This window comes from Alligator mississippiensis, chromosome 13 (genome assembly GCF_030867095.1).
Source record: "Alligator mississippiensis isolate rAllMis1 chromosome 13, rAllMis1, whole genome shotgun sequence".
Taxonomy (NCBI): Eukaryota; Metazoa; Chordata; order Crocodylia; family Alligatoridae; genus Alligator; species Alligator mississippiensis.
This window is the reverse complement of record NC_081836.1, coordinates 23,349,173-23,604,066: the sequence shown is the minus strand read 5'-3', so window position 1 is coordinate 23,604,066 and position 254,894 is coordinate 23,349,173. Positions and strand designations below refer to the sequence as shown.

The 254,894-nt window shown below is 49.3% G+C and overlaps 4 protein-coding genes and 1 long non-coding RNA gene across 14 annotated transcripts; 3 read left to right on the top strand and 2 right to left on the bottom strand.

Annotated features, from left to right (window-relative positions):
- Nucleotides 1-17,509: 17,509 nt before the first annotated feature.
- UBALD1 (UBA like domain containing 1) lies at nucleotides 17,510-31,609 on the bottom strand. The gene is made up of 3 exons (XM_006259111.4): nucleotides 31,395-31,609; nucleotides 21,935-21,994; nucleotides 17,510-18,868 (listed from the first exon to the last, which is right to left on the bottom strand). Exons 1-3 carry the CDS (start codon nucleotides 31,512-31,514, stop codon nucleotides 18,542-18,544), a joined length of 507 nt encoding a protein of 168 aa, XP_006259173.1. The 5' UTR covers nucleotides 31,515-31,609; the 3' UTR covers nucleotides 17,510-18,541.
- Nucleotides 31,610-31,759: 150 nt separating this feature from the next.
- LOC132244689 (uncharacterized) lies at nucleotides 31,760-33,229 on the top strand. Its single transcript, XR_009456426.1, has 2 exons — nucleotides 31,760-32,122; nucleotides 32,333-33,229. It is a non-coding gene; the product is annotated as an uncharacterized LOC132244689 (long non-coding RNA).
- A 16,284-nt stretch (nucleotides 33,230-49,513) lies between these two features.
- Nucleotides 49,514-220,852, top strand: MGRN1 (mahogunin ring finger 1). Of its 6 annotated transcripts, XM_014602242.3 has the most exons (18): nucleotides 49,514-49,721; nucleotides 79,003-79,121; nucleotides 95,103-95,191; nucleotides 105,581-105,727; nucleotides 134,761-134,878; nucleotides 156,968-157,034; nucleotides 174,295-174,347; nucleotides 187,486-187,533; nucleotides 195,014-195,082; nucleotides 198,115-198,274; nucleotides 205,339-205,448; nucleotides 207,276-207,341; nucleotides 210,487-210,710; nucleotides 213,256-213,379; nucleotides 214,508-214,553; nucleotides 215,797-215,904; nucleotides 217,085-217,129; nucleotides 218,213-218,240. In XM_014602242.3, exons 1-17 carry the CDS (start codon nucleotides 49,634-49,636, stop codon nucleotides 217,123-217,125), a joined length of 1,677 nt encoding a protein of 558 aa, XP_014457728.1. In that variant the 5' UTR covers nucleotides 49,514-49,633; the 3' UTR covers nucleotides 217,126-217,129; nucleotides 218,213-218,240. The 6 variants fall into 6 exon arrangements, with proteins under 6 accessions (XP_014457728.1, XP_014457718.1, XP_059572907.1 ...); XM_014602232.3 differs by lacking the exons at nucleotides 217,085-217,129; nucleotides 218,213-218,240 and adding an exon at nucleotides 220,109-220,852; XM_014602228.3 differs by lacking the exon at nucleotides 217,085-217,129 and having other exon boundaries at nucleotides 49,515-49,721; nucleotides 218,213-218,803.
- Nucleotides 220,853-238,260: 17,408 nt separating this feature from the next.
- LOC102566463 (forkhead box protein J1-B) lies at nucleotides 238,261-250,198 on the bottom strand. Of its 3 annotated transcripts, XM_006268540.4 has the most exons (5): nucleotides 249,995-250,198; nucleotides 248,876-249,019; nucleotides 248,680-248,775; nucleotides 247,571-248,128; nucleotides 238,261-242,350 (listed from the first exon to the last, which is right to left on the bottom strand). In XM_006268540.4, exons 2-5 carry the CDS (start codon nucleotides 248,879-248,881, stop codon nucleotides 241,565-241,567), a joined length of 1,446 nt encoding a protein of 481 aa, XP_006268602.1. In that variant the 5' UTR covers nucleotides 248,882-249,019; nucleotides 249,995-250,198; the 3' UTR covers nucleotides 238,261-241,564. The 3 variants fall into 3 exon arrangements, with proteins under 3 accessions (XP_006268602.1, XP_019345531.1, XP_019345530.1); XM_019489986.2 differs by lacking the exon at nucleotides 248,876-249,019 and having other exon boundaries at nucleotides 249,995-250,182; XM_019489985.2 differs by lacking the exons at nucleotides 248,680-248,775; nucleotides 248,876-249,019 and having other exon boundaries at nucleotides 249,995-250,181.
- A 252-nt stretch (nucleotides 250,199-250,450) lies between these two features.
- NUDT16L1 (nudix hydrolase 16 like 1) lies at nucleotides 250,451-254,388 on the top strand. Of its 3 annotated transcripts, none has more exons than XM_059716926.1 (3): nucleotides 250,451-250,553; nucleotides 251,709-251,969; nucleotides 253,057-254,388. In XM_059716926.1, exons 2-3 carry the CDS (start codon nucleotides 251,709-251,711, stop codon nucleotides 253,675-253,677), a joined length of 882 nt encoding a protein of 293 aa, XP_059572909.1. In that variant the 5' UTR covers nucleotides 250,451-250,553; the 3' UTR covers nucleotides 253,678-254,388. The 3 variants fall into 3 exon arrangements, with proteins under 3 accessions (XP_059572909.1, XP_059572908.1, XP_006268601.3); XM_006268539.4 differs by lacking the exon at nucleotides 250,451-250,553 and adding an exon at nucleotides 250,749-250,985; XM_059716925.1 differs by lacking the exons at nucleotides 250,451-250,553; nucleotides 251,709-251,969 and adding an exon at nucleotides 250,745-250,985.
- The last annotated feature ends 506 nt before the right edge of the window (nucleotides 254,389-254,894 follow it).

Genomic DNA, 254,894 nt, shown 5'->3' with positions numbered 1-254,894 from the left:
AGAGTTTTATGATGTGCTTCAAAGCATAGGGAAACTGTCAAATGAGTATAAGATAGAATTAAGGGAACCAAAAACTTCCACCATACATGCTCCAAGAAATATTCCCCTTATACTATGGGACAAACTGAAAAAGGAATTAGATTAGTTAACGGGGACATAGTAGAAACAAAAAGATGGATCCTTGAGCTTGTGCCTGGAAATCAAAAGGTACATCAAAAGGGAACATTTTCTCATTCTCACCAGGGAAGATATTTTTGGCAACGTGGCAGAAGCTAAATATTTCTCCACTCTGGATGTGTCTTCTGGGTTTTGGCATGTTCCCCTAGAAAAGAATATCACTAGGTTATGTACCTTTGTTATGCCCTTCAGAAGGTATTGCTTTCATAGGCTTCCTTTTGGACTGTATTCTGCATCTGAAGTATTTCACAGAAATGTGCAACAATTTTTTGAATGTCTTGATGGAACTATGGTTTATATTGATGATGTATTAGTTTGGGGAAATACTATGGAAGAACATGACTTGAAGCTAAGAAATATACTAGAAAGAGCTTGCAGAGCGGGTCTGAAACAGAACAAACAAAAATGCAAATTCAGGGTCAAAGAAATAACATATCTGCGAGACAAACTTTCTGAGAAAGGGGTGCAAATAAATCCCGCAAGAGTTAAAGCCATTGCAAACATGACACCCCCTATAGATAAGGAAAGAGTGCAAATATTACTGGGAATGATCAATTTTGTAGGCAAATATGTACCTAACTTAGCAGAGCAGACCAAACACCTTAGATCAGTCCTACAAAAGAATGCTTAATAGATATGGGAACATGAAGATGAAGATGAATTTAAAAACTTGAAGGAAAAAAATAATTAAAGCTCTGATACTAAAATACTATGACCCTTAAAGACCCATTAAACTGCTAACAGATGCTTCTAAAGAAGGCATTGGAGCAGCTTTGCTTTAAAAACATGGGGATAGCTGGAGACCAGTAGCATATCCATCTAGGGCACTAAGTTAGAGTGTCTATATGCACAAATTGAGAAAGAAAGTTTTGATCTGGTATATGGCTGCAAGAAATTTCATATATTCATCTATGGGAAGCCTGTGATAGCTGAAACTGATCATAAATCTTTGGTAACTATAGCAAAGAAAGGGTTATCAGACACGCCACCCAGATTACAGAGACTTCTTTCAACTGCAAATATATGATCTAGACCAGGGCGGGCAATTATTTCGGGCAGAGGGCCGCTTACTGAGTTTTGGCAAGCCATTGAGGGCCACATGACAGGCAGCCAGGGGCAGATAAATATTAATTTTCTAAATTTTTTAGGGCCCCTGTGGACTGGATAGAATGGCCTGGTGGGCCACATCTGGCTTGCAGGCCACATTTTGCCCACCTCTGACCTAGATAGAAGGTACATGCCAGGAAACATCTACTTCTTACAGATATGTTGTCCAGAGCATATGACACAATGGAAAATGACAGAATTCCAGACACAGACATAGTTAGTACATGTTAATTTAATTAAAAGAGTGATTCCTGGCACAGATAAAATGTGGGCACTAATTGCAGAAGCTACTGCTCAGGAGATCACATTGCAAAAAGTGATAACAGCTATTTGTGATAATTGACCTGGAAAACCCCTACTCTCAAGGAACAGCTGTCAGTACTGGATGGCATTTTGTTCAAAGGCTCACAACTTGTTGCTCCAGCAGTGCTAAAGAAAGACATGTTAAATAGAATACATGAGGGACATCTAGCCATTGAAAAAATGCAAAAGGAGAGCAAGGGAACCCTGGCAGACCTATCATATCCAACCATGGGACCCTAACTGAGGAAATATCAAGCTTTGTTGAATCCATCCTAAAACCGCTTGTCACCCACAGAGCAAGTTTTGTCCAAGACACTACAGACTTGCTACGGAAACTTAAAAACATAGACCACCTTCCCAGCAACACACTCCTAGCCACCATGGACGTTACCAGCCTATATACCAACATCCCACACCAGGATGGCATCCATGCCTGCCTTACATATCTACAGGAACAAGATTACAACCCAGAATACAGACCCAAAGATATCACTGAGCTTATACACTTCATCCTCACACACAACAATTTCACTTTTAATAATCAACACTTCCTCCAGATGATGGGAACAGCTATGGGCACTAAAATGGCCCCACAGTATGCCAACCTTTTTATGAGCCACTTGGAAGAAGACTTCCTCAAGAACTGCACCATCAAACCCTTGCTGTACTTACGATATATATCGATGACATCATCATTTGGAGTGATAACCTGGAATCTCTAATTGAGTTCCACCAGAAATTCAATAGTCACCATCCCTCCATCCAACTTTCTTTAGAATACTCCAACACCAACATCCCCTTTTTAGACACAAGGATCAGTATCCAGAAGGGTAAAATACAGACCGCAGTATACGAGAAACCCACAGACCAACATACATATCTGCACAGAACCAGCAATCACCCGAAACACACCAAAAAAGCTGTGATATACAGCCAAGCCCTCAGATACCACTGCATCTGTACTGAAGAGAACACCCAGGATCACCACCTCACCAATCTTAAAAAGGCTTTCACCCAGCAAGGACACTCCTCCAGAGAGGTAGATCGCACGTTTGAAAGAGCCACCTGGATACCACGTGAAGAACTGCTGCAGTACAGAAGAAAAACACCCACAAATCGCACACCGCTGGTTATGACCTATCACCCATCCCTTGAACCTGTACGGAAAATCCTCAAAAAATTGCAACCCATATTAGAAAAAGACCCTATTCTTAAAAAGATCTTCCCAGAGCCACCCATCCTAGCCTTCAGACAAGCACCGAACCTCGCCAACCTCATCACCAGAAGCAAACTTCCTCAAGCCCAGAACACACCAAAAGGATCCAGACCGTGCCATGACAAGAGATGCAAAACCTGCCCCCACATCTCCACCACCCCCACTATTAATACACCCCACAACAGAGCCATCAGCATCCCAGGATCTTACAGCTGCACCTCCAGGAATGTAGTATACCTCATCCAATGCACCAAATGCCCTGATGGAAAATACGTAGGAGAGACCAAACAACAACTGCGCACCAGAATGAATGCACACCGGAAATCCATCAAAGACAGAAACACCCAATTACCGGTTGGGGCACATTTCTCACAGGAGGGCCACTCTCTCTCCAATCTCTCAGTCCTGATCCTCAAGGGAAATTTACACAACACTTCCCAGAGACGAGCCTATGAGCTCCATTTCATCAACCTGCTGGATACTAGAGATCATGGACTAAACATAGACATGGGATTTTTGATACATTACAATCTGCCTGGCAACTGACTCCCCAGCCCAGCCCAGCCCAGCCCAGCCCAGCCCAGCCCAGCCCAGCCCAGCCCAGCCCCTGGCTTCTTTACTTTTCATTCCATCCAGGAAGAGCACACACCAACTGCTGAAACTTCCTTAGCCTGACGAAGGGTTTTTGAACCTGAAAGCTTGCTTAATAACTGTTCTCCAACCATTTAGGTTGGTCTAATAAAGGATATCAAATTCACCCAAGGAACCTTGTCTGCCTAAAGGAGAGCAAGGGTTGCTCTATATTGGCCCAACATAAAAAATGACATAGAAGATGCTGTAAAGGCTTGTACAACATGCCTAAAGTGCAGAGCAGCACAAAAAAAAGAGCTCATGTTGGTCATGGAGGAGCCCGTAGCTCTGTGGTATCAAATGAGCATTGATTTATTCATACATGCAGGAAAAAAATTACATGTTAGTGCTGGATGTGTTAGTGCTGGATTATTATTCTTATAAATTGCATTGCTCAAAAGCATGACAGCAAACCATGTCATAACTCACATCAAATTTGATTTTTGCTAGACATGGGATTCCACAAATTGTGAGAACATACAATGGACCTCAATGCAACTGTCTTGAGTTTAAAGAGTTTACAAACAAATATGGATTCTGTCACAACACTTTAAGTCCTAAATACCCAATGGTCTGGTGGAAAATGGAGTACAAATAGTGAAAAAATTGTTGAAAACAAACTACAGATTCATACACCAGTGTTTGCCTGTCACTTAAATTACAGGGCAACACCCATGAAACATGGATTGTCCCCAGCAGAAATGCTGTTTAACACAAAACAATGCTGCCAAATCTTGTGGATGATGCTCATGAGAATGAAAAGCAAGACATGAAAACATTTAAAAACTCAAAAAAATAAAAAATGGTACTATGACAGGAGTTTCAGGTAGTTACCACAACTGCACAACAAAGATATGGTGCTTATTTCAGATGGACAAATGTGGAAACAAAAAGCACTAGTTTCCTGTCAAGTAGCTCCCAGATCTTATAAAGTAGTCACACTGGAAGGCAGGGCTGGATTAATTCATAGGCAAACTAGGCACATGCCTAGCGCCCTGAGCTTTGGGGGGCCCTGGTCCTTCCCTCTGCAGTGGCCACAAGAATGGCCCCATTTGCCTCCCATCCTTTCTCCTCCCCTCTGCCAGCCTTGCCACTGCAGTAGTTGCTTCCTAGTGGTGGCTCTGAGCCCTGCTCTCCATGGGTGGCAGTGCCGGGCTGGGAAAGGGGGCCTGGGACCAATTAATTTGTTTGCCTACGGCCCACTAGAGGGTTAATTCAGACCTGCTGGAAGGACAGGTGTTAAGAAGGAACAGGGGGCACTTGCAGCTCGTAAAGGGGAGAAAAGAAGCAGCATCATGAGATTCACCAAAGGAAACAGAGCAACAAGAAACGACAGAGGAGACTGAAAATGACACAGAAGTAGAGACATCTGAACAAGGAAACCAAACAAGAACTAGACCAATAAGGATTGAGAATGCAGAGAAACTGAAAAGATCATTTAGAGCTAAAAAGCCAACACAAAGACGAATAGAGACCTGTTAAAATGTGATTTAACTATGGGTTGAACTAAACTTCCAATGTTAGTATTATATGGGGATATGTTACATGTGTGGATACCTTTACAAGTGTTATGTATAAATTGGGTTGGTCTAATAAAAGATATCAAATTCACCCAAGGAACCTTGTCTGCCTCATGTATAAATTGTTACATTTGCCTGGGATTGCAGGAGGGAACAGCAGAACTGTAGGAAAGGTACTGCTCTCCGAATAGACAACCAAAAGGAAGGGGCCAGACACATATCCACCATCTGGATCCAGACAGAAGGGGCAGCTGGAGTCTCCCTACTACTGCAGCAAGGAAATGAGGCCTGGGGCAGGGCTGTGTTCCCTGGGCCTAGGTTTTGGAAGCTCCAGTCTCCAGGCAGCACACTGGGAGTCCAGGAGTTGTTCACAGCAGCATGCCACTGGCCTGGGAGGGTTGGGAGTCATGGGTTGGGGGACTGGTTCAGCAGTGACAGGAATGTGGGTCCCCCTCAGTTCTATTGCCAAAGGCAGCACTTGGGTCTTGCCTCAGGTGTTGGGTTCTTGCCTTCCTCCATGCTCTTTTCCCTTTGTTACCTTCCCTTATAGGAAGCCAGGCCCTTTCATACTGCCCCTCTGGCTTGGAGATCTTGAGGCCAATCCTGAGCACAAGAAGAGCAATAACTTGGGAACCTGTCAACAGCCTTTTGTAGTGCACCCTGGCCTGCTGCCAAGGAGTACCAGTCAGGAAGCCCTGCCCACCCTAACCCCATTGCAAGGCCCCTACCAGCTCCATCCCTAGGCTTAGCTCAGGCCCTATCAGCCCCAAGTTGCTTCTCCCAGGATCTCCTTTCAGCCCCAAGTCTGTCCTTAGGCCAGGGTCTTCTACCATCCCCAACCCTAACCTTTGTCCATCAAGCCCTTTAAACACCAAACCTAACTGTACCCTTGTGTCTGTCATCAGTCTCAATCCTAACAACCTGAGAAGGTCTACCTGTTTCAAACCTAGTCCTAGCCTTACCCCATCCCTATCCAGGAGATCCCTATTAATGCAAAACATAACCCTTGCCAAAGAACAGTCCAGTCCTAACCTTAGTCCAAGGAGACTTACTAACTGCAACCACCCCCAGGCCTAACACTAGCCCTGGCCTGGTGACCTGTACCAGCTCCAGCCCTAAACTTGTTCTTAGCCCAGGGTACCCTATTAGCCCCAAATCTAACCCTGCCTGGCTCATGAGTCCCAAACCCAACCTTATCTTACTGGCCTCTATCAGTCCCAACCCTACATTTACCTCAGGGGGCCCCACCCTGCCCCAGTCCTAACCCAAGCTCAAGGACCATCACCTACCCCAATGCTCCATGTAAGTGGAGCCCTACCAGCCTCAACCCTGCTCCCTGTGTGGTGAGTGCTGTAGCTCTAGCTGTAGGCCTGTCCTGAGGAGGGCACAGCCCTAGCTCAAGTGTATACATAACCTGTAGGGGTTTAGGTTGTAGCCGTGTTGGTCTAAGGACACAGGAAGACAAGGTTCCTTGGGTGAATTTGATATCTTTTATTAGACCAACCCAAATGGTTGAAGAATAGTTATTAAGCAAGCTTTCGGGTTAAAAAACCCTTCGTCAGGCTAAGGAAGTTTCAGCAGTTGGTGTGTGCTCTTCCTGGATGGAATGAAAAGTAAAGAAGCCAGGGACTGGGCTGGGCTGGGCTGGGGAGTCAGTTGCCAGGCAGATTGCCTACATAACCTGTAGGCCTGTGTGAATAGGGAAGTACTTGATTCGGATTCAGATGATTCAGAGGCCAGCAATTCAATTCAGAGATTTGGATTGTTTTTCCAAATCGATTTGGCTGAATCGGCTTCAGAAGATTCAGCACTGATTTGGAGAGTTTCGGCCATAGCATATAATGGGGAATCAATGAAATACCTATAACTTTGTCATTTTGTGGCTGATTCGGATGAAACATACAGCCCCTTCTGAAGGCATGAAGTCTGCCAAGTTTCAAGGAGATAGGTGCAGGGGTGTCTGGGAAACTGCACCTCAAACTGCTGACAAGCAAAACTCCTGTCACGTGTGTGTGTTAAGCCACAGCGGGGTGAAAACTGCAGGGATGATGGCCCCTGCTGAGGCCACAAAGCCTGCTAAGTTTCAAGGAGATAGGTGTAGGGGTTTCTGGGAAACTGCACCTCAAGCTCCTGACAAGCAAAACTTGTGGCATGGGTAACTTTGCGTATGTGTTAAGGCACAGCAGTGTGAAAACTGCAGGTATGCTAGCCCCTGCTGAGGCCCAGAAGCCTGCCAGCTTTCAAGGAGATTGGTGCAGGGGGGTTCTGGGACCCTGCATCTCAGGCTGCTGACAGGCAAAAGTCATGACATGGTTGACTGTGTGACTCTGTCTGTCTTGGGGCACAGGGGAGTGAAAACTGCAGGCCTGCTAGGCCTGCTGCAGCCATGAAGCCTGCCAGCTTTTAAGGAGATAGGTGCAGGGGGTTCTGGCTTCTGGGACCCTGCACCTCAGGCAGCTGACAGGCAAAACTCGCGACATGGGTGGGTGACGCTATGTGTGTGTTAAGGTGCGCCCTCGTTGGCACTAGGGCATCTACACAACATGGTAGTGTGCCCCAATGAAGGCTCCTCCTCCCCTACAGCCTCATCCCGGTCCACCACTTTAAATAACAACAGGTAAGACAATCTGGTATCTTTTAGTAGGCCAACTGAATAGTTAGAGAAATATATCTTAGCAAGCTGTCAGGTTAAAAAACCCTTTGTCAGGCTGAGGAAGCACCTGCAGTTGGTGTGAAGCCAACTGCAGTAAAGAAGCCAGAGGCTGGCATGCAATGCAGGCAAGAAAGCCAGTCAGTGAAAATGGAAATGGAGGCATCAGGGGGTGAGGGAGAGGTTGGGGTGAGGGGGGATGTAGCAGCACAGGTAAAAGTGCAGAGGTACCTGGGGAGTCAGATGTCTGGCAGGTCGCAGTGTGTCAGAATTCCACTGCCTCAGTTGAGTCCGTGAGTTTCTGTACCTACTACCTAGCTGATGAAGTGAAGTCCGTAGGCCTGGCTCTACGGTTTGTAAATTCAAACAAGCACCGAACCTTGCTAACCTAATCTCATCAGCATAACTGAAGCCAACTTCCTACAGCTCAAAACACAAAACCTGCCAACTATCTCCACTACTCCACAAACTGCACACCAGAATCTATCAAAGACAACAATACCCACCTACCTATGGGGGCACATACCTCACAAAAAAACACTCCGTCTCCAGTCTCTCAGGTCTTATCCTGAGAGGGAACAATTTACAAACCACTTTTCACAACCGGGCCTATGAACTTCATTTCATCAGCCTCCTAGGTACAGAAACTCATGGACAGTGGAATTCTGACATACTATAACCTGTCAGATATCTGACTCCCCAGGTACCTCTGCACTTTTACCTGCACTGCTACATCCCCCTTTCCCCCACCGCCCCCACCCCAGTTTATCCTTCACTCCCTGACGCCTCCATTTCCATTTTCACTGACTGGTTTTCTTGCCTGCATTGCATGCCAGGCCAGCCTCTGGCTTCTTTACTATTCCTTTCATCCAGGACCAGCACACACACCAACTGCAGGTGCTTACTCAGCCTGACAAAGGGTTTTTCAACCTGAAAGCTGGCATCCTAGGGAGCTAAGCTGAGCTCACCTGGAACCTCACAACTCCACTGCAACCAGCAAGCCTTAGGCCTGTCAAAGATGTGACAGGTCTGGGCTTTCCCCAGTCAGGACTGTGCACATGCTTGTCGTAGCTGGAGGTTATGGTGCTTCCTACCCACCTTTCCCCATGGGATCCTCAGTCCTGGCATTTAGGGGGCTGCCGCGCCACCAGCCATTCCACCAGGCCTCCCTGACCCTGGCAGAGTGCAATTTTGGTAGTCATGCCCAGGACCTGGGCCTCCTCCTTCCCCAGCCTATACCTCCAAGTTCATCCTGTCATGGGAGCTCATCAGGGACATGTTTTTCCACTGCTGGCTGGTGATGCAATGAGTGCCACCTCCAGCTCTGAGAACGGGGAAGTAACAGTAACTGGTGTAAAAACAATAAAATGGAAATAAGTGCGGACAGAGTGAGGAGGGTGGTACTCAGTCCGTCTACAAGTGGAGCTTGGGGAACCCCAGCAGCAGGAGATTCACCTTGAGGAACACCAGCTGCTCCACCAGCGTAGGATCCAAGCAGGTGTGGTGGGGTGTCACAACATCCCCAGCAATGCTGAACACCCTCTCGCTCAGAACACTGGTTGGTGGACAGGACAGTTGTGTCCAGGCAACCATGGCCAGATCCTGCCACATCTGTGGCTTGCCCAGTAGGCCAAGGGGCCGCAGTCCAGCAGCTCCACGTCCTCAGTGAGATAGGTAGCCACCAAAGCCTCGGCACTACCTCCCCGAGGCTGGGGTCTGGTGTGTCCGGACACCAGCATTGAAGCCATGACCATGGCCCACATTGGGAGCAGCTGATGTGAAGGACACTGACTGGTGCTGGTGCCAGGAGTGCTAGCATGGGAAACTGGATCCCTCTCTTTCACATCCCCTTGCCTCTGCCCTTCTGCCTCCCTGACTCTGTTGACCAGCACCTGCATCCAGTGATCGAGGGTTCTGGTGCTGCAAGTGCGCATGCTCCCCTTCACCCTCAGGTTGCACATGCCTGCCAGCATGTGGACCGTACTCGACCGCAAGGGATCCAGCCATCTCCTGATGCCCTCCTTCAGCCGCCTCACCAGTGCCTGCATGTCTAGTGACAGCGGCTTGCCCCAGCCAAGAACATTGATCCCCTGAAACTTCATCATTTTGTTCTCAAGTTCCCTTACTAAGGGGATCACCTGGCTAAGGAGGGCATTGGCAGTGCTGAGGGTCTCGGTAGCTTCGAGGAAGGGCTTGAGGACCACCAAGATATGGGAGACAGTATCCCACTCAGCTCTGTTAAGGGGACCGCTGATCCCAATCTCCCCAAGCAAGCTCATCTCATGGATGGCCTTCTGTTGCTCCACCAGCCTTTCCAGCATCAGGTATGTGGAGTTCTATCAAGTCTCCACATCCTGCATGATTTTGTGCTGTGGGATGCACAGCTCTGCCTGTTTCTCCTGCAGCATCTTACCCACCTTGATGCTGTGGTGGAAGTAGCCCACCACCTTTCTGCATTTGGAAATGAGCTGGGTGGTAGTGACAGCGCCATCACCAGCAACCCTGTGCCCTTCCAAGGCATCCCTGACTATGAGGTGCAGCCTGTGTGCCACACAGTGGATGCCAAGAAAGTTGGCATCATGGACAGCCTTGACCATATTGGCCCTGTTGTCGGTGACCATGAACCTGCAGGTGAGCTTGTTTTGCCCAATGAGCCACCCCTGTACCATGTGGTTCATGGCCACCATGATCTCCCTTGATGTGTGGGACTCATCCAGCACCTTGGCTTGAAGAAGAGCCCACTGCTGGTCTGACTGGTCACACCCGTGCCCTGTGAGGGAGAGGTAGACATGATCGCCACCAGGGCTGCTCCAGATGTCAGAGGTAAAGTGCAAGGCTACCTGCGACCCTGCCTTGTGCAGCTCCTCCCTCAAGTACTCCCTGCATGCCTCATACAGGGAGGGCACCACCATCCTGCTAAAGGTGGTGTGGGCAGGCACTTGGTAAGATGGGGCCATGAGTGCCATGAGCTGCCTGAACCCTGGCTGCACAACTAAGAAGGGCTGGCTATCCAGAGCAAGCATCTCCCCAATGCTCTGGGTGATCTCGCTCACCCTTGCAACATGCCCTCCTCTGTCTGCAGCTTTCCCCCACTGTTCCAGGGTGGCCTGCCTCTGCTTTGCAGGGATGGGGGCTTTGGAGCAACAGGGGGCCTTCCTTTTGGGCACACTTCCACTGGTGCCAGGCTGAGGAGGAAGAAGGGCAAGGGGGTGCTGCATCCTGAGATGTAGCAGCAATGCCATGGTGAAGTGTTTCACCTCTTTGCCCTGGCTGATCTGCCTTCGGCAGTGCTGGCAGGTAGCATACTTGGGATCATCTGCCACCTCAAAATGATCCCACACTACACTACTCCCCTGCTTCTGGGTTGCGGGTGGGGCTCCTGCCTTATCCCCCTCCTCAGCAGGCTGAAGCACAACAGCAGGAGGAGCTGACTCAGCTAAGCCACTTGCCTGAGCCTCCACAACCTCAGCCTCCTCCAAGGTGCTTTCCAAAGAAGGAGACCTGGGTCTAAGGGAACTTTGAGGGGTGCGGAGCACAAACTCAGATTCCCCCTCGGTCTGCAGAATATCTTTTGCTAGAGTGCTCAGGTCCCTTGGTTCCAGATCTAGCTCCTCCTCTGGCACTGGGAGGCTTATGCTGGAAGATGAAACTGAGGTAAACAAGACTGTTATTCTGCTGGTGGTGGCTGTTTCTGGTGTTAGGGGAGATGGTGCAGGGACAGGTACTGCTCCCACCTCCTTGTTCCCACTGGCAGCAGAAGCCTCATGGCTGCCAGGAAAGAGGATATGTCTATGTTTGGGGGGTGGAGGGGGAACTTGCAGCTCTAGCTCTCCCCCTACCCCCTCTAGTCCCTCTCCCTCCCCTGCCAGAAGACCTGGCACCTGCCTTTCTAGCACGCTTCATATAAACCTTTCCTGTGCTGGGAAATGTGTCTGTGTGTCTGACTTCTTCTGTGTTGTGTTTTTTTTATTCTGTGTTGTGTGTAGTGGACTGATATGATTATTGATTATTAATAACTATATATATATTGGTGTCTTCTGTGCTATGAATCTGAATGTGTGGCTTCTGTATGTAACTAACTATAACTAATAATATTAATATTGATAACAATAACACAATATTAATATTAATAACTAATAACTGTATCTAATCTCTTCTTCTATAAATATCTGACTTCCTCTTGTTCTATGATGTATGTGTCTGAGCATGTGTAATATGTGCTTCCCTGCACAGTGACGGATCACACTGCCAGGGAAAACACAGATTTCTTTTTTAAAGGTTTTGGGAAAAAACCCCAAGAATATAAATGGAAAGAAATGAATTGGATAAGTAAACTGGAAGGATTCTAGATAGTAAGGTAAGTTATATCCTACCCAATCCTTTCTAAAAACAAAAAGGAGCAGGTGACTGACTAGGAAGTCAAGCCAGTCCATTACCTTTCAGACGCTGTTGCTCACTCAGGCAGAAACAGCTCACAAAAGGCACAGAAAGCCTGCAGACAGAGGCTTTTATGTTGTTTCTATGTTCCTCCCCCAGACACTGTGATTGGAAGGGGACTCAGGGAGAGATGGCACTCACTGGCTAGCTAGAGATGTCAGTCCTTCCTCCTCTGCTCCCCCTCCCTCTTCTCAGTTTCTGTTTCCCCCTGAAAGACGACCTCCAAATCTCCAAATCTTTTCTGAATCAATTCGTAAAGTTTTAAGCTTCTCCCAATTCGATTTGGATTCAGAGATCCGGCCTCCGAATCGGGCCAAGTCTTCTCTGAATTGAAGCTTTGCACAGCCCTAATAACCTGTTATTTGCATTGTGTATGACCCTAGGTTACAGCTTCTGTCCCAAGGCTTCTGGGCCAGGTTTGCTTCAGCTGTTACTTTCTTTCCAACCAATACTTCAGCTCAGGGCTGTCTGGCTTCTAAGCAGCCAAGGACCACACTCTGTGTGGCTACATGCCCAGGGCTACTTTCAGTAAATGTACTTACTGTCATTAAAAATCAAGCTAAAATGGCTATCAGCAAAATCTATAAAAAAAACTTTAGCTGTCAGTAAAAACACAAAGTAGCTGCAGCTTAATTGTAGCTCCTACAGACCACATCAGTGACCCCTGGTGTCCAAATGGGAATGTAGCACCCTGCAGGGAGCATTCTCTCAGCCATATGTTGTTGCTGCTGCATGGCAGGCTACTTGTAATAACTGCTGGATAGGTTTCTTTGGGGGTCCATGCCAGGATGAGGGGAATGGGGACAACAGAGGTAAGGCTGGGAGGTGGGCTGGGGGGACAGCATGGTGCAGGTTGGAGTCAGGGGCATAAGGATACGGGGATAAGTAGGGGACCCCCGGCTTGGGGGCAGGGAGGGTGGGGGAACAGGACAGCAGAATGTAAAACCATCACTGCAATAAAGTGCAGTTATCAAACCCAAGAAAATTTTACTGGAAACTTTTTACTGACAACCAAACTATTTTATTTTACTATGGTTGATGTTAAACCCCTAAATTTGAATCCAGGCATTCTAGCTGGGGGATGGCAGAAGACTTACATTTACTGTATGTAAAACATATATCAGTAAAAGCATATCAGTAAAAACGTTTGGCTGTCAATAAAAAGCTTGCAGATTGTCAGTAAAAATATTTATCTTGGGTTGGCAACCCTGCACATGCTGCCTGTGTAATGGGCCCTGGGGCTGCTGCCCCAGGGGCAGCCTCCACTCTCATGCTGCACCCCGCACATGGGCAGTCCCCTCTCTCCACTGCATCATGTGCATGAGCGTCCCTCCCTGTGCTATACATGCAGGTTCTCCCCCCGCCCCATCAGCTTCCTGGTTGTGGGCTCCCACAACACCCTGGGCTCTGCCGCACCAACCCCTGGGGCAGGCACAGGTAATGAAGGTAGAGGGAAGGTCACTCGGGATGCTGACTGCTATTGCAGACCAAGCAGTGTGGTGAATGACAGTCAGCTGGGGGCCCAGGGGCCACAGATTAACCTACAGGTGGGCAAAATATGGCCTGCCAACTAATCCTATCTGGCCTGCCGGTCATCACCAGAAGCTTGAGGGAGGGCTGCGACCCACCCTACCCTGTGCTGACCTGCACTACCACAGCCAGGGCTAGTCTTAGCTGTGCAGTGTGCAGACTCCTTCACCCCACCCTCCTGCATCCATCCCTCCCTCCTGCCATCACCGTGGCTGCACAGTCCTGGCATCATGGCTGTCAACAGCTTGTCCCACACGGGATGTGCACAATGCAGCATGCTGAATAGATGTCTCGCCTGCCAACTGCAATGAGCCGCAGCTGCTGAGGTGCCACTAGAAGGTGAGTCTATGACAGCTGTGTGGGGAGACTTGGTTTGAAGCAGCCATCCCCGACTTCCCTGGTGCAGCACAGCAGCAATGGCTCATCGTGGCAGAACCCAGCACGCTGCATTGCACCCTGTCCTATGCAGGTCCGGCTGCCAGTGGGCACAGTACCAGGACTCTGCAGTGCCAACTGGAAGCCAGGTAGGGGAGCAGGATGAATACGGGGGGGGCGGGGTAGAGGAGTCCGTATGAGGCCTGGCCCAGCCCAACCCTGGCTGTGGCAGAGTGGAGTGGCACAGGGTGCAGCCCTCCCTTCTTAGGCTTCTGGTGGTGGATGGTGGGCCAGATAGGATCAATTGGCATCTCCCTGCCCCATCCCCACTTCCCCCAGCCCCTAATAGCTCACCCAAACTTGTTAAGTGGCCCTCTAACCCAAACAATTGCCCACCCCTGGATTAACCCTCAAAAGCTGCCAGTTGGACAGCCCTATTCCAGCTTATCAGATGCACTATGGCGGGGTTGGCAAACTCATCAGGTGGTGGACCAGGATATGGTGGGTGGGCACTAGGACCCAGATGCTGCCACCACTTTGCTTCAAAGCAGCACCAGAAGTGCTGGTAGAGTTTTTCTCTGCAGTAGCAAGGGGCTATGACAACTGTTGCTTTCCCCCATAGGCAATTGGTAGGGGGGGCATGTGTCCCTCCTGAGATTGGCCGCCACTGCTAGCTTTCATGGGTGGTTGCCACTCACCAAACTCCATCTCCCCCCCCACCCCACCCCGCTGCCCGTTTCTGCAAGCAGTTGCTGCTCGCCGCCCCACTGCCACCGCTGGCTTCTGTGGGTAGTCGCCACTCACCACCCTGCTGCCGATGCCGCCACTCACAAACTGTGCCCCACCCAGTCTCATGATGCACCAGTCCCCCCATGCTTTCCCCTGTCCCTGCAGGGATGAGCACTGGCCACACACTCCTTGTGCTGCCATTGCTCCTGAGAAAAGCAGCAGCAGTAGTACCTGATTCCTGCCAGACACATTCTGCGCACCTACCCTCCTGCCTCTGATCTGAATTGGGTCAATCCAGCTGCTGAAGCTCCATATCAGTGGGCTGGATCAAAGGGCTCTGCAGGCCAGATTCAGTAGGCTATAGGTTTCCAACCACTGCACTGCAGCTCTTGTGCCCCCACGTGCTTCTGTGTCCATGCACTAAAGCCAAGACCCCAAATCAGCAGGCTCCTTCCACAATAAAGAATGTCTCTGGGTCCTTCTGTCTCTGGCTGGCATAACTAAGTGGAGGCCGAAAGAGCTGGTTGCAGCAATGCATTCTGGGATAGAAGTCCTTGTTTCAAAGCCTAAATCTAAGCAGATGTTTGGGCAGCACTCTGGTATGAGGAGCTCGATCTTAGACCATCCCTGGCACAGAGTACCTATGCCACCAGCTACTACCCCAAGACCAGTCCGGCTCCTAACAAAACATGCTACTGCATGAAAAACTGAGCAGCCATAGGGGCTTCCTCACTCTGGCAAAAGACTTGTCTGGTGGGGGTTGCACCACAGCAGGATACACTGGATCATAGCACTGATATACTTGTTCTTCCACCTGACACATTGACTCTCTAGCTCTTTTGGGTGATGTTAGCTCTCTGATGCTGGAGCAGTCATGGCACCTGGGGGAACAATCCATAGGCTGCTGACACCATGACCAATCTTGAGCCTGCAGCTTCCACCTGACCCTGTACCAGTCCCTTTCACCTCAGGGTGCAGGCTATGAAATACCACATTCCTGCAGGTATCTCCATGCACCACACCTTCCAGAGTATTACTCAGATCAGGTATTTGCATATTACCCACAATCCCACAGGGTTCGTCTTCGGACAACTTTCAGCCTCCTCTGCATGAACAGTGTGTGCCCCTAGCAGTGGGAGGGGGCACGGCGGTGGCAGGAGTGCAGTGGCAGCAGGATGGTGTTCCCACAAACACCACTGGCACTGGCAGCAGTGGGAGTTGCGAGTGCTGACCAAGGGGTGGCAACTACCCACTGCCAGTGGGGATCACGGACCACCTGCAAACACCACCGGCAGTGTTGGTGGCAGGGCAGCGAGCGGAGACCATCTGCAGGTGCCACCGGCAATGTCAGCAGTGCCTTTTTGCAAGGGGTGCACTACCATGCTCAGGGAGTGCACGTGCACCCACATGCACCCCCTACGTGTCGTCCCTGCTCCTCTGGATACCAGACAGGCCCATCTCTGCTCCCCAGCTCCTCTTTTCCTTAGCCTTAGACAGGCACCTTGAGCTTTCTGGTGCCCATCTGACTAAGCCACTTCGTAAATTGGTCTGACCTCTGTTAGTTCCCCATTGGAAGAATGCAAAGTGCTTTTAAGCTGCTCAGCTCAGCTCAGCTCAGCAGTGCTTTATTATAGGAGGTTCTCATCCTTCAGTGTAACTTTGCAGAGAAGGTGCTGCCTTCACCCTGGCAAGTGTCTCTGCTGGAGCAAAAAGCAGGGTTGCCATGTCTAGCACCTGAACTGCCTCTGTCTTGGTGCTTGTCAACCTTTTAGGACTTGAGGCAGCCCTGGGTAAATGGCAGCTCCTACTTTTCATGAATGTTTTGACTATAGAAAAATAATCCAGCAATTCTTCTGTTGCAAAGAACTCAGAAAAACCATAAGTAGTCAGAATCATTTTAACACTATGAATTCCTATTTGAAATCTCTGGGTTTATCTTGTGAATTATGTTTACACACCTAACAGCGATAAATTCAGCAAGCTGTAGAACCCCTAAAAGGATCTCAAGGCAACCTGGCTGAGAACCACTGCTCTATCTAGTAGACTGGGCTGGGCTAGTGTTAGAGCCCCCATGCTGCCTCATTGTAGTTCTCTCTGTCAGAAACTCACAGCTAAAATTTCAGAAATAAGCCAGTTCAAAACTGGAGCCAGCACCAAGTCCCTTGGGAAAACCAGCCTTTGGCTGAAGGGCTTTGTTCCTTTGATTCTTCCTTGGTGCAGTTGCTCATACAGGGTCTCTCAACAGAAGCATTTCTTAGTCTACAAATACCATCAAGTGGCCACTTTTGGGGAAGTAAAACCCCAGTATAACCACAAAGCAACACTATGCAGGCAGCAAAGAGGTAAGTGTGCCCTAGGCTAAACTGCAGGGCTGCTTTATGGAACAGACTAAGTCACTTGCCCTAGCCCCACCCAGCCCCACTGGATTTCAATCTTGGAGTGGGGACATTCTTTTGCTGTACCACTGTAAGGAGTACAGCACACCCAACTTCCTGTGGGACCTTGATGCTTTGTGCCCTCCCCCTCCCCAGGCTCTCTCACTCAGACAGTGGACTCAGGCTGGGGTGCACACTGACCCTGGGGTTACTCTGGAATGGGTAAGGAAAGCCTCCTGCTGCTGCACTGTTAGCCAGGATCTCTTCTCTCTCAGAGTTCTGGCTTTGTGTGAGCACCTACCCCTGTCAGCTTGGCTTAGTCTGGAGGGCAAGACATGTTGCCCAATCCACCGGCAGCAGCTCATGGCAGCCTTGGGGACAGAGCCACCTAGGATCCCTGGTCCCAGAAACAGCTTCCTGCCTCCCTCAACTGCTGTGAACAAAAGCAAAGACACTAGGGTCAAAGCAGAAGAACGTGTATTGCAGGTGGCTGCTGCGAAGCACCCAGGCCTCGCACTGCCAGTGTGCCTGGCAGGACTCTCATCCACAAGGAGAAAAGAACAGAGGGTTTAAAAACAATTCCAGCCTCTGTGGGGCTTACACCACATCATGTAAATGTACCTTCTGCCCAACCCCTGCCCCAGGGGGCCTGAGGAAACATGGCATCAGCCAGACCAGGCCAGCTTACTGCCTGCCTACATCCAACCAACCCCATTTACAGATGCCTGGAGGAATCTGACCCCAGGGGCTCAGAGAGGGGGTGCATCCCTTTTGTAGAAAGTAGAGAGTTGGCTTAATTAAAAAAAAGATGCTAAATATCTTCAAAGGAGCCTGCATTCCCTTTCCCACTCACTCTGCACTCAGTTTGTATCAGAGAGGGTGAGGGTTCCAGCCCTACAGCTGAGCAGAAATGGGGCTTTTCCTTTTGAAAAAAAAAAAAAAAAAAAAAAAAAATCACTGGGCATCTTCTCTCCACTCCCTGCCCTACTCAGCAGGGTGGGTGGGGTCCTGAGAGGAGCAGAGAGGAGGGGAGACACACATGACTCTCAATCCCATTCTGCTTGACAGTGGGACCCTAGTCAGTGCTGGGAAGGGGTGGCTGGATCAGCAAGAAGGGACTCCTTCTTCAGTAATTGTCACTTGCATGCAAAACTCCAGCATCCCAAACAGGTGGGGAAGGACATCCCCATGTTGAGAGACTCCTATAAAATCAGGTTGCTGGACGCAGAGGCTACTGACAGCTCCCACATCTGGTGCAGATTCCGTGTGTCCCTGGGGAGCTCCATTCAGTTCTAGGACAAGTAAAAACTACTTCAAACCAAACCCATGCAAGGTGGCTATTTGTTTGTGTCTGCTTGTCTATAGTTGCCAGTCTCCAAGGCAGCCAAATTCCACTGCTCCTTGGGAAAGGACAAAAAAAGAAAAAAAGAAAAAAACGAACACAGGGATCATGGGGGCCTTCCCCTCACTGTGTTCTTACTTCTCCACAGCCTCATCTCTCAGCCTCCATGGTCACATTAGCCTTCTGTTCTGAAGTGGCCTGTTGGGAGACTGTGGCAGGCCAGCCTGAAGGCTGCGAGGGCAGGGCTGGAGTCCACATGCTCTGCTGAGGCTGCTGGCTGGGAGGTGAGGCTGCAGGCCAGGCAGAGTTGAAGCCTCCATGCTGGGGGAGTGGTGGGGGTGGGGGCGGAGGAGAAGTCGCCATCGATGCCACAGGGCTGCTGCTGTTGAAGCTTTCAGAGGCCTTAAGGCGGGAGAACATGGTGAGGGCATCTGGGAAGTTTGGGGGAGTGGCTGGCGTGTTGGCAGGAGTACACATCTGTAGAAAAACAGAGAGGCAGATGGTAGTCAGGGGCACAGCCTCTCCCACCCCATGCTAGAGAGCAGCAAGCAGCCAGCTCCAGGCAGAGTATGTCCACAGGGTATTCCGTCTCTCTTTCCTTCAGTCTCTTGTACTAGGAAGGGAGGAACACCAACAGCTGAGCCATTACAACAGAACCCTAAAGAACCACAGGTTTTTTTGGGTGGCCTCCTACCGCAACAGTAGCCAGGCTAAGGCGGGCAGGGCTGGGGGAAGCAGGCACAAGCCAGGGAGCAGGAAGGCAGGAGGGATGCTGACAAAGCTCCTCAGTTTTGCTCTGCAGCCCCTAAGCTGTTCCAGTCCTGGCCTCTCCCCCACAAGCACAAGCAGCTTTGCAGACGCCCCTTAGTCCTCCTGTGCCTCTACTGCTGCTGCAGGAGGAACCCTCTGCACTGCTCATTCTCCCTTTCCCAAGGCCCCCAACTGACAGCCTCTTGCTGAACCCCTACTGCACTTTGTGCAGTATAGCACCCACTTCTACTGCACTGGGGAACTGAGGGTAGTAACCAACTACGCCTCCTATTCAGTGGCACAAGAAGCTGAGTTGGCACCTGGGACAAACCATGTAGGAAAGCCAGAGGGACACTTGGTTCCAGGAGCTGGGAGGCAGTTCTGAGAGTGGCTGGGGGAAGTCCACAACACGGAAGCATTGCCATACAGGGACTCCCAAAACAGTCCCGATAGAGCTGCTCCCACATGCTCTGCTCACCCCAGCTGCTCCTAAAGCAATGACAGCTGGGAACTGTTTTGGAGTTCACAGCCTGGCAACACTGTTGGTCTGTGGTTTCTGCAGGGGGTGAGAGGCGATTCTGGCACCCCCCCTAATTTGGTGCCCAGGGTGTGTTCCACACTTGCCCACCCCTAATTATGCTATTGCTTCTACTGGACCCCCACCCTGCTCCCTGTGGTGCAGCACTGCCTAGTGCCAGTAGGGCCTATGCTAACTGAACACCTCAATATTGTGACTACAAAACCCACCATTCTGACACTTATCAGAGGGGTGGCAGGTGAGGTGTGCCAGGTGGCTGAAGTTCTGTTACAACCTGGAACAGGGCTGCTTCCAGCACAGTGATTACTTAAGGTTCCTGAGGATTAATCCTCCTTCAAGCACTCAAAGGTCCCCAACAGGACCAAGGGCAAACAGTGCCCTTGGGAGCCTGCTTTGCTTTGCCACCTCCCCAGCACCAGAGCCTTCAGATGTGAGACAGTGATCACAAGGAACATGGATGTGGAATACCATGTTCACAGGAGGGGAAAGGGGAACTCAAAGTCAGTGCTGGAAAAACTACTAGTGCTCTGATACAGCCCTGTGCACCACAACACAGACACCACAGTCCCTGGCGTATGCTCAGCTACCACTGCCCATCATCCTTGCTTGGTAGCTCCCCAGGGAAGAAATGTGATCTAGGATGGCTTGGGCTCCAAAGCCAGGGCTCCCCCGAACCAATTCTGAAGGCCTGACCCAGGGCAGTAACCTCGAGTCAGTCCGACAGGCTGCATACAGCCTGCCCTGCGCTGCACTGGAGGTCTGATTCTTCAAGGGTTCGAAAGCATCCAGTCCTGCAAAGCTCTGTATCCTGCTGGAGTGGAGAGCAACAAGGCGATCCTCACACCCTCAGCTGCCAGAACGCATCAGGCCTTGCTGGGTGCTTTACTCCAAACACTCACTGCATGCTGCAAATCCCTGCTGGTCCCAGAGAAATGCAGTAAAATGAGGCCACAGCAAGCAGCAAATCCCTGAGACATCTGACCTAGCAGATTACAGGCCACACTAGCAGGAGAGTTAAAGGGGCAAGGTATGGGCAGCCCAGGGACTGTTGTGGGGCTGAGACATAATGGGGGAAGGGCTGTTGCCTTGGGGAAGGGGAGGGAAGGGGCATTCACAGGAGGAGCCAACCAGGCCACATGGCTACAAGGAGATGGATCTCGACTCTGGAGTAGAAGACGGGCTGGGGTCAGTGCCCTGGCTCTGGCTGCATACAGATGCCGAGCAGAACTTGGTCCAGCCCCCTGGCCTCAGAGCAGGACTGAGGCGGCTGGTATATAGCAGAGTTTCGTGAACCGCATGAGGGCAAGCTGGGTCTGGCACTGCTGTGGCCAGTGCAAAGAGCAGAGCAACCTGGTATCCTTACACCTCACCCCTGGGTGACAAAGAAGGCTCTCAAGGCCAAGTGCCCTCAAGGCCTGTCGCAATGGATCCAGCAGCACCTTCCACCAGGGTAGGCTGCCTGCCATCACCAGTGCGAGCTGCCACATACCTAACACACAGCAGCTCTGGGAAGCCCTAGCGTGTGTGGAGTGGGCTGTGCTCGGGGCCCTCACAGAGTCTGAGCTTCCCCAGGCAGCTGTGTGAGAGACTCATGTGGCATGGATGGGAGCTGATCCAGGGTCCTGGGAAAGAGGTTACTATTCCTTACTACATTGCTGTTCTGTCCAGAAGCTGCAGCAAATCAGTTAATTGAATGTGCAGGAATGTGGCACCAGTGGACTGTGTTCATCCCCAACCACCTCCCTGCACACAGGCTTTCTGAAGAACTTCCTCCTGGGAAGGCCACAAGGCTGTGGACTGTCCCCACCCCTATGCCTGCCCAGTCCTCCTTTTCCAATGCCAGTTCCCACCCTGCCCCTCCCTTGTGTCGCACAGTCTCTGCTTCACATTAGCAAGCTTCAAAGTACAGCTTCCTCTTCCTGGTTTTTCCCCAGAAGAGCTGCCAACCCCCCCCTGCTGCTGTATGGGGCAAACTGCAAGCCACGCCAGCAGTGCTAGCTCTTGCTGGATAAGGTGACTGAACACACACTCTGGGACACAGGGATCTCCCCACAGGACACTCTCAGGATACAGCCCAGTCTCTGCTATTCTCCACAGGAAGCTTGCTTGGCAGGACATGCACCCCAGCCCCTCTCCACACATGGCTTTACTGTGTGTGCCTGTCCTCTGCACTCTGGCAATAGCAGCTCAGGTGTGCACAGCAGCCACTGCTCTTCTCCTGATTCAGCAAGGCAAAGGGCTGGGGAACCACTTACCATCTGATGGTGATGGCTGTAAGGGATGTTTGTTTCTTGGAAAAATGCACTGAGCGCGGTCTGCAAAGAAGAAGGAAGAGATTTGTCATTGGGGCTGTGAAGGAGGCATTTGCTTTGCTCAGCCCACTACAGCCCACACGCTGGGCCTCACACACCAAGACAGGCTACAAGACCAGGGCCTTAGGACACTGCTCTGCTCTTGGATCAGCACAGCTGGTTCTTGCCTACCAACACCCTGCTCACTGGAGCATGGGATTCCAGAAAGATCATGAAGAAACGCTAACCAGTGTGTCAAAATCCAGGAATCTCCATCAGCTTCAGCCCCTTGTGAGCCCCAATGCAAAGGACCCCGCTGAGTACTGGCTTCAACACCCTGCCAACACCCAGCATTGCCTCCTTGGGCAGTACAAGCTGCCTCACAATAGCTGTCTCACTCCTACTTCTCTGTGTGAAATATACAGATAGGTAAGCTATGGTGCATAGGCAGTTGCTCCTGAGTTTCTGAAGAGCAAAGTGTGTTTGCTGTCTGGTTTCATGTTAGACCAACAGATACCATTATGCACACAGGTACCACTACATCCACTGGGAAAAGGAGTCACTTCTCAGGTAGAGCCCAGCAGGTTTGTACCTGCTTACAGCAATGTCATGCAGTTGTTTAGCACAGAAGGCAAAGAATATCAAATCCAACTGGGGTGGCAGGGGGCATTTAGAGCAAGGGCTAGATCTGGACAAGAGAATCAGGGTTAGCATGCAAACTCTCATGGAAAGTGCTAGAGCAGGGGTTGGCAACCGACAGCCCCACAGGTCTAATCCAGGCCACAGAGTAATTCTATACAGCCCACAAAGTTGGGGTTCCTGTAGTGTTTTACTGGCAGGGGGCTTCATCCATGCATCAGGGAGAAGCAGTGGCAGTGGCTATGTCAGATAAGCCAGCCCACCTCAGACCGAGCTAGGTTATTTTGTCCCACTGATCCTGACACACTACTGACCTCTGTGCTAGAGGATCTAGAATAATCACAGTTAGCCAAGACCTTAGTGTTGTCTCATCCCAGCATATAACATCCCTAAAGCCATGCTGGGCTCTGGCATACTCTGTCAGACACACAGGGACAAGCCCTTCCCACCAGGTTGGCAAGAGCCCATGCCACACGGAGGAGGTCTCCCACCTAAGCTTCACTGCAGGATCTGAAGGCTCAGAGTGCACGAAAGGCACAAATGCATGGCCGTGTCTGTGCAGGTGCTAAGACTGAGCTTGTTGCCAGCCCAGCCTCATCCTTCTCCTCTGACATTTGAAGGAACATTTAAGTAAGTTGGATAAAAATGGGAGTGTGGGAGACTAAGGAGGATAATCACCCAAGTGGATTCAGATAAGAGTGTCTTGGACAGAAGGGTCTGGTCCTTCTCTCCCTTGATGTATATCAGGAGTAGCTTCAGCCAAGACATTGTTTTATACTGTTGAAGCAAAAAATAGATTCCAGCCCGCAGTGCTTTACTGTATGTTGTATGTGCGCGGGACTTCCATCAGAACACTTATCACCGAAATACTCTGGAAGCCATCAATTCAGCCACTACTAATAAAACAGCAGTAGTAGCATCCAGCTCTCAGATAAGTTTTTTCACCAAAATCCCTTACAGATCCTCAAAGGGTTCCCTGCCAGGTTTCACTGCAGCCACCACCAACAGGCTGTTACCTCTGGGGCAGGACCCAGCAGCTGTTAACCAGCAACTCAATAAAACAGTTTTAGAAAGACTGTGAAGAGAAGGACACTGCCATAGAACACAGGGTGCCCAGTTTGCAGCATTTAGGGCCCACAATGGCAACTTGTCAGGCTTGCAGCTAATTAGCATCTACACTAGGGGCGGGCAAAATCCGGTCCACCCAGGCCACTCTATACGGCCCGCTGGGCACCTAAAAAGTTTAGATAATTAATATTTATCTGCTCCTGGCTGCCTGTCAAAGATGACAAAACTCCGGAGCAAAGCAAGCCGGCCAGCCGGCCCCCTCCCCACCCTACCCCCAACTGGAAGCCTCTGCCAGAGGCCTCTTCCCTGCACACCAGCCTCCAGCACCATGTGGCTCCTGGCTGCATCACCGGACTGTGGGAGTACAGGGCTGCACCAGTACCTTGGGGCCAAGAGCAGGAAGGGGTGTATGTGTTCATATAGGGCAAGTCTCACACACATACCCCACCATACACATGCACCCAAACCCCGCTTTGCACTGCCATACATGCAGACCCCCACAGCCCCTCACACACCCCAGCCACTCTCCCCTCCACAAACCCCATACTCACCTACACCCCACATATCCACACTCACACGCTCCCTCACCCCACACCTACCCACCCCCCCACAAAACCCCCACACTCCATATACCCACAGCCCCTCACAAACCTATACCCACCCCCCATACCCCCCCACAGTATACAATAGCTTAAAGTGAAGTTTTACTCTTATGCTATCATCATCTCTGTGTATACTACACAAACACATGTTAATCAGGACAAAAATATTTTTTGAAATGAAATTAATGAATGCTGTAGACGTTTGATTTTTACAATATAAATTTGGTATTTTTCTGGTTCCAGGATGGCAAAGCCCCTTGCTGAAAGGAGTATTTCTTGGGGCAAGAGGAGGAACTTCTGGTAGCAAAGGCCAGGGGGAGTTAGGGGGTGGGACTTCTGATCCCAAGATGGCAGCCAGGGGGCAGGGCACCAGTCAAGGGGCAGGGCTACCCATGCAGCCCTTGACAGCTTGCCACAATGTGGTAAGCCACCCTCTGCCCGAAATAATTGCCTGCCCCTGATCTACACAGACATCTTGTACAGTGGTTCTAAGCACCAGCAGGCTAGCCTCTTGGGTAGGTCTGGGGAGGGAGCAGGGCTGCCAACAGTCTACGAGCTTAGCCCTAATCTTTTAAAATGTCTATAAGGTCCATAAAAAACTAACAAACCATAAAGATAAAAGATTTGTCATCAGACTGTGGTAGGATGCAAATGCTGACATGCGGACAGAGCAAAGCAGCACTGTCTTGAGTTTGAGGTATGCCACAGGGAACTCTCATCAGGGTTTTGTGTCCCACCGGAGCCCCCCCTTCCCCCAGCCATGTGTTGCTGCTGCATCCTGGCTGTTGCCTGACTGTTAACAGGGACCACGTGGCCCCAGGCAGTCTGAGGTATGGGACAGGACAGGGTGGGGCAGCCAGGATGGAGCTGCAGGGCTGGGAGCAGGGAGAGGCAGCAGGTAAGGATTCTGTGCCGTGTTGAGAGGATCAGGGCTGCGACTGGTGGGAAAGCTGGTGGGGGGTCAGCACAGTGCAAACTGCTGTTAGGGATGCCAGTGTGTGGAGTTGAGTATGGGACCTCTGGGGTGGGCATAGTATGGTGGAAAACTACTGCTGCAGTCAAGGAAAAACTTTAGTTGGCATTAAACCCTTAAATTTGACCCAATCCTTGTTACTACCATCCAGGGCCTGGCAGATGTTTTACATAATGTAGGTGTAACACTTATGTCAATAAAAAAAAAAGTTTGGTTGTCAGTAAAAACCTTTTTTGGGTTGGCAACCCTGGGAAGGAGAATAGGTATGGGGACAAAAACTCTTTGGTGCCCTCTAGAGGTGAAGGGGAAGAAGTCAGGGAGCATTCCTACTTACCAGGCGTGTCTACACATGCATAGTTACCGTCTACACAGACACGCCCGTATTGTGCAGAAACTATGGTGACTTACACCAACTTGGGCATAAATTTGCTACCTGCATGACTCCCGAGTAGTTATTGAGCAGTAAAGCACGTATAGATGCTTTACTATGAAGTAACCCTGTGTGTGCGGACTGACTTGGGACCAACTTTAGTCCCAAGTCAGTCTACACACAATGTTACTGTGCTGTAATGCCTGCATGTGTAGATGCCAGCATAAAAAACACTTACTGCGCTGTAAATGCAAGTGTAGACATGCCCACTGACAGGCTAATCTGAATATACCACTCTCTGACTTTCCCTATGAGCAAACAGGAGAACAGTGGGGGCTTTATTTTCAATTGCATTAACGTTTACAAGTCTGCCCAAACTGCCAGAAATTTGGACACTTTTCACACGTGAAAGAGTAGCAAAGCACACACCTGGAAGTTAACTGCTGGGGGAACTGGGTCTCCCTAACCACAGCATTACTGGGACAAGTATAGAGAACAAGAATGAAGGAAACTGCAGGAGCATAGGATGGTGGCAGTTTACCAACTGAAGAAGACACTTCTGCTTGTAAGAAGTGGGCTGGGTCAGGTCAAGTTGGGCAAGGACATGAGCTTGGATTGTAGCTGGCCTCTGTTAGCAGCCTACTCTACTCATCATGTTGCATTATGTAGCAGAACTTTTTGATACTAACAAAACTCTGGGAGGGGAAGCCAACTGCTGGAGAGCTTTTAGATGCCTCAGGCCCTGGATGAAGATGAGGCATTAGTCAAGGGCTGGAGCCAGTTGCTGGCTGTTTGTGTGGAATGCTGCAATCTGATCAAGTTGAAACATCAAGAAATATTCTAAGCATCAGTGGACTATTGATTTTGGTGAAAACTAGATGGGGTGATGGAGGCACACACTGCTCCTAGCTCCTGGTTAGCAGACCCATCAGCTCCAAGTGGCTCTGCAACTGCCTACAGATCAAAGAACTAAGCAATGGAGCCATCATCAACTCCTTCTGGCATCACTATGCACCCTAGCCATCTCAACTGTGTTTATAATGTTGACGTACTGCATGAACTACCTCCCTGAGACAGGAAAGAAATACTGTGATAAGGGGAAATCCAAGCTCCCTGGCAATGGGACAACACAGAGATTGCTTGATACCTGCTAAATAGTTCCATCACCTCTAGCACCGTATCCCATTTTACCTCTGACCTCCATGCCAAGTGAACCCACAATATGGATACAAATGACTTACCTAGCTACGCTTGCACTGTATCTGGTACTTTATGACATTATGGAATGAAGGAGAGACTGAGGGTGTTGCAGGGGATCCTGAAATGAGGGTGGTACCCAGGGAACATGAGGGATGGCAGCAGGCAGCACACCCCTGCTAAGTGCAGTGAGCTCAGCTTGCACAAGCAGCACAGTGTGTGACCCCCCGCTAGTCATAACTGGTTAAAATAGGACCTTTGCATTATTTGCTCCAGGCCCCAAAGTTCAATAATGGCACCTGGCCAGAAGTGACCCATAGGTCCATAAGTGTCATCCCCACAAGGTGCTTGTTGGCTATATTTGCAAGCAATAGATCAGAGGATGAAGCAGGGGGTATAAAGGGCAGCAAGCTTTTGCATGCAGGCAGCAATACAGAATTCAATAACCCATGTCAGAACTGAGCTGGGAACCTGAAGTTCTCACATATGCACGCATCTGATTCCCCTCTCACTCTGCTTCTACTGCAGTGTCATCCTCCTGAATTCAATGGAGACTCTAGTTCAGACAAACAAGAGAAACAGGACTCAAGCCCTGGACATGCTTGCAAATTTTCCCTTGTATTTCACAATTGGTCTCATGGACTCTCTTTAAATGTCTCACTGAAACCTTTCCTAGTTCCCTGCTGTTGGCTGGGTGGAGCTGTGGTCCTTTCTTGAACTGTCATAATTAACACCACCTGGTGCACACTGGAACTTGGGGACATGGTAACACTTAGACCAGTTCCTCAGCCACATCCTTCCAGAAGAAGAGGTGTGGCACACCCAATCTAGTTTGGGCACATAGCCAGGCTTATCCCCAAAACTGTAGCAACAAAGACAACATCCCTGCAGCAAACTGCAAACACACAGGGAGAAAAAAATGTTCCAGGTCCCTATCAAATGGGAGGGAACAGAGTACTAGTGATATTGCTGGAGATTGACTCTTCAAAGCACACAATTCTCAGAGCCTGCCAGATCCCATGACTGAGAAACAGCATAAATGGTTGCACTGCGAGGCTTGCCTGAATGTGTTACAGACTTTGATCATCTAACACTAAAACAATATCATCCTTGGAACTGCTTCCCCTCCCACATCCAACATGCAACTGCCCTTCTAAGTTACATTCCTCTTGGCCCCAGATATCAGATACCTAGTACCACTTCTGGAACTGCTGAGTCTGACAGGGTTGTCCCCTAGGTCTACAGGACACTCCAAGCACCATGAAATACAACTGGATCCAAGCACTGTAAGAACTCTTGGACAACAGCCTCTAAACAGGCTAACAAAACCACCAGAACAAATTAGCAACTCCCTGCTGCAGTCATGTGAGACTGCCCCACTCCATGTGGTGTTCGGCAGCCAGTCAGCACCTTTCTGTTGCTAAGTAGACATGTCCCAAGTGCTATGGAAGTGGCTTGGTGTTCATGGGCCTCATTCTAAGCCCATGGATCTGGAATCTAGACGAAGCTGTGGGAGACTGTATATGTAAGGGTTTGTGTAGACAGGGGCTAGCCAGCATAGCTATCCCAAAGTAACACTTCTCAAGGCACACACGTATAGCAGGAATGGTATAATTACATCATTATGGTTACATAGGGAAATACCACCTTCTCCCACAACAAGCCTAAAGATGCAGAGCCAAAAGCTCTGGCTGTTCTGGTCACTAGACATCCAGTCACTTCAAGGTTCACTACTTTCAGGTAATTTAGTTCTCAAATATCAGTTTAAATAGTAGGATGGAAGGGAAAACCATCTTGTATACAGGGGGATGAGAGCAGCGAAACAAAGTGAGGTCTGGGATGGGCTTTCTGTTTACCTGCACTGGAGCTTCTGAAATCTCATGGGTTCAGGGGCTATCAAACAGCATTAGTACCCAGCACACCTTGTGATTTTATTTAGAAAGAGATGGGATGCAACAAAACCAGGAGATCACAATTCTGTTATCCTTACTCTAGCTGAGGAATATCTTGCTCCAAGAGCAGTGTTTTGGAAACTAGCATTCAACAGACCAGACCCTCAGTGGGTATAAATCAGCACAGCTCCACTGAATTACACTCACTGAGGATCTGGGCCAGTGAGCATAACGGCAGTGGTCACAGAAGCTAAAATAACAATATCCTCAGAATGCCACAATATAATAAATACTCCAGTTCAGGGAAAGAGGCATGTCCAGCAGCCATTTTGCAAAGGGAATTATCTGACCGTTGTACTAAAAGTGAATGGTAACATGGTAACTGCTCGTCACACTGCCTTTGTTTACAGCTGAACTTCCTCTGAGTCATGCAAGTGCCAAACCAGCACTGGAGACCCTTGGCCAGGAGACTGCTATTTACACTTGTGCAACTCACCAAATGGTGGCAAATTTCTGCAACATTAACTGTGAAAATAGCTCTCTCAGACATGTTCCTGCTTCAAGTGCTCTGCATGTAATAGAAGGTAGGTTCTGACTTTTTCCTCATGTCGGTTTTCCCCATGATCGAGTAGGATTACTCGTGATTTATAATGGTAATCAGGATCAAGACCATGCTACATATGGGAATGTGGAGCATTCAGGTACATTGATCTGTTACTTGTGTCAGTGCAGCAATAACTGCCCCTGTGTACACTATCCTATGTGTCCTGCAGACAAAATGACACCCCCAAATCCTAGTCTGGCCCTTTCTACATTTCTAACCCTCTAGGGTTTTGCATCCAATATTCCCCAAATCAAGTACATTGATCTTTTTTAACAGCATCTGCAAATAAGCAAGTCCGTGAATATGGTACACACTTGATCCCAGTGAAGATGGAGGTTCTCATCTGTTTGAATTTGCACTCACCCACATGTGGACAACTTGATATAGTGCAGCTGCTTCTGATTTTGCATCTGGAAATCTTCTCACAGCAGGTGGACTGTACAGCATGAGTTACTGGACCTACTGGTTAATTTGGGGGGTGTTTTGCATTACAGGGGCTATTTTTCAGAAGCTGCACTGAGGCACGTTGACAGATCAGGGCTGCACTGTACATAGAACAAGGGGCAAATGCATACAATATAAACCTCTTACTCTCTGCACCGATTCATACCTCCTTTTGCATCCCAAACAGGCACACTAATTACGACAGTGCCATTAGTGTCAAAACCATCACCAAGACAAAGAGCTGCTGGGGCTGCATGAAGAAAATTGTATTAAGAGCCCTGTTTACTATTCCCCTAGCTCTCCCTCTTCAAGCACGCACGCTCTTTACCTCCAGGGACCCTCATAGAAGCAATACATTCAGAAAGTCTGTCTGCATGTTCCCTACCTGAAATCACAATCCTGTGTGTGCCATCAGTCACTTCCACAGCCATCAGTAGATGTACCAGAGGATCCTAACTTTGGGTAAAAGGAAAAAGCAGCTGGAGCTGATGAAGCTTTAACCTACAAAATCTCTTTTCCTGCTGTTACTTGGGAATCAAACCCTAGGGAAGGCAGGCACATAGGGAGGGACTCAGGGATGTCATTTTGTCTGCACGGCACATGGAATAGCACACAGAAGCAGTTACTGCTGCACTGACGCTATCACAGAGTATAAGTATGCAAAGAGATGTTGCACCAGAACTGCAAGAATGCACCCCAATACCCCACACAGGCAGGGGTATCTCCAAGTGGCACAGTCCAATGTTTACACTAAGCTGGGTTTCTGCTTCCCTTTGACAGCAAGTCTGTTCCCAATTGGGTGGCCTTTACCAATCAGCTACCCCCAGCGTGGGAACCTTACCACTGGAGCACAGCAAGCGTTCCATTTTGCTGGCACTGGGAAACACAGTCACAGCCACATGCTGCACAGGCACTTCATGCACAGTCCACCTCAGGTATACATGCATGCACATGCTTCGGCACACACACATGCACGCATCACAGAGCTGTAGATACACATCCCAGCACAGCATGCTCCAGCAGCATCTCCAGAGCCAGTAGGAATGGCCTCTCCTTTACACTGAGGAGTACAGAAGAGTAAATCCCATGCCAACCCACACATCCCTGGGCCTGGCCAGTGGTGGCAGCGTCAGATCAGTGCTCCTTGGTGTGAGGGGGGTGGGGGACTGCTAGTTGCCCCTGAACGCACCGTGACACAGGTGCCAGGCAGCACAGCCAGCAGCAACGTCAGGACTGGCTCGACCGAGGGCAGGCCCATCCAAGGGCTGAGCCACCTCGGCCTGTCTGACCCGGCCCCTCCCGGGCACAGCGCTCCACAAGGCTCGGCCGCCGCGAGGCGCGCCCTGGCCTTGGGGCTGCAGCGACGAGCTCCAAGGGACCATCCTCTTCCGAGCTGTCCCGGCGCCAGGGCCTGCCCCGCTGCCCCAGCCCCGACGGGCCCCGCACCCCGCCCCGCTGGCGGCGGACAAAGGAGGCGGAGGCTGCTGCTCTCCCCCGCAGCCCAGCGCGGCCGCCATGGCTCCGCACGCGGCGCGAGCACGGGGCAGCGGGGCCGCCTGCCGGGAGCCCCCGGCCGCCCACCGCGGCCCTCGGCCCCCGGCAGGGCGGGCACTGCACACGCGCCGCGCGGCTCACCTCGAACTGCCAGTGCGCCGCCTGCAGCAGCTGCTTGGCCTGGTCGGCGGCGCAGCCCGCGGTCAGCACGAACTGGTTGATCATGACCTGGTGCTTCAGCTCGTCCATGTTGCCGGACATGGCGCCGCGCCGCCGCCCCGCGCCGCTCACAGCCCAGCCATCGCGCCCGGCTCCGGCTCATACAAATATTTACTGTAGGAGACTGGCAGCGGAGCCTCGCCCCTACCGGCCGGGCAGGGCGGGGCAAAGCGGGGCTGCCGGGAGCTGTAGTGCTGCTGCGGCCCCCAGCCGGGCGCTCCGCGGGGTGGGGGTAAGGCTAGCCGAGGCCAGCTCCGCTCTCTACGGCTGGGGCCCGGCCCGGACAGGCTGATGGGCCGCTGCTCCCTGCGACAGGCGCGAGGCGGGACTCGCCCTATAGGGCACGAGCACGAGCAAGCGGCGGGGGAGCGCGAGCCGCCCCCGCCTGGGCCGGAACACATGCCCGGCGGCGCCCGCGCCTCCATTTCCCAGGGGCCCCCGCTTTGTTTGCAGATTTGTGTTGGGGCTGACGTAGCTGCATGGTTTATCGGGACAGCCAATCCCCAAGCACGCTGTGTTAGTACCTGGCCATATAAGGTAAACAAATCTGGTGCCCCAATGAGCGCGAGGGGGCGGTGCTGCGGGGCGCCGTCAGCGCGGCTGGTCCGGGGCTCGCGCTGTTTACAAGCGGCGCGTGCAGTTTCCTGTTGGTGAGCTGGGGGAGGCGGGGCTGCTGCGGGCGCCGGCTCGGGGAGAGCGGGGGACTCGGCGCCGCGGGCCGGGCTGCTCGAGCTCTGTTATGTCCGGCCTTGTCCGACGTGGTCGGAGCAGCGGTGCTGTGTCCGGATGCTGTCGGCCCCGCAGCACCGCTATTGTCCGTCCAAGCTCTGGCCCACCCGGCGCTGTTTCGTGGCTTGCAGCTCCCGTACAAATCTCGAGGGCAGCATTGACATGTCCCACGCGTTGGAGCAGGGAGCACCACGTCGCGCTGAGACTTGCGTCGAGTCGGATCTCCGTGTTGATAAGAAGCCTCACAAAGCCATCACCTAGGCGTGTGGTAGAAGGGTGCAGGACTGGGCTGTGCACGACGTGTTTTGGCCTTCCCTATGATTATACTGTCACATGAACATCCGCGGGGGCAATCAGTATATTGTTTTGGTTAAGCTCTGGGTGATGTTTAACCAGGAGGGTGCTAAAGCAACGCATGTGTTACTCTGAGCAGCTGTGTTATCCATTAAGAGGATGCTGACCTCTGTGTACATGGACCTTTACATGTAGGTACTGTACACATATGGCAATTGCCTATATTCTGTGATCACTCTGATTCAGGAATGCAGGCCCTCTTGTAAACAGATTTTCCCCTTTTCTCGAGGGGGTCCAAGACCCTCAGGCACCCGGGTACTTGGCACCTCTGGTTCATAGATTCACAGATGTCAGGGTCGGAAGAGACCTCAGTAGGTCATTGAGTCTGACCTCCTACCCCGGACAGGAAAGAGTGCTGGGGTCAGATGACCCCAGCTAGGTGTTTGTCCAGTCTCCTCTTGAAGACCCCCAAGGTAGGGGAGAGTACCACCGCACTTGGAAGCCCATTCCAGATTCTGGCAACCCTTACTATGAACAAGTTCTTTCTAATGGTTTGAACAGAACTAATCAAGAAGGAATTAATAGTGGATGATCAGGGTTGAACCAACCTCAGACTCTTCCTTCCAACTCCCAGACTTTGGCATGTTTGAGATTTAGATCCAGATTATAACCTTTGCTTCCATCTAAACCTGACAGGACTAAGACTGCTGCAGACTATTAAATTCTTACCTGGATTGCCAGTGCTATGGGCCTAGATTTTTTGTTCTGTGTCTATACGGCACCTAACACAATGGGGATTTGCTCTGTGCCTGGAACTAGCCTGTGCTGCAATACAAGTAATAATTAGCAAGAGGAGATACTATATCAAAAAGCATAGCTGCAAGCCTGTTCCCATGTCTCTAGATTAGCTGAACCATGTTTCTATTCCATCTACATAATTGACAAGATGTGAAACAAGATCCCATAGTGGGTGAATGTTCTGGAAGGTGCCAGGGGCTCCTGGTGACATGAAAAACTCCTTTGAGAACCCAGCATTACCATAGCAGAAGACAGCTTGCAGCCAGGCAGGCATCACTGGGCTACTTTGCAGTACCAGAGAGGGAGATAAGGAAATAATGCTGTGTTGTTAAGTACCAGGAAATGATAAGCAGGCATGGACATTTAGTACAAATGTCTGGGAGATAATAGAGCAAAGGAAAAATGGCAAGTAGAAGGAATATTCTCAACTCCACCAAGCTCCCTGTGCTTAGCAGAAAGTAGCATTCTGGTTCTAGCAGTTGCTGATCAGTTCTAGCATCTTTACCACATCTGGTTCTGGTACTGTGTATTTAGAGTAGGGATAGGCAATGATTTGAGCCCATGGGCCACACAGGGAGTTTTACTGAGCTCTCGTGGACTGGATCAGCACTTTCCACCCCCTACCCCACTTCCCTGAGCACCAGCTTACCAAAACTCTTTATGTGGGTAGGGAGCAGTGTTTGGAAGTGGGATGGGCAAGTAAGGCTGGGATCATGGGGCAGGGGCACAGGGTGGTGACAGCATGGGGATGGGGCCTGAGGCAGAGTTGTGACTTGCTGCCCGCTCGCCCCTGCAATGGGCGTGGTTCTGTGGGCAGGTGTGTGCAGGGAGCACATTGTGGCTCTGCCCTGGCCCCATGTTATCATTGCCCCGAGATCCCAACCTTGGCCCTGGACACAGCTCACCACCTGGTTGCATGCCTTGCCTGCATGGCTCCTGGCTGATCTCCATGCAGACCCTGGGATCTTGGGGTGGTGACAGGGTGGAACCAGGGAAGAGCCATGATGCCCTGCACTTCCATGCCCACAGAACCAGGGTTCTGCCCCACCCCAGCTCAGTACTGTCATGGTCCTGCAATCCCAGGGTCTCCATGGAGACTGGCTGGGAGTCACACAGATAGGGTGCACAGTCTGGCAGAGAGCTGCCTGGATTGTGGGGCAGTGACAGCATGGGGCCAGGGCTAGGACCAAGGGACCTGCTGCAAGCTAGACAAAATCCCTCTGTGGGCCATATCCAGATCGCAGGTTGTATTTTGCTCACCCCTGGTTTAGAGTATTAGTATAAGGAAATCCCTGGGCTGATTTTGTGGTACAGTATCTAATTCAGGTCACACATTTCACCTGAGTGATTTGCAGTTGCTTCTTTTGCTCTTATACAAATATGCCAGAGTACAGTCCAAAGCTGCCTGCAGTGTAAAGCAGTGCTACTATTCTGCCATTAGCCCTCCCGTAAGCTATAGTAATGATGCAAAGCACTTCAGCACTTACACCTCTAGGTTCATGATGAACAGTGGAGTTACTCTGGATTAACACCACCATCCTGGAGAGCAGAATGAGGTTATGATTGCACCAGAGTGGCAGTGCTGCCCATGGGGTAATTACCATCCAAGCCTATCCTGGGCTTTGTAGAAGACCAGAGCATTTCAAGGACATGACTGGTGTGTTTTATAAGGTCAAGGCAACCCCAGGAGAAAAGGCAGCTCAGAGGAGTTTCTAGTCAGCAAGGTGTAAATAATGCTGGAAAAACAAGTCTGAGATGCTGCTTAATTAAAGAAAATAGCCATTTTAGAACCTTCACGGTTTGTGTTGCTGTGGAGATGGTTTGGGACCCCAGAACAACATAGCAAGCAGGGAGAGCTCCAGGCCCTTTGCAGGAGGCTGGTGTTTATAGAAGCAAAGTTCATGGGCATCCCACTCCTAGGTCATTCTGACTTTGCCTTTAGTCTCTAGAGCTCCCAAGCTCTGTTGTTCTATGAGTACTTGGCAAATAATAGCCTTTACTGCCTGACCATGAGTTGCAGTGGGGAGGAGAAGGGATCTGGGAGGAAAGGCAAACCAAGTTGTTTCAGTGGGTAATAAACCAATTGGACTTTGGAAGAGCTGATCTGTTAAGTCTAGGATTTGAGGGAAAACACATGGGCTTGTTTATGTTGGCTACAAATGTCCAACTCGGGATCCTTAAAATTCTAGTTTATTAGGCGGATTGAAACACTGTAATCATAAACCTTAGGGCTGGTCCCCCCCCCCCCCCCCCACACACACACACATGCACACACACAGTAGCAGGCTACAGGTTCACGTATACCTATCCTACAAGTGCTGGAGTCTGCCGTTCATGGCCAGTCGAGGCTTCTTTCAGCGTGGTGTTATCCTCCAGAAGGGGGTCGCCGGCTGGTCCTTCTGGCTGGACAGGTCTGGTCAAGTTGGAGATCAAGAGGGCACCACTGAGGGTCACTTTTCACTGCCTTTTATCTGTCCCTGGCAGACTTTGGTGACTCCCCAGTTTTCAGGTTTGCCCAATCCAGGGGTCATTGACCCTCGTGGGACTTCCCCCTCCCCCCCCTCGGTGGCTACTGGACAGCATCTGTCAGCCCCAGGGGTCGTCCGCATGTACGTGCAGGTTTGGGAGTCCGTTGATTAATTTTGAATAGGGCTCTGGGAGCGGCCGATCTGGAGATATTCAGCCCAAAAGTTGGTTCCCTGCGTTGATTAACTCAGGCCAGGGCTTCTAGCCCTTGATCAGTGAGGTTTAGAGATTTCCCGGTTGTTACATTGTCTTCTATTGAGTTCTTCCCCTGGTTGATCTGCAGCTTCCAGGTGATAATTGCTGTCTGCTGCTACCGTGTTACACATTCAATCACTGATTCACTCTCTCTTTCAGGGGCCAGCCTGATACAGAGAAGGACGGTTTGATTCCTACCCTTGTTAACATTGTTACAATGTATAACTTACTTATGAAACTAAACACATTCATTTGAAAGTTGAAAGGTGAGGAGTATAAAATATAAGATACAAATGCCATGGCGCACAAATAGATAAAAATACCAAACTACAAGGGGAGATACAAAATGCACTCATACAAGTTTTAAAACACAATTCCTTATCTTAAAGTGAAAGAGAGAGGAAGGAAGAAAAGGTAGAAAAAGAGAAACATATCCAAAGAGGGGACAGCAAATGCAGGCAAGAGGAAAAGGGGGCTTTCTGCTACATTTACATGGCCATGCTTTTAACTGCCTTGGCCTGAATTTCCAAGGAGGCTTCTGAATGGCATTTCTGAGTTAGTTAGAGAAATGCTTTAACAGTGTTACTAAGAGGAGAGCCTGATCTCCATCTGGTAGATTTTCATTTCACTGTACCAAATAAAAATCCACATACTGCACAGGTGTCACTTGTTTTATGTCAGATGGCTCCTCAGACTTCACTGGAGTCAGTAGTTTCAATTGCAGAAAGTCAGAATTCCAAACACACTGGACTAAGTTCACAAGTCAAATATGATGTGCTCTGAGAATTAGTGTGAATGGGAAATAGTGCAGTTGGCATTATTTGGTGTCACCGTGTTTGCAAAACTACTGTAAAATGGGGGCAAGCAGGACAAGAGGCTGAGTTTCAAGAATCTCTCACCTTTCCTGCTGCATTCCACTGGCAGAGGCCTACTCTCTGCACATACCTTCCAAGTTGAATTCGATGACAGGGGTGGTACTTTCCCATTATCTGACCAGCTTGTACCCATTGGCATTTGTCATTCATCTGACCTGGGGAACTGGCCCACAAAAAAACAAATCCATCAGTCCAGGGCAGGATGACAGAAGTAGAAACCCTCAAGGGTGACCACTGCCTTCTCTTCTAGTTTGGCTGTCAGGGATGGTAGACTCATGGTTAGCAAGACTCTGTCAGGAGATGAGGGGAGAAATCACAGTGTCTATTGCAGAGTAAATGTACTTGGCTAGGGGTGCTCTCCTGTGCATATGGTGAACAGTCTTCTCTGACCTCTGTGTGACTGCTGATATCTTGAAGCATGAGACCTGATTGCTCTTCTTCTGCCATGCACAGCTGCTCGTGTGTTACTGTCACAGGCACTCTCCCCTCCCAAGATCAGGGTCCCACCTCCCCAGCATCATGTGGATATAAAGAGCCAGATAAATGGTCTTTGGGGTCATGTATTGCATTGCTGCTGTAGCCCCACATTGTCTCTGTTGTTTCTCACATGTTGCTCGCTGTGGCTCATGCATATGAATCAAGGCTTAACCATTCATTGCTGATGCCAGCTCTGTGGAGGAAACACAGCTTCATGTCTCCTCCAAGCCCTAGCCCAAAGCTTTGCAGAGCTGTCTCCCGGGAGGGCAGAGCTCTGATATAGGGCCTGACTCCAAGCCCCTGGCTTCTATAGGTTTTCACCTTTAATCTGAAACAAACCCTGGGAATTTATGAGAGCTCAGCTAAAGGCAACTGCGTAATCACCCTATCTTGTGTAGTTAAGGGAACAGCTCTGGAGTAGCCCCAAAACAGGAAGTGGCAGACTCTCTCTGGTCCTTCTAGGGGTGGGGAAAGAGCAAATGCAGACTAAGGGATGAGGCTGAGGTTGGTTGCTTATTCCCAGTTCTTTGTTCCCGCTTGCTGGTTCCTTTTTCAAAGCTAATCTAGACCCAATGAAAGCTTGCTATTAATGAATTACACATCCTAAAGAGAGAGAATTTCATTAGCTATGTATATGCACTCATTAATATGTAAAATAGTATCCCGCATCAAGTACAGTGCCCTAAATGAAGGTCAGATTAGGATGGGATTATGGGGCAAAATACTTCTTGGGCTACCTGAAACTTCCTGTTGATGCCACTGGGGGACTGTCCCAAAGAACCTTGACCACAGTCCTGCATGGACCAAATCATGGTTTGGCTGTGCTAGGCTGCCAACTGACAGCCCCCATGCCCACTGTGCTAAATATAATGGTTCGAAGGAACTGGTTTTTGGACTGGGATTATCGCTAGAAGTTCTGTTTGGGTTACCCCGTGGAATACCTCTGTGGCACCAGGGGACTCCCCCGGACTCATTGGACCAGTCTTGCCCTGTCCATAGCACAGTTTGTTTGTGCCATGCTGCTAACTGGCAGCCCCCCATGCCTAGTTTACTAAGTATAATGGTTTGAATAAGGAACTGCTTTTGGACTGAGATTATAATTGGAAATTCTTTTTGGGCCACCCCACACCATGCCTCTGTACCACCAGGGGACTCTCCTGGACATCTCTGGCCAGAGACTTACCTGGCCCAAACTGTGATTTGGCCATGCCAAGCTGCCAACTGACAGACCCCCAGCCACTGTCCTAAATATATGGACCTGAATAAGGAACTAGATTTTGGGCTGGGATTATAGCTAGAAATCCTTCTTGGGCCACCCCATGCCATGCCTGTTTGCCACCTATCCTGAACATCTGTGACAATAGACTAGCCCGGCCCAAAGCCCAGTGGTTTGACCATGCCAGGCAGTTTGGCTGTGCCAAGTTTGGCCTTGCCTGGCGGTTTTGGCTTTGCCCGGCAGTTTGGCTGTGCCAGGCTGCCATCTGACACGCCCCCCCACAACCACTCTACTAAATATATGGGCTTGAATTAGGAACTGGTTTCTGGAATGAGATTATAATTGGAAATCCTTTTTGAGTCACCCCACACCATGTCTCTGTGGCACCCGGGGACTCTCCTGGACATATCTGGACAGGGTCTTGGTGAGCCCAAAGAGCAGTTTGTTCATGCCAGGCTGCCAACTGGCAGCACCTCAGCCACTCTTCTAAGTATATGGACCTGAATAAGGAACTGGACTGTGGGCCACCCCACGCCATACCTCTGTGGCCTCAGAGGACTCTCCCAGACACCCCTGACCAGGGTCATGCCCGGCCCAGAGCGTGTTTTCTTTGTGCCAGGCTGCTAACTGGCAGCCCCCCATGCCCACTGCACTAAGTATACTGGCTCATATAAGGAATTTCTTTTGGATTGCAGGTGGTAGAGTCCCTGGATGGCAGCCATGGGTGAGATTCGCTTCTCCAGTGACTTGGCTAGGAAGGAGCTCCCCAGGTTAGTTTGCCACTGACTGTGACTATGATCCATTTTGAGCTAAAGGTTAAGGTTAAGGTTTTAATTTATTCAGGCCCATATACTTAGTACAGTGTCTGGGGAGACTGTCAGTTGGCAGCCTGGCACAGTCAAACTCTTTCCTGGACCGGGCAGGACTCTGGTCAGATATAACAAAGGGAAACCCCTAGTGCAACAGAGGCATGGTGTGGGGTGGCCCAAGAAGGATTTTGGGCCATAATCCCAGCCTAAAACCAGTTTTTTATTCAAGCCATTACACTTAGAACAGTGGCTGGAGAGCTGTCAGCTGTCAGCGCTGCTCGTCCTGGTGCTGGCTACTGGGGATGACCTAGTCGGCGACCTAGTGATCGATGGGAAGCTGGGTGACAGCGACCACGAGCTGATCACCTTCACCACCCGCCGAAAAGCTGGCAAGTCAGTCAGCAACACGCAAGTCCTTGACTTCAGGAAAGCCGACTTTGACAAGCTCAGGAGGCTTGTCAGTGAGGCCCTAAGGGACTGTGACCGCAGGGAGAGGGGAGTTCAAGAAGAGTGGTTGCTCCTCAAGGGAGCGATCCTCAATGCACAAACTAAGTCTATTCCATCTCAGAGGAAAGGCAGCAAGAGGGCACAGGAGCCCCCCTGGCTCTCCAGGGACCTAGCAGACCTCCTGAGGCTAAAAAGAAAGGCCTACAAAGGATGGAGGATGGGAGTCACCTCCAAGGAGGATTATTCTGCACTGGTCCGGTCCTGTAGGGAGCAGACCAGGAAAGCCAAGGCTGCAACTGAACTCCAGCTAGCTTTGAGCATCAAGGACAATAAAAAGTCCTTTTTCAGATAGGTGGGGAGCCGGAGGAAAAGCAGGGGCAACGTTGGACCCCTGCTGAACCAGATGGGGCAACTGACAACTGACGCCCAGGAAAAAGCCAACCTATTAAATAGGTACTTTGCGTCGGTCTTTCATCAGTCCCATGGGACGCCCATGCCCACTATGGGACAGGGAAGTCTGGGTGAGGGTGATCCCCTGCCCTCCATTGATGCTGACTTCGTGAAGGAACATCTTGAGAAGCTGGATACCTTCAAGTCAGCTGGCTCTGACAATCTTCACCCCAGGGTACTCAAGGAGCTGGCGAGCATCATAGCCCAGCCTCTAGCGCGGATCTTTGAAAACTCTTGGTGCTCCGGTGTAGTGCCCGAAGACTGGAAGAAGGCCAATGTGGTACCTATCTTCAAGAAAGGGAGGAAAGTGGATCCGGCTAACTATAGGCCCATCAGCTTAGAAAAGTTTATCAAAGAGGCCATCCTTAATGGACTGGCTGATGCCAACGTCTTAAGGGATAGCCAGCACGGGTTTGTTGCGGGTAGGTCTTGCTTGACCAATTTCATTTCCTTCTACGACCAGGTGACCTATCACCTGGACAAGGGAGAAGAGATTGATGTCATATATCTTGACTTCAAAAAAGCCTTTGACCTGGTTTCCCATAATCTCCTCTTAGAGAAACTGGCCAATTGTCGCCTTGGGTCCCCCACGATCCACTGGAAAACTGGCTCCATGGTCGGACCCAGAGGGTAGTAATTGATGGAAGTCACTCATCGTGGTGTCCTGTGACCAGTGGGGTCCCCCAAGGCTCTGTCCTTGGACCCATATTGTTCAACATCTTCATTAATGATGTGGACACTGGAGTCAGAAGTGGACTGGCCAAGTTCACTGATGACACCAAACTTTGGGGAAAAGCATCCACACCAGAAGACAGGCGGGTGATCCAGGCTGACCTGGACAGGCTCAGCAAGTGGGCGGACGAGAATCTGATGGTGTTCAACGCCGATAAATGCAAGGTTCTCCACCTTGGGAAGAAAAACCCGCAGCATCCTTATAGGCTCGGCAGTGCCATGTTGGCTAACACTATGCAAGAAAGAGACTTGGGGGTCATCATTGACCACAAGATGAACGTGAGCCTGCAGTGCAATGCTGCAGCTAGTAAAGCGACCAAAACGCTGGCTTGCATCCATAGATGCTTCTCAAGCAAATCCCGGGACGTCATTCTCCCCTTGCACTCGGCCTTAGTGAGGCTGCAGCTGGAGTACTGCGTCCAGTTTTGGGCTCCACAATTCAAAAAGGATGTGGAGAAGCTTGAGAGAGTCCAGAGAAGAGCCACGTGCATGATCAGAAGTCAGGGAAGCAGACCCTATGATGACAGGCTGAGAGCCCTGGGGTGGGCACAGGCTCAGGGGTGATCTGATGGCCACCTATAAGTTTATCAGGGGTGACCACCAGTATCTGGGGGAACGTTTGTTCACCAGAGCACCCCAAGGGATGACGACTAGGTTGAATGGTCATAAACTACTACAAGACCGTTTCAGGCTGGACATAAGGAAGAATTTCTTTACTGTCCAAGGCCCCAAGGTCTGGAACTGCCTGCCACCGGAGGTGGTTCAAGCGCCTACATTGAACACGTTCAAGAGCAAACTGGATGCTCATCTTGCTGGGATCCTATGATCCCGGCTGACTTCCTGGACTTTGGGCAGGGGGCTGGACTCGATGATCTTCCGAGGTCCCTTCCAGCCCTAATGTCTATGAAATCTATGAAATCTATGAACCTGGCACAGCCAAACCGTGCTTTGAGCCAGGCAAGACTCTGGTCAGAGATGTCCAAGAGAGTCCTCAAGTGGCAAAGAGGCATGGTGTGGGGTGGCCCAAGAAGGATTTCTAGCTATAATCCCAGGCCAAAAGGTAGTTCCTTATTCAGGTCCATATACTTAGTACAATAGGAATGGGGGGCTGTAAATTGGGAGCCTGGCATGGCCAAACCGCGTTTTCAGCCGGGCAAATTTCTGGTCAGATATCTTCAGGAGAGTCCTCCAGTTCTACATAGGCATGGTGTGGGGTGCCCCAAGAAGGATTTTTAGCTATAATCCCGGCCCAAAATCCAGTTCCTTATTCAGGTCCATATACTTAGCACAGTGGTTGGCATGCTGTTAGTTGGCACCCTGGCACGGCCAAACCACGTTTTGGACTGGGTGAGTCTCTGATCATAGGTGTCCAGGAGAGCCCCCCGGTGGCACAGAGGCATGGCACGGGGTGTCCCAAGAAGGATTTCTAGCTATAATCATAGCCCAAAATCCAGTTCCTTATTCAGTTCCATATACTTAGTACAATGGCAGTGGTGCTGTCATTTGGCAGCCTAGCATTGCCAAACCATGTATTGGGCCAGGCAAGTCTCTGGTCATAGGTGTCCAGGAGAGTCCCCCGATGGCAGAGAGGTTTGCTATGGGGTGGCCTAAAAGGGATTTCTAGCTATAATCCCAGCCCCAAATCCAGTTCCTTATTCGGTTCCATATACTTAGCATAATGGCTGGGCTGCTGTCAGTTGGCAGCCTGGCATGGACAAACTGCACTTCGGGCTGGGCAAGTCTCTGGTCAGAGATGTCCAAGAGCATCTCCCAGTAGCACAGAGACATGTTCTGGGGTGGCCCAAGAAGGATTTTTATCTATTATCTCAGCCCAAAATCCTGTTCTTTATTCGGGTCCGTGCATGAACAACACGTGCCCCTGGTGGCTGGGGGGGCACAGTGGTGGTGGGAGCGCAGCAGTGGTAAGCGGGAGCTCTCGCAGATGCCATTGGTGCTGTTGGCGGTGGAGGGGAGTGGGGTGGTGAGCGTTGACCAGGGGTTGGTGACCACCCGCAGACGCCGGCGGCAGTGGTGGCCAGCGACGATTGCGGACCGCCCGCAGATGGACACTGCCAGCAGCAGGGTGGCAAGTGGTGACCACCTACAGGTGCCACCAACAGTGTTGGTGGTGCCTTTTTGTAGGGGGTGCACTACCATGCATCGCACCTGGGTTTATGTACTTAGCACAGTGGCTGGGGTGCTGTCAGCTGGCACCCTCACATGGTCAAACCACGCTTTGGGCCGGGCAAGTCTTTGGTCACAGATGTTCAGGACAGTCCCCTGGTGCCACAGAGGCATGGCGGGTGGTGGCCTAAGAAGGATTTCTAGCTATTATCCCAGCCCTAATTCCAGTTCATTATTCAAGTCCATATATTTAGCACAGTGGCTGGGGTGCTGTCAGTTGGCAGTTTGGCATGACTAAACCGCGCTTTGTGCTGGGCAAGACTCCGGTCATACGCATCCAGAAGAGTCCCCCGGTGGTGCAGAGGTATTCTGATGGATGGCCCAAACAGAACTTCTAGCCATAATCCCAGCCCACATCCAGTTCCTTATTCAAACCATTATACTTAGTACAGTGGGCATGGGGGCTGTCAGTTGGCAGCCTGGCACAGCCAAACCGTGCTTTGGGCTGGGCAGGACTGTGGTCAGGCTTTTTTGGGATGGTCACCCAATGGCATTGACAGGAAGGTTGGAGTGGCCTAATAAGTATTTTTCCCCATTATCCCATTCTAATCTGACTTTCTTTTAGGGCTCTGTACTTGATGTGGGATATTATTTTACATATTAATTAGTATGTCTGCCTATCTAATGAAATCCTCTCTGTTTAGGATGTGTAATTCATTAATAACAAGCTTGTATTGGGACTAGATTAGCTTTTGAAAAAGGAACCGGGAACCGGGAATAAAGAACCAGGAATAAGGAATTGAGAATAAGCAACCAACTTCAGCCTCATGACTAAGGGCCAGTCAGGATTGCAACTCTTAGAGCTGCCCAGTTTCTTCCCCTCTGGGGACTTGTGATGCCCTGAAATGCATAAGGAAGTTCAGGGAGGAGGCCTGGCTGCAGGAGGACTGCCCCTCTCTCCTCCCCCAGTGTTGTTGGCACTGCATTGACTTTACTGCACCCCTGCTGGGGGTACTGGGTTCTGTTCTCATGGGAGTTTTCTTGTCAGGCTCCACTATTTGGTGCAAATACAGCAAAACTTCATCTCTCCACTCAGGCTCAAATTGTCACTTACTAGTAATCAAGCCCCTGTTTAAACCCCTGCAGACAAGGTGCCTCCCCCTTCCCAGGCTTTTCCCTGCTATTGAACCATGCTGTCTTTCCACTCCTTGCCATGCTGTGCCTTCTCCTGGGTTAGACTTCTCTGGGGTGAGACTTTGTTGCCAGCTGTGTGAATCACCCTAATTACCTTTCTGGTCACAGCATTGTGAGCTGTTTGGATCAGAGGTTCTATTGCCAAGGAGCGGGTTTGGTTCCTTGTTCTGCCCAACGTGCAACTTGTCTGCTTATTAAGTACACAACCAGGAAAGCAGTGCTGGGGAAATGCTGGGCACCCACTAATCACCAGAGTGTTAACAGATCCCCCTCTTCTCTCCTCCTCTTTCTGTTAGAAATGAGAAACTCTCGCCTGAAAGCTCCTTAGGCTAGAGAGCTTGTCACCTCCAAATACCTGTGTATGGGGTGCCCAACCAAGTCAGTAAGTACAACAGCAGTGCTTCCACTGAGCCTCCACTGAGCCACAGTGCTAGGTGCTGGACACATACACATGACAAAACAGCTCCTACCCCAAAGAACTTACAAGTTAAATGGAGACAGGGGAAGTGGCTTGTCCAGGCTCACCCAAGTCAGAGACAGAGCCTGGAATGGAACCCAATTTCAAGCCCATTGCTTTGCTTAGTAGACCACCTTGCCCTTCAACAGTCTGAGGCAGCTCAGACACCTAATTTAACATCAGGGGTCCCTAACAGCTCTCTTCAACCAGCTTGTGTTCTGTGTCAGAGTGCCTTGTGGCAATGCAGAAACCTACTGGTATATGGACACATGGAGCTCTAGGAAACAGACTGTGTCAAAATGTTTCTGAGTGAACTCTGGTCTTACTACTGGAAAGCAGTGGGAGAGGATGGAGAAGATGCAGCCAACTCCACTTGGCAAAGGCTATTCTAATCCAAGAGGTGGAGTGGTCAGCGATAATGAAGACTACAGCAACACAACCAGAACTCGAAACAGCAATGATGACAACAGCAGTGTCAGCAGCAGCAGAAGCAACGGTGAGAGTGACAGTGACGACAACAACAAAGACACACACACACACACACACACACACTATATATACTAGCCAATTGCTCGTCAAGAATGACAAGGAGAGGGGGAGTGGGCCCCATCTGGGCCTGCTCCCCCTTCCCTCCTGCTGCTTGGGGTCACAGCCCTCTCCCCTACTCCTTGCCGCAGTGGTGGGAAGAAAGGAGGACCGGGCCTAAGGGTGGGGAGAAGCCGGGCTGCCGGGGTGGGGTGGGGTGGAGTGGGGGGAGGAGAAGCAACCCTGAAAAAAAAAAAAGCTTGGAGCTCTGATGATGTCCAAGGCTGTTTCATCTTAAGAAGAGCCAGATGAAAGTGCATAAAGGAGGAGAAAGAAACAGCAAGAGACAGGAAAATAAAATCCCCTGGAACTGGATACTCCCAGTTCTGCTGCTGGATGGCCACAGGCTCATCATGCAGCCCAATGAGCCATGCCTGCACCTGGGTTTGTTCCTGACGCTGACCAGACAGCCCTCATTTCCTCTGAGCCAGTCTGCAAGCTGTAGTTTTTTGCTGCTGAGACCAAGCTGTTTTCAGCTTCTCGCACCAGGCTGTGATGGTCCCAACAGGGAATGTGCTCTGAGTGAGCTTGTCTTAGCTGGTTCAGGGGGCATAAGGCAGAGGCAGGAGGAAAACATCTGGGGGAACAGGGTAAGGAGGAAACTAGCTCTGCAGGGAATCCTCTCATACATAGACCTTTCCCCCACTCACACATACCTACACACTTACACATTTGCATGCACATTGAACACTCACATGCACCCCTCACAGATACATATTAGCATATTCATACCCACACCTGCATTTATGTATATACTCATACATACACTCACACCTTCTTGTACACATAGTCTTGAACACATTCCTATTCACATATCTCTCCTCCCATCTCTATACTCATTTACACAACTTTGCAAACATTTACACACATCAAACTACACATGCTCCCCCACACTCCCCCATTGGCACATCTGGCAGCACACATACGCACACATGAACACATACCCACACCCACCCACTTATTCACACTCATAGTAGGGTATACACATCCTGTTGTATACATGGATGCTCATTTCACTTGCACATATACTTATCCACTTCTGCACTCCTACTCCCCTTTATCTCAGTTGAACACAGAGGCACCTGCATCCACCAATACTCTTTCACACCCATTCTGACTGTCTCCCCCTTCCAGCAATCCCCCAGAACACTTGCCATTTGTCTACTGTTCACTTATGCAGCAGCCATTTGATGCAGGAAATTTCACTCCTCTGTGAGAAGTGAGGCAAGGCAGGCCAGACAGGGTCCCAGGCCTGTTGGGCAAGTGCCTGGGGAGCAAATTTGACCTCATCAGAGGGTGCAGAAACAACCAACCCTGCAGTGGAGAAGCCTTTTTTCCATGATGCAGGGGACAGATTGTGTCCTAGGAGGTCCATGCAGAGTAGCCAGAGAAGCCAACTGCCCTTCAGGACACATTTAATTGGTCCTGCAAGCCCAGCAACAGCTCTCCACATTCTTGAGCACCATCTACTGGTTTCTGAGCTGTTAAACTCTTTCTCCAGCCCTCCCATAACTCTAGGAGAGGAGAGGTCATTTCCAGCACACCCAAAGGAGGAGGGGAGAGGGGGGGGGGGGGTCTGGGAGGCTGGCTGGGAAGTGAGGGGCCAAAGGAACTATGTGAAAGTGGGGGCTATGCAAGGGGCAGCAGTGGTATCATTCTGCATGTAGCACACTGGCAGGTGCTGATCCTGCATTTTGCATAACAGCTTGTCCCTGAGGCAGGACAATGCAGCTAGAAGCAAAACCCACACCAGACCTTCCCTGAGAGAGACTTGCTTTGCCCTCCACTCCCTTCTGCAAATCAGGAAACATGGGAAGCCCAAAGTCCAGCCTTGCAGAGCCATGTGACATTGGGCCTGCCCACACAACCTTGGAGCTCTGCGATTGCAGGGCAGAGGGAGCTGAACCTTGGCTCTTGTTCCTCTCCAGGAGCTCCATTCTTAGGCCTTCTTTTCTTGACCAGACACGTGGCTTAGATCCTCCATCCTGTCTGGCCAAGCTGCTTTCCCAGGCATCTACTGCATTGCAAATCTCTCTGCACCCAGCTGATCCTCACCTCTCTTGCCTGCTTGGCTTGTGTGAAGTTTGAAGGGCAAAACTGACCTATTTCCAGCTTCATTCTCCCCCGTCATTCCCCACCACAGCTATAGCTTGCCCCCCCTGACTTTGACAGGTCCCCATTACTAGCCCCAGCCCTGAAGAAGTCTGAAGATGGTTTAATCGAGCCTGGAGAATCCCAGTACCTACAGCTTCCTCCTGGTTTTTACCTCATTCACTGATGGGCAAAGGCTGGATAAACCTGCCCAGCCCAGGGGCCACCATGTAAACAACATGACTTGTAGGATGTTGGCCTCTAAGAGTTGGTCACTGCTGTGGGCTGGTATAACTCACAGACTGGGGAAGATAGGCTCCTTCAGTAAAATGGACCCTTCCAGCCTGACCCAAAGCCAGTAGATATCAATAGAAATATTTCCCCTGATTTCCCTGGGCTTTGGATAAAACTCTTGAGGTGCATCTATTGCAGCTCAGAATAGATGTACTTGAGGTGGCTATATGCTAGCTTTGTAACAGTGGCACTAAGGGGTCAGCAAAGGCTAACATACACTCAAGGTGCTCCTCTCATTCAGCCTGGGAGTGAGTAACCCTGCAACCACTCAAGCATGACACTGGGGTATATCCTGTTCTTTTTAACATTATAGCAAGATGGGCTGTCTTGAATTCATTGCCAGCTTACTGTGAGAAAACCTGTTTTGTCATTCCTGGGCACATGAGAATTGTGGAAAAACAATGGAGGACTAGATTTTTGCTTAAGTGGTGCTTGCCTGCATCCACACAACATCATATTAGCAGCTGACAAGTTGTGTTCAGTAGGACTGAAACATACACCCCCCTTAGAGCCCAGAACAGCTTTATCAGGGCCAAAGGAAAGGGTGTCTAGGGCCAGGCTTCCCTTGGCTCTTCCACAACTTTTAAAGGGTATTATCTGACAGCATCTAGGAGTCTCAGCCATTCCCCAGGATCCTCTCCGGCTGGACTCTACAATTCCAGAAAGGAAAGATGGTCACTCCACCACAGAGCCACAAACCAAAGTACAAGGCAAGAGATAGCAGGCAGAGGAAGTGTAGGAAATCACAGAAGGAATTGGTCTCAGCACCCTAGATATCTAACTGCTAGCACAAGACCATGGGCGATGCCAGACCAGACCACACCTGTGCTATATACAGTCCATGTCTTGTCTTTAGTAGTAACCAATACTGGATGCTTCAAGGGCTGTTGGCAGAAAGCAGCTGTAGGATAATTAGCTTCTCACCAAAAGTCCCCTCCTAGCTCCTAATAGATAGAGATTGCCTTGGCTTTATTTAATTTTTGTCTTAGTATTTACTATAATTCTGGATACCTTATTATTCATAAAAATATCCAGTCCACCTTTGAATCCTGGCCTCACTGACTTCCTGTGGTACCAAGTTCATGTTACCAGGTTTGAATTTGCCACCTGTTGTTTTGGCTGTGTTTGTTAGCTCTTGTGTTAGGAGCCAGAGAAAATAAACTCATGATGGCCTTTCCCTGTGCCATTCATTAGTCTGCAGACTTTTGCCCAGTCTATGCCAATTTGACCCAGGGGAAAATACCAGTACCTTCCTGAGGCCAAGTCTGACCGTGTTGGATCCTGAGTGGCAGAGGTCCTGTAAGAGCCATGTCATGGCCATGGCAGCCCAAAAACGATGCAACTGGCAAGGATTTCTTAAGGCAATCTCTTTTATTGGACCAACCACGTAGTTGGGACAGTCAGACATGCTTTCCAATGCCAGGCCGCCTTCCCCAGGTCCAAATGCGTCTCCCACTCTCTTTCACGCTCCCCGAGGAGAAGAGGGAGAGACCCTCCAGCCAGGACCCTCTGCGTTTCCTAAGTCCCAGACTTGGCTGTGGCGTGTACCGCCGCGAGCCCCTCCAGGCGCCAGGGGATCAGCGGCACTCGCGAGGGGAATATGCTGCTACTACCCGGCTCCGACCCCGACCCCCTTGCACCGCCCCCGCCCCGGGACCGTACGCTGCTCAGTGCGCTGCGACGCAGGGCGGGGCCGAGAGCGCAACCAGCCGCGCGGCGCCTGCTGGGAGCTGTAGTCCCGGGGGCGGACTCGCTTTCCCGGCGGCCAGTGCTGGTGCCGTGCGGAGCGGAGTCGGGCCGGGTCGGGCCGTTCGGGACTGCTGTCGCCGCTGTCGCTGCCGTCGGTCCCTGACCGGGCCGGCGCCGTCATGGGCTCCTTGTTGAGCCGGCGGATCGCGGGCGTGGAGGATATCGACATCCAGGCCAACTCGGCCTATCGCTACCCTCCCAAGTCCGGTAAGGGCGGCGCGGCCCCGGCCCCGGCCCGCTGGAGTCGCCGCTCCTCAGGAGTCGCTCCCGCCGGCTCCTCCGCGGGTCCCGGCGGGTCCGTGCGGTGCGGGCGGCTCGGCTCGGCTGTGCGTCGCGTACTCGCTGCTACGCCAGGTCCCGCAGCCCGGGCAGCCCCGAGACCTCGGCAAGTGGGTGGCTAAAGCCCCAAGTGACGCAGCTGCGTGTGTGCGCGTGTGTGGGGGCGCGCATATGTGGGGGGGGTCGGGCTCGCGTGTGGGGGCGGGGGGTGCGGGCGGCTGTGTGGGGGGGGCGCGGACGTGTGTGGGGCGGGGGTGCGTGTGTGTGGAGGGTCAGAAGCAACCCTGCCGTTCATCCCTGTACCTGTGATGTGGACAATGAAGCGCCTGTCCGGTGCTGGCTGGGTCATGGGTCTGTGCGCACACTCAGGCGGGACGTGGTGCCTAGCTGCCGCCCGCCCTCTTGGGTCCTCAGGTCTTTTAGCTCACAGCTCTGGCCTTTGGGCTGCGTGTGCAGCAGGATGGAGTTTGCCTCCACAAGAGCATCTCACCAAGAACAAAAGAAAAATTGAGACCTGTTTTTCTGCCTGATGGGGTTTAATAAACCCTTAAGTGATAGGCCTGAAGCATCTGACAGGGCTCCTTGGCAGGAAAAGGGAGCTTCTGGAAATAAGAGTGGTTGTGAGTAGAAACCAACCATTAAGTCGAATCTCTAAAACTTGGAGCATTCGACTTTTTCACGCCAGGAAGGTTTCTCCTGTCTCTGCATTTAACTTCCTCTTAATGCTCTTTGACAATGTAAACAATACAAGGTGTGTGGTGTTCACAAACATTACAGAGGAGGGTAATGTCCTCTGGCAGGGAAATGATTCAGTTCAGCCAGAATCTGACTCCAGAGTTAAAGACAAGGAGTGTAATGCCTTGCAGTAAGAGGACACTATCTCTTTGGAGACACCAAGAGACTGCTGTCACCACCTGCAGTGGGGTCAATGTCACAAACCAGTAGAACTTACCAAAAAACTTGTGCCTCAGAGAGACCCTGTTTTTTTGTAATGAACCAATGAATCTGCAGTTTACTGGCTGGCAGGCCCCAAAATCTCCCCTGGCTCTGTGGTCACATTTTGCCTCACAGAAAAGATCCTTTTCTTGCCTGGTAGTGAAATGAACTGCTTCAATAAAAGGACTCTTTTGTCTGATTTCTGTTTAACTCTACTTCTGGGATTTATGTGGTGGTAGATGCTTCCTAGCTGATGCTTCTGTTTAGTTCCATCCATCATGTTCCCCTGTGTTTCTCCTACCAATAGGAGGCTTGTTCACTCTGATTAATACTTACAGAAGTGGGTTTTTTTCTGTAGCTCATAAGGTGACCTTAGTTGCTTTTGCTGATTGATATGATAAGTTCCTTCCCTTCCAGGGCCCGGCTGTGGAATATGGAATTCCAAAGACATGCAGGACGTTACTCTGAAGAACTAAAGTATACACCTCATGCAAATTGGAATGCTAATTGCAAAAGTTTCTCTTCAGTATCAGTTTGACAGGGAAAATAGGGAATGGGCTGATGCTGTGACAGTTGTCTCAAATTAATGTATTATCTATCAGGCCATCTAACTGGCATCTTATAAACATCTATATTGCCGAAGTCCCATGACTTGTTTTTATCCTTTGTGTTTTTTCCTTTAATTGACATGAAGCTGAATTAGGGTGGCAATCGTTGGCATGGGGCTGTGGAGGTATAGGTCAGACTAGACTTAAAATAATGCAAATGGGGCAAGAGTGCAGTGTTCTGCCATTTAAGAGCTGGCAGCCAGGAGGCCCTGTCCTTGTTCTCTGAGGACTTCAGAACATGTGCACCAGAAACTGTTGAGGAAGGGATGCTGTTTGTGATGGCCAAACCTGAGTGCACTGTTCATTAGTATGCATCAATAACAGGCAAGCAAAGATGCCAAAACAATCCCCATGGCTTTATGAAAGAAAAATAGAAGAGGATGCCAGCTTACTTTGAGGTTTACATGTAAAGCAGTGCCTATTTAATAGTGGGGAAAATTCAGGAAATTCATGATGTTGCTCTGTGAAATTCTAACATATGGTCATTGCAGTGGATTCTAGATATACGATTCTGAAGGCTGTAATTTATCAATCACTCTGGCATTTAGATTACCATGTCGTTTATTCAGAGAGGATGACAAACTAATTTATCTTAATTTAGGAGGAAGTGTAAGTATAGGCAGAAGACCTATTCTTGTTTGCAGTACAAAAATAACTCTTTCTCAGTCATGTTGGCAGTTTGATCATAGGGATGTTCAAAAACTTGGTTCCTTTGTGGTTCTTTATTACTCTCAATGATTACTCTAGTCTTGACCTAGAGTCTATGTCAAGTCTGGAACATAGCTCTGCTCTTCATTTTGTTAATAACAACCCAGAAAGTTTTGTCTCCAACTTGTTTCCTTGATTTCTTCTCTAGTGTTCCTCTGCAACTTCCTGGTCTTCTTGCAGGCTATGTTTACAAGCCTGGTGTCTGGACAGAGCTTCCTCATCTAGGGCTTGAGTGCTATTTGTACAGTTGTAAGAAAAAGAATGTGCCTAGCAGCACAGAGTTCAATCTCCTTCCAAAGGCAGAACAACTCCAACATGAGTCAGTGCATCAATCAGATTCCTAAAACCCAGAGGAACTTGCTAGATTGCTTAGTGAAGGGGTGTCAGACATGGCAAAGCCATCTGGTCCCCACTGCTACCCCTGGGCCTGAACAGACCCACACAGGGCATGGCACATGCTGGACCAACACCTTGGGCAGGGCCCAGGCTTCATGATGCATGTAGTGCCTGCCCAGGCTGCTCTGGTACTGTGCTGCACAGGTGGGCACTTGTGGCACAGATCTTAGACTGGCTGAAGTGGATTGACTTTTATTAGTAGATGTTTAGGATTGTACATCCAGAAAAAAGCTGACAAAGCCAATAGGGAAATACATAGCGCCCGGGCAAGGGACTAACAATAGAAGGATGGGGGTGAGGAGGGGAACGCAACTAGGTTACAGGCGATACAAAGTTAGCCAACTAACCCCGGGGGTAGGGGTAGGGGGGGGAAGGGGGAAGGGGAGGGAGGTGGTTCACGATGCTGAGAGAAAAAGAGGATAGATGCACACAAACCCGTTACAAATGGTCCGCAGTGGTGGAAGAAGTGGTCCGAAGAAAAAGTGTCTCAGTCCACGTACAGTCTCATTGCGGGGGTCCTCTTCGGGTGGAGCAGGGTCGTCTGTTGCTGAAGAATCCTCTCGAAGTGAAGGTCCGTCTGGTGCAGAGCGGGGGGGTTTAGGCGGTCCCCTCTGGGTCCGGTCCGGCGGCTGTTCTTCTGGTGGGGTCCATGTACTGGTGGTAGCCCAAGATGTGTTCGACGTAGATGTCACGGGACCAACGGATGGTGTCGGACACCATGAGGCAGCGCATGAGCTTGGCGTAACGGCGGGAGATGCGGCAGGCACGCAGAACGCTCTCGTTGCTGGGGTCCCAGGCTCCGAAGGTTCCCACGATGAGCGCGTCGACTGTCACGTCGTAGCCGTGGCCCCTCAGGGTGTCGGCCAGTGGGGCGTATTTCTCCCGCTTGCGAGCCTGGGCGTTGGTGAAGGCTTGGTGCTGGTTCTTAAACTGGATGGTGACGTCCACGATCACGATCTTCTTGGCCTCCTCATTGGTGATGACGATGTCGGGACACATCTGACTCTCGCAGCCCGGGACGGTGTGGTTCATGGAGACCTGCCCTGCTGTGGCTGGGATGGCCCTCACCAGGTGGTTCTGGACAGCGTTGTGGCGGAGTGCCAGGCCCTGGCGTGTGGTTTGCAGCTGCACAGCACGTGGGGGAGGGTCTCGGCCACGTAACCGCACCGTCGGCACCTCTTGTCCCGGCGGCCGAAGCAGACGGCCCCGTTGAGAGGCAGGCAGTTGAGGCGGGCGCGGTAGAGGAAGCGCCAGTCCACAAAGCGCATGAAGCTCCCGCTGGGCATGAAGTGGTTGCTGGAGTCCCACTTCAAGGTGACGTCAAAGACTTTGCCCTGGTCGTGTTTGGCTCTCAGGTCGCCGGCGTACTTGTTGCGGACGGCGTCCTTCAGGAACCTCTCCAGGAAGGTCCTCGTGCGAGGCGTCACGGTCACAGGGTCGACGTGCGGGGCTGGTTGCAAGGAGACTCCCAGCTCCCAGTGCTCCTCGGTCCAGGTCCAGGCGCAGCTGATGCACTTCCCAAGGTGGTGTGTGGCGTTGCGGGCTCGGCTCCACAGCAAGGCAAAGTCCCCGCCGTCTCGGCTGAACTTGCCCTCCAGCGAGCCGCTGAGGAAGGTGGCCAAGTCATGTCTGGTGGGCTGCCTCCCGATCCTCTTGTGGACAGTCTCCTCCAGGGCACTGGCGGTGATGATATTTACCATTGCGTCCGGGCAGGTCAGGAGGCAGAAGGCGTGGGTGACCACGCAGTGTCGCTGAGGTCTCCCATGCGGGGCACGTTGGCACCCCCCTGCCGGTAGGGAATGTGCAGGACCTCGTTGCTGGCCCTCAGCGGCAGGTGCAGCCACTTCTTGAGCAGCCGCCGGATCTCGGCGTCCGCCTTCTTGAGGGGGGTCTTGGGGACCGCCGAGCCTCTCAGGATGAACGCAACGCGGGGGATGAGGAAGGTGTTCACTGCGTCAATCTTCTGCCAGGGGGCCCGCAGGGACGAGTCCAGCTTGTGGGCATCCTGCATGATCCCGTTGATGGTCTCCTCTGGCGTCTGCCTGGCCCGGTGGCTGGTGGGCGTCCCCAGGTGGCAGTAGGTCTCGCCGTCGCGCAGGTGCCTCATCACGTGGCCCTGGATCATGAGGGTGGAGTCCAGGATGCGGCTCTTCTGCCTCCCGTTGATGTGCAGGGAGGCGCACTTGGCGACGTTGAAGCGGAGGCCCATCCACTTGGCCGCCTCGGACGTGACATCCAGCATCTGCTGCAGCTGGGTGGCGTCGGGGGCGAGGAGCACGAGGTCGTCAGTGTAGGCCAGGACACTCAACTTCTGGCCGTAGAGGTCGAGCCCGCTGGGGCTGCCTGCCACGGCTCGAAGGAGCGGTTCGATGGCCAGGTTGAATATGATGGGGCTGAGGGGGCAGCCCTGCCTCACCCCCGACTGGATGGGGATCTCCGCGGTCTCCCCGTCGGTGGCGCGGACAGTCATGGTGCAGTCGCGGTAGAGCTCTCGCACCAGGTTGATGACGCCGTCCGGCAGGCCCAGCTCGCGGAGGGTGCCAAAGATGCGGCGGTGGGGCACAGAACCGAAGGCGTTGGAAATGTCCAGCCACGCCACCGCACACTGCTTCCTTGTCCTCCGGGCGTTGTCCAGGGCCATCTGGAGGGTGAAATTGTGTTTGTAGCAGCCCTCCGTCGACATGAACCCCTCCTGGCTCCAGCTGACGACCCTGCCGGTCACCTCCCAGTCGGTGATGCGGCCTGCCAGGCAGCTGGCATAGAGCTTGGCGACGGTGGAGCACAGGGAGATGGGTATCCAGTTGCCCGGGTCAGTCGGGTCTCCCTTCTTGTGGATGGGGACCGTCATGGCCCTCTTCCAGGCGGCGGGCGTGCACCAGAACTCTCTGCATCTGTTGAAGAGAACAGAAAGAACGAGGCAGCCCGGGTCATGTTTTTTGAGGAGACTGTACCTGATCCCATCCCTGCCAGGGGCGGTGTCCCTAGTCCTCTTCAGGCGGGCTTCCACTTCCTGTGGCGTGAAGGCTTCCTTGAACCCCTCTGCCGGGGGGATGGGGGTCAGCGCTCCGACAGCTGCAGGGCATGGGGTGGCGGTTTCTGCCGGGGGGTTGAAGACCCTGCTAAAGTAATTGAAAAGAGCCTCCCGGGGGACTTGGCAGAAGGCCAAGCCCTCCAGGATCTCTCTCACCGCCTTGGGATGGCTGGCCTGGTACAGCTTCTGGATCCGGGAGGCTGCCGCAGGGTTGTAGCGCTGGCGCCTGGGTCGCCTCTGCGGCTGCGGCCTGTGGTCCCATCACATTGCTGGTCTATTGTTGTTCCCTCGGGGTTGGCCGGGCCGGGCAGCCGCCGAGAATTCCTCTGTGAGCCGGGCTACCGAGGCTTTGAAAGTCTTGAAGGTGGTGGCCCTGGAGAGCTCCTCCAGCCAGAGGGTCTGCCATGGGGTGGGCATTCTCTGCTGTGGGGAGGGCTCCGCACCGGGAGATCCTGGCACGCTCGGGGTCCGGAGGGCACCTGTCGGCTCGGTTCCTCCCAGCGGCTCCGGGATCCTTGGTGGGTTGGGGGCCTCAGGTGGCCCCGGGGGTCTGGGAGGAGGGCTGTCTGGTCGGGGCATCGTGTCCGGTTGGGGGTCCATGGGCGTAGGCCTGCACGGTGGCGTCATCGGGGCAGGTCTCTCCGTCGGGTGGTCCCCGGAGGTCTGGTCGGTGGGGTTGTCGGTGGGGTGGCCGGTCTGGCGGACCTTCGCACCGCGGCCTGGGTGCGACGGGCCGGGGCGGCGGACCTTACCAGCGTGCCGGGTCTCCTCTCGGCTCCGTGGCCTTGGCATACCTTGGTTTTTGAGGAGCTTCAAGGCCTCGTATTCAGTGCCTCAGAGGGCGCAGTAGAACGCTAGGTGCAGTTGGTGGAAGCGCCGTAGGTGCTTGTTCATATCGCCATGCGACCTGTACTGTACTACACTTGTACTACACTGTACTACGACCTGTACTGTACTACACCTGTACTACACTTGATCTGAACCTTCAAGAGGCCGAGAAGCAGCTACATTACACCTGGTACCTGTCCTGGCCATACTGTGCCCCACATGGTGCCTACTCCAGAATGCATTGCTGCACATGATGCCCATCCTGGCAGCTCTGGGATCCCCAGCACATCTAGTGCCTGCTTCAGCCACCCTGGGACCTGAACTGTGCTGCATGCATTGCTTATTCCAACTGCTTCAGAATCTGTGTGCAACACGGGTCCCAAACCAGCTGAAGCAGATCCTGGATCCAGTAGGCTGGAGAGGGGGTTAGGGGAGGGAAGAGAAGTCCATGGGCTTGATCTGATTTACAGGCCAGCCCCACACTACTCATCTGGTCTGTGGGGCCAGATGAGTTTGACACCCATGGCCTATTGTGACCATACCCGTATTAAAGGCCAGATAATTTCACTCCAGCACTCTATATTGAGCCCAGTAACTTCTGTGCTTGAAGACAGCATGACTCAGAAAATAGAACACTGGACAGGGACTTCCTCTTTCTGGCTCTACCTGTGGCCTGTTGGATGACTTTAGACAAGTCAGTTCACTGCTTTGTTCCTTGCTTTCTCCATCTTCAAAGGGGTCAATGTACTTTGGTTTCTGCTGATTAAATAGAGTTCTATAACAGCTTGGTATTAATAGTATTGTGTTTGACTAAAGTATAATTTGTTTGACTATGGCCAGGAAGTCTGTGTACTTTGAATCTGGTACTTAAATTATTATTCTATTCTCTCTGACTTGGTGCTGTTGCCTAGTTCAACAGCCGCTCTTTGGTGCTGGTGTGATGTGGTTAAAAAGAATGACTTCTGTTTTGCTCTCTGAAGACATGTGAATGTAGCTAATTATCTTGCTCACTGGTGGGCAGGGACAGCTCATGCTGGTAGAGAGAAGAGGAAGACTGAGTTTGAGGGCTTTGAAGTGCAACCAGATAAGGCAAAACATAGGGTGAAGGAAGATTACTGCATAAGCCAGTTTGCCTCTTGATCCAGTCTGTTGCACCGTACTTCCAACCTGTCAGCCTCCGGATTATCATGGTGGACCTGTATATTCATTAGGGGTGCACCGATAAAGATTTTTTTAGCCAATACTGATGGCCAATTGTTAACTGGCTGATTGTTAACCAGTACTGATTCGATTGCCAATATGCAACCCAGAAACTTGGAGAGCAGCATCTGGGGGGGGGGCAGATCAGGGCACCCACAGTGAGGGAGAGAATGGGGCTGGGACAGGAGTAGGCGTTGCCCAGCTGGGGCAATGCAGGGCATGGGATAGAGCTGTGGGAAGCTGATCTGGAGGGGGGTGGCTCCCACTGCTGTGTGCACCCCTGAGGGAAGCATGGGGGGCATGTGCCCCCTGGATTCGTGCGTGGAGCAAGGGTGGGCTGCCCACTGGAGGCTTGGGGTCAGGGGTTGTGCAAGCCTCTTCCTGGCAGGGGGGCTGAGCTGAAGCTGTGCTCAGGGTGGCCGGTGGTGGTGCTGGGATGGGGGGGCTGTAGGGTGGGCTTCAGGTGATTCCCCCAAAGCCCTGAGGCCTATGCAGGAGCTGGTGAGTTCTGGGGGTTTTTTCATTTTTTTTCTTAAAGAGCCAGTGCTGGGGTGGGTGGGGCAGCCATGGGGGGGCTGGGGGAGTGGGCAGGGGTCAGAGGGGGCTGGGGGAGCAGGCAGGAGATAGGGCCTGGCAGGGATCCCCCCATGGTCCTCCTGCCCCCCCTCCCCCGTCTACTACTTACCAGCTCCGAGTCCGGCTCCAGCTCCCTGCTGCAGCAGGCGGGGACTGCACAAATCATCAAAGCGCTCTGAATCGTTTCCGAAGATTTAGAGAGCTTTGAATCGATTCGGACCTTTTTATTGGTCCCCCGATTCAATTCAGATTTGAGATTCGTCCACCGAATCGGGCTGAATCTCCTCCGAATCGAATCAGAACCCAAAGAAGCTTCACACAGCCCTACTGGGCAGCCCCTGCCCCACTCTCTCCTTCACCGTGGGGGCCTCTATCTGCCCCCCACACTTCCCTTCCTCTCACAGACTTATTGGCCAGAAGCTTCCAGGCTGCATTCCTGGCCACATGCATGCTACGGCTGCTCACGTGCACGCAGCATTTATTGGTGACTGTCAGCTACATCAGCCAAAAAATAGCCGATAACGTCAACTTTTATAGGTGCCGATATGATATGGACCAATATATCAGTGCACCTCTAATATTCATTTTCCAGGATTAAATATCTGATAGCAGTGGCATTGCAAAATTATGATGAAGTTGTGACAGGTCCCTGCAGCCATTATTTGAGCTGGCTTTGGAAAATGGACTGATTTAACTTGTTTAAGGGCTTTTTTCTTCCCATCAGAAGCCTATGAAGGGGCTCAAATACTCTTTCTTTCTAAACCATTTAGCTTTTATGTGCAGGTGGTTATTATAAGAATTACTGATGCTCTTCGAAGCAGGCTGAAGAAATCTGCAAAACCTATTTCATTGCATTTCCACACTTTTGGGGGGATATGCAATATACTACATAAGTCACTGGGCCAAAAGACTGCTTTATCATCTGTATCAAAAGATGCACTAGCTGGGAACATCCTGCAGAAGTCTTCAGAGCCCTGTGATGTGGGTGGTCACATTCCTCCCTCTTGGGGGATATAGAAAAACGTTATCATTACATAATGTTCCTCTGCAAATTTGGTTACAGCAAATAAATAGAAAGAGGCTGGATGGGTGGAGCCTCCACAATAGAAATTCTTCAGATATGCTAAACATTGTCAAGAACAACAGCAAGAAAAAAAATCTTGGCTTGCCTTTGGGTAGAGACAGTGTTTTCTGCAGTCTTGGGAACTACTTAAATCACAGCCATAAACCCTAGAAATTGGATTTCATTGCAGGTGTACAGTCTAGTAGCTTGCTGAAACCTTGAAGGTTGTATCAGATTTTCCTTTAAACTTGCCCAGGTTTTTAAATGCTGACTAATGCATGCCTTGCTGCTTATTTACAATGCTCCAGTTTTACACTGGTTTATGAAACATACAGTTAAAATATATGGAGGGCTGACTGTCCAAAGGAGAAACTAGTATTGCTTCTTTGAAACAGACTTGCCCAGAGCCCAGATCTGAGATGTCATGGAAGAATTACTGAGACTCATCCAGCCCTCTGACTACTACCCCATGCTGCTCCATCCATGTAGGCATGAATGATGCTGCCAGGGTGACCCTGAGCAGATCAAAAGCGACTACAGGGCTCTGGATGCAAGAGTGAAGGGGATGGAGGCTCAAGTGGTGTTTTCCTCAATCCTTTTGGTACAAATGCTTTAATTTTTTTCCGTACAACAAAAGCTGTAATTTTAGTGAGACTTTTGTTGTGATCGGTTACAGATACAGAGGAGGAAGCATTTATGTATTCACTCCAGAATGATCTGCTTCTTTTATTTTTAACATGTGTAATTCCCCTGAACTTCTCTTTCAAAGAGGATAGTGTGTAGGAGCTTACCTAGGCAAGGAAAAAAGCGCACTTCAGAAAATGTTTAATAGTTAACTCTCCTGCCTTTTCCTCATCCTCTGTTACTAGGGGCATTTTTACATGTGCTTCCAATGTGGCGGTGGGCACTTCTACTTAGTGAGTTGTGCTAATTAAAAGCACCTGCATGTCACATGTATCAGCGATGCAGTGTGCCTCTGTGCCAACAAAATGGCAGTGTGCTTTGAACTAAAACACATCGAACATGTTTTAGTTCAAAGTGCACTGCTGCTATTTTCTCTGTGTGGAGGCATGCTGTGCCACTGATGCATGAGGCTGCCAGAGTGCGTCAGTTTACATGCTCCAGCAGACGCAATTAATCAAGTCTCCTCTGATGCACTGGATTTCCAATGCGTCGGAGAAGGCTTCCCACGTGTGTGTAAGTGCCCCAAGTTTCCTCCCCCATTCAGTTAGGGACCCACACTTTCCCTTTTCTTCTCTGGTTGCTGATATACTTGTAGAAACCCTTGTTACACTTCACATCCCTTGCTAGCTGTAACTCCAGTTGTGCTTTGGCCTTCCTGACTTCATCTCTGTATTCCTGAACAATACTCTTATACTACTCCCTGTTTGTCCAAGCTTCCACTTACAAGCTTTCTTTGTGTTTTAGCTCACAGAAGAGTTCCCTGCTAAGCCAAACTGGTCTTTGGCCATAGTTGCTAGTCTTCGTGCACACTGGAATGGTTCTTTCTTGCCTCCTCAGTAAGGTTTCTTTAAAGTACAGCTAGCTCTCCTGGGCTTCTCTCTCTCCCCCTCAGACTGGCCTCCCAAAGGATCCTGTCCATGAGTTACCTGAGCGAATCAAAGTCTGATGTCTTGAAGTCCAGGGTCTTTACTGTGCTGTTCTTCTTTCCTTTCCTCAGGATCCTGAACTCAATCATTTTTGGTCACTGCTGCCCAAGTTTCCATCCCCTACTACATTCCCCACCAAGTCTCCTGTGTTCATGAGCAGCGGGTCAAGAAAAGCATGGCTCATACTTGGTCTCATCAACAGTTGCACCAGGAAGTGGTCCCCAACACTTTTTAGAAACTTCCTGTATTGTGTGTGCAGTGCTGTACTGCCCTCCCAGCAGATGTCAGGGTGATTGAAGCCCCCCCATGAGAACCAGGGCCTGTGACCAGGAAACTTTTGCTGGCAGTTTGAAGAAAGGCTTATCCAGCCCATCCTCCTAGTTGGGTGGTCTATAGCAGACGCTTACCATGACATCGCCCTTGTTGCTCTACCCTCTGACCCTAACCCAGAGACTTCCAACAGGCCTATTTCCAGTTTCATACTGGAGCTCTGAGTAATCATACAGCTCTTTTTACATAAAATCCAACTCTTCCTCCTCTTTTCCCTGGCCTGTCCTCCTTGAACAGTCTGTGCCTATTTATGACAGTGCTCCAGTCATGTGAGCTTTCCCACAGAGTCTCTATTATTCCAATCATGTCATAGTTCTGGGACTGTGCAAGGACTTCTGATTCTTCCTGCTTGTTTTCCAGGCTCCTTGCATTCATGTACAGACACGTGAGGTAACTAGCCGATTGCCCTACTTTCTTAGGAAGAATGAGAAGGCCTCCCATGTTGCCCCTTCCTGCTTGCACTTCCTTCAGGTCACCCACTTCCCCATTTACCTCAGGGCTTTGGTCTCCATCTTCCCCAGTGAACCTAGTTTAAAGCCCTCCTTACTAGGTTAGTGAGCCTGTCTGTGAAGATGCTCTTCACTGTCTTTGTCAGGTGGAAGTTGTCTCTTCCTAGCAATCCTTTTTCTTGAAACAACATCCCATGGTCAAATACATCAACACCATCTGCGTAGCCATGCACTGATCTGTAGAATGTATCTGTTCCTGCCCTGGCCTGTGTCCTTGACCAAAAGGATTGAGGAAAACACCACTTGAGCCTCCATCCCCTTCACCCTTGCATCCAGAGCCCTGTAGTCGCTTTTGATCTGCTCAGGGTCACCCCGGCAGCATCATTCATGCCTACATGGATGGAGCAGCATGGGGTAGTAGTCAGAGGGCTGGATGAGTCTCAGTAATTCTTCCATGACATCCCAGATCTGGGCTCTGGGCAAGCAGCAGACTTCCCCAGACAACAGGTCAGGCTGGCAGATAGATGCCTCCTCACAGAAGGGAGTCTCTAACCACCTCCACCTGTCACTGCTTCTTGGTAGCAGTGGTCTCGATCCTTCCAACCTTGGAGAGGCCTGGCCTGTCCTCCTCCACCAATAGAACGTGCTGCTTCTCCTCTGGTGCTAGGGCTCATATCTCTTCTCCAGTCAAACTGCTGTAGGTGGAGATGAAGATTTCTGCTTGCTGCCAGAGATCACAAGCTTCTGGCTTCCACCTTCCTTGGAGTCTGTGTTCTCTTTGCTAGCACTGCCTTTTGGCTGGTTTTCGTCCACAGTGCTAGAGGTCTCCTCCAGCATTGAACTGATGAAGCCCTCATGGCGGAGGGCTCCTCCCTCCTGTAGCTCTCTTACCTGCTACTTGAGGGATACCACCAGGGGGAACCGCTCACACCATGGGCACTCCCCTACCTGGCTGTCAGTGGAAGGAACCTGCAAGCCACAGCCTTCACAACAACCAGGACCTGGGTGGAAGCCTCAGCAGTGAACAGTCCTGCCTGGACAGATACCTCAGGTACAAGCAGGAGGAAAAGCTGGCAGTGGCTCTGGCATTGTGACATCTTCCAGCCATTTTGGGGGGTTTTTAATCTGTCACCTCTCTTGCTGCCCCTCTTCCAAGCAAACCTTTCCTACCAAACTCACCTGCTCCGTGGTTGGCCTTGGAGCAGATGGTGGGGATAGGGCCTGAGGCAGCACAGCTCTCCCGCTGTCTGTTCTTAGGTGCACGTGCATTTTCCCCCAGCATGGAGCTGGTGCTGGGGCTGTGGAGCCCAGCGCAACTGTTTGCAGCCTGCCTGCTACTTGCTGAAGCTGCCCAGAGCCCAGGCTGGCTACAAACAGCTGTACTGGGCTCTGGAGCCCCACCATCAGCTCTGTGCCAGCAGCAGGGGAGAGGCCGGGGTTGCGCTGCCTTAGGCCCCTCCCTCGCCGTCTGCTTCGAGGCATGCGTGCGCCCACCAGTACGGAGCTAATGCCAGAGCAGATGTTTGCAGCCTCCTGGCTGCAACTGGCTCAGGCTCTGGGTAGCTGCTGCCAGCCATAGTGCCTGGGCTGCTTGCAGCAGTGCTTGCAGCTGCCCAGCTGCCTGCTGGGAGCAGCCCGGGTTTCATGGTTGGCAGCAGCTGCCTAGAGCCCAGGCCGGTGGTGGCATGTTGAGCAAAATGGCTTCACGTGCTGTGCTCGGCACATGTTCCTGGGATTGCTGACCCCTGTACCTAGTCAGTGAAATCAAAACTAATTAGTGAAAAAGAATCACAGTTTAATTTATGGTTTCCAATGCAGTGGTTAAAACACTTGGTTTTTAAAATTATTTTAACTTGGTTCATAGAGGTACCAATATGAACTTATTTGTTTAGTTTTGTGGGATGCATGTTTTCTATGTGCATTCATGAGCCCAAATTCCCTGACCAGCATCCTGAATGTATATACTGGGTTTCCAGCTGACCACTAGAAAATCTTAACTAAAATTTTTAAAATAAACTTTAACAAATCCAATTAATCAAATAACAATTGTAAAGTTTAAAGATGCCTGCAATCCCCACATCAGGTATACAGAAATATAGATACTTATCATCAATCAACGGTGTTCCCTTATCCCAAGTAGTTGTCCACAGTGGAGTTTTATGTTCTTTGCTTCTCCTCCTTTTAGTCTCTGACAGTTCCTTTACATTTTATAGTCCATGTCAAGCATTTGTGTTTCTTCACCTTTGTCTATAACCTGTTTAATGATTCATCTCACTCTTTTTTCCTTAGAATTTTGCATAGTACAAAGCTCACTGTCTTCTACCCAGCTCTTCTTTTAGATTTCAAATTAATTCCACAGTTGTTCCCAACTGTTAGCTCATAAAATTTGCACTCTCCTTCAAGGTTCCAAAAAGTTTTGCAAACTTTCTTGTTTGGAGGCAGATGAGTCTTTTTTTTCAGCAAATTCAAAGAACTTCCACTGGATTTCTAAGCAAGGATCTTTTTCCCTTTTTCCTGGTATGACTCTGACTTCATAGGACATCTTTTCTTTTCCACTGCTAAAACTTCCCAAACTTTTTGAAATTAGTCAGCAATTTTTATTTTAATTTTTTTTAAGGAATGTCACTTCCAGGTTTTTGCTGTACTAATGAGTGATCAATTCCCTATGACTCCTGCATATTGCAAAGTTCTCAGGAAAGTTTGATAACAATATTAACGGGTTATCTGATAGCTGGCATCCTGTTACTTCCTTTACCGTGTCTCCAGCCTTTTTTCAGATCAACTTGATTTTGGTACACCTACCACCATATGTAATATAATTTTTCCAACTGACCACACTCCCTCTAACACTTGCCTGTTCCTGTACCATAAATGCATTTCATTTTAACTGGGGTGAGATACCATCAGTATAGAATTAAAAAATAATTTTCTTTTATTTTTGTGCAGATGGATATGTTAATCAGCTAACAGTTTTGTTTGGGTGGTCTCTTGCTTGCTGTTGTTCTTGGTGTTTGAGTCTGTGCGCTCTGGGAGGCCTGTGGTAGCAAGCAATCCAGGGGTAAACCAGCCCACACACTATGCTACCCCCCACTGCTTCGGGTTGAGGGTGAGGATCCGGCCTTATCTCCCTTCTCAGTAGGCTAAGGCACAACAATAGGAGGAGCTGACTCAGCTGAGCCACTTGCCTTCACAACCTCAACCTCCTCTGAGGTGGCTTCCAGAGAAGGAGACCTGGGTCTAGGGGAACTTTGAGGGGTGTGGAGCACAAACTAAGATTCTCCCTTGGTCTCCAGAATTTCTTTTTGCCAGGGCACTTGGGTCCCCTGGTTCCAGATCCAGCTCCTCCTCTGGCACTGGGAGGCTTATGCTGGAAGATGAAACTGAGGTAAACAAGACTGTTATTCTGCTGGTGGTGGCTGTTTCTGGTGTTAGGGGAGATGGTGCAGGGACAGGTACTGCTCCCACCTCCTTGTTCCCATTGGCAGCAGAAGCCTCATGGCTGCCAGGAAAGAGGATATGTCTATGTTTGGGGGGTGGAGGGGGAACTTGCAGCTCTAGCTCTCCCCCTACCCCCTCTAGTCCCTCTCCCTCCCCTGCCAGAAGACCTGGCACCTGCCTTTCTAGCATGCTTCATATTAATCTTTCCTGTGCTGGAAAATTTGTCTCTGTGTGTGTGTGCAGCTGTTAAGTCTCCTCTTCTTCTTCTTCTTCTTCTTCTGTGATATATGTGTCTGACTTCTGTGTTGTGTTTACTGTTGTGTGTGAAACTGTATAATATCTCTTCTTCTGTGTGTGTGTGTGTGTGTGTGTGTGTGTAATGTATGTGCCTTCCTGCACAGTGATGGATTATACTGCCAGGGAAAACACGGATTGCTTTTTAAAAAGTGTGTGTGTATGGGGTGGACGGGACACACCAAGAACATATAAGAAGTTTGGGGGAAAGAATAAGTTGAAAGAAATGGATTGGATAGGGATAAGTAGAGGGATTCTAGCTAGTAAGCTGTATTCAGTCCTTTCCCAGAACAGAAACTTAGCCAGAGACTGACTAGGTAGGAAGCCAAGCCAGTCCAGTACCTTTCAGATGCTGTTGCTCAGGCAGAAACAGCTCACAAAAAAGGATGGAAGGGGTGCAGGCAGAGGCTTATATGCTGTTTCTGCATCTCTCCCCCAGAGCACTGTGATTGGAAGGGGACTCGGTGAAAGATCAGTCACTAGCCACCTACAAATGTCAGTTTTTCCCCCCTTACACCCTCTCCCTCTTCTCAGTTTCTGTTCCCCTGAAAGACTGCCTTCTGAATCTCCGAATCTTTTCCAAATCAATTTGGAGGTTTTCTTTTTTCTCCCAATTCGATTTGGATTCAGTGACTTGGCCTTCAAATTGGACTGAATCTTCTCCATATTGAATCGTCGACTGGAGCTTCGCACACCTCTATTGTCCAGGACAATGATAGCAACATCAAGTGTGTAAATATTATGCTTCTGTAGTTGCTACAAAGAAACAAGCCTGTCAGCATCTACATTTAGCCTCCCTGCTCATTAGTGTGTTCTCTTTTTACATCTGTCGTCAAGTTATTCAGAAATCAGTGAGGCCTGGTCTTCCTGAACTCTCTTTTGGAGCCTTAGCTTAATTACAGTTTAGCATAACTGGAAGTCCCATATTACATAGGTGCAGTATGGAAGCTTTGGCAGAGCATTGTTTTCAGTTCCATCTTGGTGTGAATGCTGTATTTTCTTGTCTGCTTAGCAGATGGGTCTGTTTAGCAGAAGGTTGCCAATGAAACTTTCTAAGCCAAGCCCCTCTAGATGTGCAGGTAAAGGTGCAATGGGATCTGATGTGTGATTCACACCTATGATACCACAGGTGCATGGCAGGAGGCATGATTGTGGGATCATGAGTCAGATCCCCATCCCACCTTTCTGCTGGTGCAGGTGGAGCCCGGGGCTGTGATTCCTGGCTCCCCCTGTAATGGCAAAAAGCTGACTGGGAGCTCCTGTCTTGGAGCCCCATCAGCTGACCTGGGCTCCAAGCTGTGGGGGCACCTTGGGCGTCCCTGTGCTGATGTGGTCTCCCAGCCTCAAGGGGGTGCTCCGCAGGGCCTGTGGCTGATGTGCTGCATCAGCTGTGGTCTTGCAGCCTTGGGTGCCTGAAGCATTCCCCTAGCTGGAACACCAAGTCAACTGAGGTCTTGCAGATGTGGTAGTGCCTGGGAGCCCTGTCAGCTGCTGGGGCTCCCACCTCCAGGGATATGTTTCTGCAGCTAGGAGCCAGCATCAGCTGGGAACTCCCAGGCTTGGTGGTGCACATTAGGCCTCCCCAGCTAGGAGCTCTGATTAGCTGACAGGTCTCCCAGCCACAGGGGTCTCTGGCCACACATTCAATTAATGGTGTGATGGGAAGCAGCTACAAAGTTAGTCCACATAGTTTGTGGACTGACTTTGTAGCTTATTCCTCTTTTTATCACGCCATTTACTGATTTGAATGTGTGGCTAGGTGACCACTTACGATGTAATTAACTGGTTAATCATGCCTTAAGTGTAACATGTAGATGAGGCCTTAGTAGCTGTCTTTTTAGAAGAGAAACTTTTTCATAGTTCTGCAGCCAAGGCCCTCATCTGTTTGCTGTCTCTTTTTATTTAATTTTAACCCTTCTGGGGTGCTGTGGGAATGTGGCAGGCCCTGATGTAACTAAGTTCTAACAGATTGAAAATGATTTGGGACCTCATCCTCTTCTCTTAATACTTTCCTCAAATTATCAGACAGATTAAAGATGTCACTGGGGCAGAGAACACTATGTGTATGTGCTAATAGAAAACTTGCTTTTTTGCCTTGGTGCTTGGAGTTCATTGCATTCTGTTTTGATATAGCAAACCCTGCATTCACCTTTTAAATCCTCTTCACTGGTACTGCTGGCCTTACTTGTCTGCTCACAGTAAGGCCAGCTCAGTTTCTATGAGCAGGCTGTTGGAGGGGGAAGCCAGGGAAAGGCACTTGGTGTTACTTTGTCTTGAAAGCTTTTTGTGGGAAATGGAAAGGTACCCATATTACGGGAGGCTACAGATGGGTGTTTATTAGAAGTGCACTGGTATATTGGTTGCACATTGGATTGGCATCAATAACAGGAAAATTAATGTTATTGGCAATCAGCTTTTTTTGGCCAATAATGTTACTGATAAATGCTGCATATGTGCGCAGCTGCAGCATGCACATGGCCAGGAATGCAGCCTGGCAGCTTGGAGAGCAGCCTCCTGCCAGTAGGTCTGGGATGGGGAGGGGAAGGGCCGTGGTGGAAGGAATGGGTCTGCGGGGCGGGCAGATTGAGACTCCCACGGTGAGGGAGGGAGACCGTTGCTCCTTGTTCTGACATTTGCCATCACTGAGAACAGTCTAGCTCCATCCTTTTCCAAATCACCCTTCAGGTAGTTGAAAGTTGCTATTAAATCCCCTCTCAATCTTCTCTAGATTAAATAAACCCGGTTCCCTCAGCCTCTCCTCAGAAGTCATGTTCCTTAGCCCTCTAACCATTTTTGTTGCCCTTTGCTGGACTCTCTCCAATTTGTCCACATTCTTTCTGTAGTGGGGGACCTAAAACTGGACACAACACTCCAGATGTGGCCTCACCAGTGCCAAATAGAGGGGAAGAATCACCTCCCTTAATATGCTGGCAACACTCCCACCAATGCAGCCCAGTATGCCATTAGCTTTCTTGGCAACAACGGCACGCTGCTGGCTCATAGTCAGCTTATTGTCCATTATAACCCCCAGGTCATTTTCTGCAGAGCTGCTGCCTAGCCAGTCAGTTCCCAGCCTCTACCAGTGCATGGGAGTGTCCTGTCCTAAGTGCAGGACTGTACGTGTCCTTATTGAACTTCATGGGCATGTCCACACATGCAGGCATGTGCGCTTGCAACAGCTCAAATAGGAGTGGCACAAATTTGTGCTGGAGATTTTTGCCTCAGCACATGTGCCTGCACATGCACTTCGGTGTTTGACAAGTTGTGCCACTTGGGGCAAACTGATCTAACCCAGCTTCTCCCAGATCTGCAGCCAGGGGGAGCTGAAGGCTGGGGCCAGCTAACCTCTGCAATATAAAAAGCTGCTCTAGCGAGCAGCTCAGGGGCTACTTACTCTCAGGAGCTTCTGAGGGCAGGCCAGTTGACATATGGGGACACTAGCCCCCCCATGCCAGCTGGACTGCTGCAGCAGTCTAGAGCCTAGTGACCCCTGTACCCTCTACCCACTGCAGTTGTCTAGCAGCGGGGGTTACTGCCTGGCTGTGACCTACTGCCACCTGCAACAGCATCTGCCCCATTGTACCTGCAGCCCTGTGTCTGCACCCCTGCCAGACCTGGATGGGGACCTCATGGGCACTGTAGCAGAGCCATCTGCACCCTACTGTAGCAGAGTCAGCTGCCTGTGGGCCGTGGCTGCACAGTTGGCCTTTGTATAGCAGTGCTACCACATGTGCCTCTGCCCTACCATTTAGGAGCTATCGCTTGGAAGATGTTCTCAGTGTAGTGGCCTGCTTTGAATTGTCAAAGCACGTCCTCCTGGCTGCAAATGGCCAGGAGGTCAGTCACCTCATTTACCCTCCAGCAGGGTCCTGGGTGCCAGCCCTGAGCAGGTGCCTCTGCCTGGGTCCTGCTACTTGCCTCACTAGCAGGAATCTTGGTGTTCCCTATTTAAAAACTGCAAATTCTCTGATTAAAAAAAATCCCAAACTCATTCTTTAAAATACCCCCAAATCCATGTTCTTCCACAAGTAAAACAAAAGACCACAATATATACAGAGAGAGAGAGATCAGTTGGGTAATGTTTTACTGATATTTACAATTTTAAAGCAATTTGGAAGCTTACCAGCACCTCTGTCATCATTCTAATATAAAAGTCTAAGTCTGTCTGTCCATCTGTCTGTCCATAACGCTTCATTCACGCTCTGATTGGCTTATACTGGAAATCCAGGTATCAAATTTAGAGCCTGTGCTGAAAATATGCAGCATGGAGAACAGTTTTTCATTCTCAGTGTGCCTTTTGTGGCATCTCAAACTCGTTTGAGACGCCACAACAGGCAGGTTTGCTCTTGTCTGGATGTGCCCCATGAGATTTCTTTTGGTCCAATCCTCCAATTAGTTTATGTCTTTCTTAATTCTAGCCCTACCCTCCAGTGTATCTACTACTCTCTCTCAGTTTGGTGTCATTTGCAAACTTGCTGAGGGTGCACTTTCTTTTCCCATTTTCTAGGTCATTGATGAAGATATTAAAACCAGCTCCAGGGCCACTCCACTTGATACTGGCTACCAACTAGACATTGAGCCATTGACTACTACCCTCTGAGCCCAATGATCCAGCCAGTTTTCTGTTCACCTTACAGTCCACTTATCCAAGCCATACTTTCTCAGCTCGCCTGCAGATGAGTTGTGGGAGGCGGTATGAAAAGCCTTGCTAAAGTCCAGGCATACTACATCCACTGCTCTCCCTCCATCCACAGAGCCAGTAATCTCATCATAGAAGGCAGTCGGGTTGGTCAGACATGACTTGCCCTTGGTGAATCCATGCTGACTGTTTCTTATCACCTTCTTCTCTTCCAACTGCTTAGAAATTGATTCCTTGAGGACCTGCTCTGTGATTTTTTTTTTTTATAAGCTTCCATTGTGTTTTAGTTCACTGAAGAGTTCACTGCTAAGTCAAGCTGGTTTTGTGCCATACTTGCTAGTCTTCCTGTGCATTGGAATGGTTTGTTCTTGTCCCCTCAGTAAGATTTCTTTAAAGTAGATCTAGCTCTCCTGGACTCTTCTTCCCTCAGACTGGCCTCTCAGGGGATCCTGCCCATGAGTTCCCTGAACACGTCAAAGTCTGCTTCCAGTGTCCTTACTCTGTTGTTAAGTGGTTGTTTAATTCCTCCAGGTATTGTGCCATGGAGTCCTAGGCTGTGCATTTATAAACTTGGCATTTTATCTCTCAGCCTCCTGTATGTACACTGTTCTATCCATGACTATATAGTGCATCCTCCCCTGCCCCACACACACCTTATCAGCCTGCTGTGTGATAATGTCAGGGTTGTTTTTAAGGTGGAGTATGACTCTCTCTTCTGCAAGACTGGGGATGTAATATGTATTGTTGTTTTCTTGACAACCTCATGAGTGGGCATTGAAGGGGAAACAGTTTATATACAGATCCAGAGAGGGGCTGTGGCCCTCAGGTAGAGTTCAGGAGCTGTTCTTCTTGTGCTGTCCATGGGTCTTGGTCTGTGGCTGGTTGATCATTGTGTGGGTCCTTGTTATGGAAGCATTCCCTTAGTCTTAGCTGGCAGAAAAATACCTTGCCATATAGCTGCACCTAATTGAGGTGTGTGGTAGGGCAGAAAGAAAGACCACAGGATATTACAGATGCCTCAGCCAGGCAGAGAATGAGGCTGGATAGGTTGATGATATTACTGTGGACTATAAGGTGGTCGTTGAAGCATGCAAGTTTGGAAAGTTTTGCTTCTGTTATTTTCTTTAAGGAGTGAAGATGTTTGTGACAGACTTCAAGGCTAGATGCAGAGATCTCCTGGTTAAATGGCTGTTATGTCCATTTGGTTCTGAATTTTGTTAATTCTGCAAGTCTGGTGTTAATTTGCTTGTGTTTGCTGTTAGAACACTGATAACTTGATTCCTTGGTTTCTCAGGGTGTGAAGCACAGCTTGTCCGAATAGGTTGTGTGGTACGTAGAATGGAGTAGATCAGTCATCTGGGGTTCCTTGGGTATGATATTAATTTGCTTTCATCTAGTCAGAAAAAAGATATTTGAGTGCACCACAGCAAGTTTCTTGTGTGGATTGATTACAGTCCATTTCATTCAGCTGAGCATGAGAGAGGTCCGCTCATGTTTCTGCTAGGGCTTCAAACTCATTTGACTACATTATTTTCTAAACTGACTTAATTAACTTGAAGCTCTTCTCAGTTTCAAGCCTCAACTATTCTAGAGAATTCAAACAAATTGGGAAAGTCAAAATTTGATGGTGACCTGTAAAGAAAAATAAAAAGATGCATCTCAAGTAAGTCTTCTTATTTTTTATAAATATCAGGAAAGGCAAATCTTGCCTTCTCTAGTTTGTTTGTAGACTTTGCTTTGAGTTTCCAGAATGCACGCCTTCAGTCCTGTGATGGAGGAGCAAGGGTAGCAAGGTAGCTCCCCTTTTAAACCACTTTCAGTGTGTGTCAGATTTCATGTCTTAGTACTGTTGTATGGTCAGAGTTGTCCCTAGGGCTGTGCAGTGCCCGGGGCATATCAGCCTGTGTGGGGGCCGGGGGCGGGAGGTGACGAGTGGCATAGGCGGAGGAAGAAAAAAAAAATTGTGGGAGGCTGAAAGTGTGCGCGCACATGCACCATCCCCATGGAAAAGTCTACAGGGGGAGGGAAAAAGGCCACAGGGGGAGGGGAAAGGGTCACGGTGTGGCACGGCACCATTGCTGTGGGCCTCATTCCTGGCTGGGGTCTGATTCCTCGTGACTGGGGCCCTGGCTGGGCTGGTTGTGGGACAATCGGAGCCCAGCAGCTTGTCCAGGGGTGCAGCACAGGGGAGCTGAGAGGGGGGTGGAACTCCCACCTCACTCTCCCTTGGCTCCCCATGGTGTGCATGGTGGTGGAAGTCACCTGCCCGCACCCCCAAAGGAGCCCCCAGGCTCCGACTGTCCCATGACCTGGCTTAACCAGGGCCCTAGTCACGGTTAATGGGGCCCTGCCTGGGCTTGGTCGTGGGACAATCCTCATTGTGCAGCAGGGAGGGGGCAGGGGTGAATGATTCGCCCTTCCCCTACCCCACTCTCCCCTGCACCGTGGGGGTCTTGATCTGCGCCCCCCCAAGCCCAGGGTGATAAAGACGATTAAGAGAAACTTAACCTGCCTGTGTGTGGCTGGGCCAGCTGTGGTGCTGGCTGAGAGTGCAGGGTAGCTGTGTGTGCCTGCTCCTCCTCCCCACTGCAGCAGCCCATGTGCAGCCTAAGGCTATGCCTGATGCTGCCCCTCATTTGGGGGGGCTGAGCCCTGTTAGCCCCACCTTCTACCACCAGCCAGAGCCAGCAGTGCTTGGTGGTGACGGTGTGTGGCGGCCGTGGAGGGGCTTGTCTGCACTGTCTCCGGGGCCTCCCGAAGTGCAGGACCTGGGGCAGTCACCCTGATTTCCTCCCCCTCCCTCCCTGCTGGGAGGCCCTGTGTATGGTAACCCCCTCAGTTCTTTCATAGTTTCTAGACTATTAGACTTTTTAGATTAGAAAATCAATCCAGAAAAGTAACTAAGGAAAAAACCTTTAAGCCTTTGAGGCTGGTTCAGTACATTTTGAAGAAGCAGAAAAAAAGGTCAGATGATTTTTCTTTGCAGGTCAACTTTAACTCAGTCACACAGTAATTGTATCCTTTTTCATGTTGTCTGAGAAGTGGTAATTTATTTTGTATGCACCTTTTCTAGCCATGTGGAAGGTAGCATTTTTATAAGCCTCCAAAATAAACAAAGGGTGTCTTATATTCTTTTTTTCCCTTGTTAAATGTGAAAATTTATTTGCTACTAGTGTTTATACCATGAAACATATCGGATTTACAATTTGTCTGACTTCTGCACCCTGACTCTTAGGAATTTCCTGACTCTTATGCTTGGTTTTTAACGTGAATATTTCAGTAACACTAAGCAATACTTTTTTATTTTGGGTCTTTAGTAGGGGTGCACCGATAGATTTTTTTGGGCCGATACTGATGGCTGGTTTTTAATGAACCATATCAGCTGATACCAGCCAGCCACAGCTCTCCATGCTGCAGGGCTGCATATTGGATCCGTAAGTCTGTTGTGGGGGATGGGGCGTGGGGAGGGGCAGATTGAGGCCTCTGCGGTGGGGGGGGAGTGGGGCTGGTGCTGAGGCAGGGGCAGGTGCTGTCCAGCCGGGGTGGGGTGGAGCATGGGACGGAGCTGCAGCTTGTCTGGGGGTCTGCTCCTGCTGCTGCACGTACCCCGGGAGGCTGGGGGGGGGGGCATGTGCCCTGGGATCTGCATGCAGGGTGGGGAGGGCTGCTGATGTGGGCTGGGGTGGTGCTGGGCTCTTCCTGGCAGTGGGCTGGGTCGGGCTGCTCTCGGGGCAGGCGGTGCTAGGAGAGGAGGTTGGGAGGGCTGCAGCCACCCCAAAATTTGCTGTAACCTCCACTCCCAGTGCTACTGCTGCCTGCCCTAGCGCAGCCCGGCCCAGCCCCCCACTGGGAAGAGCCCATGCAGCCCCCAGTCCCAGCCCGCAGCAGCAGCCTTCCCCACCTCATGTGCAGATCATGGGGCACACGCCCCCATGCCCTCTCAGGGTGCATGCAGCGGCGGGAGCTGCCCCCTCCTCTCCTTGTCCCCTGGGTGAGCTGTGACTGTCCTGTGCCCTGCCCTGCCCCGGCTGAACAGCAACAGCTGCTGCCCCTGCTCTAGCCCCATTCCCACTCCCTCCCTCACCGTGGGGGCCTCAATCTGCGCCCCCCCCATGCTCCTTCCCACACTGCTGCCCCTTCCACCACAAAAGACTTACCAGCTGGACCCAGCTGCTCTCCACACTGCTGGGCTGCACTCCTGCTGTCTGCATGCTGCGCTGCAGCTGCGTGCATGCACGTGGCATTTATCAGCCACATTGGACAAAAAAAGCCGATTGCTGATACTCGGTTTTCCTCATCTTGATGCTGATCTGATATGGGACAGATGTACCTCTAGTCTTTATTTTACTTTTTTTTTAAATTATTTTAAATCAAGCTCAAAAAGATGAGATACAGCACAGTTTTATGAATATACATGTTTTTCCATGTGAACCTTTTATAGAGTTATAGTGTTCTAACAGTGTTAGAATCCCATCAGCTTAAATACATGGCTACCGTAAACTGACCAAATTTTGCAGTGCCCAGAGGAAACATTTAAATCAGGAGTCAGCAGCCCCCTGCCACGCGTGCCGAGCATGGCATGTGAGGCCATTTTCCTCAGCACGCCACCACCATCCCCGGCTCTAGGTAGCTGCAGCCAGCTGCGGGCCCGGGCTGCTCCCAGCAGGTGGATGGGAGGCTGCAAGCCCTGCTGCAAGCAGCCCAGGCACCGTGGCTGGCAGCAGCTACCCCAAAGCCTGGGCCGGCTGCAGCTGGGAGACTGCAAACAGCTGCTGCCTCACTGCCCAGCCCCAGTGGGCATTGTGCCAGCATTTGCTGCCTTCCCAAAGCCGGGGCGGGACAGGGAGGCAGCAGCTGTTTGCAGCCTCCCACTGCAGCTGGCCCAGGTTCTGGGCAGCTGCTGATAACCACTGAGCCAGGGCTGGGGGGCAGGGGCTTTGGGTGGGGGGCAAGGGGCAGGAGCAGGACTGGGGGGGCTGTTGTGGGGGGACCCGCACAAAACAAATACACAAAATCAAAGGGAGTAGCAGAAGTTTTATTTATTGTCACCAGGTTTACAGTGTTTAGAAAATCTGGTATTTACCTTAAAAAAACTAAAAAACAAACAAACAAAAAAGGGAGGGGGGCAACATCTATGATGATTAACTATATTAATATGCAGTGCATCCTGCCATGTACCTCCTGCCCTCGTTTTGTTTTTCTGGCATGCCGGCACTCTGGCACATTCCAAGGTAGACATTGTGTTTTTTTTCAGTGCTCTGGCCAAAAAACGTTGCCTACTCTTGATTTAAAGAAACAGCACATGTAGGGACAAACTATTTGGTTTTGCTGTTTTAAATGTCCTGTGTTGTTATAGTCCTAGATGCTAGCTAGATAGGTAAGGGTGTTTTAAATAATTTTGTCTGTCTGTATATTGGGTCGGTGGTGACCATATTGAAAGGATCAGCATAGAACACTGGTTGTAATTTTGTGAGTTTAGCTTCAGTCTGCTGTAGGTAATTCTCTAAAATTTGCTGTAGAACATCTCTTCCTGGGTATTTCTGACTGTATTATCAATCTGTCACCATAAGTCACTGCCATTTTTTGACCTATTAAGTAATGATCCAGGACTGACTTCGTGTATTCCACAGATTTTTGTTAGTACCCTTAAGGGCTGCAGAAGCTGTCTTGCTCTTTATCATGTCTCCTGCTTAGCTCCTTGAAAACATTTGCCTTGCGCTCTCTAGGACTTGCACTGCACCAGGTTTCTAGCTTGGAAAGTTAGTGAACGCTTTATGCACCAGTGTGAGTGCATTAGTCTAACAGGTGCCCTACAGGAGGAGAGTAGGAAATAGTGTTTGGGCTTACATGGTGACTTTTGTCTCTGGCTCCATCTTGATTCTTAGATTTTTAGGATGGAGAAACTGTTTTTCAGAGCAGAAATTCATATTCTGTCTTGGATTTCCTCCCTAATATGAGATGCAGTAGGCTGCCAGTATACTGTCAGTACAGTAAGGCTTATTTATAGATGTTTCTGTATTACTGTGCTATTTCAGTGCCTTACAGATGTCATTAATAACATATCTTCCAAAATTCCTCTGAGAGAGGCTTTGTTTTTTGTTGTTTTTTTTTGTGTTTTTTGTCATGTTTCAGAAACTAAGTGAGGTGTGAGGCCTGGTCTCTGAATCCTGTGATTCAGAGATCTCAGGAGTATTACAGGAGGTGATGTAGTAGGCATGGTGGAAGAAGAGTCTTCTAGCTGTGCACTAAATCAGCACTGTACCTTATGGTTAGGTGGTGCTGAGTTTCTGGATGGGCCATATTCTTGATGAAAACCAAAACTTAAGGGTTCTATTGTTTGTCATTGTTAAACATCCTAATAGCACTTCTGAGAAGAGTGTGAATATAAGTTACAATTTCCTGGCCAAATTACAGTTGGCTACCTCTATTCCAGCCCTTTTAATTACCTCTGCTGTTCCAGCTGGATATGGTATTTTGGCTCCTTCCCAATCTGAACCTCTTGCAAAGTGGAGCCTTTATTTGCTCTCTTAAGTAACTGCCATTTCTAACCCAGAAGATGCTGTGAAGAGATTCCTGCTGTATAGATTTGCTTCTACAAATCTGAGGGTATGGACAAGCATACATTTTAACTGCATTAAAAAAGGAAGCACACAACAGCTGTTACCATCTAAACATTTTATCAGCGTGAGTCTGTAGGAATAGAAGGTAGCTAAATTGGCTTGACTTTGACCCTGCATGAAGCAGGGTTAAAATTGGAACTGTTTTGCTATAGTTGTATCTCTGCAAAATTGTGTAGCTGTAAGAGATGGACCCTAACCGGTATCCTTTGATAACAATACAGATGTTATGTCTGTACTTTTACTTATGTAAGTAATGTGCAGGTTTGGTCCACAATCTGGATTAAGCACTTAAGAATTTTTGGGGTTAAAAGCACCATAGAGGCTGTGATGGTGATATCAAAAGAACACAGAACAGATTTATGTGCACGGTAATGTTAATGTGAACTGCATATAAATGCAGACTCCCTGAGAAGAGATTATGACCCCTAAATGTGTCTCATTCATAGAATACCAAATTATAATCAAGAGTCAGCCATCTGACTTTGAGTCAGGATAATCATAGGAATTTTTTTTGGCAGTTAAACAGATAAAATGCTCCAAAGCAATCCTGCTTGACCTATATAAACTGTGAAATTAATCTCTCTGTGCTCCATGCTATTGTGGAGTTTGGCATAATCATACATGTCACAATGCACTCCAAGCTGATTGGTTTTATCCATCAGAAAGTCTAACTGGGGTTCTACATTCAGAATGGCTCTTCATTTTACTCCTAATTGCTTGGGGTGCGGGGAAAGGGATTGCTGTCTAAGGCACTGTAGCATTACCATGCTGATGATGTAGACCTGGTACCAGCTAGATTTTGAACCCCACCTGAGTTTGATTATCATCTCTGGGGACAGGGCTGGGATGGCATGGGTACTAAGGTGCATGATTGACAGCTCAGAGGTTGCAAGTTCGAGGCCATAGCAGACTCACGCACTCATGGTGTAGCCTGCCAGATTCAAGTGAATCTTCAATTTCTGCTAAGTACCTTGTCACAAGGCCACAAAAAAGCAAAGGATCTCTGGGGAGGAGGGCATATTTCTAAAATATAAACATCTGGAGGCCCATGAGCTTGTTAGCAGAGTTCAATCTTTGGGAGTTCATCATTAAAATGGCACCAACTATGCAGGATAAGACAGATCTTTCTTGAAGCAAAAAGAAAAAAAAATTGAAAAAGTAGAAACCTCTCATAAAAACCCTCTTGTTTTCAGAATAAATCATAGTTATGGCTTTCCAGATGGATTGAGAGTTCTGCATGATTAATGCCTTCATAGCCTTTCAAATGCATTCACCCCATATAGGGGTTCTTTACAGGGCTCCAAGCTGCAGGTAAATGTATGTAGGCAGTGCAGTGAAGTTGTTTAGCTCACTCCTCTCCCCACAGGAAGTAGAGAAAGCCTCACTTTGAAAGGACAAGGAGAAACCTTGGGTGGGTTCTTTTAACTTTGTGTTCCTTCTTTCTACTTTGACTCCATTGAATGTCTGAAATCCAAATTTGGGAGTGGCAGTTGCTCCAGATGGTTTGGTACCTGGCAGGAGCCTGCATAGATGGCTTGCTGTTGTGATCAGCAGGGATCCTGTTTTTCTCCGATTTAAAAAAATCCCCAATTTTTGTTTAAAAAAAGTAACTCTGTATCCACATTTTTCCATGATTAAAATGAAACACCACTAGAGGTAGAGGTTTTTCATTTTAATCATGGAAAAATGTGGATTTGGGGTTACTTTTTTAAACTGAAAATTGGGGATTTTTAAAAATCAGAGAATACCAGGATCCCAGCTGATCAGTCTGGTTTAAAAAACAAAAAAATTTGTCAAGAGTTCCAGTGGTCTTGCACCCAGCTTATTCTTAGGAAATTTTCATCGTCAGTGTATCACCTTGAATTGAGTAGGATGAAACCATTGACAAGATTGGCAGAGTGAAGGTTAAGTTTGATCGGTCCCAGGATTTCTCTCTTACAGGCATCTGTGATTCTGCATATAGACCTGGCTGTGTTTAATCAAATTGAAAGTGTGTGTGTTGCTTCTAGCAGCTACAGTAAAGATTGGAAGGCAGTTTCAGACTAGAGATCTAAGGAGGGGAGGTACCTACAATTACTCAACAGTGATGGCTCTGGCTGCCTAAGGGACTAAATTAATGGGATCTGAAAGGAAACTTGTCCCGTCCTTATTGGTCAGACAAATTGTGAGTACATAATTGGATCCTTTTTTTTTCTCCTTCCCGGGGAGAGATGTAATGGAATTAACAATACTGTAATGGCTTGGCCAAGTTTCTTATTGCTGTGTCTCCTGCTCACTGCTATTGGCATTGACATCACATGACACCAGTGAGACCAGTGTTGTCAGGAATTGTCTAATCCTGCATTGCAATTAAGAGCTGTACTTTTAAAGCACAGCCTGGTTTATGTCATGGGCCTCCCCTGAATACACTAAATAAAAGCTGAAGATTGTTATTGTTTTTCAGGAGTCACTCATTTGGATTTGTTTACTTCTTGTCTTTCCAGGAAACTACTTTGCAAGTCACTTTTTCATGGGAGGTGAGAAGTTTGACACCCCACATCCTGAGGGTTACCTCTTTGGGGAGAACATGGATTTAAACTTCCTTGGGAATAGACCAGTTCAGGCAAGTTGATATGTTTTGTCAATTGCATCTATGTGTATTCTGGTCCTTCGGTAGGAAATCGGCTTTAATACTTCCACTGGAATTGGAACACGGGGCTTCTCCAGGGTTCTGTTTCTGGTTTTGACACTGACTTGCTCTGTGCCTTTGGACAAGTTGCATAAACTGTGTTGGCGCTCCTATTCGTAACATGTAGACAAAATTTATCTCATATGTGCATTAGGCTGCAAAAAGCTGTGAGCTTCTGCAGGCAACAGGCAATTATCAAATGTTTAATGGGAGATCTATCTCCTTCTATCTATCATCTTTCGTATAAACACTGCTTTAGAATTATATTCTAAAGGGATTATATTCCCAGAGTCTCAAATTTAAGATTTAATGCAAGTGTCACAGCGGGGTCCTCGCGGAGGGCCGTGATCTCCTTGAGGCCCTCTCACCGCGCTACTCCGGCCCGAGGGCACCCTCCGTTCTCGCCTGCCACGTCTTGATCGAATATGTAGTAGGGAGGCTGCCTTGTGTTTCCTCGGGCCTGTCAGCTCCTGGACCCCTCGTGGGTCTCCCCGTACAATGGGCGCTACCCAAGCGCCCTAGCCTTATGGGCTATGCGTGGCTCCTACCTCCCCTGATACCACGCCCCAAGCCTCGCGGATGTAAAGGACGTTGTCCAGTCTGTCTCTTTACTGTGGCCCACCCTGGGCTCCCTCTCTCATGCCCAGCCTCTTGCTGGGACTCTCGTCTGGCCCACTCTGGGCCTCCCCTGCTGGTGTGGTTTCGCTCCGGGACTCTCTAGCGGGCCTCCAGTCCTATGGGCCAACCCTCCCTGACTCTGGCTTCCCGCGCTGCTACTCCCTGTCTTCTTAGGGGCAACCGCAGCGCCCTGCCTCAGTCTGAGGGGGATTGCCGCACTAGCCTGCGGCCGGGCTCGCTATGCCCGTGCGCCCACACTGGGCTACTCAATAAAACACAATGGCGTTCCCCCTCTCTGGGGCTCGCCACGCCCACACTGGGCTACTCAATAACGTACAAGGGCGGTTCCCCTCTCTGGGGGCTCGCCGCGCCCACACTGGGCTACTCAATAACGTACAAGGGCGTTCCCCCTCTCTGGGGGCTCGCCGCGCCCACACTGGGCTCCTTAGTAATACCGCCCCTTTCCTGGGGCCGGGGGGCTATGTTCCCCCACACGCAATCCAGGGTCTCGGTCCCCATCCACAACCTACGGGCTGCGCCCGCGACCCACTGGCCGCGCTCCTCGCCGCCAGCTGCTCGCAGTGGCGTGCGAGCTGCGCCTTCGGGGTTTATGTTCCCCCACACGCAATCCGGGGTCTAGATCCCCGTCTGCAACCTACGGGTTGCGCCCCTCGCCGCCAGCTGCTTACGCACTGGCGTGCGAGTAATTGAGGCCTCCTCCAACCCCTACAGCCTCGCCCAAGCCTCCGGGTGTAATAATACAAACACAAAGCAAAACCACAAGCCCCTAGGCTGTAACACAAATGCAAGCCGCCTGGCCATAACTCCTCATCATAGCTCAAGCCTCCAGGGCTATCATGAGCTGTACTTGCGACTTAGGCTCCTTCCCATATCTCGGCCGAGGGAGCTCCTGCCTCTCCAGCTGCTGGCAGAGAACTGCCAGCCTGGCTTCGGCCCTGGGCTTTATAAGGGCCAGGCCCTGCCCCCTACAGGCAGCTGGCTCCCCTTAGTTGCTCCGGCAACCCACAGCTGTGCTCACTTGGTTCTGCCAGGGCTCTCTCCCTGGCAGTTTCTCCTCTCTTAGGAGCAGGCATTAAGGTGCCCTGCGACAGCAAGGTTATATATTTTTCAAGGTATACATTTATTAGTGGTAGTGCCTGCTTTATGGGAAATCTTGCCTTAATTCTGATTCCTTAATCATCTAATGCAGAATATTGCTGTTAAGCAGGTGGTCAAGATGCAGTGTACCTTGCTATGGTATGGTAATTTAGGAATTCTCCTACGATTGTTTCTGGATGTGTGTGCACCTCCTGTCTTTGAACATGGAGACTTATTTGGCTAGAAGTACCTGTTCAGGACACATGCACCCTCCTGCTTCTTGGGCTTACTAAGAGCATAAAGGGAAGAAAGTTCTCAGCTGCCTCACTGCTTGAGACTGAGCTTCTTGCTCTCTGCTTACTGCAGTCTTAACTTCTTTTGACTTTTAATCAGTAGAGTTAGTTTTCCCTATTGCTTACTGGGAATTAAAAAAAAAATATTTGACCTGGAACAGGTTTCCTCAGTATTGTTCTACTGCAAATGTTGGGCCAGATCCAAATAGGTACTTAGGTGCTTTTTTGGTTTGACCTAACTGCCTCTGCTACCTGGAAGAATCTCACATCTCAAGAACATTCATTATCTGTAAGTTTTTCATTTCCTGAACTGACAGGAGGAGGCAAGGCTCGAAGATGAATCCCTTGAGAAAATGGAACGGGCATGCCTCTGGTTTGGGAGAACAAAAGTGTAGTAGTATGGGCTCCCTATATTTCAAATCTTTAGCACTGAACTTGAACAAGAAAATGGTGTTTGAGGGCAAGGGGAGTTCAAGGGGCAGATTTTTGCCTCCCAACAAGTACCTCCAGAAGATTTCCACTTCTTTCTGGCCCTATAAATAGTGTTTTGGTCCACAGGAGTTCTTGATTAAGCTCAAGTGCATTTCAGTGTTCTCACTCAGTTTCAAAATGTTGAGTGAAGAACTGATGCTAACAACAGCACTTAGACTTTGGCTTCCTCTCTGGCCTAGCTCCATTGGTCTCTGGCTCAATGGCACTGATTACTAAAGAGACAGGTATAGCACTGAGCTATTTACCAATAGTCATTGCACTGCCTAGTTCATTGTAGCAGACCTAGAAGGAGATAATGACCTTGCCCTGCTCTTGGGCATCAAGGGAACCAGTAGCATTGTCCATATTCATGGCCTGAGCAGACTTGTACTGCAGAAGACTGAATCATTACCATTTAACTCCACCTCCCAGATGGCACTAAGAACTTGGCATCAAACTCCCTCAGTGTTCTTTCTTTGAAGCTAAGTTTTGCCAGTGGATCTAACACATGTACTTTTTTTCTTCCTCACTGATATCAGAGTATATTCAAGACTTAGAACACTGGCGCAGATATTCCCCTAGAAAGTGTGCCCCACTTTTCTTTGTCCGTGGGGAGTCTAGAGAGGTGTTTAGCCACGTGAATCTGAAGTCAGGCAGAAGGCAGGACAGGGGTAGTACCTTAGAGATTAGCTGGTTCAGAGATTCATGATCTTTCATAAGCAACCATCTACTTCGTCAAGTGCATCTGAAGAAGTAGGTGGTAGTCACTTAGAAGTCTCTAAAATGCCACCCTTCTGCATAAGGATCATACTGGCAAAATACTGGGATTCCAGATATAATCATCTTTTGAGCTGTGATTTGATGTCTTGACCTTGGGCTGTGCTCATCCAATGCTAATGTTGCCCTATAGGCTATGAGCCTTGAACCTTACGGGGGGGGGGGGGTGACTGTAGGAACTAGAGGTGCACTGATATATCAGTCCATATCGAATTGTCACCGATAAAAGGAAAGTTGACATTGGCATTCATTTTTTTTGGCCAGTGTAGCTGATAATGTCACTGATAAATGCATGTGCATGCATGCAGCTGCAGCAGGCACACAGCCAGGAATGCAGCCCGGCAGCTTGGAGAGCAGCGTTGGGCTGGTAAGGGGCATGGGAGAGGGAAGGGGCATGGAGAGCAGACCTAGGCCCCCATGGTGAGGGAGGGAGTGGGGCTGAGGCAGGGGTAAGCGCTGCCCAGGGATGGAACTGTGGGCGGCTCATCCAGGGGGCGTGGGAAGGTGTGTGGGGGGGGGCAGCTTCCCTCCACTGCATGTACCCCTGGGGGAGGCATGTGGGGCATGTGCCTCTCAGATTTGTGCATAGGGTGAGGGCAGGCTGCCCGCTGCAGGCTTGGGGCTGGGGGCTATGCTGGCTGCTTCTTGGTGGGGGGAGGACTGGGCCAGGATTGCATTTGGGGTGGGCAAGGGTGGGGCAGGCAGCAATGGCATGGGGGGGAGGCTATGGGGTGACTATGGTGAATTTTGGGGTGGCGGTAGCCCACACAGTAGCCCCCCTCCCAGTGCTGCTGCCACCGGCCCTGCCCTGAGTACAGGCCCAGCGAAGCCCCCCTGCCTGGAAGAGGCTGGTGCAGACGCAAGCCTGCAGCGGGCAGCCCATCTTTGCCCCATGCACAAATCCGGGGGACACATGCCACCCATGTTGCCCCAGGGGTGCATGCAGTGACGCAGAGCTGCTCCCCCCCACTCCACACCGCCCTGCGCCCTCCCTGGCTGAGTCACTTGTGGCTCTGTTCCATTGTCTGCCTACCCTGGATAGGCAGCTCCTTCTCCAGCCCCATTCCCTCCCTCACCATGGGGGCTTTGATTTGCCCCCCCCCTTCCCCTCCTCCATGTCCCTTCTCCCTCACTGACTTACTAGCCCGATGCTACTCCCCGAACTGCTGGACAGCATATCTGCTATCAGATCGGTATCGGCTGATATGGTTAGTTAGTTAACTGGCCATCGGTATTGGCCAAAAAAATCTTTATAGGTGCACCCCTAATAGGAACAAACTACATTGCTCGGGCTGTTTGTTCAAAGGCTTTGGCTTCCCTGTCCACCTTGAAGCCTTCATTGACTTCCCTGTTTCCTAGAGCAGGAGGGTATGCTTGAGACATTGATCCAGCTCACAGACTTGGAAAGTTTTACTGCAGTCTTTCTCCTCCTTCTCCCTGGATTGAAGCAATGATTCCCCAGCCACCTAACAACTAGGTCATGGGCAACTGGTGCCTCCCAAGTCTGGGGGTGCACCAGATTGCCGATTGGGGGAGGGGTCCCCCAGCTGTCAATCCCCGAGCCAGCAGTGAAACCGAAAGTGCACTTCCACTGGCACTTCTGGTTTTGCAGCTGGTGCTTCCAGGGGGTGCATGGCCGATCTCAGGACCCATCAATGTAGACAACTTCAAACTTTTTGTAAAAAATGGCATGGATACTCTTCCGATCCCCTTGGAAGAAGTTGAAGAACCAAGGCACAAAACTTTGCCTCAGCGAGAAAAGTGGTTTTGCTTCTAAATTAAGTGATTAATGGACCTTGCCAAACTTGTCTGGCAGACTTGGGTCATGGCAACTCCCATCTTCACATACAGGGAACAAGAAGTACAAAAGATATCCATGCGGCAGAGTACTTTTATACCTGTTGGGTCCAAATCCTGCTTACAAGTGGTCCTGGATGACTTCCTCTTTGATGGTGGCTGTAACAGGGTACCTGTTGGGAGCCCTGTTATTTGAGAAAATCCCGGGCAGCTGGGGGAGGATTCCCCACACTATGCAAGGTTAGTCAATGGGGTGCTGCTTCCAGGGATAAAAGAAGGGGGAGGTCCTGGAGAAAATGCATTCGGACACCAACGGATAGAAGAGGGGGCTGCTTCAGACCCCAGAGGTAAAGGATCTGGTAGATGATCTGAGGCTCAGAGAGGCGCTGAGATTGAGGGATCACGAAGACAGCAAGTTGGCAATGCTGTCAATTACTTACGGAGGAACTCCAGCTGTGGCGGTGAGTCTGGGGAAAAGCCAAGGCTCCGCGTGGTGATGTGGCGAAGCGTCCCTAATTAGAGAAGGGGTCTCAGGGTGAGACCTGGGAGGGGAAGCTGGCAACAACCCCGGAGCTCGGAGGACGACTGTTCCGGGGCCTCAGGTGCTGGGTCTGACGGCAAGGGAACTCCCAGAGTGACACCAGCACAAACCACAGAGAGAGACTGAGACGCTAGTGGCAAGCTGTTAATGAGGTAATTAGCCGCGATAAGCCAAGGCACGGGCGTGGGAATCCCTTGCCCACCTTGAACTCGAAAGTGGCTGAGCCCGGCCTGTAAATGGTTATCATGGACTGAGTGGGTATAGCCGGGGACACTCCCCACACAAGTAGCTGGCGTGGAATGAAAGGCACCAGGTGTATGGACTGCTAATGGTGTAATTAGCATTGCAGGACACTGTCCAGCACTTACCTTGAGGGTTTTGAAGCTGGAGATCCCCTCCTGAGCTCAGGGGACAAGTTGAATGGGCTGCTGCCTACTATCCGGGCCGCTGTAAAAGAAAAGATAAGAAAAGGAAATAAAATACCTGGAATAACGTAATGTGTCGGGACTAGTCATTCTGTGGGTACCTATTAACTTTCCATCAATCTCTTTCCTCCCCTAAAAAGATCCAAGTTGTGGCAGGCGAGAACCAGAGGAACGGGCAGTGTCCCGCTAACCCAATAACAGTGTCAGTAGCATTCATCAGGGCTACAAGGGTTGGCCTTTTCTCCACGAAGTGAAACTACTGTAGGCAGCCTTCCTTTTGAGAGTATGGAGTCATTGAATGCCAAAAATGGATGCTGTTGTAGTACTCTGAGGTGATGTTCTTTTCTTTAGATGCTTATATGGTGGTTGATGGAAGTCAATCATTGTGGTGTGCTGTGACCAGTGGGGTCCCTCAAGGCTCTGTCCTAGGGCCTATACTATTTAACATTTTCATTAATGATATGGACATTGGTGTCAGAAGTAGACTGGCCAAGTTCGCCGACGACACCAAACTCTGGGGTAAAGCATCCACACCTGAGGATAGGAGGGTGATCCAGGCAGATCTTGACAGGCTCATGAAGTGAGCAGACGAGAACCTGATGGCGTTCAACACCGAAAAATGCAAGGATGTCCACCTGGGGAGAAAAAACCTGCAGTATGCTTATAGGCTTGGTAGTGCTACACTGGTTAGCACTACAGATGAAAGGGACTTGGGGGTCATCATTGACCACAAGATGAATACGAGCCTTCAGCGTGATGCTGTGGCTAGTAAAGCGAGCAAAACGCTGGCTTGCATCCATAGATGCTTCTCAAGCAAATTCCGGGACGTCATTCCTCTGTTGCACTCAGCCTTGGTGAGGCTGCAGCTGGAGTACTGTGTCCAGTTTTGGGCTCCACAATTCAAAAAGGAAGTGGAGAAGCTTGAGAGAGTACAGAGGAGAGCCACGCGCATGATCAGAGGTCAGGAAAACAGACCCTACAATGACAGGCTGAGAGCTATAGGACACTTCACCCTGGAAAAGCGCAGGCTCAGGAGTGATCTGGTGGCCACCTATAAGGTTATCAGGGGTGCTCATCAGGATCTGGGGGAGTGTCTGTTCACCAGAGCACCCCAAGGGATGACAAGATCGAACGGTCACAAACTCCACTGTGACCGATTCAGGCTGGACATAAGAAAGAACTTCTTCTCTGTCCAAGCTCCCAAGGTTTGGAATAGACTGCTGCCGGAGGCGGTTCAAGCACCCACTTTGAAAGCCTTCAAGACACATTTGGATGCTTATCTTGCTGGGATCCTATGATCCCTGCTGACTTCCTGCCCCTGGGGCAGGGGGCTGGACTCAATGATCCTCCAGGGTCCCTTCCAGCCCAAATGTCTATGAAATCTATGAAATATCCTGACACCAAAAGAAAGCACAGCAGCTAGTAGTTTTACACCTCTCCAAGACTGACTCTGCTGCTCAGTTCTGTTACTTCAACATAGATTCTAAGACGAGAGTTTTCCCAAAGATGAAGACACCCATATGTTCTGTTCAGTCATCTCTCCCCACCTTGTGCTATGAACAATTGTTTTGATGGGATCATCAAGACATCTGAACTAACTTCTGTGATTCTGGGTTCTATTAGACCCTTCTACCCCTTTCAGGAAGCATTTGGTCTGTTCCACAGCTTTATAGACCCATATTATTATAGATCCAGAGGTGTTAGATATAGTTTCAACTGGTTATTTCATCCAGTTAATCATTGCTTCTCACTACTCACTTTTTTCATCCCTCTTCATGAAGTCTTCTCATGAAGTTCTCTTATAACAAGAAGTCTGGTCGCAAGTAGTGATAAAAGAGTTTTCCCATCAGCAGGCTGGTTATTTTCTAATTGTAATAAGAGGAGGAAGGTGATAACCCAGGGGTGGGCAAAATATGGCCTGTGGGCCAGATCCAGCCCACCAGGCCATTTTATCTGGCCTGTGGGGCCCCTAAAATTAAAAAAAAAAAATTAATATTTATCTTCCCCGGCTCCTGTCAAAAATGACAGGAGCCAGGGGCAGCAGGGCCGAGGAGAAGCCACAGCAGGGTCTGCCCAGCCTTGCCTAGCAGAGGCTTCTGGCCTGGGACTGTGGGGCTGCTCAGGCCTGCACTGGAGCAGGATATTCATATAAGGGCGGGCAGGGGAGGACTGCAAGAGATCGCCCCAGTCCTCCGGGCTGGGCTGGCTCCCGGTGCGTCCAGCTGTCTGGCCATGCAGGCGGGAGTGAGCAGGTGCCTGGGAGCCAGCAACAGCTGTCCTTTTGCCCAGACAGGCGAGTGAGGGGTGCGTGGGGTCAGAGCTGCATGCACTGGTCTCTGCCTGTACCACAGGGCTGGGAGTGAGCAGGTGCATGGGAGCCAGCACCGGTGTTCAGGGGCCAGCACCAGCAGGGCCCAAAGCGGGGCAGCCCCCCGCCTTTCCTTGCTGGTGCAGCCAAGCCCAGCTTCGTAGTCCTGCCAGTTGCACCCCACCTTCCTGCTGCCCTGCTCTGGGCCCTGCCAACACTGGCCCTGGGGCACTGCCCAGCTGTTGGTGGCTCCCGCGCAGTCGCTTACTCCCACCCCCATGGTACAGGTGGGAACCAGCGTGCAAACCTGGAACTCTGAGGGCCCCATGTTCGCCCATCTGGGTGAAAGGATTGGGCCCTGGGCTGCCCAGGTGGGTGCTTGCCTCCCTGGTAGCCTGGCCTGGGGCCAGGCTGCTGTGGAGACTTGCATCAGGACTGCAGCTACATTTGCACTCCAATGGCTTCTGCCACTACCAGGAGGCTGGGGGCTGCCGGGGAAGGGCCTATCTGGCGCAGCTGGCTAGGACATGGCATGGGAAGCCCGGGTAGGCGGCATGGAAATTACATGCTGCGCCTGATGCTTGGGGTGGCAACAGTTTGGCTACCCACACCCACCCACCCATACCACCCAACACCCCTGCACACCCCCTACACTATACAAGAATAAGACTGAATTTTGAGTTATTATGCAATCACTTCTACATATACAGCACACACGCACACAAATCAGGACAAAAATATATATTTTTAATTAAATTAAAATACATTATTATGGGTATTTGATTTTTAGTACATAATTTGGGTTTTTACCGGTTCTAAGATGGCAAACCCTCTTCCCTGAAGGAGTACTTCCAGGGGCAAGGAGAGGGACTTCTGGTGGCAAAGGTCAGAGGGTAGGGGAGGGACTTGCAGTCCCAAGATGGCAACCAGGGAGTACCTGTCAAGGGGCGGGGCTACCTGTGCAGCCCTCGAAGGCTTGCCAAATCTTGGTAAGCAACCCTCTGCTGAAAATAATTGCCTGCCTCTGTGATCACCCATCTTGGACAGAGGATACAGTTCATTCACCTTTAGGCTGATGTTTCATGATGGTGATGGCAGTCAACATAATCCCTTCCCTGGATTTGGAGTACTGGCTTGAATCTTTTGGCCTTCAAGTTGCTTACTTCCACATATCCATCATACCACCCCACAGAAATTACTTGAGGCTTGTGATAGATCAAAACTATTCAAGGTCTTACCAGTTAGCCTGTCAACAGCTCTGTTTTGCAATTGTAGTAGCCCACCTCAGGAGGAACAAAGTGTTTCTGTGCCCTTTTCTGTATAACTGGCTGGAGAAAGGGTGGTCTTCTCTACGGGTGCTTTAAACTGATGCTTGCCTCCCTGTTCCAGGGACCAAATCTCATTGTAACCACTCTGAAATTGTATCTCATGGCAATACATAGGCTCAGAATCATTGGGTCCATTGCAGCTTTCACATTAGCTATGACATGCATCCCTTAGGACTGGTTCCATTTTATAATAAAGATAAGGAATTGATTCAGATAAACCCTGGACAGCCTGTGATTTCACGCCCCCACCCCCTCCGGTCAGGTCCTTGCTGAAATAGTAAAAAGACCCTATAAATATATTCAAGGAGGTGCCCTTCATCCTTCTTTTACTGTCCAGGACAGTGGCTCTTGAGTCTAAAAAGGTTAAGGTATACCTTATTTGACTCAAGGTAGCTCTTGAAAAATGCTTGCTCTTAGTTTTCATGCTGGGTTTGTTTGTGTATAGAAAAATACCTAATTTACTCAAATATAAGGTGACCCTAAATATAAGACAACCCTCCAATAATTAGATTGTACACACAGAAAAATTATAAATTTACTAAATGTTCCATGTATGGAAACTAATTATTAGAGCATCATCTTAAATTTGTTGCGTTTCCCACCCCCCTACCCCACTACTGCAGGTGGTGGGGGAAGAAGTAATGAGAGGAGCAGTAATGGGGCAGGCAGTTGGGGATAGACCGTGGGGGAGGGATTGGGGGACTTGTGGTAGTGCAAGTGAGGGGGGCAGGATTGGGGCAGGCAGTGAGAGGCAGGCAGTTTGTCTCCTTTACCCCTCCCATTATGCCTGCCCCCACCCTGCAGCCTTAGTTTGCTTTCGTTTCCCCCTTTCCCTGTTCTCCTCTCCTCCCCTCTCCAGGCCACTTCTGCTACTCACAGCTTCAGTTTCTGCCCCCCCTTCCTCCTGTCTCTTCTCCCCTGCCACGCTGCCTGGTCCTCTACCTCCCCCTTACCTTTTCCCTTTGCCGGCAGCCTCCATCTCATGGAACGTAGCTCCAGCCCATAGCAGTGGCACGGAGCTGACACTGCTGTTAGTCTGGCCCCGTAGCAGCTGTGGGAGGGAGCCAGCACTGCTGCTACAGGGCCAAGCTGGAACAGCAGTGATGGCTCTGCGCCCCTGATACAGGGCTGGGCTGGAACTATGCTCCGTGCCCCAGGCTGCAGCAGGGACAGAGCCTGCTGGCATGGAGCAAAAGTAAGAGTGCAGCAGAGGGAGAGAGGGAGAAGTGTGTGCATGTGCGGGAGACTGGAGGCTGTGAAAGAGGAGTGGCAGGGCATGCGGAGGGAAAGTTGGGGTGGGGCAGGTGGCAGCTGTGGCTCCAGCTCCTGCCCCTACACTGGGTTGGGGCCGGAGCTGCCTGCCCTGCCACTGCCTTATGCTTGACTGTAAAGTGAGGGGCTTTTTTCTCCCATCTTAAATGAGGGGAAAAATCTCACCTTCTAATTGAGTAAATAGGGTAATAGAATAATTTTTCTATTGCAAAGAAATCAGAAAGACCACAATAGGGCAGATTTGTTTCTGACACTAAGGATTCCTGTCTGAAATCTCCACGTGTATATTGTGAATCATGTGTAGGTGTTTGCATTTAGTGGGACCTTTAAAATACTCGCAGCACTCAGGTTGAGGATCACCGGTCTTGGATTATAGTGGCAGAAGTTTTGTTGCTGGACTGAAAAGCTACATAAACAGCATTCAGAAATGAAAGTTTATGGTCCTGAGGAGAACTACAGACCATATTGACTTGCTAGGGCAACACTTGCAAATCCATTCTCACAGTGCATCTCAGGACAGTTGATACAAATCATGATAGACAACACCATAACCATGCATATAAAAAATGTAGAAAGTGTCAAGTCTTTCTGTTCAGATACCCTAGAAAGCAGTCCAGCTCCAGATGTGGTACACTAGTCATCCAGAATATATTTCTGGGGCTCAGTTGTTTGACCTTTGGAACCACCTACTCAGGCATGTATTTTTGAATCACAAGAGGGAAATTAAGGACTTTATCTTTGAGACATCTTTTAGTTTAAGGCTAACCCAGGAGGGACCCATCTACAAGGCAGACAAATGAAAGTGTCAGGTTTTCTGTTCCAAAGGAGGCATGGGCCCAGGGTTCCTGTCTAATACATTCTTGAGCTATAGGATAACAAGGTTACTATACACCTTTTCCCCCATTCCTTCCCAGAGTCTTGTGCAAAGCCAGACAAAATTTTGCTGGTCTGATCATAGCCCTGGTATGGCTGAGTCTGTCCTAGTCGGAGACAACCGTAGCAGGGTGCAGAGCCCGGGGCAGATCAGCGTGTGGCGGGGGGGAGAGGGGGAAGGGGCTGAATGCAAAGCCGGCCCGGCTCCGTGGGGCCTGGGGCAGTCAACCCGGTTTGCCCTCCTGGCCACTGCATTGCATTGATGCCTCATGTTCGTGCGATGGTCAATCATTACCCCTAGGTCCCTTTCAGCCGTGGTGCAAGTCAAGCTGTCACCTCCAAACCTGCATGTATGTTTTGGGTTATTTGCCCCCAGATGGAGCACCTTACACTTGGAAATGTTAAACTTCATCTGGTTCCAGTCTGCTCAACTCTTGAGCCTGTCCAGGTCTGCTTGTATCAGCAACCTATCTTCTGGCATGGCCACACTGCCCCATAACTTGGTGTCATCTGCAAATTTGGCCTGCGAGCTTTTTGCCCCCACATCCAAATAATTAATACAGATGTTAAAAAGCAGCAGTCCAAGCACAGACCCCTGAGGGACACCACTGGCCACTTTGTGTCAGGACGACATGGATCAGTTCATGAGAACTCTCTGGGTCCTACCCTGTAGCCAGTTTCTCACCCATTGAACTGTCTAGCAGCTGAGCCCACAATCTTCCAGTTTTCCAAGAAGGATATTGTGGGATACTAGATCAAAAGTCTTTTGGAAGTCTAGGTATATAATGTCTGCCTTGTCTCCCATGTCCGGGTGGTGAGAGACCTGGTCATAGAAGGAGATGAGATTGGTAAGACAAGACCTACCTGTGACAAAGCCATGCTGTCGTTCAGAATCTTACCTTCTGCGAGTGTATCGCACATAGATTCTTTAATGAGCTTTTCCAGGATTTTCTCTGGGACACGGGTTAGGCTGATTGGCCTATAGTTGCCCGGGTCCTCCCTCTTCCCCTTCTTGAAGATGGACGCAACATTGGCCCTCTTCCAATCCTCAGGGATCTCCCCTGTATGCCACAAATTCTGAAAGAGCTTTGCCAGGGGCTCCATGATGGCCTCAGCCAGCTCCTTCAGCACTCTCAAATGGAGTTCTTCCGGTCCCACTCACTTATAAATGTCTAGCTTTTCTAACTGGTATTGTACCCGCTCAGCATCCACAGTGCGGAGGCTGTCAGTCCTGGCATGTCCCCTATGAGCCTTATCTCATTTGACTTTCCCTGTGGCCCAGTGAAATACCGAAGCAAAGTGAGCATTCAGGAGTTCAGTATTTTCCTGAACGTGGGTTACCAGCTGTCCCAAGGTGTTAAGCAGCAGTCCCACACTTCCATTTGTTTTCCTTCTACTGCCTACATACCTAAAGAAAGACTTCTTATTATCCTTGACTCCCGTGGCTAACCTAGACTCAGTCTCCACCTTGGCTTTCCTGATAATTTCCCTACAAGTGCTGGCCACTAAAGTACAGTTCTCCTTGAGGACCGTCCTTAGCTTTTACTGTGCATACACTGCTTTTTTTCTTTTTTGAGAGGACCACAATGTCCCTATTAAGCCAGGAGGGCTTGCCAGCCCTCTTGCTACTTTTCTTTTTTGCAGGAACGGTGTCTTTTTGTGCTTCGAGGATCGTGTCTTTGAGCAATGACCACTCTTTGTGCACCCCATTTGCCTTCCCTTCCTGGTCCATCCCCAATTGCACTGCAGTATCTTTATCTTTGCAGCTGTCATGAATCAATCATTTGAGCTAATCTCAGTAAAGATGGCCTTCCAGATTGTTGTCACCTCAGTGAAAAGGGTGGAGGAGATCCAAGCCCTAATGATTTGATACACATTTTCTATCTAGAAAAAGGTGTCCGTAATCACTGGGGATCCTGGTTTTCTCTGATTTAAAAAAAATCTCTAATTTTTGGTTAAAAAATTGTAACCCCAAATCCACATTTTTCTGTGGTTTAAATGAAACACTACTAAGATAGATAGATAGTGGTGTTTCATTTTAATCAAGGAAAAATGTGGATTTAGAGGGGGGGAGGGGTTTAAACCAAAAATTGGGGGATTTTTATTTTATTTTATTTTATTTTTAAATTGGAGAAAACCAGGATCCCTGGTAATCTCTGGCTGAAAGTTCTTGTTAACTGCTGAAAAAAACCTGAGGGGCAAGGATTTCTTAGGATGACAGCTTTTATTGGATCAGCTGTGTAGGCAAACTTGTTTAACTTCATCCCATCTACAGAGTTGGTCCAACAAAAACTATCACCCTAAGAAGTCCTTGTATCTTGTATAATTTCAGGACCATCATGGCTACAACAACTTGCACAACTCTTACACTGTTGTAAGAAAAAACTGCAACAGAATTGCACTTTGCCAAAACATTCATCTTCTGATGTCTTCCCAATTCTTTGTGTCCATGACAGCCATTGCATCTTACCCTGGATGTGAAATATGACCTGAGCTTGCATTCACAAAGGACAAACCCATCCAAGTCATCATCTCAGCTTTGTGGGCCCAGTAGGATAAGGCCATAGTGATTTCCATCCAGAGACTTTTCCAAATGGATTTATGCCTGTGTTAGAATAGACTATGAAATAGCCAAGGTAGATGCTCTAACAAATATTAGCACATGATCCACCAGAGCTCAAGTAATATCTGCAAAGTTACTGGAAAAAAACATATCCATACTAGATATTTGTAAAGTGTTTCCCCTGGAATTCTGTTTACATGTTCTTGAGATGTAAAGTTCTAAACCCTTCACAGGAAAGCTGTCTTTGGCAAAGTGTTACTTCAGTAGCATTTCTAGTGGACTCTGATCCCACCTCTGAATTAATTGGTCACTGCTTTGAGGATCACTTTTGGACAAGTGCTTGAAGGAAAAAGAAAAACTCCATAGTCATTGTAAAATAATTTAAGGCGAGTCCATATTTCGGCACATTCCACAACCTCCCCTATCTTTCTCAGTCTGGAATAATTAGGGTTCAGTGGTTGGAAGGAAATTACCTTTTGCTCCCAATGCAAAATGTGAAGAGTGATAAGGTATACATGTGTTGTATGGCAGTTGTGCTCAACCTTTAAGCCTTGTGAGCCATACAAGTGGCACAGGGTCTATCTGTGGGCTGGATCTGGGATTGGTTCTTTTGGGGGCCTGGAGCAATCCCAGCCACCCCCCAGAGCCAGAATTGGGTCCTGGGCACCTAACACCACCTTGCCTCCTGGATTCTCCTCCAGGGGGTTTAGCCTAGGGGTACACTGATAGAGATTTTTTGGGCTGATACTGATATGACCAATTTTTAAGGAGCCATATTGGCTGATCCGATTGCTGATATCCAGTCCGGTCAGTGTCTGGCTGGTAAGTCTGTTTCTCTCACTGCAGGAAGCCTTGATCTGCTCCCCCTCCCCCACATCCCTTCCCGCCCCTTCCCCCCCCAGCAGACTACCAGCCAGACGCTGCTGAGCTGTGCTTCTGGTTGCTTGCGTGTTGCGCTGCAGCTGTATGCATGCATGGGGGGCATTTATCGGTGACATTATCAGCCAAAAAAAGCCAGTTGCCAATACTGTTAATTTTCCTTATATTGGTGCCAATCTTTTCCAGGATTTTCCCTGGGGCAAAGGTTAGGCTGATTGGCCTATAGTTGCCCGGATCCTCCCTCTTCCCCTTCTTAAAGATGGGCACAATGTTGGCCCTCTTCCAATCCTCATACTTTCAGTTCTTTAATACATGGGCATCTAATTCTGGTATAAAGTGCTGCAGTGATGCCATGGAAACTAAATTGTCTGTTCCTGAGAATAAAATGGCAAGATCCGGGGCAAGGTCTCCACTATGCCTTGCCAGTGTACTTAGGATGCTTTGCTGGGCCGAAGAAGAGTGATCAGTCTCCATTGCCCATTCAGGTAGTCTGTCTACTAATACCTCTAGCAGATTTGCTGGTTAGTGCCAATTGTAGTTGGTTAAATGAAGAACGAAGAGTATTTTGAGGCTGTTTGGACACTTTTTGTATAGGGTAGGTAGATTGTATTTTATTATAAATCTAATACACTAAGCTGATGTATTAACAAAGCCCTATGTCTTTTTTTCTAGTTTCCTTATGTAACCCCAGCACCACATGAACCTGTGAAGACCCTGAGAAGTTTGGTGAACATCCGCAAAGACTCGCTCCGTCTTGTGAGGTATCTTTACTCATTTTAATCTTAGTTATATTGATTACAAAGACTAGAGCATCCAGAGACAAACCATGCATTTGGTAGTGCATAGAGGAGAAGGCCACATTACAAGCTTTTACTCCAGTGTTGCTCTCAAGTCCATGCCAGAGGTTCAGTGTTCATTTGTAATTGCATTTTTCATATCAGATTGTTCACTTCATTTGAGCAGTCAGCACTGGGGAGGCTGATGTCTCTAAAGGGTGAGTGGAGTAAAAAGCTCAGTGTAGGAAACTGCGGTGTTTGAGTCTTACTCAGGACTGTTAGCACAAATGAAAAATATTAGTCATACTAAAGCTACAGATAGATTGCTTTCTGAGCTGTATGCTTGGAAACTAGAAACAAATTGATTTTGGTGCAAGTCCCAGGCAAAGGGGATATAGCATTTTCATAGAATTGCACAATCGGGCTGTCCAACTGTGTTTCCCCTGCTGTGCAATCTCACCATGGCCCTGTGCCCCTATTGTATGAGCCACCTCAAGCTCCTGCCACTTTATAGGCTCCTGTGCAGTACTGGGCTACATGGATCCCAGAGTCCCATGCTCCCAGGGTTTGTGGTCCTGGCCCCAAGGGTGGGGACAGGAAGCATAAGTCAGAGGATGGAGAGGGAACCTGGAGGCCCTGCCCAAACTAGCTGAAGTGGTGAGGGAAGCAGCACATGGAAGGGAGTCTGGGGGCTGCAGTTTAAACTGAAGGATGCCAGTTGAACAATCTTAATCTAGCCCAACTCCTGCACAGATCCTGGTGTCTCTATGTAACCCCCTTCATTATATAGAAACTGGGGGCAGTACTTAGACTCCTGGCAAATGTCCAATTTGAAATCTGTGAAATCATATGCCATAGACATTTGGGCTGGAAGGGACCCTGGAGGATCATCAAGTCCAGCCCCCTGCCCCAGGGGCAGGAAGTCAGCAGGGATCATAGGATCCCAGCAAGATAAGCATCCAAATGTGTCTTGAAGGCTTTCGAAGTGGGTGCTTGAACTGCCTCCGGCGGCAGTCTATTCCAAACCTTGGGGGCTTGGACAGTGAAGAAGTTCTTTCTTATGTCCAGCCTGAATCGGTCACAGTGGAGTTTGTGACCATTCGATCTTGTCATCCCTTGGGGTGCTCTGGTGAACAGACGTTCCCCCAGATCCTGATGAGCACCCCTGATAACCTTATAGGTGGCCACCAGATCACTCCTGAGCCTGCGCTTTTCCAGGGTGAAGAGTCCTATAGCTCTCAGCCTCTTATCATAAGGTCTGTTTTCCTGACCTCTGATCATGCGCGTGGCTCTCCTCTGTACTCTCTCAAGCTTCTCCACTTCCTTTTTGAATTGTGGAGCCCAAAACTGGACACAGTACTCCAGCTGCGGCCTCACTAAGGCCGAGTACACCAGGAGAATGACGTCCCGGAATTTGCTTGAGAAGCATCTATGGATGCAAGCCAGCGTTTTGCTCGCTTTACTAGCCGCAGCATCACGCTGAAGGCTCGTGTTCATCTTGTGGTCAATGATGACCCCCCAAGTCCCTTTCATCTGTAGTGCTAACCAGTGTAGCACTACCAAGCCTATAAGCATGCTGCAGGTTTTTTCTCCCCAGGTGGACATCCTTGCATTTTCCGGTGTTGAACGCCATCAGGTTCTCGTCCGCCCATTTCATGAGCCTGTCAAGATCTGCCTGGATCACCCTCCTATCCTCAGGTGTGGATGCTTTACCCCAGAGTTTGGTGTCGTCGGCGGACCTGGCCAGTCCACTTCTGATACCAATGTCCACATCATTGATGAAGATATTATATAGTATAGGCCCTAGGACAGAGCCTTGTGGGACCCCACTGGTCACAGTGCACCAAGACGATTGGCTTCCATCAACCACCACCTTCTGGGTCTTACTGCGGAGCCAGTTCCCCAGCCAGCGGATCGTGGTGACGTCAAGGCTGCAGTTAGCCAGTTTAGCCAAGAGGTGATCGTGGGAAACCAGATCAAAGGCTTTTTTTAAAGTTGAGGTATACAACGTCGATCTCTTCCCCCTTGTCCAGGTGATAAGTCACCTGGTCATAAAAAGAAATGAAATTGGTCAAGCAAGACATACCCACAAGAAACACATGCTGGGTATCCCGCAGGATATTGCCTTCAGCTAGTCTGTTAACGATGGCCTCCTTGATAATCTTTTCCAAGACCTTCCCCAGGATAGAGGTCAGGCTGATGGGCCTGTAGTTTGCCAGATCCACTTTCCTCCCTTTCTTAGATTCATAGATGTTAGGGTCGGAAGGGACCTCAATAGATCATTGAGTCCGACCCCCTGCATAAGCAGGAAAGAGTGCTGGGTCTAGATGACCCCAGCTAGATACTCATCTAACCTCCTCTTGAAGACCCCCAGGGTAGGGGAGAGCACCACCTCCCTTGGGAGCCCGTTCCAGACCTTGGCCACTCGAACTGTGAAGAAGTTCTTCCTAATGTCCAATCTAAATCTGCTCTCTGCTAGCTTGTGCCCATTGTTTCTTGTAACCCCCGGGGGCGCCTTGGTGAATAAATCCTCACCAATTCCCTTCTGTGCCCCCGTGATGAACTTAAAGGCAGCCACAAGGTCACCTCTCAACCTTCTCTTGCGGAGGCTGAAAAGGTCCAGTTTCTCTAGTCTCTCCTCGTAGGGCTTGGTCTGCAGGCCCTTGACCATACGAGTTGCCCTTCTCTGGACCCTCTCCAGGTTATCCGCATCCTTCTTGAAGTGTGGTGCCCAGAATTGCACGCAGTACTCCAACTGCGGTCTGACCAGCGCCCTATAGAGGGGAAGTATCACCTCCCTGGACCTATTCATCATGCATCTGCTGATGCACGATAAAGTCTTCTTGATGGAGAAGATTTGGTTATTTTATTAAAGAGTGAGTAAAAAGAACTAAAAGCAGGCAGAGGTGATCAGCCTTATTTCAGCTGTCCAAAACTGTAATGACAGTCTCAAAACTAGGGAACCAGAAGGAGGGAAGTAACACCTATTTGCTTAAAAAATCTCAGTAAATTTCCATGTTTTGAAGATCTCTTGGCTTTTCCAGCCAAAGTATGTGTCTGCTTCACTAGAAAAAAATCCTTCTGCTTCCTCTGCAGCTAGATCTTATTTTGTAACCAACATTCCCTAGTTCTCTGGTAAGCATAATACCAATGTCCCATCTCAGACACTGAAGAGGGCTAGAGCCCCACATTTGGGGAAAAGTCTTGCTGGGAAGACAGGAGTTTGATTTCTAGCTTCTGGTTCTCATTTTTCACTTGCTGTGTGACTTTAGATGAGTGATTTTTCTCTCTGACTTTCATCCTTTCTACAACAAGAGAAATTAATTAAATTAACCTGTCTTCCAAAGGAGTTGGGAGATGGGATCAACTTCTAAGTGTTGTGTAAGTGCTTAGGGGGGAGTCTAGGCATGTACCATAGTGAGCCTGCATAGTTAGTGCTACCACCTCCATCGGTTTTCTGGACTTGTTCTCGTATATAGCACCTGTGTTACAGGGCCTGGGTTAGTTCCATACTGCTATTGGCATTGATCTTGATACACCCTGGGGAATTACGCAATTATGCACCTGAGCAATTTTGTGCATAAAAGGCATGGCCATGCATAATCACATAATTTAGCATAATTTAACTCTGGCTTGCTCTGTGCCTCCCTGCACCAGTGTGGGGCTCCCAGCACTCCAGCTGGAGGCACCGAGAGCAGTGGCACACAACTGGACATCTGGTAAGTGGGGAGGGGAACTCTTGCCAGCAGGATGGGGGGTAGGTGTGGGGTTTGTGGATGTGTGATAGCTGTGCGACATTGGGTTGGGCCAGCCGGCTGCATGCCTCCACATAGGGCTTCCAGCGGGAAGTCACATGTGGAGGCAAAGAGGAAGCCTGGCCTGATAGCATCCAATTTTTGTGCCTCCACGTGTGGCTTCCCGCTGGAGTGCTGGAAACCCCATATGGAGGCACAGAGCTCACCTGGTTCAATGGCATGCGGCTCCCACCTGCAGTGCTGTAAGACCCACGTGCTGGCATAGAGCCAGCATGGTCTGCTACGAAGGTGTATGCAAGTGGGCTGTGTAGGGCTGGCTCTGTGCAGCCCCCAGGACTCAGCCACATGCCACTGGGGGTTCTGCCTGCCATGACTGCGAGTGCCCCACCTGCTGCTGCTGAGCCATGGGGGATGGGGGCTGTGCACCATAGGGTGCAGGGGGAACATGTGGTGGGGGGCCCATACCCACCCACAAACCCCGTACTCACCCGCACAACCCCCTTACAAACCCCATACCCTCATACCTGCCCACAAACCTCCCAGACTCACCCACACCTTCACAACCCCCCCATCCACCCACAGATCCTCTCTGGCACGCACGTACACACCCCACCTCCACTCCCCCCAACCATACAAAGTACCTGCATATATTTCTAGAGAAGGTTCAAATAGTGTTATATTAAGTATCATTAGGAAAAAAAGGTCATTAATTTTGTATAATATTGAATTTTTTTATGCATAATTTTGAATTTTTCTGCACATAATCCCCTGGGGTGTATCTTGAGATGGGTCTGAATGGCAAATTAGTGGCTGTTTCACAAGAAGATTGTCACTTTGCATTCTGCTGCCTTTCCCAGCTAGAGATTTGACCCTTATCTCTGTATTTGTGAAAGCCACTCCCTGGTCTCTCCAGTGTGGTTAATTTGTAATTGCTGTTTACACTTGCAGATTTCAAAAGAACAGCCTCTGTTCTTAGTTAGCTAGAGATTTTCTTCCTCTCTTAGGTCTCTTTCTGGTAAAATGAGGCTGAGTTAAGCATAATTTGGGTCTATTTTTAAAAATGTAGTAAGCCTTTTGACTTTTTTCCCTGGTTCCTGTCATTACCTAGAAGCTTGCAACTTACCTTACAGATGGTGAGGGAAGCTCTCTAGATTACAGTTCAGAGCTGTGTGGATAGATGTTAGGAAACTTCCACTCTGGCTCCCTGCCCTCCCGGAACCTGTGGGTAATGTTCAGAGCATGACAAACCCTAAATGGTTTTCATGGTGGGCCACACGCATTTATGCATGACATTGTTCAGCTCTGTGGACTTGCAACGTCTTCTGATTTCTAACATATTAATTTCAGAGGGGAAGATGCAGTCTGTCCTGGTCAGTGTGTCAGAATAAGATGGCCTCATCTCCCTCCTAGCCATTGCTTCAGTCTGAGTGTTGTCTCTGAACTATTTGGAGGTCTTGGCAGGAAATTGCTGGCTTGTGAGGCTGAAATCATCACCACAAACAGAGCAGCTATAAGCAAATTGAATTCTACAGGCAAAGTTCTGAGAGTAAAATGGCTGAGGAAGAATTATCCTCTTCATGTTAAGAATATGTTAGAAGTTCTGAGGAGACTGATATAGGTCAGTAGCTCCTAACCTGGAAGGCACTATCAGTTCTTGGGGGGGAGACTGAGTCTGTAGTCAGTGAATGTTGCATAGAAAGAGGCCACCTCACTGTAAGATTATATTGCCATATGATGGTTTCTTTGGACTTGACTGGGGTAAGAAAACTGAACAGCAGTGTGCTGAAGGAGGCAGGCAGTAGTCTGCCAGGGTTTTAAGAATGTGTCTGGAGTGATTAACCTGATCCTTAAAAGCACTAAACTGACATAACTGGGAACAGCAGGGCCATTTCTTTCCTCATTGGATTTGACACATTTTGGGGCCAAAGTGTCCTATTCTCTCTTTCTGCCGTGCAAGCAGAACTCCTTGTATAGCTCTCACTACAGCACTTCTTCATTGAGATTTTGAGCATGGGGTAAAGTGCATGCATTTGTAGATACCCAGGCTAGATGGGACTGTTAGATTATCTAATCTGGACTCCTGTATGATGTAGAGCAGTAGTCTCCAAACTTTTTAAATCAGAGATCACTTTTGGAATTTAAAAAGAACTCAAGATCTACCCTCTGCCAGTGCCGCCACCACTCTGCCCAGCAGGTAAGTCAGGGGGAGGGTGGGGGTGGAGATGGAGGGAGAAAAAATTATTTGGGGGCATGCCTCCCCAGCAGGTAAGCCTATGGGGGAAGGGGAGGGGGGGAAGGTCTGTGGGGGCAGGGGTGGGGCAGATCAAGGCCCCAGCCCTAGTCCTACTCCCTCCTACCCTGCTGGGGCCATGATCTGCCCCACCTCCCAAGTCAGTGAGGGAGGGAGTAGGGCTGGAGCAGGGGACAGGCCTTGTACAGTTGGGGCGGGGTGGGGCGGGACAGAGCCAAAGTGGCTTGTCCAGGGGGCTGAGATGGGGCACTTACCCTGGGAAGGCACGGGGTGGGGGCAGGACAGGCTTCAGGTGCTGGCTGGGGCTGGACTGTTCCCAGTGGAGGATGTGGTGGCACTGGGAGCTGGGCTATGGGGGACTCCAGCCACCCAAAAATTGTCTATAGCCCCCTCAGCCCCCTCCCAGTGACGCCGTTGCCAGGCCTGATCCCACTGTGGCTGCAGCCTCCGTCAAGATCAGCCTGCCCTCCCCTGCACAGATCTGGGGCATATGGCCCCTATGCCCTGGTGGGGAGGGCTGGGGCTGGGAGGTGGCACTGGCCTGATCCAGGTGAAGCCTGCGGCTGCACTGAGGTTGGGCCCAGCGGTGGTGTTGTAGCACCTCCTGGCCTGAGTGGAGCACAGCTGCATCCTCCGCTGGGAACGTGCCCCCCATTCTCTTATGTGGTGAGTGCCCCCCTGGATGAGCTGCTTGCGGCTGTGTCCTAGCCCCACCCTGGCTGTGCAAGGCCTGCCCCTGCTCCAGCCACAACTCCCTCTGTGACCAGTGCTGCAGCTGCCCACACTACCCCATGTTTGTGGGGGGGCACATGCCCCCAATCTGTACCTCACTAGTTCCATGTATGAAAATAAAATCAACCCCTTGATCCCAGGTTAATACAACCAAGGGTTTCAAAAGCTCTTTATACCCTAGCACTGCACTGAAAGCTTATGTTGAATTGTTGGTCCACAATGAGCCCTAAATTCTTTTTCGTGTCACTGCTTTCCTGAATGTTTTTCCTGCATTCTATAGGTATGACCTATATTCCTTATTTTTAGATATATAACTTTGCTTTTTAGTGGTAGTAATACTAAAATCTGTACTAAGCAAGGTTAGAACTTGCCTAGCTTACCAAGAAATTCAGGTAGCTTTGGGTGACTGCTCTGTCCTCCATTCTTTGTTATTGTGCCAGTCTTTGTGCCATCTGCATCAGTGGTATTTTTTATATGTTCAAAATCTTCTAAGGTATAGAAGTAGTATAAAAAACCATACTGGTCTTTGTAGAAATGTAAATGATTTATCTTCTTTGCAAGTGCTTTTTGAGATCAATCATTTGGCAAGTTTTTTTATTCATTTAACTTGCATTCTACTGATATTATATAGTGCTTTTTTTAATCAAACATTTAATATCAACTAATGCTAGTTGATATTCTCCTGCCATTCCCTGAAGTCATAGCCTATCCTCTCTGTGCGATGGGATGTGCTGCAAAAAATTTTCTCAGCACCCATGCACATTACATCCTGAAATAACCCTTGGTAGCTTCTTGTTCCTGCAAGACACTGACCTCATGCATAGCATCCTCTTCTCCGTGCACCTCCCTTTACTGGCAGGTTTCTTTTGATGTCTAGCCCCAGGTACCTTATGCTAGTTAAATACATACACAGCATTACTCAGGGTTGTTGGACTTGAGGTATAAATGCTCTGTCCCTTGCCACAGTGACAGTCTTTCAGTTGGATAGAACTTAGCTCCGTTGCACTGCCAACAGGAACAGCTTCCAGAGAATTCCTCTTTAGGAACTGGTTGTAAAGCACACCACCTGCTTATAATCATCTGGGTGGATGACATGGAGAGAGATGCTGTAAATCAACCTTGGCCACCCAGGATTTAACCCCTTTATTCCTGGATTTCTCCCAGAAATGATGAGGCAGAGTCAAGTGCTGGCAGCTAGATCCAGAGGTGGATCTGGAGCAGTGCAAGGAGCTTCAAGGGCGAGTTGGGGACCCAGCAAAGTCAATGGCTGCTTGGCATAGCAGCAGCTAAGCTGTGTCAGCCAGGCTAAGAACAGAGTAGCTTGTTCATGATCAGCTCTCTGCAGTGGAAGAAGCTATGAGAGGGTGAAGAGGTGGGCTGCAGTTAGTAAAGGCAGCTGCAGACCAGGTCCAGGGGCTGCCACTCTTCTAAGTAGGTTTCAGCCACCTAGGAAGCAAGAAAACCCTCTCATTTATCTCCTGTTGTTCCTGATGGGACATGAAAATGTTATTGGGAACGACCAGTGAATAATTATAATCAGCACCAGACCAGTGGGAGGTATAATCTGCTCATGATTACTTGACTCGTTCAAGGGGCAAATGCTAAAAAGATGCACCATTTCCCATCAGATTCAGTCTCTTACAGTTGGCTTAATACAAGACAAATGTTGTCCTTAATAGCAGAGATTTTATTGAAGCTGGAAGTGAGAACATACCACCAGTCTCACCTGTCTGACTAAAGTTCAGACGTTTTCTTTGGTAAACGTGAGCAAGATCTGTAATTAGCAGCATTGATATACAGATGTACATGCAGTACATTTTCCACACTTTACTAGGGTACAGAGAGGCACTCACTGGTGTGAGCACAGAGTTGGAAGCTGTGGACTCCTGGATTTTAATCCAAGTTCTGCTGTTGACCTCATTCTGACTTCAGCAAATTCCTTAATCTCAGAAAATTAGGGTATTAGTTAGCATGTCTGCATCCTGAGAAGGAAGCAGGATGCTGTTGAAATGGATGTTTGTAAAGTGAAATAAACTCTTTACCTACTAACTATCATGACCAGATAGAGCAGGATTTAGAGCATATGTTTGTGCTCCCAGGGGGTCAGTGAGCTTTTGTCTTAACTTCAATGACAGGAGAGAGAGGCCTGTGTAAAGTGCTTTTGAAAAGCCCACTAGAGGGTTTAACATTGAAGGGAGAGAAAAGCTATGATTGGTTTCTGTGGATACTGGTAGTGTCCTTGGAATGACACAGCATTCAACTTTTTTATATTGCTAATAATGCTGCATTTGTTCCCAGGACCAGCCCTGCCCATGTTTTCCATTGTCTGTCTTGTATGCACATTCCACCTGATTATTTGGTGGTGGTTCATTGTATGTAGGGCCTTGTCACCTTTGGTTACCGATCTTAAGCAGCCAGCCAGCAGTACCAGTGGCCTAGGTTCAGTTAATGAGACATGAACTGTATGTCTCCTGTATATTCCCTAGTGGAGAGTATATTTCCCATCCACAGTCCCACCTCAAAGTTGGTACCAATTCTCTACTACAGGGGTTGTCAACCAAGGGTACGCATACCCCTGGGGGTACTTGGGAAGGTCCCAGGCTGTGTGTGGCAGTGGTGTGGAGAAACGGGGCCACTTCCAGTTTCATTGGCGGCACTTCTGGTTTTGCCGTCTGGTTTCGTCTCTGCATGCAGGGGACCTCCCCTCCTGCCTTCCCGCTCATTGACCAGCTGGGGGACTCCCTGCTTTTTGACCAGCTTCTGGGGGTACACCAACTAAAAAAGGTTGAAAACCCCTGCTCTACCACCATTATCAGGCTGAAACAAAAGAAAGTATTGATGGGAGATGACCCAGAGATTCATTATCAGGGAGATGCACGGGGCAGTTATGAAGGGGATATTTGCACTGCTGCAGCTTCTGTTGTGCCAGTCTAGAAGATTGTTTTCTTTAGACTCCTAGTCTCTCAATCCAATTTGAAATTCCTAAATTTGCACTTGTGATCTTGCTGTACCTGGTCATGATTCCAGCCTGGAGCATTGTTGTCATTTTATTCTGAGTGCCACTAGTAACCAAGTCTTAGAAGGAAAATTTGCAACTGTCTGTTTGTGTCCCAGGTTTAAACACCACTCCCAGCCACAAGAGGTTGCTTCTTGGTAGTGCAGCTGGAGCACTGGATCAGGCTTCTCTTGCACAGGCAATAAGGTGCAATGCGATCTAATGCATGATCCCACAGTCATGCCTTCTGCCATACACATGAGGCATGGCAGGAGGCACGATTATGTGGATCATGCATTGGATCCCTTTGTACCTTTATCTGCATGTGTAGCCCTTAGTGAGGCTCATTTTGGGGTTTACTCCAGAAACAGAATGCCTTGGATAGACTCAGTGGGATTCCTTGATGTTAGACAGGTAAAAAGAAAAGTTTTCAATATTAAAAAAATCTTCCTGTTAGCAAAATCTACTGGGAGTACAGTTTCTTCAGACACGGTAGAAACCCCATTGTTAAGTCATGTGGACAAAGCACTTGAGTCTACTGTAGAGAACATTCTTGGCACAGCCCTAGGAAATGAACCAGATGTCTTACTTAGTGTCTTCCATATATATCTGGCCTAACTCTCTCTCTGGTTTGCTTATAGGTACAAAGATGATGTGGACAGTCCTGTGGAAGAGAATGGGAAGCAGAAAGTCTTATACAGCTTAGAATTCACATTTGATGCTGATGCCCGTGTTGCCATCACAATCTATTGCCAGGCTACAGAGGAATTCATCAGTGGCATGGCAGTGTAAGTCCTGGGTAAAAAGGGGTGCTGATAATTTAAATTACATGCATCTGAAACTCATGTTTCCTATTCTAGTAACAGTTGAGAAGCATATTCTGACAGAGGCTGGAAAACAATGGTTCTCCTTTCGTTCTGTTGTATTTGCTTTGTTCATTTGATAACATTGTACATTAGTTACTGTTTCCTCTGTGTTATGCAGGTCTTCAATGTGGGGGTAGATGGGGGAGAAACCTGAAGTTGTTCTGTTTGTCAGGCAAACACAAGGTGTGATACAGTGGAACACTTATCATGCCTATGGGGTGCTTCACAACCAGCTTAATTCTCACTAACTTCCCCAATTAAGGACAAGCCTCTCACTTGTCTACTGTGGCTTTTACTTCAAGGCTTAAGTTTCCACTCAGAGTTGATCAGTGGTCCCATACACCTGGTTGAAGAAGTGGCATTCTTTGAAGTAAAAGCTGCAGCAGCAGCAGCAAGAGTACTTTCATGGCCCTGCTCAGCTCTTTGCTGTGGCTCTGTTTATTCCTAGCTAGTTGGCAACGCCTGATCTGGAGGAGGCATAAGGAGTACGTGCAGTGGTGGGAGCCCCCCTGTTCCCCTGGATGAGCCATGGCTCCGTCCCATGACCTGCACTGGCCCTAGGGCCCCATTCACCCCAGCCCCTGCCCCACTCCCTCCCTTCCTCACTGTGGGGGCCTCAATCTGCACCCCACTGCCCCTTCCCTTCACCACATCCCTTCTCCCTCAACACTTACCTGCTGGGCACTGCTCCACATGCTGCCAGGCTGCGTTCCTGGCTGCCTTCAGGCTGCAGCTGCATGTCTGTCTGTGCATGCCCCTCCCCCCTGATGCAGCTGCCTGGAGCCTGTACCCAGACTGCCTTGTGGTCCTCTGCGCTGCCACTACTGCCCCAGAGGTGGCGGTGTTGGTGATGGACTGGAGCCTGGGTGCAGACTCCAAAACCAGATGTGCTATTAACGTGTTAAAAAATTGAATGTGAACAATTAACGCATTAATTGCGTGCATTAACCACGATTAATTGATAGGCTTATAATTTATTTTAATAAGCAGGTGGGAATAAGTCTCAATTCCTTCTACTTTTTTCATCTGATGATCTTTGAAAGGACTCCATTCTTAGTACATTGACTCTACCAGTCCAAACATTTCTATTAAGAAGAAACATCTGAAAATCTAGTCAGTTAAGCTTTAAAAAAAATCACTTGAAACACTTTCAAGTGCAGTAGAAGTTGAATATTATCATCTGCAGCCGTAGAGAATATGGGGAGTATCAACATCCTTTTCATAACCACCCTTTAGGTATTTGATGACAGTTATCAAATACATGTCCCATCTTTTCTTCTCTAGACTAAGTAATCAGAGTTCCTCCAACTTTTTCTCATAAATTGTCTTTCCCAGATCTCTGGGAACCTCTTTTGTTACTCTTTGCTGGACTGTAATTTCTTCATGTCTTTCTTGAAGTGAAGTGCCCAAAACTAGGTGGAAGAGTCCAGATGAGGGCTCACCAGTGCTGAATAGAGCAGAAGAATCATTTCCTTTGACTTGCAAGGAACTCTCCTGTTAATACACCCCATGTTGTAGGCTTTCTTTGCAACAACAGCATGCTGTTGGCTCATAGTCAGTTTATGGTCCAGTGTAACCCCTAAGTTATTTTCCACAGTACTGTAACCAAGCCAGTCATTCCCCAGTCTGTATTTGTGCATGTAGTTTTTCCATAGGAAATGCAGAATTTTGCATATGTCCTTTATTAAAGTCCAGTTGCTTAATTTTTACTATTTTTTAATTTATCAAGATCATTCTGAATCCTAATCCTGTTCTCCAAAGTGTCTGAGATTCCATTCCCCTTCGGTGTCATCTGCAAATTTGTTGAACGTACACTCAATCCCATCCTCCAAGTCATTAATGAAAATATTCAACTACCCTGGATCCTAGACAGACCCCGGGGGGGGAGTGTTGGCTACAAATGTCCAACTTGGGATCCTTAAAATTCTGGTTTATTAGGTGGATTGAAACACTGTAATGAAGTCAAATCATAAACCTTGGGGCTGGTCCCCACACACACACACACATGCACACACACAGTAGCGAGCTACAAGAGTCAGGTATACCTATCCCACAGGCGCTGGAGTCTGCCGTTGATGGCCAGTCAAGGCTTCTTCCAGCGTGGTGTTATCCTCCAGAAGGGGGTCGCCGACTGGTCCTTCTGGCTGGACATGTCAGGTGCTGGTCAAGTTGGAGATCAAGAGGGCGCTGCTGAGGGTCACTTTTCACTGCTTTTTATCTGTCCTTGGCAGACTTTGGTGACTCCCCAGTTTTCAGGTTTGTCCAATCCAGGGGTCGTTGACCCTCGTGGGACTTCCCCCTCGGTGGCTACTGGATGGCATCTGTCAGCCCCAGGGGTCATCCGCGTGTACGTGCAGGTTTGGGAGTCCATTGATGAATTTTGAGTAGGGCTCTGGGAGCGGTCGATCTGGAGATATTCAGCCCAAAAGTTGGTCCCCGGCATTGATTGACTCAGACGAGGGCTTCTAGCCCTTGAACAGTGAAGTTTAGAGAATTCCCGGTTGCTACATTGTCTCCTATTGATTTCTTCCCTTGGTTGATCTGTGGTTTTCCTAGGTGTTAATTGCTGCCTGCTACTGTGTTACGCATTCAATCACTGATTCACTCCTCTTTCAGGGGCCCTCCTGATGCAGGGAAGCCGCAGTTTAATTCCTGCCCTTGTTAACATTGTTACAGTGTATAACTTACTTCTGAAACGAAACACTTTTAGTTAAAAGGTGAGGAGTAGAAAATATAAGCTACAAGAGTAATGCCATGGCACACAAATAGATAAAAATACCAAAATACAAGGGGAGATGCAAAATACACACACACAAACTTTAAAACACAATTCCTTAACTTATAGTGAAAGAAAGAGGAAGGAAGAAAAGGTAGAAGAGAAACATATCCAAAGAGGGGAGAGCAAATGCAGGCAAGAGGAAAAGGGGGCTTTCTGCTACAAGAGAACCCTGCTGAATATTTCCTGTCAAGTAGACATCATGTCATCCATGACTCCTCCTTGAGTACAATGATCCAGCCAATTACGTATCCACCTTAGAGTATTTTCTAGAGCAGGGGTTTCAGACATACAACCTCTGGAGACATTTCCTTCAATCTGCATCACTCCTGATGGGTGTGGGAATTTGGGGGTGGGGCCTGCTGCAGAATTCAGGGAAACAGGGCCCCATTGTTGATGGCCTTTGGGGACAGGGGAGCAAGCAATGGCTACCACCACTCACCCTGGTGCTGCTGTTTGCCATGCTGCCACCAGGTCTGTGTCCCTCCCATGAGGAGTCCTAGGGTCTGGATCCTGATCCAAGGGGTGGGTTGTGTATGAGACACCCCTATTCTAGGATGCATCTCCTTAGTTTACCAGTGAGAATGTCTTAGGATACATCAAACCTTTCCTAAAGTCAAGGTGTATCACATCCACAGAACCCATTCTCTGGGTTACACAGAATGACTGTAATTTACATTTTCATGCAAATAAGATATGTCGTTAGGCTTTTGGTTAAACTGCTACTGACAGCCCTAGATGCCCCCAGATAGAGTACTCACTATTAAGCCAACCTGGGTCCTCTGTAGGTGAAGAACTCAGGAAGTTGTGGAAGACTTTTTTTCATCCCTGACTTTAGATTAACTGACTGAGAGCTCTCCCGGGTCAGTGCTAAGAGTTTTGCAGTTGTTGGGTTCTGGATTTCAAAGCAAATGTACATATAATTTAAGTAATCTGTTAAACTTTCAGTCAGGGAAAAAAAAACCCCAAACTTTATGAACAGACTTGCTTGTGTTTTAGGTGCAATATAAACATCCTGTTAATGATCAATGAACATGGCATTTTTAGAAATGAGACCAAAGGCTCAAAGCTCCCATCCAGATGTGCATTCCTTCAAAGTTTGGAGGGCATCCAGAGCTAAGATTTTGGATTAGGCTCATCTCCACTTCTGTTAAAGTCTTCAGCTGTCTTTATTTTGTGTATGGTAATAAATTAGCTCTTTTTAAAGAGTTCTGAATCCTTCTGGAAAAAACCTGAAAACGCTTTCTGATTGGATCCAGTTTTTCTTGGATAGTGCAAATGGCTTCCTTAGAAATCTTGATGAAATTTCCATGTTCTTTTCCTTTGGTCTTTCAAATGCTTCCTTTGAATTTAGTATTAGTGAAAGGTGTTTAGCACTTGAAATCCTCTCTTCATAGGGCAGGTATAACATGGATAGATAGGCAGCACGTCCAGCTTTTGACTTGGCGCTGTGCAAAGTGTCCCTTCCCTTGATCTGAAAAGAGGAGCAACTCTAGGACTGGGACTGGAGGTGTTCAGGTTCTATGGCTATGGTAGATGGATTTAAAAATGATTTTTTACCATGATTTAAATAGATTTTAATCTTGTTTAGTTTTTTTTCTACAGCACTTATTTCTCCTTGAAAACCATTAAAATTTGTTGATTTGCTTCTAAATATGGCCTATGAAAATTTGTACTACTTTTGTTAGGAGCATACACATTTGTTTAATTGTAGCTTAAATACATATATTCAGATTCAGTTAAAAATGTTTTTTCATGTTAGCAAATGGTTAATACTTTAATTTTTATTTACTGAATGACTAATCTTTTACTTGCAGTTTTGTTTTAGGCTGCATGGTGAGGGAACTGGAATTCAATTAAATGCACAAAAATGGTATGTTAAGATTCTTAACTAGTTCCCTTACCCCTCTAAAAATGTGCTTGAAACATTGAAAAAAAAGTTTATCAAAATATGTTTTACATTTCTAACTGATTGATTCATTAGAGGAGGTTTTACCATTAGAGGTGCACTGATACATCAGCCCAATATTGGATCAGTACCAACAGAAACTTGATTGTATTGGAGATTGGCCTGATGTGGCTGATAACTTGGCCGATAAATGCCCGTGCATGCACAGCACATAGGCAGTGAGGAGCACAACCTGGCAGCTTGGAGAGCTACATGCAGCTGGTAAATCCATTGTGGTGGGTGGGGAGGGGAAAGGGAAGGGGTGTGGGAGGCAGATCAATGCCCCCCTGTGGTGAGGGAGGGAGTGGGGCTGGGTCTAGAGCAGGGGTTGAGGCAGGCGCTGCCCAGCCGCAGGGTGGAGCACGGGACAGAGCCGCAGCTCATCCCAGGAGCACGGCCTGGGGGAGTTGGCTTCTGCCATTGCTCAAACCCTGGGAGGGCATGGGGTGTGGGAAGGGTGTGTGCCCCCAGATCTGCACAAGGAGGAGCAGGGTGGGTTGCAGCTACAAGCTGGGGCCAGGTCTGTGCCAGCCTCTTCACAGCATGTGGGGGTGTGTGATTGGGCTGGGGCTGCACTCAGGGCAGGCAGTTGTCCCCCTCAGGGGAGGGGGATTATAGGGGGGCTATGGTAAATTTTGGAGTGGCTGCAGCTCCCCTCATAGCCCTTCTCCCAGCACTGCCGCTGCCTGCCTGAAGCACAGCCTGGCCCAGCCCCCACCAGGAAGAGCCCGGTGCAGCCTACAGCTGCAGCCTGCCCTGCCCCACCCCGCACAGATCCAGGGGCACGTGCCCCCACCCCATGCTCTCCCATGGTGCACACAGCAGTGGTAGCCGCTCCTTTCCCCGCATCCTCTGGACGAGCTGTGGCTCTGTCCTCTGCCCTGCCCTGCCCTGCCCTGGCTGGGCAGTGCCTGCCCTAGCCCCTGCCCCACTCCCTCCCTCGTCGTGGGGGCCATTGCCCCCACCATGCCCCTTCCCTCCCCCCTCCCCTTCCACCACAACAGACTTACCAGCTGCACGCAGTTGTATTGGAAATCAAATCGGTATCAGTGGATATGCCTCCTTAAAAGTCAGCTATTGGTATCGGCCCCCAAAATTTCTATCAGTGCACCCCTAATTACCATCTAGCCATTAAATAGAATCACTTTAGACATGGTGCTCATAGACAAAGTTCTAAAACAAGTAGATTCTATAACACAGGCCTTTTGCTTTCTACTACACTTCATAAAAAGCTTCCTGGTTGTTTTTTTTCAGCTCCCAGTTCTGCACGGTCTAGTTCACTCAGATCCAAATTGCTGACTAATTTGAAAATTCTTGATGCACTGGAAAGAAGCTTTTATTATCAAAAATTGGTTTAGCACATTAACAAACTCTTAGAACCAATACACGTGCTCTCCTGGAGCAGACTTGATTAATCTAATTAGAATGTTCTGATGTGCTGCAATGTTGCATGTATTTAGCATCCTGTGTTTCAAAATGATGGTGGGGGTGCTTTAAAACTAATTGAACAAGCTTTGATTAAACACTCCCACAGCAATTTTGAAATGCGGGATGCTGAATACATGCGATACTGTGGTGTTTTAATTAGAGCTTCTGTCTGAGAGCTGCTCTAATTAAACACCCTCTCCTCCATTCCCCTTTGCTGTGCAGTATGTGTATAGACACCCTCTGGTTCTAGGTCCTTAGCCATGATTTTTACCAGTTCAATGGTTTAACTTTCTTAAAAATGAGACAACAAACTTACTTGGCCTTAAAGATGATCATATGCTTCTTTAAAAGCAAATATTATCTTAATCAGATTTGATTTTTCAATTAAAAAATGTTTTATTTTAGAGAAAATCACTTTTTATGTAACCTGACCACAGCTCATTCAGATAGTGGCTTCTGCCAAAAAGTAGACTTTTGTTCTTGAATGCTGCCTATTTTAGCATGAAAATAGGATCCTCTGTTAACATTGCTGCCATGCTAAACAGTTGCAACAGCAGTGGTATAGAAATTATTTCTCCAGGATGTGGTGGCAGCAGTGACCCACTATGCAGGTCCTTAGACTGAAAGTCAAAACAACTCGGTTCTGCCTTTGGGTCTTCCCTTACCTTCTGAGCAAGTAAATTGTGCCTCAGTTTCCCCATACATAAAATGGGGATAATATTTGCCAGCCTCTGACATTCTGAGATTCTTGAATGAACACTGTAATATAAGTACAGAGTGTGTTTTTGTAGTAGAGGACAATGGATTCTTTAGGAGCCAAAATCCTTATTTCATGCAGATGTGGTGGGCAGTAAGGACCTGGGGAAGAAGATACAAATAAGCTGCTTTAATTCAAACCAGGCTATTTTCCCATGTGGTGTTGGCTCTTTAAGCATGTCTTAGGTCGAGTGCAGCTGCCTGAAGTGGGCATCTCTGCTTCTCTGGATTCAGAATGCTGCCAGTAAAAGCCTTCTTTTGAAGTTCTGATTTTAGCTTTGCAAAGCAGTTCTGAAATGGCAAGACTATAATTACTTTAATTTATTCTTTTCAAGTTTTGGTGAAAAAAAATCTGGGTTGCATTTTTAGAACTCAGAGTGGAGAGCTACATTTTAGCACAATAATTGAAATTAATCTTCCCTGTCTCTGTTTTGTCTTTTTTTCTTTCAACTGCTTTGAGTCCCAGCATCCAAATTCAAGGACCAATGCATTTAACATTTACAAATCAGTTCTCTTTTTGTATCAGTATATCCAACAATTGCCTTGGGAGCAGAATTTCTTTAGAAAATAGAATAACTTTTTTTCTTTAAATGGCAACCAGTCCCTAAAGCAGGGCAGGCTTTCTGGAATATTGTCAAAGGTAGAAATTTGCTTTTAAGCCATGACCAGCCTGCGGCATGCTCTGGGGAGGTTATAAGTGGCTGAAACCTGTTTCTGTATTTGCTTCACTGAAATAACCTTCCCAGTATCCTAATCACGCCAGTAATACTATGGGCTTGAACCTTCTGCTTTAAAAAATTGGCCAATGCTGTGGCTCTGCTGTAATTGGGGAAGGAGGCTTCTCTGGTGTTTGGGAAGCATCCTGTATGGAGACTGAGTTCGTATATGAACCACAAAGATCTCCTTGCTTGCTTCTTGTGCTGCTCATTCCAAAGCGAATAGGTCTTTTTGACCAGAGGAAAATTCTTCCCTTTGCAAAGGGAAAATTGGTCTATTTCAGGAAATAAAGGAAATCCTCTGATCAAATTGCTTGGGCTGCATTTGAAAAGGAAATGACACCAGCACTGAGGCTGATGCCTCGCTAGCATGGTTCCAAGGAACACTTAACAGATCTCTCACTTCCCCAGATAACTGGATTGGAAATTATTTTTTAACAGTCCTACTTCCTTAACTGGTTTCTCAGAATGCTTAGCATCCTGCCAGGCAAGGTTCTTTGGGTAGATGTGATATCTTTTACCAACTAGTTTTTATTAGTTGGTCTAATAAAATATATCACATCTACCCAAAACCTTGCCTGCCTATGTCCTTAGACCAACACGGCTACAACCAACAACCCTGTAGCATCCTGTCACTTTCTCTGTCCTCTCCCCAGTGCCAGCAAAACTCTCAAGCATTTGGCAACCAGCTATTCCCTACTGAGCATATTGGCTAACAGCCTGTGAGGAAAGTAAGAGTGTGAGTGTTGGGGTAGGGGAGAATGTGCAGCTCTGTACTGAATATGTGTCTGCTTGCCTGTTGGAGGTACTTAGTACTATCTGCTGGTGTTGCAGTTTTCTGTGGAACCTTCCTGAAGGAGGGAAAACTCAAGTTCACAGAGTTTGAGGCCCAAAAGGGGCCATTAGATTTTTCTAGTCTGACCTCCTTCATATTACTTAAATTTAATCTAATCTTATGCATAAATACTTTAGTTCAGAGGTCAGCAATGCTTTCTGGTGGGAAAGACACAGGGGATGCACTGGAATGACCCAGCTCAGGTCTGAGGTAGGTAGGCACTAGGACCCAGGCATCTCCTCTGCGTCTGCCTGCCCCATCACTGTGGGGTGGTGCAAAGATAATTCCCACTTCTCCCAAGCCCCAGTGATTTCCTGCACAGGGTAGTGCAGGCAAAGCCCCTGCTGCTTAAACCGCACAGCTCTGCAGGCCACATCCAAAGGCTAGCAGGATAGATCCAGCCCATAGACTATAGGTTGCCGACTCTGCTTTGGTTGGATTAAAGCATTTCTGTCTCCAGAAGAATAAGCTGCATGCCCCACATACTGACTAGGAAAGATCAAGGTGCTACCAATTCACAAAGCCTCTCTTATGGCTAGGAATTGATTAGATGAAAGATGGTCAAATGGTCCCAGGAAGTGATCCATATCTCATGCTGTAAAGGAAAACAGATCTCCCCAAGATCTCTGGTAAGTCTGACCATAGGAAAATTCTTCTCTGGCCTAATTCTGGTGATCAATAAGACATTGAGCATATATGCAAAAACATCAGTTAGATGTTTTAGCTGCACTGCCTCAGCATTCTGGTCCACGAGGTCCAGTGTCCCATCTGTAGTAGTTTCTGAAACCTCAGAAAAGGGCAAAATCCCTTCCACAGCTATCTTTACCTCTGATAAATCCAGCCAAACATGCCCTGGGAAAGATGTTCTGATCCATGTCATATGACCAGATGAGCCATGAGATTTGATGATAGCAGGGATGCTTCACTGTGAGTTTTCTCTTTAAGAGCATGACTTATTTATTTATTTATTTTGTTTACTTGTCTCCCTAATTGCTGGATGTTAGTACTTCTGCGTTATAGACCGACTCTTGCCTACTACGTCTTGATCTAATGTTTATTAACAGTTGGGAGGTGTTATCAATGCAGTAGGACATTAGCAGTATGATGAGACTTGTATCTTTGTGACACCCTCTGCTTGAGTTCCCTCAGACAATGCCCGAGTTTTTTAATCACCAGTGGGATGGAATTCATATATGGTTGATCAGTTCTCTTTATTGTTAACTTTTTTCTTTTTATTTATCATTGCTACTATTAACTAAGGTCAGTACAACTTGTGTCTCTATCCGCTGTTTTACATACTTTTGTTTCTATCTTCAGAAAACTTTGTTGCATTTATTCACCGTCACCACAACAACACAGACACAACAAGACAAAGTCCAATCCAGAACTATTTACATTTTTTTTTTTTGGGACCAGGGTATTGCTTTCAGTCTATTCTTTTCTTCTCTTTTCCTTTTTTTTTGTGGGGTATTATCCCAAGGAGTTCCTCTGTGCACACTTGCCTCCTGCCTGTTTGGATGAGGGAGCAGCACAAACTTGGGCTCTTCTCCCTGATTCACCCCATAACACTGGCAGTCCCGAGTGAATTCCGTCAAAAACAACAATAACAAATAAACTCGAACAGGATAAGAAGTAACTTTCCCTCTTTGAAAAAGCTACGAGCATCTGACGCTCCCTTCTTGCGCTTTCTGTTTTTCAACCTTTCATCCTCTGAGCAATCGACACGTTGCCCTACTTCTTCAGGGACTCCAGAGTCTCTCTTCTGGACATGTCCTGTCCTTTCTCTTAGGCAGAACCATCTCCTGGGACTTCTCTGTCTCTGACTCCTTCCTCTGAGCCTGTGCTCTGTTCTCCCTTTTTTCTCTCACTGCCCAGCTCTGCTCTGTGTCTTGCTATCTTAAAGGTACAGCTACTCTTAAAATGGTGTTCTCCCAGTGCAAACTTCTTTCCATTCCCTCGCTGTTATTTATAGCTAGTCCCTCTTCACATCCATGTTCTGGTGTAGGGGGCCAGATGAGGGGTGCAGGGCCCAGTTGTGGGCCAGGTTGGATCCTATGCTGCCTTTGCTTGGACTACCACCAGATTGGGCCCTATCTGCCTCCACTGTTGAGTCAGGGCCCCACACTTCCTCCACTCAGCCCTGTGCTGCAGGATCAGGCCCCACTCTACCGTTAGCTGGTTCCTGTGTGTCCAGACTGGGTCCTGGCCATGTCTACACACTTTTCCAGTGTACTGTTTGGCTGGCAGGACTCCCACATGGGTCCAGAAACCTGTCTTCTAGAAGGGTCTAATCTTCTTCTTCACTCTAAGTGAAGTTAGTGCTTTGCCTTCCTTGAAACGTATTCCAGTGATTAATTTCTCCCCCGGTTTGGAAATTGCATCTCTTTTTAAGGTAGAGTTTGATGCTCTTAATTTCCAGCCATTGGATTTTGTCATCAAAGTTGAAAAAAGTCTTCCACTACTAGATTTTTTTTTCATATGCATAACTTGTATAGAGCGTAGCTATTGTTTTACCTTCTTTTGGTATTCTGAGTAAATTTAGTTCCTTGAACCTGATCTAATAAGGCTCATTTTCCAACCCTCAGGACATTTTTGTGGCTCTCCTTTTGAGCTGTAGTATTTCCACATTCTTTAAGCATGGACATCACATCAGGACCAGGTGATGTGTTCTAGTATCAAACTTGCTATTGCCACCTTTGCCACAACATGATACTGAGAGCTCATGTTAAGGCAGTTATCTGGAGTTGCTGCTTTCCAAAACCATCTCTCATCTTGTAAATTCCTTTCATCTGGCTATAGTAAAATATATTTTTGGATTGTGACCATCTCATTAATAATGTCAAGTTAATTTGAAAAGGACTGCCTTTCCTGAAGCAGTGCTGGCTGAAATCAACCATGTATACAAAAATATGTGTATGTATGTTAATTTTTGTTGATATTCTAAATTAATCATTCTATTAATTTGTTTGCAGTGACATCAGGCTACCTGTTCATGATTCCCTGAAACATTTCATAGTAAATATTGGAATTGCATTGTTAGTCCTCCAATCCTTTATAATTTTCCCCAGTTTTCAAAGGTCTGTTATTTAACAGTGGTTCAGAGGGCTCCTTAGCAAGGCAGTTTAAGTCTTCTGTTTTCCTTACTTGGGCCTATTCATTGTCTGGTTTGAGGTGAAACTCTCTCCCACCTTCCTCTGTTATGGATGCTAGGTGTTCTGTTCCTTCCACATGTCATCACATGGAATGGGCTGTATTCTTCTGCTTTGTTTCATACTCAGATCAGAAATACTTCTTGGCTGCTTCTGTCATTTCTATATCACTGTTCACAATTTTACCAACTACTTCTAGTAAAGTATGCATACTTGACCTGTGGATTTTTTCATAATATTTTTTAAAAGTGTGCCAGTTCAATCCTGTTAGCTCTAGATGGTTCTTTGGTTTCCCTTACTATATTTTTTAACTTGAAATGTACTCTCATTGCATTTTGCATCTCCTTTTGCAGTTTTTATTATATAACATTCATTTTATTGCTGCTTCCACAATCTATGAAATTGTTTTTTGGGCATCCAATAAAATGTCCCTGAACAAGTTCTAATTTTTGTTAACAACTTACTGTCTTTAATTTATTCCTAGTCACTTATGCCAATGATTGCTTTTTAGTTTTGGAATATTAGTCCATTTTAAAGTTCCAAACATGTATGTGTATATTTGTTGGCATATTCTGTTCACACAATGTAAAAATAATAAAGATAACCAGATCTTTATTGCTTATACTTAAGCAAATGCTAATCTTTAGGTCAGCAACTAATTTTTTGTCCATCAATATTAGGTCCATGTGTTAGTATATGACTTTGTTAGGACATTTTTTCTCTCTTTTTTTTAATGGGAACTTTAATGAGGTTTTATAACTGGCTACATGAAGGTTCCAGCAAATGTCCCTTATATTGAAGTCACGTTTAAGGGTTACACACACACATGCACGTGCACACCTGCTTGTGACAAGTGTTGATTAAGGAGCAGTTCATCCTGTTCTCCAGTGAAACTTTATAGTTTCTGGGGGAAAAAAAGCCCACTCTTACACCCTTGTCTTTAGGCTTACAAGTTAGAACTATAGTCTGTAAGTGTTCAGTCTCCTCAGATTTTTTAATTTTAACAAGAAATGGGGCCTTTGCACTTTTCCTTTCTTCCCCTATTCTGTCCTTATGGAAGAAGCTGTGATAAGGGTTTTTAACTTTCAGACTTTTTATGTATTAGCATCTTTAGCTGCTGTTTTTTATTACCTGGGCTCCTAGCATCAGTGCATAGGCAATTAATTGTGTTTCTCCTAGGTTCCTTTGTGCTTGGGTTTGTCATGCATGTTCTCAGTGAGGGTGGGTTATAAATTTAAGTGAGAGGAAGACCTTGGTTTCCCTGTTATCGTCCTCTTTGCATGAGTAGTTTGAAGCACTTCTGAATACCTTAACTACACAGGAGACTGATACCACTCTACTACTGAGACAGAGAAGTCAGAACTGTATAATAATCGCTTCTGCATATTGTTTCTAGGCAAATAATCCCCAACATACCTACAGGCTTGGTGGCGACAATTTGACTTGCACCATGACTGAAAGGGACCTGGGGTAATAATTGATCATTGCATGAACATGAGCCATTGCTGCAATGCTGTAGGTAGCAGGGCAAACAATACTCTGGCATGCATCAATCGATGCATCTCATGTAAAACCACGAAAGTGATTCTTCCACTGTACGCGGCACTAGTGAGACCACAGCTGGAATACTGCAACCAGTTCTGGGTGCTGCACTTCAACAAGGATGTGGGAAAACTTGAGAGGGTCCAGAGAAGAGCCACCCATATGATCAGAGACTTGCAAAGCAGACCATATGAGAAGAGGCTGAGGGACTTAGGCCTCTTCAGCCTAAAGAAGAGAAGGTTGAGAGGGGACTTGGTAGCAACTTACTGCTACAGCAGGGGAGTACATCAAGAGCTAGTTGAACAACAGTTCACCAGGGCACCCTTGGGGAAGACCAGGAGTAATGGATACAAACTCCTGGAAGACTACTTCAGGCTCAATTCAAGGAAAAACTCCTTCACAGTTAGGGTGTCTAGATTGTGACTGTCTAGACTGTCCCTCCAGAAGTGGTGCAATCACCTACCCTGGAAATCTTCAAGAGGAGGCTGGACAGTCACCTCACTGGGATCATCTGACCCCCAGTTATCTTCCCTGCCTAGTGCAGGGGGGCTGGACCTGATGATCTTGTGAGGTCCCTTCCAGCCCCTAACAATCTATGAATCTATACTAGGAGATCTAGTGCTCTCCCATACAAAACCTTGCTCCCCTCTAATTACCCAACCTCTCTCCTGCCTTCTCTTGCCCAAAAGACAGGAGAGATTTCAGATAAGATTGTCCTGATATTACAGCTCCCTTTTAAATAGAAGTTTTCCTGATCTGTGTAATGGTTACTGATCACATATGCCAGCATTACTGCTGCCAAAGAAGTCTGCTCAAATCGGTCTTTAATCATGTGATGATGTCCTTTGGCTGTACCCCTGGAAGGTCCTGTTCTCCTTCTGCGCACAGGAGAATGGTCACTTCTGCTTGTAGTGACAAAGTTCTAAACCTTATCTCTCCTTGTCATTTAACTCCATAGCCTCTCCCTGTGGGATTTTCTGTGATACTGTCTGCCTAAATATTGGCTTCCAGGGAATCCTCCTTAATCATGATGGTGGACAAGCTGTTCTCAAGACCCCAACCCCTTTCCTTCATAATATCTACCAGCTTCACTTCATGCAAAAGCTGTTCTTTTCTTCAGGCAGATGCCTTGATGCATGTGATAGGAACTGATGGCCCTGTTCATCCTTGTTGTTGAGGTGAAACTGTATGTTTTAAATGAAGCTCCCAAATTACCTCTTAAACCCTCGTGGAAATTTCCTTGTTAAATGTTGTTTTGTTAAATGCCTTTAAAGCCTAGCCTAATAAATCAGCCCACATTGACAAGCAGCCTAATCAAAGCTTACACACCAGGAACAAACGTAGTTGGGGCCAGAGTTGCATCCCTAAATATAATTACCAGACTCAAGGGTCCTGACTTGCTTAGTTACCATCAACCCAAGGTCATCACTGTCCTTGCAAGCAAAAGTCCCATGGAAGCTTTTTCTGTAAGCTGTTTACTGGTCTCCTCTGCCTTAGGCTTCTTGTTTCATATGACTAGCTCCAGAAGTGGCATCTTTCAGGCTGACAGTGATGGCTCCTCTGTATGTGCTGTATTTAATGCTTTCAAGACACTTTCTGTAATCTGGCAAAAAGGCTGCACACACTGGGTACCATGTTATTCCTTATTGGTTCCCTAGGGATTTTCTGACTACAGGCATTTTGCTGTGTTGGGAAAGGTTTTTCAGTTGTCAGCCTAACAAAGCAGTGAGAACCAGCCCTGTGACTAGACTTAAATTAGCCATTTGGTCTGGAGATGTGCTCCAAGGAACAATTTTGTGCTGTGCAGGGAATGAGGCATTGGCTTCCCCATCTATGTCTAAAGAGCTTTCCTTGTTCATGTGCTCTACAAACAAAAGGGACACTTTCCCGTGCTACTGATGCTGCCAAACTTCTTTTCAATTATAAGACCCTGGCATGAAGCTTTACTCTTTGTATTATAGCCACAAAAATGCACAGCTGATTTTATTGAAATGTTTTATTAATCTAGAAATTTGAACTTGATTTATTTTGATGTTTAGTGAACCAGTTAGTGAAGGCCATAGCTTGCTTTAGTGACTGCATTCATTTGAGCCTTTATAGACAGCATACAGAAATACCAGAAAATCTGATCATTTTAATAGTCTGCTTATGTGTGTTTCCTGTGAAATATACTTTTGTTTCTCTCTAATAGACACAGGTGATTGATTTTAATTGGCTTTGTACAGTTAAAAGGAGATTTTTTTCTGAGTGAAGAAAACTGGGTTGAGGTGGTATTTTTTGCTGTGCACAGTCCCCTAAACCCACCGGAAAGAAAATTAGGCTGGCATAGTAGAAAAGCCAATTTAAAAATGCTTCTCCAAAGTCTCTGCATGGTTCTTCAGCAGCAGAGGTGACTTTTATTTTGATCTGTCTTCTCTTCAATAAACATTACCATGTAACATACATAGTCTTTCTCAGGAATGCAGCATTGGGTTCTATGCTAGGTCTTTGAAATCCATTCTACTTCCATCTGCCATTAATAACCAGAAATGCTGCTTTGGATCCTTGCAATTCCATTTCCTGGTTAATATTTTTCTGCAGGGGATGGCCCCAGCCCCTGGAGTGCTCTCTGCCTTATCTTTGCAGAAAAGTTACTATTGTATTATTTGCCTGGTGCCCACAGTCTCAGTAGTTTTCACAGGATACTGTAATACCTAGGCACTAAACATCTTTCATCTAGGGATTTCATAAATGTTCTACTGAAGGAATCCCTTTGTTTGAGATGCATGAGGCATATATGCCTCTTACTAAAATGCAGCCACACTTGAGTGAGGGAGGACCATAGAAAATCTTAACTTTCAGGAACAGCTACAGCAAGTAAAGAACTCTGCAACAAGTTAAAATTAGAGCATGCCATTACTGGATTTGATATTTCTTGATGTGATTGATAGCAAAAAGAATTGTGTGTACTTTATAAACAACAGGATTATATATCCTTGAATGGCCATATAAGGGATTAGGACTGCTAATCTTGCCCTGTCACCTAAATTAGGACCTCTTTAACTTCTGTTAGCACTGTTTGGTGCTAATTTAGGAAGAACACTGAGTATTGAATTTCTTGTGTCCCTTCCCACAACAGATAACACATATAGGTGGCCTGACACTGCAACCTGATGGAATTGTAGTGAAGATGTGGTTGCAGAAAGATGGCTTGAGGAGGGCAAAGAATGTTCCAGTTTCCTCCTTGTCTGTTACACTACAAAGCTGCGCTTTAGATTCTGTGCTCTAAGGACAGAGAATAGGGCAGGCAGGATGCTTATGGAGATGATTGAAGTCTTGGGAATATAGTAGACTGTTTCTGGGCTGCACTTGACGCAAATGGAAAGTGTTCAGGCCAGATTTGGGCAAAGGTCATTCAGATGCCAGAGGTGCTGTTCATGAAGTCCGTATGGTAGTGCTTCTCAGTCATCTGTGCTCAGCCAAGGGAATTGCTGGTCACATTTGAAGGACAATTAGTCCTTGTTACAATCTGGAGAACTCTTATTGGCTGTTTGCCAAACTCTTAGCTTGCTGGGGCTCAGCAGAGTGTGAGGTACATCTCCAGATGTCAGTTCTGTCAGATGCCCTTCTGGCAGTGGCCAGGTCGTGAGACTTGTTCCCACAGTCCCAAGCTGTTTCGGTAGCTTTTTTGCACTCCTGCAGCCTAGCAAACTTGTGATATCCCTCGTTTACTATTTTCTTTTACAAATCTGTGTTCTGGAGCTTGTGGTTTTGATTGACATACAAAGCCATATACCAGCCTGGTGCTCTCCCCCTTCAGAAAGCTGCTGCACTGGGATTCCAAATGCTCTAAAAAGGGGTCTTTGGAACTTCTGCTCCTTGTTGCCTTCATGGTGACATGTGGTTTATGTCACAACCCAAGGGTGTGATTTTGTGTGTGCGCGCTTCGGCACTGCTAAATTATTTCCCGCCACAAGGAGCTTTCTTTGCAGGGTGCGTTTCTCAGTTGCAAAGAGAAAACCCCAGTGCAAAGAAGTTCCTGACACCCGCATGCAAATTTGTGTCTCACTATTGGCCAGTTCTAAATTATTCCCATGTGGCGGCTAGCGATTTGGCTTGCTAGCCATATAAGAGGCTTGAGCGGTTTCCGCCCAAGTTGGAGAACTCCAAGGAGAACCCCGCAAGGGAGGACTCCACAACCATCTGGAGGAGGAGGACTTCATGTCTCGTGAAGAACTCTAAGCGCTGTGGAGCCTAACAGACCCAGCGTGTACCTTAAGAAGGCTATAGGGGTCTGATCAACCTCTGGCCTCTCCCCGTCGCTGAACGATCCCTCGACAAACCCCTTCCCTGCGTGCAAGTTCCACGGAGCCTAGCAAACTTCGTGTGAGTGTATCCAGAGCTCTTCTCCGAGTTGTTTTCTTCGGTTGACACAACAGGCTCGCGTTTTTAGAGCCTTCAGCCGGATTGGGCTAGAGTTCGTGAGTTTAGAACTCTTGTCCGCTTTTCTTCTTTCCTGTCTGTAACTGCAACTCAAGCAAGTTTTCCTGCCTGCACCGTGACCATCTACGGTGTAAGTAAAATAATCTTTAATCAACTGCTACGCGTCCGTGCCTAATTCTAGTCCTCCGGCCTGCATTCCCCAACCCACATGCCAAGGCTGCTGGCCACAGCCCGCCGCGCACCCCCGAGGGCCTCGGACCGCTCCCAGCCCGCACATGGCGATGAGGATGGGATCAGGGGAAGGCACGCTGGAGCTAGAATTAGTTAAGAACTGCCCTTGGCGCAGTGGAAAACGCCAAGTAGAAAGCTTTATGGAACTGGAGGCGCATATCGCTTACCACCAGGCGGGCGGAACGGGTGAGAGGTTTATCAGCGGACGTCTTTCGCTGAAGGGAGAAGAGGGAGCTTCCGAAGACGGAGCCCCAAAAGAGAGGGAAGTGTATCTGCACCCCGCGGCATTCGGGTGTATAATGAGTGATGAGCGGGTCCTGTTCAGGCCCCTCAACACTGTGTCCCTCTCCAGAGTCAACCCGGCTGGCGTAGTGAACCTGACCCTCACCCGGGAGTGTGCCCATTGCCTAAGATGTGCTCGGGAGAGTGAAGAACCGGTGCCGATCGACCGGTTCGCCTCCTTTACGCTGGCATCTAGATTAAGGGGTCGCGAGCTTCCATCCGAACTCTGCGAAGATCTGGAGACGGAGGAACGCGCTGCGGATGAGAGGGTGGCCCCACAATACGACAAGGGGGAAGTGCTAACTGCAACTTTTTGCACTGTAACCGATCTAATGCAAAAGAATTTAAGTTTGAAAGCCCAGCTGCGTATGGCTGTTCAAGTGGTCAAAGAAGCAGCTGCGAAAGAAAATCTTGAAACCCCACGACAAGATGGCGCCGAGCAAGAGGGAGACCGCGTGGAAGAACCAGAAGAGAAGGGTGGAGCTTCGGAGGAACCCGCGAGAGTTCGGCCAGCAACTCCGCCTACCAACGCAGCGTTGCTTCCGGCAACCCCGCCCACCGACGCAGCGTCGCTTCCGGTGACCACGCCTTCTTGCCGACGGAAGGGAGAATCGAGCGGAGGAGTGCATCCGCCCCTCCTGCCTGAAGCAATAACAGCAGCAATGACTCCTGCAGCAGCAGTTCAGCCTGTAACAACAACTAACCGAGTTGCTACTGCCTATTACGCTCGCACCAGAACTGAACTACCGGCGCAGAGCAACTCATGCTAGCGATCATCGGAGTCTCGTACTGTGCCTGGAACCCCAGAGCATATGCGCTGGGACTGACATCACTCCAGCGAATAAGACCATGGCCTCACCGTCATCTACGAGATCCTGGAACCGTTCCAGTAACCATTCACAGCATAGATAGTTGTCTTGAGGTTTATGGGCGAAAGAACATCGTCGTCCTCCGGATTCTGCTTAACCCAATGGTAAACCAACCCGTAAGTAATCTTCTGCGTCAGTTGTCATGACTGCGTATCCTGATGGAGCCGAGGTTATCCAGTGATTGGGAACGTCGACACCCAACCGAGACTCAAGGCGCAAGACACCGCGAATCCGATCTTCCATCATTGCCACAGAGAACACCAGAGGAGCGATACATGTTTGGATTTCTCCTACAGCATTCTGGATTCAATAAGCGGCAACTTCGGATTTTAGGGGACGCAGGCCAATGGCAACTGGCCTATGAGTTAGGTTTCCATTATTTAGAAGAATTAGACGATGGCTCCTCGACGATTTCATCCAGTTGAGTGTGCAAGAGAGGGTAGTTCAAAGTAGCAAACACCTGTATTATATGTTTTAGAAATGATAGTGTAGTTCCATGGAAATTTTGTAAATATTTTGATATACGTTAACTTATTTTCTGAGAGTTTTGTTTATAGATCCGGAATTCAGAGTGCGTGGCGAAGAGAAGCCCCAAGAAGGATAACATCATCGAGGAAGTGAGGGCCTGACGCGCGACTTTGCCATGACACCCACTGAAGCCCTGATCATTCAGTTCTTTGTTATGAATCTGATTATGTGTATATGTATTTGTGCTGGTTATTATTTGATTCGATCCCTAGAGGACGAACTTCTTATGTTAGCGAATTTTGTGTTTACCCATTTAGTTCGACCACCCGTGGTAAGAGCTCTCGATCACCCGAGTGACGAGCGTGTGGTATAATTCAGCTGTGCCTTCAGCAAGGGGGGATGTCACAACCCAAGGGTGTGATTTTGTTTGTGTGTGCTTCAGCACTGCTAAATTATTTCCCGCCACTCGGAGCTTTCTTTGCAGTGTGCATTTCTCAGTTGCAAAGAGAAAACCCCGGTGCAAATAAGTTCCCGCCACCTGCATGCAAATTTGTGTCCCACTATTGGCCAGTTCTAAATTATTCCCACGTGGCAGCTAGCGATTGGCTTGCTAGCCATATAAGAGGCTTGAGCGGTTTCCGCCCAAGTTGGAGAACTCCAAGGAGAACCCCGCAAGGGAGGACTCCACAACCATCTGGAGGAGGAGGAGGACTTCACGTCTCATGAAGAACTCTAAGCGCTGCGGAGCCTAATGGACCCAGCGTGTACCTTAAGAAGGCTATAGGGGTCTGATCAACCTCTGGCCTCTCCCCGTCACCGAACAATCCCTCAACGAACCCCTTCCCTGCGCGCAAGTTCCACGGAGCCTAGCAAACTTCGTGTGAGTGTATCCAGAGCTCTTCTCCGAGTTGTTTTCTTCGGTTGACACGACGGGCTCGCGTTTTTAGAGCCTTCAGCCGGATTGGGCTAGAGTTCGCGTGGAAGGAACTCTTGTCCACTTTTCTTCTTTCCTGTCTGTAACTGCAACTCAAGCAAGTTTTCCTGCCTGCACCGCGACCATCTACGGTGTAAGTAAAATAATCTTTAATCAACTGCTACGCGTCCGTGCCTAATTCTAGTCCGCCGGCCTGCATTCCCCGACCCGCATGCCAGGGCTGCTGGCCACAGCCCGCTGCGCGCCCCCAAGGGCCTCGGACCACTCCCAGCCTGCACAGTTTACTTCCCTCTTCAGCACTCAAGTGTTGACCTTTGTTTTGACAAGTCTGTGTCATGGTATCTGACCTGTATGGCTGCCATTGAGTTTTACTCTCAAAGCTGCTTCTGGCTTTCTGTCCCCTTCAGCAAGGCACTTTTCTGTACTTCAGTTTCTCTACCTGCACAATGGGGTTTTTACCCTGTTATGGAGTTTTGATTCTTTGAGATCCAGTGGTGAAAGGAGCTATGTGAGTACAGTGTACTCACTCTGGCTGACTTTGCAGTAAATAAAACCTTACTCACTTGCTTACCCTGTAATTTGTACACAAAGGTTCTGTTTTTCTTTTTCCCCCTCAGTCCCTTAATAGCAGAGACTAGAGTGACACCACCTATTGCTGAAGCTGTTATTTTGTTCAGTGTAGTTCAGAACATTTTCTAGTATATTGTGAAGTATTGTCATAATTAAGATAAACCGACTTGAGGCAAAAATGAACAATGCACACTGTATGATCGCTTGTTCACTCACCTGTTAACTTGTAAAATCAGTCATTCGCAGTGGGTCTTCCACAAATTAAAATAGTGCTGCTGACGGCTAATTAGCCTTAAAACTGCTACCAGCTTGTCAGTTACTGTAGCTGCTATGGATTTCCACCAAGACTATGCCAGTTTGCACCAGCTGGGAATTTGGCACTGTGTTCATCTGTTTTGAGCAAGTAACTTTTTGGGTAGACCAGTGAGGTCCTTAGCTTCTCTGTAATCTCCTTTAGGCATTTATACTGTGCTTGTCACCAAGGCCAGCTTACCCAAGTGAGATACTGAAACCTGAAAAAGAAATGGCCTTTTTCCCACCCCCCCAAGACTCTTGAGCACTTCCTGCTCCCCTGGACTTGAATGGAATTTGTAGGTGTTGAGTTTCTCTGATCATCAGGTCCTTAGGATTTGGGTGCCTGCATATAGATTTAGGAGCCTTATTTTAAGACCTCACATTTGAAAATATTGGCCTGAGCACCTCAGGTTAAGGGCAGATGAAGAGGTATTCCTTTCTGGCCTGTTGTGAATGGCAGGTTTGTAAAGGTGTTCCTTGCAGGACAGATGTAGCCAGTGATTGGTCTCCTAAGTCAGAATGATGTTAAACCTCTTGAATGTCTGTTGTGGAAAGTATGGTATGGCTGACTTGGAGCACCCTGCTTTGGACTCTGAAGAAGCCCATTTTCTGGGAACACAACCTGTCCAAGAGTCGTAGCAACAGATTGGAAAAACATGACTGTTAAGCACTCAAAAGTGCATCCAAAGAGCAACCAACTGTATCTTGCAACCATGGTAACAAAAGCATTACTAAGGAGATTTGGGACACTTAAGCTCTGAAAGCAAGACAGAAAATTTCAGTGAACTAGCTGTTGTATAAATATGTGGGGGCTGCATCGTGCTACTGGCTGGGAACGCAGATGGGGCTTCCAATCCCACAACAGGTGGTGGCTCCTGCTGCTGTTGGGCTTCTCTGGATCCCCTGGAGGAGCTGCCTTTCATAGTCCCTTTCTGTGTGCTCTGCTATATACAAAGAGCAGCCTTGCCAAGATAACCTGCAAGTGAGCTTCCTGGACACAGCTGCTACTTCAGCAGTTAATAGTTTGTTGAGCTCTGTGTCTACATACAGTCCCTGAATACAGACCTAGGAAGTTTTTTATTTTCTTTGTGCCTGTGTGGGCTCTGTTAACCTCCAGTTGCAGTGCAAAATAGAGTTGTTTTTGCTGGATCAGCCAGCAAGGGGAATAGCTGCCAAGGGGGTATCAAGAGATCTCTCCTGTATTGCTTGGTAGAGCACTGCCTCTTTACTTTGTGCTTTGCCAGGATATGAGCCACCAACAAAGGAGTTAGCCAGAGAAATCTGGAGTGATAACCATCAGGGAAGGTACTGTCCTTCCTCAGGCAAGTTTAAGGAAAGCCTCCAGATCCCTGAAACAATGCTGCAGGGTGGAGAGAGAGGCAGTGTTTAAAAGGAAGCCTCAATGGAGTGGTTGTGATATTTTAAGTTGGTAGCTGTGTTGTGATATTCCAGGCCTATGATTGATTGCTCCCCAAGTCAAACTAGTGAAGCCGTCTTTGGGAGCCAACAAATTCTGTGCCAAAAGCCTTGTATTTGTGGTTACTTAATGGAGCGAAAGAGAGGGGGGGAGGGGTTTAAAAGTTCACTTTGGGCACCCCAATTATTGACTATGGCCAACATCTGACTCCAGTCCCTACCCATATCAAATAGACACAGGCTGACCCCATCTGAAACCATAAACTCTACATTTGATAGTAGTCTGTTTTACAGCCATGTTGTACATGCTACTTCCCTGCAAACCTCCTTCCTGGCTGCCTCTCTCCTTGCATGTTTTGGTAATAGTAATGGTCTTCCTTCTTGCCCAATATTCTGCTCTCCTCATCTTCCTTCTCCCTTCTTACCACAGGAACTCACTCTTTCCTTTTGCTTGACTTTCACTTGATCCCCGACCTCCAAAGCAGTCTCTCAGGCAAAAACCCTATTTTCCAAACAACTTTTAAGTATTGTTGACCATCATATCTCCTTTGGTGTGTTTATAATAACCACTGGTGAAGTGTGTGTGTTGTCTCACTCTAGTCTAGTCACTAGACCAGAGTGGGACAATACACACTTCACCAGTGGTTATTATAGATCAGGGGTAGGCAACGTTTTTTGGCGGGAGTGGCGAAAACCCCCACAATGCCTACCTTAGAAAGTGCCAGAGTGCCGGCATGCCAGAAAAACAAAATGAGGGCAGGGGGTACACGGCAGGATCCTCTGCCCCCCAGCCCTGCTGCCCTGTGCAGCCCACCCAAAGCCCCTGCCCCTAGCTCTGCTGCCCCTGCCCCCCAGCTCTGCTGCCCCTTGCCCACCACCCAAAGACCCTGCTCTGCAGCCCAGGCTCTGTAGCTGTCAGCAGCTACCCAGAACCTGGGCCAGCTGCAAACATCTGCTGCCTCTCTGCCCTGGCCCCAGCCCCGGGCTCTGGGGAGGCAGCACATACCGGCAATGCTCCCCACTGTGCTGCCCTCACTACTTCTGCAAAGCAGCTTTGTGCGCAACCCAGTGCGGCAGGGCACAGCAGGGGGCACAGAAAGCTGCCTGCTCTGAGCTTCCACACTCTGACTGCCCTGTGTGCACCAATGCACCACATGTGTGAGCATTCCCCCCTCACCCCATGCCTGGGCATCCATCCACCATGTCCCCAGGATCCCTTCTCCCTTTAACTCCCTTCCCCATGTGTATGGGAGTTCTGCCACACCCTTGGTTTATCATCTGTGGGCTTCTTTAATGTATCACAGCTTTCAGGTGTCCTAGACTACAGGTTCCCTGAGCCCTGGGCTGTATCACCTTGCCCTACCCCCTGGGGCAGGGAAGGAGGAGCAAGAGGGAGAGGGAACCCAGAGGCTTCTGCAGCTGGAACAGTGGGAGGGTTGGCAGCTGGATGGGAGCCCACGGGCTGCAATTTAACCAACCCCTTGCAGGCTGCCATGTGGTCCATGGACCACCATTTGGACAACCCTGGCTTTAGCAGAGCTGTGCCATAGTTCCTAGGTCAGCAGTGGGCAAAATACGGCCTGTGAGCCGGATCTGGCCTGCTGCGGGATTTTGCCTGGTTTGTGGTAGGTCCCACAGTTCCACCCAGCCCAGGTACAGGGGGCAGCCCAGGCTGTGGTGTGTGTGGCTGGTCCTACCACCCCTGCGTGCACAGCAGGGCTGGGATGGCATGACAGCTGGACTCACTTCCCAGAAGCCCCGGTGACAGTGGCTCCTTCCAGCTGCTGTGGCCCTGACTGGCTTAACTCTGCTGCCTGGGCACTCCAGTCTAAATGTCCTGCACCCACTGCCAGGGGTGTAACCCATGTGGGCAGAGCACATGGCTAGGCAGATAGGATGGAGCTGCGGGTGAGAGGGGAGCAGTGTTTGGGAGTGGGACAGACAGGTGAGGCTGGGATCGCAGGGCAGTGACAGCGTGGGGCTGGGGCAGAGCTGTGATCTCCAGCCTGCGTGGCCCTATGACAGCTGTGGGTTCTGCGGATCACAGGGGTGTGCAGGGAGTGGACTGTAGTTCTGTCCTGTGCCCCAGCCCTGTGCTGTCACTGCCTGAAGATCCCAGGCCCAGCCCTATATGCAGCTTCCTGGTTGCCTGTGGCCCCATCCCATCTGCCTCGCCACATGCCGTTGCTGTGTAGATCCTGGCCAGTCTCCATGGAGACCCTTGGATTGCTGGATGGTGTGGGATTGGGGCCCGGAGCAGAGGCACAATTTGCTTCTTACATACCCCTGCCTGCTGAGCCAGCGGCCATTGTAGGGGTGTGTGGATAGCGGATCATGACCCTGCCCTGGCCCTGCACTGTCACCACACTACAATCCCAGCCCTGCCTGCCCTGATCCCCACCTGCCTGCAGTCCCATCCCAACCACCCAGCTGAGTGTGGGTCACATAGGGAGTTTTGGTGAGCTATTGAATGGTGGGGGGCATTGCTGACCTGGCCCATGACAGCTCACCAAAACTCGCTGTGGCCCATGGGTCCACCTTGTCCTCGGTTATTGTGTGCAGGGTTTGCTAAACTTGTAGTAGATTGTACACATCTTGGATAAAAAAATGTTGTTTTCTCTGTAATTCCTCATACTCCTCATAGACTGTACACACAGTGTTTAAGTGGCAAGACGTAGGAACATCTCTTGATGATTAATGTCATACTGGAACTTTTCATCTGGGCCAGTTTGTTACTGGAGCAGAAGAACTGGACTGTGGCAGCTTTTTTGTCCTCAAAGAAGTCTGGCCCTATTCTTCCAAGTGGAGACATGGTGTCAGCACTGAGACTTTGTACAATGGAGGAACTATAACTCTGTTTAGGTGATGCCCCCTCCCACTGCTGACACCGTCAGTGGTGGCTGTGGGTGGTTCCCACTTGCTGCTCAGCGCGCCAACACCACCATGGTGCCTCCCCAGTCTCAGGAGGCACCAGTTGTTCATGGGTGCATCCATGCTGTTCTCAGATCAGCAGTGCCATGTTTTTTAGAATGGGAAGCATTTATGAGCTGTGGAGAGCAGAATGGTGTGGGGAGGGGATGTCAAATATCATTCTTTTTTGCCAAGCTGCTTTCTGGTTCCAGAATTTGCTCTGTGAATCATTAGATCACTAAATGCCATTCCCAGGGTGAGAGGAGTAGGCCTGGTAAGCTACGTGTCCCTGCAAGCCGATATTGGCGACCAGGGTGGACGGCTGGAGACCCTCTGGGTTAAAATCCGTGGGGAACACGGCACAGGGGACACAATGGTGGGAGTCTATTACAGACCTCCCGCCCAAGGTCCTGAGCTAGACCAGGAGTTTGCCCAGGAACTGGCTGAGGCAGCTTGCTCCAGGACCATGGTTGTCATGGGTGACTTCAATTACCCAGACATCTCGTGGGAGGATCGCTCAGCAAAATCTGAGCGGTCGCAGAGCTTCCTCTCGTGCGTGGATGACCTCTACCTGACTCAAGAAGTCTATAGGCCAACGAGAGGCAAAGCGCTGCTCGACCTGGTGCTGGCTACTGGGGAGGACCTAGTCGGTGACCTAGTGATCGATGGGAAGCTGGGTGACAGCGACCACGAGCTGATCGCCTTCACCATCCGCCGAAAAGCTGGCAAGTCGGTCAGCAACACGGAAGTCCTTGACTTCAGGAAAGCCGACTTTGACAAGCTCAGGAGGCTTGTCAGTGAGGCCCTAAGGGACTGTGACCGCAGGGAGAGGGGAGTTCAAGAAGAGTGGTTGCTCCTCAAGGGAGCGATCCTCAATGCACAAACTAAGTCTATTCCATCTCGGAGGAAAGGCAGCAAGAGGGCACAGGAGCCCCCCTGGCTCTCCAGGGACCTAGCAGACCTCCTGAGGCTAAAAAGAAAGGCCTACAAAGGATGGAGGATGGGAGTCACCTCCAAGGAGGATTATTCTGCACTGGTCTGGTCCTGTAGGGAGCAGACCAGGAAAGCCAAGGCTGCAACTGAACTCCAGCTAGCTTTGAGCATCAAGGACAATAAAAAGTCCTTTTTCAGATATGTGGGGAGCCGGAGGAAAAGCAGGGGCAACGTTAGACCCCTGCTGAACCAGATGGGGCAACTGACAACTGACGCCCAGGAAAAAGCCAACCTATTAAATAGGTACTTTGCGTCGGTCTTTCATCAGCCCCATGGGACGCCTGTGCCTGCTACAGGGCCAGGAAGTCCGGGTGAGGGTGATCCCCTGCCCTCCATTAATGCTGACTTTGTGAAGGAACATCTTGAGAAGCTGGATACCTTCAAGTCAGCCGGCCCTGACAATCTTCACCCTAGGGTACTCAAGGAGCTGGCGAGCATCATAGCCCAGCCTCTAGCGCGGATCTTTGAAAACTCTTGGCGCTCTGGTGTAGTGCCCGAAGACTGGAAGAAGGCCAACGTGGTGCCTATCTTCAAGAAAGGGAGGAAAGTGGATCCGGCTAACTATAGGCCCATCAGCCTGACTTCTATCCCGGGGAAGATCTTAGAAAAGTTTATTAAGGAGGCCATCCTTAATGGACTGGCCGACGCCAACATCTTAAGGGATAGCCAGCACGGGTTTGTTGCGGGTAGGTCTTGCTTGACCAATTTTATTTCCTTCTACGACCAGGTGACCTATCACCTGGACAAGGGAGATGAGATTGATGTCATATATCTTGACTTCAGAAAAGCCTTCGATCTGGTGTCCCATGATCATCTCTTGGAGAAACTGGCCAATTGTCGCCTTGGGTCCCCCACGATCCACTGGCTGGAAAATTGGCTCCGGGGTCGGACCCAGAGGGTAGTAATTGATGGAAGTCACTCATCGTGGTGTCCTGTGACCAGTGGGGTCCCCCAGGGCTCTGTCCTTGGACCCATACTGTTCAACATCTTCATTAACGATGTGGACACTGGAGTCAGAAGCGGACTGGCCAAGTTCGCCGATGACACCAAACTTTGGGGCAAAGCATCCACACCAGAAGACAGGCGGGTGGGTGATCCAGGCTGACCTGGACAGGCTCAGCAAGTGGGCGGATGAGAATCTGATGGTGTTCAACGCCGATAAATGCAAGGTTCTCCACCTTGGGAAGAAAAACCCGCAGCATCCTTATAGGCTCGGCAGTGCTATGTTGGTTAGCACTATGGAAGAAAGAGACTTGGGGGTCATCATTGACCACAAGATGAACATGAGCCTGCAATGCGATGCTGCGGCTAGTAAAGCGACCAAAACACTGGCTTGCATCCATAGATGCTTCTCAAGCAAATCCCGGGACGTCATTCTCCCCCTGTACTCGGCCTTAGTGAGGCCGCAGCTGGAGTACTGCGTCCAGTTTTGGGCTCCACAATTCAAAAAGGATGTAGAGAAGCTTGAGAGAGTCCAGAGAAGAGCCACGCGCATGATCAGAGGTCAGGGAAGCAGACCCTACGATGACAGGCTGAGAGCCCTGGGGCTCTTTAGCCTGGAAAAGCGCAGGCTCAGGGGTGATCTGATGGCCACCTACAAGTTTATCAGGGGTGACCACCAGTATCTAGGGGAACGTTTGTTCACCAGAGCGCCCCAAGGGATGACGAGGACGAATGGTCACAAACTACTACAAGATCGTTTCAGGCTGGACATAAGGAAGAATTTCTTTACTGTCCGAGCCCCCAAGGTCTGGAACAGCCTGCCACCGGAGGTTGTTCAAGCGCCTTCATTGAACACCTTCAGGATGAAACTGGATGCTTATCTTGCTGGGATCCTATGACCCCAGCTGACGTCCTGCCCTTTGGGCGGGGGGCTGGACTCGATGATCTTCCGAGGTCCCTTCCAGCCCTAATGTCTATGAAATCTATGAAGTAAGTGGTTGTTCTGAAAATGTGTTGGATCACTGCTCATGTTTTCAACTGTGTACATGTGGGGAGGAACCAGGCTTCCTTGCTGAAGAAACCAAAACGTGACCCTGTTGGACCATTATTGTGCCTGCACTTCTGATCTGTGGAGTCAGCCTTTGCTTAACTGAGGTCCCTTGTTTGTTGTGCCACACAGTGCTGCTTGACTACTCATATTTCCAGCCAGTACAGTATAGACCCCATCAAACCCTACTGAAGATCAGGGATGTGTTTCTGGGCTGCCTTTCCCTCTTTTCCCTGAATCTCTACCTTCTTTCTCTGACCTTTTCCATTCCCTTATGTCTCCAAAGTGAATGGCTGTGAGCCCCCGCCAGCTTTGCCTCTTAGAGTTGCCATTTGTGATTTCTTGAAGGCAGACAGGCATGAATGACTTAGAGCCCAGCACAGAGCAATAATTTGTTACAGTGAGTTTTTTTTCCCCCCTCTTCAGATACAGCACAAAGAATCCTTCTCTGCAGTCTGAGACGGTTCATTACAAGAGAGGGGTGAGCCAGCAATTCTCCCTGCCTTCCTTCAAGATCGATTTCTCAGACTGGAAGGATGATGAGGTAAATCTCTCCTTAGACTCTCCTCTCCAAAACCTTATTGTTCTAGAAGCAGTGGATTATATTTATTTAGTTTCTCTAAGTTGTTATAGCTGAAAAATTATCAGTTACAGCTGCTATAACATGTTTGTCAGTGTGGGTTTGGAGGGCACTGGGAAGAGTGGGTGTGAAACGTTCAAAGCAACTTGATAGATAAGTTAAGGAAAACAAAAAAATAGGGTGTTGCTGTATTGATGTGAGAGGACAAATTTGTGTTTGGTCCTGAATTGAGTGGTGCTAGGACTTGCTGGCCAGGTGACCTTCATGGGTGGGCAAAATACAGCCCATGGGCTGGATCCAGCATGCGAGGCCATTCTATCTGGCCCACAGGGCCCCTAAAAAATTTAGAAAATTAATATTTATCAGCCCTTTGTTGCCATTAAAAATGACAGGAGCCAGGGGCAGTAGGACCCAGGGGAAGCCCTGGCAGGCTCCTGCAACAGTAGGGCCTGTCCAGCCTCACCCTGCCACTCCAGCAGGGGCTTCTGGCCTGGGACCATGCAGCTGCACGGTGCTGGAACCTCAGGTAAGTGTGGGGGGAAGGGCAGGGGAGGAGCCCGAGGAAAAGCTGAGCGTGGGGAAAAGCAGCCCTTCCCTCACCCCATGGCTGGCACTCCCTGCTGCAGCTGCTCGCATCCTGAGCAGGCACAGGCAGCCCCACGTGAGCTGCAAGCGTCTGCAGCGTCGGCCACAGGGCGAGCGAGGGGCTGCTTTTCCCTGTGCTCAGCACCAGCTTGTAACCCACCCCCGCTGCCACCCTGGTCCCTGCGTCGGCTCCAGGCTTGTCCATTGGGGTTGCGCACAGCGGCAGCAGCTGCAGCCTCCCCGCTTGCCATGCTGGCCAATGTTTGCCACCGCCACCTCTGGGTTGCCAAGTGCGCGAGCTGCAGGTGGGCAGCAGCAGCAGCAGCAAACACTGCCTGGCGCAGCAAGCAGGGGGTCCACTTTCCTTTGCACCGAGCAGCTGCGCCTGCCGCGCACAGCCTTGACAGGTGAGCCTGGAGCTGGCACAGGGCTCAGGCTGGCTGCAGGGGCGGGTTATAAGTTGGTGCTGAGTGTGGGGAAAGTGGTCCCTCCCAAGGCCCGTGGCCAGCGCCCTGTGCTGCAGCCGCTAGCAGCCCACATGGGGCAGCCTGTGCGTGCTCAGGACAGCCCTACGTGGGTTGTGAGCGACTGCAGCAGAGAGCGCCAACCATAGGGTGGGGGAAGGACCACTTTTCCCTGTGCTCAGTACCGGCTTCTTCCTTGCTGGTGAGCGTGGGGTCAGGGCTGCATGTTGCCCCCTGCCTATACCACGGGGCCCGGGGACACTGGGAGCGAGCGGGCGGGCAGCCAGCGGGAGCATGGGGCCCACACCGGTGTGTCCCTGGGCTAGTGCGAGCGGGGCCCAGAGCAGGGCAGCAGAAGGACAGGGTCCTGGCCAGCACGCCTCTATGGAGCTGGGCCAGCTTCCCCCTCTCCCTGCTGGTGCAGCCCATCCCAGCTTCACAGACCTTTGCCACCCTGTGTCCCGCTTTGGGCCCCACCAGTGCTGGCCCTGGGACATTGGTCCCAAGTTGGTGATCAGGGTGCGGGGCTACCCATGCAGCCCTCAACAGCTTGCCAAAACTGGGTAAGCAGCCCCCTGCCCAAAATAATTGCCTGCCCCTGTTCTGACCATTGGAGCTCTAAGTCAAAGGCCTTGGTGCCATTTCCAAAGGAAGCAGCTTGTTTTTCACTTAGTCTAGCTATGATGCTGTTCCAAATGATCACAGAGCTGTTTGGGAGGTTAGAAACATAAACTACCTTTTAGAGAGGTGCTGGTAGCCTATGTGTATGTTGAGTTTTAGAGTTTGCTGAAAGATAGGTGTCTGATTTAAGTAGCAAACCTAATAAACAAAATAACTGATATTTAAGTTTCTTTTTGAAGAGACATTTTCTAGTTTAGAAATATTTATAGATGTATATTACCTAAATTTTCATCAAAGGAATAGTAAGAATCTTCTAAGCAGGATTAAATTTGACATCTTTTAAAAAAGTGACATTTATCTTTATGAAAGTTTTGCAATTCCTGCTTGTCTTCAGATCTGCATATTAGTAGTATGCATCTTAGGATATCCTATTTGTGTATCACAAATAGGCCTACTATTCATATTGCTTGTTGAAACAATAGGATATTGAAGGGTACGCATGAATCTGTGTACACATATTTTTTAAGATGCTGCAAAGGTAGCTGAAGGTAGAACAGTTATCCACATTCATTCAAGGGTTTCACAGTAACTGAAGCTATGTTGGCCTTGGCTGCCCTGTACTGTGAGTTTTTACCTATGTGCTAAGCAAGCTTCCCTTTGCCTGATGGTGATGTAGCCTAATATTATGACATAAAAATGAAAGGGTTTCTGTTAAATACCATCAGCTGCAAATTGTAAAGGGATGTGTGAACTCCAAAAACATATTTCTGTGCGATTAAATAGTTAATACTGCTACTATAAACTACACCTAAATGACAGGTGAAGAAAAGTATTTATTTTCCCGGCTTTCTGTGCATTTGAAAGCACTTTGTGTGTGTTCAGTTTCCCCACTCCTCCTGCTTAGTCAGTATTGTTCTGTCCCATAAATCCTAGGTAAGACTTCAAAAAAAATCATATCTTTCTACTTGTATCTTGTGTCCACTAATGAATTTCAGAATTATGTTACACCTCATTGTGGAGTAGGATTGTGAACCCAGTCAGTTCCTAGGCAGCCTTTAGATTGTAATCTTAGTCCTGTTCTTTTATTTTATTTGCATTTTTTTCAGTACCTGTCAGTAGTTAATCCATGGTGGTTTCTTAATTTAAAATATCTCATTTTTTATCACTGAATATTAACAACCCATTGACAGAGTACCTTTGAAATTACATAAATAGTGCAAGGCAAGGATTTTTGTGGGTGATATCTTTTATTGGACTAACTGTATAGTTGGGAGGGATGTTGGGTACCAAGTATGTTTCCTCAGGTCTGAGAAAATCCTTGCCTCTCGCATTTTCCTGGATTGTCATGGCTATACCATCCCTCTGACTCTACCTTAAAGTAGTGCAGGTGAATATTCCTTTAAACATGATTAGGGGGTTTCACATTTTTCTATGGCTCCAAATCAGGGGTGGGCAATTATTTCAGGCAGAGGGTTTTGGCAAACCATCAAGGGCCGCATGACAGACAGCCAGGGGCAGATAAATTTTTATTTTCTAAATTTTTTAGAGGCCCCGTGGGCCAGATAGAATGGCCTGGCGGGCCACATCTGGCCCGTGGGCCGCATTTTGCCCACCCTTGTTCTAAATAGTGTATCACTTTATTTTAAATTTTAAAAAATCTGATTTGAAAAAAGATTTTTTTAATTAAAAAATAATTTATTTTTATCTGCCCGATTCATGCACACACTAATATTTGTTTCATGTGCTATCAGACCTGGTATTTAATTACCCAGGCTCTACTCCCAACGTTGCCACGCTCTCCTTCCCTCCTGCCTTTGTAGTTGAATCCAGATATCCTGAGGAAGCACAAATGCCTATAATGGTTATGAGCAGACTGTAACAAAAGAGTAATTGTCCACAGAAGAAGTGTGCAGTGCCTCCTGTGCAACTCCCTTCATTACTATGCACTCTGGATGAAAGAGCGGCGATCTTGTGGATGCAGAAATCATACACATCCTGTAAGGAGGATCTCTAAGGCTTCCAGCTATACTTCCTCAAGTACTCCTGAGATGTGGTCCTTTCCCCTTAAGATGTAGCATTTGATGGAAGTGTGATAAGAAACTGTGTGCCCCAGTAACCTTTATATTTTATATGGGAAAACTGTCCATCTTCCCTCCTGAGAGATGGTTTGCTGCTTTCTACATTCCACTGCAAGGACTGTCTGACATGGAAGAGACTGAAGAGAATTTTTCATTCTGTATTGCTTGTATGAATTTCCATTCTAGTCTATGTCATAGCATCATAGAAAAGTAAGGCTGGAAGGGACCTGCAGGGCCACCCTAGTTCAGCCCCCTGCTTGAGGCAGGATCAGCTCTATCCAAACCATTCCATAAAAATCCTTATCCAACCTATTCCTAAAATGCCACAATTAACTCTGTTGCACAAATACAAAGCATATTGCCCAAAGACTTAACCTGCCACAAGTAAAGCAGTGAACTGGGGCATATGGATATGTATCCTGCATATGCAAGATTTATTAAAATGCACTCGAGATCCAAGAAAGATCTCAGTTACTGGGGAAGGCAAAGCTCCCCATAGCCTGTACCATTCTGACAATGGGGTAAAATTTCTGCTTTGTTCTCATGCTGTTGTGCATGATCTTCTCCAGTATCCACTTGTTTTGGGCTGCAGAGTTCTTTTCATGCTCCCTCAACAGGCAGTGCACGTGCATGTGAAGGGGGAGGGTGCTGCTCTGGGTTTCCAATCAGTGCTCTTCAAAGCTCATTCCAGGCATTGCTATTCCTAAATCATCCCTGACCAATGCTTATCAACCTCTTCTTGAAATTCTCTAGTAATGGAGATTCTACCATATCCCTAGAGTATTCCACTGTCTCACTGCTTTAACAGGGAAGAAGTTTTTCTTGATATCCAATCTAAACCTGCTTTTGTGCAACTTCAAACCACTGGTATGTCTTGCTTTCTGCAGCAAACAAGAAAAGGCATTTTTGTGGCAGCCCTTCAAATATTTGAAGACTGCTATCATGTCCTCTCTTACTCACCCTTTCTACAAGCTGAACATGTCTATTTCTTTTAATGTCTCCTCATATGGTTTGCCTTCTAAGCCTCTTATTGTTTTTGTTGCCCACCTCTGGACCCTCTTTAACTTTTTAAAATGTCAGTCCCTGGGAAGATTGCATTATGTCCAGGGTTTATTCTGGCTCTTGTTTCTTGGTTGGTTAATTTATAAGAGAAGACATGATGCTCCTCCAGGAAATCCTAAATCTCATGTTGAGATTCTATTGTAAATGAGTGGAGTTGAGTCCCTTTTACATGTTTATAGGGCTAGTATTTTTAGCCTTGAAAGGTGTTGTTCTAGAGAACTCTTTATTAAGGGTGGGCCTAATCCCAAATATAGTGCAACAATCTTGTCTGCTTACAGTTACAGCAAAGATAGGGATATCTAGTCCTGAGATCCTGTCTGTCCTGGAGTGACAATTCACATGTAAGACATTTTTCATTTTACTAATTGACTCCCTGTATAGACTCATAGTCATGCAGGTTGTACGTGGCTTTGTTAAAAGAGGATAGGGTTTGTGGCAGATCACTTTCTGCTTCCAGTGGAACCAAAAGATGGAGGGCGCCAAGAGATACTGATGCAGTATTAGATGTATGAGTAATTATGATTATTCTATTCCAGGTCAGCTGGAACTGATAGAAGCTAAATTTAATTATTCTGTATTAAAAGATTTCATGAAAAGTACAGGCCCTTGCCCAATGATGTAAATCTAACAAGGGGGGGGGGGGAACCCCTTGAATTTAGGAATGTAAGGCTGGATGTTATCAATCTGTATGATCCAGCTGCGCTCAACAAATAGGCACGGGGGTCCATAATATTTTAATATGCTAGTCTTGGGAGCTGCCTGCATAACTGCTCATTCTCACTCTGAAAATGCATTACCAGCAGGGCATCTCAGAGTCATTAGAAAACAATGAATACGCATACAGCTTGGAACATGTGCATATTAGAAACCTCCTCCATTTGGTTTGTTTGGGGATGTGTTGCGTTAGTGGAGGAGTGGACTTTTCCTTTCAAATGCATATTGTTCCAATCTTTACTACCAGGTGCTAAGAATGCTAAAGTGAGTGTGTATGGGGGCTCCTTTCATTAGGCAGAGAATTTCCACAGAGTTCTGGAGACTCTGGCTTTTACTAAGGTATTGTACTGATAGTGTTTTATACTGGGGTGCTCAACCTCTTTCCACAGGCCAGAGTCAGCCCATGAAACTGTGTCATCTGGCCTACAGGATTCTCCATGGGTATGGAAATTTTGGTGGCATGAAAATGATGGCACTGCTCCCGTACTGGACCCATGGGGAGCCCTCAGGTCAGGTAGGGGAAGTGCCAGGCCCTGGTGTGGAGGGCTGGGAGGGGGCAGCATGGGGCGATAGGTGTGATAGCAAGAAATTTAATTCTCAAAAATGTGTACATGTCCTTCTTCCATTTGATACTGGTGGGCAAATGTCTTTCTAGTTTCTCCTCTTCGTTTTATTTAACATGAAGGTTTCTTTCCCACTGAGCAAGCCCCAGAGGTTCTATGAATTCCTCATGACCTCACTCTCCTAGTACATGTGAAGAAATCCCACTTTGGTATGCCTCCCTGCTCTGAGTCTGCCCAGCCCCGCTCTGTTTTCAAACTCTGGCTGCTGGATCCACCTGGTGAAGCTAAGTGACTGGGTTGTAAAAATTCCATAGGGAGGGGGGAGCTTGCTCTTACTTTGTCCTGAATTTCCCACCAAACAACCTGTGCGACCCTGGGCACTCCACCTGGGAATGCTGATGACTTTTAAAATGATTGGTCTGCCTCAGCTGGGTTCAAATAATGCCTGCTTCTGGTTGGAGCCAGGTAAGGAGGTTAGAAAAGGTATTTATGGGTAAGGTCACCTGGTCTGTGCTTCTTCCTCTGGGGAGGCATTTTTGGAAACAGGCCTCCAGAATCTTCTGGATGTATATGTAAGTAGCTTACCGGGAATTTAGCCAGTAAATTAGGGTTATGCATTTTTAGCTGCATGTTAAAAGGGCCAACAAGCACATTCTGTCTTGCTAACACTCTTCTGTTGTTGGCTACAAAGGACCAACTCACAGGACTATAATACATTTTGATTTAGTGTATGGGATGTGAAATTACCAATAAAATCATAAATGCAAACTTTGAGCTATGAGGGGTACTGGTCACCTTAGTGCGCGTACACACACGCGCGCGTGCACACTCACTCGTGCAAACCCATGTCATTTTAAACCCATATAGTATAGTGTATAGTAGCTGCTATAGTGATTTGTGAGAGCACTGGTATCAGTGTATCTACCTACCCAAGGCCTTGGAGTCTGCTGTCGATGGTCAGCTTCCTTCATGGCAATGTCTTCTCCAGCAGTGGGTTGCCTGCTTGTCCTTCTGTCTCGATATGTCAGGTGCTGGATGAGAGGGTGCCACTGAGAGTCATGCTTCACTGCCTTTTCTCCCTTTCTGGCAGACTTGTGTGATCCCCCAGCATCATCTTGGCTGCCCAGTCTGGAGGTTGGTGTCCCACGTGGGTCTTGAATAGTGCATGACAGCTGTTAGTCACCGGGGTCTCTGCCTGCTGGTACCTGAAGTTTGGGAAGTCTACCCTTGTTTTATTGATATAATGGCTGTATTGTTATGGGTTACAGGAATAGTCAATAGGGTAGGTGCTTAGTTCCAGGAATCATTTCCTTGGTTTGATTAGCCTAAAACGGCTTGTAGAGTAGAGTTTGTAATGCTGTTTCTCTGGCTAGGTTATTATCAATTAACAGCCAGAGACTTTTGCTTTGTCTTCAGTTATTTACATATTCATCATACATACTCACATACATACATACTGATTCATCATATATACTCAAGGGGGACCAGTCCAATACAGCAATACAGTCCCAGTGATTTCAATTCTAATGCATTGTTACAGTAATAGTTCTAGTAATACAAGGTATGACTTTAAAGAAAAATACACTTGTTAAAAATTAAATTAAATTAAAATTAAAAGGTATAAAATATAAAATACTGAATGCCAGGGTCAACACGAGACAGATGAAATATAAAAATGCAGTGTGAGGTAATAAGGGTCAAACACTGGGGACAGTAAGTGAATTAGGTTAGATGCAGTAGACTGGTTACACATAAACTTTAGATAGATATGGGAAGTTTGCTTTGGGAAATAGGTTTTACTCAAAGGGGGAATGTGTTCACCAGGATATATTTACAGTCATGTTTTCAATGTACCTTGTCTTGTCTTGTATATTACAGGCTTTGCTTCAAAGTGACTGTTTTAGTTCTTTTGTTTTCTTTAGTGACACTGAGCTTAATTGATATGTAGATGTAGTTTTTAGTTTTCTCCTACAGAAAGCCACTTTAGCTTTCTGGCTTGCTCTGAGCCTTGCCACACCCATGCAATGAGTGTGCTAGGTCTCTGCCAGTACTTAGACGGAAAAAGAAATGCCCAAAAAGGGAGAGGGAGAGCGTAGGCAAGAAGGGGCTTCTGTTATATCAATGTCCAGAAGGGGAATGTATGAAGGGGGCTTTCTGCTACGCTATATTGTACTCCTTCTCCATTCTCCCTCTCTCGGATTAATAAAAGCTAACTGTTACAGCACACCTAGCTGTGAATGCTTGAGAAGAGGGATAGGCCTTTTTGTTCCTAGTGGAGTTCGGTTGATAATTACCTGAAAACATTCTGGGTGGTTCCAGGCTATAAGAAGCACCCCAAAATACTACCAGTGGGCAAAGCACCCCAAGGTCTACAGGGTCTGCGTACCCCCCGGGGAGGGTGTCTGCTGAACATAGGTGCCCCAGGGGAGATACCTGAAGCAGGGTTTTAGTTGAGCACAGTGAGGCGGGTGGCTCAGCATAGTAGCGCCGCCTCCTGGGCCTGCAACAGTGCACGCATGGCACTGGCACATGAGAATGTGTCCATAATTGTTTATGGTGCTTTTCAATGTGTGCTGAAAGTTCTTCCTTTTTAAAAAGCTTTTGGAGCTGTGAATCAGCTATGTGAACTCTTTCCAGAATTGGGCCTTTCCTGTGGTGTTCAGAGACTCAAGTGACCTTAGCAGGTATGCATAAATTATTTTTGGAGGTTAAAGCAAATGCAGTGATTATCAATTCAGCATCAGTGACAGGGCTGGTAACTGAAGCCATCAGATATCCACAAATGGTCAATATAATCCTCTTGCAACTGTGCTCTTTCCCACCACTGGGATTGTTCCTGATTTGAAAGGGCCAAGTGAAATGAAAAGGTATCAGTGTCTGTAGCAAACTGTCCTTGCCCTCTTTGATGGTGATATATAAGGTGTCCCCTGTCAGCAAGGAGTGGAGCGAAGTTTCATTTGGTTCACTGAGCAGCTGCTTTTAGATTGCAACAACTTTTAGTCCTTTCTAGGCAGTAGTGGAGCCTCCTAAAGGTGGTCAAAATGACATGTCTCATGTCTAGTCCCTGGAGTCTTTCATTAATTCTTGCATGAATTCTTTGCTGCTTTCCTCATAGATCCTTGGGGAAATATCTCTGACCTAATCGCAAATGTCTAAACATAGACGATTTTGCAAGACTCATATGAACTGCACTTTGACCTGGCTAATTAGTATAAATTACTTTGATTAATGCAAGAGGCAAGGATTTCTGTGGGTGATATCTTTTATTGGTGGTTGGGATAAAATTTCAAATGCAACGTATTCTTCAAGTCTGAGGGAAAAGCTGATACAGAAAAAGATTAAAACCAGTTTGCAGGGCCATGGAATAGGAGAAGAGAAATTCCCACAGATAGCAGACAAGCATATCACAGAAGCTTGTATAAGTCCATCCCAACCATGCAGCTGGTCCAGTAAAAGATATCATCCACAGAAATCCTTGCCCCTCTCATATTTCCTGGGCCATCATGGCTATAACATCACTTAAACATTACTCATAGATCCATAGAGGCTAAGGACGGAAGGGACCTCAACAGATCATCAAGTCCAACCCCCTGCCTAGGCAGAAAAGAGTGCTGGGGTCAGATGACCCCAGCCAGATGCCTGTCCAGCCTTCTCTTAAAGACCCCCAAGGTAGGGGAGAGCACCACCTCCCTTGGAAGTCCATTCCAAATTTTGGCCACCCTTACCACGAAGAAGTTTTTCCTGATATCTAGCCTAAATCTGCTCTTTATCAGTTTGTAACCATTGTTCCTTGTTACCCCAAGAGGCACCCTGGTGAACAGAGCATCTCTGATCCCTTGCTGTGTCCCCCTAATGAATTTGTAGGCGGCGACAAGATCACCTCTCAGCCTTCTCTTGAGGAGGCTGAAGAGGTCCAGGTCCCTCAGTCTCTCCCATAGGGCTTGTCTTGTAAGCCCCTAAGCATACGAGTGGCCCTCCGCTGGACCTTTTCAAGTCTATCAACATCCTTCTTGAAGTACGGCACCCAAAAGTGGACGCAGTACTCCAACTGCGGTCTGACCAATGCTGCATAGAGGGGAAGTATCACCTCCTTGGATCTATTTGTCATGCATGTGCTGATGATAAAGTGCAGTTAGCTTTGCTGATGATTTTGTTACACTGATGACTCACATTCATCTTGGAGTCCACTATGACTCTGAGATCCCTTTCCGCTTCTGTGCTGCTGAGAGGGTCACTTCCCAGCCAGTAGGTCACTTCCCAGCCAGTGTGCTGGATATTTTTGTGCCCTAGGTGCAGCATTCTGTACTTGTCCTTGTTGTACTGCATCCTGTTGTGTACTGCCCACTTTTCTAACCTGTCCAAGTCTGTCTGCAATCGTTCCCTACCCTCTAGAGTATGTACTTCACCCCACAATTTAGTATTGTCCGCAATACTAAATTGTGGGCTGAATTGTGGGGTGAATACTAAATTGTGTGGTGAATAAGTGTATTCTTATTAAGCAACTATACCTTTGGTTTTGTGGTGCCACCCTAGTGCTTGCTGGCTCACTTTGGTCAGTACTTCTGTTGTAGCAATGAAATTTTGAAGCCTTCTTATGCTGCAGAGCAGATGCATTTGAGCTGTCTTCTCCTATCTTGTTGGCCAGGTATTATGCTGAAATGATAGGGTAGGATTGGAGTACTTGCAGGTCACAAAGTGACAAGGGGAAGTCTTTTCCCTCCAGGGTCTATAGGGGTCTTCCCCACTCTAACTGGAAAGATAAGAAGCATCTAATAACTTTACTTTTTCACAAACAGGTGTAAGAGGAAGGTGGAAAAGCCTGGATCTCCATTTGCATTGTGTCCATTGCCATAAAATCTGTGTCCTGAAAGCTTTGTCCCTCTTAGCAAAGGACCACTGTCCTTTAGTAATGACTTCTTTCTCCAATGGCAGCAAGGTCTGTGGACCACTGAGACAAGAGTAGTCAAGTGCTAGAGCATGATGTTTGCTGTGTTTAAGTTAATGGTCATCAGTTTTGTCCTCACCCCATGTTTGGGGAGTATCTGTCTGCAAAAATAAACTTGATTCCAGGCTGCCAGTTTCCAAATGGAGGCTGTCCGTCCGTCTGTGTAAGCCTTGATTTCAATATTATTTTATTAATTGCCAGTATATTTTGGTATCTGGCCTGCCCAAAGTGCCTTCTTTCACTGGAGAGCTTCCTGTCTTCTGGCTATGAGCCACTTTCATTCTTGGCTTCCTTCCTCTTACACATGAAGTTTACTCTGCTAGTCCTCACCTTCTGTGAAATAAGTGCTTACATCTCTACCATCATTTCCTTCTCTGCTCTTTTCTTAGTCTTTAATTCCTTTCTGTTCTGTTTCCTCCTCCAGTTCTTGCTTCTGGAGCTATTTTCACACTGGCCTCTGGGATACGAACAGCTTCTGCTTCTTGTGTTGCTCAGTCTTCTTTCTCTTCCTTAACCTCCTTTTTAGGAAGCTTATTGTGTTATTTCCCTGTTCCTACACTTCCCCCATTTATTGGATCTCTTTATTTGGTTGGCTTGAGTTCGGAGCAGGCACCTTGCTTTGTCTGTGTTCTCTGATTGTGCTGATTCCTAGGGCTGTGTGAAGCTTTGGTCGCTGATTCAATTTGGCGGAGATTTGGTCTGATTTGGCAGCTGAATCTCTGAATCCAAATCAAATCAGGAGACCCTTTAATCTCTCCTAATTGAATTGGAACCTTCCGAATTGATTCGGAGAGATTTGGTGATTCAGACATAGACAGCTTTAAATGTGTTTTCTACATACCTCAAGGTACCAGGCGGCTCGTGCATGCTGAGATGCTGGGGTGGATGGAGATGCTGGGGTGGTGGGTGAGGGGGTCCCTGTCACGCTCACTGGTAGACCAGAAGCACTTCCAGTCCACTTTAGAGTCTACTGCAGAGCATGCAAGGGACCCTCCCCTGCCCCCTGGCTCAGCCCCCCCCCCCATGGCAGATTGCAGGGCTGGGGGGAGTGCAGGCAGTCCCCCACACACTCAGAAGCGGACCGGAAGTATTTTCGCACTCCTTTGGGACGCTCCATCCACCCCGTTGCAGCATTTACGAGCTGTGTCTGGTACCTTGAGGTATGTAGAAAAAACATTTAAGGCTGTGTCTGTGGCCGAATTGCCTATTCTCTGAATTGGCATCAAATCTTCAGATTTGGCTGAATCAAATCAGGACAGTGATCTGGATCAATGAATTGAATCACTGTCCCCCTATTCGGGCCGAATCCGAATCAAATACAGCCCGTTTTGCACACCCCTACTAATTCCTTTTATCTTGCTGCAGTGCTGTGAGTTCCCTCATTAAGGGCCTTTCTAAAAGTGCTCTTCTATGATGGACTGTCTGCCAGGCAGTTGATGAAATCCCAGTGCTGCATCTTTGTAGCCCTTTATTGAACATGCCAGGTTATCTTGGCAAAGTTACTCTTGAATCAACACCTGTTAATGTTGAACAAAGGATCCCATTTATTTATTCATTGTTTTCTAAAGACTTTGAAATGCCCTGCTGGAGTCGCATTCTTAGAGTGAGAACTGTGGATGCCAGGTCTGGCAGACTGCATTCAGGCAGAACCTGAATTTTTTATAAGGTTTATGGGTTTTGTGGCCGTTTGGACCACCACACCTGGAATTCTGTGAACACAGATTTGAAGCTTTTAATAAATGGAGACTGAGAAGGAATATAGCAACTGTGATGAAGCCCCTTTGATCTATATTTGAGTATTAAATTTGGTTTAATTTACTCTCTTCCTCTGCTAGAGATTTTGCACTGAAGATTTAGAACTGTGGCAGCCACCATGTTGGCTTACATCAGGGCGTGAGCTGAGGACCTCCAGAGTTGGCAGCATGCATCACTACAACCTAAGGAGCTGGGTTGTATAGTTGAGCTGTAACAGCCTCTCATCCTGTGCAGCAAGCACTCATGAGACCATTTAACACATGTCAATTGGGGGGGTTACACCTGCAGCTTAGAAGTTGCCCTGGAGGAGTTGAACAACTGTGTTGCAGTAGTTTGTCAGTATTTAGCTCACCTGAAAACTTAGACATAATTATGTTTAAAATGAAATGGAATTGGAGGTTCTGTAATTCCATAATGTTCTGAGGAATGGATTAAATATCTTGTATGAAATCCCAGATCAGAATGTTGACATCCCCATCCACAAGTGTTTTAGGTATTTTGTGTAGATATTGTAGATCTAAGCCAGGCTGCTCATAAATGACTGTGGGAAGGATCAGCTCAACTAACAGTGAGGTTTTTTTGTAAAGGTTGAAACACACATGATCCCTTCTTAAATGTCTGAGAAGAGAGAGCAGTTTCTGCCCCACACATTTTGTAATTGGCAGAATGTAGGTAGTACAGCAGTTTCACAGTTTTAGTGCTTCATTTGTTTCCTGTTAATCTGAGAAATTATTTAAAAATGAGGCCAAACTTCTGTGCATCTGGCAGACCACCTTCTTATTGATCTCATAGTTACTAATATTAGTATTATTGAATTGTTTTCTTGAGTATGGAGTGTAGAGTGTGTCCTGTAGGTGTTTTCCCTTCTGTAATGCATGGATGTCTATGCTTTCCTTGAACAAATTTACTGCAATGCCTAACAATTTAAACAATCCCCAATTGCAGCCAGTTGAGTGCTGCTGTGTAATCTAAGACTGATATGCCCGACCATAATGGAACATTGTTTACTCTCACTTTTACTGTATTTCACAGAGTTCATTGTTCTAGGGTAGTGTAAAGGTCCATCTTAAATCAATGTGTATCTGGTTGGAGTCAGTAGAATGCAGTTAAAGAATGTGACATTGCCTTCCTTTGTCAATCTTCTCTGAGGACCAGCATGTGACAGGCTGGAAAGTTTTTTGTGACACTGCATGCCATATCAGCCAGTTCTGGAAAAGAAGAAATAAGAATCCCTCTGATAGAGCTTATAACATGCAGTGTTCTTCTGTCTGAAATTATGTTTAAAGAGATACGGTCTCATGGTACTGTACAGATACTTTAATTCCCATTAAATTAGAGGTCTTCGAATTGCAAGGTTTGCAGCTGAGGTAGGTTAGGAGAGTAGTTCAAATCTACTTTTAACCTCTAGTAAAAAATAGCTGCTTGTTTAACTTAATGCTGTGGGTTATTCAAAGTTCACGAACCTGTCAAAATCTTTCCCCAGCCTGTATTATTTTCAGCCCTTCTAATCTGAATCAGCAGACCCCTCTCCTCCTAGCTTTCATGTTAGCTCACTACCTTGGAACATCTCCATTCCTAAAGTTCAAAGTGTGTGTGTGTGTGTGCGTGCGCACACATGTGCAGTATATATATATATATATATATATATTTGTGTGTGTGTGTGTGTACACTCATGCATAAAACTGATTTTGGTTAGTCAGGGAGACCCAAAGCTCGCCTCCTCTTCTTACACGATAAACAGCTGTAATAATGAGGCAGCTAATAGCAATCAGCTGCTGGAGGTGACTTTTGAAAGAGCATAGTGCCTGTAACGGCCCTTTCACCCTTCTGTTTGGAGGCAAAGTTAATCAGTTGCTTAGTAAATTCAAATTGCCTATATGTGGGCAATGACATCTAAAGGTAACTTTACAAGGAATTTTCTTTTCTTGTTTGTTTTCCTTAGAAATATCCTTTTTCTATTGAGTGACTGAGAATTTTGCTTCAGGAACTTTTTTAGCTATTAATTGTGTATCCTCCCTCCCTCCCCCCCCACACACACACACACGCAGCTGCAGGTGTTTGTAGTTGGACCTCCCCCTCCGTCTTCTCAGAACACTAATGATGGATGCACTGGGGAATATGTGAGATCATGGGCAGATCTCTCCTCATGGCCCTGCCAGGTGGAAGTTCTGCTGTACAAAACTCTTTCCCTGACATCAGTGAGCCTTGCTGATGTAGCTAAGCCAGATCCACTGTGCATCTGTGGAAAGAATTCCTGTCTCTTTGGAAGCGTGTGAAATTTTTGATCCATCAGTTGATAAAATGTCAGTTGTAAAAATTCAGTGAGAAGGCAGGTCAAGTCTTGGAGGGTTCATTTCTGGTTGATCTAGGCAGGATACTTTTTAAGATTGCACTAAGTCTGTAGTCCTTCAGGCTGCCCTTCTGAACATCGCATTGTTTAAGTGTTCTTGCTCATTAGGAGTCCAAAAGAAAGAACTTGACTGGATTCTCAAATCTGCATTCAAATTAAATTAGGGTCTAGAAACAGGCTACTCTGTTCTTGCCACCTTGTGGCACACACCCTTGAGGCAGTGGCACAGTTAGAATTGTTTAAGAAGACTGCAGAAATTGAATTCTGAGCTGTTTCCTCTCCTGGCAGATGCCAAAACATAAAGGATCTATTTAGTGTAATGTATAAGCATATGGCTGGTTTTAAAGCGCTGTAAAAAGAGTAGGTGTAGGAAAAATTTGGGCCCATTTTACTCACCCTCCAGTGAGATTTTTAAATTGTTATTCTCAGGTGTTATTTTGAAATTCATGTTCCTGACCTGCTGCCTCTACAGCATGCTAAGAGATGAAAATTGGTGCTTGGTGTTTCAGGGTGACTTTGAATTACTGGAGAAGTTTTATGCCAGCTTGCTGTTCTACCAATCTTCTATATGCTCCTCCAACTTCAAGGACTTCATGTAATGTGTTGGTGTGTCTTGTGGCATAGACAGTTTCTAATTGACATGTAGAAGAACATGCTTTAAAATGCAATACAGGCAGTCCTCAACTTACAACGTTTTGAGTTACAGTGTTTTGCACTTAAAATATTTATAAATTGACACCCTGTTTCAACTTCATGATGTCAGTTTCGACTTACGACGCTTGATCCGATGCAACGCCATGCCCACAAACAAGTTCGCTGTGTTGCTCATCTCCCTGGAGAACATCTGTCCAAACTTGCTTGGACACTTTTCTTTAAGAAAGCAGACAAGACTCCAGAAAAACTTGCAGCCAAGAACCCTTCACAAAGTCCAATCAAGAGCCTTTCAAAAAGTCCAGCAAAGTCACCTCAAAGAAGTCCTTCCAAATCAATATGATTGCTATTTACAATATAAATCAGGCTTGTCCAACATACGGCCCGCGGGCCGCCATGCGGCCCACCAAGCCATTTTATCTGGCCAGTGGCGGCAGCAGTGCCACTGCTGCTGCTGCTGTGGAGCGCAGAGCCATGGCGGTGGCGGGGCTGCTGTGGAGCCACAGCGGCAGAGCAGGGCCGCTGCAGAGCATGGAGCTGCAGTGGCGGAGTGCAGAGCCACGGTGGTGGTGGCAGCACTGGCGGAGCCATGGTGGTGGTGGCAGCACAGAGCAGCGGTGGCGGGGCACCGGTGAGGCGAGGCGGGCAGGGCCGGCCCGCGGGCCCCAGCCGGCAGCGAGGGGAGGGGAGCTGCTTACCCCCGCGGGGCCCAGCTCATCAGTGAGCTGGGTCCTGCCACAGCTGCCCTGAAGGCTGCGTGGAGCGGGGCTGCCCCAGCCATGCCTGATTGGACGAGCTGGGGACGGGCTCCACCCCTTGCCCCCGGCATGTGGCCGGGGGAGCTGCAGCATGGCCCGCACCCTGCCCACATGCGTGATAGACAGCGGCACGAGGTAAGTTCCTGTGCGGAGCTGGGGGCGCCTTGGGGCTGGCTGGGGCAGACAGAGGCACGGGGTAAGTTCCTGTGTGGAGCTGGGGGTGCCTCGGGGCTGGCCGGGGTGGACGGAGGCACGGGGTAGGTTCCCGTGAGGGCCTGGGGGCGCCTCGGGGCTGGGCTGGGGCGGACAGAGGCACGGGGTAAGTTCCCGTGCGGAGCTGGGGGCGCCTCGGGGCCGGAGTGGATGGAGGCACAAGGTAAGTTCCTGTGCGGACCTGGGGGCGCTTCGGGGCTGGGTTGGGCCTCTGTGCGTGCGTGCGTGTGTGCGTGCGTGTGTGTGCGTGCATGCATGCATGTGCATGTGTGTGTGCTTCCCAGCACATCCCAATAGCTGCTTTGGCTCTGTCTACTGCAACACACGTGTGCTTGAAAGCAGACACACATGCATGCACACACATACAGTCCCAACCCCCCAGATTCCCACCACTCTGGTACTTTTGCTTAAATTTTCTCCAGTGGCTGGGACACTGAGACAGCCTATAAAATCTGGGACTGTCTCAGCCAATCCAGGATATATGGTCACCCTACGTATAAATAGTCTAGATTATTTTTGTTGATTTTTTTTTTGTTTTTTTTTTTTAATGATACACTAATTCCTATTGAATTTCAGAAAAGTACCTTGGGTGGGCCCAGGGACAACATACTCAGGCATTTTCAGTTCTTTCTCCTTTCTTTTTCATTTTCTTCTGTCTTTTTCATTAGGTACATTCCTACCTTTTAATGCCACCATCTCTTTTGGTTCAGGTACTCAGAGTTGCCAATTCTCATGATAGTGGTGGAAAAATTTTGGCTGGAGCTAAAACCAGTGAGAAGCTACAGCCCTCTAACAGATTTTAGCAAGGGAAATCACTTTTGTTGGTTGCTTGCCCATTTCTCCAGCTCCTGCACAGAGGAGCTGATTGGGACTGTTCAAGAAAGAGGCAGAGCTCTTTCGCATCTACTCAACTGTGCAATCTACTCTCAAAAGAGAACAGCAAGGATATAGAGCAGAAAAAGGCCAGCAACATAAGAGCCAGGTACAGACATTACACTCTTAACAGTGTAAGTGATTGGAAACCAGTGTATGCCCATAACAGAACAGAAGTTCAGCATAATAAAACTGTTTATACTCATAACAGAACAGAAGTCTGGCTGAGGTAAAAATGGCAGAACCAGGTCTAAGATTTGCCCCCCAAGCAAGGGGCAGATGTGCGTTCTTTGGGCTACCAATGTTAATTTTGCTACTTACAGAAAACCACCTAACTTAAATTAATTCTGCCTTGGGCTTTTTTAATATCTGTACCTAGCCAAGGTGTTCACTCTCCTTCCCTGCTTTGCGTGTAGCCCCTTTGTACTGAGAAGAGAGCTTTTCAAAATACGTTCACCTTGGTTAGGAAAGTCAGTGAGACCATGAGCATGCTGGGAGGGAGAGGAAAATGTTGGAGGCTGGCAGCCTAAGGGCCCTGCGGAGAGTGTTTGGAGGGAACTCTCTCTGTGAACTGGAACAGGGTTTGATAGATTGAAACTGGTTGTCCTATTGAAACATTGACTGATCAGCAGGGATCTGGGTTTTCCGTTTCCCATGGAAAAATGGAGAAAATCATGGACATTTCCCTTTGCCAGAGGAAACCATGGATTTCTCATTTTCCTGGAGAAATCCATGGATTTTGCTGTTTTGCAAAGAGTTCTCTCCAGGCTGGCAGAGTTCTAGCTTGGTTGAAATCAAAATTCAGGATGTAGGTTAAGGAGTGGGTTAAGTCCTGCCCTGACTCCCCATTGGCATTTGAGGTTGCACTTGGCATATGATGGCAGCACCTGCACATGTCAGGCTGTACCTTACATATTATGACTATACCTGATGGGTGGGGGTCCATATTGATTCCACAGTATTATTACATAGTAATAAAATGGTGATTTTGAACTGGTGAGTTGTTTTTAACTTCACCTGTCTCTGCCAAACTAGTTTTTCTATGACTAAAATTAATTGTGGCTCTACTAGCTACAGGGCCTACGCTACGCTCAAAAAATGGCAAATCAGAGGAAACGAAAAATTGATGCTGAATGTCGAGTTTTCAAAGATAGTTGGACCACTGATTTTTTTGTTATTGAACAAAAAGGGAACATCCTGTGTCTGAGTTGCCAAGAGAAAGTAGCTGTCTGCAAGGAGTACAATGTGAAGTGACATTATTGTACAAAACATGCAAATAAATTTGACAGCCTGGTGGGTCAGATTAGAAATGATCAGGTGAACTCTCTAAAACAGAGCATGACAGGGCAACAGTCTTTTTTCAAAGCTGTGAGGCAGAATTCTGAGACAGCAACCAAGATAAGTTTCTTGATATCCAAGGCAGTAGCTAAGAGAGGGAAACCATTGTCTGATGGAGAGTTTGTGAAAGATTGCTTGGGCATATTTACATCTGAGGTATTCCCTGATAAACAGTCAATGGTGGAGAATATCAGCCTTTCACATCAGACAGTTGCTAGAAGAGTAGACGACATGGCATCAAACATTGAAGATTCACTGATGAAAAGACTTGGTGCCTGTCAGTTTTACAGCTTGGGGGCTGACGAAAGCACAGGTGTGAGTGATACAGCTCAACTGGCACTCTTTGTATGAAGAGTAACCAAACAATTCCATGTTGTTGAGGAACTGCTCGACTTATGTCCAATGAAAAGCAAAATGACAGGTCAGGGCATTTTCAATGAAGTGAAACGTGTCTTGTTGAAATTCAACCTTCCAGAGGACAAACTCTGTGGTCTAACAACTGATGATAGGCAAGCACAATGGATTTGTCAGTTTACTGGTCAAGTCAGTGCCTCAGGATGTCATCACACATCACTGCATCATTCACCAGGAACAACTGTGTGCAAAGCCCCTGGAGATGAAACATGTGATGGAAAAGGTTGTTTCTACAGTCAGTTTCATAATGTCAAAGGGGCTTAATCATAGACAGTTCCAAGCATTTTGTGCTGAGATAGGATCAGACCATGATGATGTTATATACTTCTGCCAGGTTCATTGGCTCAGCAGGGCAGCCACACTCGCCAGATTCTGGTCACTGCTTGACAAAATTAAAACCTTCATGACGAACAAAGGAAAAGATGTCAGCTTCATGGACAATGGTGCATGGCTGAATGACTTGGCATTCCTAGTTGACATCACCAAGTATCTTGGAGATTTGAATCTAAAACTACAAGAGAAGGATCAATTTGTCAACAGACTGTATGAACACATCCAATCCTTCATTCATAAGCTGGAATTGTTACAGATACAGTTGAATAACAAGAATGTCACCCATTTCACAATACCATTAACAAGATGTGCTGAGACTGTGAACCATGACAAGTATTCTGCACTGATCGGCGGTCTGCTGGATAAATTCAAACAAAGATTTGTGGATTTCAGGGAACACAGCAATGAGTTGGAGCTGTTTGCAGATCCATTTGGAACGGATGCTACCAATGCTTCTGACGCGTTCCAAATGGAACTAATTGGCATCCAAAATAAAGTGCTTTGAAGAGAGCTTTTGTAGAACATGACCTACTGACATTTTATAGTCAATATGTTACATGGCACTCTTTCCCAAATCTATTGAATCATGCACTTCGGTTCATTGCACTATTTGGCAGCATGTATTGCTGTGAACAGTTTTTCTCAAGAATGAAGAACATAAAAACAAAATCAAGATCACTTTTGACAGATGGACATTTATCTGGAATACTCCGCATCGCCTCATCAAGTGTGCCAGCAGATATTGATAACTTGTACAAGCAGAAACAATGCCAGGTATCACACTAAAGAAATCAGTGTTCATTGTAGTTTTCAGAAAGTTAATAAGAGTAGACTTGTACACATTGTTTTTACACTGTGCAGCAGATGTGTTACTAACAAGTTATTAATTCAATAAAAGTAAATCTTCTTGAAGATTATTCTCAAAAATGCCCATATTTTGTTGCTTTGATTAGTTTCCACTCTGGCTGATATCTTTTCCACATTTGCTCTGTCGACTTGCATTATGCTTCTTTCATTCATTGAGAATTGAGTAGAAGCAAAAGTGTTTATTTTAGTCAAGTGTTTAGTATTATTTCATTCTTGCTTTTATTTTGTTTTTATTTTGGATTTTAAACCACATTTCCAGACCCATTTCATTGTCACTTCCTGCAACTTCATTGGTGTCAAAGGTCATGCAATATCACTTCCTGATGTGATGTCACTTCCTGTGAGGTCTTTGAATATGGTTCGCTGGCCCACTGGGTGATAAAAAGTTCGTAATCCAGCCCCACATTCAAAAAGGTTGGACACCCCAATACAAATACATTAATGTAGCTATATTACCCCAGAATTTTGTACTTGATCAATTATAGATGAGTATTTTTGGTGAAAATATGGTATCAGGCCTTGGTTCGGGAACCAATCCCCCATTTATAACATTGTTTCTTATGAGAAAATTGGTTCCGAGTTACAACATTTTGACTTAAGACTTAATTGGTTCCTGGTTTTCAGGAACCAATTGTGTCGTAAGTCCGAGGACTGCCTGTAGACTGTTACTAGAACTGCAGCTACGTAAATAATGGGAAACAATCTTTAGCACTGCATTTAGGGATGTTATAATATTCCAGGACAAAACTAATGGCAGTAGCGATTTTCTAGAAATTTTGTTCTGTTGCAAATCATGCAGTAGTAGCTTTGTATATGTGAGTGGATGGAAAGTAACAATACATTGATGTGATCCTTTTAGTATGCTGTGTTTCTGGTTTAATCATGATATTAATCCTTGTTTTCAATGAACATTAAGCTTTCCCCATTTTCTATGAAGTTATAAAGAGCAGGCCCTCTTTTCAGGGGAGACTAAACAAACTGAATGCAGCCTACATATTAAAGATATAGAAGAAGTATGCTGTGTTTCTGGCTTAATCATTATATCTTTAATATGTAGGCTGCATTCAGTTTTTTAGTCTCCCCTGAAAAGAGGGCCTGCATTTTAAGCTTTCCCCATTTTCTATGAAGTTATAATGTTCATTGAAAACAAGGATTATTCCCTCAGGAGAATAAATAATTTCATCTGCACAAGTACAGCTAATGCCTGTAGCAAGGGAATTTCTCACCTTTACTGCCCCACTAAAAAGTCTCCTCTCTGCTGTGGAAGCCTGTCTCCTAAAACAGTGTGGTTCAGTTGCACTGACCCACCAAATAGCAAGTTTTGGCAACAGCTTTCAGGAGTCAAAGTTCCCTGTTACTGCTCCCTGAAGCCAGCTTCCAAACATGAACTTTAATTTAAATCTTTCATAGACTATTATAATGTGGACCTTTCCTCTAATTGTCTAACGCCTCTTCTCTTTTCCCCTCAGCTGAATTTTGACTTGGATCGTGGCGTGTTCCCTGTGGTTATTCAAGCTGTCGTGGATGAAGGGGATGGTAAGCAAGATGTTTTTTCAGTGTTCTTTTCTTGCAGGCTCCTGATAGAGAGGGGCTTATTCTTTGTATGAGGGTATGCCTCATTTACCTGCACCAAATGATCTTTCTTATATTATAGCACAAACAAAGGCTATGAATTTAGAACATATCAGTGACAAGCCTTAAACACCCGTGTTAAGGGGCAAAATCGCATTTAAGTGTGCTTTTTAACTTAGGGGGTGTGTGTGTTAGGGGGCAGAGTGGGTGGGGGTCAGGAGACCTGGGTTCAGAGTCTGACTTCTACAGGCTCCAAGTGACTGTAGGCAAGTCACTTCAACTCTCTCTGGGCTTCTGTTTCCCAGCTGTGTTATGGAGAAAGTAATGCTTCCTTTTTGCTACTCTTTGTCTTGCTAGTTTAGGTTGTCTGTACAATGCCTGGTACAGAAACCTTGATCTCAGTTGAGACTTCTAGCTGCTATTGTAATACAGACATTAAAAAATGTCATTCCTGTATCTAACACAGGGGCAGGCAAAATACAGGCCATGGGCCGGATCTGGCCCACCACCTGATTGCATCTGCTTTGTGGGTGGGAGCCCACCACCTGATTACATCTGGCCCAGCCCACGGAGCCCCACCCACTCCTGCCAGGGCAGCAGGCTTCACTCCTGCCCTCGTGTGGAAGGATCCTAGCCGTGGCTGGCGCACAGTTTTTGAGCAGAGCTGCTGCTGCCTCTGCCGCAATGGCCCAAGGAACTGCTTGGCTCCCCCAACCTCTAATAGATCCTCCTCCTGTCTCTGCTGCAGTATTCCCAGCAGCAGGTAGAGAAGCGGGTGCAGACAGGGGGGAAAACTGCAGCTGAGTGGGAGCACAGAGCTTGGGCTGGTGGGAGCATGGAGCCTAAGTTGGCCCAGTTCTGTTGCATGGGACTCCCCCTGGCTCACGTGCAGCTTCCAGGACTTGTGTGGGGCTTCTCCCTAGTGGCACACAATAGAGCTGGTGGCCTTCCCGCTCTGTGCTGCCATGTGCAGCTCCCAGGACTCTGCTGGAAGCAGGGTGGATAAAAGTCAATGATTTTTTTTTAAATAAATGAAAAAAAAATGATTTTTTTCATTTAAAATCAAATTTTTCATTTAATTATTTTTTTTTATTTTTTTTACTGCTTTTTGTTAAGATGCTTTTAAAAAATAATAATAATAATAATAAAAGCCTGTCTGTCTGTAATGTTCCAGGCCAATTGCACATGCACTGCCAAGAGGGCAGGTGGGGATTGGCTGGCCTGGGTGGCCATGGGCACAACTTTGCATTGGGGCTCAGAGGAAAAGGCGGAGGTGGTCCATCGCTGAGACTCAGACAGTTGATCTGAGGGGTGCTGGGGGTGCTGAGCACTCGTGCACATGCGCACACGTGCCCCTACCTCAGGTCAGCAGGTCAGCCTGTGAGGGAGGGAGGGTAGGGATGGGAGCCAGATCGTGGCCCCCATGGTGAGGGAGGGAGTGGGACACAAACAGGAGCAGGGGCTGAGGTGAGTGGGGCCCTGGTGAAGCTGGGTGATAGGAGGATCAGAGCCTTGGTGGCTCATCCAGGGGTACAAGGGTCTCCTGTCACTGTGCGCACCCTGGTGGAGGCCTGGGAGGCACATGCTGTCCCAGTCTGTGCACGGGGTGGAGGCAGCTGCTGCACTCTGTGCTTTGAGCCCTGAGCCCCACCATAGCTGCCCCGGAAGTGGTACAATGCCATGTGCATCCCAATGCCAGGTAGGCAGGGGGCAAGGCTCAGCCCAGCAGCGGGACACATGTGGTGTCGGGCTACTCCTAGGCTAGCTGCAGCAGGGCTTGAGGCGCAAATTCAGCATACAGCAGCAACTGCCTCTGCCACATGCACAGATCAGGGGGACACGTGCCAAACGTGGGGCAGTGTGGGCAGCTGTAGCAGCAGTGAGGGAGGGAGTGGGGCTGGGACAGGGGAAGACACTGCACAACTGGGGCAGGGTGTGGGACAGAGTCGCAAGTGGATCTGTCTGGGGGGTGTGGAGAGGTGGGGGGCATGCACCCGGGAGGGCATGGAGGGCGTGTGCCCCCAGATCTGCACGCGAGTGTGCTGCTACAGGCTGGGGCTGGGGAGCAGAACTGGGCTCTTCCGGGGTGGGGCTGGTCTGGGCTGTGCTCGGGGGGTGCTGGTGCTGGGAAGGGAGCTACAGGGGAGCAGGGGTGGGGTGCTGCAGTCATCCAGAAATTTGCCATAGCCCCCCAAGTCCCGCTCCCAGCATTGCCACTGCCCGCTACGAGTACAGCCCAGCCCCTCTGTTGGGAAGAGCCTGGCACTGCCCCCCCAGTCCCAGCCCACAGTGGCAGCCCACTGTCCCCCCGTGTGCGATCCTGGGCACACAGGCCCCCATGCCCTTACGTGGTGTGCCCTCCCCCTCCCTGCCTTAGGCACCCCCCAGACAAGCCGCTCACACCTCCGTCCTGCACCTGCCCCTGTCCCAGCACCATTCCCTCCCTCCCCCCCTCACTGCTGTGGAGGGCAGGGGGGCAGATAGAGGCCCTAGTGGTGAGGGAGGGAGTGGGGCACAGGCAGGAGCAGGGGCTGGGGTGAGTGGGGCCCTGGCTGGGCTGGGTGGTGGGACAAGCAGAGGCCCGAGGGGCATGTGCCCCCTGATCTGTATGTGGGGTGGAGGCGGTTGCCACTGCGCACTGGGCTTTGCTCCTTGCTGCAGCAGCCCCATGCCTCCTGTCTGCCCGGTAGCACATGTGGCATCGTGCAGCTCTCAGGGCAGCAGGGTTCAAAGCCCAGCATGCAGTGGCAACTGCCTCCGCTCCTTGTACAGAACAGGGGGGGACATGTGCCTCCCAGGCCTCCGCCTGTCCCATCACCTGGCCTGGATGGGGCCCCACTCACCCCAGCCCCTGCTTTTGCCTGTGCCTCACTCCCTTCCTCACCGCTGGGGCCTTGATCTGCTGCCCCCACCCCCCAAATGGCAATTTCCCCTCCACCCACCCCTTTTCCCCACAGACTTACCTTTCTGAATTAAAGTCCAACCCAGGATCTACTGCTCTCATCCTCTCCCCCCCACCCCCCCCCAATAATTTGTTCTACCTCTGCCTCAATCTGCACCCCACTTACCTCCCCACTGACTGACCTGCTGGGTGGGGGCAGGGGGTGGTGTGTGGTAGATCCTGGGTTGAATGTTAATTCAAAAAGTGGTCTCATACTTAAGAAGGTTGGAGACCACTGGTTTAGAAGATCCCATGAAGCATCTCTGTGATGCTTAGTTTCAGTTCTCAAACTGTGAATTTGTGTCTCCAGGGATAAGATCCTTGCTAACAGTGGTATATAAAGATGAGAAATAACAGACCTGATTACCTACCCATCAACCCTGTTGTCTCTCTGCAAGTTTGTGTACACAGAGTCGAGCCCTTACCTCTCTAAAAGTGCAAAGTTTCAAGAAGTTAAATGAATAGAGGCTTGTTGTGGATGGAGTAGCTCTGGGCAAGGGGGAGGAGTCTGGAGATAAATGCAAGGAGAAAGGGGCAGTAGAAACAAAAGAGAAATATTTGAGCAGAATATTCCAGAAGTCTTGGGGATAGGTTCCTGAGTATAGCCTCTCCACTGATTTGAGATCTAGTGAGGGAATGGTATGGTTGAAAGGGAAAACCTGTCCACAAGAATGCACTTTTTGTAGAAAACAATAATTAAATTAAGGCTTCCTGACCAGTGATTTAAATCATGATGTATATCTATTTGATTTAAATCAAATCCACCCTGGCCAGAAGTGGCAGGGAGCCCGACTTGGCCGCCACATTCCCTCTTTCACAGTGGAGTCCTGGGAGCTGCTCGTGGTGGCAGGGAGTGGGGCCAGGCCACTGACTCTATCACATAGGGCTCCTCTCCACCCCTGCTTTCCTCCTCTCTGCCCTCCTTCCCTCCTCCGCAGCACGCAGCTCTGGCTGCACATGAGCTATGGGGAGCCCTGCATTATGGAACCGGGTTGGCCTGGCTCTGCTTCCTGCCGCCATGTTCAACTCCCAGAACTGTCTAGGGGCTCTGCCTGCCTGGGCCATAAGCACCCCGAGGGCCTGTTGCCAGCAGCGATGAGGGCTGTGTACCATAGGGTGAAGCATGCGGGGGGGCCCCCACATGTACACCCCACCATACCCACACACACACCCATACACCTGACACCCACACACAATCACACCCTCCCCTGCCCCCCACCCCCAACTACCCCCCAAATCCCCTCACACACGCAATATACAAGAGTTGGACTTTTATTTTAAGCTATTGTGCAATCACGTCTATATACACTAGGCAAATGCATGTACACTGGGAACAAAAATATTTTTTTAAATAAAATATGTTGTAGTAGATGTTTGATTTTTAGTGCGTGAATTGTTTTGTTTTTCTTCTGGTTCCAAATGGGAACTCCCCTCCCACCCCCCAAGAAGGATTTTAGGAGGCAAGGGGGAGGGACTTTTGTTAGCAATGGTCAGGGGCAGGATTTCCAGTCCTAAGATGGTGACCAGGGGACGGGAGCACCTGTGAAGTGGCAAGACTACCCTTGTGGTCCTCAACAACTCACCAAAACTCATTAAGTGGCCTTCCAGCTGAAATAATTGCCCACCCTTGATCTAACATATCCAAATTGCTGTTAAACCAGACCATTTTTCAAATAAAACCTCACTGACTGGTTTGAAACACTCGTGACAAGGAATAATGGCCATAAGTTGTTAAAGAGTAGGTTTAGACTAGACATTAGAAGGCACTACTTCACAGTCAGGACGGCTAGGATCTGAAACCAACTTCCAAGGGAAGTGGTGCTGGCTCCTACTTTGGGGGTCTTTAAGAGGAGACTTGATGTTTACCTACCTGGGGTCATTTGAGCCCCGTTTTCTCTCCTGCCCAGGGCAGGGGGTCAGACTAGAAGATCTGCAAAGTCCCTTCCAACCCTACATCTATGAATCTATGGTTATTTCAAAGGGGAGGCGAGTTTTCTCTGATCTATTTAGCATAATCGAGAGAGCGGCTTATCTTTTTTTAATATACTTGACCATTTAAATACATATTTATTGCCTTTTCATTTGGTGAGAGATGGCTAATTATTCTTACTCAACATTTTTCTTAACAGGGTCCTTGTATGGCTGGGTCTCATTCTAAATATCAGCAGCTAACGTTATACTTTTAGGTCATGTTTGTACTATAATTAGTCAATAGGGCCAGGATTCCATTTTAGCTTCGGAAGAGGATAAACTTTTGCAAAGCTCAGGATAAATGAAAGAGTTCATTTGAAAATTCCCTTGTCCAGTGCAGACATTGCAGCAGTCTACTAGTGCACAAACACCCCAAATGTGAAGCTGTCCAGAAACTGGTGGCAAATAAAACTGTTCTATTTTCCATGCAGCTTAGAGACCGCCACCCAGATGGGGCCCATGGTTCTGGACTCCACGCAGATGGAGCCCCTGGCTCTTGCCTGTGGGGGCTGCCTGTCGCTTTTTAGGCTCTGGAGCCTGGGAGCATGGCCACCTTCCCTTGTGGGGTCTGCTCCCTTTTAGGGTCTCCGGAGGAGCTCCAGCATCAGGGACTGTGAGCAGGAGATAGACTCCTACTGCCAGGCCCTTCTCCCCTGGGAGGCGGAGGGTAGACCACGGTCTCCCTCCAGGACAAGGGAGGTCTCAGGGACCTCCCTTACTGTCCAGCCCAGGGGTTGGACCAAGGTAGTTGTAACAGGGGGCCTCCTTGGGGCCAATCTCAGTGTGGCCCGCCCACCCGTTTCTGGGCTAACTGTCCGCCTTCTCTCCCGCCATGCCTTGTTGGTATAATTAATTAATAGATGTTAATTAAGCGGGAGGCTGCCCATTTCCTGCCCTGATGCCAGGGGGCGCTATCTGCAGCTCCATTCCTCCCCTATACCGCAGCCCAAGCCTCGCTGGTGGCATCTAGGTGTTATCACAAATCACCAGCCCCCACTCTAGGCCCCAAAATCCTCCTAATTGAACCCCACCTGGATTCCTCTCATCGGGCAGTCTTATCTGCCTTCATACCGGGCAACATAGCTCCCTGAACCACTTCCCCTTCGGGTGTGTTCCCCCCACTGGGACCTTCTACTCACTAGCCCAGGCCCACCTCCAGGCCAGTCGGAGCCCCAGGCCCTCAGCTCTTGGGTGTTTGTTGCGGTGGGCCCCTGGCCTTTCAACCCTTCCCATCCTGGCCCCAGCATGGACCAGTCAGGGGAAGTTCAGACAGGTGTGAGTCTGTGGCCCTTTTTTTCTCTCTGAGGGTCCACCCTGTGGGCCCTCCCAACAAAGGAGTAACTCACCTAGTGGTGGGGGCTAGGCGTTAAGGCGCCCCAGCCCGCCTTTCACCGGGGTGGTAACTGGCCTGGCATTTCCTGGGGGCTCCTGCACAACTGAGAGCCCCACCAAGCCACCCACTCCCAGCAGGGTGCAGTTTTAGGTCATGCCCAGGACCAGAAGCCTCCTATCCATCCCCTACAGCTCCTCCCTTACCTCCAAATGATATCAGCAGCCCTCCAGCCAGGCAGTATTGTTGCCTCACCTCCAGTATCAGAACTGCCCTGTTTATATGGGCAGCCCTGAATCTAAAATGGCTGCCCTAATCAGGCACCTGCTGGCTGCTGCCTTCTGGCCCTTAAAGTGGCAGGCACAAACAGTGCCCTGCCACAGTTATCAAGGGCCCCAAGGCCCGCCGCACCAAGGCCCCTGCCCCGCTGGAGCTTTGCAACAGGTACGAACCTCTTGCAGCCCCAGCAGAGCCTGCTAAAACACCAGCTCCTGCAGGCAACACAGGCTCTACTGTAGCTACCGCTTCTGCTCTCCCCAAGACAAAATGCAAAGTATTTGTCGTGGGAGACTGAGAGGGTAATTTGCCACCCCAACCCGTTAGCCCGGGAAGTCTGCTGCTTCCCAGGAGCCCACATCCGAGACATTGCGAAGAAGTTCCCTAAACTCCTCCAGTCCACTGACCACTATCCCATGCTCCTTATCCATGTGGGCACCAATGACATGGCTCGGAGCACTCCCAGCCAGGTCATGAAGCACTACAGGGAATTGGGAGCAGGGGTAAAGGGTCTGGGGGCGCAAGTGGTGTTTTCTTCGATCCTCCCAGTCTCGGGCTACGGGCTGAGGAGGGAAAGGAGGATCCAGGTAGTGAACCAAAGACTGCAGCACTGGTGTCATCGGGAAGGCTTTAGCTTCCATGACCACGATCTGCTCTTTGGTGAGAGAGGCAGTGAGCTGCTGGGAAGGGACAGCCTCCACCTCTCTCCACTGGGGAGGAGGCTCTTCTCAGCCAGACTGGCTGACCTGCTCCACTGGGCTTTAAACTAAGCCCGCTGAGGGATGGGGGGACTACTGCCAGTGCTGGCCCACTGCGCAACCCTTGCAAAGCCAGCAGGCCAAGGCACTTAAGGGAACCCGCCCCAGCCCTGGAACGAACTGTAGGCAAGGTTAGGGCCCCCAAGGGGACACTTGCATGCCTATATACAAATGCCAGGAGCTTGAGGAATAAACAGGAGGAACTTGTCCTCCTGCTAAACGCAAATAACTATGATGTCATAGGGATAACAGAGACCTGGTGGGACTCCACCCATGACTGGGCCACAGGTATAGACGGCTATACCCTGTACAGGAGGGATCAAGTGGACAAAAGGGGCAGGGGTGTAGCACTCTATGTCAAGGAAAGCTATGCATCCCTGCAAGCCAACATTGGCACCCATGGTGGATGACTTGAGACCCTCTGGGTTAAAGGCTGTGGTGAACATGGCACAGGGGATACTATGGTGGGAGTCTACTACAGACCCCCTACCCAGGGTCAAGAGCTTGACCAGGAGTTTGCCAGGGAATTGGCTGAGGCCACGCACTCCCGGTGTATGGTTGTCATGTGAGACTTTAACTACCCAGACATCTCATGGGAGGAATGCTCGGCCAAATCCGCGCAGTCGCAAAGCTTTCTCTTTTGCGTGGATGACCTCTACCTGACACAGGAAGTCTGTGGGCCAATGAGAGGTAAAGCGCTGCTTGACCTGGTACTGGCAACCAGGGACAACCTTATGATCGAAGGGAAGCTGGGTGACAGTGACCATGAGCTGATCACCTTCACCATCCACTGTAAGGCTGGCAAGTCAGTCAGTAATGCAGAAGTTCTTGACTTCAGGAAAGCTGACTTTGACAAGCTCAGGAGGCTTGTCAGTGAGGCCCTAAAGGACCACAACCCAAAGGGGAGGGGAGTTCAGGACGAGTGGTTGCTTCTCAAGGGAGCAATCCTGGATGCACAAGCAAAGTCTATCCTGTCTTGGAAAAGCAACAAAAGGGCACAGCAGCCCCCTCGGCTCTCCAGGGAACTAGCGGACCTCCTGCATCTTAAAAGGAAGACTTACCAAGGATGGAGGACTGGAACCACCACCAAAGAGGAATACTCTGCTGTGGTCTGGACCTGCAGAGAGCAAACCAGGAAAGTCAAGGCTGCGATGGAACTCCAGCTAGCTACAAATATCAAGGACAATAAAAAGACCTTTTTCAGATATGTGGGGAGCCAGAGGAAAAGCAAGGACAACATTGGATCTCTGCTAAACCAGATGGGACAACTGACAACCGATGCCCAGGAAAAAGCAAACTTGCTAAATGGGTACTTTGCATCAGTTTTTCACCAGTCCCATAGGATGTCCCTGCCCACAGGGATGCCCAGATGAGGGAGATTCCTTACCCTCCATCGAAGCTGACCTTGTGAAGGAACACCTTGAGAGGCTGGATACCTTCAAGTCAGCTGGCCCTGATTGTTTACAACCAAGGGTACTCAAGGAGCTGGCAAGCATCATAGCTTAGCCACGGCACGGATCTTTGAGAATTCATGGTGCTCTGGTGAAGTGTCCGAAGATTGGAAGAAGGCCAATGTTGTGCCTATCTTCAAGAAAGGGAGGAAAGTAGATCTGGCAAACTACAGGCCCATCAGCCTGACCTCTATCCTGGGCAAGGTCTTGGAAAAGATTATCAAAGAGGCCATCCTTAACAGACTAGATGACGGCAATATCCTGAGGGATACCCAGCATGGATTTGTTGCGGGTAGGTCTTGCTTGACCAATCTCATTTCCTTTTACGACCAGATGACCTATTACCTGGACAAGCGGGGAGATATTGATGTCATATATCTTGACTTTAAAAAGCCTTTCATCTGGTGTCCCATGATTACCTCTTGGCAAAACTGGCTAACTGCGGCCTCAACCTCACCACAATCCGCTGGCTGGGGAATTGGCTCTGCGGTAGGACCCAGAGGGTGGTGGTTGGTGGAAATCAATCGTTGTGGTGCACTGTGACCAGTGGGGTCCCACAAGGCTCTGTCCTTGGGCCTATACTTTTTAACATCTTCATCAATGATGTGGACATTGGTATCAGAAGCGGACTGGCCAAGTTTGCCGACGACACCAAACTCTGGGGTAAAGTATCCACACCTGAGGATAGGAGGGTGATCCAGGCAGATCTTGACAGGCTCATGAAATGGGCGGACGAGAACCTGATGGTGTTCAACACAGAAAAATGCAAGGATCTCTACCTGGGGAGAAAAAACCTGCAGCATGCTTATAGGTTTGGTAGTGCTACACTGGTTAGCACTACAGATGAAAGGGACTTGGGGGGGTCATGATTGACCACAAGATGAACATGAGCCTTCAATGTGATGCTGCAGCTAGTAAACCAAGCAAAACGCTGACTTGCATCCATAGTTGCTTCTCAAGCAAATTCCGGGACATCATTCTCCTGTTGTACTCAGCCTTGGTGAGGCCACAGCTGGAGTACTGTGTCCAGTTTTGGGCGCCACAATTCAAAAAGGATGTGGAGAAGCTTGAGAGTGCAGAGGAGAGCCAGACGCATGATCAGAGGTCAGGAAAACAGACCTTACGATGAGAGGCTGAGAGCCATGGGACTCTTCAGCCTGGAAAAGCGCAGGCTCAGGGGTGATCTGGTGGCCACCTATAAGTTATCAGGGGTGTTCATCAGGATCTGGGGGAACGTCTGTTCACCAGAGCACCCCAAGAGATGACAAGATCGAACGGTCAGAAACTCCGCTGCGGCTGATTCAGGCTGGACATAAGGAAGAACTTCTTTACTGTCCAAGCCTGAAGGTTTGGCATAGACGGCTGTCGGAGGTGGTTCAAGCACCCACTTGGAACGCCTTCAAGACACATTTGGATGTTTATCTTGCTGGGATCCTATGATCCCTGCTGACTTCCTGCCCCTGGGGCAGGGGGCTGGACTCGATGATCCTTCGGGGTCCCTTCCAGCCCGAATGTCTATGAAATCTATGAAATCCAATCAAGCAGAGAGAAGTGCAAAAGTATGAAGCGCAACGTAAACATTCACATGTTATAATCTAAGGTGCTGTAAATAATACTGAGGAAAAAGAATATTAAGAGTGTTCTGTAAGCATTTTGACAATACACTGCGTGTACACACACACACACACACGCACACCCCCTACCTACCTACCTCCTCCTACCCCCAGTTAAACCAAAAAATAGGAGGAGGAGATTGGGCACGAGGAAACAAGCCTATTGCAGTTTCTCTAAGCCAATAGTGTTCCCTCATGCAATATGCTAATATAATAAAAGCCTTAGTCTGTCTGTCTGTAACACTGTATTCACACTCTGATTGGTTGTCTCAGCAGCCAATCACAATGCTGACTGAAACAACCAATCAGAGCGCTCCAAGAGCGTTCCGGAAAGGAGGAGGTGGTAGCGGTGTGGCACAGCGCCACCATGATGGCACAGCTAGAGATGATGGAGTTGGGGGCTGAGGCCAGCCACCTCCAGGGAGCAGTGTGCCCTGGGCACATTCTGGTCAGAGCTGGGCTGAGTGGGGTCAATGGGCACTGGATGCCTGTGGCAGTGCAGCCAGCTGTCCAGCAGGACCTTCCTTTCCTCCCAGGAAACAGGCAGGTTTGCCTGGCACAGAGGAGAAATAATGGCTTAATGAGCTGCCTGGGAGCCAAGAGGCCCCTCTGCCAAAGGCTCTTCCTCCCTGCTGAGCAGGGCACCCCAGGGATGCACCAGGTTGCTCTGTGGGTGCAAAGACAGTAGCAAGAGCCTCTTTTCAGTCCCATCTGCCTTTCAGCAGATACAAATTCAGTGTTCCACCCACTTGCTCTCAAAGCCATTACCTTACACAAAAGCAGTGTGTGGGGGGGTGCAGCTTAGTTGCCTGTGGGGTCCAGGTCCATCCACACATGCCCAGCCCAGGGTCAGGGAGCTGAGGCATGCAACAGTGCCCTGGCTTTTGCTGTGTTGACACATGAACTGCAGCCACAGCTCCTTGCACAGGTACAGAGGAACCAACCTCTGGGATCCTCCACCATCCTCCCTGGCTGGCTCAGTACCCTGCTTCTCCTGGCTGTGCACCACCAATAGAATCCTGAGGACAAATGATTGATATGCATTTCAATGAATGAACTGAAAAACTGTGTACAGTCCATGCCTCATTCAGGAATGGACAGGGGACAAAGGGTTTAAAAACAGGATGGCTCAGTATAAAAGAGGACCAATGGTCACCCTATGCTGGGTGCTGGGAAATAGTGGGACCTGGCGGTAGGTGCAGCTGCCTCCCCCTCACCACTGCTGGGGCCTCCCTGCTGGGCCTAAAAACCCGGGGTGGCCCAGAGGTGGTAGTGATGGCAGTGGGGAGTGTGGCGGGCCAGTAGGGGGAGCTCCTGCGTTGAGCCTCCCACCTGTCTATGCCCATCCACCTTCCAGACTCCACGTGCCTCTGCAGGGGCGCCTAAGCCCTGGCAGACCCCCTTTCGAGCCCCACCGCAGAGTCCGGGGGTAACATGTGCTGCCACCACCCCGAGAAGGGACTGTCTGGGGCCTGTGTCCTCTGGGAAGCACAGGCCTAATTGTCCTATGGCTACTCGACTCAATACAAGAACTTGGGGCACTTTCCCAAGTTGGGGGCCAAAAAGGATAGTCTCCCTTAGTCTGCAGACCCAAGGGGCCTCCTGGACATAATTAAACCCACCCCTCAATTAGTCTCCCACACTAGGTACAAAGGAGAACTTTATTGATTACAGAGGGTAGGGTTAGAATAGGGTACAGGGTAGAGCAATATCAGAGAAATTCCATAGAGCAAACTCCTGTGGCTGGGGTAGCCTTTGATCTCTCAGCTGAATTACTGCAAGTTATATATCCAGTTGTATCTCAGGTAGCTTACTCATAAGTATCATCCAGAGTCAGGTGGAGATTCCCTCTGGAGGCAGGCAGTTCCTTGATCATGAGTTTTGAGAGAGAGGGCAAGTTTCAGATGGTACAGCTCTTCTTTGTTCCTGAGTATCCCTCATGGCTGCTGCCCCCTCCTCCCGGGCAGTCCTTAACTTATATAGCCCTTGTGACCTCATTTGCCTGGTCCAATGGAGGCCAGCACCTGTTGGCTGTGAGCCAACCAATTTGAAATACATCACTAGTTGCCGGGCTGACTCTAGCCCACCAGGAAGGAAGCCCCTCACCCAGGTATGTGATGCCTATCATGTAGGCAGAGGGAGCAGGTTTCCCCCATCCCTCAGGAATGTATCCAGCTCAGGTTACCCAAAGAGGTAGGGTAAAGGTATGTGTCCTCTGCTGGGCCTATCCTAATCACAATTGTCACAAAGCAGAGTTTTTGGCAGAGAAACAAAGATGGCTTTCTGCCACAGGGAGGATTCACAACACAACCCACAGCAAGAAGGCCCTGGCAGTGGCAAGTGGGAGGTGGCCACACCCACCGCCACGTCCCGCTTTTTCCCAGTGTCTAGCAGCAGCTTCTGCCTGGCCATCACCACCCCTGTGCCTGGGTCACTGATGCCAAAGCTGGGCAGCAGCTCTAGCCCCATCTTGGGGTAGAAGGGCAGTCCAGAGGCAGTGCTGGTAGCAGATGGGGTCTTGATTGAGCTGTCCCTGCTGAAGCTGCCATCTGCCCGCCCCAACACCAGCTCCCTTCCCGCTTGCAGCCCATCCCACATTAGGAGGTTTGGTCAGCTGTTGTGCGGTGGCAGTGGGAGGTGGGTGCCAACTCAATACTCCCTATGTGGCCTGCGGGACAAAATAATTGCCCACCCCTGATCTAAATGTATCTTCTGCCCTGACCCTGCTGGTCAGGCTTCTTTCATTCCCCTTTTGGCTTGGTTTATCCAGCCTTTGGCTGGGGATCTCGCCATTCCCTTGTACCAGGGCAGACTGAATATAAACACCATGGTTTTTAATGTATGTCACCCCTTCATTTCTAGGGGCCTCAAACTATGCCAGTAACTTTCTGAACCCCTCCAGAGGTACATGTTTACCAGACCACATTCTTGTATCCTTTTTAGACATGCAGCTTTGTTAATCTGATTCTCTGTCTCTCTTGGATGATGATTTGACCAGTTGGGTGTTAGGTTTTTCAAAACACGCCAGCAGTGCTGTAGCAATGAAGTTTGGCACCTGGGGCAGTGCCCGCAGCGGCAGCCCACTGTCGCCTTGCGCACAGATCCGGGGGCACACGCCCCCCTCCCTCCCCATGCTTGCCCGAGAGTGCATGCAGTGGTGGGAGCTGCCTTTCCCCTGTCCCCACACTCCACCAACAAGCTGCTTGTGGCTCTGTCCCGCACCCCAGCTGGCAGTGCTTATTGGCGTCCCTTCACTTCAGCACCCAGGGCGGTTGCCCCGCTTGCCCCCCCACCTTGCTACTGCACTGCAGGCCAGAGGCACAACCTTGAGGAGGACCAGAACACAAAACAAGTCAAATGCTAATCCTCAGCCATTGGCTCTTTTAAGTTTGAAGAGTTGTGGTTTGTTCAAGTTAATCACCACCTTACGCTACCAGCGCTAACAACTTTAGCAGAAATATAAAGATACATTAAAATTTACATTTAAACACTACAACATGTACTGTTATAAGGACAATAAAACTGAATGCAGCTACAATTGGAGACCAAACACCCCAATAGAGAACCTAATTTGGGAGAATATCCGTGCATGCCACTTGAGTAACCTCCAAAGTAACTTTGTCTTGGGGTACTTCTGTGACACCCTCAACTGAAGGGAGAAGCTGTTCAGTATGTGACTGCACAGTTTTAGACATGCAAATGGCCTGAATGAGCAGACATTAATTATTCCCCTTTAGATTCTTTTATCCCCAACTTCTCTTAAAAACAGCTTATAGGAGGAATTTCAGTGAGCAAGTTAGACCAGGCTTTGTTGCCAAATAATCTAGAATTTATTTCTTCTTCACAAATGTCAGGGAGGGGATCAGCAAATAGTCTCTCTTCTACCAATACATGGTTATCTTTGTCAACTGTATCTTAACTACTAATGTTCTTCCGGATAGCTCAGTCTGTCTTCAGGGCCAGTAGACCCTTCTCTTACAGATCTCAAGACTCCATAGTTTCCTATCCCATATGCTACTATTTCTAAACCTGATTTTTTGTGCCAAAATCGAGTTAATAGTTCATAGATTCATAGATGCTAGGGTCGGAAGGGACCTCAATAGATCATCGAGTTCGACCTCCTGCATAGGCAGGAAAGAGTGCTGGGTTTAGATGACCCCAGCTAGATGCTTATCTAACCTCCTCTTGAAGACCCCCAGGGTAGGGGAGAGCACCACCTCCCTTGGGAGCCCGTTCCAGACCTTGGCCACTCGAACTGTGAAGAAGTTCTTTCTAATATTCAGTCTAAATCTGCTCTCTGCTAGCTTGTGGCCATTATTTCTTGTAACCCCCGGGGGTGCCTTGGTGAATAAAACCTCACCAATTCCCTTCTGTGCCCCCGTGATGAACTTATAGGCAGCCACAAGGTCGCCTCTCAACCTTCTCTTTCCGAGGCTGAAGAGGTCCAGGTGCCCCAGTTTCTCCTCATAGGGCTTGGCCTACAAGCCCTTAACCATACAAGTGGTCCTTCTCTGGACCCTCTCTAGGTTATCCACATCCCTCTTGAAGTGCGGCACCCAGAACTGCATGCAGTATTCCAACTGCGGTCTGACCAGCGCCCAATAGAGGGGAAGTATCACCTCCCTGGATCTGTTTGTCATGCATCTGCTGATGCACGATAAAGTGCCATTAGCTTTTCTGATGGCTTCGTCACACTGCCGACTCATGTTCATCTTGGAGTCCACTAGGACTCCAAGATCCCTTTCCACTTCCGTGCCACCCAGCAGGTCATTTCCTAGGCTGTAGGTGTGCTGGACATTTTTCCTCCCTAGGTGCAGCACTTTGCATTTCTCCTTGTTGAACTGCATTCTGTTGTTTTCTGCCCATATGTCCAACCTGTCCAGGTCTGCTTGTAGTTGTTCCCTGCCCTCCAGTGTGTCCACTTCTCCCCTCAGTTTTGTGTCATCCGCAAACTTGGACAGAGTACACTTCGCTCCCTTGTCCAAGTCGCTGATGAAGATATTGAAGCGTATCGGTCTTGTAGTCATTCGATTTTTGGGACCAAAAAGGAATTAATGAGCTCCTATCTTTATTGGAGACTGACTAAATGCATCTACGTGTGCTGTTAGCTTGGAGCAATAAATTCTGGCCCAGGACCCCTGAGCTGGGTCAGAACATCCCTGGCTGGCAGGGAGCCCAGGGGTTCAGCCTTTCAGCCCAGGGCTGCTCCTACCTGGCTCAGTGTGCTGCAGAGAGCAGGCAGCTGTGCACTGAAGCACCCTCATGACCCAGGCAGCTGTGTCAGCTTCTACACATGTGCTGCTGCGCACAGAAGAACACTGCCACAGGACCTGCGGTGGAATTTAATTAGTTTCCTGCAGCCTCTTAGGGCCGCATGTGTAGATGTTGAGACTTTACTGCAGAGCTAATTAGGCAGCTCTGCAGTAAACATCTCAAGTAGATACGCCCACTCTGTCACTTCCTTCAACCATTACCGGCCTGGAAGCTGATTACAGCGTGCCAGTTGCTCCAAACCTTTCTTGTGTACTGCATATATTTGTGATAGTGGGACCTGCAGTTGCATACCTTCTCTAGTGACTCCCATCCCCAGTAGTCTCCAGGCACTTAACAGTTACTCTTCCCAGCACTGTCTGAGGTAGGAAAGAGTTATTCCCTATTAACATATGACAAAATTGAGCCAGTAAAACAAAATGGCCATGCACATCAATATAAGTGCTGGGACAGAACTCAGGAATCCTCTCGCTTGAAGGATTTTGGACGCTAAGGGCTACATACACTCATTCTGTATATGACAAAGTGTTGAAGAATCTGTTGATGCAGCACAAGAACCTTTGGCAATTACTTCGAGCATTTTGAGTAATGGTGAGGTATCCCATTTGGAAAGTACAAAAATGCTGTTTATTTTGGGACAAAAAGGAGGAAGAAGCCAAAGAAATAGACATAGATATTTCAGTGGCTGAACCTGACAAAAAGCTGGTGCATTTAATAAATGCATTGTAAGTGCCTAGGACTAGGTTGAAATAAGGTGATAAATGCTGTGGGTTTGCCAACTACAGATAAGCTAGCCTAATTTTTCCCTCTGCAAGGATAACAAGCTTAGGGAATAAAAGAAACTCAGCAAGTTTACTCTCATGGCTTCAGTTTCATAGCTTTGTAAAGGGAAAGTTGTTTTCAGTGGTGGCAGAAGACAGAACAATGAGCAATGGTTTCGAGCTGCAGCAAAGGAAGTTTAAGTTGGATATTAGGAAAAACTTTTTCACTAGGAGGGTTGTAAAACACTGGAACAGGTTACCCAGAGAGGTTGTGGAATCTCCATCTTTGGAGGTTTTTAAGACCCAGCTAGACAAAGATTTGGCTGGGATGATCAAGTTAAGGATTGTCCAGCTTTGATTAGGGGGTTGGACTAGATGACCTCCTGAGGTCCCTTCCAACCCTAATTTTATATGATTCTATGGAACATCTCAGAGATACAAAACTAGTCAAATAAATCTGAGAGTTTAGAGCCTGTTTGTTAGGCATGGGGTTCAGCTCTGTGTTTAGGAGTGTTTGCTGTCCTGCAGAAGCTAATTAAGTGAGGTTTTTAACCAGGTCATAGCCAAAGGTCAGACAGCTGACCTGTGGCTAGGATTTAATCCTAATTGTAGGATTAAAATTCAACATGGCTGGATTAAAGGGGAAAATAGCTGAAATTCTACTTTTAAAACAGCAGCTGCATTCCAACTCTTATAAGCTTGGTAGTTTCATTCTTCATTATTCTCTCCATTCATAAATCTCCTGCCCCAGGGTATTGGCCTCGTGGGAAAAATCCAAAGAAGCTCTACTCTTGGTAAATGAGGTAACTCTTCTTCTTCAGCATTTTAATCAACGTTGTTTTTTCTTTCCAGTGGTGGTGGAAGTTACTGGTCACGCTCATGTTCTCTTGGCTGCCTTTGAAAAGGTAAATGAGTCCTGTCATTCTGCTTTCACTCTTCTCCTCCGTACATGTAATATTGTGGATGGAAGTTTTCATAGGGCATTTGTCCTATTTGTGTAGTACCTAGTCCTGTAGTGTTCAGGTCCATGACCAGAGGTCCCACATATTACCACAGTATACCTCACAGGCTGCACAAGAGCAGCTGTACGTTACAAGCTTCAGGCCTGAACTAAACAACTTTTTCAGTCTGCTTGATGACTGGAAGTGTGTTAGTCTCTGTGGTGATTAAATCTGATGGGTGTTTAAACATAACATCATCATAGTATGATTAGGACCTTAAGATTTGTCTATAGAACCAGATGTGCTGTGTCTAGAACCGGCTGTAACATGGTTTGGTCTTAGCCTATGGATGGGACTAAACCATGTTAAGGAGCATTACATCTTGAGATCTGGTGGTACCCCTTACATGACTGGAGCATAGCTATAGAGGGTTACACCCTGCATAGAAGGGACTGGGTGGCGAAGAAAGGTGGAGGCATTGCTCTCTATGTGAAAGAGTAGTACACCTCCTTGGAGGCTGACATCGGCTCCAAAAATGGACAGCTTGAAACCCTCTGGGTCAAGTTGTGGGGGGGTGGTGGTGCGAAAGACCTAACTGTAGGTGTATACTACAGACCACCAAACCAGGGGGAGGAACTTGATCTGGAGTTCACCCGAGAATTGACTGAGGCCACACATGTGTGTGACATGGTTGTCATGGGCAGTTTTAATTATCCAGACATCTCCTGGGAGGAACACTCGACCAAGTTGGATTGCTTGTAATCCTTCCTGACTTGTGTCAAGGAGCTCTTCCTGACTCAGGAGGTGCATGGGCAAACCAGAGGTGATGCTCTGCTAGACTTGGTTCTGGCCAAATGAGACGACCTGATGACCTACTTAAATATATAGGAAAGTCTTGGCGACAGTGACCACGTTCACTGTCAGATGTAAAGCAAATCAGATAGCAGGACTGAAATCTTGGACTTAAAAAATGCAAATTTCAACAAACTTAGGTCACTTATAGGGCAAGTGCTGCGGGACCAGGGATCGAAGGCAAAAGGTGTGCACAAGGAGTGTCCTTAAGGACATGATCCTTGAAGCACAAAGGAAGTTCATTCCCATGCGGAGAAAAGGTAACAGAAGGGCTGGGAAGCCCTCTTGGCTAAACAGGGAAAACATGGTCCTCTTAAGAAAGAGGCTTATAAACAACGGAAGCTTGGGGCAGGCCCCAAGGAGGACTATTCCACAACAGCCCACATTTGCAGGGAACAGATAAAACAGATTAGTTTGCTAGAGCAGCGACCAAACTAAGATTAGCAATGGGAAGTCCTGTAGGTACATAGGGAACAGGAGGAAAACAAATGCGAATGTGGGGTCATTGCTCAACAACTCAGGAGAGCTGGTTACTGGCACCCAGGAGAAAGCTGAACTCCTGAATGACTACTTCACCTCGGTCTTCCACCGGACCAAGAGGAAAACCATGCCAGGTAGAGTAGAGGATGAGCATGGTAGGAATAATCGCCTTCCTACTATTGTTGTAGAATTGGTGTATAACCAATTAATAAAATTTGATCCATACAAGTCAGCAGGACCTGATGATCTTCATCCGAGAGTGCTGAAGGAGCTGGCTGAAGTCATTACAGAACCCCTGGTGAAACTCTTCTACAACTCATGGCGCTCTGGAGAAGTCCCTAAGGACTGGAAGAGGGCCAATGTTGTGCCCGTTCACAAGAAGGGCAGGAGGGAGGACCCGGGTAACTATAGGCAGGTCAGCCTAACATCCATTCTAGGGAAAATCCTAGAAAAGTTCATTGAGGAGTCTGTCTGCGATAAGCTTGCAGAAGGTAAGATTCTGAATGACAGTCAGCATGACTTCGTCATAGGCAGGTCTTGCCTTTCCAACCTCATCTTCTTCTATGACCAGGTAACTCACCACCTGGACACGAGAGAGCAGGTTGACATTGTATACCTAGATTTCCAAAAGGCCTTTGATCTAGTATCCCTCAATATCTGCGCAAGAAAATTGGAGGATTGTGGGCTTAACTCCGAGACAGTCAGGTGGGTGAGAAACTGGCTGCAGGATAGAACCCAGAGAGTCGTAGTGAATGGATCTGTGTCATCCTGGTGACAAGTGGGCAGCGGTGTCCCGCAGGGCTCAGTGTTTGGTCCAGTACTTTTCAACATCGTTTTTAATAATTTGGATGTGGAGGTGAAGAGCTCACTGTCCAAGGTCGTAGACGACACCAAGTTATGGGGAAGCATTGTCACGCTTTAAGATAGGCTACAGTTACAGGCAAACCTAGACAGGTTAGCAAGTTGGGTGGATTGGAATCTGATGAAGTTCAACATTGAAAAATGTAAAGTGCTTCATCTCGGGATGAGCAGCCTCCAACACACGTACAGGCTTGGCGGCACCAAACTGACTAGTACCATAAATGAAAGGGACCTTTGGGTAATAATAGACCACAGTATGAATATGAGCTGGCAGTGCAGTGCTGTAGCCAGTAGGGCAAATAATACTCTGGCATGCATCAATTGATGCATCTCAAGCAAAACCAAGGAGGTGTTTCTTCTGCTCTACTTGGCACTGGTGAGACCGCAGCTTGAGTACTGCGTCCAGTTCTGGGCACCACACTTTAATAAGGATGTGGACAAGCTTGAGAGAGTCCAAAGAAGAGCCACCCATATGATCAGAGTCTTAAAAGGCAAGCCATATGAGGAAAGGCTGAGGGATTTGGGACTCTTCAGTCTGAGGAAAAGAAGGCTGAGAGGGGACCTGGTAGCAGCTTACCGCTACACTAGGGGAGTACATCAAGGGCTCAATGAGTAACTGTTTACCAGGGCATCCGAGGGGAAAACCAGTAATGGCCACAAACTCCTGGAAGATCAATTCAGGATCAACATTAGGAAAAACTTCTTCACAGTCAGGGTGTCCAGACTGTGGAATAAACTCCCTCCAGAGGTGGTGCAATCACCTACCCTGGAGAGCCTCAAGAGAAGACTAAACAGTCACCTTGCTGGGGTCACCTGACCCCCAGTTACCTTTCCTGCTTGGTGCAGGGGGCTGGACCCAATGATTTTCCGAGGTCCCTTCCAGCCTTTCAATCTGTGAATCTTATGTAAAGCCCTAGGGAGCAGGAGAAGCAAAATTGTTCTCACCCTAGGCTCATTGACCCTAACAGGAGACATCAGTGGACATTAGGAGGCCTCAGGCTTGTAGTAGAGCCTGCCTGTTTCTTTCAAGGGAAGGTGCCTGAGGTAGGGGCCACTTGGGACTTTGATTAAATGAAGGGAAAGGTTTTGGCCTATTACTCCAGAAGAGGGGCAGAGAGAGGTGTAGCCTGCTGGGAGCCTGCATGGCTCCCAGCATATTAAAGCTGAGGTTGAAGTATTCCATCTGCATCCATCTTTCTCTGTGCCTTAGTGACTTTTCTTTGTTCCCCTGGCTGCTGCCTTTCTCCATAGCTAGGTTCTGGGTCTGATGCCAGTGTAATTTGTACTTGGGATAGGGCTCATCTAGCCACTATCCACTTGGGAAGACTGAATTTATCATTCTTGTTCTGTGCCCAGTCTCCTGTGGTCAGGGAGCTCAAGTCCTGAAATGAACCTGGCTCTGCATTTCCAACATCAAAATTTAGCACCATGTGGCCAGCCTGTATAATGAACTCCTCTTGTAGAAATCTCTCCCCCAGGGCTTTATTTTATGCAACAAGTTTCGTCTCTTGAGTTGTGAGAAGTGGCACCTAGACTGTGACTGATACCAAAAGGTGCAACATTCTGTGGTGCGTGTTAATTTGATTAGAAATCATTAATGCAGCAGTAACATTTTCCATTTCAATAGTACCTTTAGTCACAGACAGTCCCATATGTACAGCAGTAAAATGCAGCTAACTCTGAGGAGAAGGTAGATGTAGGCTACTCCAGATTTGCTTAAGAGAGCATTATGTAATAATCACTGTTTTTACATTCACTGGACTCCATGCGGGACTGGGTGCTAGAATCCCATGGGAGACAGAGCCAGTGATCACTGTACGGCGCCTAAAACAGAAGGCTCCAAAACATCTCTGAAACTATCCAAAACATTTCGGAAATGTTTCAAATGTTTTGGTATGTTTCAGGGATGCCTCTCAGGAATAGTCTGGCACAGCCCCTCAGTCCTCCTTCTAAAGTGCTGGGAGGCTGGGGCCAGGTGGGGGATAGGGCATAGCAGCCATGGGGGCCGCTGGGGCTGAGTGGTACCAGGCTCCAGCTGACTGGTGGAGCCGCCCCAGCTCCCAGACAGTGTGTGGTGCCCTGCCAAGCCACACTACATCCACGCGATGCAATAGCTGCCTTGCGGGTGCCAAGCGAAGTGTAGGGGGGCGATCCCCGCTAGACCTCAGTACCTTGTGCTGCACTTGGGGGCTCTGCCACGAGCCCTCAGAGGCCCTGATTTCCACTGCTTTAGCTGGTGAGTGCAGGGCTTTTTTTTTTTCTTTTTCTTTCTTTCTTTTTTTTTTTTTTTTTAAGTGCCAGGAGGCTGGGGATGGGGATGGGCAGGGCAGCCATGGGGGCTTCTCCCGCAGCTCCCCCTGCCCAGGGAGAGGCAGGCACAGATGGAGGAGCCACAGGAGAACCTGCAGCTGCCTGGCTGTGCCTGCCAAACCCTGTCTGATCTGAATCTCTGAAACAGCGTCAAAACTCCAAAACAGATTTGGCCGAATTGAAATGGAACAGTGATCCAAAACACCAAAATTAATCACTGTCCCTCTGAAATGGCCAAATCTGAAATGGAAATGAAACACAGCCATTTCCCACAACCCTGTTGCTTGGCAATCTGGCTCTCAGCTGTAACAGTGTGTGCTTATGCAATAGTCTGAACTTCCAGGGCCATTTGTGACTTGATGGTTTTGTGTGGAATTCATGTATCTGACTGAAGCACCTCACATAGTGCCTAGCCCCAGTACAGAAATGCAGTGGCCACATCACAAGCATTCTCTACACTGCAAAACAAACAAATGGGAACAACTAGGATCCTTCTCATACTGCAGAGCAGCCAGGGATTTTGGTGGGAGAAAGCAATGAGAGTGTGAGAGAAACAAAATCAAGGTGCTGTGGTTTTACTAGGCATTATAGGATAGTGATCCTGATGTAGTGAAATAGTAGTAGGCTGCATCTCTCATTGCAATACAAGAGGGACACTGACATGACTGTTTCATGCCTCTGAAATTCGAGACAGGTTGGCTCTTTCAAATTGAGCTACCTACCTCTGCTCTGGTCTGCAGAGAGCTTGCAGAGACGTAGAGCTGGCTAGTGAAGGAATAACAGAAAGAGGCCCCTAAGGCAAATCAAAGCAGAAAATAACATTGTAGCAAGATGTCACTTATTCAGTAGTTTAGTGATCCTTCACCTTGAACTGCACCTACACTACTTGTGATAGGAATACAGGGTTCACATAGCCAATCAGCTGCATGTTTTCTGCTTTACTAGTGTTGATGCTTACCAGTGAAATGGAAATCACTCCCTTATTCAAGGTCAGAATGGGTAGGTTTCTTTCTGTGGTGACATTTTAAATGTATTCACTCTCTTCAGAAAAAACAGGGCTTTTGAAGTGCAATCCCAGTGATCCAGTGGAGTTTTCTTTGTTAATGAGCCCACTTATTGCCCGAGTCACCAGAATGAGCTAAGGAGGATGCTCTCAGAGCTGACATACTAGCAGGCCTCAGTAATTTGCTATTTATACATATTGTTAGAAACAAACTTGTAACCTCAACAGTACATGTAGTCTGGTCTTGCAGCTCTGTCAAAGGCAGAAACTTAGCAGCTTGTTATGCTTGACTGGAAAATGGGGCTGTTGAAACTTTCTATTAATGAGGTAGTTCTTTCCTTCTAAGACTCCTTCAGTGAACAGATGTGTCATTGCATGCATATGCACCAGTGAGTCTGCTAGATGTTTCCAGTGCTGAGAGTATTTCACACTAAAACTCTTTGCCCACCCTAAAAAATCCTCATAAAAGGTTTTGGGTTTTTTTTCCTTGTGTTATAAGTGAATAGACTCTCTTTTTGACATTTTGAAAACACTGAGAAAATGGAAAAAGCACAGTACAGGCATCCCGCATCTTACACGTGTTTAACTTGCGCTAATTCAACTATACGCGGGTGGGGAGGGGGGGCGGGGCTTGAGTCTGCACGTGGTGCTGCTGCTTACCTGGAGGCCTAGCCACCACCACGCTGCCAGCGGTGACTGCCTCTGCCTCCAAAACCTCCCTCCGCTGCCATGGAGCCATGCCCAGAGCTGTGTGGCCAGCTGTCAGGCGTGGTGGTGGCTGGGCGGCATGCAGCCATCCCCACCACCACCCCACACTGCACCACCGCCACCGGCCACACAGCTCTAAGCGCGGCTTCGCGGTAGCAGCGGGAGGTTTTGGAGGCAGAGGCAGTCACTGCTGGCACAGTAGTATGCAATTTCACTATACGCAGTTTTCGCCTTTACGCACTGCCTTTGGAACGTAACCCCCGCATAAGATGCGGGATGCCTGTACTATAAAACCCCAGTTCTAGCATTACTTTGGTATACACTTGTTCCACCTGTACATGCTGCCATTTGATAAGCATGCTAGTTGAGATTAATTAAATGCAGATCTACTCTGAAAATAGCATCTTGGGCCTCCATGTTAATTGTCTTTCTGATTTCAGATAATTCAGCTGACAAATAAAGAGAAGGCTTTTCTATCAGCTCTGTACACTCCTCCAGGATCTTTCTTGGCTTATGCTTCAACAGTGATTCCACAATTGGATACTACTTATTTAAAAATTCTAGTGATTCATGAGCTAGGCTAGATTCCAGCTTCCTCTCTCAGTACTGTGTTGGCGTCAGAGCCTTAACAGAATTAAGGAGTAATTGCTTCTAATGTGTAAAATGTTCTAACTCAGGGGTGGGCAAAATACGGCCCATGGGCCGAATCCAGCCCACCAGGCCATTCTATCTGGCCTGCAGATCTCCTGAAACATTTAGAAAATTAATATTTATCTGCCCCTGGCTGCCTGTCAAAGATGACAGGAGCCAGGGGCAGTAGGACCCAGGGGGAGCCGACAGCAGGATTAAGCAGCTGGAATAGCAAGTCCAGCCCGGCCCCACTCCCAGCCCCAGCTGGAAGCCTCTACTTACCAGGGACTTCTAGCCTGGGACCCTGGGGCTGTTCCTGCCTCCCTGTGCCCAGGAAAACACAGATAAGAAGGAGGGGAGGGAGGCAGGGAAGGACCGCGGGTGATTGCCCCAGTCCTCAGGGCCGGGCCCAGCTGGGCTGGGCCGGCTCCTGCAGTCCCAGCACTGCAGCTAGGAACCACGTGATGCTGGAGTGGCTGGCCAGCAGGGGGTGGGGGGAGGGAGGAGTGGGGAAATGAGTGTGACAGGCAGTGGGAAGCAGCAGTGAGTGGCTGCATGGAGCGCAGCAATAGCTGGGCGGGAGCTTGGGGCCCAGGGCATGGCGACAAGACCACAGGGCCCAGACTGCCAGGGGCTCTGTGGAGCCAGGCTGGCTCCCCCCTCTCTCTGCTGGCACAGCCCAGCCCAGCCTGGTTCCATAGAGCCCCTGTTGGCCTGGGCCCCATGCTTCGGCTGGCACTTGCCATAGTGCACTGGCACAGGCCCTGCGCTCCCAGCGAGCTGTTGCTGCACTTCATGTGCCCACTCACTGACCCTTCCCCCCTGCCTTCTGCAGCCATTTCCTCGCTCCCCCCCACAGCTTGCCCGCTGGGTAGCCGCTCCAGCATCACATGGCTCCTGGCTGCAGCGCCAGGACTGCAGGAGCAGCTGGAACATTGTGCCAGAGCAGCACGGGAATGGGGAATGGGAAAGTGGCAGGAGAAGGGCAGTGGTGGCAAATGTGGGGGAAGTGTCTGCGAGCAGCAGCCCAGGGCCAGCACTGGTGCAGGGGCCAGGAGCGACAGGAGTGTGGAGCCTGGGCTTGGAGCAGCGCTGGCGGGGGCTCTGCCTGCTGTGGGGGGCTATGGGCATACCCTCCTCCTCCACACATGCCACAATCCCCCCCAGCCACCCTCCCCCCACACACTCAGAACCCCCCACAAACCCCATACCCATCCACACACACACCCACATGCTCCCCACCCCACATACATATAAATCCTCATGCCTATTCTTCCCCCCACAAACCCCACACCCCCCAAAAAAACTCTATCCACCTGCTCACACCCTCCAGCAATATACAAAAATAAAACTTCATTTTAAGCTATTATACCATCACCTCTATGTACACTACACAAACACATGTAAATCAGAACAAAAATATTTTTTAAATGAAATTAATGAATGTTGTAGTACATGTTTGATTTTTAGAATCTAATTTGGTATTTTTCTGGTTCAGAGATGGCAAACCCCCGTGCTGAAAGAAGTACTTGTTGGGGACAAAGGGAGGGACTTCTGATGGCAAAGTTCAGGGATTAGGGGGTGGGATTTATGGTTCCAAGATGGTGACCAAGGGGCAGGGTACCTGTCAAGGGGCGGGGCTACCCATGTGGCCCTCAATGGCTTGCCAAAACTTGGTAAACGGCCCTCCACTCAAAATAATTGCCCACTCCTGTTCTAACTGAAGAGAACTATGGGGAGAAATCTTAGTGAATATACCATAGTGGGGCTGGTTCTTTTTACATATTTCTTTTCAGGATAGAAATACCCTTTCAGTTTTCCAGTGGACAACTTCTTTTCAAGGTTTCATTTCCATTTCTGTATTTAGCCTGCAGTACCTGAAATTTCACAATCTGATTTTTTTTCACTTGTCATCATTTAGTTCCTTCCTGGTGCCCCTTACCCTATAGTAAAATCATGTTAAGGTAGAGAGTGAATTAGAATCAATAAAATCAATATAGTTATGCCAGTTTAACTCTTTCATGCAGACACTCTTATTTTGAAATTAATGGCTTTTTTCTATTTTAGTTTACATTGCTTTGAAATGGGTTTGAGATAGAAAAAGCCATTCTTATTGCAGAATAAATGCATCTGTGGCCAGGAAGAGACATTGCATTTGTTGCACAAGTTATACCTGTGTTTGTCCCAGAACAGAAATGTCCTGGTATTGGTGTGCACGCACATCGCCCTTCTAAGATCAGGGTTTAGCAAGCGGCTAACTACACTGCACTTGTCCAGCATTGATTCAATGATGCAATCCTGGGATAACCATTCAGACGTACTTTGTGATGTCCTGGGATAAACTTCTTATGCAACAAACCATTTTAAGGATTTATCCCAGGAAAATTAATCTGGACATCTGAATGATTGGACTTTGTCCCAGGATAAATAGTTTGTCTCACAATAAATGTGATGCCTGTTTGTGGCCTACATGTGGAACTTACACTGTTACAACTGCAGCGGTTTAGTATTCCACTACAGCTTTACTAATCCTGGAAAAATCTCCTATATAGACAAACCCTGACAAAACCAGTGCTGTATGAATGAAATGAGATTGTCCTTGTACCAGTTCACCCTCCATTACCATATTTCCTTATGAGAAATTCCAGTGAAGTTGGTTCATTGATCTGCTTGCTGTACTGAGTCTGTCCCTTTGTAACTCTGATTCTTGGTCTGAACTGGAATACCACATGCCCCCGTGAGCTGAAACACTTGATAGAAAATTTACATCTTTGTGCTAAAAGCAAAGCACATTAATGGAGGAGGGAGGAGGATGTGGTAAGTTTGGGCTCTTCTGAAATGCATCATAACTGGGAATAAAATTTAGTGAAAGGGAGATCAATGAATAGGCAGAAATGATAGTATTGAAGTTCTGTGAAACTGCTGTTAATGAGCTTATGCAGACTGAAGAAAAAAGATGCTGAAAGCACAGCAGGAATACGGCTTATTAACAAGTGCCAATCGTGTGCCCAAGGCTAATAGCACTCCACATTTGGAACACTTTCCATCCAAGACACTTTACATTCATTGATCAGTGCCCCCAATCCATGAGAGGCAGGCAGGAATTTTTATGAATGAGAAAACTGAGGCATAAGGTAGTTAAGTAGTTGAATGTTATTTACCAGGTCACGCAGAATTGGTAGTTGAGCCAGGATTAGAGTCCAGCAATCTTGACCCCTTGTCCTGAGTTGTATCATGCTTTTCCCCACTCTTACCTCACCACGCTTTATGGTCTGTCACATGCTCTTGATTCAGGGCCTGTCTATAGAGGGCTCTCAGAGTCTATAGGAATTAACTGACGGTGTGAAGTTGGTGCATATAAAGCATGTCATCATCATGGCCCTGCCTCCTGTTTAAAATAGGGGGAGGGGCGGAAATGAGCTCCTGGTCACTGACATGCCCATCTATGAGCCCTGCCCTTTAGGATTGAGGCCACACTGTCCACCTGAGATGGTACAGAGGTGTACCTGGGTAGTTTTGCAGTGCCAGATAGGCAGTCATGGTGGCTGCTATGTTTTTGCATGCCCCCTAAGTCATTGCCCAGGGTTGGTGGCCTGCTTAATTATACTACTGTGTGACATATTAAGTTGTAGAGGACATGGTGGAATTGTTGCCCCTTCCCCCTGGCCTCTGGTGCTCATCTTGTTGTGAGAAAATTACAGCTCTAGCTGCTGCCACCAACCAAGCCCTTCCTTCCCCATGCCTCTTGCCTGTTTGCCCATTTGCATCCCTGCTTGCTCTCCCTGCTGCATATTGATTCTCTCACTTACGTCACCTCTCTGTCTTGAAATGTCCTTGCACAGCTGTTAATTATTTAACGAGTTTTTAAAAAGCTTATAGCTTCCACTCCTTTAGCAGGTTTGCATCTTCATCAAGCATGTCATGATGCAGGGCTAGTGATGGAGGAGGCACAGTGGCTGCTGACTGAGGGGGAGGCAGCACTAAAAGAGATGCATCTGGAAATCTCTTGCGGCCCCTTATGAATGCTCCCTCTCCACTGTGCTCAGGCAAAGGGGCCAAATAATAATTAGTCCTAGTGAAATGTCTTCATCACAGATTGAAGCACTCTATTAAATTGATATAATTTTAGTTGATAGCAGCTGCTTTCCCTTCATGCCAGTTATGTATATGAAACCCATCTCTGTAGCCTTAAGAAGTCATACAAATACAAACCAATAATGCTGTCTACATAGGACAGTTAGACCCTAAATGTTGCTGTGGGAAAGCTGTATGACTTGTGCATACACAAAATGAAAAGCCTGTCAACCCATGTGTACTGCTTCTTGGATCTGAGTAAACCCTGGCTGTGACAAACTGAGGGAAGGCAGGGGTTTCCACAGGCACAGACAAGCGCTGAGGGAGCCCCTCACTGGTTGAAGTCAAGTCACAGGGACAAGAGCTCCCTTTGTCCTTAGTTAGTTTCACACACTTGAGAAGCTGTTCTACAGTATAGTGACAGCTTTAAAATAAGGACAGTTTTGACTTGCTAGAGAACCACTGGGCAAGCTTTTCTTTTGGATGAGAACCCAACAGCTGGAATATTTCTCCAAATCTCCTGGGTTTACTGCTACAGTGCGGACGTGATGTAAGACTTGTTTTTTGTAGGACCAGAGTACCTTCTGCGTTAGGTTTCTGCATCAGTTGGGATCCACAGAAAGTCACTGCAAATGCAAAATTAATTCAGAAGGAATTCTAACTTTTTGAACCTCAGAGGTTCTTTTCAGTGGTTAGTGGTTATTTAATCAGTTAGCAGATGATCTCTGGGCATTTCTGATGGGGTCCCAGATGAACAACTTCCTTTCATGATTTCATTTGAAAAGAAAATTCGGTTTTAATGAAGCCCCTTTATAGACAGATTAATGTACAGACAACATTATTTTACTCTAATATATATTCCATTATCTTTTGTTTTCTGGTGAATGGAGCAGTTTTCTCATGGTAATTAAAGCTGCTTATCTGTACTGTTCATCCGTAAAGCAAGAACCCATGATGTTTAGGCTTATTACAGAGTAGTTGGATATAATTCTGGTATCCTGAAATACATAAATGCTTTTGGGGAGTGCAGTCTCCCAAGGTAATTGATTACATTAACTTGGATTCCTTCCTTCCCTGTAGGTCTGTAGAGGAGACCACACAAGCTGTGTGAAACTTCAGGGAAAATGTTTTTTTTGGTCTTATCACTGGGTCTCTTGAGATTTTTGCTCCCTTTGCACTCTGTAAGATGATGTCCTTACCATAAGCCAGATAGTGCAGATAAAGAAAGCCCTTCCATACTCAACACCTACCTTTTGCACTTGTACCTCCAGTTAGTGTAACTTTATCTTTGGATGGCAAACACACAACCACCCCTTTCTTCAGTGGGGCCATTTCTTCTGAAATCAAAAGTATGGTTTTCTGGTTTTTTCTGCAAACATCTTGGAGCACATGTTGCCTTGATTACAGAATCAGTGTGCTCTGGAAGGACTGAGTAGAGGGGTGGTTGAAGGACCCTCATGATGGACAGCTGTTGTAGACGCATTTTTTTCTGGTATAACATTACTAACTATTAAGTAAGCAGAAATCCCGAGAGCTGTAATTTTTAACTAAGCTAAGAGTACCATTCCCAGGACCAGGTGTGGACCATCTATCTGTAAGTCTGGTTTGAAATGCTACAACCTGTTCTGTGTACCTGGCAAATGCTTAAAGAACCCGAGTGCTGCAGCATTTTGTGAAGTAGCATGCAGTCTCTATTCTTATAGTGCACGGATGGCCAGAGTTAGTCACCCTGGGAGTTGCATCCAGTCCTCCACAGAAGTTCAAGAGACCAGGGGGGAGAGTAGGGTGGGCTGAGGGTGAGCGATCCAGAGTGGAGGTGACCACTCCCCGTTTCTCCCCTCACTCTTCCCACCCCACTGCTGCAGCGTCCAGCCGTTCTGGGTTTCCCCACGGGGAGCACACCCCAGGGTAAATGGTTTGGCTATAGCACCCGCCCTGGCAACCTGGCACCTGAGCTGGCAGTCCCGGGAGAATTGGGAGAGCTGCAAGTACTGTGCTGATGAGCTGCGTGCAGCTCATGAGCCGTGGTTTGGCCATCTGTGCTATAGTGTGTCAAATGATGCTTGCAGATGGATTAAAGAAGGGCTAATCCTGCTGGGGCATCTAAGTCCACCTCACAGCTGCTTTAAGTATTTCTATATAGAGTGTTTAACCAATGTGTATGTGTCTCTCTCCACCCCCCAGCACGTTGATGGCAGTTTCTCTGTGAAGCCTTTGAAACAGAAACAAATTGTAAGTATGCATTCCGTATTCATATCCTTTCAGAGCCAGTATTTGAGCAAAGGCTTTTATTGCCATCTCAGGGATGTCTACCTGTAGTTGGTGGATAGCTACATTGGCAGTTGGCAGAGAGCCCATGGGTTCAGCTGATATATCCAGATAAAGAAGCTCAGGGTTGAAATTTTCTTCTTTATTATGGAAGCTGTTGCTGCACAAATAAATACCCCAGTATTGCAGCCTGCAACCTGTAGTGTCACGGAGTAGCACCTTCTGCATTAATTTGCATTCCTGCATCTTAGTATCCTTCTTTTGGCACTTAAATATCAAAGCACTCAGTTCCTTAGAAATATCTGTAGTATTTAAATCTTCAGCAAGTCAGGGGCATCATTTGAGAAGTTTAAAACAGGTTTGTCTTACTTGGACTGCTGCTGATGTGTCAGACAGCACAAGGCTCACTTGATCATAATCCACTCTGGATCCTTTAGCTCAGCGGTGGGCAAAATATGGCCCGGGGACTGGATCCGGCCCACCAGACCATTCTATCTGGCCTGTGGGGCCCCTAAAAATTAGAAAATTAATATTTATTTGCTCCTAGCTGCCTGTCAAAGATGATAGGAGCCAGGGGCAGTAGGATCCAGAGGAAGCTAGTGGCAGGACCTACCAGCAAGGTCTGCCCAGCCCTTGCCCCCCAACCAGAAACCCCTGCCTAGCAGAGGCTTCTGGGTTGGGGCATGGGGCTGTTCCTGCTTCCCTGTGCCGGAAAGGGAAATGCGGCCCTCAACAGTTTGCCAAAACTCGTTAAGCGGCCCTTCACCCAAAGTAATTGCCTGCCCCTGCTTTAGCTCTTCGCTGTGTGAGAGAGGATATAAAAGTGTAACTGTGGGTCCCAGTCTGGCCACCCTAGTGCTAGGCACATGGTCACCACTACTTTTTCCTTGACACATCTGTGTTGTTTTGGGTTTTTTAAAGTGATGCAGGGATCTCTGTAGGGTTTTTTTTTCTGTGCAATATGTTAAGCTTCCTTTTTCACTTAAAAAATGGAAAGCAGCTGGTTGCTGATATCTGAGGAGCAGTCCTAGGAAATCTGAATGAGTGGGTACTGAGTCCACATGCAGGTAATGTAAACCTGGGAGAAACTGCAACAAAGCAGAGATGGAAAAGACCTATTTGTACATCTTGTCCATCCTTCTGCTAGTCCCGAGTGACTTGGCAGAACCAGCTTGGATGTTGCCTGGTCAGAGTAATAAGCGCTGAAAACGTCATATAAAGGTGTCTTGATTGCATCTGAGGTACAAGTCCTGGAAGGAGGCAGATGCTGAGCTGAGTTGGTAGAAAACCAGTAATGAGCTGTTCTAACTCACCTGGGGACAGATTTGATGTCTATACAATACTACATTGGATACTTAGGATCCCTTGCAGATGTAAGATGCCCTTGTTTGTGAAGAGTATTGATGTCATCTCCACTTGTGGGAAGCTAGCTGATACTAAGCTGATGCATGGTCTCAAAAGAGCTATGAGATCTTGTACCAGCTGGAGAGAGCTACAGTGAAATGGAGTTTAGAAAGAGCTGCTGGCCAGTTAAAATCAGAATTCTTTGCAGTCAACAATAGGGCTTATAGCATGGGAAAAACCAACTAGCCCTTTCTCCTCTGACTCCTCAGTCTTATTGCTATCAGCCTCATTGTCCTTTCCATCATCAAATTGTTCCAGTATTAGTGTCTAGTTTGATCTTTCATTTTTTCCCTTCCCAAATTCTTCTGTTACATTCTTTATATTTTGAAGTTGCAGCCCATCCTTTGTGCCCTCGGCCAAGGCATTCACCCATGCTAGTATACATTCTCAGTTCTTCTGTATTAGTATTCACCATAATATTTATACATGTGTTGCAGCAGCATCTGGACCAGAACCCTCTTGTGCTTGGTGCTGTACAAACACAACAAAGATTTACACACCCTCCCTCTTCTCTCTTTTCCCCTGTGATGTCCAATGTATTAACCATTTCTTCTGTCACCTATGCCTGCCTTTGGCTATAGTGATTTCCTTTCTTCATCTCCACATATGACTTAGAGCTCCCCATGACTTTGGTGGCAGGGGTTTACTCTTCTTTGGCAGATGCTTCAGTAGCATAAGTGGTTTTGATTGAATTTCCTTTTTCCAGAGCTATTTTAGACACTACCTGCTGTAGCTCTCAGCATTGATGATCTGAGATAAATTGGCAGATGGAGGATATTTTAAAAACTCTATGGCTTTTAGGTGTCCTTTTCTGTAACGTAGCGTTGTCTTGTTTGTTTTTCCTTTAAAAGACAAACAGGGTAAAAAGAACCAGAAACATGAAAGATGATGTGACGCTTTGGTCTGATGTGGCTGTCACTAATGAACTGCCATTCTGAATGGTGGATTTTGCCTTTGATCTGTGATAATCATTTTACTTAATATTTATATACGGTAACAGGGTACATCATCAAAGTGCTGTACAAACATTAACTAATTTTGCCTGTCTGATTCTCCAGCTGGTGATCTCACTAGTGATCTTATTTCTACCCTCATCACTTGTTCTCAGTAAATACTTTTATTAAAATGGTACATCTGACTGGCCTGGCTGGGTCCTTATTTTAGCATAAGCTTTCATAAACAGAAGGCTTATTTCATCAGATGTTGAGAAGATCCTTTCATAGCATCTGGTAAAGTAAGCCCTCTGCTTACAAAAGCTTATGCTATACACTTCTGATTTAGTTAGTCTATAAAGTACAAATCTATCCTGACTTCTTCCTGACTTCGAACTAACATAGCTATCTACCTTTCTCTTATCTTCAGTCATCAAATGCATCCTCTTTGGGCTGGGTTGCCAGCACTTGCTTCTGCAAGACTTGCATGAAGACTGGGATTTATGAGAACCTTTCTTCTAATTTAACCATGAAGCAAGAGGCTTGCTCTGGAAAATGGATTGCTCAGGGACTTGCAATAGGATATAAAACTTTTCATTTTTTGTTGACCTGTAGCCCAGGGAGTAGCAGTATAACCTTGACTAGGAGGGATCATAAAAATGAGAGGGAGGAATTTAGTCTCAGGCCCATTTAAACCTTGTTGTTTCTGTAGAGTCTGCCAACAAAGGGGCCCAGCTAGTATAAAGAAAACTATAGGCTTCACACCAGGAAGCTTTCCTAACAGTAAAGCAAATTAGATTTTGGCTTCTTTTGAAACAGCTGGTCTCAATAAGCTTCTGACTCTTGAACAAATTTTGGAAACTTGCTTTCAAATAAAGTTCCTATGTGGTCTGTATCAGAGCTGGGCCATTTTGCAGAGTAGTTGGAGCCAACACGGAGTAAGTGGCTGAAGCACAGTATAGCACTGTGGAAGATGTTCTGAAAAAGGTGTCTTCTTGACTTTGAAGAGCTTTCCTTTACTAAACCCATATGTAGAAGGCAGGGCAAGATGGTATCTTAGAGGCTAATTTATTAGTCATAAAGACTCATTAGTCTTTAAGGTGCCACTCAGCTTCTGCCTGACCTCAGACTAATACAGCTAACTACCTCTCTGAACCCATATGAAAAAACCTAAATTTAAAAAGTTCAAATCTCTATTTCATGCTACCATAAAGATGTTCATTTAAAAATTCAATTACTGAGGAAAACAACTTCATCTGAGGGGGCCATGCTAGAAGGATGGACCACAGGTTCTCCATAGCTCAATTCTTGCTCTAAGTATTGTGGATATGTGGTGTAAGGTGGGATGTTACTTTTGGATCATCAAGTCTGACCTCCTGTCATACCTGTGTTGAGCCCCAAAACTTGTTTGGCTAAAGCATCTCTTCCAGAAAGGTATCTAATTTTCATTTGAAGACATCAAGAAATAGAAAATCCGGCACTTCCTTTTGTAGTTTGTTTCAGTGTTTTTTGTTCCTTACTGTTTATGTGTGCTTTACTTTTCATTTGAATTGGTCTGACTTCAGCTTCCAGTCGTTCTTTTGTAATGCAGCTTTCTTGGCTAGATTAAAGAGCCTTTCAATACCCAGCATTTTCTCCCCATGAAGGTGCTTGTAGTTGGTAGTCAAGTCCAAATTTCCTATGGTTAATACAAGCAGCCAGGTTCCTTAAGCCTTTCAGCGTAGGCATTTTCTCCAGCTTGTGAATCATTTTTGGCTCTTCCATTTGCATGTCCCAGTTTTTAAATGTTTTTTTTAAACTGTGATCCCCAGAACAGGAGAGTTTTCTAGTGTTTGTCTTAATAATGCTATCTACAGTAGGGAAAATCATTTCCCTATTTCAGCATACTACTTCCCTATTTACACAGCCAAAGATTTGTTACCATTTTTGGACAGCATGACACTGAGACACTGACCTGCTTGTCCAGTATGACCTCCAAATCCTTTACAGTCATTGCTTTTCAGAATATAGTTCCCTATTCTTTAGTTATGGCCACTGGACCTTGTTCTAAATGCATAACTTTGCATTTGGCTGTATTAAAATGCGATCTTTTCTGTGTCCTGTATTTGCAGCTCTTAAATACATATAACACAGGTGTGGGGAAAAGAAAGCTCAGAAAGCAAAATGAATGTTTCTGAAGAGGAAGAAAGGGAAAATCTGATGTAAAAGTAGAGAATCCTAAGTAATCTCTTGTGAGTTAGAGAATCCTGAAACATACCTAGAGTGGGGAGAGGAGAGAGGTTCTGTCTATGAGACTGCATTGCGTCTCTGAAGGAGCAGAGCACAGTGAAATCAGCAGTGCATCATCTTCATCTTCATTTTAAGCAGGAAGAAATGTTGCATTCGTGAGCTCACAAAAAAGTGCGTTCTTCTTGCCAAGCTTGCTGATGGCAGAGCTCACATGGCAGTGATTTATTTAAATAAATGTTTGTTACGGCATATACTAAAACTACATGTGTTCAGCTTCCCCTTCAGTTCTTCAGTCTGCTAAAATGGAGGACTGTTTCCTTACAACTGGTCTCTGGGACAGTTTCCATTCTACCACAGTGTGGTTAGCCTGCTCCTAATGTGAAATAATGTGCATCTCATTTCTCAGGCAGAGTTCTCTCCCTTCCCACTTATTGCTGTAGATTTTTTGGCAGTTCATAAAATCTAGGACTACAGGAGTCCCTCCCATAATGTTTCCTAGTTTTTAAATAGACTCGTAAGCTACTCCTGTAAGAACATTAAATATGGTTGGAACTGATATGGCATTGGCCTACTTCTCAGACTGTAAAGAGAAGATAAAAAGCAGGGTGTTTGCTTATTTGGAATAAAGTGGGGGGAGGAGGAAAGGGTGTATTAGTTAAACTTTTTTTATACTACCACTAGGTTTATTTCTTTTCCACCCTGCCATTGTAACCATCTGATATTCTCTGAGAACTTCTGACAGCCTAGCATAAGCTCTTTGAAGGTTTGGTGGCTGCAGGTAATGATTTGAACTGATTTGCTCTTAGTCTGTTGGCTGAAATCAGGCATTGTCTTAACACCTGAAGGTCTCTTGGTGGAGTTGTGTTGCAAAAGGGTGGATTTCCTAATCCCTTGGGCTTTGTCCATTTCTAATCATGGTATAATCCTAATTGATACTGTAATGTGGCATTTCTATAAATGGGCTGTAGAATCTTGCTTTGAATCATGGGCCAGTGACCCCATCATTGTACACCCTCCTAGCTGACTGCTTTGCACTCTTGCGCACTGTGATTGGTCCAGAGAATCAGGATGTTGTAACAGGACCCTCTCTGAAATGTCTCGCTGTAAATGGGACTGTTTCCACACAATAGTTCTAAAACTCCCTACCCAGAGCTGGGAGCCACTGGGGAGGATTTCACTTCAATCTCAACTACTGATCTCATTGCTTTGAAATGCAGCCCTAGAGTGGATGGTCTGTAAGCTGCATGTTGAGTTAAAAGGTGAGACCATGGAATTAGCTTGTTAAAGCTGCTGGGCCCCAAGTCAGAGTATTTTAAATTGGCAAGCAGCATGGATATCATCCAACTTTGCCTGCATCTTGGTGCAGCACAGTGTCAAATGGTCACTTTCTGGACATAAAATAAAGCATTTCTGTGTCCCATGTGTAGGAAGAATTAATCTGGGTGTTACTAAGGGCCACCCCACCACTAGCTTACTCTCTAGACTTTTCACAGGGTGGCCAGGAGAGGCTTGCTCTAAACTTTTTGTTTTTGGTAGAGATCACTGTTTAGCATCATCAACAAATTGCAGTATTAATTGGCTGCATATAATACTAAGGAGCTTTCACTTTTGCCTAGAAGGCTTGGGTGAGAGTAAAACTGTATCTGCTAGCACAGTGGCTCTGGGTGTTCCTGCTTTTCTTCTTCCTTCTGACTCCTGATTCTTCCTTTCCCTTCTTTGGTTCCCAGCTTCTTCTCCCACAACCCTTCCTGACATACAGAAGAAAGGATTCTCCCCTGGCTATCTCCTGGTGCTGTGAGGGCTTTTCCTATCTGGGAATTGACCTAAAAAATGCCTTAGTATAAACTGAACCTGGGACTCAGAGTTATCCTCCCATCCTGTCCAAGGGCTCTTTGGACTAAAGTGCCATGACATCAGCTGCTGACCCAACTTCTCCACAGGTTGCTATGTAGATGGACATTAAGTTGAGCACGTGAACAAGGCCAAGGATGTACAAGCAGCTGCATTACAATCCATAACCTGTTACTGTGTTTGCCAACTCTGTCTTCCTGCCTGCAAATATTATCCCAGTAATTGCCCACATGCAGTGTTAAAAAACAGAGTCTGTTACAAAGACTCTCTCAAGGGGTGCTTGAGTGCTTTGGTAGGTGAGCTCTTAACGTATACGGCACTCAAAGAACATAGTCCCCACATATCTAACCACTGAAGTGGTTTTCTCTCATGATGTAGCTATTAGCAGTTTCCGGCCTGAGGGAGATTTGTTTTAGCTGTGATTGGTGTAGGTTTGTTATGGTATCTGACAATGAAATACTACAGCAATGCCATGTAGGTCATGTTAATGGGTACTGGCAGGGCATTGCTGAAGTACTGGAGAAGCAAGACCTTTTATTCAACTTTTGTACTGGGATGGTTTGAAATACTGCATGGCCTTCCTCAGATAAAGATTAATAGTGCTTCACGGAAAAAAGGCCTAAACCTGAGAGGTGCCGAGTGCCTGCAGATCCAATCAAAGCTAGCTTGAATCTTGGGTTCAAACCTGAAATAAGCATTGTCGATTTTGAGATGCAGCATTCTTGACTGCATTTGAAATGGCCCCTCCCTGTTGCTGTCTCACCCAGCTCTAACTCTTCTGCTCCGTCTGAATAGGGGGCTGTGCTGTGTACAGCAGGAGGGAATCATGGCTTACCACAAACTCTGTTCTTTGCATGGTTTGTTTAGATCGGTGTACCTGTGAGTGCCAGTTCCCCTATCCTGTAGCACGGAACCTCGGGAGACCTCCCATTCATTCCATTAACTGGGGTCTGGTGAAGTGATAGAAACTGAATAGCTGCAGAGATGCTGACCTTCTAGAGTTAAGACCATGATTCTTATTTCCCTAGGTGGATCGGGTGAGCTACCTGCTTCAGGAGATCTATGGCATCGAGAACAAAAACAACCAGGAGACCAAGGTAAAAGTGTCTACCAAGCTCCCTTTCTTTTCTGCATTCAGAGCCACATGGCAGGTGCCCAATTGTGGGGGGTGGGGTCAGCGTTTGCTTTGAGTTTGTATGTGGGTTGTTGTAGCTCATTGTTGGGGGGTCAGGGAAGGAAGAGAGTCCTCCTTCAGTCATATCAGCAAAGAAGTGGAGCACATTGCCTTTCTGATAGTTGTTGAAGCCCAGGCTCATTCCTATCAGAACACCAAAGAAGTCAGCGTAGTTACACTGAGGTGAATTGGATCTAAATGTTTTGTTAAGCAACCTGAGACCCCTGAGTATATGCATCAAGCTTGGGACTTTCAAAGCAGCTGGAGAGAGTTAAGTACCAACTCCCAGTTGGTTTTAGAGGGTGCTTGTTTCCATAGCACATGATGCATTAGGAGAGTTGTCCCAGTCTCTGCAATTGCTGCCTCTCGTGTCCTTTCGAAGCTCCTCTCCAGTCAGACTGCTTCAGTGGCCAAAAGCATTGTCCCATTTCCTCACTCTTAAGTAGGTCCTTTACCTCCTAAACAACTCTGGAATCACCTCTTCTTGTGACACCCCCTCCATGAGCACAGAGCAGGGTGGACTTCTGCACTTCACTCACAACTTGTGATCTGAGATATGCTTCTGGGACCCACTTGGTGGCTTTTTTTTTTTTTAAACCAGAAGCATGTGCATGTTCAGTCCTCACTGCAAGGAGTTCTGGTTCCCCTTGTGCCTATTTGCCATCCATGCAATGCAGCCCTTAAGTACTTTGTTACCCTGCAGAAATAGAGGAGTTGACTCTGTGTTGCATTGCTCTTGTCAGGTGGAGTATATGGAAAGTGCTTTAACTAGGAATGTAACTCCCTGTTTAGGCAGAGGAGTTTGGGATTGCATTCAGGGGTCTATTGTGTGGCCTTCAGCAAGTCACTTGATTTCTGTGCCTCAGGTAGTGCTGAGGGGATCCATGCATTTGGTGCTCTGCAGGTGAGAAGCACTGTGAGTGATGCGGGTTTCCTCCAGAGTAGGTTGTTTTTGTAACCACTGTTCTGAATTCTCCAGTGCTGTGTGTAAGTAGAGGAGCTGGGAGAGGAAAGTCACCAAAGAGGAAAAGCTGAGTCCCTTCTCCCCTAAAGGGCCTTGTGCTGAGGGCTCCTCTTTGTGCTCCCAATATGTTGTGATCCAGCTCTTTCAGACATAACCCAGTACACAGGCAACTGGTAGCGGGGGTATGGGAAGGAGGCATGTCCCCCCCCGAGATTGGCCCCCAACTCGGCATCGCTCAGGACAGGGCTTTTTTTTTTGCCACATGGGCCAGTGGCGTTGGGGGGTGGGGGACACGAAGCCGTGGCATACAAGTATAGGAGTGGATATTGGACTTTTGGCCCACCTACATATTGTGCCTCCCCAGACTCAGGAGGCACCAGTCACCCCTGACCTAGTACACAGTTCCATTTGGGCTGTTTGTTGTGTTCCAGCATACTAGGCCACCAATGTAAAATGGAAAGAGGAAGGATGATCCACAGTGTGCATTGCTAGTGTGATCAGTAAGCTGCCTTGCTGCTCTGGCAGGAGCAGGTGCTGTTACATTCTCCTTTACAGCTCACTCTGCAATGTGATCTGTATTCCAGCCTGCATTAGCAAAGGGAACTCAGAATGGCACTGATGTGTCATGTAGCGCTGAGGTGACCAGCAGTAGGGCAGTGGTTCTCAACCCGTTTAGGCTTACGGTGCCCCTCATTAGATTTGAGGCACCCCTCAGAAAATGTCAGCTCTTAGTTTTAATTTGTTTTTGACTGTGGAAAAATAGAGCAACTTTTCTGGTGTGAAGAATTCAGAAAGACCACAACAGGGCAAGATGTCTTAACAGTATGGATTCCTTTTTGCAATTTCTGTGTTTGAATCATATTTACACACCAAACTGCTAACATTATGCAGCACTCTTGAAAGGATTTCAAGGCACCCCAGGGTGCTGTGGAACACTAGTTGAGAATCACTGCAGTAGGGGTGCGTGCAGCTCCTACAGGGGGAGCTGGATGAGTTTGAAGAATCCCCTTAGGCTCCAGCAGAAGGCACTGTAATGCCTGGGAGGTGTGGTACCCCCTTTGGAGCGCTGCACCACCATGGCCCCCAAGGTGAGGTGTGGCAGTGACGTGGAGTTGTGTCCCCGCTGCTGCCGGGCAGGCAGGGGGCACCTCACCTTGGCGAACATGGCAGTGTAGTACTCCCTTCTGCGCCAGGTCTCATCTGCTGGGCTGCAAAGGTGGCTCCTGTCTGGAGCTGGCCTGGCCCAGCTGCAGCCCCTTGCCCCACTGTGGGTGCAGAAATCTGGGGGGTGGCACGTGTTGCTCCCCCCCCCCAAATGCATGGCCTGTGCCCCCCTCTTCCCCCTCCCCCCCACATAGACTTACCTGGAAGGAGCTGCTCTCCACTGTTGCCTGGCTGCCACGTGCATGTGCACATACGCACGTGGCAGCCTCTAGCAGGCTGGAACTCTGCCAGCCTGCAAAGGGAAACCTGCAGTTTCCCAGGTTTTTTTCCTTTAAAGGAGAAACTCTGCATTTTTCCATGGCAAATGGAAAACCTGGATCCCTGCTGATCAGCTCTTGTCCCTTCCCTGCTGGGCTCTGGAAGCCTCATGAAGGACAAGACTTGACAGGCACTCAACTGAGCCTGGGGAAGCTCCCAGTGAAAGGGTGCTCCTCTCACTCTACAGCTCAGAAGGGAGAAAGGAGAAACTAAGACCTGAGATCCAAGTACAGCTCCTTGATTTCCTGTCCTAGCCCTGGTACTGTTAAATCAGGCAAGGTAGGAAGGCATAGGAGCCAACTGCATCATCTGGATGCCTTCTGGGGATGTGCTTTCCTTGGGAGATCCCTGTCTGACTGAACACTGCAGACCTGGGCAAATCCATGCAGCCCCATTACCTGTTGAGAATGAGCTGCATTTAGGCAGAAAGCGTCTCACTGGGCTGCAGTGTTCCCTTTTGGATACCTGGCAGTTGTATTTATGTAACTGTTTCTTAACTCTCGTTGCAGCCTTCTGATGATGAGAACAGTGACAATAGCAATGAGTGTGTTGTGTGCCTGTCTGACCTGCGAGACACCCTCATCCTGCCTTGCAGGCACCTGTGCTTGTGTAATTCCTGTGCTGACACTCTGCGCTACCAGGCCAACAACTGCCCTATCTGCCGTCTGCGTGAGTATGCCCTACAGAGGAGCACACGTCGGCAGCCAGTAGTCTCCTAGTTTGAGTACACTTGGACAGGGGTGGTCCCAGGGTCCAGCAACACAAGAATCTTGGGCGTTGAGTCTGGTGACTGGTAATCAGCACCTCTTCCCTTCTGCTTAGTTAGTGGGGGGTAGAAGAGCAGATGCACAAAGCTGGATTAGCACTTGGGATCCTGGCATCAACAAAAACAACCCAAGTTTTAGTATGGCTACATAGAGAGTGAAAGACAGCTGAATTCCAGTGCTTAACACCCCACCCCAGAGCACACCAAAGGCATGCTAGTAACCATAGGTGTGACCTAGGTAAGGGGCTCTGTCTGTTTCTGGCCTTCCCTACATTCTGGCATACTTCAGATGGTCAGTATCTCCTAAGTAATAGCATCGGCAGAGGTGCCTTGTTTGCTATGGTTTCTCTCCCCATCCTGCACTGCTCTCAGTACAGAACAGCCACCCTCTCTAGCTAATCCATTTGGGACAGTGCACTTGGAATTGGGTTTCTGAAGAGAATAAATTTAGCGTTAAAAGAATTCCAGACTCCAAGCTCTGAGGGATAGATGTGGTAATTTCCATTACCTAGCTGTTAACCTGAATCTGATTGTAGACAAAAAGTGTCTATGCTGGTTTGGGAGGAGAAGTCAGTAGTGTCTGTTGTGAAGAAATCCTGATTCCAAGTTAAGTTTAGTTGCCCTCTCCCCTTTTTAGGCAAGGGAGCAGTAGGGGCCTGCTCTGTGCTAAGCCACTTCACTTGACTGTCTTTTTGAGGGTTGAAGATCCAGGTGTTACCATGTGATGACAATGTAATGTAATTGAGGACCCCACCCCCACAACCTTCACAACTCTGAAATATGGTCTGCATTTAGAAGAGTGAAATGTTGATTACCTGGGATAGGAACCTCTTCTGCTAGACAGCTGCGCTGGCTCTGCATAATGAGTCAAAGAACCACTCTCCTGGCCAGTAATTGGCCCACTTCTCGGCCATCTCAACAGAACCTCTGGACACCAGTAGGTTCTTGAAGACTAAACACACCCCCTATGCAGACACACATGAGAGAAGTCTTGTGACAACAGTGGGACCTGACTTTAGAGAAAAACGAGTACAGTAGAAGCTTTGTTATCTGGCACCCACGGGGAATGGAAGGTGCTGGATAACAAAATATGCCGGATAACTGAGCAGCCTGAACAGGCATCTTTGCCTGTTCAGGCTGTTGCATGTCCCTCCATATCTGGGGTGTTGCCGCCCCTCCTGCCACATCGCTGCCCCTTCTGTGGGCCCCAAGGGACAGGGAGGGGGGACCCGTGCAGGCTGCTATGTCCCCGGGCCGTAGGGGCTTGTCAGCAGAGGCTGCTTTCCCCTGGGCCCCGGGGGCTCTGCGAAACGGGAAGTGACACAGTGGGCACTTCCGGTTTCACTTTTCCCTTACAAGCCCTTACAAGCTGGCATGCCAGTTAACAGAGCATGCTGGCTTATAAGGTGCCGGTTAACACAACTTTTGCTGTAAATGTAATTCAGCCTGGTAACCTCCAGATGATTCAGGCCATGAATGCTTGGCTTGCTGAAAAGTATTATTTGGGCTATCCAGCAAACACATTGATTTTACCTGTCTCTAACCATTAAGACAGAGCACAACCTACAGCCATAGCCAGCTGGTTCCAGAGAAGCCTGCAGTCCAGACTCGTGTCTGCTTGTTCTTCTCTGAATCATTCCACTTAATCTGACTGTGTGTCAACCCAGCAGCCTTATCTGGAAGAGTAGAGGGGGTGGGCATATCTCTTATATGAGCAGCACAGTTCCTCACTAAGTAAACTGGCTCCTGTCACGCTTGAACATCAGTGTTAACTCATTTGCATTATATTCAATCAGTGAAGCTCTTGCAAGCCCATGGTTTGCTCAACTTCTGTTACCAAAGGGCTTTTAGTCTGGCATATAGATATGTTAAACCCTTACCACATCTGCTAATTCAGAACCTTTTAAATGAAAAAAAAGGTTGATGTAGAAGTAGAGTATTTGCTACCTTGTTTCCATCTAAGCGCCCTGTTAATATTTCAGCAGTTCCCAGGAATAGGATGGCAGATGTGTCCTTCTGCTGTAAGTCAATCAGATGGGGTTACATTTCTTTATACTGGAGTACAAGCAGGGCCTCTTCTCTGGCTTCCAGAGCCTTCCTACAGCATTTGTTCCTCTGAGGAGTTCAAAGCTTTTAAACCAGTTTCTGTCTTTTCTTGTGCTGGCTGGGGTTGTAGTGCTGACTGCTTTATCTGGGACAAAATATCCCAGCATCGTGCTTTAAAAAAACTGCAGCGGGTGCTTCCCTGATGATTGTGGACCACCTCAAGGATCAGCAGGGATCAGATGTATTGAACTCAGCCTATACCCCTTGCCTCTTCACTGTTTTTGTCTCCAAACTCTGCAAACACATTTACAGTCACTGCCTCGAGTTCCTTTCCTCCTGCTCTGTCTTAGATCCATTCTAGCCGGCCTTCCATTCACCATCTTGAATTGTATGAAGCTCAGAACAGAGACTGGCTTTATGTAGGCTTATGGAGAACCCAGTGACCCCTGCTCCTGATGGGAAGTTACTGCAATTTAAATATTTCATAGTGCCCCCAAGTGCTGCAGAAAAGAGCATTCTGTCACCATAGGGCTCAGGTATGCACAGAATGCCACTGGATTCTTTAAAAATAATCTGTAAAGGAAAAAAAATGGAGGATTTTGCCTTTTGCTACTTTAAAATGCTAGAAGAAGCAGAAGGATTTTTTCTGTTTGGTTTTTAACCTTAAAAATATCTACCTCTTCTCTTTCTCTCTTTTTTTTTAATCTGTCAGTATTCTTGTAGGACTAGAGAGCTGGAATCAGGAATTTTAATTGAAGGGAGGACATATAAATCTTTATAAAAAAGACTTTTAAATAGATTCACTGAACATCACTTCCTTTCTCATTTTTGGATTTCACCTCCTTGGTATGTGTTATACCACCACAGAGTCCTCCAAGAGCAAGCACAGAGGTGCAGTCAGATCCAAAGTAACTTGTGCTGACTAAAATATATATGTAGCCATGCAAGGCCTAGCTTCATGTATTTTTGTGCTGACTGATGGTTATGACACACTGGACCCAGAGTCCACCTCTCCAATTAGGGTTCTCCCGTATACCATCACCTCTGTACTGTAGGGGGCCACCACCTCCTCGGGGTTTGCATTCTTGTAGATACTGGTACACCCCGGCCCCTCCCCCCCCCGAATGGCTCGGGGTTTCCCTTTCAGTGCATACAGCTGTTGCTCGGTTGACATACCTGTTGGGGTTACTCTGCTTTGGGCAGGGGGCCTTGAGGTGGCAACTCTTCCTATCCAAGCTGGGGAGAGTGACTGAATCCGGGGCCACCCAGCGCTTGGCAGGGGGAGGCCCACCCTCCTGTTTTGGGACTGGCCTGCCCTTCTCTTTTTGGACCCTTCCTGGTTCTTCCCAAAGTGGGTAGGCTTTCTGCCCAGCCCCTCACGGTTGAGCAACAGCTGATCTGCAATTAATGCTGTCGCCATGGCTGTTTTGGGATCCTGGTCCTTGATGAGGTGTTTAATCTCTGGCTAGAGATTTCTAAAGATGAGAAAGCAGTGAGCGCCACTAGTGGGCTCTAAACTGACTTCATATCACTTTCTTCCTACACACTACAAAAATCTTTCAAGCCTTCCCTAGGTGTAGTAAAGAAGCAAGAATAATTCTAGTTGTTTCTTGGTTTTTGGGTTACTTTAACAGGATGGATAGATCTTGAAAAAAATTCCCTTGGAAAAAATAGTATCTAATCATATAATTAAACTGTCATAATGCATGTGCATAAAGGAGTTGAAATAAGGTTATACTGGTAGCATTAATTCTAGTGTTTCTTAAAATTTATGTGCCTGACTTGGTTACATTACCACTCTTTAAATATAGTGTAGTGCTTGGTTCTTTTTAAACATTGTTTTCCTATGCTTTTTAAGCATTAAAACCAGAAGCATTGTATCACCTGGAACTGTGCCAGTCCTGGTATTGGTCACCCACAGGGACCTTTAGATCCATAGCACAGACCAGTTGAGTAACTGGGAGCACTAATAGTCTGTTATCCTCTCTGTGGACAAGCCACTAGACTGAGTATGTGACATGCTTTGCTGATAGATTTCAGAGCTGTTTGCTATCAGGAAAGGAATGTGAACGTAGAGACTCAGGACGTGGGTTCAATTGCAGGTGGCAGAGGAGAGCGTCCCATAGTAGTCATAACTCATTTTTGTCTGTCTTGGCCACTGTGTCTGTCGCTTCTCCTCTTGTTCTCTCCCCCATTATACTCCTTATCTATTACTGATCCTGTTGTCCATCTCGCTCCTTTGTCAGCCCTTGTGTTTGACCTGCCCCACTCCTCACAATCTGATATGTGAGTTAGGGTGCTGCCTCTTCTTCCTCCACCTCTTCACTACTGGCATGTCAGGAGGGGGAACACTGAGAGCCCAAGACCTGTATGTAGCATTCATGTCTCTTCTAACACTCGGTGCTGGAGTAGACTCTGACTGTCAGGAGGGGCAGTATCTAAGACCTGCTTAATACCCAGCAATACTAGAATGGAGCATGCTTGTTTGTTGTCTGGGGATGAAGATGTGCATTCTAGTTAACACAAAGGTGCTTTGTGAGATTGACATGTGCTCAGGCTAGTCTGCACATAGGGGATGGAGCAGTACAGTCAGAACTTAGTTGCAAGCCTTTAACAAGACTATCTTGACTATACAATATTGTGATTTTTTTTTTAGAAGTTTGCACCTTGACCAAATTTGAGAACACCTTTATAGGATGAGAAAAAGCCCATCCCTGATGGAACAACACACTTGCTAAATGTTAAGTCCCTGTTCCAAAGCATAAAGACACTACAGCTTCTCAACAAAACAGTTCTAGGAATTTGATATGTAAAATGGAGAAATAATATATTTTGCCATAAACATAACCTCACAGCTAGCTGAATAATAGTTTTTCCTAAACTTGCCAGAGAGAGTTTGTCTGAGGCAGATAGCCTGGGAAATCTCAGCCTGAGTAGTTAAAGGTTGGCAAAGTTTATAAATAACCAAAATCAGGATTTTGTAATGGAAAGTGTCAGGCAATCTCCACTATGAACAAAGTTACCAGCTCTTCCTGAACATAAGGTTGGTGCAGTTAGCTTACCTGTAAATGCTAAGAAGAGAGGTGGATTTGCCAGAGAAAGGACCCATAGTATCAGGCTTGCCAAGGATCTGCTTCTTGGGGAAATGCAGAATCAGTACGGACATCACACTCCCTGTACTGGCTTAGGCTGTCTCTTCTAGCGGCTGAATGGAGTAGGAAAACATATGACTGGGCTGTTCTTAGTCTTTGTCTTCATTAGGCTGCTTCTGTCACCAGAAGTTTTAACAATAGACAGGAGCCGCTCTAGGGAAGCCATCAGAGTGTATATACACCCCAGTAGTTTTGGGTGGCTCTACACAGCTCTAACTGGACCTGTACAAGGGATGTTCTCTGCAGTGAAATAAAGAATTTAGCCACTGAGAGTCTTGTGTGGGGATGAAACAGGACCTGCCTCAGACCATCTCACAGATTTCTTGATTGGGGTTTGTCATTATGCCTGTTCTCTACTCCAACTTGTGAACTGTTCACTCCTTAATGCAGTTATTACCAGAAATACCACACTGACACAGTGTGAGACACCCCGCCTCCCCCTCCCCCCACACACACACAGCACTGAGATGCAATGAGAGGAGCAAAATCATCCCCAGGTTTCACAGAGTAGCTTGCAATGGGCTGCAGATCCCCTTGCCCTGGAGGGATCTGCCCTGGAGACTTATGGTCCAGCCGCTAGTGGGCTGGGCTGGTAGAGGATCTGCTAGGGTCTTGCTTGCTTTTCTTCCTACTTCTCAATAAGTAGCCTCGAGGCTGGCCTCATCCTTACATCTCTCAGCACTAATGCAGCAATAAGCATGACAACCTGCCTGCCTGATGGCAGTCTTCCACACCTCTGTAACCTTGCTGTGTTACTCCAAGGCATTTGTTCCTTGTAGCTGTGTCTTTGTCCATGCATTTCTGTGGGGATCAGCACAATGTACGGTAACTAATAACATATAACACCTCCTGTCCTCCAGCCAGGCATCTCACTAGCACTTGGGAACTTACTTGAAAGAGGTTGTTAGCCATGTTAGTCTGAAGTCAGACAGAAGGCAGGATAGATTTGCACCTTGAAGACATATAGCATCTGATTAAGTGAGCTCAGACTCAAAAATATTTATGCTATATGTCACAGCAGCACTGTGCAGGCATCCCAAGCTGGCTCTGCAGGCACTAGCTTTGGAACCAGAAGCAGTACAGGCATGACTGTAGTCTACTCTCACACTAGTTAGTTTTCCTTGACAGCTACTTCAGAGCATCCCTATATTGGCACTGCGTTGTGCAGCACAGATGCACCTTCACTGACTGACACAGCCAGCCCTGGCAGCCTTTGGTATGGCTGTATTCAGATACAGTAGAACTTTCTATTGATGTGAAGCTCAGTTTTCATCCACAAGGTCATTTATGGGAGTGGTGCCTTCCAGGACAGGGGATGGGACTACATAGTCACTCCTTGTAGCTAGGTTGTATCTCCATCAACATATTACTCCTGTCTCTCATTCTTATAGCAGCACTTGGCTTACACTTGTTCAGTTGCCAGAGTTTGGCCTAAGAATGGTTTACATGTCTATGTGCCTTGCTCTCTAGGTCCTAATTTGATTAACTCTTCTTGCTGACAGGGTATCTGAGCAGGGTCCCTGACTGAGTGGCTGTGTGACCTGACCCTGTGACATTGCTGTGGCTGTGCAGTCTATGTAGTCCAGTGGTATAACTAGGGTAGGGCAAGTGGGGCAACCACCCTGGGTACTGACTTATTGGGAGAGGGCAGGCAGGGGTGCAAAAGCAGCTGTAGCTGTAACCAGAAGTTGCCATTGTCCCTGTGTCCTGGGTGCCTGTCTACATCCCTTTGCTACTGGTATAGTCACTTGTATAATGTTCCCTCTTAGCTTTCCGTGCCCTGCTGCAGATCCGAGCTGTGAGGAAGAAGCCTGGGGCTTTATCACCTGTCTCATTCAGCCCTGTCCTCGCCCAAACCATGGACCATGATGAACACTCTGTAAGTAACTTGCAACCCTGTACCCAGTGCCTGTGACCATCTTGGCAAGGAACCAGAAATCGTGTTGTCCACCTCTCTTACCCCCATCCCCAGGTTCCATCTTGACTGGTTTGGCCCATTGATGGATGTCCTTCACTGAGGCTATGAGCCAAATTTCTGGGAGTTGTGTGAGGCCTTCCTACTCAGAGTAATCTCAGACTTGAGTATTCGTTTCTCCTGCCATTGACCGCTTTCCTTGGGAGCCCTCTCCCCTGCCACATACTTTATGTATAGTGAAATTGGACCAGCCACAGGATTACAAATCTGGTTCTGGTTGGTTCTCCTTTTCCTTCTTAGCCACCAGATCCAGAGGAAGAAAAATCCCAACAGGTGCCTTAGCAAGAAGAAGGTTCTGCTCAACCCTGGAGAACAATGGTACAGCAGGGCAGGAGAAGGGCTGGTTAAAGCCTGAGATCATGGAAAATTACACTTTAAAGTGTATTTTAATGGAATGCCCTGGTGTTCAACTAAGATGTAGGCATGCTAGCTGGAAACACCATTAGAGCAAGCTCTCTATGAGTGAGCAGTGGGCCTATGGTACAGCAGCCAGCCGAGTGAGCCCTGCTGCTATATCCCTGAACGAGAGATCATACAGCCAATTCCCAGAGTGTGCTTAAAAGAACAGTCAAGCTAAATCTACTCTCCAAATGAAGAGGGTTTCCACCATCCTCCTTGCTCTGGGTAGTAGGGAAGAGTGGGGAAATCCAGATCTGAGGATATAAACCCACCTTAGTCCTCAGCCCACAGAGTTGGATCTGACTTAAATGTCAACCCTGCTTTGAAGCCAGGGAGAATGTCTGAAGGGTTAGCACTTTAAATCCCAACTAGTTCCTCTGCACAGGGCCCTACAGAGGAACAGATGATATCTGCTGGAACTAGGGTGCCCAATGCTATCATGTGTCCTTTAAACGTAGCACCATTAGCTTGATGGATGGCCTCCATCAGGAATGAGCTGTAGGTGAGAAGTCCCCAGTCCATTGTTCAGGGTTTAGAATTTGCTCTCCTGCCCCTAGTTCAGTGATACAGATTTATTGGTCGGCCTCAAGATACTGGTGTCTTTCAGTGTATAAACCATTCTTACCATCCTGCCTACTTTCTCTGTTGGCTCCAGTCCTGAATGCTGGCCCTATTTACTGCCCAGCAGTTAGGTTTAAAAGCAAGCTAGATACACCTTCTTGACTGGTTGGGAGCACTTTGCCCTCTAGGCCTGGATTATCCTTTTGAAAACTCTCTTGACTTAGGGATATGCAAGGAAAGTCACTCCAGACAAGTAGATGCCAGAAGGAACATATTGGACTTGGTACCTCCCTGGCCTAGCTGAGCTGGGCAAATTTCATCTTTAAAACTGCCCCAGGACTGATTTCTGATCTGCAGTCATGTTCCAGGGCTTTGCTGGAAAAAGGGGTGAGAAGACAAAGAGATCCATTTTGTTTGGATGCTACCTTTTGCAAATGCTAAGTAGTCTGGCCCCAGAACTTGGGATTTGGGATGTGACTGTTATTTGATGGGAACAGGAGGGTGTATTCATGGTATTCTTAAACAGTTCAGTTAAAACCAGTTTTTATTCCCCCTTCCCCTGTGGTATAATCAACCAGCAGTTTTGGGTAGGGCTGAGAAATGGGACATGAAACTAACCCATTAAGGGTCCCCGCTGAAGCTGAGAGCAGTGTAAGAAGATAACAAGTAGTATCACCAAGAACAAGCTGGTCATATTCATGCGCACGATCTCAGGTCTTAGTGGTACAAGAAAGGAAAATCCTTGTTTACAATATGATTTTTTCTTGACAGTGTCCCTTTAAAAATCCCAAAGTGAACACTGTCACCCAGCCCAGCAAGAAACCTAAAAGAGAAACAGTAAGTGGACTTGGTCACATTTGGTTACTACAGTAATTACTCACCAGGAGTCTCACTAGCATGGGAAACCATTTTACATATGAGGGCTTGCTAATGCTCTAGGCTTAACTTACTCTTCCTGCATAAAGTGTAAACACTCCAACCACTGGCTCCATGTTAGTTACAGTAGTACTCTCACCCCCTCACAGATGCTCACTAACCCTCACCTGCTCTACCAGAGGGGAATGATCAGTATCCTCTTTTTGATAAACTAAGGTATAGAGAAGTTTAAGAGACTTGCCAGAAGTCACAGTCACTGAGATTGGCACACGGGATTCTTAGCCCCCAGTCCTGTGCTGGGTCTCCCTTTTTGCTTATTTTCCTGGCTCCTTAGGACTGTGGGTAAGCTGGTGTTCCTCCCATGAGATCATTTGGTAAAGTGTGTCCACATTTGTCTGATCTCTTTGGAGGTTTTGCGTGGACATTTATTTTGATAAATGCTTACCTCATGCTCTGAGATGCCAAGACTGGTAGTAGGCAGAGCCAAGTCAAATCTTAGGTACAATAAAAATCAGTTTGCTTTTTTGAAAGGTGCGTCCTTTGGAGAGTTATCGAAAAAGAAATCTCCAAACAAAACAGGTTGGTCTATAAAGATGCTGTCAGCAGAATAAGATTCAAGTAGAAGGCAGGTTATGTTTGCACCTTATAAACCAGCCAAAGTAAATATATATCAAGCTTTTGTGAGCTCACACTTAGGGACAGCATTGTGGTATATGTCCAACAAGAGAGTGTCATTTCTTAAAGACATTTTTAATTTTCCGTAACATTCTCAGGACCCTGGTAGCTGCTAGCTGTAAAATTTGCCTCAGTCAGTGCTGGGAAGAAAACCTGTTGGTTAGGTATAAACCTATTGGTTACTATCTTCTTAGCATTTCTGTCCCTTGAAACAGTGGGCTAAGTCCTATTCCACCTATTATGCATCTATGTGACATGTAAACTTTTAAAGGTCTAAGTACAGTCCTATACCACACTGCTTGAGTCCTTCAAAATATATTACTTTTGTAATGAGGCTTTGTCTTTGGTGCTGTTTTTTTTTAGTTTAGTCTTAAGGCTAAGAAGAGGACTCACTCACCTGTTGCATTAATGTTTTTTTTCTGGACCTTGCTTCCATGACTTCCAACACATGCACGGCCCCCCCTTCCAAACCCTGCACACTGCTTATCTTTTTCAGTACAGAAATCTTGGCACTGATATGCAGCACAAAATAAAACAGCTGGAGCATCTCAGTCAGTTCCAGAAGAGATGCTAAACTGAGCATATTGTTTGCACTATTGCTTAACATAGTGAAATTTATTGGATGGCTGCAGAACCCAAGAGCCCCGTTACAGAATAAGTGACTGAGCTCAAAGGGCCTTGATGATAATTATCAATAATTTGGTTAAATTAACAGGGGTTTAACTGCTTTTGAAGGGCCGTTGTAACAGGGCACGTACCTTGGTGCCTGTTACAATTAGGAGGCTTCACCCAATATCTGTTGAAGGCAGAAAACTTACCTGCATATGAAAGGCAAATTAAAAGAATGGGGCTGCATGTGCCATCAGGATCCAAGGTGTCATTGATTGCCTTTTGCACTGCTGGCGGCGGGGATACATGTGGGAATGGTACCAGTTCTTGTTGATTCCAGGAGGAAACGTGAAAGTTAAAACCTGAGTTGGACCAGAGAGTCAGTTACCCCAGAGAGGGGATGCACTGGAAAGCAGAAGTTCGTGCAAGCCATGTGGCGGCATGGCAGCTTAACTAGATTTACCGATACAAGAACCAGGAGACATGGGGATACACATACCTCAGGTGATGGGACAATGCGAGGATCCTTCGTTCATGTGAGGGGATGGCAATCACTGGTGAGTCCAGCCCACTTGGGTTTCCTTCCTGAGGGAAAAGGAGGAGAGGGGTCAGCAAACTGAGGATCCTTGTGTCGTCCCATCATCTGAGGTACATGTATCGCCTTTGGTTTGGCTTCCAGGCTGTCTCCCAGTCTTTGTACCAGTTAAGCTGCCATGCCTCTGCACAGCTTGCGCAAGCTTCTTCTCTCCAATGCATCCCCTCTCCAGGGTAACTGACCCTCTGGCCCAACTTGGGTTTTAACTTCTGGGTTTCCTCCCAAAACCAATAAGAATGCTCCCACGTTTCCCCACTGCTGGCGGTGCAAGAGGCAGTCAATGACACCTGGGATCCTGACGGCCTGTGCAGCCCCATTCTTTTAATTTGCCTTTCACATACAGGTAAGTTTTCTCCCTTCGACAGGTGTCAAGTGAAGCTCTCCTAACTGTAACAGGCACTGAGGTGCGTGCCCTGTTACACAGGCTTCTTTAATTTTTGGAATCCAGTCAGTTGAAGGGGAAAAACGGGGACTTGAAATGGTTCCATAGCTTGCACCTTTCCCCAGGTTCCTGCCAATGTATGTGGTTTTACAATTGTTTTCATAATTCTAAAAAAAACCAACACATTGCATGGAAAGACTCACCCAAACAGAGGGAACTGAGTGGGAGAAACAGTAGAAAGGACTGTCAGTGTACAAAGGAAAAAAATGGTAAGGCCTTATATCTGCTCTTGTTCTACTCTGCAAGGACCTTGGCTGCTGTCTAGAACAGTCATGTTCACAAAACTTCAAGACAGAAGGGATTTTCTTTTAAGCCAGAGTATCCCCTTAACCATTGAGGAAACCTAGAACTTGCTTTACACACAAGGCAGCATAGTTTGCAATAGCTCTGCAAGGCCCTGCTTTCTCTCAGTCCTCCCTGTGGAGCTCCTGCTTGGAACGGTTGCTGAAATGGCAGTAGAGGTGACAAGCACCATTCATAAAGGTGACAAGTTTCAGTCTCAGTGAGATGGTGACTTGGCTCTTTTCTGAGCACTGTTTTGGGAATTGATCTTGAACTTACTTGAAGTATACTGTAATTATCCTAACAGTGTGCAGCCATTCCAGGAGGGATGGCTGAGGCTTGCTTTGGAGTGGTTTCTGTGGTGATGGGCTGCCTTAGGAAGCAATGCAGGGGGGTCTTTAACAGTGCAGTGCCAGTGGGGTGTGGAACTATGTGGTGGCAGGGTTTACACTGTGTTTGGCTTGGGGGTGTGACCTAACATGCCCTATCTTTCTCACCTGCAGAATTCTGACAACATTCCTCCTGGATATGAGCCCATTTCCCTGCTGGAAGCTTTGAATGGCCTCCGTTCCATCTCACCATCCATTCCCTCAGCTCCTCTGTACGATGAAATCAACTACACCGGTGTGGTGGATGGGCTGCCCCCGTCTGGCCGACCTCTTGTTGGGATTGACAGAGCTGTGGAGAGTGGTCATCAAAAGAACAAACGAAGCAAGTCTCCAGATAGGTCAGCAAAGGAATAACTGAATCTATTCCTCCATAGGGCGCTTCCCAGCAAATTCCCTAACTGTTGTCTCCTCCATGGCTCAACTAGCCAAGCATAAGCCCATGTCTCTGTCTTCTCTGTCTCTCTGGTGATGGCACCAGTAACTCTGCTGCAGTGGGTGTGACAACAGCAGCTCCCTCTGCTGCCCATTGTATTGATTGTTGAAGAAACTGGGAGGGTTGGAGTGTCTCCTGCATGTTTCACTTTAACAGTGTTTGCAAGAGGTCTCATTTGGAGGTTGCATATTCCACTGAAGAAAGGTGAATCTTTAACTAGCAGATCTCTACTCCCAACTGTTAATTGGGCATTTGGCCTTAGGTGTTAACAGAACTCTAGAATTTTAAGCAAGCTGGGAAAACATTTCCTTCCAAGTTAACCAGGTCATTCTTGACTTGTTTTTTGCATATCATAAACTTACTAATTCTTGCATGTTCCCTGGAGTCTTTCTGGAGTAAAGGGGAGATGAGATCTGAATTTCTAGTATCAAATCCATGCCTTGTGAGGCTCTCTCTCTGTTCTGCAGGTGTAAAAAATGTGGCTCCTGCAGGGTGATATAGCAACACAAGGTTAGAGCAAGACCAAAGGAATTTGTTCCTGTCTGTCAGTGCTGTCCTCCAGCCACTCCTGACCTTTTCTCTACAGGCACAGGTTTTATCAGCTGCTAAAGAGAAATCTAGATCCCTGAATTCTGCACTCTTGTTCAGACAGAGAATTAAATGGGTCATGTCAGAAATGATTGGTTAGCATGTGGAAAGACTTACTTAGATGAGACAGCATGGATTTTACCTCCACTTTCTCTAGACTTTACTTAGACCAGCTTAGTCAAGCCATGTGGCATGTACACCAGCCTCTAGGCAGCCATGTTAGTTAACACCTTCGTTGCAAGTCTGGGAAAGTCCCAGTCGGGAAATTCCCAAACTCTGCCGAATTACAAACACTGTCTTCTGGGCCATCCTTGGGGAGGGCCTGTGTGACTCCCAAATGCTCTCTGCTATGGGACCCCGTACATAGACCTTAGATGACACTGTCTCCTCATTACTGCACCATGTTCTTGCTCACGTCCCTTATAAAGTGTTTCAAGACCTAGAGTTTAAAATCATTATAATATCATTTAAGCATTAATCCAGTTACATACTTCAAGAGTAAATAGCTACAAGTGTTTCTGTCTCTCTGCTGACTGCATAACACGATGATATGGGGAGTCCCTTTAGCTTTCTCTTGCCCAGTAGCCATCCATGAATATATTAAACTGGTGAGTGTTCTTCCTGGTTTCTTGCAGTTGCAGTTACTGCATCAGTGTCACCTGGCGCTGGTCAGACCATAGTTGGAATAAAGCGCGCAATTTTGGGCACCACACTTCAAGAGGGATGTGAATAACCTGGAGAGGGTCCAGAGAAGGGTCACACTTATGGTTAAGGGCTTGCAGGCCAAGCCCTATGAGGAGAGACTAGGGCACCTGGACCTCTTCAGCCTCCACAAGAGAAGGTTGAGAGGCAACCTTGTGGCTGCCTATAAGTTCATCACGGGGGCACAGAAGGGAATTGGTGAGGCTTTACTCACCAAGGCGCCCCCGGGGGTTACAAGAAATAATGGCCATAAGCTAGCAGAGAGCAGATTTAGACTGGACATTAGGAAGAACTTCTTCACAGTTAGAGTGGCAAAGATCTGGAATGGGCTCCCAAGGGTGCTCTCCCCTAACCTGGGGGTCTTCAAGAGGAGGTTAGATAGGCATCTAGCTGGGGTCATCTAAACCCAGCACTCTTTCCTGCCCATGCAGGGGGTCGGACTCGATGATCTATTGAGGTCCCTTCCGACCCTAACATCTATGAATCTCAGCATGATACTAGGAAACGCTAAGTCTGATGCAAAGGAATTGTGCTCCTGGCTACTGTTTAAAGTAGGCCTCTGTTTTTGTATCCCTGATTTTGCACCCTTAATGAACTGTTGAAGTAAATGATCATGATTCTTTGCTGACATTCATTTGTACATTTCTTGGCAGTTCGGTGCAGCAGTGGGATGGGTGTGGGAGAGCCAATTGGTGCAGGCCCCAAACGATCTAGCTGAAATGAAGATCCAGGTTGAAAGCAGTGCCATAAAATACATGCCAGCAAGGGGCTGAGAACTAGATGTGATGTTTCTTGAAATCCCAGATCCACATCCCAGTAGGATGTGTTCAGCCCATCATCCTTGAGTTAATGGAGTCGAATTCTATGCAGGTGACCACTGACAGGGGCTTCAGATAAAAACTTTGGAGCTGGGCGATAGGGCCCTCTGGGTGGGTGCCAAGCTCTTCTAGAACTCTCTGCGAGGGGCCATACATTACACTTCCCTCTTATCTGTGCACCACTTTACTGCTTGTCTCTGCCCTAGTGTGTGGCTCCAGTTTCTGTGGTACTGTATGTACCTGGTATCTGAGTCTCGTAGCTGGAAGGCACTTATGGGACCAGAACTTACTGTGCGTTGCAGCTTTTTGCAACTTGAATCTCTCTCTCATCTTCTTCCCCAGTACATTAAGATCTCCTTCATCTCCAATCCATGAAGAAGATGAGGAGAAGCTCTCAGAGGACTCCGACTCCCAGCCAGCACTGAGTGGTGCTGAGCTGGTTTTGAGAGAGGGCAGCTCTCCAGAAGTAAGTCCCCATTCCAAACTCTGCTGCAGGTGCCCTGGCAGCTTCCTGATCTGTGGGCTCAGAGCGACATATTAGGGCCGCTCTACTCTTCTATTTTTGGACCAGGGGAATGGCCTGGGCAAGTTGTGCATCAGGAAGTGTCTTCTGGAATCCCAGGACTTAGCCAGCTGCTTTGGATGAAACCTTTTAATACATGTATGCAAAGGGGACTGGAGTCAGTGTAGATGGGGACCTCCCAGAGAAGCACAGGACATTGCTCCTTTCCTCTGTTAACTCTACTGGGTCTCTGCCAACCTTCTCTTTGTGCCTTGACTTTCCCATGCTGCCTATGTAAGAAGGAGCCCTTCTTGTTACCTGATCATGGGAGTGATCAGAATGACTTAGCCCAGGGTTGCATAGTGCAACAAGCATTAATTGGAGAGGGTAAAGTCTGTTATTGTTTTAAACTCTCCTTCTATTCCCATTATCAAAGAACATTATTCTCATGGAACACTTCTACCAGAGTTGAAAGGCAGGAAAAGGCCCAGGGCACTGTGTGTGAGACCATTTAACACTGGTAATATTTGTAGTTTGTTGTGCAGTGCACCTCCTGGTTCTTAGCCCCTTAGTGAAATGTTTCCCAAGGTTTGTTCACAAACCCAGCTGGGCACGACCAGTGTCTCATGCTGTAGCCAATGCATATTAAGACTGACATTCATTCATAGCAAAAAAGCCTTTGTTCCCCATGCCCTAGCGCAAGAGAATCCAACAAAGGCCGAGTGCCATCAGCACTAGCAAAGGGGCTATGTTAGCTTCATCTTCCCTCCCCAGAAGTGGATACAGAGAACTTGGGAACGTGGGTGGGTATGCTGGGGACCCTACAGCATCTTTGATGTTGGGGAACCTCCAGGAGTTACTCCGCTGCTGCTGCTGCCAGAGGGATGTTTTCTGCCTAAGGAGACAGACACCCTTGTTTCCCAAGACAATGATGTGCTAATGTGGTTTTAATGCTGGGCACCCTGTATTATGGCATCATTTGTATCTAACTGATGTTAGGTACAGCTCTCCTGTGAGCAGTACTACAGGATACTGAATCCAAGGGCAAAGGAGTCTAGCATGCAGAGATAATTTTGCTCTTCCTTTTTACAGAGCATGACAGCTGAAGAAATTGAGGAGGCCTCATCTCTGCAGCAAGGTAAGCAGAGAGGAGTGTGAAGCTGGAAGCGACTGCCCCCAGAGGTCCTGGCTGTTTTGATTTATGCCTGGGCTTCTCCTGCTCTGTCTGCAAAGTGTTCCTCAGGGCTCCTAGGCCATCTCCTGGGAGTGTGTTCACCAGATTTACAGTCTCTAATGTGCAGGGATCCCTTTGCAGGGGAACAGTTTAGGATTTCCATTTTCCCTTGGAAAGAAGAGCTGGAAAATGGCAAAGCACCTGAAGTGCTCTAGCCTGTTATTTCTGCTCTCTGTGATGCTAGTGGGGATCATGTGCCCTCTAGTGCTAGTGCACAAACACAGCCGGAGCCTTCTATACATCAGAGAGCAGGGATTAGAATGACCTGACAGGCTTTCACAAAAGAAATGTGGTCTCTGCCAGAATCCTCAGTCTGGTGATTTTTACAAATGCTTCTACCAGGATTTTTTGTTCCTCAGATTCTGTTGTTAAAACAAGTATTCCAACGTGAGTTTTAAAACTGCTGGTCTCAGAGTAGAGAATGGCCATGTGTCCCTGTTTGGGGGCAGCCATGGGGGAATGGCTCCTGAATTCCCTTCCTGAGATAGTGTTTTGACCAGGACAGGCTGATGGGTGCAAAGCAGAGAGCCATGGCGTTTGCCCCCACTTAACTAGCACTGTCTCCTTGTTCCTGGCCTACACTATGGGGTTTCAGGGGGAGGAGATGCTGCTTGGTGGCACAGCTGCAAATACTGACCAACAATGGGCAGGAAAATCCAGAGTCAGTAAAAAAAACCCAAACCAAATGCCATGGACAATTTTGCAGCAGTATATAGCCTTTTTGCCCCAGGCTGCATAGTGATCAGCCTGAAGATGACTTCCTTTGAGGAGAGGAGTGAAGCATGTTGATGGTTTTCCCTACCAGCTAAGGCACTTTGTTCTCCCCCAGCAAATCATTCCCATTCCAGCACTGATATGCAATGTTCATTCAGCAGTAGCACAACTCTGGGCCCAGGGTGGAGATGCAGGCTGGGATCCCATTGAGAGGACTGGGCTGTCTCTCACTCTGGTGTTGTGACCAGTGCCCTTCCCAAAGGGCTCAGTGAGGGGAAGTTGCAATAAGAAAGTTTTCCCATATTCTAACCTTGCTGGCAGTGGTTTGTCCCTGGTGGGAGGAAGGGCAGAGCTCTACTGTCTGCCCCCCATCTGCTGCATGAGAGAAGCAGCCATGTTAGGACTGAGTTTTCCATGCTCCCTGCTGATTCAGGTAGCCACCCTCCCTCTGGTGAAGATGTCCTGCAGGAGAGCAGCTGCAGTGAGCACAGGAGCCTTACACAGTCTGAGAGTGACCTTCCAGTAGACGTGTACCTGCCAGGTAACTGCCCAGCCTTGAGGGGGTGCACTGCTGAGGGCTTTGTGCCATACATGTACTTGGGGCAGAGCCAACATGCCTGCAGCTTCTTGCCCTGGATCCTGTAGTCAGGTAGCTCCTTCCCAGTGAGCCTGGTCTTGTTAATTCAGCAAAGACAGGACTCTCCTCAGGCTCCTGCCCTCACATTCCCTTTGGTGGTACATGTCTAGCTGCTGTCCATAGGGTACCCTAGACATGGGAGGTTAGCACAACGGTAACTTGCCGTCTTCTGTCTCCCAATGCTGTCCCCTCCCCTTTTGGATCTCTTTTTCCCCTCGCCCTCTTGTTCTTCTCTTCCCATCCCCTCCCTTCTCTCCTTGCCACCCCTTCTCCTTTCTGCTCTTTGGGCTGCAGCCACTGCTAAAAGACATGATTACACATGTGATGGCAGTCTCCCCATGCCTGCCAGTGAGAAACCTCCCCTCTTCCTCCTGCAACCCACTTTTAGATCCATGGGTCAATACGACTAACACTGGCACGTCTGGTAGCCTATCTAATGATGGCCACATCCAATTGGACAGGTCATGATGTTCAGTCAGCTCCAGCTGTGTGACATGCCCTGAGGGGAAGAACTCAGCAGCAGGCCCTCATCATACCTACAGAAGTACATGGCAAGATATGCAGGCTCCTAGTATTATTGCTTGAGATCACACCAGTTGCCAAGGGAGGGGAAAGACCAGACCTACTTTGCTAAGGAGATGGAACAGTAGGCATTGCTGGCTGGCCAGCCAGGGGGCTGTGACATTGCCCCCTGGGCTCTCTTACTAGAGTGGGAGATCAGCCTTTAGGGCATGTATGGGCAGCAAGGAGGATGGAGACAGTATTCTGCCTGTTCTGCAGGCAGGGTCTGGGCTCCTGTCACTAGGATCCTCCAGCAGTGACTTGACTTCCATGGAAGGAGGTTGTTTCTTCATGATAGCCCGAGTGCTGCCCCCTCTCTCCTGTGGCCCTATAGAGTGCAGTTGGGGTGGGGCAGGGTTGTGCTGGTGGGCAGGGCTGTGTGGCACCCATGTACTGAGCTGCTCCCAGCTCAGCCCCAGAAACTTGTGCAGCCTATTTTCTCCTGTAGAGTTGCAGTCTGTTCTGAGCACTTCTCTAATGTCTCCTTCCTTCCTGTCTGCCTTCTCCCTCCTGTCTTGGGCAGCACTGGGTCCTGATTCCTGCTCTATTGGTATAGAGGAGTAAACTGGTACGTCTTCTCATTCTTTCTTATGCACCACTGTATTGTATGGGGCAGCAGGAGCCTTTTGGGGAGGGCAGATGTGCTGGCAGGGCTGGAGCCTGGTTGTCCCTTCACTCTACCCCACCAGTGTGTGCTGCTGTGATGGACACTTCATCCCACAGCAGCCCCAGAGCAGTGAGGTGAGCACATGTCAAGCCAGTTGTCCTGAATTCTGGAGCTCAGCTCAGCTCCCAGCACTGTAGTGGTTGCTCTTTCTAGGCTTGCTTGTGCCTCTGCCAAGTGCTCTAGCCAGCAGCAGCAGACCTGATCCCTTCGTCACGTCTCTGGGCTGGATCCCTGACAAGAAACATCCCTGGTTCCTGATTCCATCCCCAGGGCCAGTAACACCCCAGGGAAAAGCCACCATGCCCATAAGTGCAGAGCACCACTGTGCTCACAGTGTGTCCCTTCAGCCCCCTCACTGTCTCTCACTTTTTTGCCCAAGAGAGGGGTAAATTCAGACCGAGCTACAGGTCTCCGGGGAGCAGGAATCCTGTAGCAGGTCTTTGGGCATCATGTGTTCTAAACATTTCAGTAACACAGCAGAAAATATGCATCCAGGACACTGAGCTGACCACAGGTGCTTGGCACAGGCAATCTGATCCCAGGCATGTGCATACTTTGCTTGCTGTCAGGGCTGTGTGCAGAGCCCATGTCTGAGCACGTTCCCTTCTCTGCTCAGGTTCCTACTCCAGGGTCCCCTGCCTCCATGACCTGGGGGGGGTGGGGTGGAGGGATTAGTTGTAGAGACTGGAGTTGAAATCCTGTGAGAGCCCCACCCAGCCTACCACTCTCAACTTTGTTTCCCAGAAAGAGGGGGTTATTGTGCATCCAAACCCTGCCAGAGTCTTTGTGAGGAGTGTCCTGTTTGCAGATTGCTTTCCTCAGACCCCCAGAAAGTAGCTGTGCCCATGTGCCCCCTCCAGCCCTTTTGACGTGCAGAGCACCACTTACCCTGAACTGTCCCTTGTGGCCAGGAAGCAGCAGTGACTGCAGTGAGGGTAAGCCTTTAGTCTGGACTGTAACTTTTCTGTCACTCCCTTCATTCAGGGTCATCTGATTTCACTACCAAGACCCTTCCAAGCCATGGCGCGAACAGTCCCACTCAGCCCCTCCTCTTCAACCAGACACGTCTGCACCTGGAAGATGAGCAAAGCCTTCCCTGAGACTGTCTGGTCATCTCTGCCCAGGCTACCAGGATCCAAGACTACACACATGAATTCTTCTCTCCCTGTAGCTTTGGGGAGAGCTGCCCTGCTCCAGCTCAGAGCAGTGCACCTAGGCAATGCTCTGATCCTGGCTTCAGTGTGCTAAACCAACGTGCAAGTGCTGTGAGACTTGAAGGCTAGTGTCTCCCCTCTGTCCAGCATCTGGCAGCCTCAGGATCCTAGTACCCACTTTCCTGGGGATCAGAAGATCCCCTCACAGACTGTCACACAACATTTGCACAGATCGGGTTTTTAAGGACATGCATGGTTAAAGTACATCCCCATTTTGATGATCATGGCACCATTCCCCCATAGCGGAGCTGGGTTGGGGTTGGTGTTGGTTTTTATGTTGGGGAGGGGGGTGGGTTTGGGATGAAACGCAGTAAATGAAGGACAGTACCTGTATATTTTGTACACACGCTGACTGAGCACAGCCTTTTGCTGTCACTGTTTCCTTTGTATATAGCTCAGCTGCGGCACTGGCATACCTAAAATCAGCTCTCTCCCATCTCTGTGATGCAACAGGACAGCACCTCCTCCCTTACGCTCTGATCTCTGCTTCCATCTGGCTTCCACTCTTGCCCAAACCAAGCTGTACTCCCCAGCAAAAGTGGGTTAGCTTCTCCTCCAGGGGCTTCTGCCCCTTCTCTGTGCCTTCCCAGGGAATGGTCTGGGAATGTGGTGGCAGGCTTAAGGCCCCCTGACTGCCTTGCAGCTAATGCTTGCTCCCTGGGGCTCACGTGGAAGGACCTGAAAGACTGGGCTTCTACCTCCTGTTCAGAGGCACAGGCTTAGGCTGTGCTGCTAAGGATGTGATGCCCACCCCTCTGGAAACCTGCTCCTGGTCAGTCTGTCCTGGCCAGCTGTAAGCAAGATTCCAGCCTTTGCAGGACGATGACCTGGCCCAGAATCCCCAGGTAGCACAGCATGGAGCTCCCCTCACACCCTGCTACTTGTCCCAGAGCTTGTCCTCCCAGGGTTACAGCTGATGCTAGCCTGAGCAAGTGCCCAGCCCTGCAGCCAGCTTGTCACTTAGGGACCACATGGGGATGTGCTGGGCTGAAGGAGAGGGGTCAGAGTTAGCAATTAATTGAGGGAGTCCCCAGGGCAAGGTCAGCACCTGCTACGTTCTGCCAGACTGAAACTAGGTGCTGTGCTGAAATTAGGGACGGTAATCTTTGAGCTCTTCAAACATAAATCTCAGCTGCTACAGACCCCTGGGCTCTTCTGCACAATGTCCTGACCAGTGCCAAAGCTCTGGACTGGACAGTTGTGCCAAACCCACAGTGAGTGGTAATGGGTTCCTGGGGCCCAGTGCAAGGGGTGCTGGAGTCACTGGCTCCAGTGAGAAGACCCGAGAGTCCCCTAGTGCAGGATGAGGAGCCTGGTTCTTGGTCCTGGGCTGTATGGGGCCAGCGCCTGGGCCAGAGGAGTGGAACCCTCTGCTATGGACTCTGCTGGGAGGAGACCCAGGAGTGAGTGATGAGCCATGGCTCACAGGCCCTGGCTGCTTATACATGTCCCTACCCTTCTCATGTGTCCATCTCTGCTGCCTCAGGCTGTGGCAGGGGGTTCTTTACATACAGGACACTGATAGCCTCAGTTTGTCCTCAGGCCACACAGTGGGTTGCCACAATAGGGTGCTGTTGCTGGGCAGAGCCTGGGTTGGACCCCAAGAGCAGGCTCCCATTAGACATGTGGTGATGGAGTTGGAATGACCCTGCCTTGTTGTGTATAGGAGGGCAGGGTGCCTTGGCCTGCACAAACCAGCACCACAGAGACACCAGGCCTGACTGCCTCACTCGCAGGGGATTCCTGTCACCGCTGGATCACAGCAAGTCACTCTGATGCAGTGGGAGATCAGCCCCAAGCCTTCATGGATGAGTAGTGAGGTTCCATTGCTCCTCCCTCCCAAAGTATGTGGAGCCTTCCTGCCTGCCACAGCCCAGGAGATGGAGGATTCCAGGCCACAGTCTGAGCCAGAGGGGCTTGGGGGACTGAGGCCATCACAGCCTGCAGGGTGAGGGAGCCCCTGCACTAGAGGCAGCCTAGTGTGGATTGCAGCTGGGCCTCTGCATTTCCCCAGTTCGTGTGCCAGTGTCGCAGCCTTGTTTGTGCCCTTGCACCCACAATGATCATGTTGCTCAGTGCCGTGGCCTTGCCGTGTGCCTTGTCCCTGCTTTCTGTGCTGTGGGGAGCTTCCCTGCACCTGGTGTTGGCCCAGCTGTGTTCTAGGGGTGCTGTGGGAGCAAGGGCAGCCTCAGGTCTCCCCTTGCCCATATCAGTCCTGTGGACATGGCCACTGCTTGCTGCCTCCTCTGTGTCTCAGCACCTTCCTTCCCAGTGAGATGGTGCCAGGGCTGCCCCTCTGAGCTGGAGCACAGAGCTGCCCATCTCCACAGTGACAGAGGGTTGCTGCAGGCTTCTGCCAGCCAGGATCCTGTTATTTCTATATTTATAGTAATAAATCCATGCAGCCATACACTCTGTTGTGCTTTCATTGGGTGTTCTCTAGTGTCATACAAAGCAGGCAGCCCGTCACATCCACGGAACACTACTCAGAGCACCTTGTGCCTTTGAGACTCACAAAACAAATGCCCCACAGAGGTGCCAGCACAACAGGGAATCCTCACTGTGCTAGCCACAGGGCACTGGCACCACCTTCCCTGGCAGTAAGGGCAGAATCCTGGTGCCACTGGGAACCAGAGAGCAGCCTAGTTCCTCACTGCAGTATCCTGGATGCCAGGACCCAAGTTGTCTTTGTATTTCCAGAGTCCCTGTTGCACGTCAGAGTCTGTGCACACAATACTGCCCATCCCCCATGTATTGGAGCCAAACACTAGCTCCTGCCTCAGTTTCTCTCTGCCACCTCCCAGTGCCTTTCTGTCATGTCTCTGGGTTGGCACTAGTGTGATGGCAGGCCTGGCCACCAGGGGGCACAGTGTCTGCATGCATTAAAGGCTACTGGACTGGCTTATTCCAGTGGGGGAAGCTCTGGGTTTGCCCTGTTGACAGGCAGTGAGGTGTAGAGCTCAAGAAGTGCTTCTTTAAGGTGATCAGACCCTGGAATATGGCATCAGGACTGACATCTGGAAGCTGTGGTTTGTGGGCATTTGGCCCTGCCCAGCCAGCGCTGTCCTATACAGAGCTGGCAGGACCATGGTCTTTCAGAGGGCAGGCAGGCTACTTGGCCAGTGCATACACGTAATGGACTCTGTTCATGCACTCAAGGCTTGGGAACAAGCCAAGCCCCAGTGGTTCCAAAATGTTGGCTTTGTGCTGGGATCTGGGACATGCTATATCTCCCTCTGAACCTGGAGGTCTGTGTTTGCTTCAAGAGCAGCGCAGAATCTCACAGCAGCAGCTCCAATGCTATCTGCCCATGCCTTGTCTTGGATTGGGTGGGCAAACATCTCTGTTCTTTGGATTCAAGGTCAGACTGGTGCTTAGAGCAGGGCTAGTATGAGAAAAAACAATTGCTTCATTAAAAACAGAGCCAGCTGGGACTAGTTGGTTCTCTGTGGAGTAGGGTCACTGCACAGGGGATAAACATGCTCGGTGCATGGCCCAGACGCCCTGCTGAGGCAGAATTGGGACCTGAGATGAGGCACACTCAGTGCATGGCACTAGCACACCAGTGCTGATGCAACAGGAGGAGGGGCAGGTAGAACAGTTCATGAATCTTGGACATAGTGTCTTAGGCTGGGTTCATCTCATGAATAGGATGCAGCACTTGGCGAGCACATTTCCCTGGGGTGAAGGGGCTCCCTGCTCCTTTCCTGGCATCCCAGGCTGCAGATGGTGTGCAGAAACCTGTCCTGCTAGGTCCAAACTAGGAGCGGGCACTTGGCCCTTTCCTATCTTCTGATTTCTTTAGCCTCTCCATGTTTCTGAGGCAAAGAAGCCAGAACCCATATACAAGCAGAGGAGAGCTCATAATAATGGAAGGTGAGGGGATGAATGGAGGGGCAGGAGAGGCTGGAGCAATGTTGTGTCACAACAGTGGGAGATCCTGGGGGTCAGGGAGGTGGGAGGGAATGTGGTGGGCTAGAGAACCAAGAGAGAATATGAAGCCTGGTGGAAACACTGCCTCTTTGAGCATCCACTGTGGAGCGAGAGTCATAGCACAGACTCAAGTCTCCAGTCTTTCTACAACCTCTTGCAAGGAAGAGCTTGTCCACCAGGCTCCTTCCCCTAGTACAGTGATTCTCAACCAGGGTGCTGTAGTGCCTTGGGATGCTGTGTGGTCCTTTGAAAGGTGCAGCAAGATGTGAGCAGGTAAACAGATGAGTCCTGGGTCAGGCTTGTCCCTGCCTAGCCATTCCCTTGCCCCACTGCCTGGCCCCTCTGCAGAGGCCCTGTAATACATAAATTAGTGTTTGGAATGGGTTGCCTTGAGCCCAGCAAGGATGAGAACTGCTGCCCTAGTCATCACATCCCATTAGCACCCCAGGTGCCTGCTGGTATCTCCCACAACTCCTTGGGAGGAGAGCATGCCCCAAGCACTTCCATGGCCATGGCACTCAGGGTGGCCTTGTGACAGACTGGGCTGCAGGCGACCTACCTGTTGGCCACAACCTGTCTTTTGGCCAGTGCTGCCTGATGCTGCTCCCTTGCCTTGTGTTACCAGGTTGAGGAGCCACTCTGGTGAGCAGGGTGCAGAGGTGCTGCCTCCTGTGTTCATTAAAGGAGACCACGTTCACAGGGTTAGCATGACCCCCACCAGATCCTTTCCTGTGCACGCAGGGACAGAACTTACCTTGAGAGGAGGAGCAGGTTCTCAGTGGCCCAGGGCTTGGCCAAGGTCATCAAGGGGGACCCAAGGCTAGGGCTTAGAGCCCACTTTATACCACCCAAGCGCACAAGCACCCTTCTCCCAAGCACACCCTGACCCCTGGGGACAAGTGTGCCCTGTGTTCTGGTGGACTTGCTGGCAAGATGCTGTCTACCTCAGCTGTCCTCCTGGTCCTTGTGTTGACTTCAGGCAGTTCAGCCTGTCCTGCTCCATCCCCACTGTACAGTGCCCAGCAAGACAGTGAAAGGAGGGGCTGCTGCTGGAACCCAGCACAGATTTGGATTCACTCCAGCAGGGCAGGTCCCAGCTTGCCTGCATGCACACTAAGCTCAAGGGAGAAAAGCTGGTGCAAGGACAGCGGGGTTGGGGTGGCAGCAAAAGGGACAGCTTCCCTAAGGACCTGGTCCTGCACCCCTAGAGTGGGGCAAGGCAGCCTTCCCTTTAGACATCAGCCTCTTCCTGCTGTTGTCTTCAGTGCCAGGCTGGGCCTGGGGTGTGGGGATGCAGTCCACTCTTGCTGGTTACTGCATTCCCTGCTGCCCCTGCCCAGCGCCTGCCCCAGCACACCCTGTGTCTTGGCTGGAAAGGTCCCAGGCACCTCTGACCATCAGGGAAAGGAGATAAAACAGCCTCACAAAGGAGGCCCAGGTCAGGGCCAGGAATGCCTGCTGCACATGGCTTGGGCCAGGGAACATAGGTGGTGGAAGGCTGGGACTAATGGGTAGCAAGACAGCTTGGCCCATGGCTCTGGGTGACTGCAGCAGGGGTGGGGAGGGGCGCACATGCAGCCAGGATCACAGCCTGGTGTGGGGATCACTGGCTGCCCAGCACAGCAGGCAAATATCAATCTATTCTGTGAAGAAGAAGGGGCTGGGGGAGGGGAGGAGGCAGATTGAGGCCCCATCAATGAGGAAGCGAGCGGGGCACAGGCAGGGGCTGGGGTGAATGGGACTCCCGCCAGGCCAGGTAGTGGGACAGTCAGAGCCTGGGTAGCTCATCCAGGGGCACAGGGGGCTCCCACCATTGGGTGCACCCTGGAAGAGGCCTGGGGGGCATGTGCCCCCCATCTGTGTGTGGGGTGGAGGCAACTGGTGCTGCACACTGCACTGTGCTCCCTGTGGCAGCTGCCCTGGGCGCAGTGTGACACTATGTGCCTGCCACAGCTGGGCTGCGCCGTGCCCCCTGCCCACCTGTCAGTGGGACGCACGTAGCATCGCGTGGCTCTCAGGACAGCTGCAGCAGGCAGCACAGCCCAGTATGCAGTAGCAGCCACCTCTGCCTCACACACAGATCAGGGGTGGGGGGCATGTGTCCCCTAGGCCTCCGTCAGGGTGTGTGCAGTGGTGGGAGCCCTCTGTGCCCCTGGACGAGCCGCCTGGGATCCAGTTGTCCCACCACCCAGCCCAGCTGGGGCCCCAGTCACCCCAGCCCCTGCCCCTGCGTGTGCTTTGCTCCCTCCCTCACCACTGGGGCCTTGATCTAAACCCCTCCCTGCCCCCCCATGGCCTTTTCCCCTCCCCTTGCTCCTTCCCCACTGACTTACCTGCTGGGGTGAGGCACGTGTGCATGCATGTGCACATGCACCCAGCTGCCCTCCCCACCCCCCCCAAATATTTTTTTTTCCCTATGCCAGGGAAGTAAACAGCCATGATGACCCTGTGCTGGCTGTTGGGGCCAGGTGAGGGGCCCTGGCTGGGCTGGCTCTTCCATCTGGCAGAGTACAGCAGGGTAGAGCGAGGTATGTGTGTAGCTGTTTGGCACAGGACAGGACAGGACACATCCCCTTTTCTCCAGTGCCAGGTAAGATTTTTGCTGTTCTCTCCAGATTTTGCTGTTGAGTTCTCTCCCTCCCTTTGCTGTCCCAGGCCTTCCTCTTGCCCCTGCACCAGCAGGGACATGACACAGCCGGGCACCTCCCCCCTCCCAAGATGCAGTGCCCCCAGCTCCTTCCCCAGCTAAGCTTGACTCCTGTGCAAGCAGTGGCATCAGCACTGTGGGAGCTCCTGCTCTTTGTGGTGCAGGAGCAGTTCCACCAGCCAGCAGTTGTAGGATACTCTTACCCCCTTATATAGACCAGTCACTACCTAGCATATACCCCTGCTCTAGCACCCCTGCTCTAACTCGCTCCCTACAGCAACTGCCCCAGGTCCCTGGGGATGAGTGCCCCTATCTCTCGAAGCCTGCAGGCTGTGAGGACAGCCTGGACACCAGCAGGCCTTGCCTAGGCTGCCGTGTGGGCTTGTCCCTTGCCCTTGAAACAGGAGCTGGGATCCTGTCTATCTCCTACCTTTCTCGTTTCTCCTTCCCTGGGACTCTGCTGTCACATGCCACAGCAAGTCCTCTTACTGTGCCCCTTCTATCCCACCTCTGCACGTAGCCTGTCCATACACCAGATCTAGTGGGAAGGACTGACAGGGACACATTCTGCTCACTTCGGGAAATGGGGGCTCAAATAGCCCAGGGCTCAGGCAAGTCACAGTTCAGCTGAGGTGGGAGCACTGCATCTCTGGAGGGCTGGAGGACAGACCCTGCTTCCACTGTGCATGGAGGGAGACCTGTCACCCCAGCCACATGGTAGAGTTCAGAGCAAGCACAGCCTGGCAGCTGGGAGAAGTGCATGAGCTAGGGGTAAAGTCAAGAAACTTGACAACTGCCCCAGAAACCTCATGGATTTGGACAGGGCAGCTGAGACCCACCCCCAGCCACCAAGTGTCACTGTGGGACCGCTCTGAGCAGGAGGTCACGTGGCACCAACCAGACCAGGGGCTGAGGCAAGTTCTGCCATTGCAGTAAGCTTGGGGCTGGTTAGTTGTGCCCCTGCAGAACACACAGCTGGGGGGAGGGGCAGAGAAGGGCTGGCACAGAGCTAACGGGTCACAGTGGGGTGCAGAGCGCACAGGGGCTCTTGTTGGCTTTGAACCCCTGACACCCAGCCAGGAGAAAGGCCAGAGGGCTGGTGGCTGCTGGGACAGGAGCTGCTGTGAAGTGCTGGACGAATTCTTTGTGCTGGGCTGGTGACTGGGGGCTGTTACTCTGTTGGTCCCTAGGGTGCTGGTAGCAGAGAGGAAGGCAATGGCTCCAGACAAGATGTCTTTCAGCAGTAGCATTAAGGGTGTGTAATGGGCATGAGCCTCAGATGTGTAGTAAAGGCGGGTACTGGAATGGAGGCAGGGGTATCAAGGGAGTAGGGGCAGAAGTCCCCTCACCAGCCTCAACCCCTGTCCCTGTGGGAGGTGCTGTTGCCAAAAGGGGAGGTGTCTCTGCCAGCAGAAAAGTTAACCTTTTCTTGCCCTCCAGCCAGCACCAAATTAAGGGCTTCCTATCACTTTAGGGCAGGGGGGGGGGGGGGGGGGTTAAGTTGCCTGCTGGGAGTGTCCCCTCCCCTTGCAACAGCATCTTGCCTGCTCTACTCCATTCCACACAGCCAGAGCTACAAGCCCCATCATGTATGCCTCTGCTGCTCAAGAGCCCCCGCCGGGGGGGGGGGTGGTAAAGAGGGAATGCTGGATAGGCCAAGACTCAGGAGCCCCAGGACCTCAGAAGGGCTATAGCAGGGCAGAAGGGGTCTCTCACAGCAAGTGGTGGACAGTTGCTTGAAGGGCTCTTCCAGGAAACCAGGCAACAAGGGTCCACTGTACTTCTTGCTCCCCTGTGTCATACTTTAGTTCTCCTTTTCTTCCTAATTGTTCCCTTCCTGTTGCTACAGGTATCTGGGGATTTTCTGCTTTCTTCAGAGGCACTGGCTGCAGCCAAGGTTGGGGATTTTGACTGGGGCATGCCGGCGCTCCTGCTGATGCTAAAACCCAGAAGTTTCTCACTAGACAGTCTTGCCCCTCCACTCAGGATCAGATGCATGCCACATTTGGGATCAGGAAAGCGTTTTCCCCCATGGTCAGACTGGTACCAACTGTGGGGGGTTTTGACTTCCTATGCAGCCGGGGAGTGGCTCTTCCTGGGATCTCTCAAGTGCATTTGACAACCATTGCAGCAGCAGGACACTGACAGCCCTTGTGCCCCCTGTGGCAGGTGAGAGTGTCTTTGATGCCTGGGCAATGTGCCTTGTGTGACAGAGTTGACTGTGCAGTTTTTAGGACTGGGTTAGACAAGGACTTGTATGGGATGGTTTGGATAGGGATGATCCTACCTCGTGCAAGGGGCTGGACTAGATGACCTCTTGGGGTCCCTCCCAGCCCTACTTTTCTATGATTCTACGTTGCTGTTGAGTAGGGTGGTCCCTGGTCACAGTGTTTCCTGGTGCTCACAGCTCCCACAGTGAAGATTCACAAGACCCAGTGAGACCAGATGAATGACCACAGCAGAGACCCAGGGTAAGGCTAAACTGGGAGTGGGAGTAGGTGGGATTGAACCCCAGAGAGATACAGGCAAGAGGCCTGTGACCCACAGGGGGTCACAGAAAGACCAGGAAGGGACAGGCGGGCAACAAATCCTGTAACCAAAACAATGTCTCAATGGCCCCAAGTCCAAGGGGGTTGGTCTGAGCTGCCCTTGTCATCTCTGGAGACCACTGCATCTCCTGTGTAAATGCAGCTCAGGGGGGCTCTACTTCCTCCAGACCTGAGGAGCTGTGACGAGTCAGTCCCAGGAATGGAGTCCCAGAGGCAGGTGCTTGCTGTATGGCAGAAGAAACCAAGGTGCAGGAGATGCCAAGGCTGGGCCCTGACTGAGCTTGGCTGTGGGCAGGACTCATCTCAGCAGTGGGGCTCATGGAGAGAAGGGGGCTCAGTCAACCAGACCTGGGCCACTACAGGTGGCACCTGCCTGGCTCATGCTGCTGGACTCTGCAGGGTGTGGGTGTGAGCAGTCTGGAAGCATCTCTATCCTGTTGGCACTGCTGCCCACAAAGCAGAGGTTGTGGGGCCCCCTCACTATGCCAGGCTTATTTCTTTGGCCTCCACCTCCTTACTGCCTGTGCAGGAGGAGGAGATAGATTGAAAGAAGGGGGTTGTGGTGGAGGGGAGCTGGGACCCTGATCTGCATGGTGACCTCAGGAGTGGGAACCACTGGGAGGGAACCTCCCCTGGCCTGACATGGACCTTGTCAATGAAGGAGCTAGTCACCACCTGCTCTTAGAAAGACAAAGCGGCAAGAACAATGCAGCAATAGGCTGTTCAGGCAGCTCCTGTGGCTGCTGGGACACACTGCACTGTGCTGCTCACTGATCCCTGCCTTCCCATTCACTTGTGCCCTGGCGTGCTCCCCTCTGCCTTGAGAGATGGGCCAAGAGATGGGCAGGCACTGGCAGGCAAGCCTGGGCTCGCCTGTGCACCTGACCTGTGGATGGGGGTGGAGGTGCACACACCAGGTGGGGTCAGGCTGGGGCAGCGGCACAGTGCCAGACTATGGTCCGTGCCCAGCGTCTTTACTGCAGGTTCCTGAGCTGGGCCTTTTCCTCCACAGCAGCGGTGGCCGCAGCCCAGCCAGCTGTGCTACCTGGGCTTGGAGACTCAGCAGTTTCTGCACAGTGTGTGTGTGTGTGTGTGTGTGTGTGTATAGGGGCTTACACTCATACCCTCATGCTCAGACCCTGCTGCTAACTGTCCCAACATCTGGACTGGCCTGACTGCCCTACTTCAGGGTTAGGCTGTGGAACTCAGGCCTCATAGGCCACAGGGTCCCTGAAAGGCCAAAGCAGGCACTGGTCAGCCTTCACAGTTCCTCCTCTCCCTGAGGTAGACCTGGTCCCAGAGCAGAGGTGTAACTAGTAGGTTTTGCACCCTGGGAAAAATCTGGCGGGAGGGAGGATGGGCAGAGCCAGGGTGCTGAGTCCTGGGTGAACCCTGTTGGGAGTCGGGGGGGTTTCTGAGCACTGAAGAACAGGGGAAGGAGAAGAGTCTGTCTTATCTGTCCCAGAGATTCCCTGGCTGCTGCTGGCAGAGTGGCCTGCCCATCCTCGATTGTTGCTGTGCTGCTGTTACAGCAATGACCTGGAGACCCTGCTCTCTGCTGCTGTTGCTGCTTCAGGGGCACAGACTTGCTGGGGAGCCTCCAGTCTGGATGGGTGCCCCGGTTGCCTGCTCCCTTGTTATGCCCCTGGTCCAGAGCTCCTTGCAAGGACAGGGCTTCCTGTCTGACACAGCCTCGTCACCCTGCCCATGTGACCAATTAGGGCAGTTTCTGTGCTTGTGAAATACTTTGACAAGAGATGGACTGAGGCAGGGGGAATTGCTGCAGAACCCAGGTAGCTTTCACCTCCTGAACAGGGGTATCCCCCAGTTTGGTCCCCAGAGCACTTTCCAACCTGGCTTCAAATGAGGCTCAAAGACAGGTGGAGCTGATGTGTCAGGATTGCATGGGTCATCCGGGAGGCTCTGGCCCCTCAGTAGAGTTGTGGTCTCTGGGGCATTCCTAGTGCTGGGACATTCAGGGGTTGAAAGGGAGGTGGGCATTCCTGCTAGCACTGGACTGGCACACAGGGGATGAGCAGGTGCTGGGAATTCCATCATGGTGGGTACAGCCTAATACAGCCTAACACAGAGCTGGGCCAGGTGTTTGCGCCCTTTCTGCTCTGGTGCTGTCATCAGGGCACCCAGTTGCTGGGGGTTTAAGACTAAGCCCTGTCCTACCCAATAGAAAGGTCTTCCCTTAGCTAATCCATCCTGCCTCCAGCTTCCAGCCACAACTGGGCCCAGGCGGGGAAGGGGCAGAGATGGGCAAAGACCCCACTGTTAACCATCTGAGCTGAACATGGCTTCTGCTGGTGGGGGGAGGTGTGGGTAAGAATCTGATACCTGATGCCTCATACTTGTCACACTTTGAACCCAGACACCCCTGTGAAGGGTAAGTGCGACCCCCCTGCCCCACAACTTACAGAGCTCCCAGTCCTTGGGGGTATGTGCTTGGGGAGGGAGGAATAGGGGGGGTGAGAGGTCCTAGTAGGCCAATGCTTAGCTCCATTCCCAACTCAACATGTCTGGCCAGCAGCACTGCTGGGGTCCAGGAAGCAGCCCCCACCAGGTCTTTGCTGCACACCTACAGTTCAGGAGGCTGCTGCAGCTGAAATATGCTGGTTCCAGGTATCATCTTCTGCATGAGACCCACACCCCAGAAGCCAAGGGGTTAATAAGCCCTGTGTTCAGGTCATCATGGGTCACTTCAGTGCTGCCAGACTTCTCATGGCTTCGTTCCGGCGCTGCCCTGCACCATCCAGGACTGTGCACTCACGTGTGATATTCCCAGTTACTAACCGAGCAGTGAACACAAACCTGGCCGCTCACATTCCACCTGTTGCTGGAGCTAGACCCACCCAGGCAGCGCAGCCTGGGCCGTGGCCCAGCCAATAGCCAGGAGCCAGAGGGACCAGTGTAGGGAGTGTGGGAGGCAACATCACAGAGCAGGGGGATGGTCGGGGGGACGGGGGGTGAAGGGTGAAGAAGGGGAAGCAACTTCTCAAAGCAAAGGGTGGGGTGGGGGGAGCAGTGATGGGAACCTTCCCTGTGTGTGGGCATGGGTGTCTGTCCAGGGGTGCTGCATGAGCACATATGCTCTTATTTTACACATGCAGAGTAGCTCATTTGGTGGTTTACATGAAATGTCATCCATGCCCATTGATCATCTGCCTGGGTCCTCAGCAGCAGGGTGGGTGTCTGCAAATGGTGAGGGTAGGGCAGAGTAAATGCCTTGCCTAGGGTATAGCTCAGCAGTCCTGGGGTCCATCTGAATCTAGTCATGCCTCCCCAGGCCCCAGCCTCTGTGTCTAGGATTGGTACTGTGGGCTCCAGAGTCCCCAGTCTGTCAGCCTCAGTGCTGAGTCCTGCTGTGTGAACCTGGGCCAGCCCCAGGAGCGGGGGATCTAGAGCAGCCTCAACAGGCACCGGCTCTTGGATCTAGCTGTCTGAGCTGGCATTGTTGCTTACAGGCTTCACTGTATGGCTTGGCTGTACTTGGGCAAGAATCAGAGCCAGTGCTAACTCATGCCACTCATACTTCTGCTTTAATTTAGGGTTCTCGGATTCCAGAGACAGTGCCTGCTAAGGAGACATGAAAGCAGGAGGCCTGGGATGCAGGGTGCTTTAGCCCTGGTGTTCCCCAGTTAGGGGGAGTAGCTCCTGCATCCTGTCTGATGTTGAACTGCTGGGGTAGGGAGGGACACGTGTGAGGGACGTATGTGCCTGCAAGTGCATGTGTGAGTATGCATGCATGTGTATGTGTTTGTGCATGTGCATGGTTACACTCTGCCCTGGTTCCTTTGGCAATGTTGCAGGGGTGGGGAGGCTGGCAGCACCAGCTGCCCTTGGCTCATGATGCTCATTCTCCTCCTGCTTAGCCCCTTTGGTACCACCAGTGTGAGCTGCTTTGAGTTGCCCTTCCTGGTCCCTGTGTTTTCTCCTGATTTATCATTCCCAGAGAGGCCTTATCAGGGACCCAGAACCGGCTGTGTCTTGGGACTCAGCTGCCCACTGATGCGTCTCAGAGGGGCAGAGTGAGCGCAGCTCTGCAGGGGGCAGCTGTGGCTGTACTAAAGATGGCATCAGGCTGCAGCATGAGTCCCGGAGGTTGCCTCCCCAGCGGGTTTCATACCCACCCTAGTGCCCCAGCAAGTAGCTCCCTCCTCCCACCCACACTAAGCTGGATTGCTACCCTGCTGTCTTCAGGTTGTTTGAGAGGAACTGAAGGGCCAGACTCAGCCAGCAAGAACCTGGAGCCCACTGCCTTCCCTGGGATCCTCCCCTGGCCCCTTGGCAAGCTGAGCCCAGCCACACTCTACATCATGGCTCTTGCAGAAAGTAGCTGGGTGCTGGCCTGGTGACTAGTGCCAGTTCAGTTACACATAAAGCTATAGTCTCAAAGAAACTGTGGACCTGAAGAAATGCTGTGACTGACACACTGCCACTCAGAGGGCCTGGGAGATACTGTGCCTGCAGGGATACCAACCTGGAAGCAGGAACTGGGTATGGGCCCTTCTCACTATAGCCCCATAGGGCAGTGCTCCAGGCAGAGTGCCCAAGGACTATTGCTTGGCTCATCTACTGGAGGTGGCTTTTTCTGCTCCTCTAATGGGAAATTTACTAAAATAGACTGTGACCAAATTATAGGCCCCAACAGCCATTATACCCATCATTCTCTTCTCCCCCTACCATTGCCAGACACTACCCCTGGCTACATTGATCTGGTCCTGTGCAAAAGCAGTCCCTGGCCTCTGGTATTCCCTAGCCCTCTGGAGATTGTTGTGAGGCTCATGCCTTGGCAGACCCATTGGAGCTCCCTGCCTCACCATATTAGCAAGCTGGGAGGGTATCAAGCTGGTCTGCTTCTTAACTGCCCATCACCACCAGCTCTACACGCTCATGATCTGCACTCTCCACCATCATGTCCTCGTGTTCTGCCCAGACACCAAGTGGTGAGACACGCTTGGCAAGGATGAGGGTCTCCAGTCAGGGGCAATGTATAGGGGGTGCACATGCACCCCGAATGTGGCAGTGCAACCCCTACAAAAAGGCGCCAACAAGTGTCATTGGTGCCTGCGGGTGGTGGCCCTTCGCCACTGCGAGCTGCTGCTGGTGGCAGCAGCGGGTGGTTGCCTACCCTTGGTTGGCACTTGCTACTGTGTCGCCCCCCCCTGCTGACAGTACCAGCGGCATCTGCGGGAGCTCCCCACTCACCACCACTGGGCTCCCACTGCCACCATCCCACCACTGCCATGCCCCTCTCCCTCCCCCCAGCCACTGAGGGCATGAGTTGTTCATGTTTCCAGTGGATAAGTCTACTCCACCTTGATCTCATGAGTCACCAGGGACCTTAGTTGGCAGCACCTCCACAGCTGTTGCCATGGATGTGTATCTTGTGTGCTTCATGGATGCCCCTAACACTTGTCCCTTCTGTGAGCAGAGGGAGACCTTGGCACACGCCTACCTGGAGTGATCCAGGCTGCAGTCCCTTCTCCTGCTGAGGTTCTGGCTGTACTACTTCCCTCACCTGTTTATTTATGCACTCCCTGTCCGAAACCCCACCAAATCCTGGGACCTCCTGGTCAACCTCCTCCTGGCCCTGGCTAAATTCACCATCTATCTCACCAGGAAGGAGGCTCTAGCCAGGAGGACCTCCAGGGACAGCAAGGCCACTTTCCTGTCCTTGGTCCAATCTTGTCTCCAAGCAGTTTCACTGGACAGTGTCCACTAGCTCCTTGGACTTGAGGGCTGGTAGGCACTGTCCAATGTATTCTGCTTGGTGTCCCCCCGTATACACTAATTATAAACCCTTGAACTGCATTCCCTTCCCTGTTATGTCTTTACTTGTCCCAAGCAATTAGTTCATAGATTCATAGATGTTTGGGTTGGAAGGGACCTCAGTAGATCATCGAGTCCGACCCCCTGCCCTGGGCAGGAAAGAGTGCTAGGGTTAGATGACCCCAGCCAGGTGCATGTCTACCCTTCTCTTAAAGACCCCCAAGCTAGGGGAGAGCACCACCTCCCTTGGAAGCCCATTCCAGACTATGGCAACCCTAACCGTAAAGAAGTTCTTCCAGATGTCCAACCTAAATCTGCTCTGTCAGTCTGTGGCCATTGTTCCTAGTTACTCCAAGGGGTGCCTGGTAAACAGAGCATCTCCTATTCCTTGCTGCCTCCCCTGATGAATTTATAGGCAGCCACAAGATCACCTTTCAGCCTTCTCTTGCAAAGGCTGAAGAGATCTAGGTCCCTCTCCCCATAGGGCTTTGCCTGCAGGCCCCTAACCATACAAGTGGCCCTCCTCTGGACCTTCTCAAGGTTATCCACATCCCTCTTGAAGTATGGCGCCCAAAACTGGATGCAGTACTCCAGCTGTGGCCTGACCAGTACCACATAGAGGGGAAGTATCACCTCCCTGGGCTTGTTTGTGATGCACCTGCTAATGCATGATAGAGTGCAGTTAGCTTTACTGATGGCTTCGTCACATTGATGGCTCATATTCATCTTGGTGTTAACAATGAATCCGAGATCCCTTTCCGCTGCTGTGCTACTGAAAAGGCCCTCCCCCAGCCTGTAAGTGTGCTGGTAATTTCTTCTCTCTAGGTGCAGCACTTTGCACATGTCTTTGTTGAATTGCATCCTATTCTGTTCTGCCCACTTTCCCAACCTGCCCAGATCAGCCTGGATTTGTTCCCTATCCTCTAGTGTGTTAACTTTACCCCATAATGTGGTATCATCTGCAAATTTGGACAGAGTGCTCTCCACACCCTTATCCAAGTCACTGATAAAGACATTGAACAGCACAAATCCAAGGAGCAAGCCTTGTGGGACTCCACTGTTCACATCTTTCCAGGTTGATACCATCCCATCCACCACCACTCTCTGGGAATGACCCCAAAGCCAATTTGCCACCCACTTGAGCATGTAATTATCTATGTCACAGCCGCTCAGTTTATTTATGAGAATAGAATGAGATACTGTATGGAAAGCCTTCTTAAAATTCAAGTAAATTACATCCACCTCAACTCCTGCATCTAAGTATTTTGTGACCCGGTCATAAAAAGGAACAAGGTTAGTCAGGCAGGATCTACCTGCTATGAATCTCTTCAGCATTGTTTTTCCTGCTGGACTCCTGCAAATGTGAACCTTAATAATTTTTTTCAAAGGTTTTCCCAAGGATACAGATGAAACTAACTGGTCTATAGTTACCCAGATCCTCCTTTCTCCCCTTCTTGAAAATAGGGACCACATTGGCCCTTTTCCTATCCTCTGGGACTTGTCCTGAGCACTCAAACAGTGCTCAAACAGCTGTGCCAGTGGCTCTGCTATGACACTGGCCAATTCCTTCAGTACCCTTGGATGGAGATCACCTGAGCCTACTGACTTAAAACACATCCAGTCCTTCCAACTGTCTCTTCACCAAGTCAGCACTAACAGTTGGTGGGCTGGTGTACCTTTTGTGCCTGTTTGTAATCCAGTTGGGAGATTTGTCCTGATCCATGTTCAGGAATATGGAAGCAAAAAACTCACTGAAGAGCTCAGCCTTGTCCCCCCTACCTGTCACTAATTGCCCTAGTTTGTCCTATAGGGGTCCTGATACCCTGAGCCTTCTTTTTACTCCCTATATACCTGAAAAAGGACTTTTTATTGTCTTTAATTTTTGTTGCCAGCCTGAGTTCCATTTCTGCTTTGGCCTTTCTAACTGCCTCCCTGCAAGTGTGGGTCAAATAGATATACTCTGTCTTGGTAGCTATCTCCTCCTTCCACAGCCTATATGCCTCTTTTTTTGCCTCTAGGCTTTCCTGGATTTCCCTGCTCAGCCAAGAGGGTTTCTTGGCTTCTTTCCTGTGCAATGGGATTGTCTCCTTCTGCACCTGTAGGATTGCTCCCTTTAGGAATGACTACCCTTCCCGGACTTCCATCTCACCAATGCTCCTGTTCTTCAGTGCCTCACTTACTAATCTCCTGAGCAAACTGAAGTTAGCCTTTCTGAAGTCTAGCAATTCTGCCCTACTGGTTACCTTTCCCACCCTACCCTGGATAGTGAATTTAATTAAGTGATGGTCACTGTCCCCTAGGTACCTTGTGTCAGTAGATCCCCCACCAGGTCATCCCCTGTAGCCAGCACCAAGTCCAGTAGGGTGTTTCCCCTAGTGGGACCATATACCTCCTGTGTTAGGTGAAGGTCCTGTATGCAGGTTAAGAATCTACATGAATGGTTGGATCTAGATGATTGATCCTCCCAGCAGATGTCAGGGTAGTTTAGGTTATCCATGGCAACCATGTCTGTTGACCTTACGGCCTCTGAGAGCTGTCTGGAGAATTCCAGGTCCAGCTCATCCTCCTGATACGGCAGCTTGTAGTAGACCCCCACTACCAAGTCTCTTTCCCCGCAACCTCCTTGCATTCTGACCCACAATAGCTCAATTTGCCCCTCCTCTGAGCTCATCTTGATTATGGAAGATGTATATTGCTCCTTAACACAGAGCAACACTCACCTCTTTTTCCCTACTCTATCACATAGGTACAGTGTATAGCCCTCAATGCTTACTGCCCAATTGTAGGTAGGGTCCTACCAGATTTCAGTTAGCCCAACTAAGTTGAAGTTCTTGTTTGCAAGCAGGAGTTCCTCCTGCTTGTTCCCCATGCTCCTAGCATTAGTATAGAGACACTTGAGCCCCCTGATGGGTGCCCTTTGTGCTCCCATCCTGTTGCCCATCAGGCCCCTTAGTACTTACGTGGGCTGTTCCAGCACATGGCTCGTGGGTCGTTCTGTCTGTCATCTGCAGCCCCATCCCCTGATGAACCTAGTTTAGTTGTTGCTTTCCTAGTGGCCTTCCTTTTTAAGGAAGGTTTATAGAATTTCTTTGTGGACAGTGGCCAATGGTCCCTCAAAGTAACAAATAGGCCTGTTGCCAGTGCAGCCACATTTGGTTTTAAGTGTATGGAGGCACCTGAGTCAGGGTCTTAAATGGGCCAGATGGCACCAGGCAAGTTCAGGGAGACATCCCAGCCTTGGCTTCTTGCATCAGGGCTGCTTTAAGCATGGAGCATCCCCAGATCAGCCTGTCCCTCCACCCCCATCCTAGGCATGGGAGGTCTCACACCCACTCTGCACAGGGCTGAGTAGGCTCAGGCCCCCAGGGCAAGGGCCCACAGGTAGCAGGGAGGTGCAGGGCTGGCCCGAGGCCTGTGCCTTGTAGGGTGACCACCTTTTCAAAATGGAAAAGTGGGACATACCCAGTGGCATGGTCAGAGCAGAGCCAAGTGGAGTGGGGATGGTTGAAGGCTGCCCACTGTGGGTTTACAGCTCTTTGCCCTGCTGCCCTTCCTCCAGGAACTCTGCATGCCCGGCAGCACTGGGAGGCACAACTCCACATGGCCAACATCATCACCACTGCTGCCAGGCAGGCAGGGGGTGCCTCGCCATGGTGGCACAGTACTCCTGAGGGGAGTGCATCAGGACAGGGAGACCTGAGCCAGCAGCTGGCAACCCACATCTGCCTCCACCCTGTGCACAAATCGGGGGGGGGGGTATGCCCCCCTCAAGAAGCCTCTCATGGCTCCGTTCCATTCCCCGCCCCAGCCCCATGTACTGTCCTGGCTGAGCAGCACCCCCAGCCCCTGCCCCACAACCTCTCACTGTAGGGGCCTCAATCTGATCCCTCCCCATTCCCCCCCACCCCCCCGACTTACCTGCAGGGAGCTGCTCTCCATGTTGCCTGGCTGTATTCCTGACCATGTACTTGTGTGTGGGCATGCATGTGCACTTGGCACTTCCTGTGTATGGCTTCTGGCCATGGTTTCTGTGGTGAACAGAAAACCCGGATCCCTGCACAACACTGTGAATCCAGGACAAATGCTGTCCTGGAGTCATGCAGCTTGGGACCAGGACTTGAAGTTTCCATTTTGGGACTGTCTTGCTCAATTAGGGATGGGTGGTCACCCCAGTGCCATGCCAGCTGGCAAACACAGTGCTCAGCTAGGTGACTGTGAGAGGGCAGCCTGCACAGATGTGGGAGTTGGGGCAAGGTCCTCTGCATGAGGCAGCTTTGGTCATCTTGGCATGGAGAGGGCAGCCACCCTGGAGGTGGGCACTGTATATGCAGCCTCCTGCTCAGCTCAGAAGCCTGGGGGGGAGAGGAGGAGGGGAGCAACATGGGGCTTCCTAGGTGGAGGTGTGCAGCAGCAGTAGCTGAGGGAGGGCTAGGAAGCCAGGCTTAGAGGCAGGAGGTGTGTGGAGCAGGGTGCCAAAAGGTACAGCTTTCTTTCTGCTGGAGGGGAGAGGTGGGCTGGATTCCTCTGGTCTGTAGGCTCTGAGCAGGTTGCTCAAGACAAAGCCTGGCAGAGGAAGTCACCTGGCCTTTCTGCACGCAACTCTGTTCATGGGACTTGGGGTGCCCCCCCCCTGTTCCCAGTGGGAATGGATTAACTCCATGTGGGACATGTGCATGCTTGAGTTGGCCTTCCGTTGGTCTTGAAGCTGCCTCCACACACTGCTCAGGCTGTAACGCTGCCATTCTGCCCCCAGCCTTGCCCTGGTGGGCTGTCACTTCACAGAGCTTGGCAGGTTGGGCTGGAGGATTTGAAGCTTGTTCTCAGCCCAGAGACAATTCAAGGCTGCATTCCCAGGAGACACATGAAGTCTCAGTGCCTGCATTCCCAGGAGACACAGCCTGAGCGGTAGTCTTCATCCCCAGGCACATGTTTATTCTGTCTTTTACAATAATAATAATAATAATAATAATAAAAAAACTAAAACAAGGGCATTTCTTGCCAAGAGTTTTGTTATTGGACAGGACCCAGAAGTCAGCCAGAGCCTTCTCTCCAGGATGCTGGCTCAGCTGGGAGGAGCACAGGGCTGGAACAGACCTCAGAGCAGCCAGGTCAGCCCCACCTTGTGCACTCCTCCTTAATCTAATCAAACATCCCCTCTGGAACCAGACAGGTGTCTTGACCCAATTGTGACAGGCTCATACACGCTTTTCCACATTGGAAAAGGACTGTGTACACAGTGCCCATGCATGGCCTGGCTTCTCTGTATTGCTTCAGTCCTACTCTTCAAGTAACTGAGCTGTGCTGTGGTTAGTGGTTTTCTTACCTGCAGAGAAACCTGTCTTCTGCTCTGTGTTCCTACCTGTTTCACCATAATAAAAGCTTTCAGAGGCCTATGGAGCAAGGCAAGGATGGGGTGGATGTGGGAAATGCAAGCCTGAGGCTCTCAAGTCATGTGTTGGTAAAATCCCAGCCAGGCAGTGCAAGCCCAGTCAGTGCAGGATGGAGCTCGTTCAGCTAAAAAGAACCTTTCAGCCCTGATCATTTCTGCTTCTAATACCTGCTACTCCTTTGCCTCCTCCCCTGCTCCAATGGAGGTGTGTGGGCACTGCTGGATGGGCAGTTTTAGAAGATTAATGCTGAGCCCCCTAGGGAGCTCTGGGCATTGTGTTGTTTTCTATGACCTGCACCTTTACATCTCAAGGGGCTCCATTAGCTGCCAAAGGGGTATGCCAGCAAAATGGCTGCACTTTCTCCTAGAGACACTATTTCTGTCTCACTTGTTGCAGTACTCACTGCCTCCCCAACAGGCAGGGGCACAGGAGGAAAATGTATGGCCCAGGTTCTGCTGGGCAAGGCCCTCCCCTTTCCCAGTGGGCAGAGGCAGAGGAGTCATGGGTGTGTCCCAGTGACACTAGCTCTGGACTGTCTCAGGCAGCAGCTGTGAGACACGTATGCCCTCTGCTGCCTTGAACAAGGGCTTCAGCACCTCTCTGTGCTTCCAGAGCTAACTCAGGGTGTCCCTCAGTCCTAGCACTGCTGTATTGCCCCATTTCCCAGAACCAAGGCTGTAATCCTGTGGCAAGGAGTGTTGTCTGGGGACAGCTGAGAAGGGGTTTGGGCAGGAGCATCCTGCTGTTGAGAGGTGGCTGGCTGTTCTGGATGCTCTATGAGTAGAGTCCAAGCTCAGTCAGGATCTCATATATCCATAGATTGTTAAAGGGGTGGAAGGGACCTCGCAAGATCATTGGGTCCAGCCCCCCTTGCACTGGGCAGGAAGACAACTGGGGTCAGGTGTCCATCCAGTCTTCTCGTGAAGATTTCCAGGGTAGGTGATTGCACCACCACTGGAGGGAGTTTATTCCACAGTCTGGACACCCTCACTATGAAGAAGTTTTTCCTAAGGTTGAGCCTGAAATGGTCTTCCAGGAGTTTGTAGCCATTACTCCTAGGTTTCCCCAAGGGTGTCCTGGTGAACAGTTGTTTGCCGAGCCCTTGATGTAGTCCCTTGATAAAGCAGTAAGCTGCTACCAATTTTCCTCTTAGAATTCTCTTTTTTTAGGCTAGAGGCCCAGGTCCCTCAGCCTATCCTCATATGGCTTGTCTTGCAAGTCTCTGATCATATGGGTGGCTCTTCTCTGGACTCTCTCAAGCATTTTCACGTCCTTGTTGAAGTGCGGTGCCCAGATCTGGATGCAGTACTCCAGCTGCGGTCTCACCACTGATGAGACTCAAAGGTCCTGATGTGTCTCAAAGGTCCTGTCAACCCTACTGCAACTAATGGTCCAGTGCTCTTCCCCTGCTGGCTGCTAGCATGGCTTACCCTGCAATCATTGCACTGCATTGGTTTTTACAGTATCCCCAGCCCTGCCTGTGCTGCCATTTCAGCCAGGTCAGCTTGTCTCAGAGTACATTTCCCTAGTATCCCTCTGCATCCAAGCTCTTGAGCACACTAGCCCACTAGACACACTATGGTACGGCTGCCCGCATTACCCAGAATATACCAATATGCACCCAACTTGACAGGGTAGTGGCAGAGTTGACACAGCTCGCTGTCAGTTGCAGTGGGAGCACAGCACAGCCTGTGGCCATGGGAACTGGCTCACAGACGCATCACTGACACGCTCAGTTGTGTCTCTGCTACAGCTTTTTACATGCTGAGCCCTCACTACTTAGCCCCCAAACAGCAGAGCTGTGGGGGTGCACCCGTGTGTTCTGGGAAACTGGGGCACTCTCCATGGCATCGTGTGGGAAGGGTATGCCTGATGAGGGGAAGACAGGGTGAATGGTGTCTCCATGGTGAAGGGGACTTTGGGGCAAATCCAGTTGATCCTCAACCAGGAACAGAAAGAACAGCAGTGTGTGTAGCCATGAGCAGTCTGGCAGACAGGGGACAGGCATGACGTTAGCCAGGCTGGGCTTACAGCTGCTTAGGCAGGAGAAAGCTCCCTTTGGCATTGTCTGACAGCCCAAGCCTTGGCTACTGCAGTGCCAGGAGGGGATTCACTTCACTCAACAAGTCTGGTGCTGTCAGCCTCCTACTCCTCCCTCTGCCCTACTGGGAGGCAAACTCAGGGCAGGCTCCTGCCAGCTGGAGAGCAGGGGTTGTCAAGAGCAGTGCCATTTCCTTAGACCCAGGCCTGGGTCTGGCTATGTAGCAGGACACTATTTGCAGCGATGGTTTTTCCAAGCTTCCTCAGCACCTTGCCTTAGCCTCTCCTTCCACCTTCCCACCCCTAATATTCTCCCCAAGGCTGGTTCTGTTTGCCATTTCACCTAAGGCTCCCTGCACAGCTTCATCTCCACAGCATGGTAGAACAAGGCTAGGCCCAGTAGGAGGGGTCACGTTATCACAGCTGGGCAAGATCATCCAAGATGTTCCCCAGGGAGACCAGGCCTACACATGGTTGCAGAAGCACTGGGCAGGTGCAAAGCTTAATTGCTGGGGTACAGCCTGCTCTGTGTTGGCAGGGAGGGCAGAGAAAGCCACACACCTCAGCTGTCAGGGTGGAGTGCAGGGCCCTGCCGTTCCTTCAGTCTGTGGGGCAGCGGGGCATGCAGTGGCTCTGGGGAACTTTCACATTAGCAGCCCAGTCCAGTCAAGGGCAAGGTGCCTCCAAGCAAGACCAGGGGGACAGCAGGGCTGGGAGACCAGCGGACTTTAGTGCCAGGGATCTGCTTCCCACAGATCACAAGCTTGTCCTTGCCCCAGGAGAGGTCACAGTAAGGAGTCTCCTTTGTCCCACAGCTGCATCTCACCTAGGAAGCCTTCAGAGAAGGTGAAGCCTTGCTCAAAGCCCCAGGGGAGGGCCAGATCCTCTTCCTTGGCTTCCTCCAAGGGGGGCTGCAGAGGGTCTGTGAAGGGGATGATGTCTTCAAGGAGGGAATGCTCTGGACAGAGATGGTGGGTGTCCAGGGCTCCCCAAGGGCTGGCAGGGCTGGAGTGCCTGCTTTGGGTCTGGCCCATGTCTGCTCCCAGAGAGCCAAGTGCTGCATTTATATCCAACTCCTCAAAGTTGCTGGCGCTTCCATCTAAGACATCATCGAAGATGCTGGCCCAGCTGCAATCCCCTGTCAGGGTGCTGTCCCCAGCACCATGGGCAGGTAACAGTGGGGATGGGCAAGTTCTGGGTGTCTTGCTGCTGTACGTGGGCACAGGCTGCTTGCATTTGCTGGTAGCATGGGGAGCACCTGCAAGGCTGAGGCTCTGGTCCTGCAGCCGCAGAGCATGGGCTGTAGCATGTCCTGGTTGCAACTGCTCACTCCCTGGGTGGAGTGTTGGAAATGAGAGGCCATAGGCAGTGTTTGGACTGGGCACCACATCAGGCTGCGGTAGGGGGTTGTAGGTGGGGGCTGGTGCGCGCCTCCTCTTGAAAACCCCGTTGACAAACATATCTGCATAGCGGGGGTCGATTTGCCAGAAGCCCCCCTTTCCTGGTTCGTCTTTCTGCCGTGGCACCTTCATGAAGCACTTATTCAAGGACAGGTTGTGCCGGATGGAGTTCTGTGGGCCAGAGGGCAGAAGGAACAAGGCTGTGAGTGATCAGGCAGCCCAGGAAATTGCTGTGCATTGCCCAGCTGCCTCCAGAGCCTATGGCACCCAGCTCAGAGGCTTAAAGCAAACAGCCCTGCAGCACCTTGACAAGGGATCTTAAGGCACAGGAAGTTCATTAAGGTGCCTAGGGGCTGGGACTGAACTAGAATGGAGGCCTCCCACTGGGTTGTGGGACTTAGTAAGCCCTCTATGGGGGGTGGGATGGAGGAGAGTAAAGCTATAAACCTCCTGCTCCTGGAGTCATGTGATGCCAGCAAAGGCTCAGTTTTAATTCGGAAGAGCAGAGGGTTCCAGCTCTCCTGGCTGGGAGGAAAAGTTTGCCATGCTGATACCTGCATCTGCTGGAGGTTCACAGTCATCACTGTGGGTTGAGCCACCTCATTGCAGTTGCAACTGCCACTGCTCCAGCGCCCTGAGACAGAGGCAGGGAGGGGCTGATGCACAGGCCTGTTCTGGCAAGCAGGCCATGCTGGCCACCAGAGCCCACATGGGCAGGTTGGCACACAGTAATCATATGCACCTGGGTGGCTGTTCCTGTGGTATTTTTTTTAATTTTCTGTATTCCAAGCCAAATTAGCCAAAACAAATTCCAAATTCATGAGTCAGTCCAGAACCATAAGTGGCCCTACTACCAGCAAACATCCTCCACCACTATCTGGGGCTTCAGATGTTCCCAAATCCTTTGGTGGGTATCCTACTTGCATTCCCAAGCCCGGAGGCTTGAGGTCCAGATATCCCTGAGTTTTCCTTGCCCTCAGCTGTAAGGCCCCAGGGGCAAGCCAGGGAAGAGTCTCCCATTTCCATAAAGTGGGCATAAAGTCAAGACCTTCCCACTCCAGCAGCTAAGTGGGAGGTTTACTATACATTACATTGGCAGGTACTATCCCTGTGCCAGGAGAGTGGTCTTCCCCAGTGCAACTAGGAAGGCCACCTCTGTGGTCATGGTGTTTCTCTTGCTTGATCTGAGCCAACAAGAGGCCAAGAAGTGAGAAGCCAAAAAAGGCTGTTCCTGTGGGGGGTTTTTTATTTATTTTAAATTTGTATCTGAGGCCAAATTAGCTGCAACTAATTGCAAATCCAAGTGTCCAGAAACCATAAGTGGCCGTACTACCAGCAAACATCCTCCACCCACACCTGGGGTTTCAGAGGCTAAGATCACATGTCTTGGCCTCTTGAAGGCTCAGATCAAGCACAGAGGCTTCTTAACCTGGCAAGGGAAATACCATTCATCTGTGTCCGTGAAGGCAGTTTTCCTGAACTGTGCCGCAGGAGAACTGCTCTTCTGGTGTGGTTCAGTATACACCAAGGTGTAGCAGCTTTAAGCCCAGTTTATGGAAATGGGAGCCTCCTCTCTTGCTTGCTCCAATGGCCTTATTGCTAAGGGCAAGCAAAACTTGGGGGCATCTGAACCCCAAGCTCCCAGGCTTGGGCTTGCAAGTAGGATGCCCGCCAAAGGTTTTGGAAACATCTGAGGCTGTTCCTGTGGTATACACTTGGCCCCAGCCATGAACTACATAAGACAGTCTCTCCTGCCACATGAAGCTCCATACCTTCCCCCCACTCCACTTCCCTATTAGATGGGATGTAACAGGAGTGCTAGATCCAAAAGGGCATGAACCCTTCCTACCCCAGACTCCCCTGGAGGGCCATACTGATCAGAGCCTGATCCCCATGAGCACAACATTATGGTCAAGGAAATCCCCGTGGCTCCATGGGGATTGGTCTGTGGAGGGCAGGAATAAAGGTTTGGCTTAAACTGTAGCCTCTGCAGAAACCCTGTGGAGTGGCTTAGGCCTGGCCCCTCAGCAGGACACTTGTAGCCTAGCACATTGCTAACCAGTAGGGCCGTGCGAAATTTCACCACCAGTTTTGTTTCGACCCGTTTTGAGGTCGAAACAGCAAAATCGAAACAGATGTAGTCGAAACAGCTTCAAAACAAAACGAGGCAAGTCGAAACATTTTGCCGTTTTGCCCATAAGCTACAATGGGGAAGGTTGAAACAGCCTATAATTTTGTCATTTCTGGCCTGATTTGGATGAAACTTGCAGGAGTGGTAGCCCCTTCTGAGGGCATGAAGCTTGCCAAGTTTCATGGAGATAGGTGCAGGGGGTTTGGAGAAACTGCACCCAAATTCTTGAAAGCAAAACTCATGTCACATGCATGTGTTAAGCCACAGCAGGGTCAAAACTGCAGGTATGGTAGCCCCTGCTCAGGCCACAAAGTCTCCCAAGTTTCAAGGAGATAGCTGCAGGGGTTTGGGGGAAACTGTACCTCAAGCTCCAGACAAGCATAACTCATGACATGGGTGGCACTGTGTGTGTTAAGGCACAGCAGGGTGAAAGCTGCAGGCCTGCTAGCCCCTGCTGTAGCCACAAAGCCTGCCAGCTGTCAAGGAGATAGGTGCAGGGGTTCTGGGGCCCTGCACTTCTAGCTGCTGACAGGCAAAACTTGTGTCATGGGTGCTTGTGCAACTGTGTCCGTCTTGGGGCACAGGGGGGTGGGGGTGGGGGGGCAGGAAACTATGGCAGGCCTGGCTGCTAGGCCCTGCTGTGGCCACAAAGCCTGCCAGCTGTCAAGGAGATAGGTGCAGGGGGGTTCTGGGGCCTGGAAGAATCGCTCCAAAGCCATATCTCCTAAGATTTAGGCTCCAACCACTCATAGATTCCTATATTGTAAGGCTGGAAGGAACCCTGGAAGATCATCGGGTCCAGCCTGCTGCACCAAGCAGGAAAGACAGCTAGGGGTCAAGTGACCCCAGCAAGGTGACTGTCTAATCCCCTCTTGAAGATTTCCAGGGTAGCTGATTGCACCACCTCTGGAGGGAGTTTATTTCTCAGTCTGGACACCCTAGTTGTGAAGTCGTTTTTTCCTAATGTTGAGCCTGAAACAAGCCTAAAACCATCTTCCAGGAGTTTGTGACCATTACTCCTAGTTTCCCCCAAGGGTGCCCTGGTTTACCGAGCCCTAGATGTACACTTCTAATGTAGCGGTAAGCTGCTACCAAGTCCCCTCTCAACCTTCTCTTCTTCAGGATGAAGAATCCCAGCTCCCTCACCCTTTCCTCATATGGCTTGCCATGCAAGCCTCTGATCATATGGGTAGCCCTTCTTTGGACTCTCTCAAGCTTCACCACATCCTTGTTATGGTGCGGAACCCAGAACTGGACCAGTACTCCAGCTGCGATCTCACCAGTGCTGAGAAGAGCCGAGCAGAGCAGGAAAATCACTTCTTCGCAATGGTTTTGCTGGAGATACATCAATTGATGTATGTCAACGTATTGTTGGCCCTGCTGGCTATAGCATCGCACTGCCAGCTCATGTTCATACTGTGGTCAATTATTACCCCCAGGTCTGTGGTGGCAAGTGATGGGGGATCTTCAGTCCTACTGCGAGGCAGCAGTTGCACAAGCACCCATGTCACGAGTTTTGCCTGTGATCAGCTAGGGGCACAGGGCCCCAGAACCCCCCTGCACCGACCTCCTTGACAGCTGGCAGGCTTTGTGGCTGCAGCAGGGCCTAGCAGCCAGGCCTGCAGTACTTTCCCCCCCACCCCGTGCCCCAAGACAGACAGAGTTCCACAAGCACCCATGACATAAGTTTTGCCTGTCAGCAGCCAGAGGTGCAGGGCCCCAGAACCCCTGCACCTATCTCCTTGAAAGCTGGCAGGCTTCGTGGCCTCAGCAGGGACTAGCATACCTGCAGTTTTGACCCCTCTCTGGCTTAACACATACATGTGACATGAGTTTTACTTTCAAGAATTTGGGTGCAGTTTCTCTGAACCCCCTGCACCTATCTCCGTGAAACTCGGCAGGCTTCATGCCCTCAGAAGGGGTTACCATTCCTGCAAGTTTCATCCAAATCAGGCCAGAAATGACAAAGTTATAGGCTGTTTTGACCTTCCCCATTCTATCCTATGGGCGAAACATCAAAAGTTTCGCCGTTTGGATGGAACGGAGCAGAACAGCTGTTTTGAATCAAAACAAAATTCAAAACTGAGCGCTGCCATTTTGCACAGCCCTACTAGCCAGGCAGCTTACATAAGGGAAAGGAGCAAAGGGCCCCACACAGGCTGATGGTTTGGGCTTTGGTTTATGTCAGTTCCAGGTGTCCGTAGCGCTGCCCCCTTACTGCCTAGGAGATGGAGCCATGTTGGTGATGTGCTGAGTGCAGCTCTGCCAACGCCCACTGTACCAGGGGGCTCTGGGAGTCATGTACCTACATGAGAATCTCGGCTTTCATTTAAAACGTATGGCCCTCATGGGAAAGGAACTGACACCAGGCGTTAACGGCTCTGACACCAGGAGGGAGACCAGAACCCAGCCCTCCTTATGTTCTCTTTCTCATGATTTTAAAGCCAATTTCATGGTCTTCTGTCACCTTCCAGACAATTTTGGAATCCTAGGGGTTGGGATGCAGGGAGTGCCTGTAGAGTAGGAGTTCAGTGAGTTTGCTGGGGAGTGTTACATCCTCCAACCTGACTCATGTATAGCACCTTCAGGTACCAGCTAATGCCTTGTGGGAACCACCATCAAATCAGACTCCACCTGCTGGCCCTACTGCAAGGGATCCATCTGGCTGAGTCTAGACAAGTCACATAAGGTGGGGAATCTGCTCCTCCTCTGGTTTGCAGGATCCCAGTGTGTTCGTAGGAGAGAGCTAAGAACAGAAATTGGGGCCCCTAAAACCCCCTCACTACGCTGCAGTGAATCACCATGGAGCCAGCCTGTTCAGCCAGCAAGACTCCAGGTAGGGAATAAGCAGGAAACTGCTCTGTAGGTTTGCTGTATGTGCTCAGAAAGCCAGCATGACCCACCACAGAGCTCCCTGTATTTCACTCAGAATGACAAAGACCATGTAGATTTCTACAGAAAAGAGGATTTTGGAGGCACATTTCAGGCTTTCACCACTCCCGCAGAAAGCCATTATAGAACCAGCAAAGCATCTAGAGTGCTTATGTCTTCCAAGAAGCAAGACAGATTGACTGGCTTCCTCCCTGCCATCCCCCACCCCCTCATAATGCAGGACAGAGGTGTTATGGGATATAACTGAAGGCAAAGGGAATTAAATGCAGCAGCTCATTTATCAGCCTGATGAGTACCAGTCCTTTTGCTGACAGACAGCAGCCTCATTGCCTCACCAGGAGCATTAATTATTCAAGCTGCCAACTCACCTGCCAGCTAGGGTCAGCATGTTTGTAGTAGCAGAAGTTCTCCATGATCCAATTGTAGATGGCAGACAGGGTGATCTTGGCCTGCTTGCTGGCCTGCATGGCCATGCAGATGAGGGTGGCATAGGAGTAAGGAGGCTTCACTGTGGAGTTGTTCTTGTAATCGATCTCTAGGGCACCAAGGGGAAGTCTGGTGAGGGGTAGCAGCTGGCCAGTGCCAGGGGAGGTGGCTGCAGAGGTGGGTTGGCCCAGGTTTGGGGGCATCCCCTTGGCTGCAGTGTCTCCTGCTGGGGGGCTGGCAGGGGCTTCAGCATTTTGGAAAGACTTCCCACAAGGCTGGTGGAGATGGTGGCCCAGGGCTGGCAGTGTCTCAGGGCCAGTGCTGAGGATGGAGAAGTTCTGGAGCCACTGCAGGCTGGTGAGGCTGTCATCTAGTGTCACAGCCCCACTGACATTGTCCCGGTCCTCAGGGTGTAGTTGCAGCCACTTCTCCTTGAACCTGGTGGCAATCTCGGGCGAGGCGAGAATGGGCATTCTCCTCCAGCACAGTCCCTCTACCCTCTGGGAGGCAGAGGAGAGGCAGATCAGCTACATGACTGAACTTCATTGTACCTTGCACCATACAGATTCAGGCCCCTTAGCAGAGCTCAGGAGACCTGCCCCAGGGAAGGACAGCTCAGGGAAGGGAAGGACAGAGGGCATGGGATGCAAGGAACCAACAGTCTCTTCTGGAAACATATTGGAGCCTGAAGTGAAGCACAGATTTTTCCCCAGGGAGAAATATTCCTCTCATTTGGTTATGCAAGGTTTTCAGGAGTGGTTGGGCCAGTGACCACTGGGTCTGTGGCTCTTTCCCCGGGGGGAATCTGACACAGCAACAGGCACCTTCCATTCAGGCTGTCAGCTTCCAACCAATGCTAATTTTATGGCTCTGCATTTGGACATGGGGAAACTGAGGCAGTAAGGGCACAGAACTTCCCAGGACCCTGCAGGGAAGGCCATGGACAGGAGTGAGAAATGCCAGTTCCCCGGTCATCCTGCTCTATCCACTGAGCAATGCCTACCCCCCACGTGCAGGACAGACACCACTGAGACAAAGGCTGAGGACTTGCCTCCTGCAGCTCCTGAGCACAAAACAAAATCCACAGGCAGCCAGATTTGGTTACACTGGTGTCCCCTGTTCTGTCCACAGGGGATTCGCAGTCTGCCTGTGTATTTGGAAAACAAAGGTACTGAGAAAGCCTCCAGGGACCTGTTATCCTGTTACAGCAGGTGTACAGGTGCTAGCAAGAAAGGGTTCATATTTACCTTCATTAAGGTAGTGCATGGCTAGAGTGATCGCTCTGCCGCACAAACAATGCAACACAATACGGCCCAGGATGGCCAGCCCAGGGCAAGCCAGATACAAGGACAGCTGGATACTGGAACAGCAGCGGTGCCTTCAAAAAGAGCCTAGAGAACCACATATCCCATCACTCATCAGCATTGGGCTGCCTGCAGGGGTGTCAGTACAGCACAGCAGAGAGCTGGTCCCTTCCCCAAGCAGCCTGGGACTCCATGGCTCAGAGCAGGGGGTAACTAGACTGCCATTTCTCTGGTTATTCCTGACTTTAGCTGAAGGTCTCCTGGGCTGCTCTGCACAGCTGCTGGCAGCCAGGCGGCTCCAAGGCTCACACTACTAGCCTGCTGCATCTAAAATAGAGCCCTGCTCGGTGCTGCTCTGCGCACTTCAGCCCGCCACCCTTTGAGGCTGCGTTTTCCTGGGCAGCACTCAGAAATTACTGAGGCAGGGTGGGGAGGCAGCGTCAGGATGGGCTGGCAGAAACCAGAGGTTGGTTTGGGAAAAAAAGGTGGTGCCCGTTCCTGCTTTGATTCTGTGCCAGGATGGAACTGAAATTGGTCAACGTGCTTTTGTTGGCAAGAGCAAGGCAATCAGCCCAGAACAGCCCTGAGGGGGGTGAGGCACTTGCTGGAGTTGAGGGAGAGCCAGGCCAACAAGTCCTCACTGCCTGCTCCTGTCCTGACCCAGGCTCCCCAAACCCAGATAAGCACTCCAACCCCACCGCTGCTGTTCCTTCTCCTTCCCCTTGAGGGGAGCTTTCCCTGAGAAACCAGCATGGGCAGCTCTGCCAAGACCTGCTCGCTCTCACAGGAAGGGCCGGCATGGAGGGCAGGGAGCCGAGGTGCAATGCTCCCTCGGCAGGGCAGGCAGCGGCTCCGCGACAGGAACCAGCAGACCAGGCTGGCTGTGCTGCCCGGAGTGAAGCCAGGGCTAGTGCTTGGCGCTGCTCCGCTCTCCACTGCCCGCTCCCCCGGCGGCTCCCGTGCGGCGGCAGGGCAGGGCAGGCCAGGGCAGGGCAGGGCGCGGCGCCGCGGGAGGCCGAGCGAGCGAGCGAGGCAGCCGTGCAGCACCCGGCCCGGTCTTACCTTCCCTGCCAGGTGCGGACGCCCCGCGGGCACGGGCTGCAGCGCCTGTCGGGCTGGGACGAAGGAGCTCGTAGCGCAGCCCGGCACCAGCGGGCGGCCCTGGGCCGGGCGCGGGCGGGGGAGCACGGGGCGGGGATTGCGGCGGCTCCACCCTCCGCAGCGCCGGCCGAGCTCCAGGCCTCGCCCCTCCGCGGCCCTGGCGCCGCTCCAGCCGCCAGAGGCACCAGGGCTCCCCGCGCCGCGCCAGGGCCGAGCAGGGCGGCCGGCTCGGGCCGCGCACGGAGCAGGAACGAGTGCCCCGCCGGGGAGGCCCGTGCCCGAGCTGTGGCGCAAGCTCGCCGCAGGGGCCGCCACGCTGGAGCGCAAACCGCGGGACGGAGCCGCCCGTCGCCAGCCTCCCGGCCCCGCGCGCGGACTTAGCGCCTCCCGCCACCTCCAACCCGCCGCGGCCGCCGGGGGAGCTCCTGTACAGCCGCAACGCCTCTCCCAGCATACCCCGCGGTTCTGCCTCCCTCCCTCCCTCCTCTCCTGATTGGCCGCGGTGGAAGAAACGCTCACGGTGATTGGCTACTATTTTTTAATGCAGCTACACGGAGCTGCGATTGGCTCTGCCGAGGCTCCTCCGTGCGCCGATTGGCCGCAAGGGCAGCTGCTGGGCGGGCAGTCGGGCCGCCGATTGGCTGTCGCGGGGGCTGGTCCCGCCCTGAGGCGCTGCGATAGGTCGGCGGGGCGGGGCGGGCGCGGCGCGGCGCGGCGCGGGCGCTTTCGGCGGCTCGTGACGGCGATGGCGGCCGGGTGCGGGGCGCTGGGCGCGGGGGCGCTGCCGGCGCTGCCGCCGCTGTTGGTGCCGGGCGTGCCCGAGCTGAAGCCGCTGACGCGCTATGAGGCCATGCGGCTCGGGCCGGGCTGGAGCCACTCGTGCCACGCCATGCTGTACGCGCCCAACCCGGGCATGCTTTTCGGCCGCATCCCGCTGCGCTACGCCGTGCTGGTGAGGCCGGGCCGGGCTGGGGGCCGCGGGCTGGCCGGGCGGCCGCAGGGCCCTGGGCTGAGGCTGGGGCGGGGACCCCGAGGGGGGCCGGGGCGCGGGGCAGCTCCTGGGCTGCGCGCGGGGCCGGCCGGACACGGCTGCGACTTGGCGGGCGAGGCGGCTGCTCTAGGGCCGGCAGGGGCTCGCTCCCAGGCTTTCCCCCAGGCGTGGGGCCCGCGGGGCCGGCGCCTTGGTTTCCTCAGGCTGCGAGGGAGCCCGCAGTGTCATACCCGCTAGCGGTGTCCTGAAGAGACGGGAAGGGAGGCTGAGGGCACAGCTGGCCTGGGCGGAGCTGACAGGGGAGTGTCACCTCGCTGGGGGAACCAGGGGCAGCTGGTAGTGATGTTGCTGTTGGGGTTTGTCATGTTCCTGTTAGCCTGAGTGGGGCCGTTTGGGCCAAGAGCTGGCACCGGGCCCCGTGCTTGGGTCTTGTTTTGCAAGGGTAGTGTTTGGAAGTCAGGTTGTGCTGAAGCTAGGGAGGCTGCGGATGGAGGGTCAGCAAAATCTTTTGGGGTAAGCTGCAGGCTGTCTTGTGCTTTGCATGCCTCAGTCCCCCTTTCTCTTGTTGAGGAGCTTGCTACGGTGGTGAGTGTCCAGCTCTGGGCTGAGGAAACCCTCTCCTCTCCCACCAGGTCCCTGGGGCTGTTGGCCATGCCCATTTAACACAATGCGCCTCTATTGCAGATGCAGATGCGATTTGACGGACTACTGGGCTTTCCTGGGGGGTTCGTGGATCGCCGTTACTGGTCCCTGGAGGACGGTCTGAATCGGGTGCTGGGCTTAGGTTTGGGCTGTGTGCGCCTGACGGAAGCTGACTATCTGTGCTCGCACCTGACAGAGGGGCCACATCGTGTGGTGGCACACTTCTACGCCAGGCAGGTGACCCTGGAGGAGCTGCACGCCGTCGAGATCAACGCGGTGCATTCCCGAGACCACGGGCTGGAGGTGGGGTGTCAGGGAGTTCTGAGATCTAGCACCCTGGGCCAGGTCTGCTGGGCTGCTGTCCGTTGCAGCTGGGCGGGGGAATGCACCGCATTTAACAGCCACTTGTGGCAAGTGCTGTGCACTGCCAGGTGGTATCCCCAGTTGTAAATCTTGGCTGTTCTGCAGGGCAGTCCTGTTTCCCTGTTAGTGATGAGGATTGTGCCTCTGACATAGGCTTGGGGAGTTTTTGGCCACTTGGATCTGGCACTTGGCTCCTTTCTGTGGTGGTCATGTGCTATACCCCAAACTGGACTCAGAGTGTAGATAAGTTGGCAAGAGGTAGACAGAGATGCACTTCCTTTGGGGAATTTGGTTCTGCAGGATCTTTGGGAAGGTAGGAGCGCTTGTGCCAGGTTCACTATCTGTGCTCTGCATCAGAGGAATTAGGTAAGAACCCCAAGGCCACTCTGGATAGGACACTGCAGTCTGCCAGGGAATAGTGTGTGTGCACTCTGTCTGCCCTTGGCACCCTGTTGAGGGTGACACAAAAATGAACAGTGGTATTCTTGTGGAATGGTAGGTAGGGTGAGACCTGGATCTAAAGAAGGTAGGTTATCCCTGGCAGCAGTGGGGGTACTCCTGGGATGTTGGACAGTGGTAGTGGGCAGTGTGGTGGGGCTAATGGTCATGGGTAAAGCTGTGGGACTCATCCTGGAGGGCTAGGGGAGCTTGGGTGTGGTGCTGGGGGATAAGCAGTGGTGCTCAGACAGTGGCAGGGAATGGTATGTGGAAGAGTCAGGTGAAGACTAGAAAGGTTGGGTGTGCTATGGTGCTTGGGCACAGGAAGTGTGGGGCATGATTTGGGTTTGAACTGAAGGCAAGGGCATTCTGTGGTTTGGTGGACAGGGTGGGGCATCTTCGGGGATGCTCTGTGGAGGTGCTAGAATGAGGGATGGGTGCTGGGCTGTGGGATGGTGGTGCTAGCAGCTACTGGGGCCCTGGGGTGGTGTGCACAGGGCTAAGCTGTGGGGAAAAAATGTGGCAGTGGCTTTGGTGTTGGGGAGGAGTGCTGTTTGTGTTACTAAATTGTGTTGCTGTGCTGTTGCAGGTGATGGGGATGGTCCGCGTTCCCTTGTACACCCAGAAGGACCGCATGGGTGGGCTCCCAAACTTCCTGGGCAACTCCTTCATTGGGACTGCTAAGTTCCAGCTGCTCTTTGCCCTGAAGGTCTTGAATATGGTACCAGAGGAAAAGCTGGCAGAGGCAGTGGCTGCCACACAGAAGCCAAAGAAGCCAGCGATGGAGCCTGCAGTAGCACCTGTGGCTGTGCCAGCAAACCAGCCGATAGCCAGGCCAACAAATGAGCTGGCATCTGAGCCAGCTGCTGAATCCGTGGCTGAGCCAGCAGCCACTTTGACCACTGAAGCTGTGGCTGAGCCAACGGCTGTGTCTGTGGCTGAGCCAACGGCTGTGTCTGTGGCTGAGCCAACGGCTGAAGCTGAGCCAGTGGCAGTGCCAGTGGCTGTAGCTGTGACCGTGCCTGGGCCAGCAACTGTGCCGGCTGCAGAGTCGGTGGCTGAATCGGCAACAATGTCCATAGCTGAGCTGGGGGCTGAACCAGCAGCCAAGCGCATGGCCGAGCCAGCAGTGTTGTCCTCGATTGAATTGGCGGCAGTATCTGTGGCTGCAGCAACAAATGAGCTGGCAGCTGAGCCCATGGCTGAGTGATGCTGGTGTTTTTTTGTGGTTTCATTAAACTGGGAGAGGAGACTGGAGACTGTTCTTCTAACTTTCCAAGTTGTTGCTGCCCAAGTGACTCCACCTTAGAGTTGTCTGGACAGGGGGGGATCAGATTTGCCTGAAGCAGTGGAAAAGCTGTTCTAAAAGCCAGTACACTGTACCAAGCTTTCCAGATCAATATTAACATCCCCCAACCCCCTCCTTCCTGCAGAGTCCCTGAGCTTATACAATGGCTCTGACCCTTAGAACAACACTTTGACTTAACGGGGACACATCTGCTCATTTCAGGTCCCAGTGTAGGAATTTTTGTTTTTTTCAAATGAACCGAAACATGTTGCTTTTAAATTTTTCCAGTAGGGTTTTTAAAGCCCCCCTGCTGCCATGCTGCAGACTTAGCCACAGCTGCATTGCACCGGGCAGCAGTGAACAACAAAGCAATCCTCATTGAAAAGAGCTGCAGATGCAACACTGCCATCAACCTAGGGAGCTGCCTTCTGCTTGGTGTCTGGCAGTGCACTTAGTGCTCCCACTTGGTAATAGGGGGATCATGGGGAGGAAGGATCTCTTTCCAGCTAACATAAAAATCTTGAGTGGCTTAGCTGTGGGTCACCACGAGTGGGTACAGGAAGGACAGGGGTGTATAGCTTTGCATATGGAGATTGTGTGGGAGCAAGAAAATGAAATAAATGGCTTTGCTGAGCCCCTTTTCAGTTGTGATCTTTCATGCAAGAAAGCGGAGTAAGTGTATGTGTAGTGCTATTCCTACTAGTGCATGTGGGCTCCGAGGTGATTTGTGCCATTCTCCTAAAGGATGTAGGGAATGATCATACACCCCAGTGTCTGCAGCTGGGTGGATTAGAACAGCCAGCACTTGCCCTTTGCTGAGCTGTCAGGATGGCCTTCTCTATGCAGGGTACTGTAGCGTGATGTTGTGGAGTGGCTGGTGTTAGCACACTAATTAGAGACCTCCCACCCCTCCTTGTCCCATACCCAAGCATCTCTTCTTCAGCTGATCACTAATCAAACTAAAGGTTTGGTGGGATCTCGGCATACATCTGTTTTGTATAGATTATAGAACATTTGGGTTGGAAGGGACCTCTAGTCCAATCCCCTGCTCAAAGCAGGACCATCCCCAACTAGATCATCCCAGCCAGAGCTTTGTCTAGCTGGGTCTTGCGAACCTCCAATGATGGAGATTTTACCAC

Bases quoted from the DNA above. Each gene is read 5' to 3' on its own strand.
- MGRN1 (XM_014602228.3), top strand. From the start codon at position 49,634: ATGGGCTCCTTGTTGAGCCGGCGGATCGCGGGCGTGGAGGATATCGAC. The intron at 157,035-174,294 runs GTAAGCAAGATG...TTTTCTTTCCAG, and splicing joins TGTCGTGGATGAAGGGGATG to TGGTGGTGGAAGTTACTGGT. The intron at 214,554-215,796 runs GTAAGCAGAGAG...CTGCTGATTCAG, and splicing joins GGCCTCATCTCTGCAGCAAG to GTAGCCACCCTCCCTCTGGT.
- UBALD1 (XM_006259111.4), bottom strand. From the start codon at position 31,514: ATGTCCGGCAACATGGACGAGCTGAAGCACCAGGTCATGATCAACCAG. The intron at 21,995-31,394 runs GTGAGCCGCGCG...TCTTCTTTGCAG, and splicing joins CGGCGCACTGGCAGTTCGAG to ACCGCGCTCAGTGCATTTTT. The intron at 18,869-21,934 runs GTAAGTGGTTCC...GTTTTTCTACAG, and splicing joins ACAGCCATCACCATCAGATG to ATGTGTACTCCTGCCAACAC.
- NUDT16L1 (XM_006268539.4), top strand. From the start codon at position 250,779: ATGGCGGCCGGGTGCGGGGCGCTGGGCGCGGGGGCGCTGCCGGCGCTG. The intron at 250,986-251,708 runs GTGAGGCCGGGC...CCTCTATTGCAG, and splicing joins CGCTGCGCTACGCCGTGCTG to ATGCAGATGCGATTTGACGG. The intron at 251,970-253,056 runs GTGGGGTGTCAG...GTGCTGTTGCAG, and splicing joins CCCGAGACCACGGGCTGGAG to GTGATGGGGATGGTCCGCGT.
- LOC102566463 (XM_006268540.4), bottom strand. The intron at 248,129-248,679 runs GCAAGTCCTCAG...TCTGCCTCCCAG, and splicing joins GTGCTCAGGAGCTGCAGGAG to AGGGTAGAGGGACTGTGCTG. The intron at 242,351-247,570 runs GTGAGTTGGCAG...TCTGGCCCACAG, and splicing joins ATGCTGACCCTAGCTGGCAG to AACTCCATCCGGCACAACCT.